A 288358-nucleotide genomic window follows, 5' to 3' on the forward strand; every position below is an offset into this window, starting at 1 on the left:
AATATAACTCATATGATCTAATAAAAATTAAACTATAGCTAACATAAACACAATGCAACAACTATTTTTCCTTAATTTGATAAAGCTTGGAATTCTCCTTTACAATTTACACAAATATAGGGTATTGAGGTTATAAATTGTGCTCATAATGATAGATAACTACAAAACCTTTACTTCTATTAAACAAGATAGAGGTAATCCCCAAACACTATTACAAAAGAAAATTATATCTTGTTAACATAATGCAAAACCCTTACATTAATTGAGATGGTAATATAAAAAAATATAGTTTGATAACAATGGAAATAATACCAAAATGCATTCAATGACCCTATAGCTACAAGTACAATAACATAAACTGTCAAGGTCAAGCCTCGTGATAAACAACATATTATGTATCGTTTTGCAAGTAAAGAGCACAACCTGAAGCTCATGTGTGACATTAGATAAGATCACTATACCAAAGGGGTTACATCCTTTGGCTCATGAAGCCAATTTTTTATGTCCTTTGGTTTCCTATTGTTAGAATATTAATCTTTACCTAGTAAAGATTAATTATTTATTTGTATCATTTGTATTATGTTAGGAGATTCCTTTGGAATCCCTACATGTCCTTGGTCATTTTGTGTCACCTCACACATGTGTGTGGATGAGTCTCTTTTTTTTTATTTTTTTATTAAGGAATATTAGTTGTCTCCTCTTTAAGGGGACCTTGAGACATTGCATGCACATATTATGAATGGTGACATTCATAAAGTTGGGAGTTACAAAGTAATTCCTCTCATCATCTCTATTTAAGAGATTCTTCTCCTCTCATTCTTCACAAGTTATTGTAATAATTCTCTCTCTCTCTCTCTCTCTCTCTCTCTCTCTCTCTCTCTCTCTCTCTCTCTCTCTCTCTCTCTCTCTCTCTCTCTCTCTCTCTCTCTCTCTCTCTCTCTCTCTCTCTCTCTCTCTCTCTCTCTCTCTCTCTCTCTCTCTCTCACACACACACACACACACACACACACACATATTCTTAGGCTATTACCTTCCATTTATAATTTATTAGGGGTTTTTTCTTTGCTTTTTATCCCTTCAAAAGATCTTGTGTCTCCTCTCTTATTTAATGATTGCTCAAATCAATTTACTCTTCATTCCTGGTAACATTAATTCAAGCAACAAAATTCTTAGATTATTTTTCTTTTTTTGCTCTTATTTTGCTTTCACCTATAAATCCAAGGATTTTTATCCTTAGATCTGATTGTATGAACATTTGTGCTTAGAACAATATCAAATAGGGTTTCAATTGAAGTATAAAGCATATTCCTTTTGAATAATGAATAACTCAAAACAAATTGAACTCATTCAACATATTCAAATAGAGTAAATAAAAAAGTAGTGGTGATTGGCCCTTGATGGAATCAACATTAGTGGCATCCTTTGATCTAGCATATAGGGTAGAGAAGAGCCTATGAAAACCTTTGAAATGTTGATAAACTTCAAGTACCACATTAATAAGACATGGTTGTTATCATCCTTCAAGCTACAAGTACACATAAAAGTGTGCCCTTCATTTTTAACAATGTTTTGGGGTAGAGGAATCCTTTTTGGAGAATTCATAAAAACCCTTTTGACCATTAATGGTGCTCTTTTCCATGAAATTGGTAGGTAGGAACGTCAAAAAAAGGCAATAAATTCAAAGTTCAAAGGGCAGGGATTCTACATGTTGAATGCCATTAGTGGGGATTGGGGAGTCGGGGGGAAGAAATTTTAGTAGGGAGAAGTTTGATTATGTTTATGTTTCTAAGAAATGAAATTTCATACTCCTTAAGTATCTTAGATATCTATAGAACTTATTTACCCTAATAGTTTATAATTTTAGCCACTTTTGGTTATTGGTAATTTGGGTATATTTTATTAATATATTCAAAGTAGAATATATATAGAGTTGCAAAATTCAGGGATTATCCCCTATATCTAGTCTCTAAGCTCAAACAACCACTCCTACATATTACTATCATTGTAGCAAAAACAATTACTTAATGAATAGGCTAAATAATTTAACCACTAAATCAAAAAGCGGCTTATTGCGCCAACTAAAAAATTTCATACACAAACAAAATATGGCTTCTCTGCCCACCCCTATCCTAGCTGAAATCTAGCAAAAATAGAAACTTGACCTTTAACCCAACAAGACAATAAAAAAAATCACAAAGACTAAACTTTCTTCCTATTTTTACCTAGCCCATTAACCCAGTAGTCATTTGGCTCAAAATGTGGCTCCTCTGCCCACCCCTGTCCTAGCTAAAATCTAGCAAAAATAGAAATGTGTCTCTCTTCTAAACATTTCTTCTTACCATTTATATTGGTACAGTTATCATTTCTCTATTTTTTTTTCAATACATTGTTTATATTTTTATTTGGGTCCAAAAATTTAAATTATGATAAAATAAAATCTTGATCATATCTTATCTCTTAATATATGTACACTACTCTTGCAGTGGAGGCTAATGTCTAATAAAATAATTGTATTTTTAGTTTTTTTTTTTGTCTATTTCTCCTAATCTATTCTAGACTTCTTCACAAATAAATTTGATGTATATTGTGGATCTTTTATTCCATAGTAATTTATTATTATTTGTTGTCCTCATTTTTTAAAACAAAAATGAAGGACCATTACAAGAATTTTTTGTTAAAAAATGAATTTTTTTACTCTATGGCATGCTTCCCAAGGCGTAAATTCACCCCATCCTTGGGATGGATCGGTCGTTCATCCATCCCCAAGCTACGTTTCAAATTTCGTCATGTTTTGAGTCCGTTTGCTATGTTTTTGCTTCAATGTAGGGGAATTTTTTGATGATTACCAGTAACTGGTAATTTGTTTTTCAAACCCCCCTTGAAGCTTTTAGGCTTGTGGGGGAATTTTTCTCCAATTGCAAGTTTTTATAAAACTTGTAATGGGGATTCTAAAACCCCCATTACCAGTAGCTTGACTTTAAGTGTTTAAAAACTTGTAAATGAGATTTTAAAACCCCTTTACATGTCTTTATAACTTAAAGTTGTTTTTATAATGTTAAAATAAAACTTGTAAATGGGATTTTAAAACCCCTTTACATGTTTTAAGTGAAATCACTTGTGAAGGGAATTCTATTTCCCTATTACAAGTAATTTTACTTGTAATTTCTTTTCTAAAACCCGATTTTGCTTATAAAGTGCATTTTTGACATTTTAAACTTGCTATTTGGTCAAAAAATCCTGATTTTGCCTAACATGTTGAAAAAGTAAAATTTTAAACTTGTTATATCCTCCAAAAAACCTGATTTTCATTGTTTTATGCATTTCGAACTTGCACTTTGTTCTAAAAAACCCAATTTGCAAGGGAAAACGTTTTTTTTGGAGGATTTTTAGCAAATTTTTTTGGAGAATTTGTTGGAGGAGGAAGGCGTTTTGGATTCCTCCCTATTTTTATGCATTTTCAAACACCTTTCATGCCACATGGAGGTTAAGATTGCTGGTTTTTAGCTTTATAAAAGCAGCCACGTTTTTTCAAAAAACCACATTTTTTTACCATTTGGAATGCCACGAATCAGCAATGTTATGAATCGTTTTGGCTTGGTATGCTAAGGCGTTGAGGTTAGAAAGAGTCTTGGCCATTTTTCATGCCATTTCTCATGCATTTGCTGCCATGTTTTTCAGTTTTGGGCATTTTTGCAAAAACGTGGCTAGGGTTTGGCATCTTTGATTGTCTCCATTTATTGGATTGTCTTCTTCATTCCAAGATTGATTAATCATCTTGTTGAAGAGGCATTTTTAGATTGGAGCAAGGTAAGATTTTTTTTCTTCTTGTTTCTTTTTTCTTGTTTTCTTGTTTTTCCTTTCTAGTTGTAAATTTGTAAATATATTGGTTCTTCCCCAAAAAAACGGTTTTGTGAGAAGGATTTTCCCCTTTGCAAAGCAATTTTAGAATTCTATTGTTCTTCCCCATTTTCCCTCTTTACTTGTATTCGAGATTTTAAATCCCGATTACAAGTTGGATGAAAATAATTGTTCTTCCATTACGGATAAAAGATTTAACCATCTTTTATTGAAAGTTCTTCCCATTTTCTTGAAGATGATCTTCCCAAAATATTTTCATATTCATTTCCATCATCCGTACATACCATTTCATCCACTCATTTCATACCTTCATTCATTTTCCCCATTTAAAGTCTACTTGCGATCAGCCATCCAGAACCCGAATTTGGTCCAAAATGCACTCAAAAAACACTTAAAAATGAGTTCTAAAGGTCCAATTACAAGTGCAAACTTGTGTTTACCCATTACACATATGAAGTTGCATGTTTGTTCTCCACAATTGCAAGTTAATGCTCTTGTTTTCCCCACACATGTAATGCATCTTCCAAAACCCAAAATTCACTTGTGAGCCCATTTTTTGCATCAATTTATCCCTTCCCTTGTCAGACCGGTTTGCACACATGATCTACCAAATCAACGGATTAAGGCATGCGCCTAATTTTGCAAGAAGATTTCAAGAATGAAGGACGATACAAAGAAGAGATACAACAACAATTCATGATTGCGAGCATAGAATGCTTTCAAGACAAAGATGGTCATGACATAAAAAGATGAAGGCCACCCTTTCCCTCTTGAAAAGTCAATACTACCCCAAGCAAGAAGATAAGGATGCAAGTTCCCATACCGGTTCAAGATGTCTTTACCAATCCAGAATACTTCAAGTTCTAGCATCCTGAAGCAGCATGAAGATCATCACAAACAAAGGATGATGCAATTAGAGTTGTGTCTTTAGACACATGGAATAGCTTTAGTTATGCATTTGTAATTTCGTTTTGACAAGTTACATGTAAAAATAACTTTGTAAAATGCAAGTTACACATTACTTGCACTTTTGTAATTACATGTAAGGCAGCTAAAAGTTATGTCCAATTAGGATTGTAGTTAGAATAAGTCTTAGTTAGTTATTGAATAAGTCTTGGTGGTTGAGAGAATCTCTCAAGTTAGTTAGGATTCTCCCACCTTTTTCTCAAGGCTCCTCTTCTATAAATACTTGAGGAGTCTATTGTAATTTTTATCTTTTGGAAAGCAAGCAAAAACTCTGCCAAATTTACAGCAAGAAGTCTTTGAGCTTATGTATGTGAATTGAAAGTTTTGTAGAATAATGAAGAAGGATTACTCAAGTTTTGAGTCTTTGAGCTACATGTTTGAGTTTGAATCTTTTTATTTCTACCATGCAAAGTGTTTCTAAAGGAGCTTAGTCTAATCTGATTTGAAGTCTTTGAGCTGCAAGTAGAGAAGATTAATTAAAATAGGAAAATCTCTAGAAGGAGCAGCAAGTCTTTGAGCTTGCATCTATTCTTGAGGAAAAATTATTGTTTGATAAGAAATAGCAGCAAGTCTTTGAGCTTGCATTAGTTCTTCTCTTTGTGTTCAAATAATAGATTATTCTAGTCTTTGAGTTGTTGTCTTTTATTTGTTGTAAAATTTAGTATAGCAAAGGGTAGATAGGACTTCCAATAGTCAAGTCTTTGAGCTTGATATTGTTGTCCTGTGCCGAAGGAAGTGATGAGATTCTTTGAGCTTTCAGGAAATTTCATTTCCTTTCTCTCATTTTCATTTGAAGTTGTTACCATTATTATACATTTTCTTGATATCACTTTTCTAAGGAGAGAAAAGGATATAGGCTTCCTTGAAGAAAGAAGGAAGACTATTGTCCCATCCTATTTTTATTTCAGTTTTAGATAGATAGGGGGAGCCTTCCCTTAATTAGGAGAGTTTCATACTCACACACTATGGTTGAAGCCACAATTCTTTTTGCTTTCACGGGTGTACAAAATTTTCAACCAACAGTTTTTGGTGACTCTGCTTGGGAGAGAGAGATTTGAAGTACCTTGTTAATTTTGTCTCTAGATCTCTGGTATAAATTTGTTTGGCCTATCCGAGACACCAACAGTTTTTGGTGACTCTGCTGGGGACACGAACGCATTCGAAAGCCTCACGTTTTCGTTTGAAGTCTAGTATCTTGTTGTTTTTAGAATTAATTTTGTTTTTGGCAACTCTGTTGGGGACACAGATGCATTCTGAAGCCTCAAGATTTCATTTGAAGACTAGTGTCTTGCCGATTTTAAAAAAATGAAATAACTTTTCTTGGGTTTCTGCTAGGATACGATATGCATTCAAAATCCTCACTCTTTTGTTTGAAGTATATCGATATGCTATTCATTGTAATTCCTGTTTTTGTAATTTCTCAAACTTTCACCAAGGATATGTTAATGGCTGCTCAAGGTCCTTGGGGGAATTCTTTTGGTCCATTGAATTTGACTCCGCCTTTGCATGCTCTTCTTGATGGTTTGAGGAAGAACTTTCCCAAGTTCTTTGGAGATGGACAACAACACCCTGACGAACACATTGTTGCTTTCTACATTGCATGTGGTGTTCATCGTGTTGAACACGAAGATGTATCTGTAAGGCTATTTATGGAGACTCTCCAAGGTATTGCAGCTGATTGGTTTTATAACCTTTTTGTTGGTTTAATTATATCTTGGGCCACACTTAAAGTCAAGTTTGAAGAGAGGTTCAAGCCTGTAGAAGATGTGCATGCATTGTTAGCTCAGTTGGCTCAAATGAAAAAAGAGTCACATGAACCCATGCGGGATTTTGTGGCTAAATTCAATAAGTTGTGTAACAAAATTTCAGCTGTTGCTCAGCCTACCGCTGCAAATTTGAAGTGCTTCTTCATCAATGCTCAAGTGCCAGAAGTATGTTTCTTGTTGAGAAGTGAAGTTCCAAGAGGCCTTGCAGCATCGCAAGCCTTGGCAATTGATATTGAAGATGATCTTATCCTTGCTGGTAAGATATGATGAATACTAAGAGGGGGAGGTGAATTAGTATGCCAAAAACTACTACACTAAAACACTTACACAGTCTAAAGATAAACCGATAAAGCAGTCTGACAGTTAAACTGGTTACCACACATGCAAACCAAAATGCGAATAAAGCATTCACCCACAAAAGCAATACAACCATAACACAAGATATTTGACGTGGAAACCCAACTGGGAAAAACCACGGTGAGATGGAACTCACAAGTTACTATCTGCAGAATAGAAACCAGACCGGTTAAGGTTAGACCGGTTAAGGTCTTACAATGTTCTTCACCAGAACAGATCCTGTTAGGAATCTCAATCTCTGTTAGGAGATGAGTCTGATTAAAGACTACCTTGTTAGAGGATTTTAGATTCACATGTGTGAACCACCTTGTTAGAGGATTTTACAAAGGCTTTGACGCCTACCCGGTTAAGGGCTACAGACTTGTCAAAGATGTGAGTAATCAACAAGTGTTTGATCTATCTAATAGCACAAACTGCTTGGTTAGATCCAGTATTGCTCACAGCTAATGCATTCCAGCATTACTTCAGTCTCCTCTCTCTCTCTCATAGTTACAACTTGATCTTCTCATATCAGATCGTTCTCGACTCCCACCTTAAACCCTAGCTCAACATTAACCCTTTCATCAACAACTTAAAACCCTAGACATGATGTCCTTTTAAAGGAATCTGATTTCATGTCGGTCCAATAGGATTACATTACAATTTCCTAGGTTCAATGAATCTAGACATACTCAGTAACATGACACAAAAAGCACCGTCAATGTGTCGGCACCGTCAAACAGTCGGTGGATTGGTAACTCATCACAAAATGCTGGTTGGTAACTCATCACAGAGTATTACCGGTTCATACAAAATACTAGTTGCCGGTTTGACAAAAATGAAGACTGGTAAGAATGTGTTGTGTTGCTTTGCTCCCTCGTACCGCTTGTGATCTACGAACCACTTGGGGTCGACATGCCGCTTCAGACCAGGAAACACATTCTGCAAAATCACCACTACTCGAAAAACTAGTATACAACATACCGGTTGGAACAAATACCGGTTGAGCACAAGCTCATACATATAAAGGAGATCTCAATACAAGTGTGTGTCCATCAATGACAATCACAACATAAACATAAAAAATGCCAATAATCTCCCCCTTTGGCATTGATGGCAACACTTAGGAAAATAAAATTTTGGCATCTAAGTGTTTTACAACAAAAACTTGCCATTAACAAAATTTCTCCCCCTAAGCATATACACTATCCCTTAATCAACAGAGTGTATAGCAATTTTGCATTCAGAGCATAAACATCAGAGCATATAACATATATCAAAATTTCAAAACAGATACTTCTCCCCCTGATATACTTCTCCCCTGATATATCAAAATTTCAAAATTTAAAAAACAAAAACCAGATATACTTCTCCCCCTTTGCCAACAATGACAAAGTACCACTGAAAAACCTGTTTCCATATATATATATATATATATAAGAGTTTATGACAATAATGAATAATACTTGTCAAAAACCGCTTTATAGTCCTGCAAAAATTGTTTCATGGATAGGGACCAGGACTCAAGTAGGGAGGTTGCCACTTCCTTCTCTGTTTGCATCTGGGATACCTGTTCCTCCATGGCATCTATTGTGCTCAGTTCTTGTGTGACTGTCAGGGCATCCAGGTTCAGATAACACTTCTAAAGAATTTGCAGTCGTGGGAGTAATAGCAGTTGAAGCTCCTGCAAATCCCTAGACCGTGTGCTGATCTCTTGCTCCATCTTGGCTGACTAGATCTAGAACCGGTGAACGGTTTGCCCATATGCTGCAAAGGAGTCATAAGGAGTCTTGAATGTGCCCAAGTAGGACTGTAAGTCTGTTTGAAGCTATTTCTTCTAGGCTAGCACATCATCACAGAACAGATGAGGTTGACAGATTTTGCTGAGTAGCAAGTTTCCCTCATCCAAGGCATTCCTTATGTCCTTTTGATCCTTTAGCAATTCAGTCCTAAGCTCATTCAACTTCTTTACTAGAGCAACATTAAGAGCCTTTTGGTGCTCTTTCTTTACATTGGCCTGTGCTGCTTCTTCTAGACTCTGCACCTGATCATCCACTATAGTACATAGAAGTTTGAGTTGTGCTAGTGATGATTCAGTGTCAGGAAGATTAGTACCGGGGATTAAACCGTAAGCATGTCTACAACCACCTGAATAATATCTTGTTCTCTTTTCCTGCGAATGCCTTCAAGGTGCTCTTGGGCAACCTTGATGCTCTGTATAAGCTCAGACTCACTTGCAGATTGGAGATCAATGGGGCTCGAGATAGTAGCCGGTTTGGCTTGGCTACCAGTTGCCTTAGGAGTTTCCATCTGTGTGGTCTTCATTGCTTCAATTGTCTTGTCTGCTTCTTCCTTCTTTTTCTTCTCCTTCTCTTCCTTCTCTTTCTCTTCTCTCTTTTTCTTCTCTTCCTCTTCCATCTTCTTCTTGTCTTCTTCTTCTTTCTGCTTCTGCTCTACTTCTACCTTCTTCTTTTGTTCTTCTTCTTCCTTCTTCTTCTTCTCTTCTGCTTCCTTCTTCTTATATTCTACCTCTTCCTTCTTCTTCTTCTCTTTCGCTTCCTTCTTCTTCTTCTCTTCTTCTTCCTTCTTTTTCTTCTCCTCTTCTTCCTTCTTTTTCTTCTCCTCTTCTTCCTTCTTTCTATCATCTTCTTGCTTCTTCTTTTCTTCATCTTTCTGTTTCTCCTCTTCCTCTCTTCTCTTCTCTTCTTTCTTCTGTTTCTCATCTTCATCCTTCTTCTTTTTCTCTTCCTGTTCCTTTTCCGCTTGTTGTGTGTCCTCAGCTTGTTCACCACCCTGATCGGCCTATTGCCCCTGTTCTGTTCCTTCAGAAGGTATGTCCTGAGTGACATCTTCTACATCCAGGGCATCGACATCGATGGTGTCAATTGGTTCTTCCACCAGGTTTCCTTCCTCATCAAAGACCTCATCTGGTTTGGAAATAACCAGTTCCTTTTCCGCTTGGAGGTTGGCCATTCGTGCTTTGTGAGAGCTGATAGCATGGGCCATATGCTGATGTGTATCTTTTTCAACATCATCAACTCTCCCCTCCAACAACCAGAGTCTTCTTCTCCTTGTGAAGAAGAGACCTTTATTTTGATCCAGGGCATCAAACAATTCTGAATTTGAGAGTTCGGGGAAGTACTGTGCAAAAACTTTCTCCCTAATCTCCTGTTCCTTTTCAATGGCAATGCGCCATTTATTATCCAATGCTTTAAATAATGAATCCGGTGTCTAAGATTTAATCTCTGATGGTGACCGGTCATTTTTACATAAATAAAGAATGATTTCTTGTAGTACTTCATCTTTTTCCTCACTATTGAATTCATCATAATAATCTATTAAATCATGAAGTAACTTTCTCCTAATATTTTTTACTATTCTTTGACAATGTGTCAAAGGTTTGTATGAGGAGATGTCTATATTTACCGGTGTGGATGTTGCTGGTTCATTCTTCTTTATCTTCTTTATCTGCCTTGCCTTCTTTGGCTGCTCATCAGACTTAGTTTCTTCGGAGTCTGGTTCATTTGCCTTAGTCTTCCTCTTTCTTTTGAAGACTTTTGCCGGTGTTACCTCCGGTTTCTTCTTTTCCAGTGACCGCTTGGTCACTCTTGGAGTTGCAGTGGTAGCCAGTGTCGATGCTGCTGGCACTGCCTTAGCTTTCTTAGCTATCGGTTCTTTTCCTTTCTTTACCGATGGTTCTTCAACCGGTGCAATCCTCTCCAAGTAGGTTCTGGTCCTCTTAGCCTTTGGATCAAGAGGCGAGGCAATAAGGGTTGAAGCATATCCTTCCAGCATGTCAAACATGACTTCATAGCCCATAGGCTCCACTTCCTCCATTCTAGGCTCAACAGCCTCCATTAGATATTTGTCCACCTGAATAGTGAAACAGATGTCATCTTCGTATTTCTTCACTATGTCACCTGAGATTCTTACCCTCTGACTCATTTTTCTTCTGAACTCATCAAAGTATTTGTTCAGTACCTCAAGGTAGCCGGTTCCAATGGCTTGCACGCTTTCCTTTATCTACTTGGTTACTGGTTGGTCAGGTGACCACTGGACATCTCCTACACCCAGAAAGTAGCCTTGGAAATAAAAGAACAACCCTACCAGTAGTTGTCCAAACTTAAACCTGAGTGAGTTGTCCTGCTTGACTGCCTTAAGATTTAACAGGAGTTGCCTCTGCATGCCGATGCATAAATCAAAAGATGCATCCTCTTTTATCATTCAGTAAGCGGCATTTACCGCTGCAGCAGATACAGAATTAATCCTACTGGCTGAGAATGTTTTGTAGCCTATCACCATGCAGGCGTATTTCACCAGATCATCCTTGATAGGATTGACTGTCATACCCCATGAATCACTTGTTGAACTGGTGAGCTTGGTCATTTCCGTTTTTCTCACTTTTCTCAGGGCTGGCACTTCCCCTGTGTTGCAAAAACCGGTGACTGCATGAATTGCCTGAGGCGTGATATCATGCGTCCTCTCTAGGTACATCTTGTCACCATGGACTCTGCTCAAGATGATCCTGATGTGATCCTCTATGAAGTCTTCCAAGAAATATACTGCGTTGTGGAATTTCTTCTTCTCTATGACACTAAATTCCGGTTTGATCCTTTTGTCCTTTCCGCAAAATATACCTAACTGAGTATGAATGGCTAAAGACCCTAGGTCTTCTATTTTGCAATCAATATAATCAGAAATTCCTTCTTCGACTATGACTCCAGCTGGAACTTGTGATAAAGCATTATACTTGGACTTCCTCTGAATGAAACTTTCTGACTCAATGGATGTACTTGAACTGGTATGAGATGCGGAAGCCATTGAAGAGTATTTCAAGAACACGAAAAATACCTTTCAAACGCGAATTTAGGGCTTCCTGATTCTGCTTCACTTCACTCTCCGTCGGATGCCAAATCACCGCTTTGTGTTCTCCACTACCACTTGCAAAATAAATTTGAATCTCTTTCAAGGTTATCCAATTTCTTGAAATATAAGCTCAAATCGCCTTTTCTTCGCTCTGCACTTGAAAACTTTTTTTCGCTCGAAAACAGATAGTGAGAAATGATTTGAAAAATGCATTTATACATGTCTCTCACCTATCGTCATTAATGCTCCTCTATTAGGGCATAAACCCTAATTTTCCTTTTTACCATTTTCAGTCTTCTGCCAAGCGACAGGTATCACATACCGGTTAAGGTCTTTTACCGGTGTCAACCAGGGGTTCGAAAGCATTTCGCTGTTTGCTCCCCCTAAGCCTTTGAGGCTTAGTTTGCCGATTCTGATATTTCCACACTAGGTGCAGAAACCGGTTCCTCTTCTGACAATATTGGTTTCTTCTTCCATATTTTCTTCATGTCTCCTTGAACTTTTTCAACATCTATTTCTCCTTCCTGAGTGACCGGTATATCATCAGATATACTTTTTCTGCTTCTACAAAATCTTGCAATGTGACCCGGTTTGTTGTAGTGATAGCAAACAAGTCTAGGTACTCTCCAAGGTCCATTGTACATGTTTCCATTCTTCCTTCTGCATGTTGCAACAGTGTGATCATGACCATGACAGATCATACAACTTTCTCTCCATTCGGTTGCCACTTGATGGCCACCGCTTCTTGACTAATGATTGAAGACATTAAACACGTTGTGGTTCCGGTTCATAAAAGGTTCGAAACCAGTTCCTTGGGTCCTCTGAGGATATCTTCCAGTGTTATCCATTACAGACCTGCATTCAAATGCTCTATGCCCAAACTTGTTGCATGCATAACAATGACCATCGAACTTATTGGATCTAGGTACATTGTTGATAAAATAAGGAAAATTATTGTAGGCTTTGCTCCTACATACATTGGTAGTGTGTCCTTCTTTAAGACAGTTAAAGCAAACGAGTTTGAATTTTTGCTTACCTTTTCCTTTGAGTGTCGGTTGCTTCTTTGATGCTTCAGCATTTGTTCCTAAGGATTATCCTTCCTCATGTCCAGAAAAACCAAGACCATTGGTATTCTTTGCTAGTCTAGATGACTCAAGCTTTTGCTCTAGCTTGATAGTACTTTTGCCAAACTTATCAAGTATTTCCTTTGACTCAAAGAGTTCTTTCAAAATAGCAATGTTTGTCTCCATTAGACTTGCATTTTCTGAGATGGCAATGTTCAGTTCTCCTTGCATGTCTTCTTTTTCCATTCTGCTCTCATGAAGGCGAGCAGTTAGTGCACTAATCTCATGTTTCAACTTGGAGATCTCATGATCTCTATCCTTTACCAGATCTTCAGCTTTTCTTCGGTTCTCAAGCTCTTGACTAAACCGAATAGTCAGTCCTTCCAACTCCTTTCTTAGATTGGAATTTGAATCATTCAGCTTATTCACTTCAGCAATCATAGCTTCCATGTTAGCTTCATCTTCAGAACTACTTTCAGATAGTTCCATCAGTTTTTCTGCATGTTCTCTCCTTTTTGCTTGAGATGCCTTGTATTTGACCATAAGATCATCATAGGCTTGCTCAGACTTAGTGAGTCGTTGAGTAAGTTCCCTCAAGGTGTATTCCCCCATATCTCTTTCCAAGTGGTTAAACTTATAGAAAGGTAGGCTCTGATACCAATTGATGAATACTAAGAGGGGGGGTGAATTAGTATGCCAAAAAATACTGCACTAAAACACTTACACAGTCTAAAGATAAACCAGTAAAGCAGTTTGACAGTTAAACCGGTTACCACACATGCAAACCAAAATGCGAATAAAGCATTCACCCACAAAAGAAATACAACCATAACACAAGATATTTGACGTGGAAACCCAACTGGGAAAAACCACGGTGAGATGAAACTCACAAGTTACTATCTGCAGAATAGAAATCAGACCAGTTAAGGTCTTACAATGTTCTTCACCAGAACAGATCCTGTTAGGAATCTCAATCTCTGTTAGGAGATAAGTCCGATTAAAGACTACCTTGTTAGAGGATTTTAGATTCACATGTGTGAACCACCTTGTTAGAGGATTTTACAAAGGCTTTGAGGCCTACCCAGTTAAGGGCTACAGACTTGTCAAAGATGTGAGTAATCAACAAGTGTTTGATCTATCTAATAGCACAAACTGCTTGGTTAGATCTAGTATTGCTCACAGCTAATGCATTCTAGCATTACTTCAGTGTCCTCTCTCTCTCTCACAATTACAACTTGATCTTCTCAGATAAGATCGTTCTCGACTCCCACCTTAAACCCTAGCTCAACATTAACCCTTTCAGCAACAACTTAAAACCCTAGACATGATGTCCTTTTAAAGGAATCTGATTTCATGTCGGTCCAATAGGATTACATTACAATTTCCTAGGTTCAATGAATCTAGACATACTCAATAACACGACACAAAAAGCACCGTCAATGTGTCGGCACCGTCAAACAATCGGTGGATTGGTAACTCATCACAAAATGTCAGTTGGTAACCCATCACAGAGTATTACTGGTTCATACAAAATACCAGTTGCCAGTTTGACAAAAATGAAGACTGGTAAGAATGTGTTGTGCCGCTTTGCTCCCTCGTATCACTTGTGATCTACGAACCGCTTGGGGTTGACATGCCGCTTCAGATCGGGAAACACATTCTACAAAATCACCACTAGTCTAAAGACTAGTATGCAACATACCGGTTGGAACAAATATCGGTTGAGCACAAGCTCATACATATAAAGGGGATCTCAATACAAGTGTGTGTCCATCAATGACAATCATAACATAAACATCAAAAATGCCAACAAGATAAAGATAGAATGTAATGGGTCCAAAGAAATCTCTTCATTGGGATCATGGGCTACCAAGAGAATAGATCCCATGGTGCAAAAGTTGGCTAATAAGTTGATTGCCCTCAAAAGGCAAATAGCTCAAGGTGTATTCTCTTCCCCTTATGAAGACATTCCAAGGAGTCCATAACCAAATATTGCTCCTAGTTATGTAGCTGAAAATCAAGATAAGCTTCCTTCATCACCAAAAGGGATTTCTCTTGAGGCACCACCAACAAATGCAGTAGTGGAGGATTCTGAATTTGAACAAAGTTATTTTGCTGGTCTCTTCCAAGAAGATGATGAAGCAGACGTAGCTGGCGACTCTCAAATCTGGTTTATGCAGTTCCAAAAAGCTGATGAACAAAAAGAATGGACCATGTCGATTACCATGGACAATGCACAACAAGAGGTTGAAGGCCACTCATCCAAGGTGCTGATAAAGGAGGACGATCATGTCATGGTATGTGAAAAGATGATTTATGAACATAAAGACAATTCTTTTTTGAAGTTTGGAAATTTTGATGAGAGTTGTCATGTAGCAAATTTCAGCTCTGCTATTCAAAAGAGTAAGGAAGATATTGAAGAGGATACATTTTGGGATGAGATGGAACTATTTTGTTCAAGCATAGATCATGAGAAGCTTGATAAAGATGAAAATCAAGAGTCTATTTTCCAAGATGGAGGTTTTGATATTGGTTCAAGTCCTCAAGAAAGTTCTATAGAAGAATTTTCTTTCTATACGAGCATGCATGAAGGTCCCAATCAAGTTGAAATGAATGCATTAGTGTTCCAAGGTCATGAACTTGGACATATCATGCATAAGAGATCTACCCCAAAAATTGATGAAGATCATTTCATGAGTACTATAGAAGAGTTTTGTTTAAATCTTGTTGATGATTCTCTCAAATGTGAAGTTTGTAAACAACATACTGAGGAATGCAATGCAACCATGTTTTCATTTGAAGCACATGAAGATCTCTCTGTCCAGCATAAGGTTATGGTTGAAGAAGCAACTAATAAAGATGTAATCAGCAAGAAGAATTATGTTTTTGTCCCATCAAGAGGATGACCAATCAGACATCTTTCTTGGTTGGAAGCCAATGGGAGGACAAAGGTTGCACTTGTTCTTGAGCCGGTAGATACACTTGTTGAAGAGTCCAAACATGCATTTTCAGCTAAGCAAGAGTAGTCTGGCATCAAAAATCTACTTTGGAGCAACAGTACATATGATTCATTTCAAGAGGAAGGTGACTTTGTTCATCTTTTCCAAGGAGTGTTGCATGAAGTTCTGGTGCAATCGATTGTTCTTCAATTGGTTGTGGTTGCTCATGATCATGCAAGGTACTATAAGTTGTTGAAAAAAGGCAATTATTTTATTGAGCCAGTGAATGGCTTCATTTGAAAAGTTTTCATTGTGGTTAGTTTAGGATAGGTAGGTTTCTATTTTCAGTAAGTGCAGTTGAACAAGTTAGTGTCTTAGTTGGTTGCTTTGTGTTAGTCATATCATCCTTTTAGCCATCTGCATCTTTTATTTTTGGTCTTTTGTCTCTTTGTTTTGGTTTTTGCTTTGATTGACTCTATGGCCCAATGGATAAGGAAGAAGGCACTTAGAGATCTAGTTTTTATTCTTTCACAATCTTGAAAGATAAATGAAAGAATTCCCCAGTCAGAACTAGTTGTTGTCCTCATTTTTGAAAACAAAAATGAAGGACCATTACAAGAAATTTTTGTTAAAAAAATGAAAACTTTTACTCTATGGCATGCTTCCCAAGGCATAAATTCACCCCATCCTTGGGCTGGATCGATCCTTCATCCATCCCCAAGCTACATTTCGAATTTCATCACATTTCGAGTTCGTTTGCTATGTTTTTGCTTCAATGTAGGGGAATTTTTCAATGATTACCAGTAACTGGTAATTTGTTTGTCAAACCCCCCTTGAAGCTTTTAGGCTTGTAGGGGAATTTTTCTACAATTGCAAGTTTTTATAAAACCTGTAATGGGGATTTTAAAATCCCCATTACCAGTAGCTTGACTTTAAGTGTTTAAAAACTTGTAAATTAGATTTTAAAACACCTTTACATGTCTTTATAACTTAAAGTTGTTTTTATAATGTTAAAATAAAACTTGTAAATGGGATTTTAAAACCCCTTTACATGTTTTAAGTGAAATCACTTGTAAAGGGAATTCTATTTCCCTATTACAAGTAATTTTACTTGTAATTTCTTTTCTAAAACCCGATTTTGCTTATAAAGTGCATTTTTGACATTTTAAACTTGCTATTTGGTCAAAAAATTCCGATTTTGCCTAACATGGTGAAAAAGTGAAATTTTAAACTTGTTATATCCTCCAAAAAACCTGATTTTCATTGTTTTATGCATTTCGAACTTGCACTTTGTTCCAAAAAACCCGATTTGCAAGGAAAAACATTTTTTTGAGGATTTTTAGCAAATTTTTGTGAAGAATTTGTTGGAGGAGGAAGGCGTTTTGGATTCCTCCCTATTTTTATGCATTTTCAAACACCTTTCACAACACATGGAGGTTAAGATTGCTGGTTTGTAGATTTATAACAGCAGCCACATTTTTTCAAAAAACCACATTTTTTTGCCATTTCGAATGCCACGAATCAGTAATGTTATAAATTGTTTTGGCTTGGTATGCTAAGGTGTTGAGGTTAGAAAGAGTCTTGGCCATTTTCCATGCCATTTCTCATGCATTTGTTGCCACGTTTTTCAGTTTTGGGCATTTTTGCAAAAACGTGGCTAGGGTTTGGCATCTTTGATTGTCTCCATTTATTGGATCGTCTTCTTCATTCCAAGATTGATTAATCATCTTGTTGAAGAGGCATTTTCAGATTGGAGCAAGGTGAGATTTCTTTTCTTCTTGTTTCTTTTTTCTTGTTTTCTTGTTTTTCCTTTCTAGTTATAAATTTGTAAATATGTTGGTTCTTCCCCAAAAAAACGGTTTTGTGAGAAAGATTTTCCCCTTTGTAAAGCAATTTTAGAATTCTATTGTTCTTCCCCATTTTCCCTCTTTACTTGTATTCGATATTTTAAATCTCGATTACAAGTTGGATGAAAAAAATTGTTCTTCCATTACGGATAAAAGATTTAACCATCTTTTGTTGAAAGTTCTTCCCATTTTCTTGAAGATGATCTTCCCAAAATCTTTTCATATTCATTTCCATCATCCGTACATACCATTCATACCATTTCATCCACTCATTTCATACCTTCATTCATTTTCCCCATTTAAAATCTACTTGCGGTCAGCCATCCAAAACCCGAAATTGGTCCAAAATACACTCAAAAAACACTTAAAAATGAGTTCTAAAGGTCCAATTACAAGTGCAAACTTGTGTTTACCCATTACACATATGAAGTTGCATGTTTGTTCTCCACAATTGCAAGTTAATGCTCTTGTTTTTTCCACACATGTAATGCAGCTTCCAAAACTCGAAATTCACTTGTGAGCCCATTTTTTGCATCAATTTATCCCTTCCCTTGTTAGTCTGGTTTGCACACACGATCTACATAATCAACGGATTAAGGCATGGGCCTAATTTTGTAAGAAGATTTCAAGAATGAAGGATGATACAAAGAAGAGATACAACAACAATTCATGATTGCAAGCATAGAATGCTTTCAAGACAAAGATGGTCATGACATAAAAAGATGAAGGCCGCCCTTTCCCTCTTGAAAAACCAGTACTACCCCAAGCAAAAAGATAAGGATGCAAGTTCCCGTACCAGTTCAAGATGTCTTTACCAATCCAGAATACTTCAAGTTCTAGCATCCTGAAGCAGCATGAAGATCATCACAAACAAAGGATGATGCAGTTAGAGTTGTGTCTTTAGACACATGGAATAGCTTTAGTTATGCATTTGTAATTTCGTTTTGACAAGTTACATGTAAAAATAACTTTGTAAAATGCAAGTTACACATTACTTGCACTTTTTTAATTACATGTAAGGCAACTACAAGTTGTGTCCAATTAGGACTGTCGTTGGAATAAGTCTTAGTTAGTTATTGAAGTCTTAGTTAGTTATTGAATAAGTCTTGGTGGTTGAGAGAATCTCTCAAGTTAGTTAGGATCCTCCCACCTTTTTCTCAAGGCTCCTCTTCTATAAATACTTGAGGAGTCTATTGTAATTTTTTATCTTTTGGAAAGCAAGCAAAAACTCTGCCAAATTTATAGCAAGAAGTCTTTAAGCTTATGTATGTGAATTGAAAGTTTTGAAGAATAATGAAGAAGGATTACTCAAGTTTTGAGTCTTTGAGCTACATGTTTGAGTTTGAATCTTTTTATTTCTTCCATGCAAAGTGTTTCTAAAGGAGTTTAGTCTAATATGATTTGAAGTCTTTGAGCTGCAAGTAGAGAAGATTAATTAAAATAGGAAAATCTCTGGAAGGAGCAGCAAGTCTTTGAGCTTGCGTCTATTCTTGAGAAAAAAATATTGTTTGATAAGAAATAGCAGCAAGTCTTTGAGCTTGCGTTAGTTCTTCTCTTTGTGTTCAAATAATAGGTTATTCTAGTCTTTGAGTTGTTGTCTTTTATTTGTTGTAAAATTTAGTATAGCAAAGGGTAGATAGGACTTCCAATAGTCAAGTCTTTGAGCTTGATATTGTTGTCCTGTCTTGAAGGAAGTGACGGGAGTCTTTGAGCTTTCAGGAAACTTCATTTCCTTTCTCTCATTTTCATTTGAAGTTGTTACCATTACTATACATTTTCTTCCTATCACTTTTCTAAGGAGAGAAAAGGATATAGGCTTCCTTGAAGAAAGAAGGAAGACTGTTGTCCCATCCTGTTTTTATTTCAGTTTTAGATAGATAGGGGGAGCCTTCCCTTAATTAGGAGAGTTTCATACTCACACACTATGGTTGAAGCCACAATTTTGTTTTCTTTCACGAGTGTACAAAATTTTCAACTAACATTATTCATATATGCATCTAATTCTTCCAAGTATCCATGTTTAATTAAAATTGTTAGGGTTTCCTTGGTTGGTATGCTTGGTTTATGAGTATTCCACCATCATGTGAACCCTCAACACTAGTGTGTAAGCTAAGGATTTTATCTAAATTATTCCTTTACAATTTTTTTATTATTTAAAAGTATTTCTTGATAAATTTCTTACTCTTGAGTAATATGGCACTTCATTTGTAAATTTTTTGTATGTGATATGATCTTTTGATTTGTGGCGAGGTTGTTTCTTTGTGGTATTTATGTTTATGCTTTTCGATAGTTTTCTAGTTATAAATTTTTTTTACTCCAAATATGTGTGAGGAGTTGTCACTCTCTATACATATATATGCTTTTGAGCATATAATGCACGTCCAGATCATCTATAGTCCTATAGTAAGAACATGACCAATGTAAGAAGGGGGGGCGAGACAAAATGTCCAGATCATGTGTATCCCTATAGCAAGAACATGAACAGTAGTAATTTGTTGCTCCCGACACAATTATCTGTTGTTCCCCTAGCTGAATAGTAGGGTGAACCCCATAGAATGGTAGGTTATTCCTTTTATCTTCTTCTTCTTCATATATGTTATGCACTTCCTCTATATACACTCATTTTATATCTTAATTAAAAGGCATATGCATTCTTTTTCTATTTCATTATAGTATGATCTATTCTCTCTTTGGATCAAATATCTCATTATTATTTAGAAACTATTATATATACAACATAGTATTAAATATAAATTGCATCCCTTGATACATGTCTTTGACTTCAAAATCTAGTACGATTTCTATTCCCATGAAATCTACTTGCACATCTCTCCATGGTCTTATAGGGAATTTGGGACTTCCATTGTCTAGAGAAATGTCATAGGGTATTTCATGGAGTTTTGGCTTATCAAATGATTCTCATACTTAGGAATTACCTTTCTGACAACTCCTAAGTCTAGTAAATATTTATTTACTATCATTCCATTTAATTTACATAAAGTGAGATTGATTGCTTCTTCTAATTTTATGTGTTTTTGCTAGAGTTTTGCTTGATTTTTTTTCTAATAAACTATCTTCCTTTTATTAGATTAGCCAATTCCTTTAAGTTTAGTACTTCCTTATCTAATAAATATCATTTCTTGTTTTCTTCTTGTTTTTGTATTTTTTTAATCAATTATTTAAAGTTCATGACTATTGGATCATGCTATCATTATTTAGATAATTTTCCTCATCATCACTTTATATGTGTGGGTGTGCGCGGGTCGCACATGTGTGTGTGTTTGTGTGTGTTTATTCTTCTTGAACTCTTAAATAACCTTTCTTTTGAATATTTCCTTCTTCTTTTTTTCCCCTTTATATTATTTTTCAAAATTTTCTTTTCTTTTTTTTTAAATGAAGACTCTCGTATCTCATATTTTCTCTCCAATTTCTTGCATTTCCTAACCTTTTGTAGCTCTTATTTTGGCATTCTCATGATAACTTTGGTATATCAACATGCATTTAGGCCTAACAATTTTACACTCTTCATTTGGTTCCAATCCACATCCATAAAATTTTATAACTTTATGATAATTAAAAGCATTGTGGGAATTATCACCATAAAGTCTACAAACTAAATTTTCTTCTCTTTTTCTCTTATAGCCATTGGCATTGTGTCCATGCTCACCAAATTAGTAGATGTTGGTATTTGGCATCTTCCTCTTCCTTGCCCACCTCTATTATTATTTTTATCACCCAAGGTATCCTTGCGACCCAACCCAACATCTCTTTGGGGCAAGCTGAGGCGAGACTAATCCCTTGAGATGTACCAAGCAACCCACTTGCTAAGTGCATCAGGGTGAGATATAGGCCTCAAAGTCGAACCCATGACCCATGGGGAAAAAACCCACGACCCAATCCAACTCCGCTACCAATGCGATCTTTCCCACCTCTATTATTATTATGGTAATGGTATCTTTGTGTACCATCTATAAGGAAGTTAAGTAGTGGAACAACTTCCTACACTAACCTTGAGAGGAGGGTAATGCAAAAAAATTTACAGATTGTCACAACAGTTAAAAAAATCCAAAATAGAGATAATAACATTCAAACCATAACATAGTGATTTATGTGGGGAAAACCCTTTCCGAAGAAAAACCCCACACTCCAAAAGCTGCCCAATATATTATTCACCAATCATAAATAAATTACAATATACTTGCAGAGAAACCTCTTCATAGGAGTACCACTAATCAGAGATTCAAAGGTAACTCAGTAACTATAAGACTCTTAAACACAACCTCTATCTCACACACCTCATATATAGGAGATACAATACAAGAAACCATCAAACGATTTTACAAAACCTTGGGTTAAAACCACCCAATAAGGTGTAGTCAACCTTATCTGCCTTCTAGATGCCCTATGATGTGTTAAAACACACATCAACATGTGTCCCTCCCTTTTATAGTTCATTTATGTGTCTGGTGTATATTATATTTCCTATTTCAGGAGTACAAACTTCTAGAGGCCATAACTTGAGAACCGTGTGTCCTATTAGTGAATTGTTTGAAGTGTCAAAAAGCTCATGAAGTTCTTCATCACCTTGTAAGCCGCTATTCTTATTACAACAACCTTTCAAAGTGTTTTGTATCCTCTAAAATATTGATGTAAATAATTATTCATCTTGGATATTATTACACCTTACTTAAGTTTACTTAGGAAATGCATTTCACAGTAGTTTGGGTATGAGACACTTGGGTGTTTGTGCCACATTGGGATAGTGTGTGTAGGATAATTTCTGTCGTTTATGGTGTGATCTTGTTACTACTCTATCATATCAACTTATTGTGGAGTGATAATTCCATCTTCGGTGGGTGATCCACCTCATGTGGAATATTATATTGTTTCTCCTACCTACCACACCTATTTCCTACCTACCCTTGTTTCTCATTGAGCCACATGTCATGTTTGTGTGCTCACATATCCATATAGCCTTGCCTATATAAGTAGGCTCATATTCATTGTATGTAATGATTGATGATCCAGTTGGTCGGTATTTTCATCTTGATAGAATACAACTTATTCATATCATCTATTTTGTCTCTCTATTGTGCTTTTCATTGGATCACTCTTTTGGGATAGATAAAAGAAAGGGACAAGATCTTTGTGCTACTACAAGTCATGATTCAGGGAGATGGCTTCTAGATTTAGGGGCTTCTCATCATATGGCATATTCCCAGTCTATGTTCTCTTCATTTGAGCCTTACTACATGCCAAATATTTTGATGGGTAATCATACATACATGGATGTGATTGGGAAATGATCTATTGCCATTGGGGATAACTCCTTAAATGATGTGTTGTATGTACCCTGCTTGACAAACAATTTTATTTCCATCTATCAAATCATACATGGGTCAAGTAGGAAAACTGTGGAGTTCACACCTGATTCAGTTATCATTAGACTTGGAGACTAGATCTATCATTGTGAGTGGGGTGGTTGATCATGCATCTCAGTTGTACTCCTTTTCACATTTTGGTCCTATTGATGAGGTTGATTCTTCCTATGTTGATGATTCGGATTTTGAGGAGAACTTTAGGTACTTGAACTTGGGGATTCTCACATGTGACCCCATTCTTGAACCTTCTATTTCATCTCCTCCTCTTGATATCACATCACCTATTGTACCTGATGATGTAGCTAGTGCGACAGTTTTTCCTTCTTGTGATTCAGTGCAGCAGGATATTTCATGTCTTCTAGCTTCAGTTGACTGGGATGACTACTTGACATACATTGCAGGTTTGTTTGTGGAGTCCTACATTGCAGATTTGGGAGACATCATTCATGACATTCATCTTCTCTTTGATGAAGATGACCCTTCTTCGATATTTGTGAGGGAACACTCTGACCCTCTTGTGCATTCTTTACATGATCATTGTTTAGAGGTTGACATGATTGTGGATATTTTTGTACAACACTTGGAGGATGTCTCTTTATCTTTTGAGGAGACATGTGAGTCTTTGGATATTGTTCTACATTCTTCTCCACTAGATCTTGGAGTGCCTTTTTCAACAGTGTGGAGCAGTTTACCACCCTTAGAGGGGGTATCTTTCAGCATCGACATGGGGACACTTGAGCAGTTTTCAGACATTCCCTTCATATTGAGTATTTTTCCTACATCTTCCCTTCATGATTGGGGAGACTTCATGGATAAACCTTTGGTTTTGTTTCTTCCCAAGGGGAGGAATGTTGTTCGACGTTCGTGGAGCAGTTTCTTCATACATCATCAAGCTTCTATCATTGGTGCAGATTCTACATTGAGGGGGGCTTCCTAGTCTCTCTTCTTCTTCTCTCATATGGGGGGATCTTTCTCCTCACATGGGGTTTTGTTCCTCACATACTTCTATGAGATTTCTCTTATATAGCTTTCATCTCTCTTTTGGGGGAGGGTTTTTTCCCATTAGGATTTTCTCTCTTTCCTCGCTTTGTGAGAGATTTAATTGCATTGGTTTGCGTACATTTGCATTTGTACATGGGTACCTAACATGGCCTAGTAGCCAGGACCCATCTTGCATTTATTAGTTGCATTGTAGAATTAAGTGCATTCCCCTAAGTTGCACTTAAGGAGGGGTTTTGGTGTAAATAATTATTCATCTTGGATATTATTACACCTTACTTAAGTTTACTTAGGAAATGCATTTCATAGTAGTTTGGTTATGAGACACTTGGGTGTTTGTGCCACATTGGGATAGTGTGTGTAGGAGAATTTCCACCTTTTATGGTGTGATATTGTTACTACTCTATCATATCCACTTATTGTAGAGTGATATTCCACCTTCGGTGGGTGATCCACCTCATGTGGAATATTATATTATTTCTCCTACCTACCACACCTATTTACTACCTATCCTTGTTTCTCATTGAGCCACATGTCATGTTTGTGTGCTCACATATCCATATAGCCTTGCCTATATAATTAGACTCATATCCATTGTATGTAATGATTGATGATCCAATTGATCATTATTTTCATCTTGATAGAATACAGTTTATTCCTATCATCTATTTTGTCTCTATATTGTGCTTTCAATTGCCTCTAGATCTTGGAAAATTCTCACATAAAGTCCTCAAAATTAAATTTAAACCTTTCATTGCACCCCTCCAAAATGAAAAATTTAATATCTTCAAAACTACCCATGATCTTACGACGTAACTTTACTGAAATGCTTATCTAGCCAACTAGAAGCTTCAGGGAGAATTTTGCACCATTTCATGCTCAAATGAAAACTTACTATAAATAGTAGCCTCATGTAAATGCAAGGTTGAGACACCATTTTTCCCAACTTTCTCCCACTTGTCGAACACCTTGCAAGAGAAAAGGGAGTATCAACACAATGAATCGATTTCTAGGGGCCATGAGGCTCATAGACTCCGAACACCATCTGAACTTCTCTGTGCTCACAACCTTAGTTAAATCATTTGCAACATTCATCAAAGATTCTACCTTAACCAGCTTCACCCTACCATCTTCAACCATATCTCTGACAAAATGATACTGAACATCAATGTGCTTGGTTGGGGCATGAAATATTGGGTTCTTAGCTAGGCATATCACACTCTGACTATCACAATATATTGTCACCGCTCCTTGTTTTATTCCAATATTTGAACATAGTCTCTTAATCCAAATGGCATGTTTACAAGAATGAGTAGCTACCATGTACTCTGCTTCAGTAGTGGACAAAGCAACCACAACCTATCTCTTACTCATCCAACTAATTACACCACCAAATAAAGTAAACACATAAGCATTGGTGGATCTTCTGCTATCAATATCACCTGCCTAGTCTGAATCCACATAACCATGAATATCAAGGGAAATCGTGTCTCCAACTAAATTAACATGATAACACAAATAATACTCTGAGGTACCCTTCAAATATCAGAAGACTCTTTTGACTGCATCCCAATGAACTCTACCGGGATTAGACATATATCTGGACAAAACTCCCACTGCTTGGGAAATGTCAGGTCTAGTACAGACCATAGCATACATCAAACTTCCAACTACACTTTGGTAAGGCACTCTGCTCATAGCTTCCATCTGCAATGGAGATGTACGACAATCTACAGTAGATAATTTTGTTCGAATTGTAAAAGGAACACACAATGGTCTACAATCCTGCATGTTGAACCTCTATAACACTGATTTCACATACTTACTCTAGCCTAGCCATAGCCTTCTATTCACTATATCTCATTTAATTTCCATCCCAAGAATGCACTTTGTCGCACCTAGATCTTTCATTTCAAATTTAGCAGTGAGCTGAGACTTTAGTTTTGAAATCATACCTTTCCCTTTACCAATGAATAACATATCATCAACATACAATGCAATGTATAGGAAATGGTCACCATCAAAATTATAATAGACACAGTGATATGATTTAGAACATTTAAATCCCAAACTCAACACATATGTATCAAATTTTTGGTACCACATCCTAAGACTCTGTTTGAGGCCATACAAAGATTTCTTTAATTTACAGACCAAATTACTTTTACCTTTCACCACATAGTTCTTTGGTTGTGTCATATAAATCACCATGAAGGAAAGCAGTTTTCACATCCATTTGCTCAACCTCTAAATCATAACCAGTAGCAATAGAAAGCAAAAATCTAATCAATGTCATTTTTACAATAGGAGAAAATATCTCACCATAATCAACACCCTCAACCTGAGAGTAGCCTTTTGCAACCAATCTTGCTTTATACTTATCAATGCTTCCATCTAAACCAATCTTTTTCTCGAACACCCATTTGCAACCAACAAGCTTTCGTCCTTCACGCAATGGTACAAGATCCCATGTATCATTATTTTTCAAAGTTTTCATTTCTTCTTCCATAGCAATCTTCCTGGATTCTACATCATTCATACCTAATGCCTCTTCAACAGATTTTGATTCATCCATATTAGTATTCAAAGCAAAAAAACATCTCCACTCATTAGGTGAGTACCTTTCAGGTGGTTATCTATGTCTTATAGACCTTCGAACAAGCTGAGTTGGAGGTTCTTCTTCCTCTTCTGAAGATTCAGAGATAGACGAGCTCTCCTCAACTTCTTGCCTATTTAGGGGTCTTGATTCAACTCTTTCAGGTGTAGAAGGGAATTGAATCACATCTTCCTTTTTAGTCTGTTCTAGCTACAATGTAACAGAAGGAGACTTAATTTCTCTAAAAATAACACTTCTACTATGAATTACCTATTGTGTAACATGGTCCCAAAGCTTGTATTCTTTCACACCATAATTGTACCTGATGAAGATACATTTCACAACCTTGTTCTCCAACTTTGTTTGCTTCTCCTTTGGCACATGTGCATGTGCCTCGCAACCCAAAACTCTAAGATGTCTCAATAAAAGCTTGTGACCCAACCATGCTTCCATAGGCATTTTATTAGCAAGAGTTGATGTAAGAGACCTGTTAATCAAGTAACAAGTAGTGGCAATAGCTTCAGCCAAAAATTTTTGTTCTATACCAGCACCACTCACCATACTCCTAGCCTTCTCCATCAATGTCTTGTTTGAATTCTTTCTGCAGCTCCATTTTTTTGTGGAGAATACGAAGTTGTCTTTTGTTTGTTAATGCCACAGTCTTTACAGAGTCTATCAAAATCATTAGAGAAAAATTCACCGCCATTATCAGTCCTCAAACGTTTAATTTTCTTTCCAGTCTACAACTCAACCATTGCTTTAAATTATTTAAATCGACTGAAACATATTTACTCTTTAGAAAATATACCCATGTCCTTCTACTAAAATCATCAATAAATGAAAAATAATATATGGATTTTCCAATCGAAGGTACATCTACGGGAGGAAACACATCAGAATGAATAAGATCCAAAACACCACAAGTTTTATGAGAACTCGAGTAAAAATGAACGCGGTTTATTTTCCATAAATGCAATGCTCACAGAAATCAAAGTCAAGATTACAATCATTCAAACCTTCAACAAGGTTTTATTTTTGAAGGTCCTTAGACCCTTTTCTCCAATGTGGCCAAGCCTTTGGTGCCATAACATAGTCTTCTCTGCAGGTAATTTTGTTTCAGAAGAAAGAGCACCCTTAGGTACCCAAAAGCCATTTTCATCAGCTGAAGGTGAAACCTTCAAATCTTTCGATGAAGTATCCATAGATTTAATTTTTATAGAAGTTCTATTACACTCAACATTGTATGTGTCTAGCTTATACAAAGTGACGAACTTGACACCTCTAGCAATTACCGTAGCACCCTTGATCATCTTACATCCTTCTTCAAAAAACACTGCCTGCACACCCACATCTATCAGTTTGCTCACAGATAACATATTTTATTTTAATCCAGGGATATGCAGCACACGATTAATCTTTTTTATTCTACCATCAAAAAATTTGTTCCTAACTTTAGCTCGATCAACAATGTCTAAATGTGAATCATCACCCAAGTACACCTTACCTCCATTAAATTCTTCATATTCAGAAAACCAATCTCTATTGGAATTCATATGAAAAGATGCACCTAAGTCAATTAGCTAGGCATCATTACCTGTATGAGTTGCCAAAGCTGCAATGAATGCATCACCATCTTCCTTCTCGGACTCAGAATCAGAATCAAACTTTTTCTTTTTCTTCTTCTTTTATTCTTTGTAGTCCTGACAGATGTGACCCAATTTACCCCAATTCCAACAAATGACTTTGGACTTTCCAAGAGATTTCGATCTCCCTTTGGATTTGGACTTATCACACTTCTCATTCTTCTTGCCTTTCTCCTTAGGTCTTTCACGAATAGTTAGGGCTTCTTTTAAACTGATGGATGCCTTCCCCCGCATCTCTTCACCAAGTAGGGCACCCACCACATCTTCAGATATCAAAACAATAGAATTACTATTGATAGCCATAACAAGATAATCCCATGAATCAAGCAAAGAACAAAGCAAGATTTGGCATTTCTCCTCTTCGTCCATCTTAACACAAACAAATACCAATTGAGCTACCAACAGATTGAATGCTTCCAGGTGGTCTGCAATTCGTCCACCCTCTTCCATCTTCAAGGAATACAATTTCTTCCTTAAGAAAAAATGATTTAACAAATATTTCGCTTGATACATTTCACCAAGCTTAGTCTATAGCTTCTTTGCAGAGTTTTCTTCATGGACATTGATCAAAACAAAGTCTGTCAAGCACAATTTGATTAGAACCTTGGCTTTTTGGTCCATAACATCATATTGAGACGCCGCAGTAGGATGTGAGGGTCTTTGGACATTCACATCAACAACATCTCACAGATCTCAATCTATCAAAAGATCTTCCATCTTTAGCTTCCACATCTCAAAATTAGTTCCATTAAATTTCTCCACCTCTATTCTCTCTGACGAACTTGCCATTTGAAAATTCTTGCAACAAGATCAAATAGTGTCTTCTGCACAAGCTCCCACTCAAATCTGGATTAGTTCAAAAAACCCAACAACCCACAACTGAAACCAAAGGTGATTAGGCTCTGATACCACTTATAAGGAAGTTAAGTAGCGGAACAACTTCCTACACTAGCCATGAGAGGAGGGTAATGCAAAAAATTTTGCAGATTGTCACAATAGTTATAGAAAATAGAAATAGACATAACATCATTCAAACCATAACAAATGATTTACGTGGGGAAAACCCTTTCGGGAGAAAAACCCCACACTCCAAAAGCGGCCCAATATATTATTCAGCAATAAAAAACATATTACAATATACTTGCAGAGAAAACTCTTTGCAGGAGTACTACTAATTAGAGATTTAGAGGTAACTCAATGGCCATAAGACTCTTACACACAACCTCTATCTCACACACCTCATATATAGGAGATACAATACAAGAAACCGTCAAACGGTATTACAAAACCATGAGCTAAAACCACCCAATAAGGTGTAGATGCTCTTATCTCCCTTCTAGATACCCTATGATGTCTTAAAACACACATCAACATGTGTCCCTCCCTTTTACAACTCACATATGTGTCTAATGTATTTTATATTTCCTATTTCAGGAATACAAACTTCTAAAGTCCATAACTTGAGAACCGTGTGTCCTATTGACGAACTGTTTGAAGCGTTGGAAAGCTCACGAAGTTCTTTATCACCTTGTAAACCGTTGTGCTTCTTACAACAAATTTTCAAGGCATTTTGTGAACTATAAAGTCCTCAAAATTAAATTTAAACCTTTCATTGCATCCCTCCAAAACGAAAAATTTAATATCTTCAAAACTAGTTCTGATCTTACGACATAACTTTACTGAAATGCTTATCTAGCCAACTAGAAGCTTCAGGGAGAATTTTGCACCATTTCATGCTCAAATGAAAACTTACTATAAATAGTAGCCTCGTGTAAATGAAAGGTTGAGAAACCATTTTTCCCAACACCATACACAATTAAATAGTCTTTATTATAACTTGTGGAAGGGTCTGCCTCTTGGATTTAGGGTATTGCATGATGGATATTAAGTTTTCTTTGTTTTTCTCTCCATTTCGGTACCTAATATGCATGATTTATTATATAAAAACATCTTTCTAAAAATCCATATGTTCTTTCTATTCCACTATCATCTTTAATTCTCTTATTATAGCATGGAACATATCATCACCTTTTCTTCTAATAGTAAATGAAAAGTATCAATTTGAAAATTATCTACATATTCCACAATATATGTTATCTTCCTAAGTGGTTTCTCAAATTCTACTCTTATTACAATGACTCTTCTAGTACCTTCTATCATTGGGCACACATTCCTTAAATGCCTTTCTCTACTGCAATGAACACACCAAATGTACCATCCCTTTTAACAAGGCGAGAAGTCTTACTCTTCTCACCCTTTTCTAGAATTTCCTATTTTACTCTTAAATTTTCCAATTTTAATTTTAAATTCCATGAGAAATATTTCCTTCTTCTTCCTAATTGGGATTATGATCTCGTAGGCAATTCTAACCCTTCTTCATATGTGGGGAACATTTTTCAATCTACCATAAGTTTAATAATCTCTTTTGACTTGTCTCTTATTTTCCACTATGTTTTTCTTTCTTTTGGCTCTCATTCAATTTCATCTCAATTTCAACAAGTTGTCTTACTTTCTTGCTATCATCATTTGACATAAATTTAGTTTCTAATTTTTATCGATCCCAAATATCACCCAAGATCTAGAGTACACAAAGATCCAATTACCCTATAGTATGAGGGTGTCTTTTATTTAGCTTAGAGTATGCTCACGGACTTCCGCGCAAAATTAGTTAATTCATATAACAACCATATTACATTATATTCGACTTCTATGTGGGGAGAGGAGGAATCCAGGATATTAAATAGAACAAGAGCAGATTCTATGTCGAATCAAACTATAGGAAGGAATAATTCCTTTTCCAAAGAAGCATTTCAAATTTTGAATAAGATGGAAGGAAATTTAGTTTAGGTCGCCTCAAACTGTAGATTATTTTGTTTTTATATCTTCTCCTTTATCCAAGGTTAAGGAGTGTTTATTTTTCCTCTTTAAATATTTTAATAAGTTTCTCAAAATATTCATGACTTACAAATATCATAGATTCTTAGCTCTTTTTTAATGAAAATTTTGACCTTTACCAACATCTAGCTAAAAATGTTCTCCTCCATAATGCACTACATTGGGATGATTGTTTCTTTCATTCACCTTATATATTCTTCATGATTGAATATAAAGTGACCTTGTGACTAGATTTGTAATGCTTGAAATTTATCAGGATAAAATCTAAAAATAAGTACAACACAATTTTATATTAAATAATATAGTACAAAACAATGTTGCAACTTATGCACACATAAGTGTAGTTGACTACACTAAAACAAACACCCACACACATGGAAGAGATATTTAGTAGAAAGAATAGATATTCTCAGTTGCACATATAAAGATACCCCACACACTAATATAAGACTAAATTTCAAGGATGGAATAGAAATACAATTTATAATAATTAAATAAATATCTCAATAAAAAGATAGACAAACTATTTCATTGTATGATATGTTGAAATGTGGTGACTGATTAGCAAAGTACTGTACACTCAACACGTATCCTTGACAGGGTCTGAGGTCGGGCCGAGCCTCGGGGGCGGCAGCCCCTGAGAAAAGTGGGGGTTCGGGGGCGGGAGCCCCCAAGAAATTTTTTTTTGGGTATTTTTTTTGTTGATGAAAACCGACATTGTAATAAAACCCTAAAGGGGCCGACTTTGTTTTTGCCCTAAAAATGCATGTTATAAGTGGCTGGGATGCTTAAGGCATTGTAAGGTTGATGTACTGTTTTTGCTAGATAATAAGAAAGATTGGATAGCTATGTATGGTGGATGTAACCCATTCTGGGTGAACCATGTTAAATCTTTGTGTTATCTGTGTCTTGTTTTATTTATTTCTTTTGTATTCAAATCTGCATATAGTTGTTAGTTCATATTTGCTTCGGATGTGCTTGAAACCTTAACAATTGGTATCAAAATGAGGTTTTCTATAAATTGGCAGGACTCTCAGATTTGAGTGGGAGCAATGGAGGATTCCAAATTCAAGGTCAAAAAGTTTAACGACCAGAACTATCAGTTATGGAAAATGCAGATGGAGGATTACCTGTATCAAAAGGATTTGTGGTGGCCATTGGAAGGAAGGGCAAAGAAAGCGACCACAATGTCAGATGAAGAGTGAGACATTTTAGATAGAAAGACACTGGGATCCATTCGATTGTGCCTTGCGTCGTCTGTAGCATTCAATATAATAGAAGCAAAAATGGCTGTAGATTTGATGGTAACATTGGCTAAGTTGTATGAGAAACCCTCAGCTTCGAATAAGGTATTTCTTATGAAGCGTTAGTTTAATTTGAAAATGAGTGAGGGAGGATCTGTAGCGAAGCACTTAAATAAATTTAATACAATTACCAGTCAATTGTCTTTAGTAAAAATTATCTTTGCAGAAGAGGTTAGGGCTCTCTTGATTTTATGTTCTTTGCCAGAAAGCTGGAATAGCTTGGTTATGGCTATAAGTAACTCTGTCTCTGGTAAAAATACTTTGGTATTTGATGATATTGTTGGTGTTATCCTAAGCTAGGAAATGCAAAGGAAAAGCACAGGTGAGACTCCAACATCATCAAGTAGTGTTTTGAATGTGGAGAACAGGGGAAGATCAAAGGAAAGAGGAAAAGGCCCTTGGAATGAGAAGTCACGAGGGAAGTCAAAGAAAGGACACTCTCAATCTAGAGGAAAGAAAGATTGTTGGTACTGCGAAAAGCCTGGTCATCTAAAGAAAGACTGTTGGTCTCGGAAAAACAAAGAAGGAGACAAAAATGAAAATGACAATAAGGAAGCTAATATTGCAAGTAATACTTTACAAGATGTTTTAATCTTATGTTTGGATAATGTTAATGATTCCTGGGTAATAGATTCTGGGGCTTCATTTCATGCTACACCCCATAGAAAATATTTTCTAGATTATGTTCAAGGTGATTTTGGACAGGTATATTTGGGTGATGATGAGCCCTGTCAAATTGTTCGAAAAGGAAAGATAAAGATCAAGTTGCAGAATGGAAATTATTGGTTTCTGTAGGAGGTAAGACATGTTCCTAATTTAAGAAGAAATTTAATTTCTGTAGGGCAACTAGGTAGTGAAGGTTGCATAGTTACCTTCTCAGACAGTATGTGGAAGGTCACTAAAGGATCATTAGTAGTAGCTAAAGGTGCGGAGGTGGGCACATTAATCTGTGTACTGGTAACACTTACTCTACCCTAGCTACTACAGATAAAGTTACTGTAGTCACATAAATCTGTCCATTTTAATTAAATGAATATTTCGTATTTATTTGATTAAAAATCCACTAGCCATCAATTAATTAAATAAATATTTAATTAATTCATCCCCAAACATTCTTCTATTAATTAAATAAATTACTCAATTTATTTTAATTAATTCATTAAATCAAATTTCAATCAATTAAATAAATAAAATCAATTTATTTAATTAAATCCCCCTTTTCCTCTTTTAAATAAATTAAATAAAACATTTATTTAAATCATTATCCCCACCCCACTTGCATTTTCCTACAAATGCAACTTGCACACATTTTGAAATAAATGAATTTTTATTTTAATAAAATCCTATTTTCCCTCACCCACCAAATCCACTTGCAAAATCTAATCCCCTTCTAGATTCTTCTAACCCCTTCCTAATTAGCCTAATCCATCCCCTAATTATTGTCACATTCCTAAGCAAAATGGAGTCACTTCTCAAAGCCTAAAAGTCTTTGATAACCATTAAAGGCTTTCAACCTTCAACCACTAAATGTCTCAAAGTCTTGGATAACCTTTGAAAGCTTCCAACCTTCAACCACTTAATCCACAAAGTCTTCAAAAACCATTAATGGTTAACCCAAACCCTCCTACATGGTTAAAACATTTGTTTTGACTCAACCTCTACCCAACCCAAGGGTCTCATCAAGCCTTTAATGCTTTGACCATGATTATCTCTTAATCATTTGCACAAAGGTTTATCCTTGCATTAACTCCTAATCCAGTGGGTAATCCTAATTTAGACTTGACCCTTAGCCTTTAGATAACCATGAGGTCTTCTCAGGCCTTTAATGCCTCCAACCTCTTTTCTCAACCCAATCCTGTGTTGACACTTGTCACTATTTTATTGGTGCCAATTGGGCACATGGATCCCCAACTTTCAAGCTTGACCCTTGATTAAACCCTTCAATCCTGGCCATCCATTGCTCCATTTTTCCTATAAATAGAGCCCATTCCTTCATAATCCAGATCCTGAAAACTTGTATGCATCTAAGCTATAGACATTTTAGAGAGCATTTTAGCATAGCATAACTAAATCTTGTCTTTTTGGTTAAAATACATCATTTTAGCATAAAAATAGCTTTTCATTTCATATTTGGAGCTATACTACAAATCTCAATCCTCCATAAGCATCCATAGTGCAAAAAGCTGCTGAGAGCTACACTATTTTGGAACTTGGAGAGGAGAGGAACAAGGGAGAAGGAACTAGGAGTATGTTAGGAGGTATTTGGAGATGCCTCATCATGTTTGCTTTGATAGTTAAATATGCTTGCATGCTTTTAGTCTCTCTTTTGGTATGCCTTTTTAGATTAGTTTTTGATTGACTAACGCTAATGCTTTGTGTGTTTTGTGTTGTTTGATCTTAAACTAACTATTTGTGCCATTTAGGAGGGCATCATTTGGTGAACCCGACGTGAATCGAACACGCAACCTTCTGATCTTTGTTTTTGAAAATTAACAATTTTGCTTGTTGAAACTGCCACACAGGTCGCGCTTCGGCGCTTTTGAACACGTTCTAGCGCTATTGCAACATTTTCTTTTAGCGCTATTGTCAATATAATAGCGCTAATGAAAAAGTTTTAGCGCTACTGATTCTTTTCTAGCGCTTTTGTCACAGTTCTAGCGCTATTGAAACCGTTATAGCGCTTTTGACCTTTCGGATCCTCCTATTTTTTTAGCGCTACTGTGTAAAATAGCGCTTCTGCGACCGCAGACTAGCGCTATTGTATCAATTAGCGCTTTTGTATAAAAAGCAGAATAGCGCTATTGTGACAGAGTGTTGTCCAATTCGCTTTGTAACCCAAAATCAGCATTTAGGCTTGTGTAAGCCCACACTAACATTTGACCAGTGACCAGGTGCAGGTTCTAATCTTTTTGTGTGCAGGAGAAGGAGTTAGTAGATGCCATAAAATCTTTCTTTTTACTTTCTTTAAAAAGTTGGTTAAAAAGAATTCATTTTCCCTTCTTGCACAAGTTAAAATCAACCTCACATCTTACTTTGGAGTGCATAAAATGAACCTAAAACTTGTTTGTGGTGCTTAAAAAGAACATTCATCTTTCTTTTATTGCAAAGTAAAAAGAACAACAAATTTTGCTTTCATTGCAAGATAGGGATACATTTTGTTTTGGTGCTTAAAATCAACAAAACAAATTTTCTTTCTTGCATCAAACTTAAAAATTTACAATCCACACTTCAAAATTTTGGTGCAAATAAAATTCACAATCAACTTGTCTCAAATTTTGCAAGCAAAATTTCCTTCAAAGCAACGTGTTTTTCATTAAGTTGACCAGGATTTCCAAATTCTAGAATACAAAAACACATTGCTTTTTGAAGTTAAAAAGAACACCATGACTGTTGGAGCAACATCTCCAAATAGTTAGATCACATTTGCAAATGCTGGATTAAAAAGAACAAGTGTTTTACGTGTTTGGCACGCTTGTGCACAAAAGTCAGTCGAGTGGTCCTACCTCTAACACACACTATCCTCTCCCTTGGCTTTCGTGGTCCTAGGTGCAAGAGAAAAGTGTTAGTAACGCTCACATTTTATTTTTTTAAGAGAGGCCTGCCAAGGGATCGATACTCTTGGGAACGACCTCGAGCGGTAAATCCTTCGAGCCGCTATAGAAATCAGGTGAGAGCGAAAGCTGTAGCCTTGGGTATAGCTGTTCCTACAGTGTAACTGACCGAAAGGACAAATGGGCCCCACCACCAGTTACAAGGCTCTTAAGTGAGTCACTGTAGAATGAACTTATGTCCAAAGCCATCGAACATGACTAAACACCTTTAAGTAGTAGCCCACCTGTTCTATTGATTGAGGATATTTGAGGTATAATTTAGTGCAAGAGCATAGATGGTTTTGCTCCCAAGATACTCACCATACATATTTCCTTGAGTAGAAACATAGCTTTTTGAAAGGTCACTTGTGGCTTGATAAAAGTGGTGACTCCCCCATCATAGGGATCATCTATTTGTTATACTCGCGCAAGACTTAGTATATCACATCCTTACCTGCCACGACGGGATTCATAAGGTATGTAGTACCAAAGTCGAAGAAATATCAAGATGTGGGCTAAATTTATCACAACTGGCCATTTGACCTTAGGGATAAAAAGTGTTTGAAGTGTGTTCGTTTTACAGACCTAGTGCGAATTGAGCCGACTTCAGGCTTTGGAACTACACCTTAAAATACATCTAAAGGAAGGGTCAGAAACAAGTCCAAGGATTGGGTTGATCTAGACCCATACTCATTTGTGCCTTTGAGGCTACAATCTTGTGTTTGCGTGCTTGCTTTGTTTTCTTGTCAAGGAAAAATCAGAAAATCACTTTCAAAAACAAAGTACTCATCCAACATCTGTCAACACAACCAAAAATACCAAAAACAAAGTGCAAACAACACAGAGTCACAACTTTTATGACCATTCTTCACATCTTGCGAAAGAAGAAGTGTCATCAGAATATTACCTTGAAAAGAAGACCGTTAAGCTCAAAGGCTTTGATCAAAAGGAGGAAATTCTTCTATCTCAATAGACAAATCTTTGTCTCACATAGAGTCTTTCTACATCGCATGCGTCTATACCTTCAAGGCAAAACAGACGAATTTGATTCAGAATCATTGAACCGCAGAGCTTTTATGCAGTATAGAGCTCTAAGTTATCACAAAAATCAAGGAGGAAAGATTAATCTCAATTTCTTCCCAAACGTCTGCATCACCTACAACACAGCTCAAGAAATACCTCCAACACCTGAAAGGGAAGAGGTAGAGTTCGTCCCATTTATAACACAAAGTTTTTATTGAAGTTAAAAACAAAAAATCCAGCATCTTATTCATACATCATTATTCCATCATCAATCCATCCCAAAAACTCTCAAAACATTCAGAGGTTCTTGTCCCAAGATCCCTTTTTAGATATTGGTTGAAATCAAACACATCACATCACTTTTTAGATTGTTTCTACATCTAGGATAAGCTCATCCTAAGAGACACATCTACGTAGGTTAAAACTAGTTCATGAGTGAATCCTCTCATTACTAGGTAGTTAAATCTGTAACACATCTCAGATTTCTCTGCACCTTATCACATCAAATCTTATCAAAACAAACGAGCAATTCAAAGAAGGAATTTCGGTTACATCTAGCTTAAAGTGCTAGAGATCCACATACAACACAAATCACCAACCATCAATCTTTCATTTCATCAACAACTCATCATCATCTTTGATCAACTTCAAACTTGTAAACAAAATGGCTCAAACTCGATCACGGTCAAGGCAACGAGAAATTGGAATTGAAGGGCATGACCCAAAAACAATAAATAATGATCATCAGATGTTCAAGAATCCACTGCCATCGCAAGATCAAAGGGGTCCTTCCACTTCCCGGCGAGGCACTGATACCACTGATTATACGCAGGCTGCGTATAACTACACTATAAATCACCTGTATGATGCCAATGAACAAATTGCAACCATAACCTTTAAAAATCCCACCTCAAATTGCAATGTTGTTACACGTCATGGCAAGGTCACCATCAAGGCAGCTCCACAAGGCACCACCTCCGTCCCAAAGCAGTACAATCTTGTGGAACAATTAGACAAAACGCCTACGCTTATATCCATTTTAGAGCTATTGCGCCTATCGCCATCTCATAAAACAATCTTGGATCAAGCACTCCAAGAGGCGTCAGTCCCTGCAAACCTGAATACGGACCAGTTTCAAGCCATGGTTGGAAGTCTAAAGTCATCACCTTGTCTCACTTTTTCTGAAAGTGACAACTCTTCCTTCCAGCAACCTCATAACGCCTCACTCCACATTGAAGGCTTTGTCAACCAACACAGGATCAAGCGAGTCTTGATAGATAATGGAGCAGGCCTAAACATTTGCACACTAAAGTTGGTCACAGCATTGGGATATGCAATAGAATCAGTGGATCCTCGCAAGAAGATCACCATCAAGGCCTATCATGATGCAGAGCGTTCATCCAAAGGAGCTGTGGTACTACCAATCCGGGTTGGCCCTGTGGTAAAGCACATAATTTGTCAGGTTCTGGACCTTCCTCTGCCATATAATCTATTGTTAGGTAGACCTTGGATACATGTCATGCAAGCTGTTCCATCTACCTACCATCAATGTATCAAGTTCCCACACAATGGTGCAGAAATCACAATCCTGGGCGATGCAAATCCCTTTGCATTTTGCCATAATATCAGCCATCAACCAGAAATTACTGTTCCTAATAATAGGGAAGCCATTTCCTCCACATCATATGTAAATCCCGCCTCTCTTGCCAGTTCAAACACTCCTATACCCAAGCAAGAAAAGCTTAAGATGAAAGTCGCAGAGGAAGGTCTTGGAGAATACAACTTGAGTCAGCTCTTTTGTGTGGGACAAATGCCCACTTCTCCTAGAACACATGGTAAACCACAACAGTCGCTCCAGCAACCACTAAACATACCAGCATGTGCTTTGACACCTTTCATTCTTGGAAAGAGTCAAGAAGAAGAAACACAAGATGAGGACCTAGCGGACTGGATCTATAAAGATCCCATCACCACTGACAAACCGCAAGTTACACTTCCTACGGAACAATATGGCAAAGGCCTCCTCATTATGCAAAGAATGGGATATGATGGTCAGAGTGCTTTAGGATACTGCAAACAAGGACGACATGAACCTCTGCTGCCGGAATTCAAGCCCAAAGGTAATACAGGCCTAGGTTTTGAAAAAGAGATCCTTCCTAAACTCAGATTCAAAGGAAAACCTAGCAAACCATTTTGCCCGCCTACTGCAAAGAGGACACCTTTCATAATCAAAGCACCATCAAACACTATCCCCACTGCCCCATCGAGGCTTACAACTCCACCGCAACCATCACCAATGTCACTCATCTCACCAAACGAACCAGTAATCCCATCAATAACACCCATAGCAGCCGCAACTATCTCAGAACCCGCAGCAGCATCTATGGCACCAGCCATTCCAACAGAAGCCACTAAATCAACACTGCCGATACTTCCAGTAACAAATCCTTTAATCCCCATCACAGTTCCTGCAGCACCGATCACCACAAAGATACATAAACCAATCACACCTGCCGTGTTCAACTCCAAAGACATCCCAGTATGGTATAGCAATCGGATGCTGGAGAGTGATTCAGAGACCGACTCACATGAGTGGGAATTTGATTCTATACAGCTTAACACTTCAGATGAGGAAGACACATCACCACCTCCGCCACGCAAAGACATTCCTGTTTACGGAAAAGCACAGATAAAGACCACTTGGGTACCTGAGCTGGAAACATCTTCCACAGACCCTACGTCTCATCCTACGCCTGATTCTGACAGGGAGAGTACCATCAACGACCTTCACCACACTGTCTTAACCCTCACTGATACCTCTAACGAACTTAATCTAATCGATGAAGTAATGCCCATTATCCACCCTGAACTCATCGAATGGAACCAATCAAATCCCCCATGTCTTGACCTCTTCCAGAATGATGAGGCTATCATTGACTTTTTGGAATTAAGGGATAATCTACCAAGCGGGGATCACAAAGCTGGATTCGCCATTGAACTTAATAGCGCAGCATACTTCGGGGCGGATGCCAAACCTTTTAGCTGCAAAAATATAACAATAAAACATGGATCTTCCAGTGGAAACCACACTGTGGCACTGTTTGATCAGACAAAAGTAAAAAGAAAGAGCGTATCCAATGGTGAAAACCTCTCTGAGGCGCCTGAGGATGAAGGGTTTGACATCCTCCCTGCTAGTACACAACAGGAACGATCCACGATTCTTATCAAGGAAACCAAAGAATACAATGTGGGGACTACTGAAAACCCTCATATCATACATCTGGCATCTCTTCTCACTCCAGAGGAACAGCCTCAATTCATAGAGTTCTTCCAGAAGCGTCAGATCAACTTCGCATGGTCATATGCGGACATGCCTGGGCTTGATCCTGATTTAGTCATGCATCACCTCACCATCGCAGAAGGAGCCAAACCTGTCAAGCAAAAGCTTTGTAAGATGCATCCCCAGATTGCAGTGCTAGTCAAAACAGAACTCAAGAAACTCCTGGATGTTGGTTTCATTAGACCAATTGATTATGCAGAATGGATCTCCAATATTGTGCCTGTCGGCAAACCAAAAGGGGGCATTCGCATTTGTACTGACTTCAGAGATCTAAATAAGGCTTGTCCTAAGGATGACTTCCCCCTTCCAAATATCGACATCATAGTGGATCTGACAGCAGGACATGCCATGCTTTCACTCATGGATGGCTTTTCAGGATACAATCAAATAAAGATCGCACCAGAGGACCAACATAAGACAGCCTTCACATGTCCATGGGGCACATACTGCTGGAATGTAATGCCTTTTGGTCTAAAGAATGCAGGAGTGACCTATCAAAGAGCAATGACCACCATCTTCCATGACATGATGCATACTATGATGGAAGATTATGTGGATGACTTACTAGCAAAATCACTCACTAGAGAAGGTCATTTGGACATATTAGAGAGAATCTTTGATAGACTGGAACAATACCATGTTCGACTCAACCCAAAGAAATGTGTCTTTGGAGTAACCTCCAGGAAGCTTCTAGGATACATTGTCTCAAGCAAAGGTATTGAGGTCGACCCAGCAAAGGTAAAAGCAATCATGGACATGCCACCTCCAAAGAATATCAGTCAGCTAAGGACACTACAAGGACGGCTTCAATCCATCCGAAGATTCATTGCACAATTGGCTGATAAGTGTCACCCATTCACACACCTGCTACACAAGAACATCCGCTTTCAGTGGGATGATAGATGCCAGCAAGCATTTCAGACACTTAAAGACTATCTCATGAATCCACCATTGCTGATACCACCAGATCCAAGTAGACCGTTGTTACTTTATATCTCAGCAACAAGTACAGCACTGGGTGTACTACTAGCACAATATAATGCAGAAGGTAAAGAGTGTGTTGTATACTACATCTCTCGCACACTGGTTGGCTATGAACTCAATTACACACCTATTGAGCGAGCTTGCCTAGTAGTAATCTTAGCAGCCACTAAATTGCGACACTATCTGTTGACACACAAAGTACAACTCATTGCAAAGATTGATCCACTCAAGTATTTACTCAGCAAAGCAGCATTGACAGGTCGTTTGGCCAAATGGGTGATGATTCTAAGTGAATTTGACATTGAGTATGTAGACCGTAAAGCTATCAAAGGTCAGGTTATTGCAGATCAGTTGGCCGATGCACCACTCATAGGCGATCATCCTCTCATTTCCAATTTTCCAGATGAAGAGATATTCATGATCACAACAGCACAACCATGGAAGCTATATTTTGATGGTTCATACACTAGGCACGGCTCGGGGGCAGGCATTCTGTTTATCACACCTCAAGGTGACAGCATCCCGAAGTCTTACAGGCTCACATTTCCATGCACAAACAACATAGCAGAGTATGAGGCTTTGATCACAGGACTCAGATTAGCCATACAATGGAAATTACAAGAACTACAAGTATATGGCGACTCCCAACTGGTCATTCGACAAGCAACAGATGAATATCAAACCAAGGATGATAAACTCATGCCATACAAGCAAATGGTGGACACTCTAAAGACATCATTTACTACTATCACTTTTGAGCAGATACCAAGAGATCAGAATCGAGCTGCTGACGCCATGGCTACCATCGCATCTCTACTAGATCTTCCACAGAATTCAACACGCTACGAGTTCTTGGTAGAACAGCTTTGGATCCCCAACTTTCAAGCTTGACCCTTGATTAAACCCTTCAATCCTGGCCATCCATTGCTCCATTTTTCCTATAAATAGAGCCCATTCCTTCATAATCCAGATCCTGAAAACTTGTATGCATCTAAGCTATAGACATTTTAGAGAGCCTTTTTAGCATAAACAATCTAATCTTTTGTCTTTTGGTTAAAATATATCATTTTAGCATTAGCATTAGCTTTTTATTTCACATTTAGAGCTATATTACAATCTCAATCCTCCATAAGCATCCATAGTGCAAAAAGCTGCTGAGAGCTACACTATTTTGGAACTTGGAGAGGAGAGGAACAAGGGAGAAGGAGCTAATCTCATGCTAAGAGATAGTTGGAGATGTCTCATTGTCTTTACTTATTTAGTTAGATTCATTAGCATGTTTTTAGTGTCTCTCTTGGAATGCCTTCATATGTTTTAGTTTTTGATTGACTAACGCTAATGCTTTGTGTGTTTTGTGTTGTTTGATCTTAAACTAACTATTTGTGCCATTTAGGAGGGCATCAGTTACTATAGGGACAACAACAATAGATGTTGCAAGAACAAATTCGATAATGTGGCACCATAGGCTTGGGCACATGAGTGAGAAAGGGATGAAAATCCTTCACTCCAAAAATCTATTTCCAGGACTAAAGAAGATTGATTTAGAGTTTTGTAAAAACTGTGTTTATGGTAAATAGAAAAGAGTCAAATTTATCAAGGTTGGGAAAGAGAAGAAGAGTGAGAAGTTAGAGCTTGTGCATTCAGATGTATGGGGACCAACTCAGGTATCATCTCTTGGTGGCTCTTGTTATTATGTTATTTTTATTGATGACTCAACCAGAAAAACATGGGTATATTTCCTAAAACAAAAATCAGATGTTTTTGAAACTTTTAAGAAATGGAAAGCTTTGGTTGAGAATGAGACAGGAAAAAAGTTGAAGTGTCTTAGATCGGATAATGGAGGTGAGTATTGCAGCAAAGAATTTGAATATTACTGCTCCTTAAATGGGATTCGAAAGAAGAAGACAGTTCCAGGAACTCCATAGGAAAATGGTGTGTCAGAGAGAATGAATAGGACTATCATGGAACGCGCGAGGAGCATGAGATTGCATGCTGGATTGCCCTTACATTTTTGGGCAGATGATGTACATACTGCTGTCTATTTGATAAATAGAGGACCTTCAACCCCTTTGGATGGTGGTATTCCAGAGGAGGCATGGACTGGTAAAAAGGTAAATTATTCTTTTCTAAAAACCTTTGGTTGTGAAGCTTTTGTCCATGTTGATAAAGAAAACAGAACCAAGCTTGATGCTAAATCTCAGAAATGTACCTTCATTGGATATGGGATAGATGAATATGGCTATCGGTTATGGGATTTTGAAAATAAGAAAATAATTAGAAGTAGAGATGTTATATTCAATGAGAAGGTTATGTATAAAGAACAGATGCAGGAAAAGAAGCATGAACAGGACAAACAAGAATATGTGGTGTTGGATGAGATTCCTGAAAATGAAATGCCACAGGTACCTGATGCTCAACAACAACAGATTGTCCCACAAACTCCTGTAAGTGTTAGACATTCTACGAGGTCAAGTAGACCCCCTAAATGATTTTCTCCTTCTTTGTATTCTATTTTATTAACTGATTCTGGTGAACCTGAAGAATATGAAGAAGTAATGCAGATGGATGCCAAACAACAGTGGGAGCTAGGCATGAAAGAGGAGATGGACTCCTTGATGAAAAATAAGACTTGGGACTTAGTCCCTTTACCTGCAAAAAAAAGAGCTTTACCTAAAAAATGGGTTTATAGGCTGAAGGAGGAGGAAGGAGATCAGAAAAGATATAAGGCCAGACTTGTGGTAAAAGGTTTTGCACAGAAAAAGGGTATAGATTATGATGAAATATTTTCTCCAGTTATAAAAATGACTTCAATTAGAACTGTACTTAGTCTTGTGGCTGCAGATGATTTACATCTTGAACAATTAGATGTCAAAACAACTTCTCTCCATGGAGATTTAGAGGAGGAAATTTACATGTTGCAACCATAGGGATATGAGGTCAAAGGTAAGGAGAACTTGGTGTGCAGGTTGAAGAAAAGTTTGTATGGCCTAAAGCAAGCACCCCGACAATGGTATTGAAAATTTGATAGTTTCATGGTTAAACACGATTATCATAGATGTCATTCTGATCATTGTGTATATTTTAAGAGATTGGATAATGACAGTTATATTATCCTATTACTTTATGTTGATGACATGCTTGTTGTTGGGTCTAACATGCAACATATAAATGATCTTAAATAGAAATTAGCCATGTCATTTGCTATGAAGGATTTGGGTGCAGCTAAGCAAATTCTCGGTATGAGGATTACACGAGACAGGAAAAATATAACCTTGAATTTGTCCCAAAGTGAGTATATAAAGAAGGTGTTGAAAAGATTTAACATGCAGGATGCAAAAGCAGTTAGTACACCTTTGGCTAGTCATTTCAAATTGACTAAGGAGATGTGCCCAAAGGCACAGGAAGAGGTTAATAAAATGTCTAACATCCCATATTTATCAGTTGTTGGCAGTCTGATGTATGAAATGGTATGCACAAGGCCAGATATTGCACATGCAGTGGGAGTTGTGAGCAGGTTTATGAGTAATCCAGGTATGGAACATTGGAATGTTGTGAAATGGATCCTTCGGTATTTGAAAGGAACCACTACGAAGGCATTATGTTTCAAAGGATCTAATGCTGCTCTGAGTGGATTTGTTGACTCTGATCTGGCAGGTGATATTGATTCACGGAGGAGTACTACAGAGTATGTTTTTACTATAGGGGGAACTGCAGCCAGTTGGATTTCTAGGCTGCAAAAAGTTGTTGCACTTTCAACCACTGAAGCTGAGTATGTTGCTGCTACAGAAGCCAACAAGGAGATGATTTGGTTACAATGTTTTTTGGAGGAATTGAGTCAGACACAAGAGGATCGTCCATTGTATACTGATAGCCAGAGTTCCATTCATCTTGTGAAGAACTCTGCTTTTCATTCAAGGACAAAGCACATTCAACTCAGGTACCACTTCATCCGGACTATTTTGGAGGAGGGTCAGTTATGGCTTGAGAAGATTCACACAAGTGAGAATCCTACCGATATGTTCACGAAGGCAGTTCCACAAGAGAAGCTGATTTCTTCATTAGTTTCCGTTGGTCTTCTTGATTGATAATTGTAAAATTTATACCAGTTGAGTCCTAGTGTTTTATCCAGCGGATGTTGCATGTACAGTGGTGTTGTGTAGTATCAGTCTCCAAGTGGGAGATTGTTGAAATGTGGCGACTGATCAACAAAGTACTATACACTCAACACGTATCCTTGTCAGTGTCTGGGGCCGAGCTAGGCCCCGGGCAGGGGTTTGGGGGCGGCAGCCCTCGAGAAAAGTGGGGGTTCGGGGGTGGGAGCCCTCGAGAAATTTTTTTTTGGGTATTTTTTTGTTGTTGATGAAAACCGACATTGTAATAAAACCTTAAAAAGGCTGACTTTGTTTTTGCCCTAAAAATGCATGTTATAAGCGGCTGAGATGCTTAAGGCATTGTAAGGTTGATGTACTGTTTTTGTTGGATAATAAGAAAGATTGGACGACTGTGTATGGTGGACGTAACCCATTCAGGGTGAACCACGTTAAATCTCTGTGTTATCTGTGTCCTGTTTTATTTCTTTATCTTTTGTATTTAAATCTGCATATAATTGTTAGTTCATATTTGCTTCGGATCTACTTGAAACCTTAACATGATAATCATAAGATAAATAAATTATTTTTCACTATAAGATTCATTGATCAATTTATTGTTTTCTTATATAAATATAAGAGAGGGGTCATGACTCATAACATACACAATACATAACATTGATTCATTTAACCTTTTCATAATAAAGATAATAACAAAGAAGAGGGAGATAAAATTACTATTCATTGCATTCATTCTCCCTTTTCAAGGATCCATGAGAAATAAATATAGTAGAGTTTATTTTTATTTTTCTCTCCTAGAACTCAATCCTTATTCATTAACAAGATAATATTTAAGAAATATGAAAAACATCATTCCTTTTTATTACCTTTCACTAACATGTATAAGCAATATTTTTTTATTATGCAGAGGAGAAAACATAACTATGGAGATATACATGATGTAATATCCATGCAAGCACCTATTCAAATTAAGTGTTATCTAGGGAAATCATAACATACACTTCTATTAACCTCTTTTTAACACAAGGACATATTTAGCAATAAGAAGATAGTCCATTTTTTAGATTGACTTTGAGCAAAATAAAGAATAACTCTCTTATCTTAGTGTTGTTTCAAATATACTAGTTTTGTAGTTCTCTTGGCTAAATTGATTTTTAGCTTCTCAAGAAGCTTTGTCTTGAATTATAGCGATTGAAAATGAAGGTTATTTTTATGAACATATAGTTTCCATAGTCTAGGATAGATGAATGTAAAGATTTTAGATTTATTTTTGTAAAAGGTATTTCTATCAACATTTTAAATCACACTTCTTGATTTAAAATACATGAGAGTAGAAGATTATAGCTCTCTATAAATCACCATGATTATATAACAAAAAATAGAATGAAATGAAATGGTGTTTGAGCACCACTTCCTTAGGTAAATTGACGTCGTACTGGATAATGTCGATGACAATCTCAAAATGCCCTTTCCCCAAAATTATTATATGAGTTTGGGAAATGGTGTGGAGGTGAGGAAAGAGGTGATAGTAATCTCTCTTGATTTCAATGCCTTGGAGGCCTCCTGACCTAACATTAACAAAAATATTGAGTTCATTTTCAAGGTTGCCAGAATACTGCCTGGCTTCACGACTGCCTGGAGAAGAACCTACATTCAGGATGAAGGGCTTTCGGGCAGAGGAGACATTGGTATTTTGGTCAATGGTGACATAGATGATGGCAACTCTTGGGGTCTTGGTCGTGGAGAAGAGTGGTTTCCAGATGATGTTTGCCACCCCTAGGAAAAAGCAGAATTGATGGCTCATGCTGCTTGCGGGAATGATTGCCCGGTAATATTGGATGCTAGTGTTGCTCCTGTACCCGGTGACGAGGACCCAGATTCAAGCTCTGAAGAATATTGAAATGTTTTGACCTCCTCTGCTCTGTGTGTCGGTTCTCTTTGGAATTACATTTCTCAAGTTCTTTGTATTGTTAAGAAGATTGTAGGCCTTTGGCCAAATTAGGCATAGTAACAACCAACATTTTGTTCCCCTCTAGTTGATTTTTTCTAGCAATGTAGGATCATTGCCAGCTCGGTTGGTTTTTGGTCATTTTTTGGAGAAATGGTAGGGGGTTTTCTTCCTGGTTCTTTCCCCCTATGACTCTTTCTGAACCAGGTTTGTATTTTTCAAATTTTGATTAATACAAGGGTGCTGCCCCTCTGCAGTTATTAATCTATTAAAAAAAATAGAATGAAATAGTTGTTATATTCACTAATTATTTTCAATGACTAATTATTTTTTAACCTTTAAGAAGTGGGTCTTTTATTAAGACAATAATAGGTCTCCACAAGTGAATTAAACCCAACCCTTTCTCTTTTTAAATTTTGAGTGCCATTAATATCAATGGAATTTCTGAAATACCTATTAAAATAATTATATTATGTTGCTAAGAATTCAATTTTTTATTTATTTATGTAAACATGGTGCTTTGTCTTAAAGAGTGTTCATTGTCTTCTAATCCATCATATGTATGCATATTTTGAGATTTCTCACTAATTTCAATGACTTCTTGCAAGCACCTTATGTCTTCCCCATGTTATTCAATTCTTGCACTAATGTAATGAATAGCTTTCTAATGCATAAATCCTTTGAAGATTTGACTGATTTCCTTGACTTGATTTAACTGATTTCCTTAACTTGCGAAGCTTAAATGTTGGATGCATCAAGAGAATATCTTGTCAAGAATGCTCCTCATGTCTTTAAAAAAAAATATTCTACTCAAACCCTTAATTTTTTTTCTTGCTCTTCTCTTTTAAACATATTCTTATTACCTTTTCTAAAATATACTAATGAAAACACAAAGAGACTATCCCTTCTATTGACTCTCCTTTGGTTAAGAGACTTAACTTTAGTTTGCAAGTCTATTAATAACTAGCTATTATGTGTCCATTGTCTTCGAGATGAACCAACAAGTTCATAAACACTTATTCTATAACAAGGTAGGATTAATTCCAACAATTCAGTGAATCTATTATATTTGTCTCTATTCAAAATATTTACTATAAATTCAAATGCAAACTAAAGTCCAAATGCAAGTGAAATGTCAAATAAGGGACAAACTCTTACATGCCACATGCCCTTCACATGGGTTTAAAGATTATCTTTCAATAACATAATCATTTTCAAACAACAAATAGATAATTACAAAGTAAAAATGACCATTTATAACCTCCTAAAAATTTCAAAGAAGATTCCTTCACCATACATACCAACCCAAAAGCCAAATTTCACCAAAGTCACATGAAACTACATATTAAAGAAATGTAAAGGATGTCATTTTCACACATATTTTCTCAATCTCTTTCTAATTAATTTTTAACATTCAAACAAATGCATATAAATAAAGATAATTTCATAATACTTGAACCACATCAAGATATAAAATATTAAAACTTAGACCTTATCCATACAATCCTAGGGTAATCATAAGGTATTTGAGGTTTCATATAACACTGAGTATTGTGGTAATACTGGTATATACATAGAGAAATTTTAATAATCCCCATAAGTAGATTAAGACAATGAACAAACATCCATGTTACAACTCTTCAAATTAAATTTGATGATACTCATTGAACATATTAAACCACATCAAATAATAGTAGCAATAGTACTCAAGCTAATAAAAAATACATCAAAAAACACAATAGGCACATCTCTAGTATTCTAAATATACATAAAATCTATCTCAATATAAAATGTCTCATAAAACATATCATAAAAAGTGCATTCTTAAATCCATGTAATAACAACTCCATGTGATCTACACACATCCCGATATGCTTACAAATAACCCAAAATGATAATCCATGATATCACACAAGTCATAAATCAAGATCTAACACCTTATAACTATATCTACCATTTACACCATATGAATCATAATGAATTAGAGTACGATAGATATGCAAAATAGCTGGACCTTACAAGATTGATTAGGAAGTGACCTCATAATAGATTTACGGATGTGACAAGATCTTTGGGGAATTGAAAGATACAATTTATTTTTATATATGTTTTTTTATTAAAAAAGCAGTGAGAACAAGGGCACTGACCCTTTACATAGCAGAACTATCAATCATAGCGCAGAAACAACACTATAACAACAATTAAGAACACCAATCATCAAAAAAGGAACCAAGTCTTTTTAACAATAAAAAACAACAATAGAAAAACCAAGTTTATTTTTATATATGTTCTCTTACTTACTCCAACTCCAATTTTTTTTATTATACTTTTACTTTTTTTAATCAATTTTCATCTACCTATTCAAACAAAATTGAAATCAATGTTTGTATGAAATTAGTGAAGCCTACATCCAAGAGCATGAGTTAAAATATATTAACATATCATTTTACCACTTAGAATAAAATCTTATACAACCACTTAACTAAATATTTGTAATCATAATTATTCAAAAAAATTAAAATATTTATTAAATTAATGATTTTTTAATTTTTATATTTTTTTATAAAATATATTATTTTTTAAGATAAAATATAGAAACATATATATATATATATATATATATATATATGATAATTTTTATTTTTATTTTATTGGTAAAAGGTTGAAGCCGAATTTTTATTATAAAATGAGTAATACACATCCATTTTGTGTGGGCACCGATAGGAAAGAATGGAGGGAAGAAAACCTCTGGTCTAGCCCAGATCCTACAATGGATTAGAAAATTCAATTCATATTTTACCTAAACTAATGCTTACTTTCCAAGAGACATGCATTCCTGGTTACATATATTTCCAAGATAAAATGGAATTATCTTAAGATCAACCTTTATCCATTGAGGATCAGACCTCTTTAGATTTCTTTGCTGAGGTAAACCATGCCATATGTTTCATAGAGTATGAGATAATGCCAGTGCCAGGGTCCTGTTGCTCCTTCTAGCTTATTTTATAAGTAGCCAAGTTCCTTAGTTCTGCAAAATTGAGCATCTTACCACACCTTACAGCCAAGACCATTGTCAATAGCTCTACAAAGCCTTGCTAATCAATAAAATGTAAATAATTAAATTTAAACTTCCATACTAAGTAGCTGAAATCCCCTTCCCATGAAGGATATTGTACCCCGATTCATCTCTTATTTTGGGACCATACGCCACTGTTGTTATAATATCAATATAAGATATTATCAAGGCTACAACAACCTGAAGGAAGGGTAAAATAACTAGATATTTCAAAGTAGAAAGACAACATGATTATAATGTCAGAACCAATATCAAAGACATATTTTTTCTCCTATATGCCATCAAACCTTTACAATGCCTGCATAGATCATGATGTTAAATCTGGTGTATTAATAGAAAAAAGCGCCTTTGTCCTCCTCCGTAACCTAGAAGGACAGAGCATATAACACTAATGGTAGATTCATATCAGAAAATTAGTCATTTGCCAAGCTATTTTAAGCCTAACACATGAGACCGAATCTATAGAGCTTCAGTCAAAGTAAAGAGTAGCCCAAAGCTCTACCATTAACCCGACCAAAGATCTTAGCAAAGAAATGAAAACATCACATAGTTCCCAGCCTTTTGCTGATTTGGGATCCTTGCCTTATAAATGTGTGCTTTTATATATATAACAAAATTTAGAACAAACTCAATATATATATATATATATATATATATATATATATATAGACAAAAGAGGCAAAACACAGAAGTCCTACCCACTGGATCATTTCAAACTTAACATCATCGAAGAAAGAACAATATATATTACTATGTAGCTTAATTTATAATATGTCAATTCCGTCTAACTGGGAAGGAATATAATCCTGTTATTTGTTCACTTAAAAATCATGCAAGAGCACCAAGAGATAGCTAAAGTCTTGCAGATACATACCAGTTAGTAATAATCATATATTTATAGATCAGAGTAATATATATCCTTGACAGTCTTAAGAGTAAAAGAAGTTCAACCCCACATTATACAAGGGTCTATTTAAAGTATACTAAGAGAGTCTATTACTGCAAAAAGAGATTAAGTTCCTCAAAATACAATCTTATATATGTTACAAACTAGGATTGTCATTGCACCAAAAGATCGACTTGTCAATGCCCAATACAACCACTAGACTTATAGAATCCACAGGAGGTTGTTAAACCATGTCGTGAATCCCCATGAGGGACGTTGGACCACTGCCAACAATCCCCCTCCCAGCATCACTCGCTGCAGCTGTGTGATTCGAACCTGTGACCAAGCTTTGATGCCACTTGTTACAAACTAGGGTTGTCGTTGCACCAAAAGATCGACCTATCAATGCCTGATACAACCACTAGACTTATAGAATCCACAGGAGGCTGTTAAACCATGTCATGAATCCCCGCGAGGGATGCTGGCCCACTGCCAACAATATAATCTGGCTACTTCCTATTAAACTAAAAAAACTATGCTACCCTATCCCTTATCAGAGAACCTCAGTTAATCCTCTTCCATGTTTGAAAGGTCCACAACATCCTTTGCAGCCGAGTGAGGGTTTCTATTCCTGGTTCGACTTGGTTTTGCATGGCTACTAGAGGCCTCCATATCATTTATGTTCATGCCTTTTACCCAGGTGACTTTGATAATTACTGGTGGAAGCACTTGAATTTTATCAAAAGGGATATAATATGTGGGTGCAGGGGTCTTATACCCTTCTTCCTTAAGATAGTCAATCCACCAATTTGGATAAGGGGCATCCTTAATGTGAAGCCATTTTAGCAGGTGATCCGCATTTCTACGGATGGTAGGCATTCATTCATTGAACTTGGCTACATCCCTCACCATTAACACTGGCCTCCTGGTGATACAGTCCTCCTTCTTTCCATAATCTTCTAGTAAGGGGTTCATAAGCCTTTCATCTATGCTACCAATAGCAATCTCAAAGAGGCCTAAAAATTCATTCTTAAAAAGCATTACTCCAAGGAGAATTACCTCATTTTTGCAAATGCCTGCTCGTAGCAAGATGGCCAAGAATTCTGTAAGGATGTCACAATTAACCTTGTAGAAAAATTATCGACTGAAGTGTTCTTCCCCTGTGATCACTTGAATTGCCTCGAGGGTGAAGTCGTCAGCATCCTTGAGGACCCTATACCATCTTTCTGCCTTAATTTTACCACGAAAAGCTAAGAGCATGTTATCACTAGCCGATACCCATTTGATATTTGACTCCATTGATAGAGTGCTCAACACAAAATATTAAAACCTTCCTCGGAAAACTACATCCTACATACCAATGTATATAAAGAAAAAATCCAAGTACTAATCACAAAGAACCATCAATTCACATGATTTCTAGTGAGGTGGCTCCTTCATAATTACGCCAGAGTCGCTTGATGTACTCATTAATTATACTCCCTCCGTCATTTAAAGTAATTATTACCCCATCGTTCTGCGGAAATAGGTTTCCAAGACTAGCCTAAGGCTTAGTTAAGATAAATAAATGTAGAGAAGAGTATAGATAGATAGATAGATAGATAGATAGAGAGAGAGAGAGAGAGAGAGAGAGAGAGAGAGAGAGAGAGAGAGAGAGAGAGAGATACATATACATATATATATGTACATATACATATACATATATATATATATATGTACATATATGTATATACATATATCTCTCTCTATATATATGTATACATATATATACATATATATATGTATACATATATATACATATATATATGTATATGTATATATCTCTCTCTCTATATATGTACATATACCTATACATATATATATGTGTGTGTGTGTGTGTGTGTGTGTGTGTGCATATCCATATATACATATATACATATGTACCTATTAATATGTAGATATGCAGATATTAGAAGATCTGAGAAAATATGTATTTGTGTATATATATGAATATGTACACACACACACACACACATTTATACACATATACAGATGACTCTGTGAGTATTAATCCCAAACCATGACAAATACCCACAATCAGAAAATAAAGTAGAGGGCCCTGCTCAAATCTCCAACTTATCCATGTTTAGAAGGAAAATTGAGACTAAAACATAGAAAAGATCTCAAAGATGGATTTGGGATGGTCATCTAAAACAAAGAATTTCTTCTCTACTATCTTTAAGCCCAACCCTCGCCCTTTGACCCTAACATTCCAGTCGTTATTCTAAAGGAGGGTAGCATGGCTCACAAAAAGAATCCTAGAGAGGTACCAAGATCCTAACTCCCGGAGAACAGTAAACCTAAGAAATCTAAACTTGAAAACAAGCTCTTAGGACTATTTGAAGGGTCCTATCCTAACTTAGAAATCGCCCATCAGCCTTTGCATTGGCTAATTCATCCACCCTAGAGTTTCCTTCTCTGTAGATATGATTGAAGGTAGTTTTCTTGAATACCTTTAGAAGGCTTAGAGTCCTTGATAAAATCGCATTTAGCTTCCAATTAGGAAGAAAACCCTTTCTTAGGCCATTGATAATAATAGCTGAGTCCCCTTCTATGGCAAGCTTACTAATACCCATGTTTTGACATAAGAGAAGGCCTTCAACTAAGGCTAAAAGTTCTGCTTTATTATTGGATTCAATACCTATAGGCTTGGCCGACTTAGCTAATTCCCTCCTAGCATCATCATGCAAACAACATCCTATTGCTGCTGGATCCAGATTCCCACAAGATGCTCCATCGAAGTTAAGCTTAGCCTACCCTTTTTTGGGACCTTCCATTTACAAGCTTCTCTTAACTCCTTTTTATTATAGTTGCTCACTCCTACAAAGGGAGGAATCTTCAGACCTAACCATCTACCTCTCATTTTCTCATCCCAGTATGTCATCTCATAAAGTTTACTAAGAAATTTAGATGTCTTGCTATTAAAAGTTTCTACTACTAAGGCCTCAATTTTATTGACTAGTTGAAGCCAATCCATTTTCTTTTCCTTAAAGAGTCTCCTATTGCGTTCCTTCCAGAGTTCCCAAATTACCACAGAAGGGGCCAATTTCCATAGACCTCCAAAGAGGGAACATTGATGAAGAATGGGCTATGCCTGAAACATACCTATAATGGAATTAGGGAAAACTGAGCTCCATCCTAATTTATTACATAACCATAGCCAACATTGAGAGGCATAATTACAATTGAGGAGGATATGATTCTTATCTTCTTCTGCCTTCTCACATAAAGGGCATCTATTGGGACCCTCAAAGCCTATCTTCCTGAATCTATCCACAGTAAGAATCTTATTTTGGAGGGCAAACCAAGAGAACAACCTTGCCTTTGGAAAACACATCTTGTCCCAACACAAAACTGAGGGGACATAAGTGTGTAAGTAGAGCTGTTGACTAAGAAGAAGATTATAACCATCTTTAGAGGTGCATTCTCCCAATTTCGATCCATCCCAAACAAGAGTATCCAACCCCAAGTTGAAGGAGACCTTTCTATTCTTCAGGACATCTTGAAGCTTAAATTTCTCCATTTTTGGGATATCCAATTGATCCAGGGATTTCCACTCCCAACCCTTAGCAAAATCCTTGTCAATTGGCGCTATGTAGTCCCTGACATACTTACCCCAAGTGGATTCAAGCACTACTCTAGTAGTCTCTAGATTAGCACTTTTATGTAGTGCCTTGAATTCTCCCCAAGAATGAGTCCAAAAAAAGGCTTCCTCACCATTACCCAAGTTCCAAGATAATTTTTCTGCAATCAAGCGTAAAGTTCCAAATGCGAGATCCTTTCAGAGGAGAAATTTCCCGAAAGATGCTAGTGTGGTCCCTACCACTAAGATATTTGTGGAATAATATCTGAGCCCACTCGAGGTGGGGAAATCTAAACATTCTCAAAACTAATTTTGCCCCTAGCACTCTACTCTGGTCCTTAATATTCTTAATCCCTATGGCACCTTCTGACCTTGGCCTATAGATCTTATCCCAAGCAATGAGGGAGATCTTCCTCTTATCCCCAGTACCCTGCCAGAAGAAAGACCTTAGATGTTTACTCAACTCTTCCTTTTTGGATTGTGGGAGGTTAATACATGATAACTAATAGATTGACATTGATGCCAAAACCGATTTAACCGTAGTCGCTCTGCCTGCAGAGGATAGCCACTTACCTCTCCAGGTTGCTACCTTCTTCTTAATCTTGTCTATCACTGAATCCCACAACTTTGAAGATACATTACCCTTATCTAAGGGCAAACCTAGATATTTGTAGGGGAACCTACCCATATTAAAATTCAAAACTTTGTGGATGTCTTTTTGTAAACACTCGTTAGTGTTGAAAAAGAAGACCTTAGATTTAGTTGGATTAATTTCTTGTCCTGAAGCCTTAGAGTAAGAATCCAGGATCTGCTTATAAGCTTTGGCTTCCCCTATATTACTAAGCCCATATAGCATAGTATCATCCACAAATTGTTGGTGTGTAGTAGGATCTAAGTTGCTAGTAATCCTTATTCCCAAAATCTGATTGCTTTCCCTGGCTCTAGAAATAGCTTTGCCCAATGATTCCGCCATGATGATGAAAAGGAAAGGGGATATAGGATCTCCTTGTCTTTGACCCCTGGATGAGCTGAAAAATCCCTTTGGAGTACCATTAACTAACATCGATAATTTAGGCATCTAAATGCATTAAAATATCAAGTTAATCCATGAAGAGGGGAACCCAAAGGCTTATAGGCATTTGCACAAGAATCTCCAGTCCACCTTGTCGTAGGCCTATCTAATGTCTAATTTTAAAAGCATGCTAGATGTTCCATTCTTCTAAACAAAATGAATGGCATCCTGAGCTATAATAACCCCATCATAAATAGACCTTCCAAGAACAAAACCCGTTTGTTCCTCACTAATAAAAAAAGGAAGGAGTTTTTGAAGCCTATTAGCTAAGGTCTTAGTAAAAAGTTTATAAATGGTGTTACATAGTGCAATTGGTCTCAACTCATCAAAATAGTCAGGCTTTTCCTTCTTCGAGATGAGGACCAAGAAAGTATTGTTGATTTCTTTGAGAATATTACCTGAATTCCTCATACCTTCAAGAGCATGCGTCACCTCCTCCCCTATGAAGGACCAACATTTCTGAAAAAAGCCAGTTAGAAAGCCATTCAGACCAGGGGATTTATTTGCATTCATCTACATTAGAGCTGCTTCTACTTTTGATAAAGAGAATTTTGCAATAAGACCATGGGTTTGTTCCTTACTTAGTAATTTGGGTATAAATTTTAGAAACTTATCTTGGTCTGAACGATGAGGACTCAAATCTATGTTGAGGATATTGGAAAAAAAATCTACTTCCTCCTTGGAGATGAGCTTGGGATCTTCCACATCCGAGCCATTACTGATCTTAATCTTAGAGATTCTATTAATGACTCTTGTAAGTTTGACACTATTGTGAAAGAATTTAGTGTTCTTATCTCCCTCATCCAACCACGTTTCTTTAGATTTTTGTTTCCAAAAGACCTCCTCTTTTGCTAGAATGTTTTCTTATTCAAGAAGTAGTTCCTTTTCTCTAAGAAATAGAGCTTCATCCATCCCTTTCAACATGACAACTTCATTTACTTCCACTAACTCTGCTTCTACCTGTGACTTCTTGTCAAATATATTCCCAAAGTGTTCCCTATTCCATATTATGAGCTTCTTCTTAATTATCTTAAGCTTATTGACTACCTTAAAGATCCTGGACCCGGAGACCTTTGCCTCCTTCCACCATACCTCTATAATCCTAAGAATATTATCATCTTTCAACCACATTTGTTTGAATTTGAAAGGACATCTTCTCGGTCCTGAGTTCAAAAGAATGTTAAGTTGAATCGGGAAATGATCCAAGCTCGAAAAAGGTAAGATTGAGGCTTCTAATGTATAAGGAAAATTGATGAGACTGCCTGATAAAAAGAATCTATCTAATTTTTCTGCAATATTACTAAAACCTAACCTTCTATTATTCCAGGTAAAGGCATCCTTAATCATGTTAATTTCTACCAAGCCACTACGATGAATCCAATCTATAAAATCTAAAGTAGCTCTAGAGGTTTTGCCTTTGCTTCCTCGTTTCTCAGATTGATTAATAATAACATTGAAGTCGCCTCCTATGATACAATTTTGTTCCTGGGTACTACTTATGAATTCCTCAATTTCCTTCCAAACCTTTCTTTTGTCCTCATTCCGTGTTGGTCCATAAACATTAATAATGAGAAAATCAAGTTTATGTTTGAAACTGGTGACTCTGCCACTGATCCAATTGTCATGAGATTCTAATAATGAGAAACCAATATTGCGAGGATCCCAGATCATGGCTAGACCCCCAGAGGCTCTGATGGATGGTACTCTTGTAATATGTCTGAAGCCTAATCGTTTACCAAAAGAGGCAAAGTCAACTTTCTCTACTTTGGTTTCCTGTAACATAACTAAATCAAAACTATAGGTAGAAAGACAATGTTTAACAATCAGTTGCTTGTTAGGCACATTTAAACCCCTAACATTCCATGATAAAACTTTCATGGTGTTGTGGGAAGGACCTTCCCCTTCCCTGCATGAAACATGTCCCCAAGTTTAACCTGACCCTCTGCTATTCCATCATTAGCTCTTAACTTAGATAGGGACTTCCTGCCTCTCTTCTTACAATGTTTTGCACAATTAGGTGTAACCTTTTCCCCAACCCATTGTTCAATACCTAATGTTTCAAAAGTATCACCATTTTCTTTGTCATTTAATTCCACTATAAGGGCCTCCGTAACCGTGACCTTTGGAGGATCGATGAAATTTGTAATTCCTTTCATTAAAAGCCCTCTTTGTAATTCTACCTCTTCTATATCAACTATTTCATCCAATAAATTCTCCATGATGTCCTCAATAACTAAGTCACATAAATAGTTGATAATGCAATTCACCTCCTTTTCTTTACAATCCAAATCCTCCACTTGTTCAACCTCTTCCAATCTGTCAGGAGCCACCATCGTTTGGGGGGAACCGATTGCTTCCTGACTTCCCTAGGCTTTCACACCAACATCATGATCAGAAATGGGATTCAAATCCCCCACCACAACAGAAACCCGACAAGCATTGCCATGATTGAGTTCATCCTTATTATCTATATATAAATTCTTGAACCTTTCTTTTCCTACTTCCACTTGAGCACAAATGCTCTTCTCCTCCTTTGTGTCAATATCCCTTCCCTCACTATCCGTCAAAATAGCCACATGGGATAGAAAGGGAGAAGAATTCACTCCCTCAGCAGTGCTCTAATCTCCCACAATTTCGCCATCCTCTACCTCATCAGGCTGCCTTGCCGAAGGGAAGCTATCCTTAATTACAAACCCACCCTTTTCCGTATTGAAACAAATATCTAGCTTTGGGTCTCCCCTAGGGATCTTTTGAAGGCATAACCATCGAGATCGGTTTTTTTAGCTAAATCTAAATCTAAAACCCCTCTATAAATTTCCGGGTAAATTAAGAAAGTGGACTCCCTAGTTCTAATTTCAATAGGGTTGAGTGAATTAACATTAATATCCATATTAACTATCAATACATAGTCTGAATACATCCGTCCTTTATCACCAATCTCTACAAATTTTCCTAAATGATTACCTATTTTCCTAATAATTTCTTTATCCATTAATTCTACTGGTAAGTTAGGAATCAAAACTGATCTATCTACTTTAAATGATCCCAATTTACATGGATTGAAAGTAGGTTGCCAATCTAAAAATTTAAAATCATATCCTTTAAAAGTCGGAGATTTACCTGTTAAGAATTCATTCTTATACTTGGCATTTCCGCAATCAATATAAAGAAAGCCTTCAGACAAGATAGCAATACTTGCTATCCGGTTGAAGGAAGATTTGAACTAATCCGCAATGACCTCTATCGAGACTCCAAGGCCACACCATCTAGAAAAAACTCCGAAAGTCTTGCATGTTTTTTGAAGCCTTTCCACCAAATTGTCATTGATTTCCAGTACATCCTTCTTTTCTGATTTAGGGTTTATTTCCAAATTCGGCTTCAACTTCGTGGATTTGGAAGGACGCAGAGATTTGGGTTTCTGACATCCCTCCTCAGATATCTGAGGTCTAGCATTATTAACACCAGATCTCCAACTATCCAAAAGATTAATATTTTTTTTGGGCTTGTTCTAGGGAACTGGTTTTGAAAAACCTCCCTCAAGATACTGCAAATGGGTGAATATATTGGAGATGGCAGGCGTGCAGGAGCCTTCCAGGCGGAGGGTATTTTGTTTACCTCTTAAACCTCTTCCTGCCCTAGATTTAATTGGTAAGCCCTTTCTCTCTGCCTTCTCAAATCTCCTAGATTTCACCATCTGCCATTTTGATTTCAGTTGAGGGAGGGGAGCCCAGTTCCCCAAATTACAAGCAGATACAACATATTTCATTTGTCCAAAGAACCATTTCTGCCGCTCGATATCTGAAAATTTTTGCGGGTATATGCACAAAGCCATTTCTTATTTTTTCTCAAAATGTATATATCATATGATAGTTTTGGTTAAACATTCATATATAATTTCAATACCTATTCACTCTAAACTAAATTCTAATCCCTCAAATATAACTACACTAATTTAAAATAAAATTATATATATTTCAAAAATTCTGTCTTGATAAAAATTAAAAGATTAATGAACTCACTAAAAATCAAATCAAAATGAAATTGGTACTCTACCCCAATAGGAAAGGTTCGTTCATATTTCATATTTTTAATTTTTTTTTACCTCAAACAAAGTCACCATTTGTTTCATATTTTTCCCTAATAAATTATGTGTTACCAGGAAACGTGGATCATATCTTCCATATATTTTTCTTTAAAAAATTCAAAGAGTGACCACATGTTTCATATTTTTATCTGAAAAATTCAGAAGAGTCGGCCATATATTTCATATTTTTCTCTGCAAAATCCAGAAGAGTCGAACGTTTGTTTCAAATTTTTCTCAAAAAGATTCCGATTTCTGAAAAAATCGACCATATGTTTCATCTGTTTCTATAAAAAAATTATGAAGAGTCGACCGTATGTTTCATATGTTCCCCTAAACTACAAGGAATGGTGGTAGCAACTGCGTCTGCATCTGCATATGCATCTCCGACTGCATCTGCATGACATCGTGATGTCAATGGTGAAAATGGAAGGCAGAGATGCTGACCGGCGGTGAATAAACAAACATATAGATGAGTCGTATACGAAAACAAACAAACAAATAATAACGTAGAGAAGTAGACAAAAGATTTTGGATCGGAAACTTAAAAAACCAATCGCGTTGAACTTGAGATAATCATTGTGAGGTGAGATAATCTTTGCAAACGCTTGGAAATGAAGGATTTATGTATGGATTTGCAGCTCTAACAATTATTTGCATTTAGTGCGGACAGATACACATGGAGGGGACCTGCAAAATGGGGAAAATAATGGGGACCATACTCCTTTTCTTCTTCTTGTGCTCAGTGGCAGAGGCTAATAATCATCATAATGATGGATATGAGAGGCCCCGCAGTGATCATCCATTTTCACAAATAGCTCTCGAAAAGGCCACCATTGCACTGGACAAATCTGCTCGCATCAGCGCTACTCCCTCTCTCCTTGGTGTTCAGGTAACTCCACTGCTTTTCTTTTATTTATATGATTTGTCTGTACTCTATTGGCGGTCTTTTTTCCCGAAGTAGGTGGAAGTCACTTTCTTTTTAACATTTAAAAATAATGTCACATTTTTCCCAAAAAAAGCGGAGCAAGATAAAATAGACTGCAAAGCCCTTACTAACAGAACTAAATTCTATCTGTATTAAGACCAAAAAACCAGAGAAACAGATTGTGAACTATGAAGGCTGCTAGATGTTCTGAACTATCATGATACGGCGCAATAATTTGAGTGTCCTTAGTGCTCATCAAATGTCTTCTGCTAGCTTACCAACAGAACTGGAAAATACAGAGTTTTCTGATTTGAAACTTATACACCGCTTGCCTAAAAAACTGAAAAATAGGTCAAGGTAAGAATGTGAAGGAGCCTTATATCAGTTTTCTTTTGATGAATATTTTGGAGATAGGCTACCAGTTGAATCTACAAATACTTATCGACATCTTTTAATTCTTTGCTCCTGATGGTCTTGGTTGTCTTTTGTGGTTGAAACCTTTGACATTCACAATTGCACAGAGAGTGAAAGCCAGATTTTTAAATCATTTAATGAGGCTATGTAGAAGAATCTCTTCAAATCGTACCTAATTTTTCAAAAAAATCATCTAGCTTTCGTGAAGCATTTGTAACTGGATTTGAAGCTCACAAATCTGTTGTTCCATTCGTTTTCAATTCTCCACCAAAACCCTATATGGTGCATGAATATTTCTTTACATGCATTATAGATGCTTAGCTTTTCGCCTAATGTTTCAAGACATTGAGTTACATTCCCTGTTACCACAAAGGAATGGCAGGGTATTTCAGATGAAAACCTTGCAAAGGTGAATGCATTTCTTTGCAAACTTCGTCGCATATCCATGCTCTAGCTGATCATAGGGTTCTTTCAAGTGTGTTTTGCAACTTGTTTAATTCCTTTGTTTGTATAAAAGATTGGATAGATGTCTCCATTTGCAGGGGAGATATTGATGGTTCTCACCAGCATCTTATGTGATCCGAAATGAGAAATGGAAATTGTAAGGGCAATGACAACACGATGAGAAATAGAATATGCAGCAAACATTTTATATACATACATTTTCAAAAATTTAAATTTATTATAAATGTTTATGCCACATAAAGTAAATATGCAAGAAGTTTGTGAAATTAAAAATATAATAAAATATAAAATAAAGAATAATCTATATCATTGTGAAATAATTTTTAATTTTTTTGTTTTAAGTATCATATAATCACAAAGCTCATTTTTTGCTCCTTTCGAGCACCAAACTAGAAACAACAATGGAAGACCAAGAGTCACAACTTAGAATTTTACACAAAGTGTCCCTCATGGGAGTTGAACTTGGGTCTCCACATTGGAAACTCAATGCTTTAACCAACTAAGCTCAACCCCTTGGACACATAATTTTTAATTTTAAAAAAATTCAACAATATTTATACTTATAAATAAATAATTTTAAAAATTAATTCTAAAAACACATTATGTTTTTTATTTTTTATTTTTTATTTTTAACTTTAGCTATAATTTATAAAATTTATTTATAAAAAGAATATTCAAATCTAAGACAACTATATGAATTAATAAAAAATAAAAAATATATTGTTTTAATTATATTTTTAATTTTCAAATTATAAATTAAAAAACTAAAAACCTAACACAAAGAAAGAAGTTTGTGGAAGAAGGGAAACTTTAAAACGAATCATTCATTTAAAATATAGAATTTTGACAATGGCGAGAAATGGTAGGATAGGCTTAAAAATGGCCACTTCTAATGCAAATGACATTTTACCTATTAAAATGCGGAATGGGGTCTTGTCATTGTTTTTATGGTAACATAACTTGCATCAAAAGAATAACCTTTGATAACCCTCGATGAAGTGAGAGTGTGCTTCCACTTCTTATTATGTGATAAATTACAACACCATAATTTGCATGATAATATGATTTCTTGTGTATATTCTCCCTAGGTGGTGGAGAATAAAGGATAATAAGAAGATAAAGTTTTTTCTTTTCTTTTCCGTCTCAAGATTTGATTAGATGTTTCCATTTGAAGGAGAGCTATTTTTATGGAATCTTCACCATTTTATAATACAAAGGATGATTTCATGCTCTCCATGCTCTTACCAATGCCCCAATTAGTTAAGACTTGTGTTAGAACACCATGATTATATATGTCATCTATGTTTTCTTTAGATGTTGGAGAATGAGAAGAATCCATTATTTTAAGATGCCCTATTTGTTGACTAATTTTATATTTATATATAAATTGATTGATGAATTCTATTTTTTATGAAAAATACAACCTTCCTTTTTCTTGGATTCTCTTTGATGATTGTTGACATGTTTAACGAGAAGGTCATCAATGTGACCATCACTAAATATTGAAAAATCCAAGAGTCTTATGGTAGCATTCATGGCAGCTTAATAAACAAAGGCAAATTAGGGGAAGGGTGTGTTGTGCGAATCGCACACCCATCCCCGTCTTGGACAGGGACCCCCCAGTTTGTGCCTTTCTGTCCTTGCGAAAGAGGAAGGGGGTATGAAGGGTCAAGTGCCGCTAAAACCAAATTCGGCCTCTAGGGCCATATTGCGAACTTAAAACTCCCCAATTCTCGCAAAATCGCCTAAATGTGAAGAAAGAGTTAAGGCCTGCAATGACGTTGAAATGCCGATTTTCGCCAAGGGATACAAAGGAGATAAAGAATGCAAAGTGCCAAGGTTGACAAACTCGCCACTCACCCAAGTGCCAAAACTCGCATTGAAAAGTGAAAAGTTGGCAAAATGCCTCGAAGGGCTGAAATTCGGACCTTTTAGCCAAAATGTTAGAAAAGTGAAAAGTTGGCAAAATGCCTCGAAGGGCCGAAATTCGGACCTTTTAGCCAAAATGTTAGAAAAGTGAAAAGTTGGCAAAATGCCTCGAAGGGCCGAAATTCGGACCTTTTAGCCAAAATGTTAGAAAAGTGAAAAGTTGGCAAAATGCCTCAAAGGGCCGAAATTCGGACCTTTTAGCCAAAATGTTAGAAAAGTGAAAAGTGGGCAAAATGCCTCAAAGGGCCGAAATTACGACCTTTAAGTGAGAATGTGAAAAAGCAAAGTTGGCAAAACGTTCAAAAGGTCCAAAATTTGCAAAACACTCTAAAATCCTAAAATTGGCCATAAAGGGGTGAAAATGTGAAAGTTTTTAAAGTTTGCAAAAGTGCCCAAAATCCCGAAATTCACCATAAAGGGGTGAAAATGTTAAAGTTTTAAAAACCTTGCAATTGCTCTCAAACCCCCCGAAAATGTGAAAATAAAATAGTAAGGCGTTAACTTAAAGTTTGCGGAAGTGCCATTTAGGCCGAATTTCGAAAACGTCTAAGTATGAACTTTAAAAAAAAAAAACAAAAAACTTTTCGAACGCCCCTCTTGCCCGAAATTGCCAGGAACAACTAAATTCACGGAAGGAGTAAAAGTGTTAAAACTTGGGAAATTTTCAAATGACCCTCCAGGCGTTAAATTTTAATATTTGTTAAATTAAATTAATTAATTTTTCAAATTGATTTATTGAAATGAAATTGATCGTTCGCAGGTCGCAAGACGTCATTAGAGAACCAGGAGAAAGACCTGAAACGCAAATCGAAGAAGGATCGCAATCAAGGCCAGGCGCTGAAGACTGGAAAAGAAAAAAGATGTGGGAACGCGCTACAGGAGCGCGAGAGCAACCAAACATTGGGAACTGTGCCGCTGAACAAAGATGAAGTCCACCACCGGGACCAAAGACCAAAGAACACTTTGAATGCTGCAAGTTTATGCCTTCTCGAGAAAAAGCACACAGCTGGATTTAATTCCAGGAATTCAATTTCTAAAAAGCTGAAATTGTTTTATTGTAAAACTGCTTGTAGGTCCCACTCAGATATTTTGAAAGAAAGGGGAAACAAGTCAGTTGTGGACAGTTATGTCCAACTACTGGATAGACTCAAATTGAAGCCAAATAGTGGCAGGTAGTTGAAATTGTGGTTGAATGGATGAGTGAGAATTTAATGGGCATGGGTTAAGGCTGCTAGTTTCTGGAAGGCAGATCAGGACCCTTGGATGCAGTCCATCCTAGCCTCTGATTCAATATTGTAAAAACTATAAAAGGCAGAGGCCTTTCTTTTGTAAAGGGTTAGACAGTTAGAGATTTTTGTTAAATAGTTAGACTCTGGTGAGAGAGTTAGATTTTAAGCAGTAGCATAGAGATGCTGCATAAATTGTTGTAATAGGCAGCTGAAATCAATATATAAACATTGATTTGGTGTTTATTGTCTTGTTTTCATCTTGTTTGCATGGTTTCTTTTAGCATTTTAGATAGATCTTTCTATTTTGGGTGTGTAGGTATTTGATAGATTCAGGCTCACACCATTGAGGATATACTGATTGTGTATGGTTAATCTGAGCCTTTAATTGTGCTTAGTTCAATAGCAGGTGTCCGTCTGAGTTGTGCCAGAATTGGGTGCTTAGCCATGCGTCTCCAGTCTGAAAATCTTCCAAGTCCCTTTGAAGATTGCACCATTCTTGCAAGGTTGTGAGCTATTCTAGCCAAGCAGGGATTGGTTATGTTGAATCCGTCTATCCGCATACCAATCTTGTTAGTTTTAGGTCTCCTAAACCCTTTCCTTTTGCTCTTTATTACGTAATTTGAGAATCGTAGCAGACCAACTTGTTGCAAATTGTAAGTCCCCTTGTGCTCCCAGCAAATCACATCGACCACTGAGTAATTCCGCAGTCAAGACCTAACAATTGAAACCTTGAGGTCGTCCCCATTGATCAAAGAAACAACATTAGGGATTTCCTTATCTCAAGAGAGGATAGGATACTCTGCGAGTACATCCTATTCTGCGTTGGTCGGATGAAGTCGCAAGTTCAGCGATTTTAGACACGTCAACAGGGTGCCAACAGCTATTATAGCTGACTTAGCACAACTTAAGCTCTTAAACAGTGCATCATATTTTGACGATTTTTTTTAGTTGTTTTTGTATGTGACTTAAGTGTTTATAGCTATCGTTTTGGCTTCTAGATAGTTACGACAAACACCATAAGATTTGTTATGCACACAAGGGTCAAAAAGTGGTCAGTTGAGTTGACGTCGCATACATATTCCTTATTGCCCCAATAATTGCTGGCTTTGATCACCACAAAATTTGCACAATTGATCCAATACTTATGCCCTAATAATCATGCGTTATTGGTACCAATAAAGTTGTACAATTGGTCTAATTACTAATTTTTTATCTAGGGTATACCAATGGGCAGCTGTTGGCCCACTAGATGATCTTTTAGTGGGATTTTAATTAGGGAAATCCAATAGATGGTAATTGCAACATGAGCGGTGTGTGGACCCCTTTTCCTAGGCAAGTGAAAAAGTAGAACCTAAAATCCAAACAAAGATAAACTAGGCAAGGAAAGAAAAAAGTACAAGAAAAACATGTACTATAGCCAGCCTCTGCCTCTTGTAGTCGTGCCTCTCTTCCCTTGATCAGTAAACATAGAACTCATGCCCTCTCTTCCCTCAATCAGTGAACATAAAACTTGTGCCCTCTCTCCTTGATTAGTGGACACATAATAGGCCCAATTTATTTGATTATGTGATAATGTGGAGGGGCAGAATGAATGCTATGATAAATTGTGCATCTTACATAGTAGCACAAATTTTCCACACCAGTGCTGAACTTTACCAGTGAGCTTCCACACTAGCACCATGTCTATAAAGAGCTTCCACCATTAACAATACATTGTCTACAATGAGCTGCCAATGGATAATACTTTATTTTTTAATGTAAAAAATGTATGTGCTGAATGCCAATGGAAAAGATTGGCAAGACAAAGACAACCAGAAGTCAAAAGAAACATTCACAGGTGTGTGAAATAATAGTGAAGCTTGCAATGTGTTTTTGAATGTCGTGAGTGTTCACTTTATAGAAAAAATCCAAAAAAGTCTAATTGAGGACACTATATTAAAATACATTTGAATTAGGAAGCCCTAATCCCTTTTCTATATGAATTTTAGGGCGAAGTAGAATGATTTTTTTTAGATTTTCTTGAAGTTTGCTGAATTTCAAACTTCATAGATTAAAATTGGCAAACCCTATGACATAGTGTTGAAGTAACAATCCGCCAATGGCCATTATGCAAATCTTATCACTTCGATTACAATCATAGGGTTGTCAAAGAGTTTTTGTGGCTTGATGGAAAGGGTGCTAAGAGAAGACATACATTTTCCTAGGATAAGAGGTCTAAAATATCTTTAAGTCAAGGGAATAACATTATTTGTAAAGTGGATTCTCAATTTTTTTTTCTTAAAATGAACATTGGAAAGTAGTCATGAGACATAATACTGTTAATGTTTCTCCTAAAAAGAAAGTAGCTTGGAAGGATATTCACTTTTATGATTTGCTGTTTAGCGCTTTTTTAGTACAAACCCGGGGATTTTTTACTCATTGTTCATTGTAGAAGGTATGGGAGTAAGTGAAGTACCTAATGATTATAACTCCTATCTTTGCCTTTGTTAGTTTTTGTCAAGGCTATAGGTCTTTGTAGTGGTAACAGGCCTTTGGTTTTACTCAGAGGGTGCTCTGCAAAGTCTGGGAAGCTAAGGAGATCAAAACCTTTTCTGATATTTATTGGGTGAGTAGTTGGCTCTCTTGGAATGAAGCCAAACATAAGCACAACATTCTTGATTTATAAAGGAATTACACCATGATAATGAAGGCCTTACAAACAATTGCTAAAATAATTAGCTTAGAAATTGATACTGAAATGTAAGATGCTATTAAATGGCTTAGAGGATCCCCTTTGTTAGAAATTACCTCTAAGCAGTTGTATTATGTTGGTGCAATCTTACTCTTTTTGTTGATCTCTCAATGGTAAATGGCAGTGTTGATCTTACTCCTAGAATATTGGAAAATGGAATTGTCTGTTGCTTGGGTCTTTTTTCTTGATCCTAGGAAAGCTTCCTTTTGATGGCTTCTTTGTAACAAAATTAGCAGCAGGATTGTTTCTTGTGAAATCTGGTTTTGGCAATGGCTTATGTACTGTGTGTGATACTCCCGAATCTTTACATCCTGTTTTGATTGTCCTTTTGCTAGAGCTGTTTGGAAAAACATTCAAAATGCTGGTCCTTGTGGGAAAAGTCTTTGGTTTCTTGGGATGCTATATGGATTATGCAAAATAGAAAACACTTTTTTTTTTAAGAAAGTTCGGTTTATTTGCTCTACCAATGTGCTATAGTTTTTGTGGAAAAGAGAATATGTTGACATTTTGATGTAGTATTGGTAACAAGTTAAATGAACAACCAGTTAATGGATCCACATTATACATAATTAAAGACAAAACAAGAAGTTATTGAAGATCTATTGCCATGGTATCTCAGGATATCATTTAAAAAATGATGGTGCTCATACATATCAGGTTACACATAGATGTACAGAGACTCTTTGCAATTTGAATCCAACTAGTGATGACCTTCAACTTCAACCTACTATTCTAAAATGGTGATCTCCTCATAGATGATCTATGTACAAACACAAGCTGCTTGTTTGCTTCACCAGTTATTGATGTCAAACTCTAGTACAAACCCGTGCCAACACTTTATCTTCTGATGTATTGCATATATGTAGATTTTGGAAAACATGACCTTGTTAGCTATTATGGTTTCCAAGATAAAAAAACCTATTATCATCCTTAAGGTGGTTCCTCTTTAGGTCATGTGGCTGCTTCAACTTCCAATGCATTATTAATTTAACCAATCATCAGACATCGGTGTCATATACATTTTCTTTGTTGGTAACCTGCTATTTGTCAACCTGTCAACGGATGCATTTAGTAACTATTAATGTTGACTTCAGAACGCATGTGGTGAGAAACCAAACCATGTAGACTATAAACCAAGAATGCGAGCTTTGAAATCAATGTGAATGTGCATGGACAAAAATCACACCAAAAGTCCTTGTGAACCAATCTATAGATGCGTGTAACAAGACTTGGCCACATAACACAAACGAAAAGAGAAAAGAAAAGAATGTGTGTAACCAAAACCTTGTGCATCAAGCATATTTTTTGGTGATGCAAGATTGCATGGCCTTTAAGATGCTTTTGCATTAAATACTCTACATAATAGAAATTTGAGTTTTGTGCTCAAATTTCAATATTGCACACAAGACTAGATAGGCTAGCAAGTCAACTTACTTTAGCTTTAGAAATCCATGAATCTTCTTCTAGTCCTTTACTCTTCCAACGAATGAGCTATTCTTTGTACTTGTTCTGCTAGGTCTTCTTTGCAATGTGCATGTTCACAATCTATGCAATTTCATCTTGCTACTTTTTTGGAATGTGCATTCTCCAGTCAAATTCATCTTGCTCTTGTGCACCACTTCAAGACCATGCACGCCATAGGAATATAGATCAGAAACTTTGAATATTGGTGAGATATCCATCCCTTTCGGCAACATGATTTCATATATATTTTTTATAAATTTGTGCAAAATTGTGCAAAGGCCAATCTTCCTGGGTTTCAATTTGTTATATGTTCCACATGGGAACCTTTATTTTCTTAGATGTACCATGACTAATTTGCCTTTGATGCTTATCTATGCACAATTTATATTTGAGCAATTGTCTTCCAATTGTTTCTTGATTTGCGTATGAACTTCCTTCATGTGCTGTGCAAAGTCTTCCACTTTGGAACTTATGCGATTATCTGCTTCAATCTTCATCATGTCCATGACACCATTCGGAGATTCACCATACACCACTTGGAACAATGTCCTTCCAATACACTTGTTTAATAAATTGTTGTATCCAAATTCTGCCTGTGTCAACATAGAGTCCCATTGTGTTGGTTTATCTCTCACCAAACATCTTAAGAGATTCCAAAGAATCTACTAAACAAATTCTATTTAGCTATTTGTCTATGTATGGTATATAGAATTGTAATTCAATTACATGCCCAAGTTCTTCCACAATGTTAGAATTGTAATTCAATCACATGCCCAAGTTCTTCCACAATGTGTGTCAAACTCAAAAATGACTGGGGAACTTAGTATCTCTATTAGAAGTGATACTTTGTGGCAGCCCATGTAATTTGACTATCTCCTTGAAAAACAGATTGGATATCTTGAATGCATCATTTGACTTTTGACAACGAGTGGAACGTGCTATTTTAGAAAATTTGTCAATGACTTTGAAGATAGAATCATTTTTTTGAGTGCACAATAATCTAAGAATGAAATCCATGGCTAGTTCCTCCCCTGACTTGTTAGGTGTGTGTAATGGCTTTTACAGACCAGCATTATTGGACATTCCCTTCACAAATTGTCATGTTCTGCATCTCTCAATTAATCTTTTCACATTTTTTTGTATGAAGTATCATAGAATCACAAGGCTCATTTTTTGCTCATTTGAGCATCCACGTTACAAACTTATTACAAATACCAGCTCCTTTCGAGCAAACTTATTACAAATACTAGCTCCTTTCGAGCACCAAACTAGAAACAATAATTGGAAGACCAAGGGTCACATCTTAGAAATCCACTTTAAACAATGAGAACCAATGGAAGACCAAGAGTCACAACTTAGAATTCTACACAAAGGTGTCCCTCATGGGAGTTGAACTTGGGTCTCCACATTGAGAACTCAATGCTTTAACCAACTAAGCTCAACCCCTTGGACTTCTTTTCACATTTTTGTGCAAACTCAATCAGTAATATCTTTCATCTAGCATGGGTTGTGTCTTATTTGTGCTAAGATGTCCCCTGAGACCACTAGTGTGTAACTTAAATGAGATTCTTTTCATTGAACTACAAAATACATGACGTGACAGATTTCTGTTTCTGCACACGGCTTTTGTATTCTGCATGCATGGTATATTTTTCCACGACCCACATATCTCCTGCAACGTGTTTTTGTGGCTTTTGAGTTCCTTTGCGATGACCCGTATCTTTGCACGTGATGTCCTTGAGTTTTTTTTGTGACGCGACTGTGTTTCTTGTCGGCGCGAAAGTTTTTTGGGAGATTTTACTTGTGTGACGGGATTAAACCCGTGTTTTTTTTCAGATTCGTGTGACCTTAGAATTTTTTCAGATTCTTCTCTGGACGAAGGCTCTCTGCACGTTTTTCTTTTCTGCAAGCAGCTAGGGTTTCAAATTTTTTTCTTGGTGCTACCAATTTTTTTTGGGTTCTGCATTATTCCTGTGCCTTAGGGTTTAGATTCTCATTTTGTGTTGGGTACCTGCATTGGAATTTGTGCTAGTTTCTGCTACCTCGGGTATCGTGCCATTGTTGTTTTGCTTTTAGTGATTTCTTGAAAATCGTGAAAAATTAGCATCTTTGACAAATATTATGCTTGAAACCAGTAAGAAATTTAATGGGTGCAATTATAATACCTGGAAGCAGTGCATGATGACTATCTTTGACTATCGTTGCTTGATAGAAGTAGTTCTCGAGACCACCTCTCATCCTACAACTACTGGAAAAGACTAGGACAAATGGGATGAGTGCAATTGGGAAGCGATGGTGCACATCAAACTTTCAGTGACTGACAGTCAGCTACTCCAAGTTGCGTTTGGCAAGACATCTATTGAGATTTGGAAGCACCTGAAAAATCTTCATGAAACGTCAGATAAGAGCTGTGCATTCTGTCTCAAGAATATGCTCTTTACGATCATGATGGATGAGAAAACATCTCTTCAGAAGCATTTGACAAAGATAAAGGATATTCGTGACCAACTAGAGGCTATTGGTCGAAAAATGGAGGAAGAAGATATGGTCATGATTCCTTTGAAGAGTCTGCCAAAATCTTTATGAGCATTTCATTGAAACGCTCAACATTACTACAACAAATGTTGATTTGAAGTTTCCAGATCTTTGTAATAAGCTTCTACAACAGGATCGTTGGAAACAACAATTTGGTAGTTATGTTCAATTCATCCTCCATTGAACAAACGATCTTTGCTAAATCTTTTGCTAAGGACAAAGGGAAAGGTCAATCTTCTCAGCCAAAGGGCTCAGGTCCTTCTCAGGATATCGATAAGAAAAAGAACGTTCAGTGCAACTATTGTCACAAGTATGGTCATGTGAAGGTTGATTGTCGCAATCAATTGGCTTCTAAGCAAAAGAAGAAGGGAGGATCTCAACCCAAAGCAAATGTTGTAGAACACTCTGGTCAGAAAGAATCTGCCTTCTATGCCTTTATGGCCAAAAGAATCGTAGATCCATTGAAATATTCTGCCTAGTATATAGATTAAGGGGCTTCTCGACATTTTACTCATCGTCGGGGTTGGTTCACAAAATTTGAACCATTCTTTGATTCAGTGATCTTTGGAGGAGGAGAGGAGTATATTATTGTCGGCAAGGGCAACATACAAATTCATTCTGGAGGGAGAAATTTGATGGTTCTCTATGTATACTATGTTCCAGGCATGGTACTTAATCTTCTCTCAGTTAGCCAGATCATGAGGCATTCTCCCTAGTTGGATATTGTTTTCAGCTCACACACCTGTAGCATTGTTGATAGGGAGACTCGCACTACAGTTGCTATGGGACTTGAGGATCATGGTCTTTATAGATTGGTTGATTCAGGTGATTCTCATGAGCATGCCATGGCAGCCAAAAGTTCTAACATTAGCAATATTTGGCATCAGCTTTATGGGCGCTTGAATGTGCAATATCTCTCTCAGTTATCTCGAGAGGGTTTGGTTGCTGGTGTACTTGAGATCCAAACTCAAAATCATTGAATTTGTGGAGCTTGTCAGGCTAGGTAGCAACATCAGACACCATTCTTGGATGGTGATTCTTGGCGAGCTTCCAAGGTACTTCAATTGATTCATGTTGATGTATGTGGACCAATGAAGACTCTTGTTACTGGGTCCAGGTACTTTTTATTATTTTTTGATGATATCAGTAGAAAAATGTGGGTATATTTTCTTAAGAATAAATTAGATGTCTTCAATACATTTCAGCAAAATAAAGCTTTAGTTGAGAAAGAATTAGGTTCTCAAATTGTTACTCTAAGGTTAGATAATGGGGGGGAGTTTTGTTCGTCTAATTTGTCCACCTTTTGTGCTACACATGGCATTAAGCACCAACTTACCACACCATACACCCCTCAGTAGAATGGTTTCGTTGAGCGTCAAAATTGCACCATTACTGAAATGGCTCGTTCTATGTTGGAGCATCAAAATGTTCTTAAGAAATACTGGGCTAAAGCGGTTTATATTGCAGTCTATCTTCTCAATTGGTCACCTACATAGGCAGTTAAGAAGATGATTCCTAAAGAAGCCTGGTCATTGGAAATCCTAAGGTGGGCCATCTGAAAGTCTTTGGTTCTACTGCTCATGTATGGATTCCCAAAGCCAAGCATGCCAAGATGGAATTTAAGAGCTAGAAACTTATGTTTACTGGTTACAACGACAATCACAAGGCGTACAGGCCGATTGATGTGGAGACAAATCGTCTCATATTTAGTCGTGATGTTGTGGTTGATGAGACTTCTGGTCCTTTTCTTTCTTCTACTACTATGAGTCTTGAGGATCAGCCTATGAAGGCGTCTAATTTGGGTTTTCGTCTTCCCTTAGGGTCACCTGATGGGAGGGCTTCATAACTTTCCGACTTTGAAGATGAGGAGTCTCTAGGCATGATACTGTACCACCTGATTTTCCTCAGGATCTACATTTAGATGACTTTGTTCCAGTACTCCCTGGTGCTATTGTTTCTCCTATACCAGATGTTGGTACTTCTACTCTCTGACCTAAATGGTGGGCCAGGACTAACGAAGCTCTTCATGACGATGAGCTCATTGAGGGCAAATTAGTTCGTAGAAAGAGCAAGCAACAACACACAATCAATTTTTCTCTCATGGCCAACATCCACAACATCTATGAGCTTCATACATATTCAGAGGCTAAAGGAATTCCTAAGGGGGAGAAGGCTATGGAAGTTGAATGCCATAGTCTTTTGAAGAATAACACTTGGGTCCTTTCTGATGAATACTAAGAGGGGGGGGTAAATTAGTATGCCAAAAAATACTGTAAACAAACTTTTAAACAGTTTAGCAGATAACCGGTGCAACAGTTTCACTAATAAACCGGTTAAGATAAGTGCAAACCAAATAGCAAACAAAACATTCACCCACAAGAGCACAATCACCATAACACAAGATATTTGACGTGGAAACCCAAATGGGAAAAACCACGGTGAGTAGAAATTCACAAGTAACTATCTGTAGAATAGAAACCAGACTGATTAAGGTCATACAATGTTCTTCACCAGAATAGATCCTGTTAGGAATCTAGATCTCTGTTAGGAGATAAGTCCTGTTAAAGACTACCTTGTTAAAGGATTTCAGATCCACAGTTGTGAACCACCTTGTTAGAGGATTTACAAAGGCTTTGCTGGGCCTACCCGGTTAAGGGTTTCAGACTTGTCGAAGATATTAGTAATCAACAAGTGAATGATCTAGATAATAGCACAATATGCTTAGTTAGATCCTTGACAGCTCATTGTTAATGCATTTCAGCATTACTTCAGTCTTCAATATCTCCACACTCTATCTCTTCACACAGACCTAATCTTCTCTTCAATGATCGCACATAACCTTTTCTCTTCTATGTCTCACACTCTATCTCATACATGCAAACCCTAGACATGATGTCCTTATAAAGGAAACTGATTTCATGTCGGTCCAATAGGATTAGACTACAAGTTCCTAGGTTCAGTGTATCTAGACACATTTGGTAACACGACACAGAATCACCGCCAAAGTGTCGGTGGATGATAACTCATCACACATTACAGTGATACCGGTTGGTAACTCATCACAGAGTAATACCGGTTAATACAATATACCGATTACCGGTTGTCAAAAATGAAGACTGGTAGATCGTAGTGTTCCGATCAAAAGTTAACTACTGCTTGGTTCCTTCGTACCGCTTGAGCTCCTCGAACCACTTGGGATCCTCGTACCGCTTGGGGTCTTCATACCGCTTGCGGTCTTCATACAATCTGTGACCGGTAAACCATTTTCTACAAAACACTGATAGTCTAAAGACTATACATTCAATAATACACAATACTAGTTGGAGCAATTACCGGTTGAGCATAACTCATACATCAAGAAAGTGTGTGTCCATCAATGACAATCAAAACATCATCAAAATGCCAAAACTTTCAGATCTTCCTCTTGGGAAGAAACCTATCAGCTGCAAATGGGTTTACAAGGTCGATGATACCTTGGATAAATACAAGGCAAGGTTAGTAGCTCGAGGATTCACACAATGGGAGGGCATTGATTATGAGTTGACTTTTGCTCCTACTGCCAAGATGAGCACAATTCGTCTTCTCGCTATTGCAGCTCAGTTTGGATGGAAACTTTATCAAATGGATGTCAAGAGTGCCTTCCTTAACAGTGAGTTGCAGGAAGAAGTTTATATGACTCAACCTCCTGGTTTCAAGGTTCTCGATAAGGAACATCAGGTTTGCAGATTGGTTAAAGCATTCTATGGCTTGAAACAGGCTCCTCGAGCTTGGTATATCAAGATTGATCAATACCTGGTTGATCATGGTTCTCAGCGCAGTCCCTCTAACACTAATTTGTATGTCAAACACTCTGGTGATGATATTCTTTTTCTTGTTGTCTATGTTGATGACTTAATCATTACTGGCAGTTCAACACATTTGATTGCAACCATCAAACAAGATTTGTGCAAGGCTTTTGACATGACAGATTTAGGGCTTTTTCATTACTGCTTAGGTGTTGAGGTCTGGCAAACTGGTGATAGTATTTTTATCTCCCAGACTAAGTATGCCGGAAGTCTGCTTGACAAGTTTGGAATGCAGGATTGTAAACCTGCTTCCACACCTATGGAGAAAGGGCTGAAGTTGTCAGCCAAGTTTGATTCACCAATGGTGGATGAAACAACATTCAGACAACTAGTGGGCAGCCTCATCTACCTTATTGCCACTAGACCTGATCTCAGTTTTGCCATGAGCTACATTTGTCGCTTCATGACAGCCCCAAAAGCTGATCATTAGGTTGTAGCGGAGCGTGTGCTGCCATATGTGAAGGGCACTTTAGAATTTGGCATTCTGTATAGCAGGTGCAAGGATCCAAAGCTGATTGGGTATACAAACTCAGATTGGGCAGGTTCAGTGGATGACAAAAAATCCACTTCTGGGCATGTATTCAGTTTGGGTACAAGTGTTTTAACATGGACCAACAAGAAGCAACAGGCAGTGGCTCTTTTCTCGACTGAAGCAAAATATCAAGGAACAATTAAGGTAGCGTGTGAGGCAATCAGGCTACAAAGGATGCTTTCTGATATGCAACCGCCCCAAGCAAGTACTTCTCCTTTGTACACTGATAATCAAGGGGTGCTCAAACAGGCCAAGAATCCACTCTTTCATGAACGTACCAAGCATGTTGAGCTTCATTGTCATTACATCCGCAAGCTGGTAGAAGACGGATCAGTTTAGCTGTAATATGTTCTGACAGAGGATCAGATTGCAGATATTCTCACCAAGTCTCTGAGCCCGGATAAGTTAGTTAAATTTAGGGGGCAACTTGGTGTAGTTGACAGATTGACCATTAAGGGAGGGTATTAGATTAATATTTAGCCTATTTAATATTAATGGTCAATTATGTAATATTTAGTTAAGTTAGTTTCTAAATTAGTTTTCCTGTTTCGTTTAGAAACTTCAGGTTTGTAATCTCTTTATAAGATCTTTCTTCATTAATGATTAACCATCGATTTACCATAACACGAATTACAATCACAACCATGCTGATGTTGATCATAATCCCACTAATATAATGACTACAATGAATTTATGATGGAAAGTTGATAGACAAGGCAAGCCAATATCAACAAAAGATATTCGATGTAGAGCAGCGACTTAAAGACCAAATGCCGACTATGACATGTGCAGCAGCATGGGGATATTAAGTCGATATTAAGAGTTTACATAATGAACAGAGCGATTGATATTTCCACGATAAAGCATGAGGATATTGATCGAGAGTGCCATGGGTAGTAATATGTATTAGAGCTATGGTGCCGCCTAAATGCTCCCATTGCTGATTACTCTTGTGGAAGAATTAATAGTTAAATCAAGACCATCGCTATTCCAAATAGGAAGCAAAACAGCGATCAAGGTTAAACACTTGGCAATGAACAGCGATAACAAATAATCATTGAGTGAGAAAGCTTCGATTATAGATTATAAGATGATTATAAAGACTAATTAATAACAATTAGTCTAAAGATAGCTATTTACCATTAAGTATGGAATGTGATGACCAAACCGTAATTGACAGCAGTGACTAAAAGGAACAAGTGCAATTAAAAAGCAGCGATTATACAAGGGAAAAGCGATCAGCAAACTAAACTAATCGATATCATTTGTTTATGCTTAAATTGTGAACAGCGATTAGTCAAAAGCAATTAGGAGATAATAGTAATCATCAGTATGAAAGGTAGATATAATGAAGAGATGCGATCTGCTTATGGAGTGATGCAAGAAGGAAGAGACATGTCTCTTTGGCATTCAAACAATGCATCCCCTCGATCTTGTAAGGTATTTATTGAGGATCAAATCCATCCTCTCAATAATCATCCAATCATTTTTATCTCTTTTATATATATCCTATTTGGATCGCTCAGTTGAGCAATTGGCCTCGTGTCAAATTGGTTTCATATATATCAAGTTTGGAATCAGGAAGAGCACCATTGTTGCAAGTTCATATAGACAAATCAGAAACATCATCATATCACTATAAGCGATATTATATATCTTTGCATATTCATCAAGATAAATTAGGATCAGCAAGTTACATAATCGCTATAAGCTATTGGAAAGATAATTGCATATATTTAAGAAGCAAGATCAGATGTAGCAATAGCACTGCTTTAAGCGATATTGAGAACACTTGCAAGTTTATAAATTTAGATCAGGAATAGCATTCATCGCTATAAGCAATTGTAAGATAATTCATATCAAAGATCATCCTAGCATAGTTTGTTATCAGACATATCAGAGACAGCAGAGATAATCTTATTGTTGCATTGCACTTAGTACAGATATAGTGATCAAAATCATCTGTAATAGTAGTAGTATTGTTGTCCTTTATCATATCAGTTGTATAACATAAGAACTATCATTTAGAAGTGGTATCATAGACTATTATTGTTCAATCCTTATCATTTTAAGTGTGATTTGAGACTTTGAGGAAGGGAGTCTCTTGCAATTGATTCTTTAAAAATCAATTGTCCAATTTCCTAAGTTTGAACATAAGGCGACATTACAAATAGAACACACCATTAGCAAAAATAAACCTAAACAAATTTGGAAAATGTAAAAAATCTATTGCAAATTCCCTTTTTACTTGTCAGTTGAGTTTTTGCCCTAGGTACTGTTGATGTGTTTTTATGCACATGTGAACACATAATAAAATACCCAAAAGTATCTTATCCTCTCTTGAACAAAATCTCTCGGATGCTGAAGATTATCTTAAGGATCACTCAAGAAGACTCCAAGGTTCACTACATGTGGATAAGCTCATTGGTTTGATGTGATTATGCTGGAATCACAAGGGGACTTACATTGGAATGCTTGAATGCTTGATTTGCTGGAACTTAATCATCCGATGTTGCTATATGGTGATGCTCTTTGTTCTAAACTAGCTTGATTTTGAAAAAATGGCAAAAGGTAAAGGGTTGAGAAGGTCTATTCTAAGGCCTAGAATGTAAGAACACGGATGAATGACTATATGGAACCCTGCTGGGCGAGGTCTCACCATCAACTTGAACAATTTGACACAAGCTCAGTGCAATCTTCTAAGGGTATTCCAAAGATGTTTGAATCAATACCATCAAACATTGATCACCATTCAAGTTAATGCATAAGTAATGAATGTAGAACGATTCGAAGTTAAGCTCCTATCATTCCAGTAGACCACACAGGGCACACTTACAAGCAACAAGAGGCTAGTGGTATGGATTAGGCGGATTCCACATGAATACATTCAACAAATTCTCCCACTCAATCTAATCAACATAAAAGCAAATTGAGAAGTAGAACCATGAGGCTTGTTGAAATAACAAATTTCACCATAAATTCAATGAAAGAGTATCTCATTTACAAGTCATACCAACAATTCTTCCTTCTCCTAATCTACTTCTATTCTAATTGCTATTCACTATTCTACTCATTATTAGCTAACTATTCTCCAACTATTCACTAATAGCTATTTACAATGAACGGCCATGATCAAATCTCTATCAACGGCTAAGATTTTACAATGAAACCCTAATTAGGGTTTGTTACAACCAACTCTCCTTAGTCAATGAGAAAATTACATTCAATGAGCTTGGACCAATAGATATTGAGGGTAAGTACATCGGAGTTTGTGCATCCATGGGTGAGTCTGGTACATTGAATCAAGACTTGCTGAGGTAGACCTTCCCTGATTGGTGAATGGTGATTGGGATGATGACTAGGATGCCACCTTTAACTTGCACTTTGTAGGCTTGATAGATCATCATGAAGGAATATTTCTCGATACTCAACATTATCTAGCTTCGGCAATGATTATGGTCTTCCGACTTTGATTAACTCTTCTTAATGTATGTTCTTGAGGGCTTCAATCATAGATGTGCAAGGTGTAGATCTTGTCTTCGAAGTATTGATGTGCCTTAGGATGGACTCTTGATGCCACCACTACCTTTTTCCTTTGGCATTCCTTCTCTGTGACTCCTTGGTGTTGTGGTTCATGTCTTTGTCTAAGTGAGTGCTTCTTGTATAATCACCTTCTTATGTCTATCTTATGAAGTTCCCTCGAATGTATCTTCCTTGTATTTCAACCTTGATGTTGAAATTTGATCCTCGAGTGGCTTGTTTCAATCCTCCTTCAGTATGATATTTTTGATTTCATTCTTCATCTCTTGCAAAACAAATAAGCAAGTACTCATCCCCATTTTGTTATTCGACGCTACATTGGATCATTGTCATCTCGCAGACTAGATGACAACCAGATACTCCTCCCCATTTTGTTTGTGGTTCGTAGAGCTGTCCCCAATTGGGTCTCCAGCGACATCCGAAATTCCCTCTCCTGAACCAACACAACATCCAGCGCCAACTTGGATTCCCTCTCTAGCCAACTCCGCCTCTAGCACCAATCTAGACTCCCTCACGCGAGCCAACTCAGTCTCAATAGACCGCCTAGCCTCCACCGCAACTAGTCTCTCAGCCTCTATAGAAGCACCCCGATGCTGAGCCCGCTGCAGGGCTAAGTAAGTATCTTAGAACTGCTGCTCCATCTCCTGCACCAGGGAGTACAACTGGTGGCTACCTGGAATCCCTTGATTGCAGGCCCTACATTGGATCATTCTCATCTCATGGACCAAATGACAACTAGATACTCATCCCCATTTTGTTTGTGGTTCGTAGAGTTGGTGTCATCTCGTGGACCAGATGACAACATGGTTACAGCTGGTGGCTACTCCGAATCCCCTGATTGCAGGCCCTACATTGGATCATTGTCATCTCGCAGACCAGATGACAACCAGATACTCATCCCCATTTTGTTTGTGGTTCGTAGAGCTGTTCCCAACTGGGTCTCCAGCGACATCCGAAATTCCCTCTCCTGAACCAACATAGCATCCAGCGCTAACCTGGATTCCCTCTCTCTAGCCAACTCCGCCTCTAGCACCAATCCGGACTCCCTCTCGCGAGTCAACTCAGTCTCAATAGATCGCCTAGCCTCCACCGCATCTAGTCTCTCGACCTCTACAGAAGCACCCCAATGCTGAGCCCGCTGCAGGGCTAAGTAAGTATCTTGGAACTGCTGCTCCATCTCCTGCACCTGGTGGCTACCCGGAAGTCGTGGAGCCTGCCAAGCACTTACCATCTCCGGTGTCTCCACTGCGGGTCATCCCTGAGAAAGAAAACATCGCTCAAACTCCTCCTCACACTGCCCAATAAGGACCTGTGCTCGCCTGGCTAAGGCTTCTGTAGCAACATCCATCCCGGCTGGCTGCATACTCTCGGCCAGCTTATGGCCCTGTACCAATAGTGACTCTCCCACCTGAGTAATGTGTGCCATGTATGCACCCATGGAAGCCAATCCACTGATGATCTCTGGCCCGACCTCAGTATCTAATGGAGACCTCACTCCGGAGTGAGGATCCGCCCTATCTAAGACATGCACCTCGCCCCCCATGGGCTCCAAACCCATGCTATCCTCCAACTCCATGACCTCATCGAGAATGTGACAGGGTCCCAACAAAGGAGGAACTCCGACCGGGTGCATGGGCTGCATTGCCCACTCACTAAGCCAGGCATCTGTGGCTGCATCCACAGGCTCTCCCAACATCCTGCTAGCCTGCCCCACGACGACACTCTCAATGTGCGGAATCTCCTCCATTCCCACATGCTGAGCTGGCTCTGTCACTCCTCTGGTACTAACTGGCTCCCCTGTATGCATGGCTGAGGCTGGTGCTACCCTTGATGGTGTCTCTTGGGGTGGACTGAGGGTGATGGCTGCCCGTAGTTCCCCAAATGCAGGGCCAGGGGTCCGTGTCCTCGCATCCATAGGCAAAGTACCTGAAAGAAGGGCAGGTGAAAAAAGAATCTTCCCTATGGGAGATGCAACCTGTTGTGTGCCAGCTTGCGCCATGCCCCCATGACCGTGTCCTTGCTCTCACATGGCTTGTCCCACACTCTCTAACTCCTTGTGCTCTGTACCCTCCGTGCAGAAGGCCTCCTCCGCATCCTCCTCTGAGTTGTCACTTTCCATACCATCGTCCCCTTCAGACTCGGAGACTACCACCTGTACTTTTCTTTTCTTTGAAGATGGCGGAATACTGCTGGGCCCAAACTCAAAGCCCAAGTTGTCCAAATGCATCCAATAGCAGATAGGTGGGTGTGTATCGTCCGCTGGTAACTGTGGTTTAAACTCGTTGTCCTCCAGTGGGACGTGGTCCATCTTGGCCGCAAGGAACAAAGCAATGGCATGGTGCGGCATATAAAAAGTTTTGTGCCGTAACAAGAGAAATTCGTTCAACTTATCCGCTAAGACAGCTGCCCAGTCATACTGTATCCCATTGCGCAACCCGTCCATGAGAAATATGTGCTAGGTAGAAATGTTTGAGGCACTGCTGGAACCGGTGAGCCTGCTTTTCACCACATCCATTAAGCAACGCATGTCGCCCTCAGCAATGAAGTCCTTCTTCACGCCCCTCTTCTTCTGTGCGTGAGCTGCGTCTTCCCATTCCTTTTGCGAAAGTTGACGACAAACTAAACCCAACAGCTTTTCCCTGTCCTGCTGTGAGGCCCTCTTCCCTACCTCATCGATTTTCGTGGCTCCTGTGGTTGGCAGGCCAAAACCCCGGGCAACCTTTGTTCTGGAGAAGGACACAGTGAGCTTCCTACCACAATAATCAATCACCAAGCAACGCCCATGGCTATCATAATTCCGAATCATGGCTCTAAGAGGCCCTTCGAACTCCTTTATCCAAAAGATTGGCATTCGGATAATCCATTGTATGCCCGCTCTCCTCAAATTCTCCTTCATCGAATAGTTTTCCGCTGTATCACTCCACCATTTTCTGCAGTTCAACCCATGTAAACCCTCAAACATCACAGTGTCCGCTGTTATCCGCCATGGGCCTACTGCAACCTTTGGTCGGTGCTTCTTTTTACTAGTACTTGTGTCCATGCCTCCTGCAATCCTTACTCCTGATGGTAAAACCCTTGCCGTCTTGTCCAAGTCTGATAACTGTGCTCTCCATTGGCGCTTCCCTGCGGATTTCATTTCTTCACCAACGGTTATACCGTTACCTTTTCCTGTGGTAGTGCGGCTCTGTCTCTATTCTCCTGGAGGCGTCGACGGAGCTCTTCCTCTATTCTAGCCTTGTCTTCTTTTTATTCTCTCGCGGTTTTGTTGTTTTCACGGGGCTGTTGTGGCAGTGGTTTTCCCCACCGCACGACGGTTCCACCGTGGCCACTTTGTTCTTTTTTTTTTTTTAAATTTAAATTTTTTTTTTTCCACTTAGGACTTGCTGGTGCGGCCGTCGCTCGTGGTACGACTTCAATTTGGAGCCGTTCACAGCTTGCGACACCTCTTATCCGTCCAACGTTGTCAGCCGGATCCCCCCGTTGGCCCCGACTTCGCCAATTTGGAAGGGTCCTAGCCATCTCACCTTAAACTTCCCTAGTTTGATCTCGTTTTTGCCATTGTATTTCAAAACAGTTGTCCCTGGGTGAATTTTGCCCGTTTTAAATGTTTGTCATGCCATACTTTTCTTCTCACTTGTGCGACTTCCGTGGCCCACTGCGCCACAATTCGACGCTCGTCCAGCTTGTTCAAGTTGTAAAGCCTCTCCTGCAAGCTTTCCATGTCTCCGAGTCTATTTTCAATTGCTATTCGTAGACTCGGCACCATGAATTCGACAGGCACCACTGCTTCCTGACCATACATTAGTTGAAATGGAGTTTGACTGGTGGTCACCTTGTAAGTCGTTCTTTAGGCCCATAATATGGAGGGTAACTTCTCCTCCCATTCTTCCTTTTCTACTCCGCAGGACTTGTAGATTACCAACACCAATATTTTATTAGTGGCCTCAGCCTGCCCATTGGTGCGTGGGTAGTACGGGCTCAATAATGAGTGGAAAATCTTAAACTCGGTGGTCAAAAGCCATATGCCATGGTTTACAAAGTGGCCCCCTCGGTCACTTGTCAACTGAATAGGTATACCATATCTCGTAATAATTTGTTCATAGATATATTTAGCCGTACTTACTGCAGAGTTATCCGGGAGGGCCCTCGCCCCCACTCACTTAGTCAAGTATTCTGTCGCGACCACAATGTAACGGCACTGTCGTGCACGGCTAGCCTTAAGAGGCCCTACAAAGTCGAGTCCCCATCGTTCGAATAGTTCTTGTGCGTGCGAAGGGTTGAGGGGCATGAAGTCCCGCTTCAAAGTTTTACCCGCCCGTTGGCAAGTGTCGCACCCCACGACTCACTCCCGGGCGTCGTTATGTACGGTTGACCACCACAACCCTGCCAACAACACCTTGCGTGCCGTAGTGTCCGGGCCCATATGTCCGCCTGCGGGTCCTTTGTGTGCCTCCCTCAATATGCTGGGGACTTCCTCCTCCATGACACAGCGCCTTAGTACCTGGTCGGGTCCCATTTTGTAGAGTAAGCCATTGATCAGTTGAAAGGTCTTGCTCCTTAATACTAGCTTCCTCCGTTCCCCTGGAGGCACGTCCTCCGTAAATTGGGATGTCGACAGGTACTCTCCAATATTCTTGTACCACGAAGGGACTATAGCTATTTGGAACAAGTGCGCATCCAGGAAGTCATCATTTATTCCCTTCGGAGGTTCTCCCGACTTAATCCGAGACAGCTGATCTGCTATGACATGGCTTCGTCCTGGTCTTACCACAATTGTAACCATGAACTCCTGTAGTAGCAATAGCCAACGGCTTATCCTCCCTTGAATAATAGGCTTGTTTACCAAGTACATTAGTGCCTGGTGGTCTACGTAAAATGTGAATGGTGTAGCTAGTAGGTAATGTCGGAATTTCTGTACGGCGTAGACCATGCCGAGGGCTTCGCGCTCTGTGGTACTGTAGTTCTTTTCAGCTTTGGAGAGCAACCTGCTCGCAAAATAAATCGGGTGGTCCAACCCATGTCCCCCTACCTGAGCTAGTGTAGCCCCGATGGCATAATTTGAAGCATCCACGTGAACGTGGAATTCCTTATCCCAGTTCGGGTATGCGATTATGGGTGCTCCCATCAATCTCGTTTTCAGCTCTTCAAATGCGTCGCTCTGTGGCTTCGTCCAGATGTATGGCTCCCCTTTCCGTGTCAATCTATCCAACGGGTGGGACACCTCAGCGAAGTTCTTTATGAACCTCCTGTAGTACCCTACATGACCAAGGAAAGACTTTACCCCGGTGACGTCTGGAGGAGCTTCCATTTCTACTATGACCCGAATTTTGTAAGAGTCCGTTTTCAATCCTTCTTTGCACACAATGTGTGTTAATTTTCTGGATCAGAATTAAAATTTATCTTCTTCTATGTATTATCTATCACTGAATTGTTGTATAAATTTGATTGTCTCCTTTTATGTTGCAGCAGAGGAGGAGCATTTTTATTTCAATGTACATTCTCACACATTTGATTTGGTATATGTAGTGGGCTGGGTATGGTGAAGCGATGCCTTGACCGGCCATGTCTTTTGGACATGGCCAATCAAGACATCACTTGATCGTGCCCCCTCACGATAATAAATGTTTGAATGAGAGACTTCATTTATCTCTCATTCAATCATTTATCTTACCGAGGCTATCATGCATTAACACTCCCTCTTAGCTAGGTAAGATAAATGTAAAAGGTATTGGGAGCAATATTCATAAATCGTATGATGCTTATCTTGGGACCATAGTTTTAAGATGTGAATTGCCTCTGTCGGCGATTCTATTCACAAATTCTTGTGTGGATTGCCTCAGTCGGCGATTCTATCCATAAGCTCTTGTGTGGATTGCCTCAGTCGGCGATTCTATCCACAAGCTCTTGTGTGGATTGCCTCAGTCGGCGATTCTATCCATGAGCTCTCACGTGGATTGCCTCAGTCGGCGATTCTATCCATGAGCTCTTACGTGGATTGCCTCAGTCGGCGATTCTATCCATGAGCTCTCACGTGGATTGCCTCAGTCGGCGATTCTATCCATGAGCTCTTACGTGGATTGCCTCAGTCGGCAATTCTATCCACAAGCTCTTATGTGGATTGCCTTAGTCGGCGATTCTATCCACAAGCTCTTATGTGGATTGCCTCAATCGGCGATTCTATCCACAATCTTGAGTTATTGTAAGATCGTCACCTTCCAATAACCCTCAAAAATACAAGTGGAAATCATTTGGAAGTCGTCACTTCCTTATTATTTACACAGGGCCCATAAAATAATTATTAGTATTAATAATAATAACCAATATTTACAATTTTTACCTCAGAAGTGCTCAATCTTGATTAGTAAGCTCCCTCTCAATCACAAGGTATCTTGAGTTTCTTCTAGAGAACATATTTTTCTGAACATACGTCTGAATTTCTGACTTCAGCAAGGGACGCTTGTAGTTTAAGTTTGAGAGGACAAGTTCTTGCAATGTGGCCATATTCGAGACTTTCAAGGAGATATCAATCTGATCTTCCTTCGGGCGGTTAGGCTTTATAGAAGGAAACCTGGCTCTGATACCATGTTAATTTTGTGGATCAGAATTAAAATTTATCTTCTTCTATGTATTATCTATCACTGAATTGTTGTATAAATCTGATTGTCTTCTTTTATGTTGCAGGAGAGGAGGAGCATTTTTATTTCAATGTACATTCTCACACATTTCATTTGGTATATGTAGTGGGCTGGGTACGGTCAAGCGATGCCTTGACCGGCCATGTCTTTTGGACATGGCCGATCAAGACATCACTTGATCGTGCCCCCTCACGATAATAAATGTTTGAATGAGAGACTTCATTTATCTCTCATTCAATCATTTATCTTATCGAGGCTATCATGCATTAACAATGTGTCCAAGCAATCTTCCTTGTGGTACCATGAATCTACATTTCTTCCTATTAAGGGGCAACCGTGCCCTTCGACATCTCTCCAGGCACTCCCCAAGGGCCTTTAGGTGGATGTCTTGCCCGCTGTAAATAGACCAATTGTCCAAGAAAACTTTGAAGTTTCCTATTGACATCTTGTCGAAGATGTGCAAGACGATGCGCTGAAAGGTCGCCGGTGCATTACATAGGCCGAAGGGCATTCGGTTGTATGCATACACACCGTCCTCCACCACGAAGGTAGTTTTCAACTTATCTTCCTCCGTGATGGATATCTGGTTGTACCCAGAGAACCCATCCATGAAGGAGTATATTTCATGTCCAGCCACTTCCTCGAGGATGCTGTCGGTGAAGGGTATGGGAAACGGGTCTTTAATAGTGACAACGTTCAGACACCGAAAGTCTACATAGATCTAGATCTGATTGGCCTTTTTCTTGAGGGAAATCACAATGGGAGACACCCATTTGCTTGTCTGCACCTTGAAGATTATGCCTGCTTCCAACATCCACTCAATTTCGTCATTCACCCGTGCAGCATAATTTTTGTTCATACGGTAAGGCCGCTTCCTTACCGGTTGGGCTCCTGGTACCTATGTTATGCGATGTACACATAGCTCTGGGGGCACGCCCTCCAAGTCCTTGTAAGTCCATGCAAAAACATCCTTGTACTCTAGGAAAATTTTGAAGGCTGCGGCCTTCAACATTGGGCTCCAGTCATCTCCGACAAGGATGACCTTGGGATCACTTGCCTTTCCCAGATTTGTCTCCTTCAAATTGGCTTCTTGGTATTTAATAGGTGCGCTCTTCGGGAACTGGTGTGCGGGAGTGTCATTCACACAGGCCTCCCCTTCCTTGTATTCCCTGTATTCGAGAGAGAATGTATCTGGTTCTTCCTCGATACTCAATACATTGCATGATGGTGTAAACAACTCATAATCTTCCATTTGCCAATGGAAGAGGCCATTCATGGAGTTCCCGTCATTTCCCGAGCATGCTTCCAACTCTAATACCCCTTCGTCACTGGGCTCCATTCCGCGTCGGTCTTCATCCCCACCCAATTGGTCTCCTTCAGATTCGGACTCGGAGGAGGATGCCAACTCCTCGCTCACCATCTGCGTACGGAGATCAATCACGTACTTCCTCCCCATGCTTTCCAGGGAGAGTGTATTGCGCTTCCAATCATGGTTTGCCTTTGCTGCAATTAGCCATCCACGTCCGAGAATGGCGTCGTACCCTTTCTGCTTCAGTGGAATCACTACAGAATACAACACGAATGGTTGCGTGCCGATCATCACCTGCTAGCCCATGAGGGTACCAAGGGGTTTAATCCCGTGTTGATCTGCCCCTAGCAGATTGAACGTGGGGGGCCACAATGTAGGCTTTCCCAGTTTTATCCATGTCTCTTCTGGGAGCACATTTACTCCTGACCCTCCGTCCACAATGGTGTCCGTCAAGGTAGTCCCCAGGATGCCCATTTCTACCACCGCAGGGTGGCGTCCGTTGTTGACTACTAGCAACATAGGGTTGACCGTGGGACTTATGACCTCCTTCGTTTTAGCTTGTGTGGGTACGGAGTTCAAGATAGCCGTTTTCAACTGTGGTATGGTTTCAAGTAGGTCTTGAACCTTCACGGGTACCTCTATTTGCAATATTTGCCGTAGGTTTCTCTTTTCTCCCTTCGTCCGTGACGGGCTTGTGGCCTCGTGGCTGTTTTGCCCTTGTGCGGCCATTTCCTTTGTGATCTCGACCCTTGCTTCCCGCACTCTCTTGGTCTCCGTGTGAGGATCTGGGTATTTGGCCTTTTTGGCCTGTACCCTTGTGATTGCCAACACTTCTGCCTTCGTGGGTTCGATGTTCAAAAGGTTTACTCCTGGCTTCGGGCAATTTGCATCCTCATGGTCGCCTGGCCCACACCATCGGCAGAGGTGCTGAGGGGTGGCTTCCTTCGTGTAATCCTGGGCGAAGTGCCCCCATTGATTGTAGGCCCTACATTTGATCATTAGTCAGCCCTTGGCGTCATACTGGACACGGCTTTGGGTATTGTTATTGTTGTTGTTATTCCTTCCACCGCCCCGTCTGTTGTCCCGGTAACCTCCAAATGATGCCTTTGTGCTGGTTTGCACATTGAGAGCATCGCCGTGGGGCAGGCTATCAAGATGTTGGGAGAGCCTGTGGATGCAGTCACAGATGCCTGGCTTAGTGAGTGGGCAATGCAGCCTATGCACTCGGTCAGAGTTCCTCCTTTGTTGGGACGCTGTCACATTCTCGGTGAGGTCGTGGAGTTGGAGGATAGCGCGGGTCTGGAGCCCATGGGGGGTGAGGTGCATGTCTCAGATAGGGCGGATACCCGCTTTGGAGTGAGGTCTCCATTAGATACCGAGGTCGGGCTAGAGGTCGTTAGTGGATTGGCTTCCATGGGTGCATACATGGCACAGATTACTTAGGTGGGAGAGTCACTATTGTAACAGGGCCATAAGCTGGCCGAGAGTATGCAGGCAGTCGAGATGGATGTTGCTGCAGGAGCCTTAGCCAAGCGAGCGCAGGTCCTTACTGGGTAGTGTGAGGAGTTTGAGCAATGTTTTCTTTCTCAAGGATGGCCCGCAGTGGAGACACAGGAGATGGTAAGTGCTTGGCAGGCTCCACGGCTTCCGGGTAGCCACCAGCTGTACTCCTTGGTGTAGGAGATGGAGCAGCAGTTCCGAGATACTTACTTAGCCCTGTAGCGGGCTCAACATTGGGGTGCTTCTGTATAGGCTGAGAGACTAGCTGCGGTGGAGGCTAGGCGGTCTATTGAGACTGAGTTGACTCGCGAGAGGGAGTCCAGATTGGGGCTAGAGGCGGAGTTGGCTAGGGAGAGGGAATCCATTTTGGCGCTGGATGTTGTGTTGGTTAAGGAGAGGGAATTTCGGATGTCGCTAGAGACCCAGTTGGAGACCCTCTTATCAGTTGAGTATCTGGGAAGCATGTATGGTTGACCACCATAGCATCCGATCCTTATATAGGTGAATGTGGGAAACTACAAAAACAAACATCCATACTCGCACACCTTGTCCCATGCTTCATCTGATACTCTCTTGTTCCTGAGAGTTTTGTCAAACTGACACATGAAATAACCGAAGAATGCATCTTGGACCCTTCTGAAATGCAGTCTGCTTGGTCTCAACGGCAACTGGTCATAATACTCCCAAACTGGTATAAGTGAGCGATCACCCTTGGTAGAAAGACTTGGAAAGTGTCTAAGTGATGCTGCCAAATATACCAAATAAGAATTCATGACGAAGGTCATGGTGGTAGGAACTGCTGCAAGTTGTTCACACAAGGCATCGCTGATGACTTCCCCCCATGAAATGTGATGTGACTGCCGTATGAACATAATGAACTGATACATCCATGGCTCAAAGACATTGGAATGCTCAAGGCCCATCATCCTGCTGAGAAGAGTGATGGTGTCTCCTATCTCCCATTTGAAATCGCAGCGGTACAACTTCGCCCACCTTGAGAAGGAGGCTCGTGGCTCTTGGATCCACCTATTGATGTGTCGCTTGCAATCTTTTTCCCTCTTCACATAATACTCCGCTGCACTTTCTTTGGAGATTTCCATATAAACAGGTGCAGGAGGTATTCTGAAGACCTTCTCGATCATATCTGCATCAAGACGGATTATAGCTTTGCCATCATCATTTTTGATGACTCTTGACTCTTTGTCAAAATGATGGGCGCATGCAAGAACGAACTCAGGTTCTAGGGCAGCCACCGGGAAAGAAGATGCATGGTGGATATGGCTGTCCAGCAGCCGCTGCAAGTTATTATCTTGTGGATCTTCTACCCTTTTGACGCATTCCGACATATCAACGTGCCCTATTTCCGTGTCTCTGATGCGATCCAAAGGAGAAGAAACCTGGGAAGGTGCAACCTCGTTCTGGTATTTGTCATATTTGTATTTCATCTTCTTTGGAGTTGGAGATGCCGACAAATCTGACATTGATTGTGAACCTGGAATATTGTGATGAAGACTTAAAAGAGTTAAGGCAACATCATAGTCAGCTGCAAATATCATTCTTCCTTCTCCAAATGGGTAAAACTTTGATCCTGACGATTTTGTGAGAGGAAGAGGGGAAATATGTAGAAATGGGAAAATTTTGACTTTGACCAATTTCGGATCTTGGGGGAATTTTCGCAAGTATATAAGTTGGAAAGGACATATATGCAATCGGGGTTTTAAAACCCGAATACAAGTACACTTGTAAATTCGCAAATGGAGAAATGGACGAAAAATGAGATTTTGACTTGCGGAGAATGACGGAAATGGAAAGTACGGATATGGGGAACATGAATGGATAGAAATGGGAAAATCCGGGAAAGTCATTTTCATGAAAATGGGAAGAACTCTTCAACATGTAATCCGGTTTTCAAAACCCGAATTTGCAAGGGAGGGGTATTTCACACTTTTCAACTTGGAATTTCAACAAAAAATGGTTAAATTCCTTAACCGTAGGGGAAGAACAAGAATTTCCAGCGAACTTGTAATCGGGATTGAAAATCCCGAATACAAGTAAAGAGGGAAAATTTAGGGAAGAACAATGCAATTCAAAAATTGCATACCAAGGGAAGAATCCTCTCACAAAAACCGATTTTTGGGGGAAGAACAACACATGCCAAAAATGCAACTAAGAAAGAAAACCAAGAGAGCAAGAAAATAACAAAATGAAGGAAAGAAAGGAACGAGAACATACCTTTCTTCAAACTGAAAAAGCCTCTTCAAGAAATGCAACCAATTCTTGGAAAGAAGAAGGAAAACCAATAAATAGAAGCAATCTGCAATGCCAAACCCTTAACATGTTTTTGCAAAAAATGCCCCAAATTGAGAAATGTAGCACCAATTCCAAACTTGGAGAACCAAAATGCCAATGAGAGAGCACACCCGAGAGGATTGGAACAAAACGTCTAAGGAGGAGTAGAAGAAATGGTGACAAGTGTCTGCAAAACGTAGCCAAAGGAATCACGTGGCAACCATTTGCATCTTCAATGGCATCAATAAATAGCTCAAAAATCCTCCCAAACTCCACGCCTAGGTGAGAGAGGGCAAAACGATTTAGGAGATTGCAGCTTGTTGGAGATTTAATCAACCAAAATGTGGCATTAAAGAAAAACGTGATTGCTGATCTAGGGCGAAAAACCAGTCAATGCAACCTCCTTGTGGCGTGAAAGGTGTCCAAGAATGCATGAAAATAGGATGCAAGCCAAAACACCTTCCTCCTCCAACAATTTCTCCACAAAAATTGCCTTGAAATGGTCAAAAACCGTTTTTCCTTGCATTTCGGGTTTCTTGGAATAAAAGACAAGTTCGATTTTCTATAAGGGAATGAAAATCGGGTTTCTGGGAGAGAATAACAAGTTTCAATTTCACTTTTTCCACTTACAAGGCAAAATCGGGATTTATAAGACAAATAGCAAGTTTAAAATTCACTTTTTCACTTACCAAGCCAAAATCGTGATTTTTTAGACAAATGACAAGTTTAAAATTGTCAAAAATGCACTTGCAAGGCAAAATCGGGTTTTTTGGAGAGGAATACAAGTTTTAATTACTTGTAAAAGGGAAATAAAATCCTTACAACAAGTTAGAAATACTTGCACATATGTAATGGAGATTTAAAATCCCTATTACATGTAAAAACCATTAAAGTAGGGGTTTTTAGACCAAACTGCAAGTTTACTTGTAATTGAGCCAAAAAATCCCTATTTTAACTAAACAAGACCAAAAAACAATAAAAAAGACAAAAACAAGAAAGAGAAATTTAAAACAAATTGCAAGTAACATCTTTTAATAAAAGTGCACATGTAATAAGCTAAAAACTCCCCTATAACAACCAAAACAATGAATATGATTAAAACTTGCAGTTTGAAGAAAATTCTCCACCTGCAGTCGGGTTTTTAAAACCCGAAATTGAAGGAAAGACATAGAAAACGAACCCAAAATTCGACGAAATTCAAAACGCAGTTCGAGGATGGACTGAGGATTAAGCCAGTCCAAGGATTAGTCAAAATTCTGCATCGAGAAGCGTGCCATTGTGTAAATTTTTTCATTTTTTCACAAAAATTTCATGTAGTGGTCCTTCATATTTGGAAACAAAAATGAGGACAACACATTGCACACATGTTAAAAATTAGAATGGCTCTTAAGTTTTAACCTTGCTTCAATAGAATTTCATGCCTCAACAGGCTTAGTAGATGGCTGGTCTACCTTAAATGTCAAGTTTGATGCCATATTTTTCATGTTCATTTCTATATAGGCTGCCTTCAAAGATGCATCATCAACATTCTTGGGCTCTATAAGTTAAGACTCTTTTACTTATGTGGCTGTGTGACCCTCCCAAACATAATAACAATTTAGATCTCTTGTGGAGATCCCTATCTTGAAGGCTTTCTCAAGAAATTCAGTTATGTAATTCTATACACTTTGGGGCCTGTTTTTACCTCAAATACACCAAATTTACCTTCCTAACTTGCTCATACCCAAGAGGGAAAAGGGAGTTCCCAACAAAACTTTGAAATTACTCCACCTAGATATAGATTGTAGCTATTTGTTGTATGTACTAAGGTATCTTGACTACTATACTACTATATGATGGCAAGTCATATTTATTGTTTTAAATGTTCCCTTTGGTTCATCATTAAGACCGTGGACTTCAAAATAAACTTGAAAATATTTGAGCCACACATTGAACATTTCCGCATCACTTTGACCTCTATAGGGGTCAATCTCAAATTATTCCTCCAATTTGAAAGGTAAGACAACTCTAGAAGTTTCAATTTCCTTGCCCTTGTATTTGAATTTGAAGATTTTGTCCATGTCATAGCTTAGCAGCTTCTTGCCCTTTTCAAGCTCCTTTTTGGTCTCTTTTGGCCTCCTCCCATTGTAGAAGCCAAATCTGCCATTTGAATGGCTAACATTTGCATCATATTTATTAAGTTTGAATTTGCATCATATATATTGAGTTTGAATTTGCTTGAGATTGAGACACTCCACCCATGTTCTAAGACAACCTCTTCTGTCTTTTCCCACAGAGGTCTTGAAATTCTTCTGCTGTGGCCAACTTATCACACTTAAAAAGTTTGATTGTCCATCTATCATTTTTGCTTGAGTTTGAAGCACTCTGTCCATGTTCTGCTCGAGTTTAGTAGCGCTCTCCAAATTCTTCTGCCATGGCTGCTATGTACGAAGTTCGCATCAAAGCTATCAACTGAGAATGTGCATCCATCATTTGTGATTGAGAATGAAGCACCATGTCCAATTTCTGCTCCAACCTCTTAAGTGTTTTCCCTTAAGGGTCTCCAATTTCTTCTCCCATGATTGCTTGTGCTGGTCTACAACATTTTAAACTAATCTCTTCTTAAATCTCTTCAAGTTCTACTGTTTCATGAGCTTTGTATGTCGTACATATGTACTCTTTTCTCCCACAAGTAGGAATAACCACTCTCATACCAAATATGATCTATAACACTAACTCCATATAGCGAACTCATTATTTTATAGATATTTGATTAGTTTTATTTGCACCTGCTTCAAGAATTTTTCTTGAAGATGTTATAAATCAAAGTTACACTAAAGAACATAATGAAAAGATCATCCAGAAAAATTGCACACGTGAACACCAAGATATACTGTGGAGAAACATAAAGCAGGAAAACAGTGGCATGGAAATGGGGCCTTATGGCTTTAGTTGAGCTCAGAGATGCAAAATACAATGGGGTTGTTGATCATATGAGTATAGTTGTACTCTACTTGGAAGTCAATCTTTATCCTAGCTACATTGATTTGCACTCTTTGCTCTGCAACTCTTCTACTCTTATTTGCTGTTGGGCTCAAGTAATCACCTCTATTTGATGAATTTGGATCAAAGAATCAGTCACAACATTTTTCCTATTCACCCCCTTTGAGAAGAGTAGCTCAACTGAACTATTATAACTTACAAGACAAAACATATAAAAGGCTGCCTCATTCATGTACAACACACCATGCACAAAATACTTACACAGAAATACTGAAGGACTGAAGCCACTAAATTGTTGTGTGAATGCCAAATTGAAGTGTATAATCATGACTTATTTTAGATAGGAATGATCCATCAAATTGTAATCTGGTAAGTTCTATCTTCTTTGCATGGTTAGAAAACTTTTAACATTTGAACTGTTTGAAATTTGAACTTATACCAATCAATTGGAAGGATTTGTGTATTAGATTTGAGGCCACGTTTCCTTCAGAGCATTACAAAATTCCAAATGTGTGAATCTTTGTGATTCTTCTTTTCCCATAACTATTTTTAAATTTAATTCTTCCTAAAATATGCTTAAAGAGCATGTTGCTGTGTTTTTGCTGCTTTCATGTTGATCACAGTTTTGAGTTAATGAATTAGATTATGTGAAGTTCTTAGCTGATTGATTTCTATGGTGCATTATGTGCTAATACTTATATTGCATGTTCATTCCTCATCTAGGGCGAGACTTATCAGTGGGTGACAGTGACATACAACCACACTTCACCAGCAGCAGATGATTGGATTGCTGTCTTTTCTCCAGCAAATTTCAAGTAATAAAAATACCTCTGTTTGTGCCCTGAGAAATTTATGTCCTTGAAAAATAGGACTAAGTAAACTGTATCTTGCTTTTTACTTCTTAGCATTATAGCTGAAGAGTAATTGAAATAAAAAAAATTGTGAGAACATTAAGAGAAGCTCTAGTTAAAATGTTTGACGTTGAGTTGTTATTAAATCATATTATATACTTTAAAAGGGAAGACCGATGGTTAAACTTTCTATGTTGAGGAAGTTCTCTAAAAATATTTGTTTTAATAACTTGTTTAATATCTGTTTCTGCATGGCAGAAAGTGATCTGCTTAGGTGTATTTCTTTTTTAAAAAGAAAAGAATAATAAGCTCCATTGCCCATTTTTATAATATACCGTTTGTATTGAAGTTTCTGTTGTTCAAAGTTCAAGTAGCCATGTATTTTACAACAACTTATGATTAGCAGATGCACTTACCTGAAGCAGTTTTGGACATTTCAGTCGCACCCTTTGTGCTACACTTTCTTGCATTGGAGAATGTTACACTACAAAAACCATCTTGTCGGATCCCTGTGAGTTAGGGTTGATTTTGGTATACCATTGGCTTATGTGTAACTTGTACCTTACATTTATTGGGGTTAGTGCCTTAATGGGTTTGACTAACCTAAGTAACTTGTTAAGATGTATATAAATAGCAGTGCCCCCCACAATTTTTTTTTTTGGTATAATTTCATATTATATACTATATAGTAATATTATTCTTTTAGTGTATCTTGATTCTATCACATAATTGTGTGTTCTTTCTTATGCTTGTGGGGTTTGTTATGCTGGGTTGCATTTGTTTCTTTGATAAATTCCTTTTTCTTTAAAGAAGAGAAAAGATCCAAAAAGATCATGGGCCACCAATGTTTTCGAGTGCTGATATAAATTTTGTGGAGTTGTAAGTTCTGAGTGCCGATCAGCAGATGATTGGTCTCTTACTATTACTAGTACTGATGTTGTGCTAGAAGATGCATAAGAAATGTTTACCGTGTACTTGATTTGAGTGTGAATCTATTACTTTTTCCGAATAAGTCAACAACAAGGAAATAAGGTCAAGTTTTGGCTTGATAGATTTGTCGTGAAGAATAGAAATTATAATTCTAGGTGGCTACTAGTAGTAAATCTGATAAGAAAGCATTGGCTTATAAGGTTTAAATATATTCAATTGGAGTGATGTGATGGCTTGGTTTGTGGATACACTAATCCCATTTAGACACTCGTATCTAGATTTTTGATGTAGATGAGCACGAGACACCTATTTTTAATTTGAGATGTCCTTTAAATGTGGCTTTTGAGAATATTCTAGGAGACGTTGAGGTCTCAAGTGATGTATTAGTTGAGGCTTCAATGCAGAGAGCTATGGGCGTTAACCTCATTATGTGGATGAGGATGGCCCTACATATGAAGCAGATCCGACACATGAGATGACTCATACTTCTAAGGGCAATATAGTGCACTTCTTATATACTTGAAGAGGCTAAGGGAGATAGAGCGATGTGAACAATGTTGTTTATAACTAGGTAAGAGGGTTCGGATAGAGCGATGTGAACAATGTTGTTTATAACTAGGTAAGAGGGTTCGGATTGCCTTAAGGCAACATCCGAACCCACATAGGACTGAGTCCTATCCTAAAAGGTAACGTGCCCCCCCACATAGGACTGGGTCCTATCCTAAAAGGTAACGTGCCCCCCAAGACAGGACCGGTCCCATATCTCCATGCCACACCAAAATATGTACCATGCAACAAATCAAATTGGCGCCAAAATGATTAAGGCCGACTTGGAGTATATGGGTTAAAAGCTCATATAAATAAAGTTAAAATGAAAACTCAATTCATTCACTTTTATCTCTCATGCAATCAGCGAAATAGCTCTGCAATTGAAGGTGCGAAATATAGAAGAGGATTGGGCGAACTTGTTCAAGAAGATAGAAGGCATTTGGTATTCCTTGATGAAGACTTGGTGTATTTAGAAGGGCAAATCTGATATGATAAAAGGGATCAGATCTGAAGACTCAAGCTAAGTATTGTATTGATGCAATTAAGATTGAATACATAATCTGACCTGTGGGTCTTTAGTGCTGGGTTTTTCCTCCTTGGAGGTTTTCCCAGGGTATTTGTGTTGTTCTCTTGCTCCCTTGTTTTCATTCTTGCATCTACTTGATTATGGTTTACTTAATGTTAGCAAACAATTAAATTTTAGAAATCTGATTACTGAACTAGGTCACAAATTTAACATGATATCAGAACCAAGTTGTAATCAGATCTAGCATCCTGTAGCCTAGATCTTGCACCTTCTTGCTGTCACATAATGCTGACAGGTTCTAGGATTGAGGAAAGATTGAAAAGGTTTTGTGATCAAAGGTTTAGCATGGTCACATCTTGGTCCAGCATGCTTGAAGATCCGACTCTTCAGCGTCATTCAAAGCTAAGTACTTTTGAGTCATTGCATTCTTGATTGCAAGATATATTAAGCTTACCCAAAGGATTGAAGTATTATCGTTTGGCTGACCTAGTTCTAGGTCGTATTGATTTTATGATTCTAATTGCCTTAGTTGGTAAACTTATCTAATATAGAACATTATTTAGATATCATCATGATTTGCATATTATTATTATGTTGGACTGGTTCTATTATTGACTTTTGATCTAAAAGTTCTAAGTATCCTTGTGATGAATACTTATATGCATTCTAAGTGAGTAGCTATGCTTGGTTGAGTTATGTTTTTTTTAAATGATCTTCATTCATTTCTTATTGACTTGAATTCTACTTGACATGAACAACTTATGGAGATGTGTACAATCATGAGGAGCTAATGATTGTTTGCCTTGGCATCATTGATAAGTATACCGACTAAGGTGTAGGAATTTTATGGAGATGAACTCTTAATGAACAGATCGAGATCACTTTGACTCAATATTTTGGCCTATGTGTAATTTTACTAATAGGTGTTCTTGATAGAAAAGTTTAGTTGAAAGATGATCTGCAATCATGCTTGTAGTATACAAGGGTTAATGCTAGACGAAGAAACTTATGTCTCTTGTCTATTACACAACCTTGTAGTTCGTATAATATAGATCTTCTTCATGTGCCTTTTGATGTATGGGATTCTTCTACTATCATAAACTACCTTGAGATCTGTTTGGTTTTGATCAAGTATAAAATTGTGCTTGATGGTTAACAAAGAGTATAACTAATGAGTATTTTATAAATATCATTTTGCAGAATGATGTTGTTGTTAGATCAATTTTATCAATGCTTACTTGTTTTGATTTACTTCTGATTACTTCCTCTGGACTGAGCTGCAAATAGATGAACTAATGGACATTATGGTTGCATTCAGTCTTTGTTCTTTTCTATGTTCTTCCTTCTGAGTTGAGTGAACTATTACTTTCGTTTATTGTTACACCAATAAGTTGTTCTAGTATTTTTGAAATATTCTCAACTTTCAAATCTAACCATTGATGTGAAGAATGAGATCTACTAAATGTTTTATGAAGAAGTTATGTTTTAGGGCAAATCTTTCTTGTTTGGTTTTGTAATACCAAAGATAATGATCAACTATGGACCTTAATGGAATCTTGAGTTCCAATAATTGTAGATTCATCACTTCTCCTATAGAGAGGTTGATGGGGCACAGTTGGATGATTTGTGAGCTTCTTGTGCTTACTCCGTCGTCTGTTCCAAGATATTGAATTTATATCTTGTCTTACTAACGTTGCATAATGTTGCTATTCATTGGCTGAAACTATTTTCTACAAATCTTTGATTCTATTTTGTGATTCCCCTTTGAAAGATTTCGCAATTGATTTCTTAGGATTTTCGTTTTTCTATTGATGACATTTGATTGACAATCTTGTTGTGTAATCTCTTGATGGAATTTATCCTCATCTTATCTCAACAATTGTGCTATGGGTCCACCTTATTGAAAGATAGATGGACAGGATCCTTGAGATTAACATAAAAGATTGATTGTGTAGAAGTTAAGGGGGAGCGCCTCCTTCTGAGTTGGTATGCTCTAACTTATGTTGGTTGATTACCTTTTTATTATGAGTATTAGCATGTAATTCTTTCTTGGGTCAAGCATTTTCAATTTCATTATGATTGAACTGCCTTGATGCTTAAGTGTATGATTTCCTATCCTGGAGTACTAGAAATGATTGGATTTTTTAGTGGCTTGGAATGCTTCTGAAACAGGGCATACTAATTCTTCAAGGGAAATTCTTGGGATGGGCATACACGCGAAGGAAGTTCAAGTGCTTTGGAAGCTGTGATTGGACACAGCTGCTGCTGAGAGGGAGTTCCAGCTATTTTGGTATATCTTAAAGGGTTATGAGATTCAGGTGTGCAGATTGAAGAAAACCCTGTATGGCCTCAAATAGGCCTCTCATGCTTGGTATGAAAGAATTGATAAATACTTGTGAAGTTTAGAATTTTGTAAAATGATGCTGACTCTAAAGTCATCCAATGATGAAATGCTAATTATACTTCGATATGTGGAAGATTTATTTCTTACTGGTAAAGATGAACTTATCATTGGATGTAAGAAAGAACTAGCTTCAGAATTTGAAATGAAGGACTTAGGTTTAATGCATTATTTCCTAGGTCTAGAAGTATGGCAAAGGTCTAAACGAAATTTTTCTAAGTCAAGGAAAGTATACTATTGATATGTCTACTCCTATGGAATCTAACTTAAAGAAGTTAAGTGTTTCTGCAGCTAATTCTAATTTTGCAGATCCATCAGAGTATAGGCAGATGATTGGATCACTGATGTATCTAGTTAACACTAGACCAGACATATGCTTTGCAGTGAATGCTCTCAGCCTGTTCATGAGCTTGCCCAAACATGTTCATCATGTTGCAGCCAAGCACGTCCTAAGATACTTGCAAGGCACAATTGATTATGGGCTGAAGCTACTTAGGTTCAGATTGGTCAAGAAGTGTTATGGACAAGAAAAACACTTTAAGCATTCACCCACTGCGATCTCTTGGACCTACAGGGACAGTCCTCAGTTGCATTAAGTATTACTGTAGCTAAATATATTGTTGCAAGTGTTGCATCAAGAGAAGCAGTGTGGTTTATCAAAATTCTTGTTATGCTGTTTTGATTTATTATCAAGGTTGTATAGTGATGCCTGACAATTCAGTGTTTTATGGCAGGACAATCCTGTGTTGCAGATGTTCTCTTGAAGCTTGAGATAGACTTGGATCTGTGGAGAACACCGCCTTGGTTGAGAGGGAGTCTCAACCTCTGTGATACATTGTGTTGTATCAACCACCCTCTGCGAGCAATGAAAGGTGGATCCAGTCTATGCTTGTGTGCGAGCTGGAAGACTATGTTATGTAGTTCCATTCTATGCTTGTGTGCAAGATGGAAGACTACAATATTCTGATTATGTCTATTCCATTTCTTGCTTGTGTGCAAGATGGAAGATTATGGTGTTACATTCTTCTTTGGGAGAAGATTGAGGTAAAGACAATGAATGATGGATATGCGTGATCGATGGCATGAAAAGACTCCATGATTTGCATGAATAATTGTGTATGTATTCATGACTTGCAAGTGTGCATGTTAAAGTTTGAAGTCATCCTCCATAGGCAGTACAAGGTGGATACTATGGAATACTTGCTTTGATACTCTCTCAGGAGTATTTGAAGCTGTCAGCTAAGTTCGGATTACAACTTAAACATTGTATGTATTACTTAGGGCTGGCCCCTAATCTTGTAATTTGGTTGTAAGATTATCACTTCATTCGGGATATGGTGCAAAGAGGCACCATTCAGCTAAATTATATTAGCACAAATGGACAAGTTACAGATATTCTTACCAAACCCTTATCCAGAGTGAAGTTCAAATAATTCAGAGACAGACTTGGTATTGTGGAAAATAAAACCCTGGTTGAGAGGGAGTTTCAATCTCAGTGACTCTATGTGCAGCGTTTTGATCATTCTTGGCTTGTGTGCAAGAATGAAAAGTATCCAATCTATGCTTGTGTGCTAGATGGAAAATTGTAATTATGTAAAGACCCATTTGTGTATTACACTTTCTATGCTTGTGTGCTAGAACCATCCTATGCTCGTGTGCTAGGTGGAAGATGTAATTCTATGCTTGTGTGCTAGATCCATTCTATGCTTGTGTGCTAGATGGAACTCTAAAGGTTCAGATTATGTATTCTCTTCTTCCCTAGTTAAGAGGGAGTGTTGTTTATAACTAGGTAAGAGGGTTCGGATTGCCTTAAGGCAACATCTGAACCCACATAGGACTGGGCCCTATCCTAAAAGGTAACGTGCCCCCCCACATAGGACTGGGTCCTATCGTAAAAGGTAACGTGCCCCCCAAGATAGGACCAACCCCATATCTCCACGCCACACCAAAATATGTACCACGCAACAAATCAAATTGGCGCCAAAATGATTAAGGCCGACTTGGAGTATATGGGTTAAAAGCTCATATAAATAAAGTTAAAATGAAAACTCAATTCATTCACTTTCATCTCTCATGCAATCAGCGAAATAGCTCTGCAATTGAAGGTGCGAAATATAGGAGAGGATTGGGCGAACTTGTTCAGGAAGATAGAAGGCATTTGGTATTCCTTGATGAAGACTTGGTGTATTTAGAAGGGAAAATCTGATATGATAAAAGGGATCAGATCTGAAGACTCAAGCTAAGTATTGTATTGATGCAATTAAGATTGAATACATAATCTGACCTGTGGGTCTTTAGTGCTGGGTTTTTCCTCCTTGGAGGTTTTCCCAGGGTATTTGTGTTGTTCTCTTGCTCCCTTGTTTTCATTCTTGCATCTACTTGATTATGGTTTACTTAATGTTAGCAAACAATTAAATTTTAGAAATCTGATTACTGAACTAGGTCACAAATTTAACAAACAAACTATGAGGATCTAAAGTAAAAAGCTATAGGCCCATTATGCTCTCACGACTACAATATTGGACACACATGTGAAAGTTGTGGAGAAAGAGGAATGGGAGAAGGTGCAGTGGATGCTGGATTTCAGATTTGCAAGGATTGATGATCAGTTCACTAGATTATAGGAATTAGGAATTGCTTGGGCTGGTAGTGGTTGATGTTAGGGAGGATGTTTGTTGGGAAAAAGGTGTCCCAACCTTGCATTTACACGAGGTTACTATTTATAGTAAGTTTTCGTTAGAACACGAAATCGTGCAAATTTCTCATAAAGCTTTTGGTTTGCTAGATAAGCATGTCGGTAAATTTTCATTGCAAGATCATAGTTAGTTTTGAAGATATTAAAGTTTTTGTTTTTGGAGGATGCGATGAAAGGTTTAAATTTATTTTAGAGGACTTTAGACCCTTCGTAACACCCTTAAAAGTGGGCGTAACCGGCGTAGCGGGTTACAAGGTGATAGAGCACTTCGCGAGCTTTCCGATGCTTCAAATGGTTTGTCAATCGGGTACACAGTTCAAAAGTTATGGCCTCCAAAAGTTTTGGACTCCTAAAATAGGAAATATAAATTGCATCGGACACATAAATGAGCTGTAAAAGGGAGGAACACATGTTAATGTGTTATGACACGTCATCAACTCTACTTTATTGGGTGTTTTTAGCCCATGGTTTTGTAATACCGTTTGACAATTTCTTGTATTGTATCTCCTATATATGAGGTGCGTGAGATAGAGGTTGTGTTTAACAGTCTTATGACTATTGAGTTACCTCTGAGTCTTTGATTAGTGGTACTCTTGTGAAGAGCTTGCTCTGCAAGTATATTGTAATCTATTATTGATTGCTGAATAATATATTGAGCTGCTTTTGGAGTGTGGGGTTTTTCTTCCAAAAGTGTTTTCCCCACATAAATCACTGTGTTGTGGTATGCATGTTATTATGTCTACTTCTGTTAAGTTTTTGTAACTGCTGTAACGATATGTAAAAGTTTTTGCATTACCCTTCTCTCAAGGTTAGTGTAAGAAGTTGTTCCGCTAGTTAACTTCCTTACAAGTGGTATTAGAGCTTGATCACCTTTGGTTTCAGTTGTGGGCTTTTGGGTTTTTTGAACTAATCTAGATTTGAGTGGGAGCTTGTGCAGAAGACACTTTTTTGATCTTGTTGCAGGAATTTTCAGATGTAGTGTCCCCTTTTTCGCTTTAGTTTGTTTTGGGGATTGTTGGCCAATTCCGAGACCCGTTGGTCAGTCAGAGGCAGAATTAGGGTTTCCAATTTTCTAGGAGGATGTTTTGACATTTTTGGTGGCTTGCATGTTGGAATTTTACATTTCTGATTCTGGATTCCTTCTGGGTTTTTAGAGAGCTTCGGAATGGTGTGACATGTAACTGAATTTGAGGACTTTTCAGAACTTACTATTATTAGTAAGTGGGGGTGAGAACTTATTTTTCTGGGTTTTCAGAGAGCCTCGTGATGGTGTGACATGCAAACAAATTCGAAGGCTTTCTGGACTTACTATTTTTAGTAAGTTGTGACGATTGCTCAGAATGTGGTTAAAATGCACTTGGACACACTTACTATTTTTAGTAAGTGCTATTTTTAGCAAGGTTTCAACAATTCAGTTCAGATGGCTATTTTCGGCAGGTTAGTTTGAGCAGTTTATCTTCCAACATTTTTGGAGCTATTTTGGCAAGTCTAAGCGACTTCATGGTTGAGGAAAAATATTTTATGTGAATTATTTATGAGGCATGATGGACGCCTTAGAAAGAAATAAGTTAATTTTATGAAATAATTCACTTTATTACGTTGGATGCTATAACACACTTTATTGATATTTTTATGAAGTATATTTGCTACATTGAGGGGGTCGATTTGTTGGAAAATGTTGTTTAAAGTTGGATTCTAACTTAAGGCAATATGGATGATTTATTAAAGGGATTGCTTAAGTTATATTAAAGTTATTTTCTCAATTATATGTTGGGTGCTCACATTATGTATTATTTGCATTTTAAAAAAGTGTCTTGTCTAGGCAAAATGGGACGACTTGGTGAAGGGATGAGATGAAATGCAAATTAAAGTGAATTTGAATGTCATTGTTTAGTCCCACATTGGAGGGAAAAGGAGGTTCGATTTGAGAGAAGGTTAATAAGTGCCTTGGCCTTCATTTGAGACTATCCATGAATATTTTAACGAAGTGTTGCCGAAATGCTGTTGGAATGCTTCGAGGAATGCTTACCTCCTATACTGTATGCTTAGCTTCTCACTTGAAAGATAGCGACTAGTTGAGATTTGAGACTGTTCTTCACTCAGAAGAATGGATGGATTCATTGCAAAGTGTGTTCGATTTTTTTTGATTTTGGAATGATGTGTGTGTGTTCCAGGTTGCTGGTTTTGGTGTGGCTGTAGCTTATTTTCATTCATATCTCTCTTCTCGTGTGTCTGTTCATTTTGGGTATCGACTCTTTATTTCTCTATGCTAGAGGCGATCATATCTGTAAGTTTTTAGTGCCTATCTTTGAGTCTTGAATTTTTAAATGCAAATTGATTTTTTTGCCTGGCTGTACCCTGCTGTAATTGCCTTGGGATGTGTGCAAAATAGTTGGGCTTTGTTTGATGCGTTTTATTAATCCTAGCTTCATCGCTTATCTTCTAGCTTTCGTTTGCATTTGATTTGGGGTCATTCTGTTGAGTGTGGGCAAAGTTGTGAGCATTTTTGTGAGTTTTGTAGTTGCTGGTCTGCATATTTCCAGCTTGCTGTTTGCATATCAGATTCTGAAGTTGATAGTGAGAAGTGTGTTCCTTTGGAGTGATTAGTCTTTGGTGGTTTGGAGTGCATATCTTATCATTTGCAGTGATGGACAATGTTGTTCTTATTCTGAAATCTCAAACTATATATTGTAAAACTCATTAGTAGTACTAAGTTACTAACAACTATTTCTTTTTGAATTGTAACACATTAGCCACTGAATAAGTGGAAGAGGCTAGCTTTGCCGCCTATCTTATCTTATTGTAATATTGTCCTCTTGCTGAATAAGCGGTTGAGTAGATTGTAATTTTCATTTTCTATCCTCTCACTGAACAAGTGGTCGAGTGATTGTTGCGTATCTCAATTTCTTGAATTCTGTAATTGGTTGGTCATAACACCATTCTGCTGTTGAAATCTCTATCACCTGCTGGATAAGCGAAAGGGGCTGGCTTGCCGCCCAACATTCTAATTTCAAGTTGATTATTGAAGCTAATGATCCCCTTATCACTGTATGCTCTCACCTTCCCACATTGGGCTCTTGGTGATTAGGAAGTGGAAGGGTTACCTTTCAGTTGTATTTTGATCATCATTTTCTAATCCTAACGGTGCTTGTAATGTTTGTTACTAGAAAAAATTGAAAAAAAAGTAAGGGGATATCTCATCAGATGACAAGTTCGTTAGGGAGAATAGAGGTGGAGAAATTTAATGGAAGTAATTTTGAGATGTGGAAGTTGAAGATGGAAGATCTGCTAATAGATTGAGATCTGTGGGATGTTGTTGATGCGAATGTCCCAAGACCTATAGATCCTACTGTGGCTGCTCAGTATGATGTTATAGATTGAAAAGCCAAGGGTCTAATCAGATTGTGCTTGGAAGACTATTCTAATCAATGTCCACGAAGAGAACATTGCAAAAAAGTTATGGACTAACTTGGTGAAATGTATCAAGCGAAATCCTTATTGAATCAGATTTTCTTGAGGAAAAAATTGTATTCCTTGAGAATGGAAGAGGGCGGATTAGTTACAGACCACTTGGAAGCATTTAAAATGTTGGTGGCTCAATTGACATTTGTTGGTGTTAAGATGGATGAGGAGAAGAAATGTCAGATCTTACTTAGTTCTTTGCTTGATTCATGGGACTCTCTTGTTATAGCTATAGGTAGTACTTATGTTGTTTTGAAGTCTGAAGGTGTGGTGGGTGCCCTACTTAGTGAAGAGATGCGGAGGAAGGTATCCATCACTTCGAAGGAAGCCCTAACTGTTCGTGGAAGACCTCAGGAAAAAGGTAAGAAGAATGAGAAGCACAATAAGTCCAAATTCAGAGGGAGATCAAAATCTCCTGGAAAGTCCAAAGTCATTTGCTAGAATTGCGGTAAACTAGGACACATCCATAAGGACTGCAAAGAAGAAAAAGAAGAAGTTCGATTCTGATTCTGAGTCCGAAAAGGAAGATGGTGATGCATTCATTGTAGCTTTGGCTACTAGTGCAGGTAATGATGCATGGTTAATTGACTCAAGTGCATCTTTTCATATGACTTCCAATAGAGATTGGTTTTTTGAATATGAAGAATTTAATGGAGGTAAGGTGTATTTGGGTGATGATTCACATTTAGACATTGTTGGTCGAGGTAAAGTTAGGATCAAATTTCCTGATGGTAGAATAAAAAGGATTAGTGGTGTGTTGCATATCCTTGGATTAAAACAAAATTTATTATCTTTGAGCAAATTGATAGATGTGTGTGTGTAGGTAGTCTTTTCTGATGCAGGATGTAAGATGATTAAGGGTGTGTTGACGTGTATTTTCTACACAATCATACACAGAATAAAATACCGACAGGCATCTTATCCTCTCTTGAGAAAATAGTCTCTAACTGCTGAAGATCTGCGAAAAGGATCAGTTAGATGGACTCCAAGGTTCTTTTAGTGGGGTCTCCACGTGTGGACAAGCTCTTTAGTGGTATGATGTGATTTGCTGTTTCCTCCAAGGCGTCTTACGGATTCAAAGGCTCGAAGATTTTACTAATCTAAAAAGGAACTTCAAAAATGGCAAAAGGACAGGGTTTAAGGAAGTCTAATCTAGCCTAACCCTATGAATGACTTAGCGTGAATGAGATTTGGCAAGACTCAACTAACTTCAATTTTGCCATAAGGTAACAACTCAATTGAAATTAGTGCGATCTTCTAAGGTAATATAATGGTATTCAATGCATCAAAGACCAAGGACACTACTACGAAGGTACATATCCTAGATACGAAAATGCTTGAAGGTTAAGGACTCAAAATGTTTTCCAGTCGACCACGCAAGGCGTTCCTACAATCAGCAAGAAGCTAGTGGTTTGGATTGCGAATCCTACCAAATATCAAATCTCACACTTAGTCTTTCAAATTAACAAACTACTTCGATTGAGCGTGATTCAAGTACATCCAACAACCATGAAGATAACTTAAGAAATTTGCAACAAAACACCATAACTTCAATATTTTATTGATTTCCAAGTCATCATATACAACAATTGCTTGAATTTCTCTCTTCAAGACTCAATCTTGCTACAAAATAAAACTGCTTCTAATTCTAATCTCTCTATTACATCAACTATTATCTCTTACACTATTCACTATTAACTATTATTAAATGAAATGAAAAATGGGGGTATAAATAGCATCCCCAGTTACAATGAAAGGTCCAGATTGAAAGTAAATCAATGGACAAGATCATGACACCTAAACCCTAATTAGGGTTTGTTACAAATGACCTCCTTTTTACTGAACAACATTAAATACATAGCCAAATATTAAATTTGGCACAAAAATCTAGGAGGTATCAACCAATGAGAAATAAGATGTCATGTCATCTGTAACAACCTTTCATCTAGAATCTTATTCCCTTTCCAATTCTCTTTCTTAGCATATGCAATGAATTTTGTCACGATTCCTTCGATTTCTGTGCTTGGAATCTCGGGAAGATTCTTGATACTCTCTTCTAAGTGGATAACCTGATCAAATGCATCTAGAAGAGCTGTGTCCCAAGTAGGTTCAAGTTCCTTTGTTCTATCAATCAGGAGCATGGTGGCATACATCTGATCATACTGCTCATCTGTAACATCTGCGTCCTTGCGAAAGATGATCGTAATTCTATCCTCAAATTCTTGTAAATCCACATCTGTCTCGACCTCAATCCTTCTGCCAAGAATGGTACGAAGTACCTCAAATACTCTGTCCTGGATCGGATTGATCACCTCCTCAACTTGACCACATCTAACACTGATGTCCTCGAAGAGAACACTCTTTATATGGAGTAAGGTTGACCACTGAAACAAACTGTGAGAGTCACCCTCTAAGATCCTCTCCTGCGCTAAAATTCTTCTGGATGTGTGTCTTATAACTTTCAAGACAGGGATGACAACGTCCTTGGTATGGGCAAATGCAGCTACTGTTGCCATCAATCTGTGGATTATCTCAAGAACTTGGATAGCCTGATGGGTGATCTTCGACATCCTTGTAACAAACTCAATGGCCACCGTGTGAGATCTATCCATCCAACCACATGTACGCTGGACCAGGTTCCTGAATCTTTCTGCTTCATTGATTGATTGAAGGGGCAATGCCTGCAATGGTGATCTCACTGGATCCTGACGTCCCAAAGGTTCATTGATGTGACTGAAATATGTCCTCCACGCACCGACCTCTCTCTCAAGCTTTCTATTCTTTTCTACTTCTTCTCTAAGCTTGTCCTTCAATGCCTCAAATGTGTCGGTGGCATCATCTAAAGTCTGCTCTGCTGTGGATGGTCCTAACTCAATAGTCTGTATATGATAGTCTTCTGCTAGGATCTCACCCTCATATTTGTCTGCTGCCGGTGTAGCTATCTGCAGTTTTCTAGATCCAGTCTCATCTTGAATCATCTTGGACATCTTTGTAGCCTTCTTCTTCTCTGTTGTCATATGTGAACGTCCAACAAGGCTCTCTAAATCAATTGCACTGTCCTCATCCTCAATTACGATCATCCTAGTCAATCTTTCCTTCAACCAATCTGGAATATTCGACCTTGTCTCTTGAACTTGAATTTCTTTATGTACTATTTCTTCTTGTCTGGGAGGAGATTTTACTTCGTTATCATTATCTAAATCATAGTCTTGGAGAGATCCATCGGATGAAACATGCTGTGCCTGTCCTTCCTCCTGTCTATCATTCTGTATCATCGATTCCATGGACTCTTCCACTCGAACTGTTCTATCTTCTGGTCTGGAAGAAGTACCTGGTGTTTGATCTTTGTTGGCACCTTGCTTTTTCTTGGAAGGCTCTTTCTTTTCTGATCTTTCTTTTCTCTTCGATCCTCTCGAATGGAGATTGCCCTCACTGGCACATCGAAGGTTACCTTCACCTGAATTCCTAGGATTAGGATTGCCTTCACTAACACTGGCTCCACCTTCAACTGGTTTTTCTTCCAAAGTAAAAGACATAGCTATGCCTTGTTCTCTCAACTTCTGATGCTGAACGTCTACCCATCTGCGAGTACAAGACAAGACTGGTGCCATCAAATCATCTAAATCCACGGCCTCGGGCTCATTCCAATTCAAACTAATTGTTTTACTTTCTCTATCATATGAAGATTGGATGTGCCTGCCGTTGTCCTGAGCTTGGTCGGCCACTCTGTAAATCTTACATTTCCTGATGAAATCCAAAGGCAATCTAGAATGTATCTTTCGTTTCACTTCGAGATCATCTAGGAGATTCATCATGAAATCTTCAATTTGGTACTCATGTCTAAATCTTCTACCGACCGTCTCCTCTAAATGTCCATGTGGATCAAAACTATTCCTCCAAGCAAAAGATGAAAAAGGATACAAGGCTAACTCCTTCTCTGCGTCATCCATGGCTAAGACATTAGGACATACCTCAACTGAATTACCCAAAATAATAGGTACCTGAACTCCATTCTGATGTCTGTGTCTGAATGCCTTCACATATGCTGCCAACTGCCTTGTTACTTCAAGTAACACAATTCTGTCTGTTGGGTACCTCGGCAACATGTATGGAGGTAAAGGACAACCATGCACTCTAATGTAAGTGAACTTGGGAAACTGAATGAACCAAGCACCGTACCTCTTGATGAATTCCTGGGCATCCTGAGATAATCTGTTGTGAATCCCTCCTTGCAACGTCCTTGTGATGTTCATCGTGAAAGTATCATTGATTAACTTGTAGTTCTTCCCTGGTGGATGATGCAAGTAGGTATAGGATTCACAAACTCTGACCTCGCCGGGTCCTCTTCCAATCACTCCTCTGTGAGGTAGTCCTGCGTACTCAACGCTCCTGATTAAGGCATAGATGACGTATGAACTCATGTGGAAGGACTTAGTAGCCCTGAGTCTTCTCAACTGTACGTCTAAGCAATGGCTAATTATCCTAGCCCAATGTATTGTACCTTTTCCTTGAACAATCACCTGGATGAAGTAAAACATCCATTTCTCAAAATAGAAGGCATGAGGTGCTCCTGTAACTCTGTTGAGCATAGTAATCAAATCTTTGTACTCCTCTTGGAAATCAATCCTGTGTGGTGTGTTCGGTACTTTGCTCAGACGGGGACGACTTTTAAGTAGCCAGTTCTTGTTGATTATGCTTAGGCAAGCATCTGGATCATCATCGTACACTGATCTGGCTCCTTCAATGCTCTTGTATATCATGTCCCTGTGCTCTGGAAGATGGAAGGCTTCACTTATGGCCTCCTCTGAAAGGTACGCCAAAGTGTTTCCCTCGTTGGACACAATTGTCCTGGACTGTGGATTGTAGTGACGGGCACACTCGATCATCAACTCGTGGCACTGAATAGCTGGAGGAAAACCGGCCGCCTTAATGATGCCACTCTCTATTATTCTCCGGGCGACAGGTGATGGCTTGCAGATGTAAGGGACCTCTCGGAACTTCTTCGTGCTAAAGTTCCCCAAGTTTGTATCTCCAATGTTGCTCCACTTTGACACGATCTTGGTCTCCACTTCTTCGGTCTTCTGATCTTCTTTCATGAGAGCCGAGCGGCTGGTGGATGCTCCCGCCTTTGGGGTCGCCATACCTACACAACACTTCACTATAAGAAATAGATTTTGCAATAAATAGCGTAAATAAGAGAGAAAAGTTTTTTAGGAAACCTCATGATAAGTCTCTAGAGTTATCATTTCCTAAAAAACAACGATTGAGCTAAGAGATTCAAAATTCAAAAAAAATCAAAATTTGAAATATGACGATGAATGAATAAAACAATAATAATTAAATCGCCATACCTCGATAGAGAGCTAACTCTAGAATGCAAAAACAAAATTTGCCTAGGCAAAATTGAGGTATAAAGTAATCTTCAATATGATCTCCTCAAAATTGACTTCGCCACCTCTGGAGAGAACGTGACCTTCAATTATCGCCTTTGACGTGGTCTTCAATGATCTTCAAATTCGCCCTTTGGCGTGGTCTTCAAATTCGCACCACCCTTGGTCTTCAACGTAATTCGCCCTCTATACTTGATGATATACTTCGCATCACCTTTGGTTTGGACTCGCACCACCCTTTGATAACTAAGCGCCACCCTTGGATGAATGAAACTCGCACCACCTTTGAACACACTTCGCACTATATTCGCCTCCTCTTGATTCGCATGAAGAAAGGTAAAAATAATGATGTAGAAATGATAGTTTTTACCCCCCTTATATAGCGCTTGCAATCGATTTATCCCTTAGGCCGACTTGATAAAATAAAACCATTTTTAAATGATTTGCAATAAAATAAGAAGGCCGACCTCCTAATTGAGCGCTCAAATCGATTTTTTTTTTATTAATTAATTAATTAATTATCAATGCCTTGCGTTTTTTAAATGAGAATTTCGATTTTTAATAAAGGCAAAAAATAATTAATAAGAGATAACGCCATATTAAATGCCAAATAAAAATGGATTTTTAATTTTTTAAATTGATTTAGCATTCAAAGAAAATTCGAATTGTTTAATTTGGCGCCAAAACTGGGAAACAAAGGGACGTACCTCATCGCTCTGGTCCCTTGGAGAGGGACAGGAGCGATCCATTATTTTGGTCTTGATTCTTGCGTTTTCAACGTTCAACTCCTTCATTTCCACGTTCCAAATCGATCATCTGGTGGTCCTTCGAATTTGATTGCCTTTCTTGTGCGAGCAAGTGCATCTCATGACCATTATCGCCCTGGTCCCTTGGAGAGGGACAGGAGCGATCCTAAGGTTTTTGCTTGAAATTCTTCATTTTGGTACGATCCTTTCCTTGTATCATCTTCCAAATGCCATTTAAAACCTTGTGCGTCCTTGTCTTAACATGATTTTCAAAGAATACCATGTGTTTTGCCTAACATCGCCCTTGTCCCTTGGAGAGGGACAGGAGCGATCTCCATGTTTTCACGTTCATCTTGTATCTTTGACCTTCGAACTTCCATTGTAAGGCGAATAACACCTATGCTCGTGTCTTTTGCGCTCATTCTATTAGTCTTCATTATGTGTTTGGACGCATCAAAGGGACCATCGCCCTTGTCCCTTGGAGAGGGACAGGAGCGATCCATTATTTCTCCTTGATCTTGGCGACTTTTAAACTTCGATCTCCTTTGCGATGTCCTTCAAACGTCGTCCTTCGCACTTCCTAACCTCGCTTCGCTTTGATCTTGAAGGAACGTGAGTGTTTTTGATAGTATCGCCTTGGTCCTTGTCCAAAGGACAGGAGCGATGTGGGGCCTTTACATTATTTGGTGATGTTTGGACGTTCAAAACCCTTGCGAATTATCTTCAAACGATGCCTTGGACCATATGCAATCTTAGGACGCCTTGACTTAGCTTGAACTTGAAACAAAACAAGGAATCCAAAGCAAATCGCCCTGGTCCCTTGGAGAGGGACAGGAGCGATATGGTCCCTAGGTCCATTTTGGTGATTATTTAACGTTTGAAATCTTCATGCATCACCTTTCTACCTTTCCGTGGACCCTCTAAGACCTTGCGAAATCTTGTCCTTGCGTAAATCTTGCATGAATTGATCAAATATATCCAATATCGCTCTGGTCCCTTCCTAAGGGACAGGAGCGAAGTTCATCATTGCGAGCTTGTTCTTGTTTTTACCAACTTGCAATTATCTTCATTGCGTGAAATGACGTCCTTTAAGTCCTCTTGGTAGCTTAATATTTGCTTGTCCTTTGAAATCGATGCCTTAATGGAAATATCGCTCTAGTCCCTTGGAGAGGGACAGGAGCGATCTGGGTCTTAGAGTGCACATTCCTTCCATGTGATGACCTTTACAACCTTGCGCTTGATGGAAATGCCCTAAAATGTCTTCGCCACCCTTCGTCTTGACTTGGATCGGTTTAAACTTGAACAAGAAGCAATACAACCATTGTATCGCCCTGGTCCCTTGGAGAGGGACAGGAGCGAACTTGCTCGTGGCCTTCATTTCACTTTGTCACCTTCCAAATTTATATTCAATAGATTTGTCATGCTCTACTCCATTCATCCATGCCCTGACATCATCTGCGACCTTGCAAGAAAAGCAATTATATCAAAAATCGCTCTGGTCCCTTCCTGAGGGACAGGAGCGAACTAGGCATTTAACACTGTTATGGACGTCCCAAAAATCTTCAATTTATATTCAATGCGTTCACCTCATGTTTTCCCTTGCTTTTGAACGTAAACTTGCCTTGACCCTTGTCTGGATTTTGCAAAATGAAGGAAATCGCTCTGGTCCCTGGGAGAGGGACGAGAGCTACAAGGTACCTCGCCCTGGTCCCTTGGAGAGGGACAGGAGCTATTTGGTTAATATGGGTCATTCTCCTTCGTTTTTGCATCTCAAATTATATTCATTTGGCAAAGCATCTTCCCTTGGACGTCCTCAAATCATTAAGTTTTCAAAATCTTGCAAGGACAAGGCGAAATTTGAATTGTAGCTCCGGTCCTTCACTGAGGGACAGGAGCGATTTTCCTCCTGGAGGCATTTCTGTGCTCACGAAAATCTTCAATTTATATTCAATGGAAAGATCTTGTCGTTCTCCATCACTTCAAACGTAAAATTTGTCTGGACTCTGCAAGGACAATGAGATATTTGAAAATGAGCTCCCGTCCTTCACTGAGGGACAGGAGCGATTTTGCTCCTACAGGCCAAAATAACAAGATTTTTCACATTTTAACACTCCACGAGGCAAAAACAAATCAATTCCAATGCCCAGGATCAAAATTCAAAAAAGTCAAAATTTGGTCAAAATATTCAATCGGACAAAAATTCACATTGACGGCCAACACTTAGACAAATTTAAGCTCTGCATGAACATTCCAATTGAAAATTAGACCATTTTGGCGAATTCATTGCATTCAAAATTTGCATTCTAGGAAAGGAAGCTCAAAAGCTCTCAAAAACGACTGGATTTTGACTTGAAAAGGCAAAATTTAAAACCCCAAGGCTTGGCCCTAAATCCAGACGACTAACTAACTAACAAAACCCTAAAAACGAAAGCGAAAACGAGCGAAAAACAAGCAAAAAGAGGGGGTCCCCATTTGCGATGGGGCGATGTGTGAAATGGTCACAACAGGGTGCTATGGTGATTGCTAGAGGTGTCAGGTTTGGCACTTTGTAGAGGCTAGAGGCATACATTGTTGAGTGTAACAACGCTTCTATAAAAAGTAACTTTGTGGTACTTCATCGAAAGATTTGAGGGTTTCACCTTCAGCGGATGGACATGGCTTTTGGGTACCTAAGGGTGCTCTTTCTTGTGAAACAAAGTTACTTGTAGAGAAGACTATGTTATGGCACCAGAGACTTGACCACATTGGAGAAAAGGGTCTATGGATCTTGAAAAATAAAAACCTTCTTGAAGGTTTGAATGATGTAATCTCGACTTTGATTTCTATGAGCATTGCATTTATGGAAAACAAAACCGCGTACAGTTTTACTCGAGTTCTCATAAATCTTGTGGTGTTTTGGATCTTATTCATTCTGATGTGTTTGGTCCTGTAGATGTTCCTTTCATTGGAAAATCCACATATTATGTTTCATTTATTGATGATTCTAGTAGGGCATGGGTATGCTTTCTAAAGAGTAAATTTAAAGTTTTCAGTCGTTTTAAATAATTTAAAGCAATGGTTGAGTTGTAGACTGGAAAAAAAATTAAATGTTTGAGGACTGATAATGGTAGTGAATTTTGCTTTAATGATTTTGATAGATTCTGTAAAGACTGTTGCATTAATAGATAGAAGACAAGTCTACATTCTCCACAACAGAATTGAGTTTCAGAAAGAATGAACAGGACATTGATGGAGAAGGCTAGGAGTATGCTAAGTGGTGTTGGTCTAGAACAAAAGTTTTGGATTGAATCTTTTTACACTACTTGCTACCTAATTAATAGGTCTCCTACATTAGCTCTTGTCCATAAAAAGCCTATGGAAGCTTGGTCAGGTCACAAGCCTTCATTGAGACATCTTAGAGTTTTTGGTTGTGAGGCATATGCACATGTGCCAAAGGAAAAGTGAACAAAGTTGGAGAACAAGGCTGTGAAATGTATCTTCATTAGTTATAGTTATGGTGTGAAAGGATACAAGCTTTGGGATCTTGTTGCACAAAAGGTAATTCATAGTAGAAGTGTTATTTTTAGAGAAATTAAGTCTCATTCTGTTACATTGCAGCCAAAACAGACTAAACAAGAAGATGTGATTTAATTCTCTTCTACGCTTGAAAGAGTTGAATCGAGACTACTTGATAGACAAAAAGTTGAAGAGAGCTCATCTAGCTTTGAATCTTCAAAAGAGGAAGAACCTCCAACTCAGCTTGTTTGAAGGTCTACAAGACATAGACAACCACTTGAAAGGTATTCACTTTATGATTGGAGATATATTTTTGCTTTGAATACTAATGTAGATGAGCCTATATCTGTAAAAGAGGCATTAGGTATGAATGATGTAGAATCTTGGAAGATTGCTATGGAAGAAGAAATGACAACTTTGAAAAAGAATGATACATCAGATCTTGTACCATTGCCTGAAGGACGAAAGCCTGTTGGTTGCAAATGTGTGTTCAAGAAAAAGATTGGTTTATATGGAAGCATTGAGAAGTATAAAGCAAGATTGGTTGCAAAAGGCTACTGAAGTTGAGGGTGTTGATTATGGTGAGATATTTTCTCCTGTTGCAAAAATGACATCCATTAGATTTTTTTTTCTATTGTTGTTGCTTATGATTTAGAGGTTGAGCAAATGGATGTGAAAACTGCTTTCCTTCATGGTGATTTGGAGGAGGACATTTATATGACACAACCAGAGCACTATGTGGTGAAAGGTAAAAGTAATCTGGTTTGTAAATTGAGGAAATCTTTGTATGGCATCAAATAGAGTCTTAGGATGTGGTACCAAAAATTTGATACATATGTGTTGAGTTTAGGATTTGAACGTTCTAAATGAAATCACTGTGTTTATTATAAATCTGATGGTGATCATTTCCTGTACATTGCATTATATGTTGATGATATGTTATTCATTGGTAAATGGAAAGGTATGTTTTCAAAACTAAAGTCTCAGCTTGCTGCTAAATTTGAAATGAAAGATTTTGGTGCAGCAAAACACATTCTTAGGATGGAAATTAGAAGAGATAGAGTGAATAGAAAGCTATGGCTAGGCCAAAGTAAGTATGTGAATTCAGTTTTACGGAGGTTCAACATGAAGGATTATAGACCATTATGTGTTCCCTTCACAGTTGAAATGAAATTATCTGTTTCAGATTGTCCTACATCTCCATCAGAGATGGAAGACATGAGCAAACTGCTTTACCAAAGTGTAGTTGGAAGTTTGATGTATGCTATGGTTTGTACTAGACTAGACATTGCCCAAGCAGTGGGAGTTCTTTCCAGATATATGTCTAATCCTGGTAGAGTTCATTGGGATGCAATTAAAAGAGTCTTTAGATATTTGAAGGGTACTTTGGAGTATTTTTTGTGTTATCATGGTAATTTGGTTGGAGACGTGATTTCCCTTGATATTCATGGTTGTGTGGATTCAACTTGGGCAAGTGATATTGATAGCAGAAGATCCACCGTTGCTTATGTGTTTACTTTATTTGGTGGTGCAATTAGTTGGATGAGGAAGCAACAAACTATGGTTGCTTTGTCCACTACAAAAGCATAGTATTTGGCAACTATTCATGCTTGTAAAGAAGCCATTTGGCTTAAGAGACCGTGTTCAGATATTGGAATCAAACAAGGTGCAGTGATAGTTTATTGTGACAGTCAGAGTGCGATCTGCCTAGCTAAGAACCAGACATTTCATGCTCGGACCAAGCACATTGATGTTCAGTATCATTTTGTCAGAGATATGGTCGAAGATGGCAGGGTGAAGATGGTTAAGGTAGAAACTTTAATGAATGTTGCATATTTTTTAACTAAGGCTATGAGCACAGAGAAGTTCAGATGGTGTTTGGAGTCTATGGGCCTCATGGCACCTAGCAATTAATTTATTGTGTTTATACTCCCTTTGCTCTTGCAAGGTGTTCAACAAGTGGGAGAATGCTAGGAAATGGTGTCTCAACCTTGCATTTACATGAGGTTACTATTTATCAAAAATCTAAATATTTTAATCGGCAATAAATCTTTTGGCCGAAAAAGTTTTAAAAATCGGGAATCGGGAAAAAATCGGCAAAATTATCGAACATTTGAAAATATATAATGTTTTAAAATATTCTAAAAAAGCACATGTATACACTAAATTTATAGAACACAATAGCATATTACTGGTTTCCATCATATATAAATCATAGTTTGAGTCAAATACATACCATATAGCAAAGTTATATACCAAAAAACAAGTTCAAGTTCTAAATAGTAAATACGTTTGAGTCGAATCCATATTGTAGAGTCTAGACCACAAAACAAATCAATCTATGAAGTCTGAATACATATTAAGTTCATGGTTTCATATCATTGAAAACTGGAAATCATAGATTGCATCTATGACTAAAGCTCAAAAAACTCTGTTGCCGTTGAGTGGGTGCTGAAGTAGATAGTGTTGCAGCAGCTGCCGCTGCTGCAATATCCTCAATCGGTGAGGAATCTGCCTCTTCTGGATCAGAAAACTCATCTCCCGCCTCCTCACATTCTGCCATCTCTGCCGCCCATTCAGCTGCCTCCCTCTCTATCTCATCTAACTGATTGTCAGTGATAAATGCATTCACATCAATATCACCAGTAGCACGATCAGGTTCAACAATCCAATCTGCTGTGTATGGATCAATCTCATCAACGTCAAGTGTGTCATATGAATTGTTCCCTTGTACCCTCTTTTCATGCAGTTGAAGGTTGTACCGCACATATACAAGGTCATTCAAGCACTTTCGAGTCAACCTATTGGGATTTTTTGTGTGAATGGCCTCAAAGACACTCTAGTTGCGCTCACAACCAGAAGCACTACAAGGCTGAGATAATATGCGGATTGCAAGCTTTTGAAGATTAGGCATTGTGGCACCATAATCTTCCCACCACAGATCTGCAAGCATACAAATTGGCATTTATAACTTGGTAAAGATTTTTATAAACTTAAAGATTGAAATAAATGGTAAAATAGATTTAAGAGCAATTTTTTTTTACCTGGCAGCAGGGTGTCTCTCTTACGAATACCAATAGGTGAAGAAAACAATGGCCCATCTTCCTTCTTGTACCTCTGCAACTCATCAACAATGAGGTCTTGAATATTTTCATCAAGAACCAACCTCTGAATACATGTGTCAAGGCCAAGTTGAACCTCCTCATCTATTTTGAAACTGCGTGAATAAAAGAACTTGGGGTTCAAATAGTAGGCAGGAACATGGATATGTTGGTGGAGTTGTCGGTTCCACCTTCGATCAATTATGCACCATATGGGTTCATATTTGGTCCTGTCTGACCCATACAAGTGCTGAATTCCCTCTTTGGCCTTATCCATGGCCTCATATAGATACCCTATGGGGTTTTTATCCCCATCCACCATCCGTAGAACCCTCACCAACGGCTCTGACAACTAGACATGACAAATTTAACAAAAATCAGCAATGTGTAATATTAGAAAATTAAAAAATAAATCATCAATTGAAATTTGAACTTTGAAGACTTACATTGATGATCTCCTCCATGAGTTTGCCAAATCTATCATCAAAAACAGCCTTCACGACCTTCTCTGCTTCAGGCTTCCTACAATAAGGGCTCTCCAACCATCTTTCACTCACAAACATCCTCTTCAGGTTGGGCAATGCATGTAATATGCTCTGTAAGTTGAGGAAATTCGTGGCAAAACGTGTGACTCTTGAACGCACAAGATCCTTACCATTAGTGTGTTGTCTCATAAGCTCCAAGACCCATGTGTGGTTGTAGACGTACTTTGTGATTTCCCTTCCATCCTCAACCACATTCTTCACCCAACTAAGTTTCCCTATGTCCTCGAGGAGTAAATCAAGGCAATGAGCAGCACAAGGGCTCCAAAATAATGTTGGATGCCTAGCCTGTAGAAGTTTACCGGCTGCCACATATGCAACTGCATTATCGGTCACAACCTGAACAACATTTTGCACTCCCACTTCGGTCACCACCTCATCCAACATGTTGCACAAGGTTTCTGCATTCTTCACTTGATATGAGGCATCAATCGATTTTAAAAATACCACCTGTCCCTCTGAAGCAACTAAAAAGTTTATGAGTGTCCTATTCCTACTATCCATCCACCCATCAGATAAAATGGTGCAGCCATTCCTTTCCCAATTCCTCCTTTGTTGTTCCACTAGCTGATGTGTGTTTTGGACCTCTTTCTGCAATAATGGCCCACTCAACTCATAACGACTTGGGGACTTGAACCCCTTACCAGAAATGGTCAATCCATTGACCATTTGCTCCCAATATGGACTCTCAACAAAACTAAACGGAATATTGATGTAAAACCAAAATCTAGCCACTACCGCTTTTGTTTGCTGATGCACTTCCTTATTCCATGAAGTACCTAACAATCCGGGTTGCGCACTAGGAGTGTTACGAGGAATGAAGAAACTAGATGTATTGTTGCCCACCCCAATATTTTGTAATGTCCCTAGTGGGTAAGTTGCCTATTTGAAATTTAAGACCTGCAACAAACGTTAGTACTCCATAATATGCAAGATAAATAAATGTGTCATTAATATAAGTAGCAAAACTGTGTTATTCTACATACTTAACAATTAAATACTCATTGGTTGGTTACTAACTATACAAGATGAAAGCATTACTTAGGTTGATCTTACCATGGATTGACCCAACTCTCTATTGAGAACTCTTTCTCAGTTAAGACAACCCAGGTAATTGTTGACGGGAATAATCATTATGTTATGTTGTTATATTATGTTTATGTTGTCGTCGGTAATAATGAGTTATGGTGGTCAGTTAGTTGGCCGACGGGTAGGTAGTTGGAGTCGCGATGGTTGTGTCGCACCCCTTCGGGTATTATATATTGTGTACCTTTTCTTCGAAGTAGGATCATGTTAGTCGTGTCAGATGTAATGTTATAAGCACTTATTGTACATGGACTGTGGAATTAATACAGAGGCTGGTTATTTAATATATTTCCATTATGTTCTGTGCATTTACTTTCTGCATTTAACCGTTTACCCGAGAGGGCAAACATTTGGCGCCGTTGCCTAGACGAACTTGGGAATGGAAGACATGGATGGCGCACAGACACAATGGGCCTACCCGTTGGTGAAGTAAACCCGGAGGCCGACGACGCGCGGACAAAACTTTACACAGGAGAAGACACGGCAACGCGAGAATTTTCAATTTTGCTCCAGGTAGCCATTCAGACATACGTTCGACGAGAAGCAGCGGAGGCAGAAATCCCACCAAGTGCCGTGTGGACAGCGCTGGAGGTTAGCCCGGCAGTAAACCGGTTAATGAACCACCTCCCCCGGCTGCTTGCACAGGCATCGCTGGCACAACAGGCCCACCTGGAGGAGATTGCCCAGGAGGAGCGACGACAACAAATCCTGCAACGCTACGAAGAGAACAGCGGACGGGAAACGGAAAGAAATGGCGCCAGGCCAGGAGGGAATTGAACCGTGAACTTCTTATTTTCAAATAAAAGTGTCATTGACACGAGTTGTACTTGAGCAGATGAATTAATAAAGACATGTTTTGATTTAAGAATTGAAAGTTATGGAGATGTGTGACAATTAATGCCAAACCTATTGAATAAAGATAGGAATAGAAAACTGGAAACGAACGAGTGGGAGGCCGCGCAGAGGGCTTTGATTCTGGAGCAGCAAGTAGAACGTAGACGGAGGCTGAGGCAACTTGCTGAAGGGGGGCCCGAGGGGAACCAAGGAGGTGTCACGGAAGGTGCAGAGGCCGACGGAAATTTCTACGCGTCGCCAGATCATCGTAGGACGCGGAGCCACGAAGAATTTCTAGAAGAAACAAGGTTACGGCGAAATCTAGTCGAGGAGACTCGGGATCAGTTTAGGAACTTATCCCTTACGCCACGGAGTGAAGATCACCAACGGGAAGCAGGAGTAGGAGCGTGTCAGAACGAAGGGGAGGGCAACAGTACGGGTGTAGGTGCCACACGCGACAGGCAAAACACCGTACCTCTAGGACACACCACCAACACTACCGGAGGTAGCGGCGCAGGGCCGCAGACACAGACACAACCGCCTCCAGGAAGACGAGCAGGGATGGCAAGCAAACAAAAATTACCAAAGTTCACAGGGGACGGCAAGGAAGACCCCTTACGGCACTGCCGTACATGTCAAACCATTTGGTCTGCCAACGGAGTAACAGACCAGGATGACTGGGTACAGCAATTCCCAGCCACGTTACGAGGAGTTGCCATAGATTGGTACTCCGATGTGGACAAGCAAAAAGTGGCCACGTGGGCCAATCTACAAAAGGAATTCACGGGGGAGTTTCGGTTGCTCCGTGATGACAATGAAATTTTAACGGAGATATACAGTACCAAACAAGGTACCAGGGAGACAGTACGAGCATACAGTCGGAGGCTGAAAGAACTCTTGGGTAAAATGGAAAGACAACCCGCAGATGGATTGAAGAAACGATGGTTCGTTGAAGGGTTGAAATCCTCCCTATGGAGGAAGATGAAAATTGTACCCCCGACGTCATATGACGACGCTTATAATAGGGCGATGGACCTGGAGAGCAAACACAAAACATCAGAGAAGAAGAAAAGTAATAAATCCTCATCCGAGGACGATGACTCTTCGCAGGAAAGCAGCAGCGACGACGAGGCTGGCAAACGGGTGCAAGCGCTCCAGAAAGACATGGAGCGAATGAGAAAGGAATTCAAAATAATGAGAAGCACTGGTCGGAACGAAGGGGACATATGGTGCACTGAGTGCAAAGAAGAAGGGCACACAAAGGGTACTTGCCAAAAGAAGGCATTCTGTGAGATTTGCCAAGTGATGGGACACTCCACCAAGGAGTGCCCATACAACATGAAAACCCGAGGTACGCAAATGAACCAGGTGCTGTTCACGGAGCAGGCCACAACATCCGCACCAGCGGGAACTGGCCAACATACTAACACAATGACATCATCTGGAGGATATCGGGACAACAGACGCGGCGGCGGAAGGAATAGCAACAATAACAATAACGGAAGCCGTATCCAGTATGACGCCAAGGGCCGGCCAATTATCCAATGTAGGGCCTGTAACCAGTGGGGGCACTTCGCCTGTGATTGCACGAAGGAAGCCACCCCTCAGCACCTCTGTCGTTGGTGTGGGCCAGGCGACCATGAGGACGCAAATTGCCCGCAGGCAGGGGTTAATCTCCTCAACATTGAGAAGGCTGAGAAGACTGGTGAGAAAGAAGTACTGGCGATCACCCGCGCCTAGACGAAAAAAGCCACTTATCCCGACCCTCGTACGGAGAAGGAGAGATTACGGGAGGCAAAGGCCAATATTGAACGTGAGATGACGACCGAACGACGGGACAACGAGGTGGCGAGTACATCATCCCGTACGGAAGCGGAAAATAACATCATTGGGCAAATCTTGCAGATGGAGGTGCCGATAAAGGTAAAAGACCTTCTAGACTCTATGCCACAATTGAGGACTGCCATCCTCACCAATGTGCAAAGCACCGCATCGTCGAGTGCACCACAGGTAGGGGTTCCCGCCACCGCTTCGAAGAGTACACCACAGGTGGAGGTTTCCGTCAGCCCTTCGACTGACCCGATGTTACTAGCCTTGAGCAGTGGTAGACACCTAGCTGTGGTAGAAATGGGTATCCGTGGGACCATTCTGAAGGACACCATTGTGGACGGGGGATCTGGGGTGAATGTACTACCAGAAGAAACATGGAAGCGGCTGGGGAAGCCCACCCTGTGGCCACCCACATTCAACCTGGTGGGAGCGGACCAACACGGCATTAAGCCACTCGGCCTGTTGATGGCCCAGCAAGTGACGATTGGTACGCAACCATTCTTGTTAGATTTCGTGGTTATTCCCTCGAAGAAGAAAGGCTATGACGCCATCCTGGGGAGAGCGTGGTTGATCAACGCGAGGGTAAACCACAACTGGAAGAAAAATACACTTTCCATGGAGAAGGGAGGGCGGAAATATACCATTGACCTACACACCCAAGATGTCGGCGAAGAGTTTGCCTCTTCAGACTCGGACTCAGAGAACTCTAATAAAGGGGAAGGGGGTCCCGATGAAAGCAAGGGCAAAAACGCGATGGAGCTGAACAGTGAAGGGGTGCTCGAATTGGAGGGATGTTCTGAAGATGAGGTATGCTCACTTAACGGGCTCTTCCACTGGCAAATGAAGGATTACGAAATGTTCCAAAGCTACAGGCTCGAAGTAGAAGAACCAGAGCAACCAACAGAGGTGTACCTGCCGGAATACAAAGAATATTGGAAGGGAGACGCCCTAAACCCTGGCGACATAGATAATCCGAAGAGTGTTGGCAATGATTGGAACCCTGCGTGGAAGACCGCAGTCTTCAAAATCTTTATTATTCTTCTTCTTCTTATGTACGGGAAGGAGGTCGTGGTCCCTGTAGAATTTGTGGTTCCAGGTCTTTCGATGGCCATTGAAAATAGATTGGCCACCAACGGGTACAAATTGAAACCCTACCACGTGAAGCGCGCAGGGGACCCGAGAGGCCGGACAAACACCCGAGAGCCCAAAGGGGGACTCGAGAGGATGGAAGGGGACCTAAGAGGCCGGGCAAGCGACTCGAGAGGCACGGGACAAAAGCAGGAGACTTTTGGGCGAGGACAACCGAGAAGGATGAAGAGCGATCCTAGAGACAGGGGACCCGAGCCGAAGACTCTCTAGACAACTTTTAAAAAAAAAAAAAAAAAAAAGAGAGAAAAAAAATTCGCACGGTCGTACGACAGCGACCGTACGGTCAAAAAAAAGAAAAAGAAAAAAAGGAGAAAAAAGGCCACCGTACGATGGGGAAGAGAAAGTGGCCACTGTACGATGGAACCACCGAAGGTGGCATCACCGTACGATGGAACCACCGTGCGGTGAAACCACTGACGGTGGAACCATCGTGCGGTGGGACCACCGACGGTGGAGCCACTGTGCGGTGGAACCATCGTGCGGTGGAACCACCGATGGTGGCACCACCGTGCGGTGGAATCACCGACGGTGACACCATCGTGCGGTGGGAGCCACTGAAGGCCGCGCAAAACGGATAAAATGCCGCACGAAGACACCGCCGCGCAAGGGAAAAAAAGAAACGCCGCACACCGAGGATAGGAGGAAGCCACCACGCCACACGAGGAAGTCACCACGCCGCACGAAGAAGCCACCACGCCGCACACCGCACAACACCGGACACCGCGGGGCGCGAAGGAAAAGGCACCGGACACCGCGAGGCGCGAAGGGTAAAGGAAAAGACCCCGCACACTGTCGAAGGCACATCACCAGCCAAGGAAAGGGACGCACCGCACAATCAACACGCACAACAAGGGTTACGCACACCAACGCGCAGCAGCCGCAAAAGGAAAAAGAAAAAAAGAGACCAAGCCCGTACAATCCACACAGCCACGTAAGGGCAAAATGACCGCGACGGGTAGACCAAGCAGCCGCACGATTGGAGGTGCCAGTGCTGTTGTTGACCAGAGGTGTGTCCGTACGATAAGAAGGGTGTCGACCGCACGATCGGAGGTGCTAGTGCTGTTGTTGACCGTACAGGGAGGTTGTATGGCCGGGGTGCCATCGGGGACATTTAGTGCCAAAAAAAAAAAAAAAAAACGACGGCCAGATTTAAAATGATTTGCTAGAGTTGGAAGCCAGAACACTGGAAATTCAGAGTGGAAAAGAAGGGTTTTTGGCATCTTAAAATATCGCAGAAATGTTGTGCGCCATGGACTTTCGTATGGTTCTGAGGGTTGTAAATTGGTGTTGGCGGCCTGGGGCGCTGCCCCAGGACCCCGCGAGGGGCACTGCCCCTCGACCCCGTTGGGGCCCTGCCCCAGACCCCGCGAGGGGCGCTGCCCCTCAACCCCGCTGGGGGCATTGCCCCCAGACCCCCAGTTTATTTTGAGCTACAGAAGACCACGGGAAGTGTTGTGCCCACAGCTAAGCATTGGCAGGGAAGCCATAAGCCGTAGAGGGAGGCGGATTTGGAGGTTGGGAACAAACAGAGTTCGAGGGAAGGCATTGCAGGTCCGTGCAGTTGTATGAGACCAGGGAGTTATTCCGTTCAGTTTTTAGCCTTTGGGGAGTGTGATGGAGGATTTGAGGTGTCTCCTAGCATTTGTGCCAGCAGATTGTGGCCACCTCCAGGATGACTGGTATGCTTTGAGGAACTCGGAGTATGTCTCGGCTGGACGTGAGGTTGCCGTGGTGGATGCACAGAGGGCTCGGGAGGAGCTGACCACCCGGTTGGAGGCAATAGTCACGTGAGACTTAGTTCAGCGTACCCAGGAGTTGGATGCCAGGAGAGTAGCACGGGTGGCTATCGAGGACAAATTGGCTAGGGAGACAGTATCAATTGAGTAGCAGTTGGTGGAAGCTGAGACTGAAAAACGTGTTTTGCAGACAAGTTTGGGTTAAGCACAAGAGGACTGTGATGGCAAAGAAAGCAATATTGGTGAATTCCGCACTTGAGCATCGGATGGTAGCAGAAAAGGGTTTTCAGGCGAGGACGCAACAAGTGTATAAGATCCGGGCCCGACTGGCGTCAGTAGTTCCTGCCGTTCATCTCTATTTTGTATTAAGTCATCGGAGTCGACTTCTTTTCTTGGGGGGGATGATGTTGACGGGAATAATCATTATGTTATGTTGTTATATTATGTTTATGTTGTCATCGGTAATAATGAGTTATGGCGGTTAGTTAGTTGGCCGACGGGTAGGTAGTTGGAGTCGCGACGGTTGTGTCGCACCCCTTCGGGTATTATATATTGTGTACCTTTTCTTCGAAGTAGGATCATGTTAGTCGTGTCAGATGTAATGTTATAAGCACTTATTGTACATGGACTGTGGAATTAATACAGAGGCTGGTTATTTAATATATTTCCATTATGTTCTGTGCATTTACTTTCTGCATTTAACCGTTTACCCGAGAGGGCAAACAGTAATATCTGCCTAAGGTCTCTATGGGATCTCTATTACTGAGTAATCTCATTATATGTTTTCATAACCTGGCAGGGATCCCACCCCTGTCCAAGCTTCCCTATCTCTAACATATGCATATGATTAATTTCTACACAATATATATATTGCCTCTAGGAAATTCATTATGAATCTCCCTCTAAATGCCAATCGCTGTTTAACGCAGCTCTAGTAACTAGACTCTTCACATTTAATATTTTAAATTACTTGTGGCTTCTGGAGAGCTGCGTATACCCTTTGTCCTAGGACGTCCGTACTGGGGTCTTCTTCCTTCACCGTTTACTGGTAATGAGAAGGCTTTCACAATGTTGATGTCTTTCTTACGTGCCTGCCTGTACGCTGGAGCTACAGGGTATACTACCCAAACCTATATCGTGTGGCTTTGTTTTATGGCAATGTTTTATTGAACTTTTGAAATTCGTACCTCCACACCTCTGCGCCTCCTCTCTTTTCTTCCTCCCTCCCTCTCGTGTTTGCCAGACGATATATATTTCTTCGGCGGCCATGACCCGTGGGCGTGACTTTTGGAATGTCACGATTTGGTATATTTGCTATGTTTTTAATCGATCCTTATTTGCTATGTGTGTTTTAATCTATCTTCATTTGTTTGAATAATTCGATGAATGATGGTTTTATTTGTTAATGTTTTCTTTTTATTATTCGCTACCTTAATTTTATATTTTAATGATTTTTTTCTATTTATTATTTATTACTAGTTACTCTTATTTAGATAATCATGATTTATTATTTATTATTGATTTGATTTATAATAATAATAATTATTTATTATTTATTTTACTTACAAATATTTTATGATTAATGATTTAGTATTTATTATAATTATTCTTTGTTATTTATTATTATTTACATATAATAATTTATGATTAATGGTTTATCATTTATTATTTACTTGATTTATAATAATACTTATTATTTATCCCTTATTAATATTTACAAATAACAATTCATGTTTTTATTATTTTAATTGGCAATGATCAATGTGTCTTTGACAAATTTAAGTACCCGGGGTATATTTATTAATCGAGGGTCATTGCATATTTTCGGACCCTGTAGAATTGATATCTGTCATTGGGACTGCCATTGCCTCTCCTGTACTCTTTTTTTTTGCCTTATTTTGGTCATATCATGAAAGTCTTGCTTTTGCCTCCCTCTGAACCTCTTCAGGAACATTGGCACATGCCGTAATATTCTTTCCAGGAATCTTTGCAAGGTGATATTTGAGTCGATATATGCCACTGGTCATAGTTTTCGTGCAATGGTTACAAATAACCTCTCCTGCCACTGCACCTGGTGTGCCATGTTTCCACAAAGGATCCCTCTTTTTACCACGACCAATAGATGAAGAAGCCATTGTCTTTTATAAATATTTGAAAGAAACCTAGCAAAAGAGAGAGTCAACATAAAAAATCATATTCATATACAATATACACAGTCTAAGACTCTAAGATACGCAGTCTAATATTATGCCATTACTTTACTATTTGAAAATTTTGGTTGTACACAGTCACAATTAAACTATTGAAAAGAAGACTTCAACTTTAATAAAAGAAGACTTCAGTAAACTATTAATAATAATGAAATAGTTCCATTAAACTAATAATTATAAATAATAATGAAATAGTATAAAAATATACTAATAATGAAATATACATGGAAAACAATATATATCAACAGTTTGGGGTTACAGTATACTAACAGTTTAATTGTCTTTTCCATGTGTATTTTAAACAGTATACTGTTTACATAATTATACATGAAATATATTATGTAACAGTATACTATTTGAAATATACTATGAAATATATTATGTAATAGTTTATAACTTTATATATACTATGTAAACAATATACTATGAAATATACATGCAGGAAAACAATATATATTAACAGTAAACCTATAAACTACATGGAAAACAATGTATATTAACAATATACATGGAAAACCCTTAAACTACATGGAAAACAATATATATTAAGTTTTAACAGTAAACTTGTAAACTACATGGATGCTCTTACTGTTACAGTTGCAGATCGCGCAAAATCGAGGGAGGAAATGCCATAGTTGCAGATCGCAAAATTGCTCGCTGTTGCCATGGAGGAAATCTGGACTGCCGTCGCCGTCTTAACCTGCGCAAAAATATTCACGTATTTAGGGCTAACTTAAAGCGCTTTATAAAATAAAAAAATTTACCTCTTCTTTTTCCTGACGATTTTACACTTCGAAAATCGCGATTTTCAACGATTTTAACAGTCAAACTCGGGCCAATTTTTTCAAAAAAATCTTTTGCGATTTTACAGGTGATAAAATTGGTTATGGGTTTGAATTAGGAAAAATCGCGATTTTCTCGATTTTTTCCCAAGATTTTCATCCATGCTATTTATAATAAGTTTTTGGTTGAACATGAAATGGTGCGAAATTCTCCCCAAAGCTTCTAGTTCGCTTGATAAGCATGTTAGTAAATTTTTTCGTCTCAAGATCATAGCTAGTTTTGAAGGTACTAAAGTTTTCGTTTTTGGAAAAGTGGGCGTAACCAGCGTAGTGGGTTACGAGGTGATAGAGCACTTCGCGAGCTTTTTGGCGCTTCAAACGGTTCATCAATCAGACGCACGGTTCACAAGTTATGGTGTTTGGAAGTTTGGCTCTTAAAATAAGAAATATAATTTGCATTGGACACATAAATGAGCTATGAAAGGGAGGAACATGTGTTGATGTGTGTTTTGACATGTCATAGGGCATCTAGAATGGAGATAAGGTCGGCTCTACTTTATTGGGTGGTTTTAGCCCATAGTTTTGTAATACTGTTTGATTGTTTTTTGTATTATATCTCTTATATATGAGGTGCGTGAGATAGAGCTTGTGTGTAAGAGTCTTATGACTATTGAGTTACCTTTGAGTCTCTGATTAGTGGTACTCCTGTGAAGAGATTGCTCTGCAAGTATATTGTAATCTATTGTTGATTGCTGAATATTATATTGAGTTACTTTTGGAGTGTGGGGTTTTTTTCCCGAAAGGGTTTTTCCCACGTAAATCACTGAGTTGTGGTATGCATGTTATTATGTCTATTTCTATTAAGTTTTTGTAATTGCTGTACCGATTTGTAAAAGTTTTTGCATTACCCTCCTCTCAAGGTTAGTGTAGGAAGTTGTTCCGCTACTTAACTTCCTTACAATGTTTAGACCTATCTTCTCCTAGGAAGTTGGGCTTATTGATGCCAACTTCCTTTAGCCCTTCAAGCTATATTTTAGTTGGATGTTAGAGTGTAATTGTAAACCCATTTTGTCGTTCTGAGTTATCATCAATTTTGGTATACCATTTGGTTGTGTAATTTTCATTTATAGATGTGTAACTTGCACCTTATATGTAATTTGTGTTAGTGCTTTCTAGGTTGGCCTACACATATGTAATGTGTTTAGAGGTATGTAAATAGAGGTAATGCCACCCACCTTATCAATGACTTTAAAATTCTTTTTGGTACAATTTCATATTCTTAGTGAACTTCTTCTAGTGTCTCTTGACATCACCGCATATCTATATGTTTAGTATGCTTGTGGAGTTTATTACTTGTTCAATTATGGACCCTTGTTACCAATCCAAAGGATTGTGTCTGTCAACTTTTCCTTATTTTATCCCGGAGATTGAGTGAACCAAAAATTCAATCATAACACACATACAAAAGATTGTGTGTTTGTGATTCAAATTTCTGTTATAGGTATTATATTTAGCATGAAAGATTGCTTATAAAAGTGATTTGATGTGAAGAACATACCACTAATCAGTTTGTCATGATTTCAGTGCTTCAACTTGCACCCCACAAAGTGGGCCAGATGATAGTCAGATCCCTTTGTTATGCTCTTCACCTATTAAGGTAATATTTGTTAGGCCATCATTTTATTTGTTCTACATAATTTGTATTGAGAAGAAACTGATAAAGAAATGAAATATATATGTTGGAATAATAGGATGTTAGGAACTTAGGAGGCATTCTTATGAGATTTATTAATGAATAGAGCTTTTGCAGAAAAATGGCGTTTCAGTAAAATCTTTAATAATCATTTTTTTTTGCAGTTTCAATATGCAAATTATTCAACCATCAAGTACACAAATACAGGCAAAGGAGAGTTGAAGCTTCGGCTGATCAATCAACGAGCTGATTTTGCTTTCGCAGTTTTCTCAGGCGGACTGTCTGATGTACGCTGTTTATGCTTTATTATACTTGAAAATAGTAGAATACGAATGCCAGATTCTGATGTACTTTCTTTATATTTTCAATTAAATTTGCAGAGATGAGATTTGATATGTTTTGGTCCAAAAAATCTCCTATGGTTTAACTTATTTATATCAAAAATTTGTTGTAGAAGATACACAGATTGGTTGGTAATTGTTATCTTACTTCCAAACCATATTATGTTCCTTGTTGCTTGTCATTTATCTTGATAACATCTAACTTAGCCTTCAATCCGAACGGCATATTCTTATTTTTTCCTATATTGAGGCAGAATCCTTTGATAAAGAATATTATTAATAGTCCATCAATAGATGCTGTTTCCATTTTTTTAACTAGGCCTTTGAATTGGAATTTATAGGGTTGTTTTGTTTATTTTTTACTATCAACTAATAGATATCTAGCTTGGGAACCTAAATAGCTTGGTTGGGGTTTGTGATACTCAAGACTTTCGTAGGAAAGTTTCTGCTAATTAGTAATTACCTTGGCATACAACTATTGGAAGGTGATTAATTTCTAAGGGAATATTATGTACTAGGTAACCCTTGACCCTCGTATGTGCAGCTTTGGTTCTTTGTATTTAGTGAGTATTATGATAAATAATGGAATGAAGTGATATTGGGTCATTATTCTATTATCTTTGGCTAAGATTTTTTGACCTTTTAATATATGATAAGCTTGTTACAGTGTGGTATGATAATGCCTCTTTTTGCATTATAATTGATTGTGGTTGGCTGTTTACTACATGTAGATGTCTTTAAGGATGATGCTATTAGTCAGTTATGACTATTCCTTATTACCATAGGGTTATGTCATGCAAATTGGATACAAATTTTATGTTGTAGTCATGTGATGATTTAGTGAGGATTAAGTAGGGTGTATAATTTAATGAAAGTGTCTAAAGGTAATAAAATATGATACTTACGGCTATAGTAAGACTAACTTATCAAACATACACATTTTGAATAGAAGTGAGTAGGAACTTTTGTTGGAATCACATAATGATCAGTATTTTGTTCCATCTATCCCATGTATTTTAAATGACAATAATTTTACCCTCACTGTACCTTACTCATAAATTATTAAGTTATTTCCTCATTTGGGGTGGTAATTCTTCATTGAATATCCAATTAAGCTAGTATATTATTGACTATTGGGAGCCCTTCTGAGAAATTAGAATTACCGCTTGTTATTGAAACTGTATCTTTTGGCCACGGCTTGTGGTCTCTTTAATAAGTCTTTGAGATGTAAACAATAATTATTTCTTTACTTGACTTGTCTACCTTACTTGGTGGGTTGTTTTCTATGAATCCATTCTTAATGAAAGAGATGAAATTTTATCATGCAAACTATGGAGCCTGTGATTCCTTAAAAGAGGTACATATGTAGGGTCATTTTGAATGAACTCCTGAGGAATACATCTAGGGTAAGGAATATGTCATTATATATAGGGAGATTGTCCTATATAGTGTATGATCGTAACTAGTGGTAAAGAGTTGCTGCCATTGCTAGATTGGGTAAGGCTTGAGGCTAGCACTTCTCATTGGTGCCAGAATTTAAACTACCGATGCCAATAGAAAGGTAAAGAACTAAAACATATTAACCAGTTGGTCATTTTATTTCTTCCATGAGGAAGATAGATTATCAACACTATATGATTATAATAAAAATGAAAAAATTAGTAGTAACCAAGGGTGGTTATTACAGATAGGCTGCCCAGTGACCAGTCAGCTCATTCAGCAATATCCAATCATAAAAGGTGACCAAAACAAAATAATTCTCCTGTAACGACTTTACAAGCTCTGTTGATCATGGGTGGAACAGCAAAGGAAGGACACCAGCTTGTCCACATAACCGAAAATGACATGGCCTTCTCATCTAGAACAAGTCCGAACAACACATGAAGCTATGGGTCACTTATTTGGTCATTTGTTTTTTCTTACCATATTATCTACATACATCTGAATTTAGTGTCAGCAAAAAGATATTTTAGCCCAGGAAACCTGTTTAACTTATATAATTTAGTCTCGGTATTCTATGGCATGTTTAGTTATTTTTTCCTTTTAATTTCTATAAGGTGCTTGTAATCATAACAATCAAGAAGATGATTTGTCATGGGAATACTGCAATCTACCCTTCAATATTATGCAAATTTTATTTAAAAAAAAGTACCATTGACACATATTTCTACGCACCTGTAATTTTTGTCTTAATCATGTAGATTTAGTTACAAGGACTGTGGTCTTGTGAAAAGTAGTAATATCAAAGCATGTAAAGGTGATATACCAAGCAAGACAGCATCTATCATAATTTTAAAAAAAGTACGATTGACGCATATTTGTATGCACCTGTTGTTGTCTTAAACATGTGGTTGTACATAGTTACAAGGACTGTGGTCTGTGAAAAGTAGTAATATTGAAGCATGTAAAGGTGATATACCAACCAAGACAACATCTATTATAACTGCAAAAGTAAGAAAGCAGTTAGAATATTATACTCATTGCATGAAATTGGATATTTCACAGAATCTTGATTGATTCAATCTGGAACAGCGTAAGCACTCTGCACATTCTATATGAAAAGTCAAAATACCAAGAATTTACACACAACAAAATTTGATATTTTACACATTCAGCCCCAACTATTGTTGATCATTAAACTTGTGTAAAATCTAATTTCATTGGAGTGAGACTACTTAAGGAATGAATGCTGTGTAAGGACTAAAACCATTCCATGGAATCCTTTCCCTTGAATAAAAAATCCCTACAATTGCATTTAAAGAAACTGACCTTGTTGGGTACGTGCTATGACCATTTCACACATCGCCCCATTAGGATGGGGAACCCCTCTTTTTTCTTGGGTTTTGTTTTCCCTTAGCTAGGGTTTTTTCTTTGCTTGCTAGGTGTTTTGAGTGAGTGAGTGGCCGCCTAGGCTGGGTAGATTAGGGTTTCCTTCAAAGCTAAGTGAAGCTTGGTTTTAGGAAGTCATTTGTTGTCTGCCTTGAGCCCTAGGGTTGTCTTAGAAGGGTTTTACCCTTCAGGAGATTGAAGATGGATAGATTGGGCGAAAGAGATGAAAGGTCTCAAGTCAGGGTAGGTCAGGAGTGTTAGTTTTCGTGTCAGAGTCCTGTTTTCCTCCAAGACAAAGTCGATTAAGCAGAGTCAGTGGCCAAGGGGAGATTCAGGTGGTGATTTCAGGGATTAATGAGCAAATTCACTTGATTATGATTGAAGAAGTCTTGAAAAATTGTACCCAAGGCAAGGAAAGGAGGTTTGAGGTATAGAATGAGCCAAAACCATGAATTTCGCTTCTGACCCTTCCAAAGGGTCCAAAGCGAAATTCTTAGAAATCACCTTTTCTTCTCCTTGTTTGCATTGAAAACCTTGTTTCTTAGACATGGGGTGAAGGTTTTGATACGTTCTTGCCTAAGAGGTGATTGGAAGCATGGAAGGATGAAGATTTTGACCTAAGACATAGATTTCGCTCCTGACCCTTCCAAAGGGTCCAGAGCGAAATCCACTTTTCCTCCACTTGGCTCTTAGATATGACCAAGGTTGTTGACTTTTGGGGCATAGTTGAGAAGGTTTTGATGCATGTTTTCCTTGGAGAGGAGGGTCAAGGATTTGAAATGGTGGAAATCAACCAAGAATGAGAATTTCGTTTCTGACCCTTCCAAAGGGTCCAAAGCGAAATCCTCAATTTAGCCTTCTTTTTGGCCTTAAGACCTAGGTTAGCCTTGCCTAGAGCTAGTTTGATGGTGGATTGCCTTGGTTTGCAATGGAAGGAAGTTGAATTGATCAATTTTGAAGGAGAATGGGATGAAAGAAGTGAGAAACTAGCCAAGAATAGAGATTTTTGCTCCTGACCCTTCTAAAGGGTCCAGAGCGAAAATCCTTATAGACCTCAATTTCTTCTTTGTCCAGACCAACTTCTTAGTTTTTAAGCCATGATTGGAGGTGTTTGACATGTTCTAGCCTTAGGGAGTGATTAGAGTTGGGAGAGATGAAGAGTTTTAGCTTAAAACAAGATTTTCGCTCCTGACCCTTCCAAAGGGTCTAGAGCGAAATTCTTGAAAACACTCATTTTCTCCTTAGATAAAGTCAAGACCTTGGTGTGGATGCAAGGAGAGTGATCTAGGTTTGCCTCCTAGAGAAGATTGGAGTTGGAAGAATCAAGAATCAAGCTCAAAACAAGATTTTCGCTCTTAACCCTTCCAAAGGGTCCAGAGCGAAAATCTCAATGAAGATTTTTCTTCCTTGTTTGATCAAATTTTTAGTATCCAAGGCATGTTGGAAGGAAGATGGACATGTTCTTGCCTTAGGGAATGTTTGAAAGCAATGAAAGGTGGAGATTTTGTCCTAGAAAAGGAAATTCGCTCTTGACCCTTCCAAAGGGTCCAGAGCGAAATTTCACTAAAACACCTTTTTTCCCAATTTTAGGCCAAAGCTAGTGTAGACCAAGATGGATTGAGATTGGAGGAGCGCCTAGGAATGACTTTGAGTTGCTAGTCATCCATGAATTTGAAGGAATTGAGCAAAACCAAGATTTTTGCTCCTGACCCTTCCAAAGGGTCCAAAGCGAAATTCCTAAAAATACCTATTTTCCTTGCAGGTTAAGTCAAAAATTTGGTTTTTATGGCTTGGATGAGTGTGGAGAAGTGTTTCCTTGCCTTTCAAAGTTGATTGAGGTTTAGAGGATGGAGAAATAAGCTCGAAACAAGATTTTCGCTCCTGACCCTTCCAAAGGGTCCAGAGCGAAAAACCCTAAAATCATCTTTTTCTCCAAATCTTGTCTGAAGTCAGGCCTAGACCTAGGTGAGAGAAACCCTTTGGATTGCCTTTGAATGATTTTTGATCACCAGAAATGCAAATTTTGAGCTAAAACATGAATTTCGCTCCTGACCCTTCCAAAGGGTCCAGAGCGAAATTCTGGATAAGTCCTGTCCCTGGCTAGGTTTTTGAGCGAATTTTCCTTTTCAAGCCTTTTGAGGATCAAGCAAATGTTGCCAGGTTGAGCAATGGATTCAAATGAGGAAGTTTAGAGGAAACAAAGTGAAAGGAATGGAGTTGAGTGTGAGAAGACAAGCAAAACATGAATTTCGCTCCTGACCCTTCCAAAGGGTCCATAGTGAAATTCTTCAAACTACCTATTTCCTCCTTGTGTGAAGTCAGGGCTTTGATTACTAGGGCACGATTAAGGTTGGAATGATGTTATCTAGCCTTGCAAGATGAATTGAAGTGAAGGAGATGAAGAATCAAGCCTAAGACATGAATTTCGCTCCTAACCCTTCCAAAGGGTCCAGAGCGAAATTCACAAAATGTCATGTTTCCTCCAAGATTGTGTTGAGCCAAGTCAGTGGTCAAGGTGAATTGGGCTTATAGATTGCCTTAGAGGGGATTGTGAAAGAAAGAAGGGTGAATTTTTACCTAAAAGATGAATTTCGCTCCTAACCCTTCCAAAGGGTCCAAAGCGAAATTTTCATGATCACCTAATTTACCCATGGTGGAAGCTAAAAAATTGAATCCCTAGGCTTTGTTGAACTAAAGCTAGCATATGCTCACCCTTAAGAGGAATTGGAGTGAAAGAATGAGGCAATTGAGACAAAATCAAGGAAATCGCTCCTGACCCTTCCAAAGGGTCCAGGGCAAAATCCTTGGAAATGCCTATTCTTCACCTTGTTTGGACTAAGACAAAGGCAAGTTGCAAAGACATGACGACAAGAGCATGAAGTGGTGATAAATCAAGGTTGAGAAGGTGTTGATAGATGGGGTTAATGAGCATAGGTGAGAAATTCAAGCAAACTTCCTTGGGGTGATTCAAACCTTTCTCATACCATGAACATTCTAGTAACTATGAAAACATCTTCTAGATTTATGTCTCTTTAAATAATCCACAAGCGAATTTATTCAAGGCACATTTTTTCCTATTTCAAATCACTCACTAAGCCTTATCTTTGATAAATAATGCAAATATGCCTTGATTAAGCAATTGTTAAAATTGGCAAAATCGACCTTTAGGCTTTGAAATTAACTTGATCAAAAATTCACACTTTGGTGCTCAAAACCATATTTTTTACTCTTATTGCTAAGTCGGCCAGCTTGTAAAAGGTTTTATTTTATTTAATTTATACATTTACCAAGTCGGCCTATTTGACAAATGGTGAAAGCGCCCTATAAAGGAAAGGTGTATTTGTGAAATCATTAATCATTCATTCATTCTCTCCTATGCGAATTTCAAGTAAGCAGAATTAGAGGTGCGAAATTAAGCAGATTTAGGCGAATTTCCAGATTTTGAAGGATGCTTGAAGGCTGATTGAAGGCTAAAATCACCAAGGGAGGACCTGAAATTCAAATCAAAGACCTTTCGTTCAGCAGATCTCCATTTTCCTTTATCCATTTTTTCAAGGTTGATAGCTAAAAATCAAGGAGAAGGTATGTACAATCATATTTTGAAGGCATATTGAAGATTTGATTTAATTTTCTACATCAATCCTTTGTGAGGTTAAGTCTTCAATTTGATTCTTATCAATTTGAAAATTCATAATTTTTAAGGGTTTATCACACTATTTTCAGATTGTAATCTATTTATTTCTTTGAAAAGTCTCAAATCTCCTATCTTGAGGTATTATACTCAAACCTAACTTAAACCTCTTTTGTAGGTATCAAATGACGACCCCCAAGGCTAGTGGATCCACTACCCGGTAGGATCTCATCAAAGAAGATCAGAAGAACGATGATTTGGAGACCAGGATCGTGTCCAAGTGGAGCAATATTGGAGACACCAATCTAGGAAACTTCAATGTGAAGAAGTTTCGAGAAGCACCCTACATCGGCAAGCCGTCACCTGTTGCCAAGAGGATAATTGAGAGTGGCATCATCAAGGCCGTAGGCTTCCCTCCCGCAGTCAAATGTCACGAGCTGATGATTGAATGTGCCTGACACTATGATTCACATTCAAGGATGATTGTAGCCAAGGATGGAATTGTCTTAGCCTATCTCTCAGAAGAAGCTATAAGTGAAGCTTTTCATCTCCCGGAGCCAAGAGATATGATCTACAAGAGCTTGGAAAGAGCTAGGTCTATCTACGAAGATGATCTTGATACCTGTCTGAACTTCATCAACAAGAATTGGTTACTCAAGAGTAGGCCTCACTTGAACAAGATACCTAATACGCCACACAAAATTGATTTCCAGGAAGAATTCAGGGACCTGATAACCATGCTCAATCGGGTTACTGGTGCCTCTCAAGCCTTCTTCTTCGACAAGTGGATTTTCTTCTTCATACAAGTGATCGTCCAAGGAAAAGGAATGCTCAATTGGGCTAGAATCATTAGCAACAACCTAGACGTGCAGTTGAGGAGGCTAGCCCCTACCAAATCATTCCACATGAGTTCATATGCTATATATTCCTTAGTCAGAAGTTTTGAGTATGCAGGGCTACCACACAGAGGAGTTGTTGGGAGAGGACCCGGAGAAATAAGAGCTTGTGATTCTTATGTTCAACTGCTTCATTTGCCAAGGAATGACTACAAGCTAATCAATGACACCTTCATGATCTATATCACCAGGACATTGCAAGGAGGGATTCATCACCGGCTGTCTCCGGAGGCACAAGAGCTCGTGAAGAAGCATGGTGCATGGTTCATTCAATTTCCAAAATTCACCTACATTAGGGTCCATGGGTGTCCTTCACCTCCCTATATGCTGCCAAGGTATCCTACGGACAGAATAATATTACTTGAGGTGACTAGACAGTTGGCAGCTTATGCTAAAGCATCAAGACATAAGCACGGAAATGGTATCCCCGTACCCATTCTACTAGGGAATTCAATTGAAGTGTGTTCTAATTCTCAAGTCGCGGAGGATGCAAAGAAGGATTTATCTCTATATTCATTCACATCCTTTGCCTCAAGGGAGAATTTTGACCCTCATGGTCACATGGAAGAGACAGTTGGGAAGAAATACAAGCATGAGTTTCAATTAGAGGACTTCTGGATGATATGGAGGTGAAAAGAAAGATGCATTCCAGATTACCCTTGGATTTCATCAGGAAATGTAAGGTTTATAGAGTAGCCAATCAAGCCCAGGACAGTGGTAGATATCTCCAATCGTCCTATGAGAAGGAAGATAAAGAAGTGAAGATAGATTGGAATGAGCCAAAAGTTACAGACCTAAGAGCATTAATGGATCCTGTGTTAAATTGCACTCGCAGATGGGTGGACGTACAACATCAAAAATTGAAGGAGCAGAATGTAGCCATGACATTCACCTTGGAAACAAGAACTGAAGAAGGAGAAGCAAGTGTGAGTGAGAATGCTTCTCATTCCAAGGGATCGAAGAGAAAGGAAGGACCTGAGAAGAGAGAACCTTCCAAGAAGAAACAAAAAGTGAATCCTGATTGTCCACCGAGTACGTCTTCTAGGCATGAAAAAGAGATAAGTCAGGGAGAAGATCAAAGACATATAGTGTATGAAATTGATGAGTCTATGGAATCCATGGTACAACATGATAAACAAGGTAAAGGACAAACACCTCAGCATTCATTGAGTCAATCTCTCCAGGTTGGTGCTAATGAACAACAAGAAGAAAAGAATGATGATGAAGCAACATCTCCTTTCAGAGAAGATAAACCTTTGCCTAAGGAAATACAGGTAAGTGAAAGAAAGTCTTCCATTCCAGATTGGCTAAAAGAAAGGCTAATGAGGGTAGTTGTGGTTGAAGAGGAAGAACAAGTATTCAACTTGGAAAGTCTCATAGGAAATTCCCATGAAGATATTGAAAAGAAGAAGGCTACAAAAATGTCAAAGGTAATTAGAGATGATATGGGATCCAGGAAGATATAGGTGGCCACACCAGTAGTGGACAAGTATGAGGATGAGATTCTAGCAGAGGAATATGATCTAGAGACATTTGATCTTGGTCCACTTACCTCCGAGCAAGCCATGGAAGAAACAATTGATTTAGTGAGGGCACTTAATGACAAACTCAAAGAAGAAATGGAAAAGAATAAGAAGCTACAAAGGGAGGTTAGTGCTTGGAGGAATTACTTTAGTCACCTTAGTCGGCCATTGAGACGACAAGATCTAGCAGTATCACCTTTGCATGCACTTCCTCTAGAATCAGTAAATGAGGCCGAAAGGATGAAGAACTTAGCCCAACTCATGGGTTCTTGGATTGATGAATCTTACAAGGTAGCCATTGAATTTGTAACAAGAATGATGAAGACAGTCCATCGGGCTATCCAGGTCCTTGAGATCATTCATAATCTATTGATAACTGTGGATGCATTCACTCACACTAAAGATGTTGTCATCCCGGTCTTGCAAGTGATAAGAAGGACACCAAGACAGATTTTAGCACAAGAGAAGATAATGGATGGAGGAACCCATAGCCTTCTGCAATGGTCAACTTTACTCCAGATGAAGGAAGTTCTTTTCGAAGACATCAATACCAGATGCAGCCGAGTTGTAGGCACTATTCACCCTATTCAAGACAAGGTGTTTGATGTATTGTGTACAATCCTTGACAGAAGGATAGAGATCGAGACTGATGTAGATGTCCAAGAGTTGGAAGATAGGATCAAGATCATTTTTTGCAAGGAAGAGAGCATGGTCACAGAAAGGCAGCAAGATCAGATGTATGCTACTATGTTCCTGATCGAGAAAACAAAAGAGCTAGAGCCTGGATGGGAGACGACCCTTCTCACAGCTTTTGATCAAGTTCTCCACTTAGAAGAACGAATGAAGAATCTTCATGAGATTCCTGTTGCTGAGATTGAGGGGATTACGTCCAGATTCATTGAATATGCTAGAAAAGAACATAGAAAAGGGAACAAAATTCTAGATGAAAAGTTGTTATAAGATGATGTGGCAACTTTATTCCCATTGGACTATATTTCGTTGTTATTTGTTCCAATTTCTATTGGCTATGGATTAATTATGTTTATCTAAATGGAGTCTTTTTTGTAACAAACCCTAATTAGGGTTTAGGTGTCAAAATCTCAGCCATTGATCTTCTTTTGATCCAGGCCGTTCATTGTATTTGAGAGTGCTATATAAGCCCTCACTCATTTCATTTTAAAGAGTTAGAGAGTTAGAGTCAGAGAAAAGAGAAATAAGTTTACTATTGTTAGCGGCAGAGAAATAAGTAGTGAAGAGAGAAATTTGAACAATTGTTGTTTTACTTGGCTACGAGATCAATGAAATATTGAAGTTATGGTGTTTTATTGCAATCCTTGTGGCTATTTTCATGGTTGTTTATCTTCTTGAATCACTCTTAGTAGAGATAGCATTTAAGTTTTAAGATTGAAGGGCGAATGTTGTGTTTGATCTTTGGTAAAACTCATAATCCAAACCACTAGCTCCTTACTGATTGTAAGTACGCCCTGTGTGGTCAACTGGAAATATTAAGATTGTTAAGAGTTCAATCATTATTGGAGATATTGATATGTATCTTAGTGATAGTATCTATCCCATTGATGATTTGAAAATCATTGAATCCCCTTAGAAGATCGCACCAATTCCAGTGGAGTTGTAATCTTTTGGCAATACTGAAATTGGTAGAGTTTTATCAAGACCAGTCCTCATTGAGTCATTCTTAGGTTTAATTTAGTCTCATCTCCTTAAAACCATTATCTTTTGCCCTTTTTTTGAAACATCAGTTAGTATTAGGAGAATCCAGTTTCCTCATTGAAAAGTAGTTGCAAGAACAAGCTTTCCCAGAAAGTACGTAAGGCCCCTTCTAAAACAGCAAACACAATGACCACTGGTGCTTATCCACGAGTAGAGAACCTACATAACAGAACCTTGAAGTTCCTCCGATTGATCCTTTTGCGATATCTTCAGCATTCGGGAACTTTATTCAAGAGAGGATAAGATACCTCTGGGTATTTTATTCTGTGTTTGGTTGTGTACAAAAGAGACATCAACAGTACGCTTACAACTCTTTGTTCTATTTGTGCTCTATAATTTTATATTCAGCTAGTTTGCACGGTAAGTTGTGCTTTTCTTAACTTTTTGGTAGCAATAAGGACATAATTAATATTATTTTCTGAATTTATGACTTAATTATTCCACTCAAGGCCATCCATTTCCAAAGTTATGTTAAAGAAGGCTGCCTAAATAATTTCCCATTTTATCCAATACAAAATGTGCTTGATATTGAAGAAAGTAATTTGACTAGGGAAAAAATAACATTGCCATGCAGATGAAATTGGATCTGACCATTCTTTTTCAGTTGTCTGTAAATTTATTTAGTCTAATTTGAGATAAAATTTATAAGTTGTAAATAAATTTAAATCCATCACGATCAGTTTATTACATGCCACTTGGCACTGACTATTCTTACTTGTGTTACAGCCAAAGTTGTTGGCAATTTCCAATACTGTTAGTTTTGCATATCCGAAGGCACCTCTCTATCCACGTCTTGCGCAAGGAAAATTATGGAACGAGGTAAACTTTTTCATTCTTGTCTGATTTTTTAGATTTTGTGTCATTCTCTGATTTGAGTGGAAATTTTTCTGTTAATGCATCTAGAGCTTTCTGTACCTTTTTTTATACATAAGTTATTTTGAAATTTGTTTTCTTGAATCCATATATTAAAATATGATGTAATATGTATTGTTTTTCATTACTTTGCAGCTATTGAATGATGAAAATAATTTATATGTTTTGTTTCTGCATATCCATTCACACCACTGACTCTAAAATCAGTACAATACATATACAGACATTTAATTCACTTGTCACACTAGATTATAGCCATGTGAGCATGGATCAAATTGACCTGGACACATTAACTCTCTCACATTTGTTCACCCTTCCTGTTATCTGTTTGACACTGCTCGGAACCGAACTATCTTTGCCACACTATTAATATGCAATGTCCAACCAATTGAATTGCTACTACTGATGCCCCTAGTGTCAATTAGATTTTTTTATGCAACTGCAAGTTTGTCTGCATTGAGTGTGACACACCTACAAACTTTCCATCAATAAAGAAAATAAACATATCCTGTGAGTCAGCTGTTGAACTTTCCTTTGTTCTGAAACAGAATATCAATGTGAAGCTAATCCATGCAAATAAAACCATACGCTTTTTACTGTTGAACCACCTAAAGTTTACTTACATAATTTTTTTCCTTAAAAATTGTATATCATAGAAAATATAGCATCATTTTTTCCCTCAAAAATACATATCATAGAAAATATAGCATAGAGTAGAAAGCACAATTAGCAGCTCGGCAATGCAAATACAGCCCTTTCCACTTTTCCCTACACCTTGATTCTTCAAAGAGGAGAGCAGGGTTGATTAAAGAAGCAGAGAACCCTATATCTATATGCAACATTGCTTATGATCTCATAACTTGTATACTTGAACTGAAAACAATGGTAAGGTTTTAGAATCAGCATCGACCATGGCCATATACAACCCTTTTGATTTCTGACAAAGCAAGAAGAAATGTAACGGAAGGAGCTCCATGACATTGTCAGAATTCGTCATCTATATGGTCATTTCAAATCAGAAAAGTAATCTCAAACATTAGGTGCATCATTTCTTCAAGTCACAGTCTCCCTAAGCATCACTGTTAAACATTTGAGAAGAGCCTGTATAAAATTCTATCAAAATGTGTTTACAGTTTGCAAGTAAAGAAAATAACAAATCTTTTCCAGAATCATTATAAGATGCACCAGGTTTCTTTCCAAAAAGCAACATTGTACATATTCAATATATGTACTACTAAACTCTTCAGCATTCAACTATGATGCTAATGCATCAAAATGGGTTCTTTATTCATTCAGAACTGATATCATGCCCTATCTAGTATGAAAAAAAAAGTATAAAGTTTGAAGTATCAAGTCAAACTGAAAATAATCTGGGCAGAATCCATACATTGATTCTTTAGGGTACTGCCTTTATCACTTACAGCGTTACAGTAGGACCAAGAAATACCAGCCACAACGTGTTCATCCTCAAATCTAGGAAGTCATTATCACTTGGGGTCCTACTGTGCTTTGCCTCATCTCTTTTCAAAGTTTCTCCTTGAAGAAGTTGAGGTGCTCCCATGTTGGTCTTATATGCAGCCTATCCCAAGTGAGCGAACTAGAAAAACTTTTGTTCTGCCCTTACTGGGTTTATGTGTTCCTCTCTCAGTGTTCTTCATTAATTTAGTGATTGGAGGGATAGCAGGCCTAGTTCTCTTAGAAAAAAGAATTTCATTTGAAGCAGTGCTAGGAAGCAACAGGGAATAGATTCTTAGCAGCTTCTTTCTGCACCATAAAGACCCTTAACAATTTTTATCAAGTTTTTCACCTTTCTCCACTTGCACACAATAGGTTTTGTGATAAAGACTTCTACATATGTGTAGATGCTTCAAAAGTTTATTTTTATAAAAAAATATGCGGTTCCTATTAGGCTCAAGATTCTGAGTTAAAAGTTTATTATTAGTGTGCATGCTGTCTCCATTCTTTATTATCAAAGCCACACCAATTTGAAACTTACAAACGTATATAAACATCATAAGACTTTCAATAAGTTCAACTAAAGCTTCCTATAGAAGTACAAGCAAACTACAACAATATACAAACCTGTGATGCCAAACTTTAGATATCCAAATCCTTTTGGCTGTTATACCCATTCACCTTCAAAACTTGACTAAGGACAAAACTTCTGCAGTATTGCAGCATAACTTTCATTGTCAATTTGTTTAGGTAGACTTCATATTTAATTATGGAGACTCGGGAACCACAGTTTTAACTTTTAGTACATGACTATGATGCTTGCAAAATATTTAAATGGAAAATAGTATATCCAAGGATGTGTGTGCGTTTTTTTTGTGTGCACATGTGTGTGTGTGCGTGCATGTAAGTTTGTATGTCTGTCTTTGGCAAATAATATCCTTGGAATTTTTTTCTCAAACATCTCATACTAGATGCATAAATCACCAAGCATCACACTTGACTGAAATTTCAGGATAGGCATAGAATTTAGTAAATTATAGAAGTGCTTGCATCTAGTTTTCAACAATAAAGTATCATCAAGTTGAAATTTGAAAATTACCAACTGCCTCCATTGTGTCTTAGATATTCAAAATTTCAGCAGGCAAGTGATTCTAATTTCAAACAGTGTTCCTTTTCAATTTCCTCTGTAGAAGCAGAGAAGCAATGTCTTCTAAGGAAAGCAAAACGCAATAGGCAGAAATAAGTTTTCATCTATCCGATACCACAATAACACACACAAACACATGAATATATATATGTATACATGTTGTCTCAGAAGTTCTGTCTTCGGTTTGGTATCCTCTAACAACTAATTATCAACAGATGGCAGTTACATGGACAAGTGGATATGGTATTGAAGAAGCAATGCCTATTGTTGAATGGGGTCTTCAAGGAGAAAGGTCAAGCATGGTCTCCCCAGCTGGAACACTGACATATGTGCGCAACATGATGTGTGGTAGAGACTCTCTCTCTTGTCTTCCTTTTCTTAAAGTATTACTAGTATAAAGAGAGAAGTGAAGTCAGTCTAGATAGAAAGAAAGGCCTATTCTGTCCTAAATAACAATTCATCATGAAGAACTAAATTGATATTGCTGTTTATTCATTGTAATTTATTCAAATTAGGCATGGACAATCCATCATAAATTTAGATTGTCACCCACCTGGTTAAATAACCTGAGAAGTTATTTAATAATAGGTTTTCTATGTTCTCCACCCTGGTTTACTCACTTAATTTATATCTGTTCTGGTATTGTATATCTTTCCACCATAACATCTATGTTTTATAATCAATAATTCTTAATAAATTATGTTTCTGTCCATTTGATTTGGACAATCATTGATCAATATCTATGAAAATATGATTCCATCTCAAGAAATTCAGAGATTAGTTGTGAAAGGTTGGATAACCTTCTTTCTGGGCTGAGAAAGTCTGGTTTGAATTTAAGCATTATCTCTTCAACCACTGTATATCTCAAGATTCTCAACACATTGCTTAATTCTGAAACCCAGTATAGAAGGTGTGATTTCATCAATTCCTCTATGTACCTGATTTGTAGCAAAGTAGTTTCTTTGTACCATGACTTCATTGTGAAACATAATAAACTAGCCATCTTATCTTATTAGTTGGCATTATGTGAAAATGATAGCTCTTCCATGGTGGAGATGCAGAAATTACAGTTTGTAATGCAATGTCATGTCATATGGGTTGCCTTGAGGCTTCATATATCTTCAACCAACCAATTTACGTACATTTGTCCTTGTATAGAGGACATTTGCTATGATATAAAAGCCTTAAGTAGACTAGGTAATGCAAATCATAAACACTCCTTGTTTTCATTCTCGATATTTGTATTTTTCTAGACTAATGCAATTAAATAGTTTCTCTTGTTCAACTAGCTGTGTAACTAAGGTACACTTTCAAATATTTAACAAAACCCCTATAGGCAAGTGCAAGCATTAGGTTATTCTACTTTATAGCCTTGGTATGTTGTAACCTTGTTTCACTATCAGCCTCATTTCTCCTTAGGAAATTTAGTTAATGAAGAGTTTGACATAAGGAGACCCACTTATTAGACCCTGATATTTGGTTATTAATTATTGAATTTTTTTCCACCTTATATCAGTAACACACTGCACATCGCTTCAACATTTGTAGGTTTTTCTGATGATGCAAACTGTGATATCCCCAACGGAACTAGTTTAGTGTATCGCCATGGGCCAGACTAGATCAGAACTGTTATTAACTTGCAGGCAACAATATCCTTGTACTTGATGGTATGCAGGAGGAAGAGTGTTAAATATTATACAGGCGGAGGATGCGACATTGATCTAGATCATAATATTGATTCCATGTTGAAGAAGAAATCTTTTATACATGAAGACAAATCCTTTCAATACCATCATAACCAACTATGCAGAGACCAGTAGGAGCAGCAAATCGATGATTAACTAATCATTAAGCAAGTTCGATCTTGACTAAGACATTTACAAAGGGGAGTGATTAACCAAAGGATGTACGATGTCAATTAATGATTGTTAAGACAGTTCTCCACGCTAACAAGAATTCTTATGAAAGGACTAGACGTGACTCTTCAGGGAGTATCTATTCCAAAGGGGCATGACCTTAAGGAAAGGAAGATATTTAAGGGGAATCCTTTTATCTCTTTATCCATATGGGAATTGGTTTAAATAGAGTGCTTGTCTTATTGGAAAATCTGGTTGCGGGCATCTAAATATACATTAGAGACAACACCATTATTGTTGCCAGAATAAATATTTAGATTAGACACAACTTCATCATTCTAAGCACCATCTTTGTTGAATACCCAAATTGTTATATCGAATATAGCAGCTCCTTGTGATTGTTCAAGCATATCAACATAACAGACACAACACAAATTACCATGCATTATCAGACCAGCAGGATAGAAAATATATTATGATCCTATCTTTGATCTGATAAATACGTCAGAATTAATGTGGGAAGATCTTAATAATGAAATAGTGTTAAGTAATTAATGCCGATTGGTGGAGAGAAGCTTTGGTTATCTATTCGATCCATGGTAGATTGATAAGCAGACCATTAAAGGTGTCGATTTTCCCCTCTACACCATAGATGCAGGGAATTAGAAGATTAATGGTCAGAGACAACGTCTACCATTTCCGCAGGGACCAAAGGATTGTAATCAGACTTTATATTTGAAACTCAAGAAACTTATAATCAATCTCAGTCTGTTCAATTATTAAATATGTTTCAATTTAGATGATATATTTTAGTGTTCCTAAGTGGGGACATTACACAAACCAAAATGAGCACAAGTCCAATCTAGATCTAGGTGAATGAAGACTGTTAGAGAAGCTAAAGCACATAAATACTACATAGATTGCAATATGCAAGATGATATTATTCCAATACAAAGAGATCAAAATAAATATTAGATAAGTAGATCAACCACCGAATAGATGGATGAAGTACATATAAATAGGATTCTTGGATGCATATGTCAAGGAAGTGATACTTCCAAGAGGTCATGAGTTAAGTCTCAATCACTCTTAATCAATAGGTTAGTTATTTCAATCTAACCAAGATTGAAGTGGCACTTAATTTACCACCAATCAAACATGATGAGGTTGTTAAGGCATGTTGTGACCTTTTCACACATCGCCCCATTGCAAATGGGGACCCCCTGCTTTTTATGTCCTCTTGGTCTTTTGGCTGTGGTCCTTTGGGTCTTTTCACAACAATCCCTTCAGTCTCCCCAAGTCCCAAATATTTTGATTGATTCTGATCAAGTCTGCAAGTGTTTTGAGCAAATTTGACTAAGTCTGGAGCTTGTTTTGTCTATTTTAGGGTTTTTGCCCTTCAAACTTAGATTTGAGGTCATTTTCTCTGGGTTTTGGAAAATCTGATTTTGCAATGAAGTCAGAATGCTTCAAGGAAGCTACCAATGAAATTTGAGTGAATTTTGAGCACTTACTATTTATAGTAAGTTTCACTGCAACCTGGATTGGCCTAATTTTGCCAAAAAACAAACTATTTTTAGTAGTTTCTATTTCTAGTAAGTCTTTTTTTAGTAAGTGTCACCATGTCCCGGTTTGCCCTAATTTGATGGTCAAGACATTGAAGGCAAAGCATTCCTAAAAATCCAAGTCTAAATCCGGAAGTTGAAAAAGCAGACAAGTGGTCAGAAATATAGCTAGGTTTGAAGTACTTTCCCGAAGTGGAAAAAGCATGAAAAATCTTCTAAGGCAAACAAATCCACTTCAAATCCAAATATGGCATCCAAATCAAGAAAATGGACAAAGACAAGGAAGGAATTTCCAAATTTTGCTAAAATCCTTCACTAAGGCAAAATGGTGCTCTAGATTAGGAATGGGCACCAAATCAAGGTACAGGAGGAATTTTCCTCCATGCAACAAATTCCTCTACCGAGGCAAAATTCCGCCCAAAGTTATATCTGGGTGCCAAATCAAACTAAGGAATTTCTTTCCAAGGGTCAAATTCCTGCTCAAAGTGGAAATACTGCCCAAATGTAGGTCAAGGTACCAAACACTAGCCATGGATGAATTTCCTCCCAAAGATAAATTTCTCTTGCATGGTAAAATTCCGCCCAAGCAGAGTTTAGAGCATTGGATTGGCATGAGGGAATTTTTTTCCTCCAAACAAGAAATTCCTGTGCATGGTGAGATTTCTGCCCAAGTCTAGTGAAGGGCACCAAACTGAGGTGGAGGAATTTTCCTCCGAGTGTAAAAATCTTCCATAGGGTCGAAATTCTGCACTAGCAAGAAGATGAGCGCCAAAATAGGATGCAAGAGGAATTTACAAGCTCAAGACAAAATCCTGTTCCCAGAGAGGATGGGGTGCCAAAGTGAGTGGGTGGAGGAAAAGCAAGAAAATTCCAAAGTTCCTCCACAAGGTGGAAATGCCACTCAAGACTAGGAATGGGTGCTAGAATGGTGTCATGGAGGAATTTTCCTCCAAAGTGAAAATTCCTTCCCTCATGAAGAAATGCACCCAAGGAAAGGTAAAGAGCATCAAGGAGGTGGGTGTTAGGGAGGAAAATTCCATATTTCAAAAAATTCATCTCTTTCACTCAAGCTACACCCAAGGATAGAAGTTGTGAAAATCAAGGTTTAGGAGGAAAATTCAAAATTCAAAATTGTCTTCCTCCATGTGCAAATTATGCGGCTAAGTATGTCCAGGAAAGTGAAAATTGACTAAGTGTTGGAAATTCCTTCCTTCAGGACAAAATTCTTAGAAGAAGTGAAAAATTGACCAAGTGTTGGAAATTCCTTCATTCAAAAGAAAATTCTAGGAAAAAGTAAAAAACTGACCAAGTGTTGGAAATTCCTTCCTTCAGGATAAAATTCTTGGAAAATGTGAAATTTGGCTAAGGCATGAAGAATTTCCTTCCTCAGGGGCAAAGTAGAATCAAGGTCAAGGTTGGGCACCAAAATGAGGTTAAGGAGGGATTTTTCCTCCACATCAAAAATTCCTTCACCATGGAAGAAAATGCGCTCTAGGAAAGGAATGGGTGCCAAAATGAAATCATGGACAAAACAGAATGTGGAATTCAAGGCTAAGGAGGAAAATTTCAAAATTTCAAAAAATTCCTTCCTTAGGGAAGAAATGTGCCCAAGGTGAAGAATTTCAAGGCACGAGGAAAATTGGCTAAGAGAGGATTTTCTCTCTCGAAAAACTCCAGACAGGATAAAATTTCCCCAACATGGAAGAAATGGTCGATTCATGGAAAAGTCTCCTTTATAACAAGATGTGAACTAGAATGCAAAAAAATTCCTTCAGGACAAAAAATATCTCTACAAAGATTTTCTCTCTCCTAGAATTCTAGACATACAAGAATTCTTCAGATTTGGAAAAGATTGTTAAAATTCTTCCAAGGTAGGAAAATCTTCCAAAATGTCTTTTGTGAGCCCAGAATGGAAAGATTCTTGTAAAGGATGAGTTGGCGACATGCAAAGAGAATATTCCGTATCGGTATTAATGAAGCACAACCTAAAAAATTATAAAGGTTCCTATGACGGTGGGGTCCATTTGCATGGCGAGAATCTATTGAGTGCATGGCAGCATGATGGCACATTTATTGCTAGTGGACATCTTGACCGAGTAGTGGCATACTTAATGATGGCTACCATATTCTAGGAAGAGATGGCTCATTTATTGCACATTGGGCGGTTTTAGACATGATGGTGCATTTAATGCACATTGGGCGAATTTGGAGGTGATGGTGCATTAATTACATAATGGGCGAATTTTTGAATGCAATGGATAATTAATGTAAAGTGAGTGAGATTCCTCATTTATGACTCTCCCCACTACTCGACATCATCTATTTGGGAATTTATTGGTCAAACCCTAATTATGGTTTGCATGTTGAATCTTAGCCGTTGATCAGTTTGTAATCAAGGCTGTCCATTTTGTTGGCATTGTGTTGTCATTGATGACCACTAGTATGGGATGACCACCAGTAGAAGAGATGTATGTGCAACACTAATATGAAGGAGTACAGGATGTGATATCTTGGATATCACCTTGTGTTGCAAAACATCGGAAATGGAAAGATAGATGACCTCAAGTGTCATCAGTACACAAGTTAGTGCCTGACTTGTGTGATGAGATAGAGAGATGTTTGAGCTGATGTTTGTGATGAAGAGGCAGAATGTTACCTGAATCACATCAACACTGGAGGAAAAGAATGAATAGGTTTGTAAGGTTTTAGAACAATAGGACTCGCATCGGATGAAGATGCAATCATCATGAGAAGCTATGACTTAGTGAATGTGCTCATATCAAATCACATGTGCCTGTATGAAGAAATGTTGCACAAACAGGGAAGTCACATGAAGAGCATTGCAAAATGCAGAAGGCAAGGTGTCACTCCACTGGTAAGTGGAGATTATCTCTTATTATGCACTATGTGCATAAGTGTGAAGAGGTAAAGGTATGTACCTGAAGGCTTACATGTGATCCACCAGTGAATTGAGGGAATGCCTTAAGTACATGAGATTAGGACCGACAGAGAAGGCATGTTGAAATACCAGTTCAGAGGAAGTGAGAAGTGTTTGTCACCTTGACAAACCAGTAGAGGAATGAACAAAATTAATCAAGGAAAAGGTAAGGCTAAGCAGATGTAGCCAAAAATAGATTGACCTGATTAAAGATGGAGTTTTGTGAAGGTTGATGACATGGTGTCATCAAGAGTGGTAACCGGTATGTAAGTCCATCGTTAATATGGACAAGATGCAGATACTTGATGGAAATGTGCATGCATAGGTCTGTCATGTCTGAAGACCAGTTTGAGGGTTACACCTGCAGTTTAAGAAAGGTCATGACAAGAAGGACAACTGGCAGGGTGTTATATGCAAGTAGGGTTTTCTAATCGGTAGATGGAACCGATTGTTTGAATGTGCGGTGACTAGGCATGAACCGACATAACAGTGTGATGAGGTGGATACTGACAGTGATGCCAAGAAAGGATGAAATGGCAAACGTGCATGAGGTGGCGAACTTGCATCAAATAAAGATGAAATGTACATCAAAGGGGTAGGTGTAGAGTTGATCGACTGTGATAAAAGGTCCCACAAATCATGGGACATGGTACAGATTATTGCAGGGGTTTGTGGCTCGAGGTCTGAAGGACAACTACGAGCCAGCTAAGAGCGATTGAGGAGATCAAGGCAATGAAGGAAACAACACGATGAATCTTGTGTGTTTTGACCAAGAGATCTGCTGTTAGGATAAAAAGTAGATCACCAGAGATGGAAGGCATGATCCAGGAGGTGCATAAATGGCAAAGTTGTGCAGACAGGCTGTCTGAAAGATCAGATCGGACAAGATCTAATTAGATTTGGTTTTGCCTCGAGGGTGATGAAGAAACCCTAACCGCCTGATTTTTTAAATGGTCCTTTGGCGGGAAACCAGTCTATAAAGATGTAGGCAAAAGACATTGTAAGGTGCTGCTGTAATAGAAGAATAGTGGTGCTACTGCGAAGTGTGATACTTTTGTAGGTAAGAGAAAATCAGCCTTGTACTTGACGAGCATCTGAGAAGTGAGTGAGAGTGAGGGAGAATCTGGTTGAAGCGTTCAACCAGTAGGAGAGAAGAACCTGTGGTGTTCATACCGACAGAGCTGAAGTGAAGGAGGCTGTGGAGAAGGAAGACAAAGAATTGGCTAAGGGTTATACTGGTGAAGAGCAGAGAGTAAGGTGGAGATCCAACAGAGTAGAAGAAGAGGATAAGAGTACTAGTAGAGTTCATCGGCAGTTGAGCAGTAGGAGAGAGCAGTAGACGAGTGAGTCAGTGTAGCAGAGAAGGTATCTCACTGATAGAGTAAGACATATGATAAGGTTGCAAGATTCACTTATAACAAGATAACTACTTATGTATTTAATGTTTATATTGTGAACACTGAGTTGTAGCTCGGTGCAGGGGTTGGTGCTCCTTGGGTAGATGCCCTAAAGGCAAGGGTTGTAGCTCCTTGGGTTGGTGCCCTAAAGTTAGGGGTTGGTGCCCTAAACTTTGTAACTGTATTTTCATTGTGAGGCTGGATTGGAGCAGTAGCCTCCAACAACATTGCTCACCGAGGTTTTTCCCATCTTGGGTTTTCCTTGTATATGCTAGTGTTATGTGATGTCCCTTGTGTGATTGTATTTGTGTTGGTCTCTCCACTAACCGGTCAGTCTCCATTGAGGTAGATCTATGCTCACATAGGATTAGTAAAAAGAAAAAGATTTGAGAACTGCTGATTCACCCCCTCCCCCTCTCAGTGGTGGATTGTGTCTAACACATTTTCCTCGTGGAGGCCTATATAAGGGATTCACCCCTTCATTTGTAAAGGGGGGAGATTGTATGAAATTGTTGCGATAAGATATTGAAGTAATAAACTGTGATACATTGTTCTTTGATGGTGTACAGTTGTGTTATTTCTTAGCTTGCATGGTTTTATTTTTCTTAGTCAAGATTTTTATTTCAAGTATTAGATGAACAAGGTCGTCTGCATTGTTTTAAGGTGACGATCGTTTTCTCTTACCTTTTGTTGATAGATGATTTTTATCAACAATGCAAGATTGGATTGATCCATTATTTGTGTGTTCTTAATCTGAATTGTTGGATGAATATTGTTCTCTGATGGTGTTCATCAATGATTTAAAATCTTTTAAACACAACCTTTGAAGATTGCACCCATTTCATGTAGTTGCCTACTAGTGGCGAAGTGAAGCATGGTTGATCCTATCTGAAGTATTGCTGTCTACCAAGTTCTAAGATTTGGACTAAGATTTGGAATAGTTTCCTAAACCCTCTCCTTTTTACTTTCAGTATCATCCATTTGAAAAGTTCCAAAAAAAAGTTATTTCATTGCCAAATCATTTGCGAGAATTTCCTTGAAAGTGTTAAACTTGTCTTAGTCTTTTTCAAAGTGTGCGTAAGTCCCCTTGGATTACCAGCAACATCACCACACGAGCCTGTATCCACATAAAGTTGCTAGTACGTAGTCAGAACCTTGGAGTCATCGTATGATCTTCCTACAATCTTAGCATACATTTGACTTTGATCAAGAGAGGATAAGGTAACTATTGGGAAACTTTGTGCGTAAGTCCCCTTGGATTACCAGCAACATCACCACACGAGCCTGGATCCACATAAAGTTGCTAGTACGTAGTCGGCACCTTGGAGTCATCGTATGATCTTCCTACAATCTTAGCATACATTTGACTTTGATCAAGAGAGGATAAGGTAACTGTTGGGAAACTTTATTCTGTGTTGGGCGTGCTCACAAAACGCATGTCAACAAGGCATTTGATAACATTGGATTAGAAGTGTACACATGTCTCTATTGTTGGAACTGTAACATGCTAAAAATTTTAAGGAAAAATTTATTCAAAAATGTAACTAAAATGAATGTAACCGTTGCAAATACAGCCGTTAACATAATCATTGCAAAGTAACATAAAGGAAGAGATTTTTTTTTAAAGATAACAATAACTGAAAGTATTTCCATAGATCTAAACTAAACATAAACATAAGATAAGGAAATAATTAACATTACATTAATTGAAAGAGCAAGGGTTTAGAAGGTACTTTTCATCTGATGCTAACTTTTGAACTTCACAACTTTATCAAGATACTAGTGAGGAGGGAAAGTATCATTAGGGCGCTTTTCCGCCCAACCACGGACTGCTTAGTCCCCTGTGCCATATCCAACTGGATTGGCTCGACCCTTTGCAGGAAGGTAACAGGAAGATGAACTCAATGTGATCTGAACTGAAGATAATCCTACACAAATCCCTAGTTGGTCATACTCTATAGGTTTCCCCTAACTGGTATGACCTCTGACTGGATTGTGTAACTGGATAACATACTGGTTGATGTTTACAGAAGTATCGTCTCCATGTCTGGGGTTTTCTAGGTTATTGCAAACACGCTAAAACATGAAGTCAATTGTTTAACATCCTGCTAAGTTGTAATGAATTCCTGTAGGTGACCAAGTCCTCAAATCTGTCTCTATGCTACTGCATTTTGACTCTATGAGGCCCATTGGCTACCATACATGTTTGGACTCAAGCTTTCCCTGCTGTTCAACAAACTCGAGATGACTTATACTCTAAGAATGAAACCTTTCATGACAAACCTTACGTTAATTTAATACGGAAATTCATACTCGTGCCCTTGAGCTAGCAACCTGTTCTTTCACGGGAACAAGGATGAATCCAAGTTTAATGAATATGTAGAAATCATTGACCTTCTTCTTTTAAGGAACCAAAGTTCTGTACAAATATACCAGCCTGGAGTACAATAGTTGAATAGTTCGTAATCCACACAGTCTCAATGCTATTTACACAAGGAAAGTAGCCCATACTCGGCCTTTATTAACTGCATCCGCCATTAAGTTACAAATGACTAACAAACGATGCGCTTTTTGCGCATAAAGGTTACATGAATCTCAATCGTCATTAGTTCACCACAGATTGGCATATTTGATTTTATCGGCTGGTACTTTACCTCATCCTGAGGTTAAAGACCTTATTTTATTTAGATAAAAATTGTCCCCTTCTAATTTCATTGAAGCATGGTTAAAACTGAATTACTTCCTTAGTGAGGGAAAGATGAGATAGACGACAGATTGCGAGCACCCCCATCAATATTAGTTTCTATGATTTGTGCGTATTCAGAGCATTCGTGCTGCTACTATACTTTTTAGAAAAACTATTTATATTGCTTGAATGTCAACTGCATTAAGGCTGAGGAGCTATGTATTTCTATACATAGGACTATTAGCTTAAAAAATGTTATAATCTCCCTTGCCTATCAACCCCTTTCTCACTAAGGTAATATTTCCTAAAAGACTAAGTGCTCCCATAATGTTTATTATGCCCATTTGCTTTTATGAGCTCTGAAATACTATTCTAGTTAGACGTTTCTTACCAAGCTGAAGATAACTTAACCATCTTGATCGACGCTCTGGTATGAGGACCCTTTCGGCCCAATGGTATCCAATAGCTGCAATTACACTTGCGAGTGAAATCATAATTACACCCTTCTTGACTGCAATAAGTCTAGGTTCAAAGGAGTTCAGCTAAACTCAGAAGGGAACTAAGGCCAAACTTATGTTTAGCATTCATTTGTTATCAATTACAGTACTTTAAAATGTTATCATTAATTTCTCTCTCATTCAAGACTGCAATGACTTATGATGTTTCAACTGAATCCCTGGCTTGGGAAAAATAGGGGGCATAAGGGCCGCCAGATTGTACGCACAATTCCTAAGTACGGAATATAACTTTGCCGGACATGTCTCTACTGTCCTGGCATCTTGAGAGTGCCCTCCCAATAGTGATGCTAAATGCATCAAGTACAATGGTGCTCTTCTACCCACTGCCTTCCTAGGCTAGGGTATAGGTTAATTTCTTAAACTAGAGAGGTTAATCTTAATTAGATAATTTTATCTTAGAGCTGTCCTGCCTTCTTAGTCTAAGAAAGTTCTGAATAACTTGATTAAGAGGTCAAATTCTTTTTTAAGTTGTCTCGGTTATGAACACCCTTCCATTGAATGGTATAAGTTTGCAACACTATGCTGGAAGAGGCTTACTAGTACATGTTAAGGTACGCATATACGGACACACAAGCACAAATACCTTTACATATACGTCAAGTATTACCAGTTATAAACCACACTGGTACACATTTGCTGGTATATGTCAAAGTACGTGTGCAAATGTGCACCTGTACCTGCACCTTCACATGTACAATGAGTATTTTCGGGTGCCTAAGATTTACGGCTTAATTTACTTTAAAAAAACTTAACAACCACACTAATTCAAGGGTTATTAATATTAAATTTACTCAAATCCCAAGATGACTGCTGTTACAGTCATAGATTCCCATCAGTGAGAGTATATTTTTACTTCTGGGAATAGATATAAAACTGATTCAAAAGTTTAATTATGAATTCCAGATAATTGTAGATTATCCACATATTTTATGAAGGAAATAGAGGTTCAGCTGTTCAAGAAGGGTTTCACAGCAGTTATAACAGAATTTAGGACATAATTTCCTTTTTATTTTGCCAACATTCAAAACCCTTTTTCCCAAAATTAGTAGTACAGTTTCAGAACTCTTTTTCCCACTTCCTAAAACAGATTTGAAGAGATAGAATGACATTTCTCAGTTGTACAGGAATTTATACGTGCATACTTGTATATATACATTTATAATATATACAAATCTGCCTATATACATACCTGCTGCAATTTTTCATGGAAGAGAAAGAGAAAAATACAGTCAAACTTTATAAACCCTTCTTCTACAATCAAGAGTAGACTGGAGAAATTAAAATTAACCTCCTATTTGAGTTGCACATAACCAATGGTGAACAACAACAGCAGAAATATCTATTCATTGCCCCTACAGTAGAAATAACTATTCATTTCCTACTCTTTCTTACCCAAATAGGAAGAAAATCACATAATAACTTAACCAAATTGCTCATAACTGAGAATGACACGGTATTTTTTGTAAAACCAACACCATACTTCCAAACATAAGAGAGAGTGCATGAAATGTAGAACAAATTTGTCAGGTATAGCAGAATACGTGACCTGTGAAGGGAAGAATCATGTCAAAATGTATTCCAATGCCTTCTTTTCCAAACCCCTACTCAAGGAAAACGTGGAGCAAAAAAAAGGAGATTCTCAGTAGCAGTGATGAAATGGCAGAGCGGCAGAGCCAAAATATGGTTAAAATGCAGAACAAAACCCTTATTTCTTGCTGTCCAAGAAGAAGAAATGAAGTGAAGTATTTTCTTTTTCTTTTCCCATCCGTTTATGTATTCCACCAAACGTTTTTACTGCTTCCTTTGCCCTAATACCAAGCGGATTCATTTACCAACAAGAGTCATGCCATTCTCGTGCTTCTTCCCCACGTGATCAGCATTTGGCTTCTTGAGGAAGCTTTCCTCTCTTACAAATATCATGCCCATGAAAGAAAAATATCTCCTCCATATCGATATGTTATAAAGTTTCGACAAAAGAATTAAATCCCTATTCTTTCAAGTGCCCGGTAAAGCATATACCAAGGATGGGTGATAAAATGGTTTTAATTTGCATTACTCTCTCTTTTTTTATCAACCCTCCTATATGCCCGTTAAAATATTATAACTTGCTTATCATAGCATTTAAGAATAAGGTAATTAAAAATGGTTTTAATTAAAACTTATTTTCTCTCATCACTTTCAAGTATTCCAAGCCAACTCAACTAGCGACTTTAGGAGGCATTTAATAACGTGTCTCCCCCTTTCATTCATTTACTTGCTTTATTGAGTTGCCAATTAAAATTGGCTAAGTATTAATTTATTTAAAAAAAATAAACCTTGTCTTGCGATATAATTAATTGATTTAAATATACATATTCATATGTATTTATATACACGACCCATACATCTTATGTATACCTGATTGTGGAAGTACGTATACGACCATGTATACGTACTCTCGAACCCAGATATTCACATTATATATATATATATATATATACACACAATAAAAAGAAACATTAGTGACAGCTAAATTTGATTAATAATTAATGAAATAATTAATTAAATCATAATAATAATTATAATTAAAAATTACCTCGAGAAGTGACAAAACCTAGGGTTATGAACCCTAAACTCTTTGCATTGACCCTCTAGGTTACTTGGTGCAATGGTTAACAAGGTCTAACAAGGTCAACATAAGTTTACCTGACTCAGGTTAGGGTTTTCAGACGGCGTTGAGTTTTTTTGTTTCCTTTACCTCCCGACCTGATGATACTTTCCCTGCCTTCTCGGAGGCGACGAACTCTTGCACACACTTGGCCCAGTTCAATCAATTAGTTTGAAATCTTGTTGTAATTCTGACAATTCGAAAAATATTATTAACATAAATAAAACATCTTAAATATCATCATGGTACATATCAAAACATCAATCTAACTGTTGTAAGTCATCATTTTACTGTATTGACACAAATACCATCTAGGCCATCATCACTCAGTTATAACATAAACATCTAGGGCACGATTAGCATCGCATAAATATTGCATAAAAGAACTAGGGCATAAATGGGATGCAATAGGAACTTTGATGTGTTATTCACCTAGATAAAGTTGTTGGTGGTAGAAGTTGATGAACTTTGCTCAATGTTCATGTTGATAGTTATCTAGTCATAGACTAGTGTAGACGTATAAATCTGACTGCCTAGTTAAATAAATATTTCATATTTATTTAAACTACATCCCCCTATTAAATAAATTTTATTTAATTAATTTCTTCATTTTCATTTATTAGATTAAATGAAGTATTCAATTTATTTAATTAAATTCATCTAACCCTTTCTAGCCTTTAAATTAAATAAATCACTTTATTTAATTAAATCCCCTTTCACCATTTTAATTAAATTTACATTTAATTAAAATCATCTTAAAATCATCCTTGCATATAAATAAATCAAATTTATTTATAATCCCCCCCACTTGCACTTTCCTACATTTCCCACTTTGCCTAAACATTCTTCTAGAACCTCTCTAATCCTAATCAATTAGCCTTAACTCTTCCAATCATATCACATCCCTAAATTTGGGGAGGTCACTTCTCAAATTTGGAAGAAAGTCTTCTAAATGCATTAAAGACTTTATTCCTTCAACAAGTTAACTTGTTGAGTTCCCCAAATTTGTAAGGCTCTTACAAATTTGTCCCCAAAGTCCTTTAACCATTAATGGTTAATCCAACCTTCTCTCATGGTTAGAGACTCTCTCTAACTTAACCTTCATCTAACTCAGGGGTCTCGTCAAGCACTCATGGCTTTGACCCTAGTTATCCCATCTAACCCTTGCACAAGAGTTTACCCCTTGGGTAAAAGCTTTATCCAATGGATGACCCTAACCTAACCATAATCCAACCTCCTGAGGTGACCCTCATGTCTTCTTAGGCATTTAATGCCTCTTGCATCTCCTCTCAAGCCACCTCTTGGTGACAATTGTTACCATTTCATTGGTGAAGATTGGAAACATGGATTGAGTAGCTTTCAATCCTGGCCATTGTTAAGATTATTGAATCTTAACCATCCATTTCCCTATTTCCTCTATAAATAGAGCTCACTTTCCTCATTTTCCATATCCAAGTTTTATGCATCTACATTATAGTCTAATTATATCAAGCATTTTAGCCTCTCTTTGTTAGAATAACATTGTAGCATTTAGAAGCATTTCATATCATAGCATATCCATGTTAGTGTAGTTTGTTAATATCTTTATCATATCATTATCTTCGTCCTAGCTTAATATCATAGTTTGAACATATCATATAGATCTTAGAATGCATTCATGCATATAGATCACAATATCACTCATTCTTGGAGTTGTCATTCCTAAAGTCATTTGCTCAATGATCTGAGAGCAAAACATTGGCTTTAGGGATCCTATGAGATAGAGAACAATGAGACACATCTTGGGAAGCTAGCTTGTTTAAAATAGTTTAAATTAGTTAATCTCTGTACTCAAAAGTTTCATTGGTATGTTGGTCCTTTGATCTAAATGTTAATATTCTGATCACCACAGATTCCAACACACAACTAGTAAGTAGTTGCGGTAAATTTTAGAAGTGATGTAGTTTTAAGTAGCATGGGGGTTTATCCTATAGTCCGATGTCACAATGTTCTCAATTGTAAGTCATTTGGAAAATTCATAATTACGTGTTTGTAGGTATGACATTGGCGAAGCGATGATAATGCATGAGCAATTTTAGCATTGTTGGAGTGCATTTGGTGATACCTAGAGGCATGGTGACGATCTAGGGGGTGTGCAAAGTTACCACAAGCAAATAGATCAATCAAGTGTTTGTAAATTACTACTGTAAGCCATAGGTATTGGATAGTGTTTGGTTGTAGTACAGGAAGACATGTACACAGTATTGGAAATGTGGGTCAAAAACCTTTGATCAATGTTAAGTAGCAATGTTTCATTGTGTGTGGTATGAACAAGACATGTTACTTGTAATTTATGTCTTCCTAATGTTATGGTGCAGTCATGAGATGGTTGTGTGACTATCAATATTCTATGTAGCTATTAGATAGTTAGATGGTTGGTATTCTATGAAAATGGGTATATATTTCTGCTCATATGGATGCACCAAAGTTATAGAGTGTGATTGGTTGATGTGTTGTGTCCTAAAGGTGTGAAGTCATAGTTGGAGGTCTATAGATTGAGATTATGTAAAAGCAACCTATTGTATAAGTTTATCTTTACTTAATTATACTACTGTTAATATAATTTTTCTAGTGGATTTTTTTCTATAAGGGTTTCTCATATAAATTTCTGACTTGTGTGTATCTATAACTTGCATATTATCTCATGTGCTTAATTGAATATTGCGTAATTGAATTGTCTAACAAACATAACTGTAGTTGAACATATAATGTTAAGGAAGTCCAGTATCCCAATCTATTGGTGAAATTGTATTAGGGATTTAATTTCCAACAATTATTATCTACCTAGGTGATGATAAATAAATAATCCTATTGTTCTAAGTAAGCTTATTGAATAGGTGTTTTTTAAAACTTAAGTACTGTTATCACAAAAGCTCGCACCCTTGCTGAGCTATCAACTCAACAACCTTGTGAAACATGGAAACAATCGCGAAGTGTGGGGCCTTGTGCAAGGGGTTGAATCTCCGGAGAAGGCCGACTTCCTTCTCAATCCAGGTGCAGGTGTTGAACCAACTCCACACTTTAAAACTTACTCCTAAGTCTATCCTAACAACTTGCAGAGGTAAAGGGAAGAGAGAATTGCTTGAAATAAAAGGAGGTGATGCACCAAGAAGAGATTGTTCCTCTCCCTACCCGAAATGACATAAATAATCAACTAAAAAACCCAGGAGATGCACAAACTTTAGTTGTATGAGTGACCCCAATGCATGTATGGAGGTTAGAATTCACTGAATGCCAAGAGGGGAGAAGGTTTCCCAGAAGTCACATTCAGAAATAAGTTAATATAGCATAAATGAGAGAAGAGCCACAAAACATACACCTATGATGAAGGTAAGAAAACATACACATCATACATAAGTTGAAAGAAGGCAAGAATGGTGATTTCAATTAATTATAAGGCCAATGGCCAACTTACAGTTGCAAAATACAAAATAATACAAAAGAAGTGAGAGAGCATAGAATAGCTCAAGCCAGCAGGGAGAGAACCCTTTACAATGAGGCTTAACAACCTTTATATAGAAAAATGGTTACAAGAGTGATCATGACCCTTGTATGTTAGTTTGGGAGTGCAGGGAAGTGCATGCACTTGACTTCTGTACATGCAAGCAACCTAGCCATACCCACAAAAGGCAACCCTGAGAAGGGTGGATTGACTGACCTTCCAAAGTCAGAGTATGCAGACATGACATAAGTCATTACAACAAGCATGGCCCCATACCTCTCTTGATGGAAATCCTGCCAAAAACATTAAATGCACCGCTGTGGCTCCACAAAAGAAGGTGCACAAGTCACAAAAGTTGTCGGAGCATTTAAAGCTTTGAGTGTCGATCACACCATCCAGAAGTGTTGCAAGCCGGAAGGAGTTTGGGAAACTTTAGAGACTTGGGTCACTGAAGTTGGGAAGACTTGGGAACCTGGGAACCTCGGGGTTCCGAAGTTCCGGGGTTGAGGAAGAGAAGACTTAGGAACTTCAGAGGTTGGGTCATCGAAGTTGGGAAGACGAGCAACTTGGGAACTTCGAGGTTCCGGAGTTCCGGGGCAAGATAACAAGAGACCAAGGAAGGGAACTTCGGAACCTTGGGGTTCGGAACCTCGGGGATCCGAAGTTCCGAGGAAGAGAGAGGAAGAGAAGGCTTGGGAAAGGAACTTCCGACAAGACAACACTTCATACTTCATGATTCCATCGTCTTCTCTTGATCGACTGAGGCAGTGCTGGTCCATAGAACATAACTCTGATCGGTTCTTACTGATGGACCAAGGGTGTCATAAAAATAACAACATTTTGGTGACCTCTGCGGGATGCTTCCTTGCTAAGCATGAAGTTCAGAAGCCTTGAGCATCCATTGGGCACTGAGTCATGGAAAAGACCCAAAACATGTGTGCACCATCACTTGGACGAAAACTGGAAACTAGAGCACACACCCTCTTAAGGAGAATGCGGCGGGTGCACAAGCACTTATGAAAGCAAAACAACTTCTAGTCTAATATTTACATAGTTATCAACACCCTCTTCAGAAGTAGGGCTTGAGATGAATCCCATTCTCTGGGATTGGAAGAACTTCGCCATCAAGCGTGGAGAGATGAAATGCATTGGCCTCCTTGCAACTAGTGATGACATATGGACCACTCCAGATAGCCTCAAATTTAAAGTGTCGCCCAACTTTTGCTCTTTCTGCATCCCACTTGAGAACTAGATCTCCCTCTTTGAAGACGCTATTAGTAGCCTTTTTGTCAAAAACCTTCTTGACCAGCTCTTGATGAGTGTCAAGTGTATGCATAGCCTGACTTCTAACCTCCTCCAGCTCCATCAACTCAGCTAGCCTTACTATCATGGCATCATTCTTTGTTAATTCTAGCTGATGTGCTAGTTCAAGAGAGGGTAACTCTAGGGAAGTTGGGAGTCTTGCTTCCTTCCCATATACTAGCATGAAAGGGGAGTTACCGATCGCCCTCTTGGGTGTGATCCCGTCAGCTCATAAGGCTGTTCTCAACCTAGTATGCCATGCCCTCTAATTGTCTTCAATCGTCCTTTTAATTATCCTAATGAGGTTCTTGTTGGAAGATTCAGCTAAGCCATTACCCTGAGGGTAATAGTTGGATGACATCTTCAAGTTTATACCATGCTTAACTGCCCAAGAACTGATTTGGGTTCCAACAAATGCCCTGGCATTGTCTGATATGATGGTGGATGGGACACCAAATCTTGTCACAATTCCATTAAGGAATTCCAGCATTGAGGCCTCAGTGGCATCCCTTAATGCAATTGCCTTTGTCCACCTAGTGAAGTAATCTGTTGCGGCCAAGATCCACTTATGGCCAGCACTAGAAGGTGGATTTATCATGCCAATGAAGTCTAAACCCCATTGGGCGAATGGTTGATCTACTTGGATGGGGTGAAGAGGTAGGGCAACTAGTCTTTGCTTCCCAGAGAAGAGAGCACATTTCTTGCAATTCTTCACCCATCTATGTGAGTCACTGAATAAGGATGGCCAGTAATAACCAGCCCTCATTATTTTAATAGTCGTAGTCCTTGCAGAGAAGTGGCCCCCTGAAGAGCCATCATGAAATTCCTCTAACAATCTGCTAACTTGGTTTTGCTTGATACATCTTAGTAAGACTCCATTAGAGTCTGTTCGAAAAAGAGTGCCATTCACTAAGACATAGGGAATGGACTGCAACCTAAAATGCCTTCTTTTGGTTTTGTCCAGACCTTGGGGGTATCTATCTTCCATTAAGAAGGTGGTCATGTCACTTACGTAGATAAATTGAGTGTTGTTGCCAGTTGGTTGATCCTCTTGTAACACAAGGGCGACCTCTAAAGTAGTCTTAGAAGATGAGACAGACTGTTCACATAGGTCCCTGCCTCTTACAAGCTTGGTGATCCTGATGTTGATGTCATACTCCATGACCTTGGTTATCCACCCAACCCTCTTCTCACTGATGTCCTTGTTTAGAAGGAAATCTTTGACACTTGCATGCAGAACTAAGAGCTGGATCATCTTGTTGGACAATATGTGTCTAAACTTTTTTAATGCCCTTACCACAGTGAGAACTTGCTTTTCTAGATAACTATACTTAAGCTCATAGTCCTTTAGCCCCTCACTAGAGAAAGCAATAGGTTGCTCCAAATTATCATTGTTCAGCTATGTTAGGACAGCTGAGATGCTGAATTCTCCTTCGAAGGTACAGAGGATAAAATCCCTTTCGTAGTTAGGATTGACAAGGGTAGGGGCCTGAGAAATTGCTTGTTTAATCTCTTTGAAACCGGCCCTCCCCTCCTTGGTCCAATTGAAAGCCAAGTTTTTTTTCAACATGGAAGTGAGGGGTTTTACCATGGTGGCAAGGTTGGGAATGAACCTCCTCACAAAATTGATCCTACCAAGGAAACTTTGCAATCCTTTCTTGTGATTGGAGAGTGGAAGAGAAAGAATAGCCCCCACTCGCTCTGGACCAATGGTCAAACCCTCCTTGGATACGATGTGTCCTAGAAATCTTCCTTGATCAGTAGCAAATACACACTTGCTAGGGTTCAAGGACACACCATACTCCCTGCATTTCATGACAACCTGCTCAAGATGACCAAGATGGTCAGCTGCATGCTTTGAATAAACATTTATGTCATCAAGGTATACAAGCACAAACTTTGCTAATGCACCCTTGAAAGCCATGTCCATTGCTCTTTGGAATGTGGCACCTGCATTGGTTAGCCCAAAGGACATTTTACAATAAGCATAGGTACCCCACTTAGTAGTAAATGCAGTCTTGTATTGGTCTGATTCTTGGACCAAGATCTGATTGTAGCCTGAATACCCATCCAAGAATGAAAATCTTTCCGAGCCACTGACCTTTTGGAGAATCTACTCCATAGAGGAAAGGGGATAGTGATCCTTGAGAGAGGCTCTATTGAGATCCCTAAAGTCTACACATAGTTTGATTTCCCCATTCTTCTTTCTTATAGGGACAAGGTTGGCCACCCAGGAAGAGTGCTTGATAGGGAAGATGATATTGGCTTCTATGAGCTTGGTCAACTCCTTCCTCATTAGTGGCTCAATCTTGGGGTTTATTGGCCTTTGCTTTTGTCTAACTGGCTTTGCATTGGGGTTTAGCTCTATAGTATGCTGGGCTAAGCTAGGGTCAAAACCCTTCAAGTCTTCATAGGTCCTAGCAACTATGTCATCATACTTTTGACAAAGCTTAACAAAGGCCTCTTGTTCAGTTGAGGAACACACCTTGCTCAAGTTTAGAGACCTACCTTCGGCGACAACAACCGCCTTATTATCCCCCCTCTTTGTAGCTAAGTTCATCTTCTTCCTCAATTGATCATTTGAGTTGAAAATGCCTTCCAAGGTAACTTGACCTTTAGGCAACTTGTTGGAGATGAACTATATGATTTGATCTCCATACTGGTCTTGCAGCTTAGACTGATTTTTAGCAGAAAACTTTGCTTCATTTTGCAAGAAGTTGACGATCTGCTGATCTCTTTTGAACACTTGCCAATTTACCTGATTATCTGGGACAACAGGCCTCACAACAAACCTAATGTGTTACTCCTTCTCACTTGCAACATGCGCTGGTATGTTGAATTGAGCACCAACCGCTGTAAGGCTATCAACATGCTTGTTTTGACTTCTAGGAATGCTCTAGATATTGAAGGCCTCGAATCCTTCAATCAAATCCCAAACCCTGTGTTTGTATGATTTGAGTAGGTTGTTTTTCGCTACACTTTGGGCTCGGATGTGGTTAACAACCAACTCACTATCTCCAAATACTTGCAAAGATCTGATCTTTTTGCTTTGTGCAAGTTGGAGACCTTGGATCAAGGCTTCATACTCAACAACATTGTTGGTGCAACCAAATTGAAGCCTAAAAGAGAAGAAATATTTCTCTTGCTCAGGAGAAACAAGCATCACACCTGCACCATTCTTGTTTCTTGAACCATCAAAAAACATGTTCCATAACCCCTCCGAGTCTCCTTGTGTCTTGATGAGGTTAGGTATAGGAGTATCCTCTTCATGGATACAATAGGTGCCAAGCTCAGTCTCTTTAGTCTCAGCTAATGGATCAAACTGAAAAGCATTGGCCCATTCGTCTAGCAAGCAATCAGCAACCTCTTGCAAAAGAGTGGCAAGCTCACGGACAGTACACTCCTCCCCCTCTTCATGCAAAGTGCAATTCATGTTTATAGGGTTGGGGGTATATGGCTCAATGTGGTTTTGGGCAATGGGCTCTGCCCTTATGGTGACCTTGGTACCATACCTTGTTCGAAATAGCATGTGGGACCAATCAGAAGACAGGTACCCACCTATCTTGGCGGTGAAGTCTCTAGATAGGCAGATGGCAAAGAAGGCAGGGAGGTCGATGATTGATACGTCTTGCAAGACAGTGCAACCAGGGCATGCATGCAAGGTTAACTTCAAATTTTTTTACCACCCCTATTGTCTTAATAGAAGTGTCATCTAATTGGACCACCCCTTTGGTCACAGGTTCGTATTCTATGCCAAGAAGATCAGCTACCTTTTTAGGCATGACTGAGCTACTAGCTCCTGAATCTATCATGTAGTTGTGAACCAAGTTATCTCCTATGATTAAGGAGAAATAGAAGGGGGGAGGCTTGCTGACCTTGCTTGAATCCTCTTCCTCCTTGGGTTGCACCAAACTGGTGGAGACTGCCTTTCCGCTAACTGTTGCCTAATCACCTGACTGATCGATGTCCTTCAGTGCCTCTTTAAGCAAATCCCTTTGAGATGGGATCAAAAGGGCCTCCCACATAGTGACGTTGAGGTTGGCCTTCTTCATCTGATCAACTATTGTTAAAGGAACACCAGTTGACCTTAGAGGCCCCTTTGAGGCTACAAGGTCTACTTTTGCTCTTTGGACGACTTGGGCCTCTTCCTGCCTCTTGCTCCCTTGCATGGTACTCTGGCTTGTATCATGGGCGGCTACATTGGGTGTTGGAGGTTGGGCTGATGTTGAAGGTGAGGCAACCTCCATGGCTCTCTTCTTTGACCTCGCATATTGCAGCATAGACTCACCATTTGTTTGGTTCAAACCACAGAATTCTGCCTCCTGCCAATTGCCAAAGGTAGAATCCCCTTGTAAGTAAGTCTGAGTGCCAATACTAGGCTGATTTGGGTCATATTGCTGGCCAGAAGTGGTCAGCTCATCCTGCACCACTAATTTTGGCATGTACCTTGGTTGTGTGGCTGATTGCATGGTTGACACCAATCTTGCTCTTGGGCGAGGTTATTTTGCATTGGAACTATCGCCTTTGAGTTGCTTGCAGCTGTGGGGTTCACACTATTCAAAGGCCTGGCGTTGCTCCATTGGTTTTGCCCTTGAAAGGGTGGCCTATTCTGCTGATAGTTCTGATTTTGTGCCTGATAAGGTTTGCTATGCTGGGCTTGTTGCCTCTTTAGTGTCACCAACTCATTGCTAAAATTTTGCAATCGAGCCTTGACCTCATGGAGCTCATTGGAGGATGTAGATGGTGTGGATGATTGTCCTACGGGTGCTATGGGGATAGGAGCCAAGGTGGGTTGTTGAGTAGGAGCTTCTAGGAATAGAGGCATTGGAGGCCTTGGAGCTATCTTCCCAGCCTGAATCAAACAATTTTCTGCTCTTATGGCTATGTCATATGCACCTGGTAGAGAGGCTCCACCCATTGATTGTACCATGACAGCTATACCGCTATTAAGACCTCTAAGATAATACAATAAGGCATGATTTGGAGATGGCTTCACTAGAGCAAGAATTCTATTCCATGTCTTATGGAATCTGAAATTGAAATCTCCCATGAACTCGTGGGGTGCACTCTTGATCGTAGTCAATTGCTCCACAAGTGATAGGTGGTCACTTTTGTCTTCAAAATGGTTGCACAACCTCTCCCCCAATTCATCCCAATTGTGAATGGAGCTAGACGGCAACCCTCTATACCACTGCAAAGCTTTGCCTTTCAAAGATGTGGCTGAGTCTGACAACAACATCATCCTGAGTGATATTATGGACCGAGCAAATGTTTGCAATGTCTTGAATGTGCTCAATGGGCGTAGTAGCTGTTTCACCAGTGAAGTATGGTATACTCTTTAACGCAGCCACTGGTATGTCATTCCATTGAGTCAAAATAAGGGGACTCACCCCATTGAAGGTAACAAAAACCTGATTTCTTGCCATGTGAAACAATGGTCTATTGATATGAGTGGTGGGAGCCCTTGATAGTAATGGTCTTGTAAATGGAGGGGTAGAATGAGACCTGGGAGATGGAGTGTTTACAACCCTGACCTCCCTAACTGGTGATAATGAAGGTCTACCTCTCTGCCTTCTAGAGCTTGAAGATGAGAGTTCTTCGAACTGGAAACTACCTCTAGAAGATGCCCTTGTATGAATTCTGGGCATGAAATCCGGAGCTGCAACAAGTCATGAGCAAGTAGTGGACCTGTTAAGCAGAGACTTCAGAACCTCAGGGTTCCGGGGTTAAGCACTTCGGAACCTGGGGGTTTCGGACCTCTGGAGTAGTGGACTTCGGAACTTGGGGGTTCTAGGGTCCCTGAGTTATGAACTTCGTATGAACAAGAATTGGACTTTGAGTAGAGTCGCCAAGTGCTTGAAAGGTGATTGCCTCTAAAGGCTGAAACACTAAGAATTAACACCAAATCCTTAGCATGTATGTCGAACTAAGTCCCATCGGGCGTGCCAAAAACTGTTATCACAAAAGCTCACACCCTTGTGAAAGATGGAAAAAACCCCGAAGTGTGGAACCTTGCGCAAGGGGTTGAATCTCCGGAGAAGGTCGACCTCCTTCTCATTCTAGGTGCAAGTGTTGAACCAACTCAACACTTCAAAACTTACTCCTAAGTCTATCCTAACAACTTGTAGAGGTAAAGGGAAGAGAGAATTGCTTGAAATAAAAGGAGGTGATACACCAAGAAGAGATTGTTCCTCTCCCTACCCGAAATGACACAAATAATCAACTAAAAATCCAGGAAATGCACAAACTTCAGTTGTACGAGTGACCCCAATGCATGTATGGAGGTTAGAATTCGCTGAATGCCAAGAGGGGAGAAGGTTTCCCACAAGTCACACTCAGAAATAAGTTAACATAGTATAAATGAGAGAAGAGCCACAAAACATACACCTATAATGAAGGTAAGTAAACATACACAACATACAAGTTGAAAGAAGGCAAGAATGGTGATTTCAAATAATTATAAGGCCAATAGCCAACTTACAGTTGCAAAATACATAATAATACAAGAGAATTAAGAGAGCATATAATAGCTCAAGCCAATAGGGAGAGAACCCTTTACAATGAGGCTTAACAACCTTTATATAGAAAAATGGTTACAAGAGTGATCATGACCCCTGTATGTGAGTCTGGGAGTGCAAGGAAGTGCATGCACTTGACTTCTGTACATGCAAGCAACCTAGCCATACCCACAAAAGGCAACCCTGAGAAGGGTGGATTGACTGACCTTCCAAAGTCAGAGTATGCAGACATGACATAAGTCATAACAACAAGCATGGCCCCGTACCTCTTGATGGAAATCCTGCCAAAAACATTAAATGCACCCCTGTGGCTCCACAAAAAAAGGTGCACAAGTCACAAAAGTTGTTGGAGCATTTAAAACTTTGAGTGTCGATCACGCCATCTGGAAGTGTGGCAAGCCAAGAGTTTGGAAAATTTCGGAAACCTGGGTCACTGAAGTTTGGAAGACTTGGGAACCTGGGAACCTCGGGGTTCTGGAGTTCCAAGGTTGAGGAAGAGAAGACTTAGGAACTTCGGAGACCTGGGTCACCGAAGTTGGGAGAACTTTGGAGACCTGGGTCATCGAAGTTGGGAAGACTAGCAACTTGGGAACTTCCGGGTTCCGGGGTTCCGGGGCAAGAGAACAAGAGACCAAGGAAGGGAACTTCGGAACCTCGGGGTTCCGGAGTTCCGGGGAAGAGAGAGGAAGAGAAGGCTTGGGAAAGGAACTTCTGACAGGACGACACTTCATACTTCATGATTCCATCGTCTTCTCTTGATCAACTGAGACAACGTTGGTCCATAGAACATATCTCTGATCGGTTCTTACTGATGGACCAAGGGTGTCATAAAAATGACAACAAGTACCATACTATGTCAAGTTTGAATATTACACCAACACTGCCCCATAAGTGTAACCCCATAGGAAAAATCTCCCTCCCACAAAGACGAAATAGGGAATAGATTCTTGAAATCTATGCAAGGAAAGACCCATGAATGCCTCCATATAGAAGAAGAATATAGATGCAAATAGTTGCATAGTTATAATTATGATTATCTGTTTGGATTGCCTAAGTTAACACTCATTCCCTAGATTTCCTTGTATTGTTCTTATTTTGGCCACCTAGCATTTAGAAATCCCTCTTCATAAGCCTTAAGGTGTCCTCTAGATCCTTTTTGAAGCTAAATCTTGTTGTTCAGCATCACTATCATTGGATGATATTATGCAAAATTCCCTACCTAGCAAACATCATCATCTAAACATAGTGATGCATTAGATTTTTTTATGCATCACCATCCATAAAAAGGGATGTCAATTATATTGGAAATGATTTTCATGGTTTGGACCCTATTTATAGGCTTTTTAAATTATATTTTCAAAAGTAAAAAACAATGATCTGATTTGATCTTTTACATTCATCCATTTATCCTTGAAGGATTCTAAGAAGATTAAGAGAAGTAATTGGTAAGTAATTTACCAAAGAGTAAAAGCTACATAATGTTCCTTAAAGATTAAAGATAAGGAGAATCACCCTTTATATATGACAAGTCTTTAGGGTTCCTAATTATGTTCAACCAAGGCTGCTTCTATATGCCCCAACATCAGTTACAACCACCTCTAGACAAGTATTTAAACCAAGGGGAGGTTAATGTGCTAGCAAGTTGAACTCTTTTGCTTGTCTTTTTCATTTATGCTAGTTAGATTTCTCATTGCATGCTTGTTAATTTACTTGTTGCATATTTGTATTTGCTGTATTTACACATCACCTCTCTTGCAGCCTCTGGCTTAACCACCCTTTATCTATTTTGCCTACTTGTTATTCAAGACACTATTCATCTTGATATCCAATATGCATTGTCTTTATAGTGTGTCCACTGACAGAGGTTTTCTAATTTTTCAATATTTAGAGGTTGATATTATTGGAGACCAGGGAACTTATCTTAGTGTATACAGTTTCTGCAGTTACTCTAATTGTTCTTCCATGAAGAGTTGATGGGAATTATTTCCAAAACTGTTATTTTACAAACCATGAGTTGGTATTGTAGGTATTACACCTTAGTCATGAATACACATATAGCAAAGTCTAACTCAATGAGCAGGAGTTCCACTACCATTGAATCTTCATATGGAGATTAGGATCTCAAAGTCACATTTTAAAAATAGAAATTGAATTTTCTTGGGATCCTTTATACCAGTGACTCCATGGTAGATTGGTCATTGAGTTGAGAGTGGTATATCAAAGATGTTTACTAGAATTTTCCTTGCAGCCAATACCATGAAGGCGAGAGCAGGAAATGGTCCATTTTTTGGCCACATTTTTAGGGGTCTTTTCTATTGCACCAGGTGGAATTGTCATTCTAGAATTTGAGATGAATAAGTTGGATGTGCTCTCAATAAAGTCTTGGAAGTATGATACCACCTTGGAGTACAATAAAAACCTGGGATATCTAATCAACAAGAACTCATGTTTTATATCACTTCTATTGAGTTTAGAGGTACACATGATTTCATAATGATGTAACCAGATTACAACTTGACATTCACCATTAATAGAATCATAAGAAAAGAGATAGAGATCATAGATCAGATTTATTGTTCTTCATTATTCACCGACTACTCTGCTGCCGCAATGAGGAAAAAAACACTATTTTAACTACAATTCAAAAATTACCTTTTTTGGCAGATTTTCACAAAATCAGTTTTTTGCCATTTTTGGTAATTTCTATATCTATCTGGATGACTACGAAAATTTTCAATTATTGAGAGTTAACTTGAGTGACACTGCTCGTCAACTCGTGAAGAGATTACATGCATAAATTAAAAGATACTTCAAAAACAAAAACTAGAAAATCCTAAAAAAAATAAGTAAAAGCCAATTTTGAGGCCTTATATGAAGGAATTAGGCCTTGAAAAATGCGTTGATCCAACTAGGTTTGGTTGACATTCCAAACAACTCCTAACGATACACCTCCATGTCAAATTTCAGCCCAAACGGACAACTGAGTCAAAAGTTATGACCATCGCAAGTCCTTGCATCACATAATAATGAACGGATTGTTGGGTTAGTGGATTGACAATTCAATTTTTCTCTCATCAGAATTGGAATTTTGCATTTCGCATTGCTGATGGGAGTACTATTCTATGTAAAAGAAGATGTAATAAAGTAAAAATTAATGATTTAAGAAAAACTTTCCACCCATGTATGTACTTATTTTCAAAAGAGCTTCTATCATATTGGATCAAATTGGTTAAATGCCTTGGATATTTTTATCATGAGTCGATCTCGTCAATTTATTAATTTCAATTTGAAGGGCTGAAAATTTTATTACAATGTTGATCCCTTTTATTGTCCTCTCAATATGTTAGCAAAACCATTTGAAGAGAATGCTTCTTCCATATTCAATTGTGTTCAATATTGTTGATGGTGAAAGTTTGCATTTTCAATCAATGCAAAAGAATGCTAAATGTAATTTACCCTCTCTTGAGTGAGGAAATCTCTAATGCTATTCAGATTGGTCATAAGAGATAGCCTCAAGGTTCCAACTGTCAAGTCTTGACTTGCTCAGGATAACTCAGTGGTTGATGTATTTTGCTGGTAATCACGAGGGGATTTATGCACATGACAAGCTGTCTAGCATTTGTTATGGCAATCTAGTGATGCTTCTCAAACTGGATGAAATAAATAGCAAAAGGGACAGTTTAGAGATCCTAGGGACAATGACAACAATAGTTGGTGTTTTAGGTGGATAGATTTCGAATAAAACTAGTTCCTACTTAGCCAGAGATAAACTCATAGCTCCACAGGAATACTGCAAGCTCCAAAGGGAATAAAATGATTTTTAGACTATGAACATTCATATAGATACCCAATTCTGGTACAATCTGAAACAAACATTCATAGTTGAACTAAGTGCAACGGTAGGCTCAAACTAACCATGCACAAGGGCTTAAAATCCAATGGTATGAACTTGAAATCAATTCAAATACCCTCACACTTCACCATTAAGGTCACTGAACTACAACTAATTTGATGAAAAGAAACCATGCAAACAGATTAGGATAAATGGCAAAACACCATGCTTCAATGCTTTATTTATTTGTTTTAACTGCTATTGCAACAATTCATGTCCAACAATTCCTACTCTATTGTATTTCTACTTCCAACTACTGCTATTTTTTAACTTGCTAGCTCCTAAAATTCTAACTATCTAATCTTTCTAACCTCCTACAATGAGAGAGGCATCGACCTTTTATAGATTTTATATTTTGAATCAATGGACAGGAATCCATCCATTTAATGGCTTTGATATGCCTTCTACAAATCCTGACAGCTTTTTGGTTAACGATCTCAACAACCATGAACCACCTTTTCAGCTACTTTCAACTATTTTCAATTAATTCCACTAGAAGACAAAATTTCACGGGGCTCAAGGCACAAAAATGTAAATTTGGCAGCTGGGAAATAACTAACTTGTGGCCCCCTTTTGAATTCCATTAAATTGGGCCAACAAGTAGTCATTTTACAATAAAATAATTGCTATTATAATAAATTTATTTTCTGTCATCTCCAGTTGCTCTTTTTTTCTGCTTTTACATGTTCTATAGCATTTAGTGCATGCACCTATTGCTGTTTTCTAGAATTCTGGAAATGGCACCAATTGGCCTTACAGCACACCACTCTATAACTCTTTCTTCAATCTTATGCTCTAGCTTTCAACTTGTTGCCATGCTGATTGTGGTAGTGACCTTTGCTCATCCAAACTCCTCTTACTTTGCCTTTGGCTCTGCTTACTGACATCTTCAGGGTGCTGGCATGGAATTCTCCCTTTGGCTCTATCTTGGGAATCCTTCAGAGGGTAGTACCGTAGAGCCCTCTTTGTCCCACGCATGTCCACATGACCTCCTTTGTGTTCTTCATCCTGCATGGACACATAAGTCAAAGATCAGTCATTGTTTCATTTAGTTATTCATTTTCACCTTCACATTCCATCCTATGCCATCACCTATTTCTTATTCATCCCCCGAAGGATTTGAACATTACTTTGCCATTGCATCTACGAGGGTCTTTTGGCTTTGAGAAAGTGATCCAAGGATCAAACTTGGCATAAGGAAGTCCCATGGCAATGAAGACTACTCCTAATTTTGAGCTTCAATCAACTCTGATTTTGGAATGCCACTTCGTTTGTCTAGGAAAGGTCCTCGATGCCCTAAATCCCACCTCTTTGTGACTGCAAAATCCAACTTTGAGAAGCAAAATTGGGAATGAAACTCAACATTTGGAGGAGTATTAGGAACATCACTGAATTTTGGCACAAACTAAGAAAGTTCAGCCTAAACTTCGGCCTTTGAAGGATCATTGGAACTAAGGTTTTATTCCCACCGACGTTTGGAAAGTCATGCATGAGTTTTGGCCTAAACTTCAGCCTTTTCCATGTGATTGGAATGCCAAAAGTTCAGAAAACACCGAACTTTTCTCAGGTTTTGGTGAATTTTGGCCTTTTTCTAGGCATTGGGAGAAGTTTTACGAGTAAGGTCATTTCTCTTGCAGACACCCCCTTTGCTTATGTTCATGAGGAGTCTTTGATGCCTTGGATTGAAGTTTGGTGGTGGGAAGGCACAAAAAGACTAGAGCTCATCGCTTTTTCCCCTTGCAAACACCGAGACTTGGAGGGAATTATATGATCTTTGGCCTAAACCTCAGCCTTGGAAGGCAAAAAGTCTTGCAAACACCGAAGTTGCTGAGTTTTGGGTGAACTTCGGCCTGAACTTTGGCATTTTCAAGGGGATTGGAATGCCTATAGTTCAGAAAATACCAAACTTGCTGAGGTAAAGTGTAAACTTGGATCCTTTTTTAGGCATTTGCAAGGGAGTTGGGAAAAGAAGAAATATGACTTTCTCCTTGCAAAAGCCGAACTTTACTCAGCTTTTGGATGAATTTCGGTGTTTTCTTAGGCATTTTCAATCGTCTTTTGAACATCAATAAGCTTGACTTTTGATGCTTCAACCAAACTTGTGCAAGGTGAAGAATGAACTTCGGTGTTTTCAGAGGCATTTGCAAGTAGTTTTAGGGACAAGTTTCATTCCTTGTGCCAATGAAAATACCGAATTACCGTACTTTGGTCTGAAGCTCAGGTTTCAAGGAACATCAAACTTGCTCTAATCTCATAGGTTTGATGCTGCACATCATTTCTCTTAGTATGCAATCTTGCTATCAATGTTTATGACTTCTAAAATTTGATCCAAGAAGCAAACTTGATACAAACCTTGGAGGAAGGAGGGTCAAAAGATTAAGGCCTACTCCTTATGCTTGGACTTGAATCTCTGATGCATATGCCCCGGGGATCTCTCTCTCTCTCTCTCTCTCTCTCTCTCTCTCTCTCTCTCTCTCTCTCTCTCTCTCTCTCTCTCTCTCTCTCTCTTATGGATAGCAAGGCAAAAAGTGGAAGGGGTTCCCTGTCGGAGACGGGGAGTGTGTGCACAACACGAGATATTTTAGCAAAACCATATGAGACAAGAATCAATGTTTGGTATGACACCAAAATAACAAAGGACTTGTAACCTGAAATTTGGAATCAGTGACTTATCCAGATTTTGTGGTTCAAAAGAAGTATTTGCGTTGCTTCAACAACACCTAGTTTCAATTGGAAAGATTATGTTTTCATCCATAGTTTGACACAATATAACTTAAGAGGACATGTCATGCATCTGTATTTTAAAAATGTGTACTAAAATCTAAGAGATGTATAAATAACAAAATAATTACATATCTATTGGCATGGGCGATAGATCTATGTTTCTTCCAAAGAATCATAATACAATAGTAAAACTGTGAGTTCATAATCTGAATTTGTTTACTCTAATTCCTATTACTGTATGTCCCTTGTGTAATTTTATACCCTAGGTTTGTTAATCAGACTTATATCTTTTATTTATGCCCTAGATTGTAATTAGATTTGTAACAAATAAGTTAACATTCAGTAAAATCAGAAAGTAAGTAATCAGTAGACAAACACACATACCCTGGGAAAACCTCCAAGGAGGAAAAACCCAGCATTAAAGACCCACAGGTCAGATTATATATTCTCCACTTAAATGCACAAATACAATACTTAGCTTCTCTATCAGATCTGATCCTTTTGTATAGCAGATTTGCACTTTCTAAGTTCTCCAAGTTTGTACAACATAGCCTATGTCCTCTTGAACAAATTCGCACAAGTCTAAATGAATTCGCTTTCTTCCTTGTGAATTTGCACTTTATTAGCAGAGCTATTTTCACCTTTTCTTGCAGAATGGAATGAGTGTGTATTGACTTGCAAAATGTCTCTTATTTATACACATCTTTAACCCTTGATTGCAAGTCGGCCTCCTTTGGGTTTTGGCGCCAATTTATTAGGTGGCGTGTATTTAGGATAGCATGGATATTGGGTTGGGCATATATTAGGGTCACGTTACCCTAGGATAGGGCCTAGACCTAAACGGGTTCGGATGTTGCCTTAAGGCAATCCGAACCCATACATAACCCTAGTTACAAACAACAGTCCCTCTTAACTAGGGAAGAGGAGAATACATAATCTGAACCTTTAAGTTCCATCTAGTACACAAGCATAGAATGGATCTAGCACACAAGCATAGAATTACATCTTCCACCTAGCACACAAGCATAGAAAGTGTAATACACCAGTGGGTCTTTACATTATTACAATTATCCATCTAGCACACAAGCATAGATTGGATATAATTCATTCTTGCACACAAGCAAAGAATGATTCAAAGTGCTACAGATAGAGTCACTGAGATTGAAGCTCCCTCTCAATCAGGGTTCCGTTTTCCACAACACCAAGTCTGTCTCTGAAGTATTTGAACTTCACTCCGGATAAAGGTTTGGTGAGGATGTCAACAATCTGTTCATTTGTGCTGATGTACTTTAGATGAATGGCGCCTCTTTGCACCATATCCCGAATGAAATGATAGTGTGTTTCCACATGTTTGGACCGATCATGAAATACAGGATTTACCGACATCTTTATACAACTTTGATTATCGCAATGAATGGTGGTAGGACCACTAGCTTGACCAAATAGTCCAACAAGGAGCTTACGAAGCCATACTGCTTCTCTGGATGCAACAGAGCTTTCTACATGCCCAAGAGATCACTGCAGAGCCCAAGTTGAAGCAGATACCTGAAGTACTTTTCCTGTCCTTGACACTTCTTGCCCAATCTGAATCTGAGTAGCCTTCCAAGAGGATTGGGGTATTCAGTGAATATTTCAGCCCATAGCCAATCGTGCCATGCAGGTATCTTAGAATGTGCTTAGCAGCAACCAGGTGAACAAGTTTAGGTAAGCTCATGAACTGACTGAGAGCATTCACAGCATAACAGATATCTGGCCTAGTATTGACTAGGTACATCAGGGATCCAATCAACTGCCTGTACTCGGATGGATCTGCAAAACCAGAGTTAGCTGCAGAAACACTTAACTTCTTTAAGTTAGATTCCATAGGAGTATGCATAGGTTTACAATCTATCATCCTAAATCTTTTCAAAATATCAATAGTATATTTTCCTTGACTTAGGAAAATTTCATTGGATCTTTGCCATACTTCTAACCGTAGGAAGTAATGCATTAAACCTAAGTCCTTCATTTCAAATTCTGAGGCTAATTCCTTCTTACATCTTATGATTAATTTACTTTCACCAGTGAGAAATAAATCATCCACATACAGAACTAAAATAAGCATCTCACCATTATAAACTTTCAAGTAAATATTAGTATCAACATCATTCTTGCAAAATCCTAAGCTTAGTAAGTATTTAACAATTCTTTCATACCAAGCACAAGGAGCCTGTTTGAGCCCATATAAGGCTTTTTTCAACCTGCAAACATGAGAATCTCTTTTATGGATTACATAACCTTCTGGTTGCTCAATATAGACTTCCTCTTCAATAACTCCATTGAGGAAGGCTGTCTTAACGTCCATTTGGTGCAGCTCCCAACCTTTGGCTACAACAATAGCTATTATAGATCTAATAGAAGTATATCTAGCAATAGGGGCAAAGGTTTCTTCATAATCTATTCCTTCCTTTTGAGAAAAGCCACGAGCTACAAACCTAGCTTTATATTTTTCAATACTACCATCAACATTATGTTTAATTTTAAACAACCACTTAGAGGAAACAATAGACTTACCTTTGGGTCTGGGTACAATGTCCCAGACATCATTTTTGATGATAGACCCATACTCTTCATCCATGGCTAGTTTCCAAGCATGATGAGACATAGCTTCTTCGACATTGTGAGGTTCAGACTCAATGATATTGCACATCACAGAGATGTAGTTGGCGTGATTTTGGAATCTCTTGCAATCTCTAAAGGTTCCTCTGGGAGCAGCAAATTCTGCAGCATCTTGAATCGTGTTTCTAACCCAAAGTGGTCTCTTCTTGGAGACCACAATATCCTGAGGTATATCGGTAAAGTGCATAGGTTCTGATGGGTCATTCTGAACTTCCTGATCTGGAAGGTCAATAGGCTCCTCCTGTGTCTCAGGGTTAGCATTAACTATTGAATCTTGATTTTCAATCATCATATCATTATTGATGGTTAATGAACCTTTAGATCTTTTGAAAGCAATATCTTCTTCAAAAGTTACATCTCTGCTTACCTCAACATACCTTTGACCCGGAATGTAGATCCTGAAGGCTTTGGAAGATTCGCTGTAACCCACTAAGATGCCGGACTCCCGAGAATCCTTAAGTGACTGATGTCAGGTTTGATTCCTGTAAAGGCTTCTTCAGGAGTCACATCCTTTAGGGCGCGATGAGGACATCTATTCTAAATGTAAACTGTTGTTTTGGATGCTTCCGGCCATAGAAAAGGTTGTAGGTCTTGATCATGGATCATGGCCCTTGCAGCGTCAACAATGGTCCTGTTCTTTCTTTCAACAACTCCATTTTGCTGAGGATTGTAGGGAATGTAGAACTCCCTCTTAATTCCTTTAACCATTTTACCGAGAGTGGGAAGAGCTTGGAAGTGTAAGTGACCCAATCTTCTATGCCATAGTTCACAAGATTCAGGGGTCTCATGAATGAGAGCTTGAATTGGGTTAGCTGCAAGCTTATATAAACTATCACATCTATTTCCAATAATACGAGCAGATTTGAAATTAGATTTCTTAGGCCAAGCTAGTACTTTCCCTTCAGAAAATGCTATTTGCAACCCCTTATCTTCTAAGGCAGAAATGGAAATCAGATTTCGTTTAATACCAAGTACAAAGAGAATATCACAGAGTTGTAAGGAAATACCAGAATCTAGATTTAAAGAGGTAGTGCCAGAACCTTTTACCGAGTATCGAGCATCATCACCGATTACTACATGAAGGTTGGTGTCTTTTTCAATCAGATCTGAGAGATGCTCACGAAATCCTGAGATGTGTCTGGAGGCACCACTGTCAAGTATCCACGTATTGCTGTCCGTAGGAACATTGCTGGATAGAGCAGAGATAAGAAGATAATTGTCACTTTGTTTGGCAACTTCATTTAAGTTGGCTTCCCTTTCCTTTGGGTCATTCTGACAATCTCTGGCATAGTGACCATACTTATCACATCTGAAGCAACGAATGTGAGAGGAATCTCTTGACTTTTTCCTTGGATCATAGAATGAGGATCTAAAATCTTTGCTTCTCTTTTCTTTCTTCCAATGTCCACCTTTCCTAGATTTAGCCAAGAGAACATGATTATCTTTGTGAGAGTTCTTGAGTTTTCCTCTTACCTCAATTCGAGATTCCTCTTCGATGCAATCAGATTGAAGACGTTCAAAGTTGGGATGATCGGCTCTTCCACCAATGCTACGAATGAATGGTTCCCATTCATCAGGTAGACCATTTAATGCAATCATAACAAGATCTTTATCCGAGATTTGGCAATCAAGAGTGCTTAGTTTGTCCTTTAGTTCATTAATCTTCATGAAGTAGGCTATGATTGAGTCTTCTTCTTTCATTTTCATGTGAAGAAGCTGTTGTCTTAGAGCAAGAGCCCTGCTGAGGTTGTTGACCTCATACATCCTTTCCAAGTGTTTGATCATTTCCCTGGCAGATACGAACTTTGATATGACAGTGACAAGATGATTCTTGACAGATTCAATTATGATTCTTCTAGCCTTGAGGGAATCTTTCTTGAACTGTTTCAGCTCTTCAGCATCTTCTGGAGGAGACAGACTTTCTTCTTCTACAAATTTCAGCAGATCATTCTCTTCAAGGATCAATAGAATACGGACTTTCCAAGCAGCAAAATCAATGGCTCCCTCAAGTCTATCTTCAGCCTTCAAACCTAACATTTTAATTTGAAAACAAACAGCAGCTATATGCAACAATTGATTTGCTAAAATCAGAAGTTAGTGAAACCTTAGCTCTGATACCATGTAATTTTATACCCTAGGTTTGTTAATCAGACTTATATCTTTTATTTATGCCCTAGATTGTAATTAGATTTGTAACAAATAAGTTAACATTCAGTAAAATCAGAAAGTAAGTAATCAGTAGACAAACACACATACCTTGGGAAAACCTCCAAGGAGGAAAAACCCAACATTAAAGACCCACAGGTCAGATTATATATTCTCCACTTAAATGCACAAATACAATACTTAGCTTCCCTGTCAGATCTGATCCTTTTGTATAGCAGATCTGCACTTTCTAAGTTCTCCAAGTTTGTACAACACAACCTATGTCCTCTTGAACAAATTCGCACAAGTCTGAATGAATTTGCTTTCTTCGTTGTGAATTCGCACTTTATTAGTAGAGCTATTTTCACCTTTTCTTGCAGAATGGAATGAGTGTGTATTGACTTGCAAAATGTCTCTTATTTATACACATCTTTAACCCTTGATTGCAAGTCAGCCTCCTTTGGGTTTTGGCACCAATTTATTAGGTGGCGTGTATTTAGGATAGCGTGGATATTGGGCTGGGCATATATTAGGGTCACGTTACCCTAGGATAGGGCCTGGACCTAAAGGGGTTTGGATGTTGCCTTAAGGCAATCTGAACCCATACATAACCCTAGTTACAAACAACACCTTGGAAACATATAAAATGCATCAATAACGTTGCAACTTCATCTTCTTGTGAATTCAAATATATGGTTTAGTACCCTTATATTTTGAAACTTTTAATGTAAAAAATGTATCATTGCAGAACAAATGGAAAACATTTAATTAGTACTATGTTGTGTTTTACTTGTGATATAGACTGCATGAACCCAATTCTTTAAGTTTTCTCCCTTTTCAGTACATTTTATTGTTAGGAAGCAAAGGGCTGTTTTCTTTCAAAATTCTTCTTTAGACTGTATCAAACAAATTCAGCCAGTCTAAAAATCTGAATCCAACCAGGTATGAACCATATCCAGCTGGATCCGCTAATGTGCTTACAATGTCCTAGAGATGTAAAATAAATTAAAAACTCTTACGTTTCACTTGAAGAACATGGATGAAAACTGCCGAGAACATTAAAGTACTGGAGAGTCTTTAAATTATAGTCTCATTGAATGGCACCTTCATGTTTCATAACTTGTACAATTATTTTCTCTGGTTTATGGAAGGCTTGTACACTATTGGTTTCTTTCTGTTCATCTCTCTTTGCTTTCTCAAAATTATCTAAAAGCACCTTTTATAATTTTTGTTATTTTAATCTAGGATGAATGCTCTTTTTGTAGGTCAACCTGCTAGTACAGTTGGCTGGAGAGACCCTGGTTTCATACACACAAGCATGTTAAAGGATTTGTGGCCAAATGCCAAGTAAGGTTACTTTATATTGCACGAATGGAATAGTGTCTTGATGTGGTCTGTTACCAAGGCATTTGAACTTATTTTCTACTGTAATAAAATTGTGGCCATTGTTATGGATTTCATTTAGTGCAGTTATCTGTTTATGCAAGCTTAGGAAAGCATTAAAGAGAGACCTAAATCTAGATTGCCTGAAAACTTAGTTTTATTTACATATATATCCTGACTTATGTAAAAGAATGGCACAGATACTACTATAAGGCTGGTCATAGACTGGTCAATGGTTCATATGTTTGGGGACAGAAAAAGAGTTTTAGAGCCTCCCCATATCCTGGCCAAGATTCTTTGCAACGCGTAATTATTTTTGGTGACATGGGAAAGGTGAGTTAATGGATTTTACCCCACAACATCTGCTTACTGGTTCTGTCATAGGAGGCAAGAATTTGGATTCTCTCTCATTTCATCATTGTCTAGGGGAATTCTCATCTAGAATCTGTGTTCTTTTTGACTGTTGGATCCTTACATATCAAGGAAACATTAATTTTCATTTAACTGCACACCTGAAATTATCAAGACAACATTTTATTTTCCATTTGCTTGCTTTCAGGCGGAGCGTGATGGTTCTAATGCATATAGCAACCACCAACCAGGTACTTTGAACACTACTGATCGCCTGATTGAGGACTTGGAGAATATTGACATTGTATTTCACATTGGAGATCTATCCTATGCAAATGGTTACTTGTCCGAATGGGATCAGTTCACAGCACAAGTGGAGCCCATTGCCTCACAGGTTCCGTACATGGTTGCAAGGTATGATGAATATTACTTTTTTGTTGTTCTGGAAATGTTAGTTCTCTATCCACGCAACATTCCAGAAATATTCTTAAGATTCTGTCAATATGACATTTATCACCGTTGCTCTTTTGTAGTGGGAACCATGAACGTGATTGGCCTAATTCAAATTCATTCTATAAGAATACAGACTCAGGAGGAGAATGTGGAGTGCCAGCTAAAACCACATTTTATGTGCCAACAAACAGTGATGCTAAGATATGGTATGTAAGAGTCACATTATATTCAAGGATTTTGTGGTATAAATCTTTGACTGAGTATTTCAAATTATTTTATTACTTGCATGAAATATCATGATGTTCATTTCTTGTAAAGAAGGAAAGTTTTTATTTGTGGACCTGAACTTTGCCAAGTTCTCATTTTGCATGTAAGGCACATATGTATTTGGTTTTCTCATTTATGCTAAGTTGCTGGTTTGGGTATGAGTGCTAGTAAAGGAACTGGAACTCATAATGGTGGTACAGCAATTTTTTTTCCTTGGATACAGGTACCAGAATATATATATTATAAGAATAGTGACTCACAATTACCAAAATAGGATATTAAATACCTCATATTCATAATTTGCAAAAATGAAAATACTCAAGTCTCACAATGTCATTACACAATCAAAATTACAATCAATATATAATGTTGATATTCTTCTTCATCAGAAGCATCAAGATCAACATTTGGTTCAATTTCATTTGAACCACAATCAGATGGATTGCCACTCCCACTAGCTTTGTCAAGTGCAAAAGCTGTTTCATTCGGCAAGCTGTGCAACTGTAGCATCTAAATCAGCACACTTATGGGTTAGATGAAGGTTGAAGTGTATATAGACCAAATCCTCTACTTTTTTTTGCACCCAAATGGTTATACTTGACCAAGTGGATGGAATATGTACTGCAATTCTGCTCAGTTGAAGAAGAGCTTGCAACCTATTGAGTTTGTGTACGATATTTAGTATTTAATTTTATAATTCAAGAATCAAAACTTAAAAGTGAAAACAAAAATTTAAAAATTATATTATTATAAAATATAATATATAGCATGATAGCATCGATTGAAAAATGAGAAAAAAGAAAGAAAGATGCATAGTTGGGAGAGAATTTCAATTGCAAGAAGCTACAAGAAAATGGAGCCTTCACCATGTAGAATCAACACTTTTTCTATATTTTTCTAGAAGAGCGAAAACATCATGATTTTTTGAAGCTATGAATTGGCCAAACACATTCAAGAGTCAAGACAATACTTTGGATTTTTTCATCTATATATATCTTTCTAAGTGCATCTTTATAGCTAGTGGCAACCTCCCTATCTCGATACGGTGCCACCCTCCTTGACAATGAAAGTGTCTCTTTGCTATAATACTTGGCGACAAAGAAAATGATAAGAGATGTAAGGGGGTGGTCATCTTGTTCCAATGGTCAACGATAATCTTTTGCACAATTTTGAAAAATGTTTCATTTGGATCACGTTCCTTGGCTTCTATTAGTGATCTTATTTTCGCCACCATGGAATCCATGGCATTATAAATTTCACCCAAACATGGGTGATCAATATTAGTATACGTAATGATGCTCATGACATATTCCATGTAATGTCCCCTATTTATACGCTGCCAATTAACAAGAGCAACATCTATATCACTACCTTCTATTGTTATTAACTGAGCACAATTAAGGAATTCTTTGTAATATGTCTTATTAAAAACCATTCCTAAACCCAAACCAGTTTGACCCTATTCCCAGAAGAGGGTTTGGCTGCCTAGGGCGCTTGACACACCTCTTCAATGTAACCCAGATTACCGGGACTGAGTCCATTCACCCTTGGGGCCTGCAGCCCAGATTTCAAGAGGAGTCCTTTCACCCTTGGGGTTTCCTATTAAGGTGGTTTTATTCTGCCCCTTCCTAGCAGCACCCATCTCCCTTGGGGAATAGGAAATACAGAACTGATTATGGTTTTAGGTCAGTTTAAGACATTTATGTTGATGAATTGTTTATTTATCTTGTAATCTATTTATTTACGACCCTTTTATTTGTATAATTGATTAACTCTTATTTGATGTATTAAATTAATTGGTAGTTATGTTCTTGATAAATTATTTATTATTGTTGATGTATTTGCATTATGGTAAATCTGATTAAGAACTGCCTACCTTTAATCTTCAGAATGGATTACTAGTTTATCTTCTTGTGTATATACATTCATATAATTATTCTTTCCACACACACACACACACACATATTATTATTATTTAAGTGTTCATATATTGACTAGTATTTAATAACAAATACATAAATAACTTTATTGTTTAATATACAGTCAGCAGTAATTAGATTGAATCATTGAACACACGAGGGAAACCGTTCAGACTGTCACTGTGTGCATGACCTGCTCTGTGATCTTCTTCTCCTTAGTTCTTCTTTCCTTAATCCTTTCGATGCCCTTTGATGGAAGTTTTTCTTAATCAGACTGTCACTGTGTGCATGATCTACTCTGTGATCTTCTCCTTAGTTCTTCTTTCCTTAATCCTTTCGATGCCCTTTGATGGAAGTTTTGCCCAATCCTAAATACCTTTCGGTATTTGCAAATAAACACGTCTCTTCATAAGTAGACATCTACTTGGCCAAGGGATGTCTCTTGTTGTCTGATTAGACTAAGAGCCCCACGCAAATATTAGGCACCGTTTCTTTTTAATTGGTGGTACTTGTTTAAAGTAATATATATGTTAAATGATAAATATTTAATATCATTCTGTAATATATATATAATAGTAATTTGTTTACAATTTATTGTTTCATCATCAATACATATGTTAAGTGTAAGGAAAAGAATGGTAATAGTTATATTATGAAAACATTAATGTAGGGATATTACATTCCACACAACCCCACCACTCATTATCTAGGATCAATGCTTTTACTTTTTGGGCTCCTTTTGTGTTTGACTACCTCCATACACTCCACAAGTTGTTGATGACCATACAACTCAAGGCTTCTCACACCTTCACAAATCATCTTAAGACAATTGTGTGATATGCAAATCATGTTTCGACAACCTAACATGGTATAAAAAAATACGCGTCACATGTCAACAATAAAAAAAAAAAAAAAATTAATTTAAATTACCTTCAACAACTCCAACTCAGAGAAGGTCCTAAACATGACTTGTGACATATGATGATTAGTCACAAATATTTGAATCTCCTCGGCCTTCGTGTAGACTTGTTTGACCCATTCAATGTGTGTGCCTATCTTTTGCAATATCAACTTGAGTGAGTGGAGTGCACATGGTGTAAAAAATGTGACTATATGTAGCCTCCACTATAGACCTAGCTGCCCTACAATTTTTAGCATTGTTCGTTATGAATTGGATAACATTTTTAGGCCCCACCATTTCAATGGATTCTATGAGGATATTGGCAATGAAACTTGTATCTTTTACTTGCTCCTCACAACACAATACCTTCAAAAACATCACCCCTTTAGGGGACAATACTATAACATTGACCAATGGTCTACTTTTGCAATCTTTCCATCCATAAAAATGGATACACCTATTTTAGGCCATGTATCCTTGATCACTCTTAATGATGTCTCTATTAAAGCTTTCTCCTTCGCCAATAAAGTGGTTCACACTTTTTCATACCTAGGAGTAACATAATCAAGACGTGTATTGCAAAGGGTATTCGCCATATCCCGCCAGTAAGGTGATCTAGCAATGTTGGAAGGAAGCACATTGCCATAAATGCAACAAGTGATGCTCTGATTTGCAACCTCTCTCATTTCATTTTCGAAAGCCTTGTCTAATGAGCCTCTTTTTTGCGAAACCAAAATGTTATCTTATTTAGAAGGTGGTGGCATTGGCATGAAAGGATGTGGGCCAGCTGGTTGTGTGAAGCCACTAGGAGGTTTTTGTGAGTTTTTTTTGGCAAGAGGTTTGCCAGAGGCTTTGATCTATTAGTACTCATCTCGGCATCCTCTTGTGTAATGTCCCCTTCCTAGGTGACAGGCAGTTGAGTAGGGATTGGCCTATCATCCGGTTTCCGTAGGCCAGTGGAGTGAAGAGGGAACCCATTCAGAGTCATGGAGCCCTGCAGGGGGCTTTGTGAGCTGATTCAGACGTTCAGATGACAGTTCCTATTTTAAAGGGAGGTCTCCTATTTTTTAGGGAAAACCGACAGTTAATAGGTTGACCACTCAGGGGACCACAGAGTTGAGCAAGAGCCTCTCGAACAGTTTTTGGCACTTTGAGCGAGGTTCCAATTTTTTTAGGGCGAGTTCCTATTTTTTAGGAGGAACTGCCAATCAGCATGCCAGGGTTCAATCGTCAGTAGTGATCATAGCACTTCAGACGGAATTCCAATTTGAGCCCCGAATCTTATTTTATTAACTAAGTTTGGATTTTATAAAATAATAATAAAGTGATATTATAATCACTTTATGGGGAAATAAGTTATAATAATTCATTGGCCCTCTTACCTAGGCATTTTAGCAAATATTATTATAATGATGGAGGCCCTTTGTGGTTCGTTTTTCATAAGGAGGCATAAATAAAATAAAGTTATTGTATTAATAAAAGGGGAGATGAAACCCTAATTCGAAATTAGGGTTAGAACTGAAATAAAAAGTGAATTTGACAATCATTTTGGCATTGAGTTATTTATTTTTTTAGAGAATATTATCTTCTATAGGTTTGCAACGAGTTTGACAGAGTTTTGGAGCAGGCTTGGGGACGAAAACCTCCATTCCAGGGTGTTAGGACGAAATCCCTTTCACCAATCAGCAACTTGTTCAGCAAAGGAAGCTCTTATCAGGTTATTAGTGTTGAAATCTAGCTAGGTCGATTCCCTAGCTTAATTAATTTTAATGTGGCCCTTGGCCTTAAAATTAATTATATTGATGTAATCATTTAATGTATAGGACTGGGCCCAATTTGGATGCTTATGTAACTTGCATATTGATTAATTATATCATGTAATTGGGCTGGGCCCAAATGGAACTTAATGTAACTTGTGAACATTGAAAGGGCAGGCCCTATTTGGGCGCTCAATTTATGTGACTTGTAATGGTTATGGGGCAAGACCTATCCTTTATGTAACTTGTAACTCAACAGGTCGGGCCCTATTGAACATGTAACTTGTAACTTTTAAATTATATAGGTCAAGGCCTATTTGTAATGCATTGGAAATACATTTGAATTATTGTAACTTGGCGGCAAAATACACAAGGCCGACCAAGTATTATGTTATGCTTAATCTCCTATATGTAAGGAGACTTGAGGATCACAAACACAATCTAAGCAAGCAAACTTATGAATGCTGCTACACAAGGTCTGCTATCTAAGCGAACTAGGTCTTCAGCGAATCTACAAGTGTGACGAATTTATACAAGGGCTGCTGAAGTTGTTCAAGGGCTGAGTGAAGCAATTCATGTGCTGAGCGAAGGCATTCGAGAGCTGCCAAACTATCATATGAGGTTGGCGAACTATCTTCTAGGCTGGGCGAACATCATATAGGCTGAGCATACTTCCATTCAAGGTTGACAAATTCGTATGAGGACCAGCAAATTTCACTCAGGGTTTGGGTCTGCACATAATATTCTGAATGATTCGATCATATTCAGATCTGATCAAGACATCAGATAAGTGTATTTAGTTGACATTCATATTTGTGCCCTAGCTGGGCTAAGTTGTAATGGTTTTCTGCCCTTAATAATATTCAGATCTGGGAATTTGGTCGCTGGGTTTTTTCTCCAAGAGGGAGGTTTTCCCAGGGTATATTTGTGTTGTGTGCTTTGCATTACTATGTATTTTGTTTCTGCTACCTATTTGTTAATCTGATCACTTAAAACTAACAATTAGAACCAAATTCAAGAGCTAATTGGAGTAATACAACATCATTAGGGTCTGATTTTCTTCAGATCTGAGCAGGAATAAGAAACATTTCATTGAAAATTGTGCCATTTTGGAGCCAGTCGTACAGTTCCCAGCTAGCCGTACCATTTCATCTTGCCTGGGGTTTCAATAAAAATAAATAGAGGGGTTTGCAGCTGGTTTTTTGTTCAAAAATTATTGTCCGCAATTAATAATAAGATATCAAAGGTTCGTTTGGTGATGTTACATCATTCTGGAGCTATGTCAACAAAACAATGAGGAAAATTGGTCATTCCTTGAGATCCTGCCTGGCAAGATTCTAGAAATTGCATTGAACCTGAGATTTCTTCATAGATTTGTTTTCGGTAATTACCTTGGAGGTGAATAAAGCTCATTGGAGTTATTAGTTGCAGTTGGAAGGGCTTCTATCATTCTTTCTACCTATTCAAGCCAATAATTCTCCTTCAATCCTAGCGTTGGATGCTTGGTAGGCCATTATTGGCTTTGATTGTTGAAAAATAATCATTTATTTCCATTTGTTCATTGTTGATAAATAAAATCAGAATTCTGAGATTCATTTTCAGTCAATTATTTTATGTATTGCAATTGTCATTCATTTTGCATTGTCAAATCCCAAAGCATAAACCTCAAAAAACTGAGAAAAATACAAAACTCCTTCAAAACCTCAAAGCATTAATATGCTGGTCAAAAATTAATACTGAAACAAATAAATCAGAATTGAGCCATCTCCTAGTCGGCATCTTTCATCTTGTTCTTTAACATAAGCCAATATTAGTTTGTTTGGCAACCCTTTGTTTTTTCCCCGGACAAACTTTTATTCCTTGTAAAGGGATGGCACATAAGTGAGCTTTAACTCGAAAATATGAGCTCTTATACTCTTTGACATAATGGTTACATTGCCAAAGAAAACCCTTATCACTAGGAGTTTGTTGAATCATTGTTGTATGTTGCCAAAGACGGGATGGTGCATCAAATTTAAAAGAACTCTCCTCATTTTGGGAAACAAAACTGGAACTTCCAGCCATTTTGTACGAACCTAAAAGGAAAAACATTACAAATCAACAACACTCCAATTGAAGAAAAAAAAAATGGTATTATAACCTCTTGTTATGCATAAAAAGTTCAATTTTTTTTTCAAAACTTAGAAAAAAAAACAAAACTTGAAAATATTTTAAAAAATCATTTAAAACTTGAAGAAAATGAAAGATCTATTCACCTTTTATGGCTAAATCTTCCTTGTGCAACGATTCCTAAGCTTTTGGTGTACGTCTTACTCTTCCGTAGCCCTCACCTTCGAACAAAAATAAAGCAACCTCCAAAACCTAACAATGGCAGCTTAGAGGGGAAAATTGCACTTTCTTGGTGCTTTGTGTTTGTCAACTATCTTGCAAACATCAAATAGGGGCATTTTAGGGTGAATGCATCCATTGGTAGGAGTGCAAAATTAAAAAAATGCTTTTTTGGATGTACCAAGTCCACAGGTTCACCAAGGTATGCCCAAGGGCTACCCTAGATTTACCTGGATGAGGACCCATACCATACCGGTATGCGTTCTTGGCCCCTAATATAGGTATCAAATAACAACATTTATTTATTTAATCGATCAACAAATGAAGACTAAGCTTCTTACAGAATTTCCTCATGTGATTAAGCTATAACAAGAGAGCTTACAAACAATGTATCTGTAATATATGAGATATAAGCAACACAATGTTTTTTTAAGGAAGATCTACTAGACTTGTGGGTTGTTATGCACCTTTTGTAAGAAACCATGAATTAGGTCAATTGAACACTTTTGCAATATTGTCCAAGGCTTTAGGGAACTTGGTTGCGCAATTGTAAGATAGACGTGGATCCATAAGTTAGTGAACGTAATCCCCGGTCTATTGCTGATGGTAAATGCTAAAAGAAACTCTTGATAGGCTTTCCTATGTTCATTGCTTTTGCCTAGTTACCTGTTATTGCTTAAACATACTAAAATTTTATGCTAATACCATGAACATAAATGTCTAGTTTCCAAGTGTGTATGCAGATGGCCTATAAGAATACCATAAACTACATCATTGTAAACACCCAAGAAATGAAACAAAGGTGAGGAAGGTAAGCTATTAGATGACTAAGTAATTTATCTTCATTGTTATATGCCAAAATTCTACACAAAAGCCAATTGTCGACCTACATTTCCACATCGTTGTACCAGAACTGCATATCTGGCTTTTACTCTCTTCCAAAGAAATAGTTTGAAGATTGTGAGACTTCCTATCGAAGTGCCATGGAATTTTCACTTTCCACTTATGTAAATCACCTATTTATGCATTGCCGGCAACTTCTAGACATTATGTCACTCAAAAGTGTCAACTTGAATGACATTTTTCTTATAACTCATTAATGTTGTTTGTTTAGTTGGAATAGGCTGAGGCATTTCTTCTAGGTGGTTAAAGTTTATATCCTCAAAAAACTATTAAGGAGATGCAATTTTGAGGAACCTTATATAGATTTGTGCAATTTGCACTCTTCAATAACTTGATAAAAGTGTAGCAATCGGGCCTAAATATTTACTTTTCATATAATACCATAAGATCAAACTTAATTTTGTTATACTTGTTTATACAATGAAAAAATACCAAAACCTTTTTGTTGATGTGTTTTTCATGCACAATCGAACACAAAATGAAGTATTGAATATTCTATCCTCTCTTGAACAAAGGGTTCTCGAATGCTGAACTATGTGATCACTTGAGACGACTCCAAGGTTTACAATGTTAGGTCTTGACGTTTTGGATAGCTTCAATGGTGTGATGTGTTTGTTGTACCTCCAAAGGGACATACATAATTGTTCATAAAGATGAAACTTCTCAAGATACTTCACCATAAATGAAATATTAGTAGTATGAACAATGAGAGCTTCACTATCAATCATGCACATGCATCTTTCATTCATCTAAATACTTAAGCAAATTCTATTTTATCTCTTTTTTTTGCCTTTTATAATTTTAAGTTCTCTCATAAAAGGATGAAGAAACAAGCAAATGCTCCAAAACACAATATAAGTCACCAACACTTCAATGATTTTATTAGTTCTGGCAACATCAAGATATAATTCTTCAAAACTCTTCTAATCAATCCTTTAAAAATGAAATGAGTGAGCTTATATAGTGCTTCCAAATACAATGAATGGCCAAGATTAAATCAGAATCAAGGGCCACGATCTTGCCACCTAAACCCTAATTAGGGTTTGTTACATTAAAACCTAATCTTATTGCAAATATTTAATATTAACCAATGGGAATGTGACATCCATTTGTGTCATGTCCCCTCCATGATCGTTATATATATATCCTAAATAAGCCAATGATTATTAATCAATATAATAATTACCAACGAATGAATATTTGAAATAGAATTTAATAATAAATGATAATAATATCCCCACTTTGAAATATAATTTAATAATAAATGATAATAATATCCCCACTTGAAATAGAATTTAATAATAAATGATAATAATAAAATTAAAATATAAAATGATATAATTAAATATGATTAATTAAAAATTAATTAAGTTAATGAAAAGTCAAAAGACATGAAAGGAAAAGTTGTGACTCCCTCAACAATGATATATAAAAGGGAGAAGAAAACCTCATTTGGGAGGGGGGGATAATTTGGAAATGAGAAGTGCAGATCTAATTTAAATAATAAGTGCAGATCTGATTATGAAAGGTTGGGTCCCTTTCAAATGGTAGAAATAATGAAGAGTTGCACTCTTTCAAAGGGTGCTAATGGTGAAAGGGTATGTCTCTTGCCAAAGGGCATACATGATGAAGAGGTGTGACCTCTCCCTCAAATTGGTAGATATAAAGGGAAGGAATCAAAAGCATCTAGTGACATCACCATTGATAAGATCAGATCGAAATTGTTATCAAGTTACATGAAGTAACATTTGTGTTCTTTGTGGTATGCCTCCCAATCTACAAGCGACATCTACAGTGCGAACTCCAACCGCAGGCTACAATCTGCGTACAGGTAAGAGGGGTTAAGAAGTCTTAAGGTATATATGTGTGTGGACATGTGTGCCACACACACACACATATATTAATGCATTTTTATGTATACATATATCTCTAATGATTACTTATATGAATGTAGCAATAAAGATAGGTATCTATGTAGAATATGTATGTATATTTAGGATCATTAGAAAGATTAAAGAATATGTAAATGAAGATGTAAATTATGGAATGGAAAACAGTAATGAATTATAAAATGTAATATTAATGTGATTATATGATGGAGGCTATAGAGAAGAAATTCCCTTAGCCTAATGGAGGGATTATGATAATCCCTGGTAGGTAGTATATACTGAATATCTATATGCATATATATGGCTTGGTTGACTAAGTTCATCCAAGAAGAGACGGATCTTGCCGGTCCCCTCTGATGGACTTGGATGATGAGATGCATCATCCAAGGCAAGGAATTGACATATGGTCTTCCTTGGATGGCTTGGGTGTAAGAAGTTACATCCAAGACAGGAATCGAATTAACCTTCGATTTCCTGGATGGCTTGGAACCAAGATGGGTTCCAAGAAGGCGAGCTTCACAGCCGCCTAAGGACATATCTCTGTATGGCATTCGTATCCTTTTTATTAGATAAGAATTGTAATTAGTGTTAATTAAGCCTTTTAAAGTTAAATTGCAAGTTAGATTAGTTATATATATATATATTTGTTGTATTCTAACAATTTGTTTTGTAGGACAATGATCTCTAACTAGTAGGGACATTACAATTTGGCACAAACATCGAGGAAAAATCCTCTAATAAGAAAAATGACGCCGCATGGGATCATAACAAACTATCTTCTAGAAGTTTGTTTCCCTTATCCTTTTCTTTTGTTGCAAATTCAATGAATCTGGACATCATGAATTCAATTTCAGTTATCGGAGCAGCAGGCACGTTTTTCAGTTGTTCTTCCATGAAACTCACCTCATCTAAGGCAAAGGCAAAGGTTTTCTCCCATCCTGGCCCGAAGTCTCGAGTCTAGTTGGCAAGTACCATGAATGAGTGTATATCTTCTAGCTGCTTCTTTGAAGGCGATCCGACTGTTCCAAAGAATATGATCTTAACTCTGTCGATCAGCTAATCGACATCTATGTGAATTCCTTCATTCATCTCCTTCTCAAGTATGATTTCGGCTACTTCCACAATTTTATCATGTATCACGTTTATTGCCTCATCTACTTTGGTGCATTCACCGTTGATATCCTCGAAGATGACCTTCCTCATTCGAAGCAAATTATACCACTGTTGGACATCAGGCGACTATCCATCTTTTAATACTCCTCCATTCACCAAAGTTTGCTTAGGTAAATTCTTCATGGCTTGCAATATCGGCATAGTGTAATCTCTAGTGAAAACGGAAGTATCATAAGCAACCGTGAGGATCTGGGTTCTTTGAAGAACACTTGAGACTTTATCAAATATCCTTACTAGCTCTTTCATAAATGCATTTGCCTTCTTGAAAGTTTTGTTTGTTCAACTCTCCACTAGGTGAGCTGAAGTTTTCGTTCTCTCTAAATTGTCAACTGAGTCTAGAGGAAGCAACGATGGTGGCGTGCTTGAAAGATCATGCTGCCTTAGCGGTTCCTTGAACTGCTGCAAGTAGCTTCTCAACACACTCACTTGTTTCTCTAGTTTCTTGTTCTTCTCAATTTCCAATTTCAACATATCATGGATTGTCTTCACTGTATCATTCAAATCTTCCATCACCTGTTCAGTGGTGGGAGGACCTAAGTCAATAGTCTCCAAGTCATAATCTTTTGCTATGATCTCATTTTCAAGTTTACTCTTGGAGTGACAATTTGCATCACTCGAGATCCTATATTGTCCTTTGTTATCTTTGACATCTTAGTGGCCTTCTTCTTTTTTGTTGCCTCTTGAGTTTTGTTCAGGAAACTGTCTAAATCATCCAGAGGCTCTTCCTCTATCACTATGACTTCCTTGGCTAGTCTCTCTTCGAGCTATGTTCGGATAGTAGATTTCTCTTCTCCTACTTGCACCTCCTCGAGTTCTTGATTTTCTCTGGGTGGAGAGGTTACTTCTTCATCTTTTTTCTTTATATCCACATACTCATCTTCACCTACCTTGCTATTTAGCTTGCTCATGGAATTGGATTGTCTTGGACTTGTGATTGCTTTCCTTTGTCTGTCTTTTCACATCTGCTATTCTAGACTGTAGACTCCATGGATTCATTCACTCCATGATCTATGCTTCCTCTAGGTGGTTGACTCTCCTTATCAGTTGCTTGGTTCATATCTACATTATGTATGGAAGAAGTACTAGTAGAAGGGCGGCGTGAATTTGACTTGTGCTTCTTGTCTGATTATCCTTCCTTGTGACATTCCTTCCTCTTTGATCCTCTGGGGTGAGCTAACTGAGTGAAACTTCCACTCACACTCATGCTTTCTATACCTTCATTGGATGACTTTGTCTCTCCCATCAACTTGAAAGTCATTTGTGCATTCTGGCTCTTCAACTTCTAAATTTCGATGTCTACCTTTCGTCGTGTGTATGCTAAGATTGGCTTCATCAAGTCTTTCAAATTGGTGATCTCCACATCAATCCAATTGACTTCTACCTTCTTGTGTTTCTCTTGCTCATATACTAGCTGAAGGCGTTTTCCACTATCTTGTGCTTAATCTGGAATGTGGAAAACTTTGCACATCCTGACGATATCAATTGGTAGCCTTGAGCACATCTTTATTCTTATTATAGGTCATCTTAGGCATTCATCCAGTAAACTTCCAATTGTAGCTTGTGTTTGTGTTTTCTTTCGTTGGCTTTTCTCATGTTACCATGAGGATCAAATTTCTCTCTAGAGAAGTATGGAATAAGGAAGTGAGATCTCAACTCTTCTTCTAATTTCTCTGTTGCCTGTAAGGATGAACACACTTCTAATGATTGCCTGACTTAGATGGGAAAAGCAATCCCTATCTTATGTCTATTCTTTTGCACTTTATCATATGTGGTCGATCGTCTCACCAACTCGAGCAATATTATCTTGTTGGTAGGATAGTGCAGTAGCATGTAGGGTGGATAAGAGCATCCTTGAATTCTTATGTAGGTGAACTTGGGAAATTGAATATACCAAGCATCAAATTTCTTTACTAACTCTTTTTCTTGCGGGGATAGCCTTTGATGTATGCCACCTTACAATGTTACTGTCAAGTGCATGGTGAAAGCTTCGTTCACCCTCCTATAATGTGCTTTGCTGAGATAGTGTAGCTGCGTATAGAATTCACATGCTCTCATTTTGACTGGACCTCTATACATTATTCCTGCGTACTCATGAGCTCAGGCAAGTGAATATATGAGATATGAACTCATGTAGAATTTCCTAGCGCGTTGGAGTCTCTTCAACTGTATGTCAATGTTATTGCTTATGTTCCTTGCCCAGTTGATCTTTTCTCTTCCTGTTGATAATGTCTCCATGAAATAGAACATCCCGTTCTCAAATTGATATGCTTGAGGACTTCCTATAACTTGGTTGAGTAGAGGGATCAAATCACCAAACTCTTCCTTAAAATCAATTTTGTGTAGCCGGCTAGGTACCTTTGATAAGCCGGTTTTGGTCTTCAATACCGAATACTTGATTATACCTAGGCATCTGTTGGGATCATCTTCATAGATTGCTTGCGCTCCTCCTTTGCTCTTGTAGATCATGCCTTTGTGGTCTTAAATGTGGAAGGGTTCGTTGATAGCTGTCTCGGATAGGTAAGCAAGTACTCTACCATCAGGTGTCGCTACTGTTTTGGTGCTAGCATCGTAGTGTTTGGCACATTCAACTATCAATTCATTGCATTGGATGGCTGGAAGAAATCCTGCTGCATTCACTATCTTGCAATAGATCATCTTCTTTGAGAATCTGAATGGCTTGCTTATGTACAAGGGACCTTGAAACTTCTTCATGTCAATTTGACCAAGATTGGTTTTTTCCTACATTGCTCCAAAATGATTTGATCTTGGTTTCAAGCATCACTCCTCTAGAGTCCTCCTTGATAAGAGTTTGCCTTGAGACTGCTCCTGCTTTCAAGGCTGCCATGTGCTACTTGAAAGAGGCATCTAAGTTAGGGTTGTGATATAATTTTTATCTCTACAATATCTAAGAAGCATCTTGGTTAGTAATTCGTTCTAGAAAGCATATAAGATCATTGAAATCTTGATGAATTACTAAAACCCTAGGTGTGGATACAAACCCTATATTTGAAAATAATCATCTAATCAAATGAATTGTGCATTTAAGCATGCTAGATGATCAAAACGTGATGAAAGAAGCATCTTATGACTGAAACCTCTTAAAAACAATGAACTTGAAGCTACACCAGCATTAACTATGGTCTGATTTCAATAAAAATGATCAAATATAACCTTATTCAGACCTGCAAATAAGCTCTAAACTGACTGGTAACTTCAAATTGGTCTCTAATTTGGCCAAAACTGCCCTTATATTGATGATCTTTTGCTGTGATAACGATGTCAAATGCTGATGTATGTCTGATTATTGATGTAGAATCGCTGATTTTGGGTGTTGATCGTTGTTTTTGTTGTTGAATTCGCTGAGCTGAAGGTTTTGATCGCTGATGTTAGGGTGGCAAATTTGCTGATTGCAAATAGAGCTCGCTGTCTTTGAATGTCAATTCACTTGGCAAATAAGAGGTTCGCTGATTGTTGAATGGAATTCACCTTGCTTTGATGGAGCTCGCTGATCTTTGAATGAATCCGCCTTATCAAAATTGCTGCTACTTGATGGAGTAAAATCGCTGCAAATGAAGGATGAAGTCATGGATTGATCAAATGGAATGATCAATCCAATCTTTTATAGAGATGTAAGGAGGTGTTCTTTCATTGCATTAGGCCGACTTGAACTTTATTTAATGTTTGCAATTTGAGATTTTCAAGACAAAAGCTGACTTGCATCATCTTTTAAATTTGGATTAAAACGTTCATTTGCTTCCAAGGTGGGGCCCTCTAAGAATAAGCTCTTCAAACATACCTCATCATTGATTTGGATAAGCCCAAATAAGTTTGGACTTTTCTATGTGCACCAACTGGGATGGATCGGACTTTTGCTAGGTCACTGACTAGGAGCATAAAAAGTTCGGACTTTTGGTACCCCACTAACTGAAAAAGTTCGGACTTTCGGGGGGTCATTGACTGAGAAAGTTCGGACTTTCGGGGGGTCCTCGATTGAGTCTCCAAACTTGTTGATGATCTTCCTTAATCTTCATTTCATGCTCAATGCCTTCGATTGATCTTCTTTTCATCATTTGCTTGATCATTAATTTTAACATTTTCTGCCATCCTTGGGCGGGGTTTTTTTCACAATTTAATTAAATATTCAATAATTTCATTTATTAATATTTTATTTATTATTTAATTAAAAAACCAAATAGATGACCTGGCCAACCTGGGTTTTGCCGGGTCCATTACATAGATACATAGCATGACTGCCACTGTTGATCACAGATATATTTACTGTTGAGCAGAACTGACAGTAATTGTAATTGTATATCCTTAACTCATTTCTGCATTTTCAATTCCACTAAAATTTATTTATTTTCTTGATATAATTTATTTTATTATATTTAACCCATTGCATTCAAAATTCTATTGATGAGTGGATATTGTTTATTTCAGGTATTCAACAGACTATGGCATGTTTCATTTCTGCATTGCAGATTCGGAACTTGATTGGCAGAAGGGAACTGAGCAATACGAATTCATTGAGAAGTGCTTAGCATCTGCCGATAGACAAAAACAACCATGGCTCATCTTTATTTCACATCGAGTTCTTGGTTATTCCTCAAATTCATGGCTTGCTTACCATGGAGCATTTGAAGAGCCAATGGGAAGAGAAACATACCAAGAACTTTGGCAGAAATATAAGGTTGACATTGCTTTCTTTGGACATGTTCACAACTACGAACGATCATGCCCTGTTTATGAAGTAAGTCAAGTAACTTGATTTGGCAAAAAGAAGTGATTTCTTGTTGCGTTATATTATCCTGAAATTTGTGCACCCAAAATTAACACATTTGAGTTATCAAAATGTATACATACAACTTAGCCTCTTATGTCAAGTTAACATTCCTGGGAAAAGTGACATTTTTAAGAATACAATTACGTGGATGAGATTTACTGTGTCTCTTATCTTTTCTTGTCACATCTTATGGTTTCTGGAGGATGTTCAACTTCTCATGCACTGAACTCTCCCTACAAAGCTGAATAATGATAAAAGAGTTTCTCTTATTTCTTTTTGAATGCAGAATTACTGTGTCAGTGAAGAAAAGACGCATTATTCGGGTACTTTCAATGCAACAATTCATGTCGTTGCAGGGGGTGGAGGAAGTCATCTTTCTGATTACACCACTTTACAAACCTCTTGGAGCGTTTTTAAAGATCAAGATTTTGGTTTTGTGAAGCTAACAGCTTTCAACCATTCTTCATTGCTGTTTGAGTACAAAAAAAGCTCAGATGGAGAAGTATACGACAGTTTCTGGATCACAAGAGAATATAAAGACGTTCTTGGTTGTGACTCCATCGGTAACTGCCCACGTACTACCCTGGCTCAGTAAATTTGCAGAAGAATCTAATCATTCCATATGTAATCCCATGAAATATTTATGCTCACCTCCATTGTTCTCTGCATTGAAGTCTTATTACTCAGTACAAGGGTAATAGGAATGGTTGTTCTCACCCTCAGGGAACTAAGACCTTTTAATTAAAGGTTTTTTAATTTAAAATAAAATTGTGTGCATTTAAATTGTTTTATTATTTTAGATTAAATCGTTTCTCCATCAAAGTAGTGAAATAATAATATACGATTATAAGAAGGTGCATTCATGTTGTGGAAGCCAGGGAAAGTGAGGAAAGGGGGTCAGAATTAATAAAAGATGTATACGCAATAGGAATATGATATTATGTTTATCTGGAGAATAAATAATTAAATAAAAGGAAAAAGTATAAGATATTAAGTATAATATGAAAAATGTTTATAAAAAGAAGAAGGAACAAAGGTGTGTAAAATATAAAAATTGTGTAAATAAAATATAATAATTGATGTATAGTGAGGAGGATTTTGAGGATGTGAATGAGGACTCTTTTTGGGACATTGCTGAAGAGGATGAATTGTTCCAAAACATTCTACTTGAGGTTAGGTTGTTGAGCACTTGACTTGTTTCTCCTTTGTCTTTAAGGCACACTATGGTGTTGGTGTTGGATGAGCTTGCTCTCTATTTGGGATTTTGGCTTGCATAAGGGCTTCCTTCCCTAGGGGGTTGTGTCATCTTCACAAAGTCATGTTGGGGATGTGCACTTGTTTGGCAAGCACCCTAATAGGGTTCTGTTGCGAGTGACACTTCATCGACATGTTGAGGGCTTGTTGGAAAACTACTTTGGGGTTGTTGTTGCTCATGTTCAAAATGATTTACTTCCAGCTTCATCTCATCTTCATCGGAACTCAAATCTCTCACCTTCTCATCTTATTGATGGTTCAAAAGCGATGGTTGTTGAGCCTTCTCATTGTTCTAGAGTTGGTTCGAGCATGGGGTTGACTCCTCAAGAGGTGGCCTTTGTTCATCCTCCTGTTGTTGAGGTCACTGTGGAAGGTGGTGTTCCTTCTCCCTTGCAAGCAATGCAAGTTTGCAACCTAGGAGATTTGATCTCTATCATGGCACCCCATATGACCACCTATGATACTTTCTTGTAGGACTCAATTTTTCCAATTCATGCCTTCTTTAAGGTTCTTGATGTATGGGTGGATAGAGCCACTACTAGTATGCAACTTTCCCTTATCAAAAGCTATTTAGCTATCGACCAAACATTGATGTTATCTATAGTTGGCATACAAATATTGGAGTGTTTCAAGTAAACTTTGTGTTCCATTTTTATTAAACGAATACCTCTTATTCTTCTTTCAATCCATGGAGGATCATTCTAGAGTTCTACACAGAGGTCCCTAGTTTTTTGGTATGGCTTACATTCATTTACAAAGATGGACTACTTCCTTTAATGCTACCAAAGCTAACTTGGTCACTATTTGGGTTCATTTCTTTGAGCTTCCTCTAGAATTCAGGGATGAAAGGATCATCTAAGGTATAGCTAATGCTATTTGCCAATGGGTTCCCTTGAAAATTTTACAAAATCTCAAAAAAGTTGTTAATGCTAGATTTTGTGTTTGTGTAAAAATTGATAAGGTTTTGCCTAATGGTATCAAATTGCGCTTCAAGTCAGATGTTTCTTTTGGGAACAAGTAATTCATTATGAATCATATTTGTTGGCTTATCATTACAAAAATGGCACTCTAGGATGAGCTATAATGATTTTGTTTAAGATTCCCTTTGGTATTCTTCTCGAGAAATGTCGCCAATTGTGATGTGTCCTCAATCTTTGGACACTAGTGAGGTGTTGGAAACCATTTAAAAAGACCATACTAATGAGGGCAAACGACCCTACAAGATGTAGCATCATATAGTGTACTCCTTTATTTATAGAGTCCAGTTTCTCACTCTCCTAGCACTCATTTTAGTATTTCCCATTTCTTTATACATTATAGGACCTTTTATTGCTTTAAATTATTATTTAATTAAATGTCAAGAGTCCTATTTTACTTTAATACATCAATACTTTTTTTATTTGGGCCTTTATTTAAAGTGTGCCCTTTATCTTAGTTCATTTTGAACTTATATTGGCCCTATGTTATTTTAAAGTTCAATGCACCTTTTGCCCCACTTAAATATTATCACTTTACATATAAATTATAGATATGGTATCAAGGTTGTATTATCTCATGACCTAAGAATTTGGACCTATTTTGTTTTGACATTGTGCGAACCTTCATATAGTGTCTGATGCTTTTTGGCCAAAATTTTGGGAGGATATTATGTTAGTTTTGCCATTTCTAGATATATTTTCAATGCGAAAAAATGATTATTTCAAGTTGGTCAAAAGGTATTTTACTTTGAGATCCCTATATAAAACATAACCCCTAATTCATTTTATCATCTCATTATTATGCTATCATTCTAATTCAAGAGCAATTATTCTTCTCCAAAGCAAGATATGAGTTCAAGGAGAAGAAAGCTACATCAAGGCATATCCAATTATGCTTTGATGATGGATTTTATTATGATCTATCATGGTATTGCATCAGCACATAGATGACTTAGCCTAAGAGCATTGCATCATCAATTGAAGGTATAATCATTTCATTCAAGCATTTCTATTCAAGCATTTCCTTTTAGATTTCTATTTCCTATTCATCATTCCTGTATGGTTAATTCCAACCTTGGGTTTGGCTAAGGCAAGCTCCTTTCCAACCCAAACACCATTTTCCTCCTCTTCTATGTAGATCTAGGCTCAGAAGCAAGTTTCAAGTTTAGACAAAGTCCAAAGGAGTAGAGTGCAGACAAAGACAAGACCAATGAGACAAAATTTAGTAGAAAAAGGTAGGACATTAATGCCTAATACCATAGTCCACTAGGACTAGGGAACCTAGCAACACAATCCACTAGGACTAGGGTGCCTAACACCATAGTCCAACTGATTCAACTTGAAATATGACTAGATATAAGGTTGAAGGCTTCAGAGTTCAGTTTGACCCATGTTTTGCACTTAGTCAACTATTAGGACTGTGTCGCCTAGCAATAGTGTCCACTCGGTTTTAGCTTAGATTTTTGTGAGGTTCCTCTCTACAATCTATTTCCAGTTTTGTACATGTTAGTTCATTATCAATTTTGCATTTGTTTATTTATGTTGTTTGTTGCCAATTTTGCACTATTTAACCTAGTTATTTACATTCATTTCTCATTCAATCAGTACAAATCAGTCAATAAGAGAATCAATTAATTAAGTGCTCATATCTCACCAATAGGTCTAAAGTTGAGGCTTAATTGGTTGGTCCCTAATGTAATTGATGGGATTGGGTTTGAGTCCTCGTTTGCATGATTAGACTATAAACCCTATTTTCCACTACATTACATTTTTGGTGAATTTGACTTTTCTTACAGTTGCATACTTCTTATTTTCATTTTCAGCTTGGATTTTTGCATGAAATTCTTAGATTCAGATGCATTCATTCATTTTTTATGTACTTGCATTAGTGAAAAAATCATAAAAATTGCACATTGTTATCTCTTTTATCATGCATTTTGCATATGTTCTCATTTGAAAAAAGAAAATTGTGTTCATTGTGTTTTCATTTAATTAGTGTCATGATACATATATTTCATAGATGTGATAGTAGCTTAGCCTCCCTTGTGTCACTCTATCCCTCTACTAACATACATCCTACTCTATCCCTCTCCTAAAGATCATCCTACCCATGAGGACACTTTGGTGCAAGAAGAGACTATCACCACTTCTTTTAAAACTCTCCCTCCTAAGGATGAAGTATTGAAGAATGATGTTAATCCTTCTCCAAAAATGTACCTCTCCCATGATTATATCTTAGAGCAAGAGAATGATATCATAATCACCTTCCTTAATGCCACTTTACCTTTTGTACATGGTATCTCTCCTAGAGATGAAGCATTGATGGATATTGCTAATCCTTCTTGCAAAGTTTGTGCTACTCATGAAAATACCTTGGAGCAAGAAGATGACATCATTAGCACTTTTCTTGATGCTCTCCCTTCTAAAGATGAATCCTTAGAAAACAAAGATCCTAATCAAGTCAATGCTATTCATGTTGTTGGTCATGTGAAGCCTAAATTTGTTCAACATGTCACTCCATCTTAAAACCAACCTGTGATATTCTAAGAAACAAAATAGAACTCCAAACTATTTAAGAGTTGGAAAATACATATGTGAAAGACATGATATGGAAGAATAACTGGCATAAAAATATGGTTACGACGTGGCTCACTCTTATAAAACTTGAATAAAAAAGCAAGATTCCAATATTCTTCCCCCTTTTCAACATGTTCATCTTACTTCTTTCCCCCTCATCCTCCGCAACATGTGGGAAAGGAACCTAATCTTGTGGAACAATTTCATGCTACCTTAGCTACTATCTCCCTTTGGGACTTGATTCAAACTTCACCTTCATACCATGGGTTGATCCAAAAAGCCTCACGAAAGGTAGTTTCCCCTCATTCTATTAGACAAAATGATATTACATTCTCACAAGATGAATTGCCTCCTTCAGAGGTTGAAAAAAATGATCCCCTCATGATTACACTTTGACTTTCAGAACACAAGATAAGACGTACCTTACTTGTTAATGGGTTAGACCTTAATGTTTGTAGCCTTGCATTACTAGATAATGTCAATTGGTATTATTCTTTCATTCAACTTGATTCTCTCCATGTTCATGGCTTTGATAATGTTGGTAGAGAGTCACCTGGTGTAATCATATTACCTATCATAGGGCCCGTGACTTTACCCACTCTTATCCATGTCATGCCCAACACTCTCAATTATAAGCTTCTTCTAGGTAGATTGTGGATTCATGCTATGGAAGGAGTCCCTTCTACTCTTCACCGCACAATCAAATTCATACATAACAATGAGCTCCACACAATCAAGGATGATCCTAATCCTTATGATGTTGTTCACGATGAACTTGGATGCATATCTTCTTTTCACACTTTGATTCCTTCCACAACATAGTCTCCTATCAATGATGCTTTGTTAAGAAAGAAACACTATGGTCCATTAGAATTTACACCCTCCTTTAATGGATATAAGGTACCTCAATCCCTGCATGAAGCCTCAAAGGAGCCTTGTGTGTCATTTGTTCAAGTTTCTTCTAAGTTTATTCCAAACTCATCTTCCAACACATGTCTTGTTGATGATTGAGGCTCTTTAGACTTTGAAACTAAGAATAAACCTTCTCATCTAGACATATCAACTCCTTTATTTGATTCTCAACATGGATGCAATGGATATGATTTAGGATGTGTGCAACAAATTATTGAGGCTCATGAGAAATTTACATCAAACTTTTCCAAATAGAGTTTGGGTTCTAACCTCTTCCTTTGTCAACATCTCCTCTCCCATTGTCTAGTACATCTATGTCTTCTTATAACTTTTCATTACAACAAGAGAGTATTTTGTATGAGGTTTGTTGACAAAAAAAACTTGACCCAAATGTAAGGTTTAATATTCTATCATACGTAGTAAACCTTGGTATGATGCAATAAAAATGGAGAACTTAAATATGCAATATGTATAAACCAATTTATATAAATTACTTAGATTCATATTTACACCAACAACATCATATGTTAACATACTTTGATGTCTTACACATGTATTATAATATATTTGTCATGCTTCTTTCATTTATATATTACATATATATTACACTTCCTTATTCCCACATATATTTAATCCATATTATTCCACATATGTTTCCACTCTTATATCCCACTTTTCCCTCTTTATATAGCCTCTCTATGTCTTCATAATGCTTTTCCACCACATCCTTTCATAATTACTCTTTATTAACTTAATCCCACAAATTTGCCTTTATTTCTATAATTATTTTCTCTTTATAGCTTATTTAGACATATTAGAGACGTTTTACGACTATTTAAGGGGTATATAATGGATATATAGGTCTACAAACAACCCAAATGACATCTTTTGTGTCTCATAACCCTATCTCTTGTAGACAAGCTTCTTAAAGCCAATTTGGTTACTCTCCCTTTGAAAAATCGAAGAAAAATTTAGAAACAAAATCAAGCCAATCCTTCCTTTTGCAAATATTATCAAATCCATGGCCATTCCACCAATGAATGTAATGACTTGGAAACTAAAATTCAACAACTTATTATAACTAGTAACATTCAAATACTAGGTCACAATGAGTTGTACCCTCATCTTATTCCATCTACATAACATTTCAATTCCTATTATGTTGCTCCTCACTATGTGGCATTGCTAGCTTACCTCTCGAGGGCTCATTGGCATTCATCATGGTACAATTTTAGGTGCAATCATACTTGGGTAGCAACATAATTATTCATGTCTCCACACTTGGGAGACAAGAATATTTTTCTATCATTCCTTCTTTCTAAGAATTCACTTTCCCTTTGTTGAGTTCTATTTTTTATAAGGATCTCTTCTTTATTGTGGAGGTGCATATCCCTGTTGAAGATCCTCTCCCTCTTATTGGAAAAAGTATCCCTAATGAGGATATTTTCCTTGACTTAGAAGCATGTATCCTTGTTAGGACCTCTTTCTTGCTTGAAAGTGTGTGTCTTTTATAAATGATCTCTCATTAATGATAGAAAGTATGCAATCCTTCACTAAGAATCCAATTTTTCTGGCAATAGGTAAGGTGTACATTCTTGTTCTCTTTTAGATTTCTTATTTCCAAAGATGTTATTTTTATTAAATATTTCCCCTTTTCTAGAGGTGGATGTCTTTAGGAAGGAATCTCTTCCTCCTTTAATCATGCATCCCTCAAAAGGTTCCCTTTACACTTGTTGCTAGATATCTTTTTTACAATTATATCTTCCTTGCTTAAAGAAATGTATCCTTTACAAGGATCTTTCTTCCTAGCTTGGAATGCATTTTTTTTAATGGGTATCTCCTTGGTGTTGAAGGTGTTTATCCTTGATTTCTATTTACCTTAAGATTTTAACATAGGACTATTTTGACATCTTAAGGGGGGCATATGTGTGGCCTTCTAGTTGCAATTTCAATTATCCTCATTTAATTTTTGGATTGCCTAGTCAACATTAGCAATGTTTATCAACTATCATTTGTCTTATATGGGTTGTTAAATTCTTGAAGCCAGACCGGTTGTCTTATAGAAGATTTTTCATTTGATCTATCATGTATCTTATATAGGTTGTTGCATTCTCAAAACCAAACACTTGTCTTATACAAGATGCTTCATTTCTGAAACTAGTCACCATCACAAATTAACCAAGATAACACACCTTGTTGGCCAATGGAATTCGTGTCTCTTCTTTTTCTTTCTTTCTCATATGGCTCATAGTAAGCAACTCTGAACTAGACCAAGGAGCCATATTTCTTCTCCACTCAATTGGTGTATGTCCTTGTTCTTTCTATAGGTCCACTTGTGCTCTTGCAATAATATGTCGAGAATGATATTAGTGGTTGAGATATTTTTGACATCGAGGTCTCTTCAACTAGTTCACTTGAAACCTCTTGTGTGCATCCTTGTTCTTTCTATAAGTCCCACAAAGGTTGTTTATAAGAAGAGCCCGCAAGAGGCATGGACAAAATACAAGTGGACGATTGACCACTTGAGAGTATCCAGGTGTGTAGTATATGTATTTGTGCCAAATGAAAAGAGACAAAAGTTAGATGACAAGGGTGGCACGTGCATCTTCATGGGCTATAGTGAAGAGTCCAAGGCATATAGGTCGTATAACCCAGTCACAAAGCAAATAATGATCAATAGAGATGTTGAGTTCATTGAAAATGATTCATGGGATGGCACAATGGACACCTCTTTGGGTATCTCAGTTACAAAGTTCTTTGATAATGAAGATGAAGTGCATGAAGAGTAGTGAGGTAATCCTACAGTATGTATAGAGTTAAGCAATTAGTTGTAGAGAGCTTGAGATTCAAACAAGCAACAAAACAATTAGCTTTAGAGAGCTTCAGATGCAGACAAGTAGCCAAACAAATAGTTGCAAAACTTAGTTACACAATCCTCCAAGTAGCTCCAACTATTGCAGAATAAACAAATGTAGTGACCAAATAGTTCTAGATTTATTCTGCACAACTAAGCAGTAGTAGTAGGCAAATTTCAAAGACTGCTTGCACCTCCATAATGCCAAGAAAGACCAAGAGTCTAAGGGAGATTCACTAAAATGAAAGGTATGATGAAGATTTAGATATTAAAAAAATAAAATTGCATTAGTTTCTCATAGTGATCCCATTTATTTTGAGGATGTTGTAAATTAAGAGAAATTATGTGAGGCCATGAATGAGGAAATAGATGCAATAGAGAGGAATAGAACATGAGAATTCACTGATTTACCTTTAGGTAAACAAGTTATTGGTATGAAGGGAGTCTATAAAGCCAAGAGGAATACCAATGGAAGAACAAAGAGATGTAAGGAAAGATTGGTTGATAAGGGATACAAACAACAATTTGGTAGATATTATGATGAGACATGCTCCAATTGCAAGGATGGAAATTGTGTGGATAGTCTTAGTAATAGCGGCCCAACAAAAGTGGAAGGTGTTCCAGATGGATGTAAAGTATGGCTTCTTGAATGGAGTGCTAAAATAGGAAGTGTATGTGGATCAATCACCTACTTTTGAATTTTTAGGGCAAGAAAATAAAGTGTATCGGCTTAAGAAAGCTCTTTATGGGCTAAAGCAAGCACCGCAGGCATGCTACAATTGGATAGAATCATATTTGTTGAGTAGCAACTTTAAAAAAAAGCGATGTTTACTCCACTCTTTACATCAAGGCAAATGATGGTGAGTTTTAATTGTTTTCTTATATATAGACGATTTAGTTTTTATTAGGAATGATTATTTCCTCATTGCTAATTTTAAAGAGGCCATTTAAAAAGAGTTAGAGATGACATATTTCAATATCTTGAGGTATTTTCTAGGCATAGAATTGAAGCAAATGAAACATGGCAACATATATTTTAAATATTAAAAGTAAGAAATCTAAATTGTCCCAGTCCTCTTTTGATATGACCCTTCGTCCCACAAGTGTAGATCAAATCCTTGACCCGTCCTGGTTGGGTTGGGGCTGCTTGCTTGTCTTTGGCTTTTGTAGCTCATTGTTTCTTGTTGGGGGTCCTTCTTGCGTTGTCCCCCATCTTTTGGTTGGTTCTGTCGTGTCTCATTTTTGTTTTGTATCGTTGGGTGGACTTTTGGGTTTATCTTAAGGTTCGGATTTCAAGTCCTTCCAAAACTTGTTTTGTAAAGGGTTTCAAGTCCCTTCAAAACTTGTTTTGCCTTAATCAAAAACATATATTTTAAATAGATTTAGATTCCAAAATAGCAATCCTATACCAACACTAACATCCACAGGATTGAAGCTGAGAAAAGAAGATTGCAGCAGCAATGTGAGTCCAACTATGTATAAAAGTTTGGCTGAAAATTTAACATGTATTTGATAGCAACCAGACCTAATATAATGCATGGACTGTCATATTTCCAAATTTCTGGAGACACCAAAGGACACACATAGGCAAGTAGGAAAGAGAATCCTGAAGTATTTGAATGGCACCATAGGATATTATTATAGTACTTTGTATACTACAACAAATAAATTTGGGTCTTTGAATACATAGATAGTAATTTGGCAAGAAGTATAGATGATAGGAAAAGTACATTAGGATATACATTCTATTTGATTTGGGGAACTCTCTTATGGACTTCTAAGAAACAACCCATGTTTCCCTTTATATAGCTAAAATTAGGTATATAGCATAAAATGCAACATCTTAAGCTAAAATGCTCTGCAACTCCCACTCTGCAACTTTTGAATTTTAAACCTATCTCGTCCATGGTGGATCTTGCGAGTGGGGATCTCCCCCCCCACCAAGTGACCCTAAATCCCTTATGGCCTTTGTAGTGTTGACATCTTCTGTCATTTCCTCGTCGACCCTTTCAGTGGATGCGATTCCAAGCCCGGTTGATATACCGCTTACTTCCTCCCCCCGAGGGATGCGACTTTTGAAAACTGTGGTGGTTCCAGACAAACCTGTGGATTTCATTCTTCAACCCAAGGACCCTGTCGCTCATGATGAGCTAAAAGATAATGGGACCTCTATTGATAGCATGTCTGTCAAGGGTTGGAAACATGTGCTGATAGGGAAAGATTCTGGGGAGGTCGACCCCAATCTTGTCCCTATCTACTTACAAACTGAGGAAGGCACGACTATTGAGCTCCTTGACAAAGTTTTGGACTGTATTCTGCTAAACATGAGAAACACTCTGGTGGGGAATTTTTCTCTCTCTGACCTGCAGTGGACATGGTCAGGAAATGGGTTTTGGACAAATGGAAACTGAAAGGTAGTGTCTCAGTTAGTGCAATGTCTGGGGCTCTCTTCTTCTTTAAATTTACTGTTGAGGAAGACGTCGCGATGGTCCTCTCTGGTTGTTGGACCTATGGTAGATGCAACTTATCTCTCTACAGATGAAAGGCTAGTTTTGACCCAACGACTGACCTGCAAAAGACAACTTCGGTTTGGGTCCGCCTTCCGGGGCTCCCTCTTGAATATTGGGATGAAGCCATTTTTCAGATGGATTGGTAATACCTTTGGACATTATGTGGGCGTTGACGACATTACTAGAACCAAATCCAAATTGGTCTATGCGTGCTTCTGTGTACAGGCTACGGTTAGGAAGAATTTCCCTAACTTCATTACTCTCAAGTCTAGGTTGGGAAGCTGGACTCAGGCCTTGGTCTATGAAAATGCCACCCTCTTTTGTCAGAAATGCCGCAAGGTGGGCCATATCATCTCTCAATGCAAAGTTTAGGACCCGAAGCCCCTCAAGCTCAAAGCAGGGATAACTTTAAGAAACCACCCCCCAGGCAACTGTGTAAAATCCTAGCGAATGAGACATTATTTTCGGGGGGGAATTTTCATATCGATGGCGAAATTTTTTTTATAATGAGGAAAAAATTATTTTGTATTGGCGATTTTTTTTCAAGGGTACGAAAATGCCATAAATTTTTGGCGAATTATACCTTGTTCTATGGGGAAAATATTTATTGTGGGAGGCGATTAATGTTTGTTAAAAGGAACAAATATATAATTGTATGAGCGAAAATTTTTACTCCGAAGGAAAAATTATTTAAATGTATTGGCGATTTTTATCCACCGCTTGAAAATTATTTAAATGTATTGGCGATTTTTTTCCACTGCTTGAAAATTATTTAATTTGTTTTGGCGAATATTTTTTTATTTATGGTACAATATATAATTCATTGGCGATTTCATGAATTCATTGCCAATTGCCATTAATAGACAAGGCACATCACATCACATCACATAATACATTGAGTTTGGACTCTGCACGATATATCAATAAGCACGGCCTCTTTGACACGTAAAGGGTGACACATACCTAAAATCTATCAATGATTTTAAACCGTTCGATGATCGTAGATCAATGGCTGAAGTTTTATTTCGGCCCAATTTTCTGAAGAGAACATAGCTCACCAGAAAGTGCCCGGAATGGAATTGGATTCAATAGACACGTATCAAATGTCACGAATCACGATCGATAATTTCATTCATTTAATATATATCTATTCACTTACGGCAATCCACTCTGTCCCTACGACTTCCAATGTGATACTTGCCAATTTGGTACTAGTTCATAGCTGTTTCCATTTTCGCACAATAGTGCATTTATGGGAAAGATTTGCAGAGATACGAAAGATTTAAATTTTTTTATAGCAATTAATACTGTTAAAGAAGTAATTATTACAATCAAGAGCTTCAACAATTTATATACGATCTTTGCTTCTTTCATCTTCAATTAGCCTTTGTTCACGATATTTTAGGTTTAAAGGCTCACTGCTCAGGTTGTTTAATTTGTTAATCTATTTTCTCAAGATGGACACTCCCATCCACTTGAGAAGCATTTCTGCAGAGGACCAGAGGGCCTTTCTAGGCTCCGTTAGAGACCCAACCATCCAATCAGTCTGCAAGGAGGTTGGGTCATTCACCAATGAGGCTGTGCAGATGGTGCTGGGCAAAGAATTTCTGCGAAATAAAAATAGGTACCGTGTTAACACGGACCTTACATCCCGCGTCTTAGCGTCTCTTCTAGACCTGGAAGGAGACAAGGTGGATATGCCGATGCTGTTGAGGAAGGTTTTTAAGGAAGACTTCCTCAGAGACGACATTACTCTTGTCATTCTTGCAGAAGTAGGGGTGGGGATCCCTTGGGTGAGTGATTTATCCAAGCTTCTCCTCCCTGACCAAACACTGCCAGTGGCCAGGCAACTGTTTCTCCTAAACCTGAATGCGGAGCAGCTGGCGTGTCACAGGAAATGGGCGTGGATTGGCAGGGACTTCCTCCGGGAATGGTTCCTCCTTGACGACTTTCCAAACTACATGTGGATTGAAGAATTCTCTCAACTTATGCTGTCTGAAGAATTCTACATGGAAGGAGGGCCAGATTCTTAGGGCAAAATTGTAAACAATTCCACTACCTGTAGTTTTTTTTTCCTATGTCCTTGAACCCTAACAGGCTGAGTGCCAGTGGCTCACTCATTTTGGTTTTTAAGTTTTTGGGAGACTCAAGTCTCTGACAGAAAAATTATAAATTTCAAAAGCATAAATATTAATGATAATTTTTCACATTCCAGTTTGTTTCACTTTGCCTCTTACAGTCTTATGGATATAAAAATGCTTTCTATAATTCTATTTCATTTTTATTAATTAATTTCTTTCAAATGCTTTTTGTATTAAAATGCTTTCTATAATTCTATTTCATTTTTATTAATTAATTTCTTTCAAATGCTTTTTGTATATGAGCTACGTTATTTCAATGATTTGTTAAACAATGGAAATAAATTTAATACCATGATCTTTTTATGTAATGCTATTAAAAAAAAATTCAATTCGTTCCATTAATTATTTGTACATTGATTATGGTTGATTATAATTTTATAAATATATACTATTACTATATAGTCATTCAAAATACAAAATTTCAAAAGTTGCCAGATACAAAATTTTATCGGTCAAGGTTTTTTCATTCAATTAATTGAAAAGTTTCAAGATACAAAATTTGTCCACAGCTTATAGCAAGCAAACAAAAAAACTAGTTCATTGCCGATAGGCCGCTCACTCAGTCTCACTATCCCCCTGGGTTGCCTCCTCCCAGTCCCTTCCCTCCTCGGAGGTCGATGCTTTGGCTTTCCCTTTTGCTGTTTCAGCTTTCATTTTTGGAATGCAGTTTAGGAACCCGAAGTTGGGGTCGCCCTCCAAGCTTGCCAGTAGCTGTATGGCCCTTCCTTCTTCAGCCCTATCTCTCAATGCCCTACCAACCTCCATCCTTGCCACCACATGCAAAGCATTTAGGACTTCATCCACCCTCATTAATTTAACAAAGAGTTTCATCGCTTCCCACCCCACTTGGGCTCGTTCACGGCACTGGTATTTGATTTCATCCTCTGGGCCACGAATAAAAGGAAGCAATTCCTCCTAGTCATCCCCTTCCATAATTCAAATGCCAACTCCCGGCACCACCCACTCCAAGATTGAATCCAAGTTAATCAAAAACTCCCCATCAATCAGTTTGACCAATGTGAGTTTTACCTTTTCCACCTCCGGTTCGAATTCACAGGCCCACGCCATAATTAGAGAGTAAACCTCCATGTTAGTTCGATACCGGTGACTGATATGTGCCACCTCCTCCACAAACATCAGTCGAGCTGCCGCCCACAACTTCTCCTCCTTAAACCTGAACAGTCCTTGCATTCATTTATTAGATACTTTGCCCAAAAAGGGCACCAACTTCTTGTCTGTTCGAAGTGTGAAATTGGCCTTCATTGTCACCTGCAGTTTCAAAATCACTTCCTGCAAAAAATGTCTTACAAAAGGTACGATTCTATGAACTACAGATTTGTTCTATAGTTGCTTCAAAGCAAAAAGTGGTACACAGATCAAAATGTAAAAAAATCTACCTCCGTCTTAACTCTTATAGGCCGGGTAATGAATGTGCACGATAAGACATTAATGCCATGAGATCAGGAAAAAGATTTCCTGCCATCCTCCCCTTCCTCCTTTTGTGCGGCATGCTGCAGACAACTCCTTGTGCAACAATTAATCACCACCTTGGCATTTGTACTTTCCAAATTTGCTCGCCTTAACAGGTTGAGGACTGCAGTTGCACATTTTTTTAAATTAATAGACTAAATTTATGTTGAAATTTTATATATATTTTGAAACTATTTTTGAAAATTATATATCGTAAACATATTTTCAAAGAATTTTGTTAAACTTTAAATTAATATTTTAGATTTAATATTGAATGTTTTCTTTTTAATATTAAACTTTTACCTTTCAAATTGCATATCAAAATTTATATTTTTATTTAGTTATTTGTTTTATTCTAGAAACTAAGTTTCATGTTTTATACTATTTTTGAATTTAAAATTTTTACAAATAATATTAACATTATATTTAATAGTTATCTCAAACTATTGCACATCTTTAATTACAAATAATATTAACATTATATTTAATAGTTATCTCAAACTATTGCCCAAAATTGAACATTTTAAATTTAATTAAATAGAATTAAGTGAAAGTCTATAGTCTATAGACTATAAATCTCTTTTTTCGGGCAGAATTTTAAAATGATTAAGTAGACTTTAAAAACAGACCCGAAAAGTAACACGAGTATGGTGACGTGCTAGAAAAAATGGTAGAAGTCGTGGGACCCAATTCATCTTAAAACAGGTACCATCGACCGTTGGATGAACAAAGATCAACGACTAAGGTGGATTTCGGCCTGAATGTGGGAAGTGAACACCTTTCTGAGAACTTTGCCTGGAATTGGACATTTTAAATTTAATTAAATATAATTAAGTCAAAATCTCTTTTTCGGGCGGAATTTTAAAATGATTAAATAGACTAAAAATCAAATCGGAAAAGTGACACGAGTATGGTGACGTGCCAGAAAAATTGCAGAAGTCGTGGGACCCACTACATCTTAAAATAGGTACCATCGACCATTGGATGAACAAAGATCAACGACTAGGGTGGATTTCGGCCCGAATGTGGGAAATGAACACCTTTCTGAGAACTTCGCCCGAAATTGGACATTTTAAATGTAATTAAATATAAATAAGTCTATAAAGCTTGTTTTCGGGCGGAGGACCGGAGGTTTAAAATGATTAAATAGACTAAAAATCAAACCCGAAAAGTGACACGATTATGGTGACGTGCCAGAAAAATGGCAGAAGTCATTGGACCCACTACATCTTAAAACAGGTACCATCGACCGTCGGATGAACAAAGATCAAGGACTTAGGGTGGATTTCGGAGCGAATGTGGGAAGTGAACAGATTTTTGAGAACTTTGCCCGGAAAAGTGACACAAGTATGGTGATGTGCCTGAAAACTGGCAGAAGTCATGGGACCCACAGGGCCACGACAACTGACAATAGGTACCATCGTCCGTTGGATGAGCAAAGATCAACGACTTAGGGTGGAATTCGGCCCGAATGTGGGAAGTGAACACATTTGGTAGAACTTCGCCTGGAATTGAAACGTTTTAAATTTAATTAAATATAAGTAAGTCTATAAAGCACTTTTTTCGGATGAAAGTTTAAAATTATTAAACAGACTTAAAAAACAGACCAGTAAAGTCACAACAGGTACCTTGGTCCCTCGTCCGTTGGATGAGCAAAGATCAATGGCTTAGGGTGGATTTCAGCCCGAATGTGGGAAGTGAACACATTTGAGAGAACTTCGCCCGGAATTGAACGTATTACATTTAATGTCCTCATAATTTATACTAAAGTAGTGAATGTTTTGTCCTTCGGCATCGAATAGTTATTAATAATAATTAATAAAATTACAACATGATTCTTAATGTCCTCAGAATTTATACTGAAGTAATGAATGTTTTGTCCTTCGGCATCGAATAGTTATTAATAGTAATTAATAAAATTACAACATGATTCTTGATATTTTGCCATTTAGGTTTTACTTTTCTACTTTTTAGAGTTGTCAAAATAAGAGACTCGTAAATCATAATCTTCTTTCATTTCTTGGACAAACCTGTAAATCGAGGGAGATTCAGAAACAACTACTATATAGAGGAATGCAAGTTGCAACAGAGACTGTCTACGCCAATCTAGTGAAATAGAAATTCCAATTTCCGAGTAAAATCTAGAACACCTACATCTCGCCTTTTTTGCTTCTGGTAATCCCGTGGTCCAATTTGAGGGTTAGCATTTTTAGGTTTTTATCTAGCATTATTTTGAATTATTAACAATAATAGTGATGGGGAAAACGGGAAGTAGTAGTTCAACAAAAAGCCAAGTGAAAAACAAAATGTACCTTACCGAACTGGTTAAAACACCAGGTTTCACTGATGAATACCATGATATTTATGACCCTGCTATCCATGGTGAAAAGCGTATCATAGATATTAGATATACATTGTCTAGTAAGGCGGCAGATGCATCTAGGGCAAAATTTACTGTTTTCAACCCAATGTTACAACAAAAAACAAATAAAATCGCATCGTGGGATGTTGGATTGGGAAGCATGGTGTTACCTGAAGTATTCCCTTGCCCTGATTTTGTCATGGTCTGCGCCGAAAATTATGATGAAGATAAAAAAACAATTGTCAATAAAAATACAAAAGAGGAAATTCTATCCATAAATGAGGGAGAATTTGCTCATTTGTTGAACCTAGGATTTGAAGCCCAAAATTCAAACGTCCAAATTGACCTTGAAAAGCTGGTAGGGAATTATGAGAGTCTCAATCCAAGTTGCAGAGATTCATTTATCAAAGCTCTAATAAAGATTGGTACTGGTATTGTGTTGGATCAAAATCATAAGCCTCTTTATGATTCTAAAATTTTTGTTCCATGGGTTGGGGATACTATTTCCTTGTTGTCGTTTTGCCTGGGATTGGAAAATGATAGGGAAGTGGGTGCAAGCCTTCTTGAAATGATTTATAATATCCATTGTGCAAGTCAGCCAGTAAGATATAATTTTATTGAGCACATTGTAAAATCCATGCAAAAACAATTACTAATGATAAAAAAAGGTTCCTGTAAGACATTTAGGTTCTCATCCTACTTGTGCTATCTCCTTCTATCCAAGTATCATGCAATATTTGAGACCAACAAGCTTCAAATTGCGAGATATATGATTGATGAGAAGACTGGGAAGAGAACAGAGTGTCCAATATATGATTGGACCCCAAAGATAAGGATGCATGATAACAAAAAGAACTACAACCATTTTGTAGACTTCTTTTTGGCACCAATGTATAATGAAATTACAAGCACTCCAATGCCTAGGTTGCCTTGTAGAGATTGCATTCAACTCGGAAGTCAAATAGAATTGGCTGACTGGTTCTTCATGGAAGAATTCACTGTGTTAAGGTTGTACGAATCGACAGTAAAACCATACAGACTTCTAATACATGTGACAGAGAGGGTATTTGCATTAGAGTATGTACGGCAATTGGAGAGAACAGATAGACACTTCCATGGTCAGCAAAAGAAGAGCATATTTCCTTCCTTGCCTTTCTCATGTGGAGGGTTCACATTTGAGAGAAAAGCATTCATTGTGGCACATGATTTCTTGATAGTTTTTAACTTTGGTGATGAGGGTCTCTGGCAGTATGATCCAATCAGTGTAGTTCAAGCAAGGCTTAAGAAAAATGGGAACTCTTCAGCGTTATGTCAACATGAAAGTAAACCATTGCTAGAAAAGCTAAGAAACAAGGACTCCTGGGATGAGGTTAAAAAAGAGATGGAGAAAATTGCAGTTGACAATAACATTTCAACAGAAGAAATTTCATCACAAATTATGGCATTGCAAATGCACACAAAGAGGACAACAGAGGAGGGGAAAGGCATCCAAAATAGGAGGTCCTACAATTTCTACCTAAAATCTGCTAATCCATCTAAAAAATCTATTCCCAAATCAATTCTGCACGAATGTAAAGAGAATTATTTCACTCAAACCAAAATAAATGATTTTTGGACTATGAGGAGGAATCTCGGTGAGCCAAAGACAAGTGCAGAATTTGAGAGCATCGACGAGGATGCAGAGTTTAGCAAATTGTGGGATATGGAGCATGGCGGGATTGAAGGTGATGATGATGAGCATGAGGTTGCCGTTGAGCCCCCTCCAACAACTACTACAGTCTCGAAAATATCAGGTGGAGTCAATGAGTCTATGAAAGAAAAATATAGCAAAGGGGCAAACCTTGTGGAAAAAATGGGTTTTGAAGGTGGTGGTCTAGGTGCCAGAGGAGATGGCATTTGGTATCCACTTCAGGTACAACTTCCATCACAGTCAAAATCAAAAGGTCCTTATAAACCAGTCATTGGACTTGATTCTTCAGATTCATCACAGATAGGTACTACTCATTACCCTCAGGGTCCACCTTCATTTGTTTCAAGTTCAAATCCACAACCACCACCACATCATGGTATTCCCATTGGTGGTGAATCAAGTACCACTGCCACTTGCGGGGAATCTAGGGATAGTATTCCTATTATTGTTCAGTCAAGTGTCGCTGTGATTGGTGGGGTTGGCATGGGGTCTACTACTGATACTAGTTGTCTTGGTGTTGGACAAGGGCAACAACAAAATATCTCTCGCAAGAGGCCACTAGAGGTAGATACTCAATCTCATACTATTGAGAATCCTATATCAAGTGCCACTGATACTACAAATCAATCATTTGCAGCTTCAGATCACACACCTCAAAAGACTATGAAAACTACACATGAAAGTGTCAGTGGGAGTGAGACAACACCAGGAACTGTTGTTGGTAATCCTGGTCAAGCATTAGTTAAAACCACATGAATAAGTGGAACTGGAGCCTATGGTATTCCTATGTCACCTTTCAAACATTCAATTGCTTTAGCAAGCCCAGATTTTTAATTTCGTGATTACTATGAAAAATATGAACACACAACAAAAGCAAATAAAGAAAAAAAGAAAGCATTTCATAAGAATTCCGTGTCTGAAGTTGTAAACGAACAACCTGCAAGGAACAGGGTATTTCCAACATATGACCCACAGAAAGATATGATGGAGTTCATGGTTGTTATGCCCCCGGACACATCTAAAGATAAAAATCCACCACATAGTCAGATAGATCCCTCTCAATTTCAAGTTAGCACCCTCCAAATGGATTTTTCCAAAGTACATAATGTGGACAAAATTAGTGTGTCAAAAAGGACTAACGAAGTGGTCTACACTTCACTGCTAAAGATGGAGAGAGAAAAAAATAAACTAGAGAAACACATAGAAAAGTTACAGGCAAACCTGGAAAATGAAAAAATCGAGGAAAGCAGCAGATAGCAAGTGCAATGATTTACAGAAAAGGATTAAAAATTCAGGCTCTGCAGTAGAAATTGGAGAGCAGCATAAGAAGGATGCAGAATTGAAGGACCTGACTGAAAAACTAGCTAAAAGCAATTAAAAAATTGTTGAGGAAAAAGCTAGTTTTCAAAAATTATACAAAAGTTATGAGTCTGCTGCCGCAAAAATGAGAAAGTTACAGGACCTATTGGATTATGGGAAGGAAAAAGAAAAACATTTGCAAGAGGAAGTAAAAGAAGAAAGAAAAAAATGTGCACAAATGAAAGAAGACCTACACAATGCAAATGATAAAATAAAAACTTTGGAGGATAGATTGAAAGATAATATGAAAAATACAACGAAGTATATACAAGAAAATATTTGGCGGCGAATAATGCAGAGTAGTGAGAAGTTGCGTGAATGGTTTCAATTGACTGAAAGTATGAGACAATTTTTTATAAAAATCAAAGGGCACTATGAGAAAAGCACACATGTTTATTCAAAAGAGGAAATGGCAAAAAAGATTCTAAAAGTAGTCTACAGTTCCAGTGACAGCTACTTGGCATCCAAGGAATTAAGAGCCGCATTGATGCCACAGTTAAGACATCATCTATCATTCAAAAATGCCAGAAGCTAAGGAAACATCAGAAGTTATGGACAGTTGTGGAAAAAAGATAGTGAAGCTGCAAGAAATGAAAAATAATTTGATTAAACTTGGTTTGCCTAAGCCTGTTGACACATCAAATAAATTCATTGGAGAAGAAGCTTACAAAAAAATCATGGAGATAAAAATGAAGTCTGATTTAGACTTGCTTCCAAAGGACACAACTCCCAAAAGCTTTCTGGAATTCATCCAACCATTTACAACTCTAAATACGGTATTGGATGAAACAATGATGTCAAGTAAATCTTATAAATATGGAATGTTGACGAAGTTGGAGATGACTTTCCATAGTTTACAGAATATTGACCTTTCATAAGACGAAGAGTGGAGCACCCTACAAAAACTGGCACAGAATTCTTAAGAATCATAGTATGTATTGCACAATTTTCTTCTTTTATTCTTAATTTCAAGATTTTATGTTTTTTCTGTTTGCTATTTTGCTAATCCAGTCTATGAATCTATGATGCACTGGCAAATGCTGTTTTGCTAATCCAGCCTATGAATCTATTTTATGAATAGGAAAAAAACAACACTCGCTATTGCTATTTTGCTAATCCAGCCTATGAATCTATGATGCACAGTGCAAAACTTCAGCCAGTAAATTTGTATTCTCAAATTCTCCCTTGCTTTAACATTTATGCATTTCTCTATTTCTGATTAGTAGGTTTTAGGCACTGCTATTATCTATGTTTAATTTGTCATGGCGTGAATTAATATTTAATTTTGAATTCTGTTTTTTGAACATGAGACATCAAACATGTAGCAGATGTTAAATTGCTAATACGACCTGTGATGGCCATATAAATATGTGTTGAGTTTGTGATTTTGATGTTCAGTGTTCACATGTTGCAAACTTGCAATTCAACCTGAAGCTGTTGCTGCTCTTTGTTTATATAAAAGGGAATTCAGGGTCATTTGCAATTTTGCAAAGGGTTCTACTTCTGAAACTTTGTATTCACTTTTGCATGGACATTGGAGAATCACACAGGAGTTGTTGTTGCTCTCTTGTTTTTATAAAAGGGAATTGAGGATCATTTGCAAAGGGTTTTGAAACTTTGTATTCACTTTTGCAATTGGTATGAAGAATCACACATATTGGAATTTGGTGTAGTACTATTGAATGAATTGTATCATATGGCTATGTTTTGAAAGAATTAATGAAAATCTAAGTTCTCAACATGTGTATTACTATTGAATGAATTGTATCATATGGTTCTGAAATGTATCACACAGATTTGAGACTCAAACATGTATAAATAAACAATAAACATCTCTGTATCAATAAACACATTATGGTTTTTTTTATTATGCTATTTTAGATCTGGAAATAGAAAGTTGAAAAATATAATTACAAATCAATATTAAATTCTAATTGCAAAAAGTAATATGCTTTTGTAATATGAATGATGAGATACAGTAATAAGATTAATAAATACCAATCTCTTACAGTTGTCATTCATCCTCATCAAATTCAGTGCTTTCTTGATTCCCGTCTGTGGTTTCTTCACTCTGAGTCTGAGTCTGCATATCTTCGTTGAACTGCATCTCAATGCTACCAGTAGCTCTAGTAGTCCCACTGGCACTTTGGTTTGAAGTGTTGCTCAAACCTCTTCTTTCACATTTGGACCTCCAGATTTGTAGTGCCCTATCGTAAGGAAAAGTGTGGACATCATACCTAGATGTATAGAGCCTCAAGCAATTTTCCCAATTTTTGTCTAGTTTATTTCTTAGCTTTGATTTTAGGAACCCCAAAGCACTGAAAACTCTCTCATCTTCCACCGAACCCAATATCATGGTAAGACATAAATCAACAAGATTCACATATTCAGGCATTGAATCACACAAGGATTTGTTCTCAGCTATATATTTCCAAACCCTTGTTACTGATCCCTCTCCACGAGGGTTATCCATTTTGGCATATTGTTCTTTCATAGTGTATGCAAAACGAGCTGATTGCTCTCGAAGATGAGTTTCGTCTAATATTCCATTTATAGTTACTCCATTAAATTCTCTGGATATGCAAAATTGTTTTACCAAAGTCAGTAGCTTACTTCGAAAATCAGATGCACTGTTGAGGCTCCAATAATGAGGAAACACAATAGACATGGCTTCGAGTAGGTTGTCAGGAGGGAATCTACTTCTAATTTGTGAGGAAAGATCATATGCAATTTTCTTCACAAAAGTAGTTACAGTCTCAACAATCTTGTCGAAATCTTCCTTTGTAACTCTTGCTAGTTTCTTCCTGGGGCGCTTTCCTGGTTCCTCGGGGTCGACCGTGGCATAGAAGTGCATTGGTATCTCAACTCCCCATACATTGACACATACCTCCCCGTCGGCACCGATTTGTAAAAAGTTATCAGGATTGTTCAAATCTGTGAGTGCCACTTAACAAATTTTTCATTAGATACTGTTGGTTGATTTTGATAGAGATTGTCGAGGGTCGGGCATGTCATCTTATGCAGCGTAGCATATTCTACAATATACAGAGCTCTTTTTTGGGCAGCCTTCATAATATTCCTCATTTCCTCTAGCATGGGCAGAAGAGTTGCTAAAGTTAAGAGTGTCTCTAAATTACTTAACCTGCCAAGAAGTTCAGGAAATTTCGGTTGATCTGATTCGTCGCGAGTTGTGTGAAATAGTCCAATCGAGGATGGATATTCTGAAAACACTCGATGCGCTGGACCATCCAAAGAGATCCATCTGGTATCATTATCCTTGAGAAGCTTGTTCCCATCAGTTAATCCATCAGCAAAGTTTTGAAATTCCATAAATCGCTTGGGACTTCGACAGAAGTGTGAGTAGAGCTCTCTGATTAAAATTTTAATTTTTTTAATCGAAGCAAACTTGTTCACAATTCCAAAAGCTAAATTCATTCTATGAGCCATGCAGTGAATTGCAGTAATGTACGGTGCAAATGAAGTTTCAATCTTTGTACAAAGTCTGTTCCTGTGACCTTGCATTACTGAAGCTCCATCTGCTCCAACACAAACCAATTTTTTGGCTACCGTCATGTCATCCATACCTCCATATTCAATTAAACTTCTCTTCACTAGTTGAAATAAATTTTCCACTATCGCACTCTCCTTCATTTTAGCAACAGATAGTAGATGAGGTTGGCAGGTATGATTCTCTACAGTATAGACAACTTCTTTTTCAACCTCAGCAAGACAACTTGCCCATTCCCATCCACTGTTTACTGACCAGTGTCTATTAGGATAGTTAGGAACTTTCAAAAAGTGTAATAAACCACTAATTGATGGGAAATCTATCATAGCACACCCTCTGCTCAAAATATGAAAAACAACGCTTAACTGAACAACTTTTCCCAGTTGTTCTATTTGCATTGCTTTTCCAAAAACAACTTCAATAGAACCTTTAACTTCAACAGGCTTCATCTGTAATTTCTCATGAAAATAATACTCTTCGGCATTCCTCACATGCTTACATTCATCCTTTGTTTTCCATATTATCACTAATTTTTCAACCCCGTCTATCATTTGTTTTTCATAAACTTTACCCATATGCTTTTCTATGGTGTCAAATTTTAGCTGCAACCTAATTTCCTTGTTATGTTTCCAAGTGCAAATCTTACACCTGCATTCTATTGGAGGCTCGCCTTCAATTGGATTCTCGACTGGTTCAATGAATGGATACTTTGATGCCCAATTAATTTGAAAATTCCTCTTTGACATATCCCACTCCTGATCCTTTTTTGATTGTGGTTCACCCTTTTTTGATATTGTTTTTCTTTTCCCCTTCCGTGCATTATCATCAATGGCATTATCACCCAAGTCGATTATATCATTCCGGCTAACTTGGGTATCTACCAAATAATCTTCTTCAAGATCATCCTGATCTGAGATATCAGGTTTGCTGTCGTCTTCAACATGCGGTGCAGGTGGCGAATTTTGTACTTGTACTTGTGATGATGTACCTTCCTGATTTTCACATCCAATGCCAAAGTACGAAGACAACGTTCTGCTTTTTGTTGGCCTCTCCTAGCCTTCCCCACATTCAGGTTTCCTACCCCTCTTCTTGTTCGACATCTCCAACGAAATAAAGGCTGCCAAAAAAATATCAATTTGTTGAAGAAGCAATAATAGGCTATAATGTATAATATACCACTTCAAAAATATGATCGCTCACCTTTAGGCTTTAGGTCACTAGAAGTCGCCAATACAGTCAACGACTCAACAACAATGATTTTCCTTGGTCTGAAACTTCGCTATTGATCAGAATTCAAAGCCTAGAACCCACCAGATTGTGTTGAGATAGATCTGATCTTTGCATGTATTTATACCAATCCTTATATGGCGAATTTCACGGGAATTTAATATGGTATACAAATATTTGGCGAATCCCGCGTAACTATAACACGACTTATGTAATTTTCAAGGCAATTATAGATCGTCCAAATACGACTTATGTAATTTTCGAGGCAATTATAGGTCATCCAAATAATAGCCGAATACAATATAGTTGGCGAAAGTTGGGGTGAATGGAGACATGCGTTGGCAAGATGTCAGGCGAATTGGGTCCCCCTGGCTAACAAATCTTCACATTCCTATAGGCGAATAAGGTCATCTATTAAGGCAACCTCGGAGAGTGTAGGCGAAACAATTAAATTTACCGTGTGTCCACCATATATTGTATTGGCGAAATCATCGCATAGAAACATTTATTTGCATAAAACATATGGCGATCGGGCCGTGACTTTGACAGAAATTGATAATGTTCTGGCGACATGGCCACCCCCAGACGGTACAAAATATTCGCCATTTCCGACATGGCCGATGTGAAAAATTCGCCATTGGTGAATATTCATCACTAAAGTAAACTTTAGCTCAAATGTCCTGTAGTTGCGGAAGGCTCTTGTAAGGATACGACTTCCATGGAAGGTTTCGAGGCTAGTGGCGAGGACTATCCCTTCACAAAGAGTATACATAATCTCCTCTTGTCTCCTGCCAAAGTTACTATGGGTGCCCCTACCCCCTTGTCGGATGAGGTGATGTTTCTAGCTCCGAAAATGGTAAACTCTGAACCTAATCCCTCAATAGTTCCCTTCTCCTCCCCTCTGAAGTTGACCCCTCTTGAGGATGGAGAGATTGTTGATGGCTCCATTTATATGCTAGCCCCTAGGTCCATTGGGTCCCCTCCTGTAATGTCTCTAATGAAGGACCCTTCTTGCTTGATTACTCCTACCTCGAGCAAGGGTCTCTCCTCTCCTGGAGCTTCGTCTAGTGGGTGCCAACTCCCTACTGATGATGGTTGGATCACACAGAGATGCAAGACTAGGAATGTGAAGACTGATGTTGGGGCTGACCTAAAGATGGGCCGCCCATCACAGAGACTATCTAGACAAAAGGAAGCAGCAAGGGATGTCGCCAATGGAAGATAATGGACCTTGGAGACGTCCATAAGAGGTAAGAAATGAAGGTTCTTTCATGGAATATGAGGGGCCCGAACAACCCTCAAAAGCAGTACGCCCTTAAGAATTGTATTTTTTAAAATAAAATTGAGGTTCTTCTTCTTCAAGAGGTTAAAATGTATGGTGCCCTTTTTTCCCTTATAGCAGGCATAATCTAGCTTGGTGTTGAGTTTATAAGTGATGCTAGTGGAGCCTCTGGTGGTTTAGTTACTATGTGAGACCCCTCTAAGTTATCTAGCAGGCTGATTACTACTTTTGCCAACTTTATTGTCTCCAGACTCTCTTCTACCTTGGACTCCTGGTTCTTCATTAATGTATATGCCCCTAATTTGAGATTGGGTGGGTTAGCTCTATGAAATGACATTACGACTCTCCTCCAAAATGATCTCAATTCTCATTGGATGATCGTGGGTAACTTCAATTCCCCACTTTTTCCGTCCGAAAAATTGGGAGAACTTCTGGAGTACTCTGACAACATGACTGACTTGGTGAATTTCATAGGTAGGAATGAGTTACTTGATGTGGACTTAAATGGTCAAAGATTCACCCGGTCCAATCTTAGAAAAGGGAAGGATCTTATTTAGGTTAGATTGGATAGATTTCTCATCTCGAGAAATTGGGGTATTGGTCCCTCTTTGAAACTCTCTACCCTCCCCAGAACGGTTTCTAATCATAAACCCCTTCTCCTCTTCAGCACTACCAACTCCAAAAGAAAAAAACTACCCATTTAGGTATGAAGTCATCTAGAATACCCACCCGAAGTTTAAGGACTGAATTAAGAGATGGTGGGAGACTGATATCCATGGCACACCCATGTTTCGGGTTGCCCAAAAATTAGATTTAATTAGAAGAAATGTTTGGGGATGGAATAAAAACACCTTTGGGGACATTTTTATTCAAAAAAAGGAAATCAGTAGCAAGCTAGAGGTCATTCAGAAATAAATTGATCAAGGGAATTCCCTAGAAGCGACCCACCTGGAGGAGGATGACCTTCAGAGGAAATGGAAGGAAAACTCTATGAGGGAAGAACTCTACTAGAAACATAAATCTAGGGTTCAATGGTTAAAATAGGGAGACAAAAATACTGCCTTCTTTCACAGATTGACCAATATCCACAGGAGAAGGAACCACATTTCTTGTTTAAAAGATGACCACAATCAGGATGTCAAAGATGAAGTTACCCTGGGGAACATGACTATTGACTATTTCTATGCCATGTTCCAAGATGATTGCAGGGTTGGAGATCCTATCCTCAATGAGAATATCCTCCATTGCCTCCCATCCTACCTCATGAGGGAAGACAATGAACTTATCATGGCCCCGATTTCTGAGGATGAAGTTAGGATTGCGGTGTTTTCTATGGGGGCCTTCAAAGCTCTAGGCCCAGATGGCTTCCCTCTTGCCTTTTTCCAGGACTTTTGGGATGTGGTGGGTGCTGATGTGGTTGTTGCTACTAAGGATCTCTTCAGATCTGGAAAGCTCCTCAAAAAGCTAAACAACACCTTCATTGCTTTGGTCCCTAAAATTCAAGAGTCGTACTCTAAAAGACTTTTGCCTAATCAACCTCTGCAATACTATCTACAAGATCTTCACCAAAGTTCTGGTCAATAGACTCAAACCCTTTTTGGACTCCCTTATCAATCCGAGTCAAAAGGGGTTCATCCCTGGTAGACAAATTCTTGATGCTGCCATCTCCACTCACGAGATCATTCATTCTATGGACAAATGTCGTAATCCTGACATGGTGTTAAAGTTAGATATCTCGAAGGCCTATGATAGAGTTAAATGGAGCTTTCTTTTCAAGGTCCTGCAAAAGCTTGGTGTTGGGGGAAAATTGTTAAACCTTATTAGGGAATGCATAACTACGATTAACTACTCTGTCCTTTTCAATGGGAGCCCTCTGGAGACCTTTGGGGCTTCTAGGGGGCTGAGACAAGGTGATCCTCTTTCACCCTACCTTTTTATTATCCTTGCTTAAGTTTTGGCAAAAAAAATCAACTCTTTGGTTGGCAATGGGGTCCTCCATGGAATCAAACTTGCTTCCACTATTCCTCCTACCATTTTGCAGCAGTTTGTGGACGACATCATTCTCTTTGGGATCTCTTATGTGGTTGAGGCCAAGGGATGGAAATGCCTTCTCAACCAACATGTGGATGTTTCTGGTTAGCACATTAATTATGATAAAAGCAATATCTACTTCTTCCACACTATTGTCAATCTTCAAGATAAAATTCGAAGGATCTTGGGTTGTCAAATGGCCTCCCTCCCAGGTATTTACCTGGGTTACCTGTAACTATCAAGGATGTCTCCAACTCCTTTTGGGCAACTATCCTTGAAAAAATGGAGAGAAAATTGGTTGGGTGGAAGGGAAGGCTCCTCAGTAGTGCGGGGAAGATTTAGTTGCTGGCCTCTGCTATGTAGGGCACCCCTGTTTACTTCCTTTCCCTCTTCAAAATTTATGCTGCCATGGCTGACAAATTGGAAAATATCCAAAGAACTTTCCTTTGGACTGGGATGGAGGAAAAGAGAAGGCTTGCTCTTGTGGGTTGGGATAAAGTCTGCTACCCAAAACAGATGGGGGGTTTAGGTATTCGTAAAATTACCCATTTATAAAGCTCTCATGTCCAAAACGACATGGAAGCTACTTCACAAGGACTTAGATTGGGGACAAATTATGAGGGCTACATACCTTGGAAATGACAATTTTCTCTCTGCTTTAAGCGAAGATGGACTCCCTAAAGGGTCTAAAATTTGGAATAACATTATCAACTGTAAGGGCACCATCTCCCAGGGTATGAAATGGCTTGTTGGCAATGGCATAAAGATTCTCTTTTGGGAGGATTCTTGGCTTGGGGAAAACCCCTCATTGCCTCACCTTCCCTCAGAAGGATTGAGAATATCACTAGAAGATTCTTTGGGGAAAGAGTATCCGACTTCTTCCTCAAAAACACCTGGAAGACTATGGCAGACTATTGTTTGGATCAACCTCTTCCGCTTCTTGTTGCTAATGAGCTGCAAAAGCTTCTGGCAGGGACCCTCCTCCCTCTCTTTCCTAGGGAGGACAAATTTATTTGGAAATGGGACCCCTCCAGGGATTTTTCTGTCAAGGCTGCTTACAATAGCTTGATACAGGAACCTATCTCACCTGTTAATTGGAAAGAGGTCTGGAATTCTCAACTCATCCCTAAGATCAATTTCTTCTGGTGGACTGTTCTACACAACAAAATTCTAACTCAGGACAACTTGGCCAAAAGTGGATTTCAGTTCCCCAACAGATGTGTCCTTTCTAAAATTGATGCTGAAAGCTCCCCCCATCTTTTCCTTCACTGCTCCTTTGCCAAAAACCTTTGGGGGATGGTTTGTCACAAGCTTAACATTTCCTGGACCATGAATGAAAATTTGTTGCAGTTGATGCATGAATTTGGGGGCCCCTCTTCCAACCCTATGGTCAGTCAACTTTGGAAGTGAATTCCCCCTCACCTCTACTGGAGTATCTGGAAGGAAAAGAATAACAAGATTTTCAGGGACATGGTGGAGTCGTTGGATTCTATCTTTGCTGGTTTTCTTAAACTCATTCTGGAAAACATTTTCGTCGCTAGGATTAAATTCCCCCCAATCCTCCCTCAAAACGGGATTGGGAGATCACTAGTAGCTGAAACCTTCCTAGGTCCTTTGCCCAATTTGACGGCTCTAAACGTCTCCTAAGACATAATATCGTTTGGTCCCCCCCTTTTCCTAGCTGCTTCAAACTCAACTTTGATGGGGTATCTCATTTGGGCCTTGCAGCTGGGGGCGGTGTTATCAGAACTCACAGTGGGGCCGTAGTTGTTGCCTATGCTAGGAACTTGAATGGCTACTCTAGCAATCAAGTGGAAGCTATGGCCCTGGCTTGGGGAATACGGTTGACCCTCTCCATGGGCATAACAAATCCTTACATTGAAGGGGACTCTAAGCTCATTGTGTATGTTGTCAAAGGGCAAAACAAACTTAACTAGACTATTGAAAGTATCATTAGGGATATTCTTAGGCTCATAGTTGGGATTGACTCCTTCTGTATCATGCATGTGTATAGGGAAGGCAATGGGGTTGCTGATGCTCTAGCAACCCTTGGATTATTGAACACTGGCCTAAGATGTTGGAGGAACTTGCCTCCTCATGTTAACTCCCTCCTGAAGGGTGCAGTTACCGAAATCCACTCCTATGTTATTGCTCTGGTTTAGCCTCCTTTGGTACTCCCTCTTGATGCTCTGGAGTCTCAAGATGATATATTTTTTAAATTTGAATATGGGGAATATGTTGATGACTACCACCAACTTTTGGATGAGATAGATTAATCAACAGGGGAATATGCCGAGTACTGCCATCATATCCACCAAAGGGGACGTGTGTGCGAAAATCATGTTTGGGTACGAATTTTGCAGTCACCTTCTCATGATGATCTGGAAGGGTGATGAAATGTTTGGATGTTGGCCTCGTTGGATTGTTCTCAAGGCTATTCGTATGCAAATGCCACGTGCCACTGCTATCATTAATCGAACTAGCTTCGGTTACTTGATAATTTCCTATGTTCCTAAGGTCCTATCTTTTGTTACGATTAATGACTCTCACAAGTTCCCTATTTCCAAGGTCATTAATGACAATAATTCCACTTTTTGGTTCCTTGTTAATCGCCTCAGGATTAATTTATCTGACCCCTACGAAATTGTTAACTATTTTTTCTCTAAAAGTTGCATCCTTAACATTCTCTGTGTGACTTTGCTTATGTCCTCTACTAAGCAAGAGCTCTCGGACTTGGCCATGGGGGATGACAAAGTGTGTTACAAACCTGATAATCCCAAATGATTTTAAGAAGGATGCCCTGGTATGGAATTACTATGTGGAAGGTGGGATTGCTGACTTCATGGAGCGCCTTACTAGCCATGATGAGCAGCTCTCGGTCTAGTTTGTGACCCCTTTGTCTGGCAAAAGGGACACGACTGGGGGTGTCTCTTTTAAGGTTTCAGAGGATTCTATTGCCCAAGTGACGGGTTTCTCATTGGAAAGGAGAAAATGGAAGAGGACCAACCATGTGCCTAATAGTGAAGGTCTGAAACGCTTCTTCAAAAACAAGGAGGAGCTGGTGAAATTGAAGGGTGGTTTTGCCCGTGAAGAGCTGAAGCACCCCTGGAACCAAATTTGCTTGTTAAGCATGAAATACTTTACACTGGAAGGCCGCTTCAAGGTATTTTATTACTACCACATCCCTTTGCTCAATCACTTCCGTAATAATGACCTGCTTTGTTTACCTTTTTTCTTATTGCATTCTCTGAAAGCTTCTATTAAAGAAGCTCTGGACCCCAAGAATGGGGACAAGCCTCTGATTCCGCTTCACCAAGGCCTTATTTGTAGGCTCTATGATTACCATAGGTCTATTTGTCCTCCTAGAAACTTAATGTTGGCTCATCCCTCTGCTTCTGCTTCGAACCCTTTCACAGCCTTCCCTTCTAGCCTGAATTGTCCTAAGTTTCTCCAATTTGCACAAAATGTTCTTGCGGCCGCCCAATTTCCCCCCTTTCTATTACTGAAATTGCCCACTATGTGCCCTCTCCCTCCATTGGCAAGGAGGAGTTTCTTAACCCCCCAAGGGCAAAGGGAAATCTCCGATGAAGCGCAAAAGAATTATCATTGATGATGACTCTTCGTCGGATGATGTGGAGGAGGAAAAACCCTCTCCGGACATGGAAGGAAGGAGGAGATCCCATAGACTTGCGTCTAAGGGATCCTCAGCGAAAAAAAGTGAAAACCCAACATGTCTATGATGCTGAAAAGGATTATATTGATGACAAGGAGGGGGAAGATCTTAAGGATGTGGACACTTCTAGGCCCCCTATGGATGCTAGAAATGATAAGCTCGAGGGGAACCTGTGGCCCCTATCAATCTGGTGGACCCGGAGGAGGTCATGAAAATGGCGGGCTTGGAGGATATGGGAACCCAGGCGGTTAGTGCCCCTGCTGAGGATGCATCGAAGACGGTCAAAATTACCAAGGACGATAGAGGGGACCTGGAAGCGGAGATGGGGCACAATCTGGGGGAGAACAGGGAGGGCAGTGTTGCTGATATTGAATTCCCACAAGGGATCCCTACCATGGAGCAAATCCAGAGTATCAACACAGAGGTCAAGACGATTCTGAACCAAATTGAAAGCTTGGCGCCGCTCCTTGATGTGAAGGCCATCATTGGTGAGGTTAAAGAGATGAAACGAAGGATGGACGTCCGTGATACTCAGATTATCAACGTTAACAAATTTTGCCTGTAGGTTCTTCACAGTTCGGCTCTGACTCTCTCCCTCCCGAGAGAGCGTACTGCAGACAATGATGCTGATAAGGAGGAGGCCAAGGAATTGTATAAGTTCCTCTTTAATGAATGGAACAGGGTCATAGATATGACAGGGGTTCGTAAGTCGACCCCTTAGGTCTTTTTTTTCTGTTGGTTTTGGTTGGGGCTGGTGTCCCTTGTTTTGTCGGTTCGAACTCTTGGTGTTTTTTGGTTCTAAAAGACTTTGGCTTTTAACTATTTTTGTGTTTTTATAGTGTTGTAAGGATGTTGTTAATAGTTCATGCTATGTAGAGGGTCAATGCCCTAGTTCTCACTTCTTTTTTCTTAAAAACCATATCAAGCTATGGCTAAGGAGAATCCTAATTGATTTGAAAGAAGAACAAGAAGATGGTACAACTATATTTTTTGACAATGTATCATCAATAACTTTAACAAAAAATTCAATCTTTCATGAAAGAATCAAGTATATAGAAATCAAGTATCAATTCATATGAGGGTTGAAAATGGTGAAATCAAGGTTAAATATTATTGGTTTGAGTAGCAGCTTGCAAAGATTTTCACAAATCCACTCAATAGAGACATCTTTGAATGCCTAAGAAGTAGTATGGGTAGTGTTGATTCAACTACAGATTGAGAATAGGAGAGGTTTAGATCAAAGGGGGAGTGTTAGAATTCATTATTATCTTGAGCCCTCCCATGAACCATCTACCTATCAAAAGAATCCATTGAAGATCTTCCTAGGATCACAAGGAAAGATACTAACCTCATCTTCCAGCCAATCTTTCCATTCAAAAGAAATCCAGCTGTACAAATCTTGCAATTTTGGCAAAATTTTAATAAATCTACATATGAGTGCATGATCTTGGAGGAATTCCACCCGGTCGTGGACATGCCCTTCAACACAACTCTCTATGATGTTCCCAGAAGCAAGCAAATGGATCAGAGAAAATGGTTTATCACGCATTGAGTCTGTAATCCCTTGGCCTCTAGCAACGAGGGAGGGGAAAGTCCTCCTCTCGACGATGGAGAGAACACAGGCTTCGTTGAGAGAATGCAAGGGGAACAAATTTGGGCATCACAAATCCTAGCACCATTATGCACTGCCTCCACAAAGGATGCATCAATGACGACACCCACGTTAGAACAAATAGAGCCAACGCCATTACAGACACCCCCCTTATAAACTGAACTAGAGATCCCAAAGGCGCTGCAGTTGGCAATATTAGGAGGAGAACTGTGAACGACATTGCAAAGCAGATTTTATAATTCACATATGATCCCTTCTTAAGCCCTTTGTTTCTCTTATTATTCTCTAGATAGTTTATGTTTTCGTTATTCTATTTGAAATTAGTTATGCTATACTCTTTCATAATATAGATGAATCAAGATCATGTGACTATAATTTTTATTTTTCTTATATATTTCATAATTTGAAAGGGATCAATAGATTGTGGATAATCTAACTAAAAACCTTCTTTATCCATTTTTCTAATCAAATCAAGAAAATTTTCTGTAAAGAGTATAAAGTGGGTGAATCTTTAAGTTTAGAGACCTAAAGCTCATATTGTCATGGTAGAAATTGTGTTAATTTCGAGATATAGACTTAGATATAGAGGTAAACAAGACAACTTGTGTGTGTGGAGGTAAACAAGACAAAACTTGTGTGTGTGTGGAGGTAAACAAGACAAAACTTGTGTGTGCGTGGAGGTAAACAAGACAAAACTATTGGTCCCTTTGCATTTGAATTATATTAAATCCAACCAATAAAAATATTGAGCAGTTTTTATAAAAGGTAAACTGATTAAAATATTTTTTATTCTTAAATTTAAGCCTAAGAGGTATTGGCTTTTAGTTGCTACCAATACTTACAATTTCATAAATTCTACAAATCTTTTGTTCATTCTAATTATATATCATATGGCGGTACATATATTTATAAGTTATATGAATTTCTAAGTGGTTCCCATATCATCCTAAATGATATGAAAATTGCTACTTTACATTATGTTTATAAGTAAAGCTTTAGTAATAGAAGGAAATAAAATTCGTTCCCTAATATCTGAAAATTATTTAACCATATTTGTTATCACAAAAAGCAATTTTAGATATCAAGAACATACATTTTTGCAATAGTCAAGAAGGAGAATAGAGCAAATATGGTTACAAACACATTTCAATGTCTTCCCCCAAAATAACTTTTTTGAACAATTGTTTTACAAAATGTATTTAATCAACATGTATTGTGACAATAACCCTCTCACTGGCACACATTATTGATAGTTGATCTTTGTCTTGCATCCTCTAGTTGCAACCCTTGGCTCTGGTTTATGTTTTTCACAACAAACTCCCTTTTGCTTGTTCTTTCATTTTCTTTTGTGTTTATTTAGAGCCATAATTCGCCTATGGTGTATCTTGTTTTGTGCTTCTTTTGAGCCACAATTCACCTATTTTGTATCTTGTTTTGTTCTTCTACTTTATTTCCATCAAATGTTATGCTCAAAGAAGCCATTTGAAAGTTGTAGCTTGGATCAAGTGGAGATAGTGATTGCAAGCACTGAAAAATTTACAAATCTATGTTGGGAAATATTAAAGGAAGAAGAAGGTGTCATGAAGGTGCGATTAACAACTTCAAGGACAATTGAGTTTTTATGATGCCTCATGTTTCTCTACACTATATAGTAAAAACACGGTAAAAAGGCTTAATAGAATTCATCAATCTCAAAGTGTATTTAGTTATTTCCACCACTCGCTCTTTTCTTCAATATTAAAAAAAAAATCCTTCTAGTGCTCCTTTAATTGCAGGGTTATGATTACAACAAATTTCAATACATTTAGGAAAATGGGATAGAGTTGCATGCAAATTTTTTGAATGGCAACAACAAATAAACAACCAATATAAATATGACATTTCTTTTGGATTTGAACAACCAATATCTTTAGGTGAAGTGTTCAATCACAATTAATTTTAATAAAAGTTAAGATTCAATCAAAGATATCTCTAAAGATAGGTATGCTAGTAATTAATATATTTTAGTTATATCTAATTTTTCAAAATAATATATAAAAATCTGAAATAATTTGTTTTTCATAAATTTTTGACATTATTGATATAATTATATATTTAAGATGAGTAAATAATTTATTAAAATATTAAATAAAATTAGTTTAAATTTATACTTCTCTAAAAATAAAAATAAAAATTATTTCAATTAAATATTGATACTATTGACATTATTATACGTTTAAGATTAATAAACTATAATTTATTAAAAATGTAAATAAAAATATCTTAAATACATCTATCTTAAACTCACTTAGCATTATGAATTATCAATCCAAATGTTTCAAATATATATTTTATAATATATACTTTAAAAAATATAAAACATTTTAACCAAATCCATATAACTAGAAGAATACAATTTATTTTAAAATGTTTCTAAAATACATTCTTTTGGACTATTTAATGATAATTACTTGGTAACTTTACAAAACTACAAATTAAATTATAATTTCACCAACTAATATCCCTCATGAATAAGTTCAACATGTTCATTTTTTTCTTCTTTTGTTCAGATTTCTTTAGACGCTAGAGGGATGACAAAGATTGGAGTCTTATTAGTACTTGTTGTTAGGCTAGTACTTTTTGTCACAAGGATTGCACCCCAAATGCTAAGTATGAAACACAACAATCCTATGAAACATGGGATGATTTTCATGCCCTGGGTTTCTTATGACAAAAATCAACCTCAAGTTGAAGGTTTGAATCCCTTTGAAACCTCATAGAAACTATTGATTTGACAAAGGTAAAGGGATAAAATATGGCTTGAAATAATAAGCTAATGTTACTACTAGGAAGTGATGCATCAAAATTGATTAAGTAACATGTCCTAAACTTACGATTAGCTTTAAAATACTTAAAATTTATTTCACGATTAAACTTAGGTCACAAAGCTCATAAATGTTTTACATGAAGGTTTGAAGTTTCAATGTTTGCTAGAAGGAAAACTAGGTTTTCACAACTACAAGTGATTGAAAATAGATAAACACAACATGTGACCTGAACTTGATATGAAATTCTTGTTTCACAAAGCATAACTGAGACATAAAATAAAGGATCTTAATGGCAAATCACAATATTTTAATCAAATCATTCATTTGACAATGAAGAAACAAGATATGGTAAAAAGTAAATTGTTATCTTTTATTGAATGTTGAGAAAAGCCGTTGTTACAATGCTTTTGAAATGAATATTGTGAGTTACAAAGCTTTCAAGCTTGTTGAAGATGCAAGAAGAAAGAAATAATTAAGGAAGAAAGAGGAATATACAAAAGATATAAGAAAATGAGCTCCCTTCTTCACCAAGAGTAGAGACATGATTGAACTCCAACTCCTGAGTTGATGATGAACTTGAACTGCTTGTCTTCCTCCTTGATCTCTTCTTCAATTTGTATGATATTAGTCTCTTAGGTTAAATGGAAAGGAAAAGCCTTCAAAAAGGGAGTCATAACTGCTTCAAACTAACTGTAGATTGCTCATAAAATTGTGTCAAGTAATAACCAATCCATGTATGGTCTCAAAATAAAGCCTAATTGTTGCAAACCCCTCTTTTTAGTTTCTAACACCTCTTTGAACTAGGAGCACTACCCCTTGCCTTCTGGAATCAACATAATTGATATGCATAATACAAGGGTCTGACTTGAAGATTGAGTTAAGACTTCTTTATTAGGCATAGGGTTTTGATATAGTACAAGATATCTCAAGTATAAGAGATTCATATTGAGACTACATTTATCTTTTTAATATCTTGTAGGAACATTTATCCTTATCCATTTGACTACAAATTCATTGTTATTTGATGGCAGAGCTTCTCTTCAAAAGGGTCTTGTTGTGATTTGTGATTGTGAAGTTGACAGTGCTCCCTTGCTTTCATAATGATTGTTGTTGAAGATTGATTTGTCTTCATGGAGTCTTTCATGATCATTATTTGATTAGGGCTCACTACCCTTTGGATGCTCTGATTTGTTTGATCTTTCATTGATTATCATGTAACATGTAATTGTTGCCCTTCTAGGCTTGATCTCTAGGGTTATGACCATGTGGAGAACAAGGGTTTTGTCATTCTAGAATGCTACAACAATATTCTTTCATGTCCTTCTCAAAGAGATTTTTCCCCAATGTTGTATCTTTCTAAGAATTTGTGATCTTTGCCCACTATTAATTCATACCTCTGTGAATATCCTTTACCACATCTCCTTGAGTCTCTTTAATCTTGTCACTGTACTTTACTATCATTTTCAGTTTGCTACACCAACATTGTCATAGGTTCTTATATTTTGACAATCTACATTTTTGTTACTATCCAGTATTGCATATTTGCCATTCATTGTCCAAAATCTGATTTGGACTGTCTAAAACTTGTTTCTTCTATCTTATGTTTTGTAATGACTACTTTAATTTGTGCTCTTAATTGCTCTACACTAAATACTTCAACACAATCTAAAATGACTGATCCATTCTCACTTTTGTAAGGTGATTAGCTTTATGGTGTCGTGACTAACTATTGTAATCTGGTGTTTTAATGAAGAGATCCTGCTATTTCCTCTTAATATTTCCCTCTACACCACTGTCCATTATTGTGTTTAAGTTTCTCTATATATCATGATTGTGAGTGTGAGTGATAGTAAATAATAACCTTTTTTTGATGGACTGTTATATGACCCTTACCTTTATATCATCTATCTTGTACTCTGTCTCATTACTTTGACTCTTATAACAATCCTTTGAGAACTTTCTCAATGGTTGTGACAATCCAAGATTGCAAATTCTGATTTTCCTTACTATGTACTTTCTTTGACAACTTTTACTATCCCTCTTCCTCTTTAGACACTGAATTCTATTATTGCAAAAACATAGTGACACTCATTGTATTCAACAATAATGATTACTATTTTCTACTATTATTGCAAAAACATAGTGACACTTCACCATACTCATTTCTCATGTTGCTGGAGTGTTGACTGAGATTTGTATTTTTTCTTATGGAGTCTTGATATGATCTATGCTCCGAGATTCTACTGATTTGTGTTCATATATTTCCATGATTGATATATCTTTCCCATCAGTTGACATGCTTTCATATCATAAAATCTCCTCCATAATCCACTGTTACAATGCAAGAGACATAATAAAATCATCATTGTTTAGGTTTGTCACTACACATGATACTTTGTCTAACACTTGTCTCAAGGCTTTATGATTATCATACTCATCCTGCAACAACAAACAGTCTTCTTTTGTAGTATAACTATAGCAATCGTTTAATAAATATTCAAGGATTTGATGAGGCTTTCATACCCATGAATCAATTGCATTTCCAATGATCAAGCACTATGCTAAATTTGTTATTGGCTATCTTGGGCCTACCCTTTATCCACTTTATCACTTCACTTTATTAGACACTCCATCTTTTTGGAACTGTATTACCTTTATGATACAAACTAACCACTACCTTTGTGTTGACAATGCCTTTTAAATGATTGTGTTCTAGGTCTGCTCACTGCTTTTTGACAATGAATTTTTTTGTCACTATTCTTTTCTTTATAAGTCTGCAAGTTGTTCTTGCCATTGCCTTTTGATGACCTTACATTATCATTGTCTTTGGTCTGCATTGTTTCCCTTGTGGCAACAATAATGTCATATTTGGGTTCCCTCTTCATTTCATGACCTCATTATTCCTTTTAAGAGGACTTTATTTAATAGATCTTACTTTGTTTTACCTCTAAAACTATACTCTTTGGATTTCATGGGCTTGAAGGAGTTTTAAATCTTCCTATTCTTAGTATTTATGCTACTTCAAAATGATGAAATCTATGGGAAAAAAGCAACACCCCAATCTTTCAATCTAATATCTCCTCCATACAACCCTTAAAATCATGCTCGTAATGAGTGAAAATATTATAATTGAATATCAAACTCTTTCTTGACAACAAGAATGATGCAAACAACTATTCATTTTCATATAAAGGGGTTTTTGATTCGAAACCCTACTTTCACCGTAGATCCTTGATTATATATCGTTGTTTTCTTGACCCTTATTTGTTGTGTGAAGTCTTATTTCTTGTTCTTTCTTGGTTTACATACTTGCATGTCCTTGAAAATTGAAAGTTCATTGAATGGAATTCTTTTAAATGAACCACAAAGATCATGATCCCATATAAATTTTCATGTTAAGATCTCCTTAGAAGGCATGAAAGAAGTCTTGAACACCATATCCAGTTCGTGAGTTGTTCTTTTGAAGATAAACTCAAAGTGACCAATACCTAAAATTTGACCTAGCTCATCCCAAACATAAACATAACATTTTCATTTCATCCTACAATGTGGAAGTATAAATTTTGACAACCTTCAAGATACAAGGAACAACTTGACTCTTTGACTACCATGTCACAACTATAGCATGTGGAGATTTCATTTTTTTCCTTTTTGAACTTTCACTTCCCTCCAAACTCTAAAGATGATCCATAAGAGACTAAAATCAATGTGGAATAGTGATTTCTAAGATCTTTTATGGGAAACAAAAGACATTTCTTGCTATTTTAAGGCCTTAGAGGCAATTTTTTGACTTGAAGGTAAAAATAGGCAACATTTTGGTGACCTCTCAGGGGTGTTTTCTTGTTAAACACATAAACTAGTATCCTTTTAGAATCCATTGAGCATAGGAGTCAACAAGTGACTTGGGAAACTCAGGCTCAAACCTTGACTCAATTGTTAGAAACATTAAACAACAACTAACTAGAAATGAAAACTAAAAACTTGTGCATCCGCACTTAGGGAAGGGAAAATTGAAGCAAAACATGTTCCTGACACTTGGAGGAAAGTTGGAAACTATCCAAAGCAATGTGCAAACAACACTTATTCAAATTGAAACCTATTCTAATGTGTTACAATTATGGAACATTCACCTCAATTACAAATATTGAGATGAATCCCATTAACTACGATTGGAAGATCTTCTCCATAAAGTTTAGATAGTTGAAAGCATTATGCATCTTGCACCCTGTGATCACAAAAGGACCACTCCATATGGCATCAAACTTGGTGTTTTTTCTAGGTCTACTATTCAACTCATCCCATGTAAGAACCAAATCACCCTCATTGAAGACTGTTAGGAATGCCTTCTTGTCAAATGTCTTCTTCATTTGATCTTGGTGATACTCAATGTGTTGCAATGCTTTCTTTCTTATCTCTTCCAACTCCATAAGTTCTGCAAATTTGATTTGTATGGGTTCTTCTTCCATCATTTCAAGCTCTTTGATAAAATTTAGTGTAGGTAATTCAATTGAAATTTAAAGCCTTGCTTCCTTACCATAAACAAGAACACGAGGAGAAATACACGTAGCTCTTTTAGGTGTGATCCTATTAGCCCATAATGCATGTTTCAACCGATTATTCCAAGTTCTTTGATTGTCTTCCACTCTTCTCTTGATGATCCTAATTAGATTTTTGTTAGTGGACTCAACTTGTCCATTACCTTGAGGGTTATAATTGGATGAAGTACTAAAAAATATATTATTTTTAACAACCCATTCAATTATTTCAAAGCCTACAAAAGCCATAGCATTATCTAAGATAATAGAATAAGGAATTCCAAACCTTGGTACTAAGTCCTGATAGAGATTTAGGGCTGCACTTTCATTTGCCTCCTTCAAAGCCATACCTTCAGTCCACTTGGTAAAGTAATCAATGGCTGTTAGGATCCATTTGTGCCTTGAACTTGAAGGTGGATTAATGACCCCAATAAAATCAAGGACCCACTTCACGAATGGTTGTTCAACTTGAATAGGGTGCAAGGGTAAGGCTACTAAGCTCTGTTTGCTTGCAAAATTTGCACACTTTCTTACCCAAGCATATGCATCTTTATGAAAATAAAGCCAAAAGTAACCAACTCTCATGATTTTTAGAGTTGTAGTTCGTGGTACAAAATGACCACCAACTGATCCATCATGGAATCCTTAAAGAATTCTATCAATCTGATCTAAATTTGTGCATCTTAACAACACATCATTAAAATCTTTCCTATACAAAATTCCATCCAAAATGACATAAGGGATTGATTGAAGTCTGAAGTACCTTTGTTTTGGATTGTTAAAATCCTTAGGACACTCACCAGTCTGAAGATAATGCATCATTTCATGCACCCAACTTGTAGGAGGTGAGGCTACAACAGTTTGTTCTTCATTTTCATGAATCAGGATAACCTCTTCAAATTCTTCTTTATTGTTTTCTATTTGACCATTAAATTATTCACATAGTCCCTTACCTCTAATCAGCTTGGTCACCTTGACATTCACATCATATTCCATCACTTTCATGATTCAACCAACCCTCTTGTCATTAATATCTTTGTTCAATAAGAATTCTTTTATACTTGGATGAGTAACCATTAGGTGAATCTTGTTATTGGAAAGCATGTATCTAAATTTCTTAAGACTCCTAATGACTGCTAATGCATGTTTTTCAACAAAATAATACCTATGCTCATACCCTTCTAGGACTTGGATGAATAAAGCTATTGGTTGTTCCAATGCTTCATCATTACGTTGAACCAACATAGCTCAAATAGTGCCAATATTACCAAAAGCATATAAGATAAAATCCGTTGTAAAATTTGGATCAATCAAGGTTGGGGCTGATGCTATGAAAATATTAATTTCTTCAAAAGTGTTCTTAGCCTCTTTAGATCAACTGAAAGTAATATTCTTTTTAAGCATGCCAGTTAAAGGCTTCATAAGAGATGTTATGTTAGGTATGTTAGGAACGAACCTTTTTACGAAATTGATTCTACCTAGAAAAAAATGAAGACCTCTCTTATGAGCAAGTAAAGGTAAAGCTAAAATAACACTTACTCTTTTTGGGTCTATGGTTATTCCATGCTTGGAAACAATATGGCCCAACAACTTACCCTCATGCACAACAAATATGCATTTCTTAGGATTTAGAGATACTCCATATTCCCTACATCTTTCAAAGATTTGCCTTAAGTGATTAATGTATTTCTCTACATGCTTTGAAAAAACAGTTATATCATCAAGTTAAACCAATACAAATTTATTCATGAGACCTTGTAAAGCCATATACATTGCTCTCTGAAATGTTGCTCCTGCATTAGACAAACCAAAAGCCATTTTTCTGTATACCATTGTACCCCATTTTGTAGTAAAGGTTGTCTTAAATTGGTCATCCTCCTTTATTAGAGGATTGTATCCATAGGGATACCTTGTAATGTAATTTATGATCATTTGTATATCCATGGCTATGTAATCTGAACCATGCTTCTTGAGTAGGACTATGTAACATTATTTGTAAAAGTATTTCCTTCCTTATGTATGTTTGAATATTGTTATATGTGTAGTTTTGTTGTGAGGCCTTGAGGACACTCAAATGATGTTTATGTTGATGTATATTATATCCTTTTCTCGTGTGTTCATGATGATCATTGTAATGTATAGAATATTTCTTCTTTTAAAAAAAAATTGTTTGCATTTTATTGTGTATAATTGCATTGTCCTTTGGGCCTCATAGCATCAAGCGTCACATTTTGTGAATTTTATTTTAAATTAAATTAAATAACTTAAATAGAAATATATTAAAAAACTTAAATGAAATTAAATAATTTAAATCAAACTAAATTAAATAAGTTTTAAGACATGCATGTATTATTATTAATGCATGGTTATACTTAGTTTGATTAACTTGCAATTATAATAAGAATTCTCAAATTAAATATTTAATTTTTTTATTATATTATTCTATATATATAAATAGAAATCAATAAATGTTTAGTAGATTTGATTTCAAATTAAAGTAAATAAAATAATAATTTAAATTAATTAAATTATATAATTTAAAATATTAAAAATAAAAATAAAATAAAATAAATATCTATGCTACCTCGAGTTTATGGGAGGGGGGGACGGGGAAATGGGTTTCCGGGACATTTTTTTTTTTGCTCGAAACAAGGGACGACAGGGGACGGCTATAACCCTACCTTAGCTGCCTAACAAAGGTAAAAAAGCCTAGTCAATTCGTAGCCTTTGTTGAAGTTGTTAATGTTTTTCCTCTTCAATAAGGACGGGCATAAGGGGGTTTCATGTTCACTATATCCAAATCAAGAGCTAGAAGGTTCTCTAAGCTTGCTCAGTTGTTTTGGAACTATATAAATACATGTTTTCTTTTGGAGTAAGCCAATAAGCCCTCATCATCTAAGCAAGGTACGCTAGGCTATAGTGGTTTCACCAGCCTTCTTGCTACCTTTTATTCAGAGGAGTTGTGCTCGAGCTAGGAAGCATTCATTGTTGTATATAGAGAGAGTTCTCAACAAGAACCCGTGGTGGCACAAAGGCCATCGTAGAGTCTCTGGTAGGTGGCGTTGTCATTTCGTCCATAGTGTACTAAGAAACACTTCAACCCTCTGTAGATGAAGAGAGGGGCTAGTCCCCGAGGCGAGCGTCATCTAGGGATTGCTTTAGTAGGGTCTACATGCCCAACGTTATATATATAAATTAAAATTTAATAATAGAAAGTAGCAACATAATAACATTGAGAAAATAAATCATTAAATATTACCTTAGGTTAGGATTGTCTTTCCAAATGTGAATACTGGTGAACTTTATTTGTGCTTTTTTATTGGCCAATAGAAATAAATACAAGATTTGTCATTTTTTATCCATTTCCTATTTGTAAATAAGAAAACTATTATCTGTTTATACAATTATGTATGAATACAACACATCCATATGTGGTCGAGAGCCTATTTTCACCTGTTCGTCATATGCCAAATGGTAAAGCCTTAGCTAATTGTGCCATTGGTGGTTTATTTTTCTTTTTACTTATGCGTGACTGTCCCATATGATATCAATATATTATATCGATGTCATATTATATGATATCAAATATCGATACCATATTATATGATATCGTCGGTGATAATAATAAAGTTAATAAACTTATTAACTTTTCTGTAGACTATAGATTATAAATTATTAAATTTTTAATTTATTAATTTTTAATTTTTTAATTATTAAATTATTGTAATATTTATTATGTATTAATAATTATTAAATTAATATTTATTATGTATTAATAAATATACGCTAGACTCAGAATTGCAGCCATAAAGACAATACCTTCTTCAGTTACGCTTCTCACCGCGGACGGGAATTGGAAACAACAGATTGAAATTCAGAAAGAAATTGGGGTTTGTTCTCGATGTGGAAGCAAATTTCACAACACTGCCAAATGTAGACTGTTTGTAAGAAAGGCATACAAACACCCAGGCAAAAAACTAGAACAAGTATGGAAGACTAAGGTAAAAAAACAGGTTCAGGAAACCCTTCTTTTAGAAGGCCCTAAATTCAGTAAACGTAAGGATAATCAAGATGCTAGTTCGGATATCCCCATCAAAGATCCCTCTGTGGATGGAAATCTAATTCCGAACAATGACACACTGGTGTATCCAGTTTATGAACCCGTTGTGGAGGAAGATTTGCAGGTATCAGATTCAAAAACCGCTGAGCAGGGGAGTGATGATGATGACTTGAATATTGTGGACCCAAGACACATCAACCAATTTGTGAACATCATACTCATAAGAGAAAAAGCCACAAGAGGAAGGAAAAGTCGCAAAACAGTTAGGGAGTAGAGGGCGAATGAGAAGGGCATATTTAGCATGATGAAATTCTTGAAGCCGGTCAAGGGAGGCAAGCCCTCCCTCGGGGGAAGATGAGGCTTACTTCATGGAATGTTAGGGGCCTCTTGGCTCCTGACAAAAGATGCCTGGTCAAGAGAACCTTGGCCAAGCTAGACTCAGAAGTTTATGTTCTACAGGAGACTAAATTGAACAAGGATAAGGCGCTTGAATTCATCAAATATTGTTATAAGTGGGATGGTTTATTCCAGGATGCTAGAGGTTTGGCTGGGGGCTTGGGAATCATGTGGAATGCCTCCAAAGTTGATGTACAATCCATTGCTTCCTTTGACCACTGGATGGCATGCATCATTGTTTGCAAGCAGTCCAATATATCATATCCGTTGTTTAACATCTATGGACCCAACAGAACGGAGGAAAAACTAAAAGTCTTCAATCAAGCAAGCCAATTGGATACTGGTGAGGTCATCGTTGCTGGGGACTTCAATGCTCTCTTAGACATTGATGAGAAGGTGGGTGGTCTCCGGAAGCCCACAAAAGTGATGGAAGATTTTCAGGAATTTGTATCTAATTGCAAATTGGTGGATATCTTACCAAAGAATGGTAGATTCACCTGGACCAACAGAAGACTGAATTTTGCAAATATATCATAAAGGCTTGATCGCTTCCTGGTGGGGGATTGGTGGATCAATGGTGATTACTCTTTAGAATCTGAAATAGTGCCTCAAGTTGGATCAGACCATCTACCATGGTCTCTATCCATAGCACATGAATTGCGCAATTAGAAGAACTACTTTAAATTTCAAAGAATGTGGTGGAGGGACGAAACATTCCTTGACAATCTGAAAATTTGGTGGCAAGAAGGCAATGTATACTCTGGTTCCCCTAGCTTTAAGTTTACCAAGAGAATTCAGTATCTGAAAAATAGGATTAAGGACTAGAATAAGAACTCATTCAAAAATATCTTTGCTGAGAAAAGTAGTATTGAGGAAAAGTTGGAAGAAACGGGCAATAAGGTAATACAATTTGGCATGACCAATGAGGAGTTCGAACTTGAGAAGGCGCTGAAAACACAGTACTTGGAAATTTTGAAAAGGGAAGAACTTTATTGGAAGGACAAATCTCGGGAACTTTGGATTTCCGAGGGGGATCTTAATACAATTTTTTTTCATGCATCGTCAAAAGATAGAAGGATCAACAATAGAATTTTCTCAATCAAGTATAAGAATGGGACGTTAAAAACCTCAGATACTGACTTGGAACGAATTGCTCTTGAATACTTTGAAGAAATTTTGGGCAGCTTTGTGGAAGGAAATACGGGCACTCCTTCAATCATAGAGGAAGTCATTGACCCCCTAATCTCCAGGTCTGACAACGACATGCTTGTGGCCCCATACTCTTTGGAGGAAATAAAAAAGGCCACCTTTGCACTTCACCCACACAAGACACCTGGACCGAATGGCATCACAGCTGAACTCTTTCAAAAAGTCTGGGAGTTCATGGGGAAGGACATATGGACTATGGTGGAAGAATTCCAAAAAAAACACAAGTTTGTAAAAGAAATGAATCACACCATTATCTGTCTCATTTCCAAAAAGGTGGATTGTGACTCCATGTTTGATTATAGGCCAATATCATTTTGCAACACCATCTACAAGATAATCTCCAAGGAAATGGCTAAAAGATTGAAGAAATTGCTCCCAAAGTTAATCTCTGAAAATCAAAATGGGTTTAAACCAGATAGGGAAATTGCGGACAACATCATCCTGGTATCGGAAGTCATTCATTCACTGCACAAGGAAAAACTAAAAGGTATGATCATTAAACTTGATGTTACCAAAGCTTACGATAAAGTAATCTGGAGCTTTCTTTGCCAAGTCCTTGTCAAATTTGGTTTTCCAGAAAAATGGATCGAATGCATAAAATTTTGTATTAGCTCTGTCAAGTTCTCAATACTTATCAACAGAAGCTTAAATGGTTTCTTTGGTGCCACGAATGGCCTACAACAAGGGGTTCCCTTGTCTCCTTCACTCTTTGTTCTCATGGCAGAAGAACTGGGGAGATTAATAAAAAAGAGGCACCACGAAGGCATTTGGAAGGGAATCAAAGTCCACGAACAATTTGAGGCAATTACACATTCCCAATTTGCTGATGACACTATCATATTCGGTGAGGCCTCCATCCGGGAAGCTTCAGGCATTAGGAATATACTAGAGGAGTATACTTCAGCATCGGGACAAGTTATGAATAAGGGAAAATCCCAGTTGTTCTTCTTTAACACTAATAGGCAAGCTCAGGGTAGAATTGCACAACTCTTGGACATAAGCATCGTAGAGCTTCCGATCAAATACTTAGGGGTTCGGATTAACAAAGGGTGTAGACAATCTCAAATTTGGGAAGATGTTATTAATTCTTGTCAATCAAAATATGAGAATTGGAAAAACAGATGGCTGACTCAAGCAGGTAGAATTACAATGATCAAATCCATTCTATCATCAATTCCAATATATAGCATGTCATGTTTCAAAATGTCGTTCGCGGCTGGAAAAAGTCTGAATAACTTATTGAAGAAATTTGTGTGGGATGGAGCTAAAGACAATAGGAAAATTCCACTTATCAATTGGGACACTCTATGCCTAATCAAGGAAGATGGTGGTGCTGGTCTTAGGAAAATGAAAGTACATGCTCTTGGTGCAAAGCTAGCTTGGAAAATGTGTAAGGAACCTCAAAAACTGTGGTGCAGGTTGTTCCAAAAGAAGTATCTTAATTCAGAAGATACTAACAGAATTTTCATGATGGAAAACACTGAGAGAGGCTCGACTACTTGGAATTTTTTATGGGATTGTAGGCATATTATCACATATCACATTTCATGGCAAATTGGTAATGGTTGCACCGCGTTGTTTTGAAGAGACTCTTGGGACGGGTTTCCTGCATTAGTAGATACATTTGAAAACAAGGGATGGGTTGACATGGTGGAAAATTACATAGGACTTCATGTGTGCAATTACTTGGAAAGCCATGTTGATTAGAATGGTATGAGGAAATGGAAAAAAATCAACATTGGAAATCCCTCATTATGTGAGCAGCCGTGGAAAGCAATAAAAGATAGGAATATACCGGAGTCAATGGAAGAAGATATCATAATTTGGTGTGCAACGAAATCTGGGATGTATAGCTCCAAATTAGGATATGAATTTCAAAGGCAAAGAGGTTCCATCAACACTTGGCCACATAAATTGTGCTGGAATCATAAAGTACTCCCAAAAGTTGGGGCTTTCCTGTGGATGGCTCTTCATAATAGAATCCTAACAGGGGATAGACTAAAAACTATTTGTATCTCGGGCCCCAATCGTTGTGTTATGTGTTGTGCAGAGGAAGAATCAACAAATCATCTATTATTTTGGTGCCCGATGGCAGAATATTGTTGGAACTGGTCCCTCGAGAGAATTAATTGGGTGACAGCTAAAAACGAAAGACTATTTGACTTCATTCATGCTTGGCCAAACAGACAAAAGACAAAATGGTGTGATCTATGGTTAATTGGACCTTCTTAATAGTATGGAATATCTAGAAAGAAAGGAATGGGAGAATTTTCAAAGAAGCATCACTGCCACAAATCATGCTTGTGGAAAAAATCAAAACTGCAATAGAAGAAGTAATAAATGGAAAGAAAATAAAAGACAACCCTAAAACATATACTGATTGGGATACACTAATGGAGAAGAGATGGGCCCTTAAAGAACCACAAACATATGTCCCTCTAACTAAGCATCCAGACAGAAAAGAAATCAGATAGAAAGCCCCCCCAAGGGATTGGACAAAATTAAACTTCAACGGTGCTAGTAAGGGGAATCCAGGTGAATCTGGTATAGGAGCCATAATCTGAGATGAGAAAGGAAATATCCTTCAGGGGCTGTTTGGTGGCATTGGAGTTGCCATGAACAATGAAGCAGAGATCCATGCACTTGAGGTAGGATTTCGCCTTTGTATTAGGTAGGGACTCTCTTGAATCATAATAGAGGGCGACTCACAGATAATAATAGATGGGATCAGGTGGTCAAGTTTACATAATTGGAAGCTGAATAAATGGGTTCCAATGATAAAAGAGCACTTGAGAACAATTGAGAGTTACGAGATTGGGCACGTCTACAGAGAAGGCAATCAGGTGGCTGATTATCTTGCGAACCTTGGAGTGGGAGGAAATGATGACCCTGTTTACTTTTGCCACGCATCTGCTTCGGAGGATATCAAAGGACAATGTATGAAGGACTACCAAAGATATCCACGATAGGGGATTGAGTAGCATGCCTGCGTTTTTTTGCCATATCTGCCTACCAGGACATCATGGTGGCACCAAGGTAAGCATTGGAGAAGTACAATACTGAAAACTCAATCAGACAAAATAGGCTCTTCGGCGGTAGGATCACATGGCCCTTGAACGGCGCATCATGATACCTGGAGTTACTCACCACATCAGTCATGCTTTAGTGCAGTTTGGAGATCCTAACAAGATATGGTCAGAGCATAATTGATTGTTATCTACAAATCACAACCTAATATAAAGATCGTCCTGGTGAAGGAAATCTATGAGAAAGCAAGTGCGATTTTGGGAGCTTTGTAGAGACAGAATGGAGAAAGAAAGTGCCATGGCATATTTCGGAATGATTAGCTGCGTCAATTGTGAAAGCACGTTGAACATGCAGTTGAGAAACCTATTCCTCACAAAGGACCATGTGTATGATTATGCATGGGGGCTCGTGGGCATCACTCTAAACTTTGAAAGGCATTGGTGTGATGTAGTGGTGCTGGAAGCTATTCTCCTACCTTTGGTGGATATCATCGACTCTGGGGAGCGCGCGGTTGAATTGCTTGCTGGGTTTATAAAACTGTTCATTGCAGACAGCGTTGCCAATGTCATCTTAAGTCTGGAGGAGGTTGTCAAAGTTAGCATACTGAAAGTTTACTTCTAGATTGATAACTATCTTCCCTTAGAAACTAAGGATGACCAAGAAGAGGAGGATAGTGAGGACAATGAGGATTCTGCCATGGATGATGAATCTGTCGACAATGACACCATTTGTGAGATGGCCCTTAGAGAAGTCTAGAAGGAGGAACGTGTGCGATTGAAGATATTTGTAGAGAATGCATGGGAAGTATTCAAATGTGCAGTATTCAATGGAAACATGGAACCCTTTCAAAGATTAACTGATTCTGATGATTGGTGGCTCCCTGAGAATTCCACCCGCAATGCAATCAACATTGGTGAATTCGCTGTAGTGATTTTTCAAGCCATTGGTGGGCAGATGTAATTTTGGGGCTGTTTGGAGGATATAGGTAATTTTGGGGCTAGTTGTATAGTGAAATTGTGCAGGGCTAGTAGGTAATTTTGGGGCTTATCTTGTCTAAAAAATATGTAATCCTTTTTGAGTTTATGCAATATAGGGAGCTATCCCCATTAATGATAGCACTTACCTTAAAAAAAATAAAAATTATTTTATTAAATTAATAATTATTAATTAATAAATAATAAATATTATAATATTATATAAGCGATTTTTAAAAAACAAAAAAAATTACTTTAACAATTAGGGATCCAATTTTTTTTTTTTAATTAATTGCTCTTAAAATAGTAATAATTTTTTGAATTTTTTTTTATTGTTGTATGAGCTGGAAATGGCTAGTCGTCCCCGGGACGGCCAGGGGACGACTTGGGCACCCCCTACTACCCCAAGGACGGTCAATGGTCCTCAGGAAAAATGTTGACCATCCCCAAGTTTTTGGGACGGTTTCCAAATTTTTTTGAGGACCAGGAACTGCTGGGAAACATTTCCAGTCGTCCCCGAAACTGGGTCGGTTTCCGAAACAGGTGCCTTGAATCTAGAAACGCGTTTTTGGGTAACATAGTTAAATATTGAATGAGAATGAATTAAATAGCTTAAATTAAAATACGTGTAGTATTTAACAAGTTAGAATCAGTTTGACATTTAAAAGCTAAGTTGTCGATTCGGGTTTGGGCACCAATCCGAGCTTGAAGAACTGGTACGCCGATACGACAAAATTATGAAAAGGGGTTTGGGTTCTTTTGGGTTCGCTAGTACAAAAACATGTAAACTTTATATATATATATATATATATATATATATATATATATATATATATATGTAGCCTATAAGCATGACTTAAGATTAGCATGTCACATAGCATCATATAAACAACAAAACAAACATAAACTTGTAATCATAGCATCATGATCATACCATAACAACATCATTTACATCAAGTTTAATATCAAAATGATAAAATATTCAAGTATTAATGTTTCAATTTTCAACAGTTTAAAGTTTAATCATCAAATGGATTCTATAATTCCTCATCCTCATTCTCCTCCTTATCATTGACATTGACATTAGATGAACCAATTCCAATGCCACTTACACTATAAGTTTGCTCGCTATTCAAGTCATCAAATGCAACAAGCTAAGAAGTGAAAGCATCCAAATCAGTATGCTCTAGCTCTATATTCCACATCTTCATTTCCCCTTGCTTGTAGTCATGTTGCTTGTGTGAAATGAGACAAGTTAATGTTTTAAAACTCACTTTAAGGGTTATATTTTAAATTTTTGTGGTGGATTTCAAAAAAATTAAATTTTGCAAAAAACACCACTTTTGGGCCATCAAACCCTTGGGTTCGACCTGGTCCGAACCAGCCCTATGAATCATGGACCCTGTCCGGACCACAAGTGGACCATACCGAGACCTCAGACTAGGACCAGACTGGACCAATACCAGGGGTCTAGGGGTGTGAACCCTGCAACTTAGTTTAAAAGGGGTAAAAGTTTATTCAAACACAAAAGAGATACAAAGCATGGGCGTTAAACAACCCTACCAGTCTCGACTAATTGGTCCAACTTTTGAGACAAATCCAGGGGTACTTGACCCCTATCCACAATATTCCAATTGTGCGTTTGATCAAAGGCCTATTTGGCCAAGCAATCCGCAGATCCATTCAATTATCTCGAGATATGACAAAAAAGTCACAAATTCCAAGGAAACACACAAACGAAGAATTTGTTTAATAACCAAAACAAGATGCCAACAAACATCATCTAGCCTCTGCTTGTTCAACACAGTCACCACCACCTGAGAATCAGATTCATAGATGATCCTTCTCCACCCAATATTGCAACTATGCTCCACAACATATAAAATGGCCAGAGCCTCAATCAAGTTGTTAGAATGTATGCCCTTGTAGACAGAAAAGATAAACTGAACAATACCAAAGCTATCTCTCCCAACTCCACCAATACCAACATGACCAGGATTTCCACAAGATGATCCATTAGTGTTGATTTTCAGAATTCCCTAAGGAGGAGGGCACCAACGCCCCTCCTTTCTTATCTTCCAAAAAGGATGTTGACATCTATTTTGCATGACTTATCCAACAACCTCAAGATATTTCAATGAAGAGGAAGGCTAAGGCGATTACAGAAAACAACATCTCTCGGATCCACATGTTCAACTAATTCACACTTTGTTAAGATAGTTTCACCAACATAATGAAGAATTTTCCACCACAAATGTTATACAACCATCTTAATATCTTGGAAAATCTTGCGATTCCTCTCCAACCAAATATGCCAGATAATGGAGGTAGGTCCAAGAGCCCAGACAACTTTAAGAAAATAAGTCTTAACTGGGGCCTTGCCCTAGCAAGCAAAAAACTCAACCAAAGAGGACACATGTCATCAAGCTTGATTCTAAACACCCCACCACAAGTGTCAGATTTCCTTAGAGAAGGAACATTAGAAGAAGATATGAGAGACACTCTCGTCATTGTTATGACACAAAACACACATCAACGACCTTGGAATCCGTGCTTGTACAAATTATCCTAAGTAAGACACTAATTTTGGACCACCAACCACATAAAAAAATTACACTTGGGCCAAGAGAATTTGTTCCACACCTATTTCCACCAAGGAACCTTCATGCCTTCAAACATTTGTCTATCAATCTCCACATACCCCATGGAAACATAATACTTACCAGACGAATCACCACCCCAAGCTAAGACATCCTGCACAACCAAGGAATTTCATTCATGAGAAGCAAGAATCTGAGCCAACTTTGTCCTATCCTCCTTCGATCCACCTGTCAGCCATTCACTAGAGTGCTTCCATCTTAAACTGGTAGCTTGACCTACATCACGAGCCAACTTATAATAGGAAACTTTATCCCAACCAACCTTAGTAAAAATATCACAAAGTGGCTGGAGGTGCGCATACATAGTTAGGATAGGAGGATAACCATCCCAAGAATCCAACCAAAAAAGGGGCTCGAAACTCGCATTACAGATCCAAAAAATACCATTCTTAACCAATTGAGCCCCCATATTCAAATTATGCCAGATCATAGAGCCCCTTCCCTCCAAAGGGTATCGAGGAAAAACCGAAGAATTAATACCTTTAAGATACTTGTGGGTAAGAATACAAGCCCAAATCTAATACTGACTAGTACACCAGTGCCAATATAACTTGGTAGCTAGAACTTGCGCATTCAAAATAGCGGAATGAAGACCGAGTCTCCCCTCGTTCCTTGGCCTACACAAGGAGTCCCACTTCACTAAACTCCACTTAACAACTCAATGCAAATTACCACTCCAAATAAATTGTTGCAAGAGAGCATCAAAATTCCCTAAGGAAATACATAGGAGCCGCTTGAACAAAGCACCTGTAAATAGGAAGAGCCTAAATAACATATTGAAGAAGAGTCACTTTAGCATCAGTGGATAACCAATGATGAGTCCAATGAGTAATCTTTTGACGTAACTTGTCAAGCAAGTTCTGCCAAGAAGCTCTAAGTTGCCTACCAACAACAAGAGGAATACCCAAATAGAAAAAGGGAAGAGATCCAATCTGAAACCGCAAAATATGAGCAACAAGATTAGTATCCAACGCTTGTCTAAAAGAATCAACCTCCTAAAGATGAGCATTTTCTATAAGAGCATTGTCATCAAGAAACTGAAGATGAGAGAGCCTTGGTAATCCAGTGCCCCAACTCCAACCATGAATCATGCCCTGGGAAGCCTGAGCCTTGAGAAATCTGCCAAGACCCTTAGCCATAATAATAAACAAATAGGGTTGTCTTCGAACATGTAGTGTCGCAGTTTAAACACTTCGTTGGTGAAGCGACCACCAAGGTTCAAACTCCTGTTGGGCCATTGTGCTTGCAGGCCTTGTGTCTTCGTTGAGCCGTTGTGCTCACGGGTTTGAACAAGTGAAGTGTGGGGATGAGGTCCCCTGGTTGTGGCCTCACCAGTTCATAGCTCCAAGTCAAAAAGTGTTTCACGTGGATCTAGAGGGCATGTCATGCCAGTGTCCCCAGTCACGTTAAAAAGTTTACCAGCCATTTATTTAAAAAAATAAAAAATAAAACAAATAATAAACAAATAGGGGGAAAGAGGATCACCTTCGTGAAGGCCCTTGGAAGCCCCAAAGAGCTCAGAAGGTTCACCATTCATAATGATTGAGAAAGATGAAGATGTAACACAACTCATTGTCCAATTGACCCACTCTAAACTAAAACCAAAGGCTAGGAGAACTTTCTGCAAAGAACATCACTTAACCCTATCATGGGCTTTGGTCATATCCAGTTTGATGAACATAGATTTCACCTTGGAAGTTGCCATAGAGTGAATGAATTCATAGGCAACCACAACCCCATCCAACATTTGTCTACCAGCCACAAAACCCCCTTGCTCCTTTGAGATCAAAGAAGGGATACAAACTTTGAGCCTTTTTTGCAATCAATTTAGTAATGATTTTATACACCACATTATAGAGAGCTATAGGTCTAAAGAATCTATATGATCAATACCATCTTTTTTAGGGATGAGAACAAGAAAAGAAAATTTCAAAGCTTGAAGTATCTGTTTACTGTGAAGAGATTCCTGAGCAACCTCCAACAAATCCAAATTAATAATATCCTAGAATTCTTGAAAAAAATCTATTGGAAATCCTGGGGCCTGGAGTTTTGCCTCTATTCATCCCAAAAAATAACCTCTTCCAATTCACACAAAGATATTAGACGAATGAGGGAAACATTCATCTCATTATTGGCCAGAGAGGGGATACAAGCAAGGATCAGATTTTCCTCGACCTTCACAAGAGGAGAATCTTCAGAAAAGAGAGCACAATAAAATTGTCTAGCCTCTTGAGACAAGGCCTATGAAGAAGAGAGGTGAAGACCTTCAAAATTAACCAGAGAAGAAACATAACCCCTATTATGACAAGCCTGCACTAAATGATGGAAGAAAGCAGAAAGCAATATTCCAGTCCCCTTCCTGAAGCCAATCAATTTGGGCCTTTTGCTTCCAGAAAATCTCCTCACGAAGTTCTCATTCCTCCACCTCTCTCATAGCCTAAGATTTAACTCTTCCTAAAGCATCCGAAAAATCATAATCTCGAATCTAGAAAGTAATCACATCAAGACACATTTGAGCTTTCATCTTCATAGCCTGAACGTTACCAAATAACTGTCGATTCCATTTCTTAAGGTGATTTTGACATATTGCAGTTTCTTAAGAAAGGAGTACATAGCAGTACCATAAGTAGGGCCCTCATCATTGTACCAATGGGCCACAAGATCATGCAAAGAAGAATCCCAAAGCCACATGAGTTGAAACTTAAAAGGGGGATTCTTTGGAGCTATAAAAGAAGTTACAACAGATTTAATTGGCCAATGATCAAAACCCTTCCAATCAAGAATCTTAGAGCTAGTAGACAAGTTCCCACCCACCCAAAGAAAAGAAATAAGAAAATTGTCAAGCCTTTCAAAAATAGCTTCCAAGTGAATACCCCATTAAAAGGTTTGATATCAACTAAAGAAAGGGTGTCCACATTCACATAAAGGAGATCAGAAGAAGGACCCAACTAAGCTAATCCTCCCGAATTCTCCAAACTCAAAATTGAATTGAAATCACCAGCTAGGACCCATGGAAGATAATGAGCACGTGATCTCAAATACCTTATATGAGACCAAAGTTGAGTTTTCCACCTGATATCAAAAGTAGCATATACATTAGTAGCTATAATAATCTCCCCAGATTCCAAACTAAAAGTGACCAGAGAAAGAGTAGATTGACTCGAGATCCACCAAAGTGGTACAATCTTCCTTGGATCCCAAAAAAGGGCCAAACCTCTAGAACACCCCTGGGAACCAATGCACTAACACTGACCATAGTGCCAGATACTAGAGGCACACTCAAGCATATAATCCACTGAAAGCTTAGTCTCCTGGATGCAAAAGATATCTAGAGAGTGGACAACAACCAAATCATGAATAGCCATTTGTCTAGGGATGCTATTCAACCCCCGTACATTCCAAGAGAGAATGATCATTAAAAATGTTGGGAAAAGTGAGCGTCCATGGGTTTGACAGACCCAGATTCCACCAACAACTCTCTAGCATCTTTAAATTTCCTCTGATCTTTCTTGCGGCCACTATTAGAAGAATTCACAAAGGAACCTTTCTTAAGGGAACTTTTGTTTCACACCTAAAGTCTGAGAATACCCTTTTCCGAGCTACCGGATGTTAACACTGCCTTAGCCAGATCTGCCAAAACCATATTAGCCTGCATAAGATCTCCATCCTCACCTGAAGCATATTAAACCTGACCAGTCGAAGACTCCTGAGATTTTCGTGGGCCCTGTGAAGGTAGAAGATCCTGATTTGTCCCATGCTCTTGAATAGAATCAATCCCCATAACAGTAGCCCCTGAGGCATCATCAATTGGGTTCCCTTCCTCCAAAGACAAGTAATCCAACACCTCAAACCGGTTGAAGCCCTCATCAGTCTGTTTGTCCCTAAAGGACCTTTTATGTCCCCGCCCCTTTGCCCGAGGCTTCACAGAAACAAAACCATCCTTATCTGAACCACCCTCCACCACATGGGACTTTTCTTTCTCCCCCCTTATCCAAATTTGATGTCGATGCAGAAGGAGAATTATTAAAACGTGAAGATTTATTAATGCTAGGACATTACCTTTGAAGATGACCATACTCATGGCAAATCCGACAGCGGAAAGGAATAGACTCATAATCTAACTATTGAACCCAACACGAAAAGCCAAGGCAAATTTCCAAAGAATCCGACAAAGGATTATTCAAGTCAATCTCAACACAAATATGGGCAAAATAAATTACCTTTCTACCCAATATTTAGTTTTATTTGACTATATATCCAATATGTAATGCATTTATTTTATAAAATTGCTTCCACGATTTAATTTTTTTAATTTTGATAAAATTTTATAAATGTAATTATCACATCAATATAAATCTATATTGTTATCAATTTTGTTCATCTGTGTTGTCAATACATTTTAGATTTTTCTTTCAAATACTTTGATCAATCTATTTAAGCAATTCACTTCAAACTCATTACTAACAAATTCTTTATTATTATTTATGAATATTAAACATTTTCATTATTTGATATCTCTCGACATATCTTTAATTAGATTTTTTTTAAATATAGGTATGCTAGTTTCTATAAGGTACTTTGCAATCATAACAATTAAGCAGATGATTTGTCATGGGAATATTGCAATCTACCCTTCAATATTATGCAAGTTTTATTTTAAAAAAGGTACCATTGACACATATTTCTATGCACCTGTAATTGTTGTCTTAACCATGTGGATGTTGTTACAAGGACTGTGGTCAGTCGAAAGTAGTGATATCAAAGCATGTAAAGGTGATATACCAAGAAAACAACATATATTACTAGCGCTTGCACCTAGGTGAGGTGCAATGGATAATGCCGATAGTAATTTATATGATTATAAATGCAAGATAAAATTATACAAATTCTTACCATGTCAACTTTTTTTTTCCAGAGATGTAATAAATTGATTTGGGGAGTCTTTGTGTCTTCTTCGATGTTGATCCCTTCAAAATAAGATGGGGAGTTGATCTTGATGAGCCTTACTTACAAAATAAGAATGCATTGAGATTGAAGACTGGGGGAATTTATGCATTGGTGTAAGTGATCATAGTTGAAGATACAAACCTTTTTCCTCTAATGAGAGATATTAATTTATTGATGTGTGTACAAAGAAGAAAAATACAAATTAAAATCATATTAGAAAAGGAATAATAAGAATTACATGAACAACCAAAAGATGATAGTTCTCAATATCTGTAGTACTAAGTCAGAGTGGAAAAATAAATTGTTGGAAGTTTCTTCAAATTATGAAGATTATTTTCTTGTTTCATATGGACATATGAACTTCTCTGTGTTATTGAGAAACATATAAATTCACAAGCATAATACTATCTTAGAAAAAAACAAAGATTATTGTGGATGTGGCAATACTTGAAGGAAAATAGGAAATAGAAAGAAAACTTTGGAAAACGATTTTAGACCTCTTCTCTCAAGAGAGGTGGTAACCACAATGCAACCAAATGCATTGGCCAAAGCTAAAGAAAATGAAAAGTCCCCTTCCCCAACTAATAAAATATGTTGTAAGTTGGAATAGTGCCTAATTCTTCTTTCGATTTATATTTGGAAACCAAATATCTTGACCATACACCTTGGAATCTGCTCATAAAGATAAGGAGAAGCCATGAAGGTCCAAACTACAAAGACCCTATCAAAATTACAGATGTCCTAAAATTGACAAGTTACATTTTGTGATTAGCGATGTCAGTTTTTGACAATCCATAAAATTTGTTGATCATTCCTCATGTATTGTTTTTCGTAGCTATTATTTTATTTGAGCTGATGTTTACTTGGCTTATTTTCTATCTATTTTATATTTGTTTCTCTTTTTTATTTTTTTCTTGTCTGTATATCTCTTTAATTGTATTAGTTTAATTGTTATTATTCTTCTTTTCCCTATTTCCTTCCTCTCATCATTGCAACACATCTTTTTCTATTTATTGCACTTACTAATTTCTTTTGCATTAGCTTTTAATACATCTATCTTCATTCTCTCTTATCTATGCTCTATTATTTTTCAATTCACATCTTATGCAATTTCATTAGGATTCTTCTAATGTTATTGCATTATATGTGTGTGTGTGTGTGTGTGTGTGTGTGTGTGTGTGTGTGTGTGTGTGTGTGTGTGTGTGTGTGTGTGTATGTCATGTATATATACATATACATATACATATATACATATACATACATACATACATATATATGTGTGTGTGTGTATACATATATATACATATAGATACATATACACATACATATATACATATACATACATATATATACATTTATATATACATACATATATATATACATATATACATACATACATACATATATATATATATGTGTGTGTGTGTGTATACACATATACATACACATACATATACATACATATACATATACACACACATGTATGTATATGTATATATGTATATTTTTTTTTTTTATGTGTGTGTGTGTGTACACATACACATACACATACACATACATGTATGTATATGTATATATGTATATATGTATATATGTGTATATATGTGTTTGTATATGTGTGTGTATGTGTATGTGTATGTGTATGTGTATGTGTATGTGTATGTGTATGTGTATGTGTATGTGTATGTATATGTGTATGTATATGTATATGTATATGTATATGTATGTACACACACATACACATACACATATACATATAAATATACACATACATATACATACACATATGTGTATGTATATGTATATGTATGTACACACACACATACACATACACATATACATATGCCTATACATATACATATACATATACATACACATACACATACACATACACATACACATACACATACACATACACATACACATACACATACACATACACATACACATACACATACATATCATATATGTATGTGTATGTGTATGTGTATGTGTATGTGTATGTGTATATGTGTATGTGTATATGTGTATGTGTATGTGTATGTATATGTATATGTATGTACACACACACACACATTTCAATTAGCTTTTAGATTTTGCACAAGTCTTTTGTACATTTTTTTTTTCTTCTTTTATATGTTTAAATTTGTTGTCATTATAATTCTTATATTTTTTATATAATTATGATTTATTATAAATCTATTTTTGTATATTCTTTATTACATAATGTTACTATTTATTTATGTTTTCCCTTCATTTAGTCTATCAATTTATTTATATTTATAATGACTGCATTGACTAAAACTTTTCTTGGGTTGCTAGGAAAAGTGTTTTCTTCATGAAATACCCTACGATCCTTACAAATAAAGAGCTTAAGGAAAAATAAATAAATTTGTTGATAAAAGTGGATGAGACCACTAAAATTATATTAAATCTTTAGTTTTTTTTACAGGTGTATGGTTCAGAGAGCACTGAAGGAAAAGAACCAGTAAGAAAACCCTTCAGTATTGCTCAAGAGAACATAAGCCTATCTACCCATTACAAAAGCCCATAGGCATCCCAAACAAACCCCCCAAATACATAGCCAACAACATTAGATATAAAGGAAGTTGTGAGAACCAGTCTAGAAGAGAACATCTCTAAATGGAGCCAAAGATGTCCAACAAAATTCAATGCCAACACCCCAAGAGCCAACCTGTCTATACCACATGAGTCCAAGGCTTTGAAGAAAATAAAACTCAAAGCCAGAAGAGAACCATGAATAAGTGATCCTGCCAGCACTAATATATGGCGAGCAAACATATGCCAATCCAAATAAGAAGCAGAGAAGGATAATAAAGACCCTTAGGAAGCAGGATGAGACCGATCCAAAGAATAATCCAAAGCAAAAGCCAAAGAAGTAATAGCAAGGTAAGAAACCCTCTGCAAAACCATGTTAACTGCTCTTTCCAATTCCTTAGAAAAAGCCACCATCCACCGAGTTTGACAAGAACTCTCCAAAGAAAACAGAGCATTTTGTTAGAAAGGAAAACAAAACAAAGATAGAATGAATGCTATGATTGCATGCCATCAAGACTATAACAGAGAACGAGATCACCGAATCATAATCATCTTCCCATCATAAGAGAAAACAGCAAGCAAGAAGCTTCTCAAGCAATGATGAAACCAACTCATGCCTCACAACATCTCCAATCATTAAAAATACAACTCCCTAAATCGCAGATCAACCACGGTGCCAGATGATTCAAAGAAAGGACCAATTACTATCATTAAGATACGAAACCCCATGGTAAAGGCATCAATCTTCCGACCACAAACAAAAATGATTACCAAAAAAACAGAGGATTTAACAGTTATTACTAACATACCCCTGCCGAATAGATAATCATTAACAAGTAATGAGTGTCGGTACCCAACAGTCCCCAAAACATCGAAAGGAAATCGAAATGCCCACCAACAAAGATAACCAATGATAAAGCACACAGCCAAGTAGGACAGACAAACAGTAAAAACAAAGGCCCATTACTAGCACTACCAGCCAATCAAAAGATGCCCCTCCATCCTCCATACTTAATAAGGAGGTACTACCAAATATAGCTACAACAGAGATGTTGCCATAAGGCAAGACATCATCCCCCCTATAGCCATATAGGGAAGTGAAAAACCACATAAAGCAAGGAGACAGGAGAAGACAATAGCATAGTAGGAATCTCAATCCGATAGTAGAAGCCACAACAATCTCCCTACTTCATGAGGAAATTCTAACAGGAAATGTCAACAACAAAGATATTGTCCTGAAGACCAACACCTTCACTACAGACACTAACAAAATAAAACCACACTAAGCATAGAAAATGAAGTAGGTTTATGAAAGGAGGGCCTGCTAAGAAAGAAGCTTCATGCAAGAAACAAGAATGTCCCAAGGAAAAACTTCTAGGAAACTAGCACCCTCAGCAACAACCTTATTCGCTAAGAAATCTGCAATGACGTTGATCTCCCTAAAATAGTGAGAGATAGAGAAAGTGGAAAATCACTTTAATTGCACAAGAATATGATCTAAGAAATACTGTAAATGCCAAGAGAGACATTTTTTGGCTACAACCGCCTGAAACACCACCATTGAATCGCCTTCAATAACAATATCTTTAATATTTAATGAAAGAGCGAGATCAAGACCAAAGGATAAAGCCTGGAACTCAGCCACATTATCAGTACCTTGACCAATATGTTTTCCCACAACTTTGATGATCTTTGGAGAATGATAAAAAATAACTACTCCAACACCAAACCTTCCCGGATTTCCCTTAGAAGCCCCATCAAACTGAAGTTTGAATGAAGGGAAGGGAGGAGGACTCCATTTAGCCATTTTACGTTTAACAAGAGAAGATAGACCACCTGATATAGCCCCATGGGTAGGCATCAGATGAAGCGAAGACCATTTCCAAGTGACCCAATTATCCCAATGAGAGAAAGACCTGAGGTGATCTAAATTTTTATGGATGTAAGACTACACCACCTCACTAATGGAGGTTTGGATTATACCAATTACATCAATCAAGGTGGCAGATTTATGTTTGAAAATTCTAGAATTCCTTTCAAGCCAGAGATTCCAAATCACCAGTGATGGGGCCACAACCCAAAGGGATGAATAAAACGAAGAGGAAAACAACAAGGGCCATGCCATGAATTGCAAAAATAGATTAGGACAAATAGCAGAAGACCAACCAAGCATGCCAAACAGCCAATACCAACACTCATAAGCAAATGGACAAGACAAGAAAAGGTGATCCATGGATTCCATACAATAACCACAGAAAACACAAGGAAATACTATTGTAATCCCAAGTCTGTCCAATCGCATCCCAGTGAGGACTTTATCTTGGACTGCCAACCAAGAAAATGACCCTGCTTTAGGAAGACAAGCTGGATTCCAAAATAGCTTAGAAGGCCAACAAGAGGGTGAAGAAGTCTGAACCAAAGAATTATAACCATCGTTAACTCAATATGAACCTGCAACATTCTTAATCCAGATCAAGGAGTCTTCTTTATTGTGCAAAACAAGAGGTCTTTTATGAAGTTCTTCCACAAAATCAAGTATAAGATTGGTATTAATTGACAAGGGAGGAATATTCTTCCATTTGGCCACTACACATGGACCTATGGAAACAATGTTAAAATAATCTGCAACAAAAAGCCCCCAAAGATCTAATAGAATACCAGGCAAAGGGGACTAGTCTTAGATAGCTGAAAGAGCAGGATGCCCATTCCAAACTTCATCCCAAAACCGGGCCTTTTTCCCATTATGGACAACCCAAGATAAATGTGGTAAAACAACCCTCCTACAAGAAACCAAAAAGTTCCAAAATGCAGAACCCTTCGGAAGAGATGTAGCAGTAAAAATCCTCTCTCTGGAAGCACCCCTTAAATACTTAGCAAGCATGATGGAGCCCATTTTCTATGAGGGTCTGCATATAACTTCCATACCAATTTCCCCCCCAACGCCCTATTCTGAATAGCTAAATCGCGAATACCCACACCCCCCAACTCTTTGCGATGACAAATCTTGTCCCAAGCAAGGAGACGAATCTTTTTCCAATCTCCCAAGTTATCATTCCAAAGGAAGGACCTAAGGGAAACCTTAATGTCCTTAATAACTTGAGAGGGAGCCTGCAAAATAGACATCAAATATGTGGGGATGGCATTCAAAACTGATTTGATTAAAAGGATCTTACCAGCCATCGTAAGCCACTTGTGATTCCAGGAGGAAATTCTGGAGGTTATTGAATGAACAACTTTATCCCAAAAGGAGGCCCTTTTTGCCCCCAGAAAGAAAGGAATGCCCAAATACATACACGGAAAAGTCCCTACTTGGAAACTCCAAAAGCGAATGAGTCTATCCCTAACTAGGGGGGAGACATTCACGAAAAAGGCTTTGGACTTGTCACTATTAACTCTTTGTCCAGAAAAAATAGCATAATCAAAGATAATTTTCTTTATAACTCGAGCCTCCCTCAGAGAGGCTATCCCAAATAGAAGTGTGTCATCAGCAAACACACAATGGTATTGCGGGGAAAGGAGGCCATCCACTCTAATACCGGACCATAAACCAGATGTTGTAGCATTAGAGATGGCCCTACTTAACGCTTCTACCAAAAGAATAAACAAAAAAGGAGATAGGGGATCCCCTTGCCTAAGTCCGTGGGAGGAACCAAAAAACCCCATAGGGGAACCATTAACCAAAATTGAGAAGCGAGCAGAAGATATGCATGAAAACACCCACTTGACCCAACAACGCAAAAACCCCAAACGATACAAAACAGTCACAAGGGACTGCCAGTTAACACGATCATAAGCCTTAAGCATGTCTAGCTTAAGAATCATGGCCGGAACCTTTTGTTGAGATATGGAGTGCAAAATTTCATGAGCTACAATCGCACCTTCAGATGTTTCCCGACCAGGCACAAAGCCACCATGTTCTAAGGAAACTATCCGAGGAAGGAGCCTAGAAATCTTAACCGAAATTGCCTTAGTAAATTTTTTATATAAGGTAGTACACAAGGCAATCGGACGAAAGTCCAAAAATGAGCTAGGATTGTCCACTTTCAGAATAATAGCAATAAGAGTAGTATTAAGCTCTCTCGAAATTGACCTATTTCTTCTAGATTCCTCCAAGGCTAGCAGCACGTTATTTCCTATAAATTCCCAACACTTCTGAAAGAATAGAGCCGTAAAACCATCCGGGCCTGGGGCCTTTTCCGGATGCATGGAAAAGACTTTCTCTTTCAGCTCAGCCAAAGTAAAGGGATCCATACGCATCTTATTATCTTCTTGAGATACTAATGAGGGGATCGAATTCACAATTTCATTGTCTACCGCAACTGGATCTTCTATAAGAAGTGACTTAAAGAACCTAACGGCTTTGGAAGCAATATCATCCTCATCAACCAGACTGTTACCATTAGAATCAATAATACAGGAAATTCGACTACGAAGCCTCTTGAGCTTAGAAGAGGAGTGGAAGAACTTAGTGTTTATATCCCCTTCGGAGAGCCAGAGGTCCCTAGACTTCTGCCTCCAATGAGATTCTTCCCTAGCCAAAGTCTTAGTCAGTTGAAGATTCAACAACTTTAACCTATCATACAATATAAAGGACATACCTAAATCCATAATGCACTTATTAAGCTGTTCAATTTCTTCCTAAATCCTGGCCTTTTCTCCAAAAATGTTCTCAAAATGCGTCACATTCCAATCCCTAATCCTATGCTTTAAGAAGCCCAGTTTCTTAACAAGCTGAAACATCCGAGACCCAGGAAAAAATGGGGCAGAGCACCACCATTGCTTTAATGAAGGTAAAAAAGATTGATCCCAAAACCACATTGGCTCAAACTTAAAACATAACTTCTTAGGTGCCCTATCCTCAAAAATAGTAAACAGAATAGGGAAATGATTAGAGCCAGTAAAGGGGAGAACTGAGGAAACAAAATCCTAACCCGAATTGAACCAATTTTCCAAAACCAAAAAGTGATCCAGCCTTTCAGAGATTTGGCAAAAGTCTCTCCGCATGTTGGTCCATGTAAATGGCCCATTAAGAGGTTTACAATCGACCAAATTTAAAGAGTAAAGTGGCAAAAGTCTGACATAGAATGTTTGTTAGGGATGATTCCCCCAGCCTTTTCATCCAAACTAGCAATTGCATTAAAATCCCCCCCAAAAATTAAAAAAACATTACGCAGCAGAGCAGCAAGGGAAACCAAAAATTCCCAAAGGTTTCTTTTTTCTAAAACCCTAGACGGCCCATAAACATTAAAAAGCCAGAATTTTAGATTAGATATCCTACTCTTGACCAGACCAAGCATCCAATTGGATGAGGAAGCAATTAATGAAAAATGAACACTAGAATCTTTCCAAAGGATCGCAAGACCACCTGAAGCACTTGAAGAAGGAGATGCACAAAAATTCCATACTTTCCAAGAAGAGAATAACCTATCAGCAGAAGATAAATTTAACTTAGTTTGTTGCACCATTACCACATCACACTTCATTAAGTCCATTTGTGACTTAATCAAGCGTCGTTTGTTAGGGACATTTAAGCCCCTAACATTCCAAGATATAATCCTCATTGGTCCTGAGGGGAAACATCTACTCCCCTCGAAACTTCCAAAGAAACTGGAGAAACCTTACCTACCAAAAAAGTCTTATGAAGACATCGCTTAAGGAAATATTAATTTTGATAAATTAAATAATTAAATATTATATAATTAATGATTAATAGAAAAATAGAATACTTAATAAATTATGTGACAAATAATAAATAATAAATAATAATCAATTTATGATTACTTAAATAATAAACTAATGTAATTAAGAATTAATACATAACAGAATTCAACAATTAATGAATAATTATTGATTCTACACATTTATTTCAAACTTGAAAATTCATAATTGTCATTATCTCTATGGCGACTTAATGAAAAATAGTCATAGATCCAAGAGTTATGATGTAATGGAAAGCATATATGGTCCTTTATATAGTTCTTTAAATCCTTTATATATATCCCTATCCTTTTATTTATCTTACATTCACTTATTATGTTTGTTTCTTATCAATGGATTTTTTTTCTTATAAATAAAGTAAACAATATAAATAAAATAAACTTTAAGAGAAAGAAAAAACAAAAACAAAATCTTAAGTAGTTTTAAACTAAAATTAAACAATCAAATAAAATACTTCAAAATTGATCTCTTGACATTATTTTGGTAGGTTTAATTAAAATATTTATAAATGTAAAATTTATATTTTAAATTTTATAATTTGTGTAATTATGTTTCAAATACATAACCAATCCACATTCTTTAAATATGTTAACTACATAATCATTGATCTTTATTGATTCATCATCCAACATATCACTAATTTGATTATTTTTGTTCATAGGTTGTGAAGATTGTATTTATATTACATTATTATTAGTATAATAATACTATATACATTCTATTTGATTAATATTTGAATCAATATAATATCTTATATCATTCAAATTCGGATTTCTACAAATTCAAATTTAGCTATACTATCAAGGATTTGATTATTGAACTCAAAAGTACAATTGTGAAAGCTCTTTATCAATAATTTTTTTCTCATAAATAATAAATATTTATTTTAATGAACAAACTCAACTTTAATTGTACTGCTCACAATTGTTCCAAATATCAATTAAAAATAGAGTTAATGTCAACCCTAATACTTATAATATTCAATCCATTCTCCACCCTAACTCTGAATTGTTATGAGATTTTTTAATATTTAATTTATTTAAATTAAAAATTTGAGAATTTTCCTTCACTAATACAACTGATCTAAGCCCAAAGCTCAGTGGCCCTCAATGATTTTAATTTTTAAATGAAGATTAAAGTCATGCCCGACAGGAAAAGAACCCTAATCTGATTAATCACAAACGTTAGAACACCCTATATATAATCAACATTGTTTATGATCTCATAACTTGTATAGTTGAACTGAAAACAATGGTAAGCTCTTAGAATCACATATACAACCCCTTTGATTTCTAACAGAGGAAGAAGAAATATGATGAAAGGAGCTCCATGACTTCATCAAAATTTATCATCTATATGGTAATTTTAAATTAGAAAAGAAATCTCAAACATTAGCTAAATCGTTGCTTCAAGTCATGGTCTCCCTAAGCATCACTGTTAAACATTTGAGAAGAGCCTATATAAAATTCTATCAAAATGTGTTTAGAGTTTGCATGTAATGAAAATAACAAATCCTTTCCAGAATCATTATAAGATGGACGAAGTTTCTTTCCAAAAAGCAACATTGTACATATTCAAAATATATACTACCAAACTCTTCAGCATTCAACTATGACGTGAATCCATCAAAATGGGATCTTTATTCATTCATAAATGATATCATGCCCTATCTAATATGAAAAAAAATATAAAGTTTGAAGAGCACTAACCAGACTGAAGTATCAAGTCAAACTGAAAATAATCCAAGTAGAATCCTTGCATTGATTCTTTAGGGTACTACCTTTATCACTGACAACATCACAATAGGATCAAGAAGTACCGACCACAAAGTGTTCATCCTCAAACCTAGAAAATAATTATCACTTGGGGGTATGTGCACAAAGATGGTGGTTACAAAAGTGGACACCACCCAAAAACAACATGAAAAAACAAGCAGTCCGTACGCGGTTATAAAATTTGAAATCACCCTGTACATGCTTAGGTTCGTTGTTCCCAAGCCTAAAACAGGTAGCACGTACACATTGCTTTTAGGAAAGTGAGCACGCACATTTTGATTTTAGGAAAGTGAGTGCGTACGCACTGCTTTGAGGAAAGTGAGCGCATACGCGCTCATAAGCCCTAAAGAACCACGTACACGGTACCAATCAATTTTATTTTTTTTAAATATGGGTCTTATTTTCCCGTGACCGCAACATTTTTTCCCCCATTTCCTCCACGAAACCGCGAACATGGTGCCTCATTTCTCGTCCAGAGGCTATGGATCAAGGTTAGTTTTTCTTAATTTTTGTCTTTCTTTTCCGTTTATTCAATTTGTTTTACGTTTTGAATTTAATTTCGTTAATTTTGATTAGGTTTTTTTATTTTTTGTTTCAAAAATCAGGTTCTGATAATCCACAACAAGAACAACAAAATGTACCTCCTGAAAACCCACAAGATACACCCCCAATTCCTCCTTTTGACCGCACACCTGAAACACAGGAGCAATTGATTAATCAATTAGGGCAAAACACGTCTAAAATAAATAGACTGATTAATAAAAAGAAAACATCTAAACTTGAGCATCATAAATCCCTCCCCACTAGCCTAGAAACATTAGCTAGTGGTGTCACAGTCGTTTCCACACAAATTACAAAATGGGGAAACTTTAGAGATATATGTCGTCAATACTATGTTGATGGGTTATCATACGAGGAAGTGAAAAACAAAAATATTAGTAAACAACAAATATGTGCCCTTTTTGTTGATTCTAAAACTAGTGAGTCGTTACCTCTTAATGCAAACAGGTTTCCCATACATTGGTGTACCAATGTGCAAATGAAGAATCTTTTTTGGCAGAGGTGGTGGATGGTCTTTGATGATCCACCTTGTAATAATTATGAGTGCCATTGTATTTTTTGAGAAAAGTATATTGTGAGTTGGTCCTCAATGTGCGACCAAACTATTTTGACATGAGAGAGTTCTATGGTAGATGTGGCGGCTCTGCTCAAGATACACCTAGAGCCCATAGGCGAGTAGCCTCAGAGAGTCATCACCCCCTAGCACCCAAACCCAAGGTGCATCAGGTTGTCCCAATAGAGCCAAAAGAGTCGATGGAGCTACAGACTCTTCTGGCGACCACAACATTGACTGGTGCCATCATCTAGCATGGGACGTCGTTAGCACACACTATTGTACTAGATGATGAGCCATTAGTTGCTCCAGGTGGCAACAGAGAGCCCATTCAGCATATGTGTATCAGTTGCTTGGGGATATGCTCAAGGATGGATGATGTGACTACTGCAGATGGATCCACATCTCATTCGTGCATGATGTGCGGGAGTAGATATCAGGCCCACACGACTGAGGATTTGGCACTTGCAGAGGAGTCAATGGACATGGTGTTTGCCCATCAACGACAGACACATGTGTGTTGATTTGAATTCATAGCATTTTATTTATCAACCACTTTAAATTTGTAATTACATAAATGAATTTTCATTTATACATCGATTTAAATTGAGACAAATAATATGCATTTCAGCATGCATCAGCGGTATGCCATACTCCTCCCGCAGTTACTACAGTTGCAACTTCGATGCCTGAGGTATAAATTTTGTAACATGTTAAAATAGAATAGTACACTTTGAATTCAAAAAAATTACAAGATATACTAACTATCTTTAATGTTTGGTCCAATTTTTGGTTTGTAGGTGTTGACAGGGGACCAAATGTCCCAAATTGATGACATCATGCTCTTAGCAATTGATTTTGGCCTACAAGGCTATACGGTATCATATTTTGTACAACCTTTTTATGTATTGTTTTGATAAAATATGCAATTCATTTCATTTTAGATTTTTAAATTATGTTTAATATATTATCTGTATTAATATCTATTGGTGTAAATAATTATTCATCTTGGATATTATTACACCTTACTTAAGTTTACTTAGGAAATGCATTCCATAGTAGTTTGGGTATGAGACTTGGGTGTTTGTGCCACATTGGGATAGTGTGTGTAGGAGAATTTCCACCTTATCTTGTTGTTACATTCCACCTCATGTGGAATATTATATTGTTTCTCCTACCTACCCACACCTATTTCCTACCTACCCTTATTTCTTATTGAGCCACATGTCATGTTTGTGTGCTCACATATCCATATAGTCTTGCTTATATAAGCAGACTCGTCTACATTGTTTGTACGGGCAATCATTGAACACTTGATGATCCAGTTGATCGGTATTTTCATCTTGTTTGAATACAGCTTATTCCTATCATATATTTTGTCTCTCTTATTTGTGTTTTCCATTGCCTCTAGATCTTGGCAAAATCTCACTTGCTATCAGAGCCATTAGAGTGTCATTGGTTTACCAATTGAGAGAAATTTGATGCTACTTGGGGTTTGCATTTTGGAGCTTTCTATTGCAAGTTATTATTGAAGCTTGATGGGTCAAATTTGAGGTCACCATTAGATTGAGGAGATCCAAGAAAGTCAATTTTGTCTTTTGTTTCATCCAAATCGGACTTCAGAGGCCAAATCTAGAGACATTTGAAGTTTGAAGCTGTGACGGAAATTTTCCAAAACTTATAATTTTGTAGACAAGTTTTCAAATAGTGATATCTCACTCATTCAGACTCCTTTTTTCGAGCTTTTTTTTTTGTTTTGGGGTAGAATTTCGTGATATGCACAGTGGTGTAGAAGTTTTCTATTTTTCGGATACAGTTTTTTCGAAAATCATGAAATCCCGATTTTTACAACTTTGGAGGCTTCATTTGGGCTCATATTGACTCCTTTTCAAGTGCTGTTTTTTTTTAGAGTGCGTAAGTTTTTGTCTACTTTCATAATCTGCCATTACTTTGCAGTGATTTTAAGTATAAATTGTACTTTCAATATTTGGTCATTTTTGGCCTATTTGGTACTTGTATTTCGCTTGGATCTCAGTTTAGATCACTAGCAGTATTTGTTGAAGTCTCTTATATCTCATTTTGAGAAGTTGTAAATTGAAATCGGAAGTCCACTTTGCCTTGTTTTGCAAGTGGCCCATTGTATATGCACTAAGTATAAAGTGTCAAATCACCTTTTTTTTTTTTGTGTGTGTGTGGGGGGGGGGGGGGGGGGGGGGTTTCTTGATTGAGTATTTTTGGGGGCTGTCTTGTGTGATTGTGCCTCTCTTTATCTTGTGTTTTTTCATTTTGGTGCTATGGGTTCTCCTAAATTTCCACTTTTAACTCCTCATAATTATACATCATGGAAGATTAAGGCATGGAATAAACTAATGGAAAAAAGACTCATTCATTATGTAAATGAAACTATTACAACACCACCTGATCCTGAGGCTAATCCTAATGCTCAAATTAATGGCTTACTAAGAATGCTATGGCACTTGGAACTCTTAGAAAGTATGTATCAGATGACCTCATTTTTCACATTGATAAGTGTACCATAATTAAAGAGGCTTGGGATATTTTTCATAAATTGTATGGTCAAGTTGATGAGATTAAGGGCTACAAGCTTGATAGTGAACTCACAACTTTGGATCCCAAGGATTTTGATACAATCCAAGATTATGTCACAAAATAAAATGAGCTAAGAGCAAAGCTAAAGGATTGTGGAATTGACAAAAAGGATGCTCAAATGGTTTATAACTTGCTGGACAAGCTTCTTTCAGAGTATAGAACCTTTGTATCTAGCTTTCACACTCATAGGTTAGCTCAAGGTTCCTCATATACTTCTCCCTCATTTGATTCAGTCACAGAGATGTTGATACTTGAGCAATCTAAGTTGACCAAGATGGGGATTCTCAAATCTTCAAAGTCACAAGCTTTGGTGGCTAATAAAGGGAATCAAAGCAATCAAGGAAAAGGTAAGAATCAAAAGCAACCTAAGTCAAAACCACAACAAGATGGAGGACAATATTCCTCTCCACAACAAGGTGATTCATTATTCTCACCTAAGAGGAAATCATATAAGGACAATCTTTTTTGTGGATATTGCAAGAAGTTAGGACATGATGAACATCATTGTTATAAGAAGGATATTGATGAGTTGAAGAATCTTCTTGAGAAGAACAAAATCAACCTACCTTCCAGAATGTCTACATCGGCTTCTTCTTCAAAGGATAAAGATAAAGGAAATGATCACTCTTTTGGGACAGATAAAGGAAAGGGACAAGCTCTTTGTGCTACTACAAGTCATGATTCAGGGAGACGACTTCTAGATTCAGGGGCTTCTCATCACATGGCATCTTCGCAGTCTATGTTTTCTACATTTGAGCCTTGAGACATGCCGCAAATTTTGATGGGCAATCATACATACATGGATGTGATTGGGAAAGGATCTATTGTCATTGGGGATAACTCCTTCAATGATGTGTTGTGTGTACCCCATTTAACAAACAATCTTCTTTCCATCTATCAAATCACACATGGGTCAACTAGGAAAACTGTGGAGTTCACACCCGATTCAGTTATCATTAGAGACTTGGAGACTGGAGCCATCATTGCGCCTGGGGTGGTTGATCATGCATCTCGGTTGTACTCCTTTTCACATTTTGGTCCTATTGATGAGGTTGATTCTTCCGAGGTTGATTCTTCCTATGTTGATGATTCAGATTTTGAGGAGAACTTTGGGTACTTGAACTTGGGGATTCTCGCATGTGACCCCATTCTTGAGCCTTGCATTTCATCTCCTTCTCTTGATATCACACCACCTATTGCACCTGATGATGCAACTAGTGTGATAGTTTTTCCTTCTTGTGATTCAGTGCAGCAGGATATTTCATGTCTTCCAACTTCAGTTGATTGGGATGACTACTTGACAGACATTGCAGGTTTGTTTGTGGAGTCTGACATTGCAGATTTGGGAGACATCATTGATGTCATTCATATTCTTGAGCCACATGTCATGTTTTTGTGCTCACATATCCTTATAGCCTTGCCTATATAAGCAGACTCATCTACATTATTTGTACAGGCAATCATTGAACGCTTGATGATCTAGTTGATCAGTATTTTCATCTTGATAGAATACAGTTTATTCCTATCATATATTTTGTCTCTCTTATTTGTGCTTTCCATTGCCTCTAGATCTTGGTAAAATCTCACAATATCTCATGTTAATTTTATTTTTTTAGGGTTACCCCTCCGCATCTACATCTCGTCCTAAGAAAAAAATTCTCGAAGACGCCAAAACGTGGGAAGAAGGTAATTGAACACAATTTTAGTTGTACAATTGTTTGAAAATATTGAAATCAAGTCTTAGTTGGGGTTTGTAAATTGATTAGTGTTTTTTTGTCTATTTTACATGTACAACAGCCATTGAGCTATGTGGATTTGTTGAATGCACCTAATTCACGCATGGATCAAGAGAGGGAGGAGGTATGTATCTCTACTTTATTTTCTTGATTTTCTTGATTATATGCATGTGTTGTTGACATTTGATGAACCGCTATGTTGGCATATGATGAGATGATGATAATGTATGTTATCATTGATGTCAATATGTGTTCAAGTGGGTACACCAGCATGCACCGGTATGAAGCTTGGAAGTGGTACAACCCAACCGGTATGAAGAGATGTAGTGAATTGGTGTCGGGGTTTCACTAAGTGTGACTAACGGTTGGTAGTCTCAGTTTTAGGGTTTCCGGTTTGGAAATATAGCTTGTGTGATGTAACCGATGATATTCTGTGATGAGTTAGCTAAGAAATAAGGATGAGATCGAGATGCCACGTCAGTTTTGTGCATGTGAAGGATTTCCTTGAGGATCTTGCATGTGAATATCGATTGCATTAAATGTCCACCTCGGGAGTGAACATTGTTCTTAGCGGTATGAGAAGAAAGCGTGATGGGTTACTAATTTCTATGTGCGGTGAAGAATGGACGATGCAAAATGACTTGTGATCTATTTGAGATTGTTTCACTCTATGAAATTTTTTTGGACGGTTTAGGGTTTGTGTTACCGACCTAATTCATGTCTATAAGGTCGATGAGTTTTGATATTGTTGTTGTTGGAAAAAGTTGTGTATGTATCCGAGTGATGAGATACTTGCCAAACCAATGAGTGAAAACTACAGAGTGTGATTGTAGAGTAGAGGAACTAAAAAGGATCTACCTTAGCATATAGTGTTGTTATCAAATCAGAGTTTTACCTGTTGTCTTCTAACCATTTCAACAGAAGGAAAATCCCTTTGCCGCATAGCTTTAACAGGATTATTGTAAATCCTCTAACCAATTGGCTCAAGTTCATTGAGTTCTTTAAATCCTCTAGCAAGGTAACCTTTAACAGGGTTTCAACCTTTAACAAGGTATATAATCATCCCTTAACTGGGTGATCTTTAACAGGATCGGTTCCTAGCAGAACCTTATTGTAAAGTCTTTAACCGGACTAGGCTCCTAATAGAGTGAGCTTCAAAAGAGTTCAAAACAAGCTTGTGGGTATTCATCCCCACCGTGGTTTTTCCCATTTGGGTTTCCACGTGAAAAATTTGTGTGTCATGAGTTGCGCATTTTTCATGTGATGATTAAGCATTCTTTGTTTAAGTGATTATGCACGCAGAGCTAATGGGTATGGTATTGCTGATATACCACATGCATATGTTTATGGGTGAAGTAGTTATCAAGAATTGAATGTATTTGAAGTGTTTAGTTTTACTGGTTTATGTTGTTTGAAGTCTTATTGTGTTTAACTAGTATTGCCATGGTTAAGTTTAGTAATGAAGACAACTGGTTAACATTGTTTGAACTTGATAAGTTGCGGAGAAGTTTTTGTATGTACTGATTCACCCCCCCCCTCTCCTCTTAGTACCAGTTAGGATATTTGTTGTTCATCATTATTCATCAATTGGTATTAGAGCTACTCCAGGTCCTCGGTGATATAATCTTAACCGCTTGCAGTAAAAGATCCCGCCTTAATGATGAAGAGGGAAGGCCCTAAGTTCAATAGAGATAACTTCAAAATATGGAAGGATAGAATGAAGATCTATATCAAGAGTTTGGGTGCTCAACACTGGATCTATGTTGAGAATGTCTATGTAATCCCCACTGGCACTTTAACCAATGATAAAAAGAGAGAGATTCAAGAAAATGGGCAAGTCATGGAAGCCCTTATTAGCAGTTTGTCCGATATTGAGTTCATTGATGTACAAGATAAGGACACTCCTAAAGATGTATGAGACACATTGGAAACTATTTATGGTGGTGATAGCATGTCAAGCAAGCTAAGGAAGAGAGCCTTAGAGGAAAATTTGAAGACATGAGGATGGTTGAAGGTTAAACCATTCAACAATATGGCATAAGGATCAAGACTGTGGTTGGAGATATCAAAAGCATTGGTGGAACAATTGAGGATGCCACCGTTGTCAGTAAAGTTTTGAGATCATTGTTACCGGTCTATGCAATCAAAGTTGCTGCTATTCAAGAGCTAAGGTCTATTGAAAAAACCAAGGTATCCTTACACTCTATCATTGCAAAATTGACTTCATATGAGTTGAATAGCTATGATGGCAGTGTTCAGAAGACTCAGTCAGCCTTTAGAGCATCTGTTGTACCAACCAGAAAAGGAAAAGAAGTAAGTACAAGTTATGAATCCAGGTAATGTAGAGACATGGATGATGAAGAGATTCTAATGGAGTTTGAAGCTCTTCTTGTCAAGAGACTTCCAAAAGGCACTAGAAAATATAGAGGTAAGCTTCCTTGAAAATGTTTTTCCTGCAATAAGATAGGACATATAGCTGTTAACTATCCTAACAATGACAATAAGGATAAACCAGAGAGGTTTAGAAAGTTTAAAGGAGGAAATAGAAGAAATTGTCTTGTTGCAGTGGATGAAGGTGTTACTGATGAAGAATCTAAGGATGAAGAGAATGAGGACAAAGTGTTTGTAGTTGTAAAGGAAGACGTGTCTGACAAGAAAGCACTTTTCTCTCGCATTGACAACTCTAATGAGTGGATTATTGATAGTGGTTGTTCTCACCACATGACTGGTGACCGGGGAAAGTTTCTGTCTCTAGAGGAATATGATGGTGTTTTCAGATTTGGCAATGATGCACCATGCTTGGTAAAAGGAAAGGGATCCATCTCACCAAATGGAAAGAGCAATGCGGATGATGTCTACTGGGTAGAAGGTCTTAAGCATAACATGTTGAGTGTTGCTCAGCTAAATGCTAAAGGACTCATTTTGGAGTTCAAAGGTGGAGTCTGTAGTATAATTGGAAAGAGTGGTGAACTTATTGCCACCAATAAGAAGACCAGAGGTAACTTGTTTCAGCTGAATGCCAAGATAAGTCGGTGTCTGATGGCGAAGTTTGATGATAGTTGGATATGACATAGGAGACTTTGTCATATGAATTTTGATAATATTGTAAAGGCTAGTAAGGTCAAGGAAGTAAGAGGATTGCCTTTGTTGAACAAACCAGAGAATGCTTTATGCAGAGAATGTCAACTTGGGAAGATGTCTTCCTCAACTTTCAAAGGTAAGTCTTTTTCAATAGAAAACTCACTTGATCTTGTGCATACTGATTTGTGTGGTCCTATGAAAACTAGAAGTATTCAGGGAGATAGGTATTTCATGATTCTTACTGATGACTGCTCAAGAATGATGTGGGTCACATTCTTGAAAGACAAGTCTGAGGTGTTTAGAAAGTTCAAAGCCTTTAGAGCATTAGTAGAGAAGGAAAGTGGTCAAAAGATAAAATGCCTAAGAACTGATCAAGGAGGTGAATTCACTTCTAAGGAATTCAACAAGTACTGTGAAGATAGCGGTATCAAGTGGCAGTTGTCTGCCCCAAGGACACCACAACATAATGGCATAGTAGAAAGGAATAACATGACTGTAGTTGAAGTGGCCAGAACAATGTTGATCCAAGGAAAGGTTGCTCACACTTTTTGGAGAGAAGCGGTGAGCACTGCAGTCTATACTATGAACTGGGTACTCATCAAGAAAGGTAAAAATAAAACCCCTTATGAGTATTGGACCAAGAAGACTCCCACTGTGATTTATTTTAAAGTATTTGGCAGTAACTATTACATCGAGAGAGGTGAGCATCTGAGCAAGTTTGATGCTAAATGTGATGAATGAATATTTCTGGGATATTCCACTAAGAACAAAGCTCTCAAATGCTACAATAATAGGACTCAGAAAATTGTTGAGAGTATCAGTGTCAGGGTTGATGAATCCCGTGAGGAGCCTGAGGAAACCTGCAGCGAGAAAGTGGAAGATGAACTGGGTATAGCCTTCTGGGAACTAGTTAAGAAATAAACAAGTAAAGACCTCAGTGTTCCTGTACTGGTAGAAGCTGCATAAGAAGAAGTAAGTGAAGAAGAAGAGGAGAAGCAAGCAGAACCAGCTAGAGTCATTCCTATATATGTAAAACTAGATCCGAAGCAGATCATAGGAGATAATGATGCAAGGATACTAACAAGAAGAAAGGTGAAAGAAAACTCTTGCATGATTTCTGAATTGGAGCCCAAGACTTCCAGAGAAGCACTTACAGATGAAGACTAGATTAAGGCAATGAAAGAGGAGCTAGACTAGATAGAAAATAATGCAACATGGTCCTTGGTACCCAGACTAGAACACAAGAATGTCATAGGTACCAAATGGGTCTTCAGGAATAAGCTAAATGAAGAAGGCACAGTTGTGAGGAACAAGGCAAGACTTGTATGCAAGGGATATGCTCAGGAAGAGTGAGAAGAATATGGATAAACCTTTTCTCCTGTGGCTAGACTGGAAGGTATTTGAATGCTACTTACATTTGTAGCATTCAACAATGGATGTGAAGTCTTCATTCTTGAATGGAATCCTAGAAGAGGAAGTGTATATTGAGCAACCGGATGGGTTTGCCTTATCAGAAGATAGTAACATGGTGTGTAGATTACACAAGGCCATGTATGGATTGAAATAAGTACCAAGGGCACGGTATGAATGGTTACACTCTCATCTTGTGAAAATAGGATTTTAGAGAACAAGTGAGGATAGTAACATATACCTGAAATCTGAAGGTGATCAGATTATGATCTGTGAAGTATTTGTAGATGACATAATCTTTGGACGAGATGATAAAATAAGTCATGCTTTTGCAGATGAAATGAAGAAGCGTTTGAGATGTCTTTGATTCGAGAGGTAAAGTTCTTCATTGGTTTACAAATTCAACAAATGAAAGAGGGTATCTTAATTACCCAGTCCAAGTATGTCAAAGAGGTATTGAAGACCTTTGGCATGGAGGAGAGCAAACGGTTGGTACACCGATGGTGACCGGCTATAAACTGACTAAGGAAGATGATTCAGCGTTGGTGAATGAGAAGGAGTACTAGTCAATGATCAGTAAGCTGCACTATGTGGTGCACAACAGACCAGATATTTCTCATGCAGTGGGCATAGTAGCTCATTTTCAGAAGAGTCCAAGAGAATCCCACTTGGTAGCGGTAAAGAAGATTCTTAGATACCTAAAAGGGACTGTTGACTATGGATTGTGGTATCCATACAATGGTGATTTTAATCTCAAAGTGTTTAACGATGCAGATTGGGCAGGTAATGTGGACGACCGAAAGAGCACAACCGGTGGAGCATTCTTTCCTGGTGGAAGACTAGTCTCTTGGACAAGTAAAAAGCAGAGTTGTATTTCCCAGTCTACAGCTGAAACAGAATATGTGGCGGTATTTATGAATTGCACTCAGGAAATCTGGATGAAGCATGTATTGAATGGCTTCCAAGTACCTATATCTGAACCGATGAGTATATTTTGTGAAAATATTAGTGCAATCAATATTTCCAAGAATCTGGTATTGCATGCTAGAACTAAGCACATTGAGCTCAAGTATCATTTCTTGAGAGAGAAGGTTCAAAACAGAGAGTTCAAAATAGAGAGGTCGTATTACAACATGTTTCCAGTAAGGAGAAGCTAGGAGACATATTCACTAAGCCCTTACCGAAGACTACATTTACCTATTTGAGAGGTGAATTAGGGGTTTTGCCCCTTCATGAAGTAAACTAAAGATGTGTGCTCCACATCAGTCAGGTATTACAGTGACAAATCTTACATGATTGATGTGTTGAAGGATGCTACTCCATAGGGGGAGCATCATAGTGGAATATGAAAGCTTGTGCCTCCACTTTGGCATTGATTTCAAAGGAGGAGAAGATATATGATAGGGGAGATGATATCTGATGAAGATATTTTATGCACTGGTCTATGATGTTTATAATTGTAATGCTACACTAAGTATTGCCATCAATGCCAAAGGGGGAGATTGTTGGCATTTGATGAACCGGTATGTTGGCATATGATGATATGATGATAATGTATGTTGTCATTGATGTCAATATGTGTTCAAGCAGGTACACTAGTATGTACCGGTATGAAGCTTGGAAGCGGTACAGGTCAACCGGTATAAATAGATGTAGTGATCCGGTATTAGGGTTTCACTACGTGTGACTACCGGTTGGTAGTCTCAGCTTTAGGGTTTCTGGTTTGGCAATCTAGCTTGTGCGATGCAACCGATGATATTATGCGATGAGTTAGCTAAGAAATAAGGATGAGATCGAGATGCCATGTCAGTTTTGTGCACGTGAAGGATTTCCTTGAGGATCTTGTATGTGAAGATCGATTGCATTAAATGTCTACCTCGGGAATGAACATTCTTCTTAGCGGTATGAGAAGAAAGCATGATGGGTTACTAATTTCTATGTGCGGTGAAGAATGGATGATGCAGAATGACTTGTGATCTGTTTGAGATTGTTTCACTCTATGAAAAATGTTTGGACGGTCAGGATTGGACCACTTGTAATTGTAAACCTAAGATGCTTAGGGTTTAGGGTTTGTGTTACCGACCTAATTCATGTCTATAAGGTCGATGAGTTTTGATATTGTTGTTGTTGGAAAAAGTTGTGTATGTATCTGAGTGATGAGATACTTGCCAGACCAGTGAGTGAAAACTGCAGAGTGTGATTGCAGAGTAGAGGAACTGAAAAGGATCTGCCTTAGCATATAGTGTTGTTATCAGATTAGAGTTTTACCAATTGTCTTGTAACCATTTCAACAGAAGGAAAATCCCTTTGCCGGGTAGCTTTAACAGGCTTACTATAAATCCTCTAACTAGGTGGCTCAAGTTCATTGAGTTCTTTAAATCCTCTAGCGAGGTAACCTTTAACAAGGTTTCAACCTTTAACAGGGTATATAGCCATCCCTTAACAGGGTGATCTTTAACAGGATCGGTTCCTAGCATAACCTTATTGTAAAGTCTTTAACCGGACTAGGCTCCTAATAGAGCGAGCTTCAAAAGAGTTCAAAACAAGCTTGTGGGTATTCATCCCCACCGTGGTTTTTCCCATTTGGGTTTCCACATGAAAAATTTGTGTGTCATGAGTTGTGCATTTTTCATGTGATGATTAAGCGTTCTTTGTTTAAGTGATTATGCATGCAGAGCTAATGAGTATGGTATTGCTCATATACCACATGCATATGTTTATGGGTGAAGTAGTTATCAAGTATTGAATGTATTTGAAGTGTTCATTTTTACTGGTTTATGTTGTCTGGAGTCTTACTGTGTTTAACCGGTATTGCCATGGTTAATTTCAGTAATAAAGACAACCGGTTAGCATTGTTTTAACTTGATAAGTTGCGGAGAAGTTTTTGTATGTATTGATTCACCTCGCCGCTCTCAGTACCAGTTAGGGTATTTGTTGTTCATCATTATTCATCACGCGTACATGTGAACTTGTGATAAATTATAATCTTATATTTTTTTCATACAAGAAATATCCATAGTTGCTTCATTCATGGCGAGCCCTCCTCTGTGCACTGGAGAAGCATCTCAGGATCTGATACACTTTTGTTTGATATATTACATTAATTGTTTTTAACCTACAATATTTATCATTATATTAATTGTATTTAATCTTTGATTATTTTTTGAATAGGTAATAGCGACAATTTCTCCATCAATGGTGAGCCATCCTCAGTCCATTGGAGAAGCATCTCAGGCACCGATACATCATTGTTCTCTATATTATAGCTTTAAGCGTTTTTGATGTATTTATGTTAGTACATTGTATTAATTTTACATTTAATCTACAATAGACCCCTTTGCGGTTTGGCCATTTTGTGGATCCTTTTAAGTTTGTCTTCAAGAAAACTCCTAAGAGTGACAAGGACAGGAGAGTGAAGACATTAGCTCCGAGATCAGTCGATGAGGTAATCTACATTTCAATTGTAAAGGAATTATAGTTAAATGCATAGTTATGTTGTCAATTGTGAACTATTTTTTACAAAAGAATTCTAACTTGGCTTTTGAATTGTGGTTTTGCAGCCATCTACAGAGTTGCGTACTGCATCAAAGAGGATCTATTTTGATGATTCACCACAAGTTTAAGATCATATAGTGTTAGTTGTTGTCATAGAATGACCAATACATGTAGATATATTCTACATTTTTATTGTATATCGATTTGGACATGGCATATGCCACATTTTTGTAATACTTGTATTGACTTGTCAGACATGCCTTTTTTTGATATATATAAATGTTGATATTCGATCCAATAAATGTGTACTGAGTTTATTATTGTGTATTCATTGTATTTCATGGCTGTCCTTTTATAAATTTAATTGATCATTTGCCTATGTAATCAACAATATGAATATAAACAACAAAAATCTATGATATAAAACATTGCAATCGTGGAATATGATTTGATAAAATTTCTAAAATGTCGAATTGACCCTACAAAACTCCTTGTATTTAGTTCATTATTGTGTATTTGTTGTATTTGGTGGCTTCCCTTTTATAAATTTAAATGAATATTTGCCTATTTAATCAACAATATGAATATAAAAAACAAAAATCGACAATATGAATATAAACAACAATGTGTGTGGTGCGAGAGCACCCTCATGCTCACAATGGTCAAATTTTAGTTCTCATGTGCATAAACTGACGTCATGAGTGCATACGGGTGGGAAGGTTTATGCTATGCATGCTCCTCTCATGCATCCCAAAGCGTCGAAACGTTGAGAGTCATACTCTACCGGCGTGATCTCTCAAGTGCCCTGAGTCCAAAAAATTATCAAACTTTGATGGACTATTTCTTCTAATCTAGGGCACATATGATCAATCCGTTTGAACTTGTGGGGTTGCATGAGGCTCCTCTACAATGGCCTATCTCGGTTTTTGATGACTTAGAGTCATTTTCAATTGGTAGCATTTTTTTTGCCTGCTGCAAAAACTGAAAGTTGCATGCAATGCAAAGTTGCAAGATAGGCTAGAAATGATTCGGTTCATCGTGTGCACAAAATAACATCACGAGCGCATCCAAGTGGGTAGTTTTACACTAGGAATTCTCCTCTCATGCATCCCAAAGCATCAAAACGTCGAGAGTCATACCCTATCGGTGCGATCTCTCAAGTGCCATGAGTCCAAAAAATTGTCAAACTTTGATGGATTGTTTCTTCCAATCCAAGACACATATGATTGATCTGTTTGAACCTATAGGGTCGCATGAGGCTCCTCTACAATGGCCTATCTCGGTTTTTGATGACTCAAAGCCATTTTTAGTTGGTAGCATTTTTTTGCCTACTGCAAAAACTGTTAGTTGCATGCAATGCAAAGTTGCAAGATAGGCTAGAATTGATTCGATTTGTCATGTGCACAAACCAACGTCACAAGAACATCCAGGTGGGTAGGTTTATTCTAGGCATTCTCTTCTCGTGCATCCCAAAGCATCAGAACATCGAGAGTCATACCCTACCAGCGTGATCTCTCAAGTGCCCTGAGTCCAAGAAATTATCAAAATTTGACAAACTGTTTCGTCCAATCCAAGACATATATGATCAATCCATTTGAACCTGTGGGGCCATGTGAGGCTCCTTTATAATGGCCTATCTTAGTTTTTGACGACTCAAAGCCATTTTCAATTAGTAGCATTTTTTCGCCTACTGCAAAAATCGTCAGTTGCATGTAATGCAAAGTTGCAAGATAGGCTAGAATTGATTTGGTTCGTTGTGTGCATAAACCGATGTAACGAGCGCATCTGGGTGGATAGGTTTACACTAGGCATGCTCCTCTCGTGCATCCCAAAGCACTAGAACGTCGAGAGTCATACCCTACCAGTGCGATCTCTCAAGTGCCCTAAGTCAAAAAAATTGTCAAACTTTCATGGGCAGTTTCTTCCAATCCAAGACACATATGATCGATCCGTTTGAACCTGTGGGGTCACCTGAGGCTTCTATACAATTGCTTGTCTTTTTTTTTTAAGGAATCATAGCCATTTTTAATTGGTAGCATTGTTTTGCCTGCTGCAAAAACCATCAGTTGCATGCAATGCAAAGTTGCAAGATAGACTAGAATTGATTTGGTTCGTCATGTGCACAAACCAACATCATGAGTGTGTCCGACTGGGCAAGTTTATGCTAGGCATGCTCCTCTCGTGCATCAAAAAGTACCATAACGATGAGAGTCATACCCTACCGACGTGATGTACAAGTTGCTTGACAACTTTTTTGACATTTTTTTTACAATAACGACATTTTTTGCTCAAATTGTATCTAGACTCAATCTATGACTCCTATGACCCAATAATGACTCAAATAATTCTCCATGATTATACAAGATTCAAGAATGCTCATGATTGACCTTATCACATCACATAAACTCAAAACATAGACACAAAAAATAGTCACATGTTATTCAAAAATTTGCATCTAAATATGGTCAAATCAGCTCTTGGCTATTTGAATATACAAAAATATGTCTTACAAATCATCTCATGGAATTTTATAAAAAAATTGGCATTACAATATGTGCGATTCAGCTCATTGCCATTTTAATATACAAAAATTGGCATCTCCATATGTACAAATAAGCTCATTGTCATTTAAATATACAAAATTATGCCCCTGAACATGTAAAAATCAGCTCATGGGCATTTATATATACAAAAAACAAATATAGAACAATTTGTCGATGATATATAATAAATTCTCGAAATCATTCTACTCTGAACCATAGAATCAATCAAGTGAGCCTTCAGGATCGTCTCTAACTCGTATTCTGTCAAGTATTGCCTTGTGGTCGGATTCATGAACTTTCCATAAAATCTTGTTATGTGGTCTACCACGATACTTCATCAAATGAATATTTGTTGCAACGACAAGGTTAGAGAAATGAAGAATATGTCTGTGTGTTTCAAAGTCCTCGAACAACCAAACATCAGAATTCTCGATAGGATATCTCCTAAGCCATGTTCCTGTCACGACAACAAACCCTATTGGGTACTCAATACCCTCTTCGTCAATGATTGTGGTTGTCAATTTTCTTTTAGGATCAACGATTTGTAGACCCGATTCACCTTCTAACAACATCTCTTTGGTTGGGAAAAACTCTTGTGTTGTCATACCAAAATTTTTCAATTAATGTTCTTAGTGCATCAACAACAACCTTGTCTTTGCGTGGTAGTCTACCTGAGAATGCCCAAAGAGAATTATTGTTAGGTTCCTCTATTTTTTCTCTCCTCTATAATGGTTTACTTAATGTTGTTCTACTAACGTTTAATGACTTACTTGTTTTGCTTATCAAACGATCTTTTTTTATTTTCTTGCTCATTATGGTTGATGTAATGACACGTCAAGTAGCATTAGAATCTTTAGTATGTGATTTTGAACCAATATCTTGATATGCATCAAATAGATTTCTCACATTAGTTCTTTCACTATTACTTTTAGATGATCTTAGGCCTAGAATTTTCATTGTCTCTCTAAAATTCAAATTTTTAATCATTTGATTAATTAATTGACATCTTGCGGTTTGATTTAAGTTTTCAAAATAGTTTTTCCATATTCTTTTAACCATTCTCCTACAAGTTCGTTCATTCATTTTATTGGGCATTGGCTTCAATATATTCTCATCAATGTCAATTAGATACTTTGGTTTCCTACGAATGGTTCTAGGAGGTGTTAACATTGGTGCATTGTGTACATTCAATTCATCAAATAGAGAAGGTGTATGTTCATCATTTAATTGATTATTCAATGTGGCGTCTTTTTCAATTGCATTAGGTTCATACGGTAAATCAAATGTCTCTTGTTCAATTGAATTAGGTGCATTATGTTCATTTCGTAAATCGAATTGAGATGTTGAGGATGACATACCTTCTTCTCCCATTGTTCTTATGTCACGTAATTTCTTCATACGCTGCCTTTTTCTTTCCTTTTCAGCCTCTCATTGTTCCATCGTTCCTCGCTTGTTCTTTCCCATGGTTGATATCGATTGTTCTAAATAGAATCATATTACATATATATGTAAACAAAAGTTCAAAAACAAACAAATAACCATAAATGTGCATCTTATCATTTTTTTTGAATAAAACTATTAAACAATCACAATAATATTGACAAAACTAAAAAGAACAACAATTCAATCATTTGAAATCATGCAAAAATTTAAAATTTACTTACTTCTATGTATAAAATTGTGATATAAGTGCAGACATAGTTGTAGTGGGGCCTTCAATGACCTCAAAAACTTCTTTTGAGGTCGTTGAGGCTCTTGAGAAAATAAAACTATGTCTAAGTACCCCGTATGCGCTATATTAATAACCGTGTGTGCGTTGTTAGTCCCTAAAATGTTGGCAAGCCCAACGATTTTTTTTTCCACCATGTATGTTCTCCTACGCCTTTAAAATGTTATGGAAGGGAAACAAGCTAATAGGATCAGTACCCCGTATGTGCTTACAAGTAATAAGTAGCGCGTACGTGCTCCTACGCCTTAAAAATGTTATGGCAAGGCAGCCAACTAATAGGCTCTGTACCCCGTACGTGCTATTTGTAGTAAAGAAAATGTGAAGGAAAAGGGAGAGAGAGAGAGAGAGAGAGAGAGAGAGAGAGAGAGAGAGAGAGAGAGAGAGAGAGGAGGGAGAGAATAAGGGGGAGAGAGAGGGGGGGAGGGAGAGAAGAAGGGGTATGGAGCAAGAGAGAAGGGGAGAGAAATCAAGTCTTTATTTTTCACTTAAGTGTCTCTCTCTCTCTCCCCCATTCTTTATCTTTGAATTCTCTCCCTCTCATCCTCTATCTCACTCTCCCCTTCTCTCAGATTATCTCTCTCTCATTCTCTCCCTCTCTCCCTTTCCCATTACCTCTCTTTCTCACTCTCTCCCTTTCTCATTACCTCTCTTTCTCACTCTCTCACTCTCTCCCTCTCTCCCTCTCTTCGCACCTCTCTCTAGTATCTTGTACTCTCTTTCCATCCCTTCATCCCTCTTAGAAGAGGAAGAGAGAGGGGAGGGAGGGAGAGGGAGAGAGAGAGAGGGGTTTAGGATTTAGGGTTTAGTCTCTCTCTCTCTCTCTCTCTCTCTCTCTCTCTCTCTCTCTCTCTCTCACACACACACACACACACACTCATTTATCTATTGTCTCTCCCTCAGTCTCTATCTATCTATCTCACTCTCCTCCTCTCTTAGGTGTATCTCTCTCCCATTCCATCCCTCTCCTCCTCCTTTGTCCCTCTCTAGAGTCATATGGTATTCTTAGGGGTCATATGGTATCCTAGGGATCCATTCATGTGTCCTAAGGGGTCAGAGGACACCATATGACTCCTTAGGACACCATATAACCCATAACGACACATAAGAGGTCATATAGAGTCCTAAGGGGTCATAGGACACCATATGACCCCTTAGCACACCATACGACACATAATGACACCAAATGGTGTCCTAAGGGGTCATAAAACATTATATGACCTCTTAGGACACCATACGACCCATAACAACATCATATGGAGTCCTAAGGGGTCAAATGGTGTCCTAAGGGGTCGTAGGAGACCATATGACCCTTTAGGAGACCATGTGACCCCTAATGACACCATATAGTGTCCTAAGGGATCAAAAGGTATCCTAGGGGTCATAGGAAACCATAAGACACATAACGACACCATATGGTGTCCTAAGGTCCTAAGGGGTCATAGGACACTATATGATCCCTTAGCACACCATAGGACCTATAACGACACCAAATAGTGTCCTAAGGGGTCATAGGACACTATATGATCCCTTAGCACACCATAAGACCTATAATGACACCAAATAGTGTCCTAAGGGGTCATAGAACACCATATGACCCTTTAGGACACCATATGGTGTTGTTATGGGTCATATGGTGTCCTGAGGGGTCATATGGCATCCTATGATCCCTTAGGACACCATATGGTATTGTTATGGATCATATGGTGTCTTAAGGGGTCATATGGTGTCCTAAGGGGTCATAAAACACCATATGACCTCTTAGGAAACAATATGACCTCTAATGACACCTAAGGGGTCATATGGTGTCCTACTGGGTCATAGAACACCATACAATCCATAATGACACCATATGGAGTCCTAGGGGGTCATATGGTGCCCTAAGGGATCATAGAACACCATATGACCCCTTAGGACACCATGTGACCCATAAAAACACCTAAAGGGTCATATGGAGTCTTAAGGGATCATAAGACACCATATGGCCCTTAGTACACAATACGACCCATAAAGAAAATCCAACTAATACATCCACACAATCCAAAGAAACCAATACATTCATCTTCTTCAAACGTTCTACTTTATATCCTATCTTCTTTATTAAAAAAAAAAAAAAAAACCTACCACCTTGTCAATCTTCTTATCACCTCATCTATATGCAAACAAAAAGAAGATATATCGGAAGAGCCTCCCCATAATTGTTTATAAATTATGTCATACAATTTTTTTGATTAATAAATGATAGCTAATAAAATGATATATTATTTAAAGTTATGAATAGAACATTGGTAGTTTAGTTTTGATATAGCTAAGTTAGACCATTATCAGCATAAGAGAGACTCCAGGCGAACAAACAACGAGGTTTCGCTAAAAATAAAGTGTAAGAGCTTGTCCTAACCCTAAGAGTACTTCCTTTCTAAAACATATGATGCTCTTAAATTTGCAAGGCTAAAGGATGGATCTCAATCGTGACTATAGGAATTACACACTTGATTTCTTTCATGGGTATGTACCCTTCTAGGCCTTTTGACAAATGATGATCATCATATACTACCACTGCCATGCTTACAAAAAACTTCAATTTCTTTAGATGATAGGCGTTGTGTAACATGGGAACTCTCACATACCCACCACTATCATTCTCTGTGACATCATCTGTGTTACTCTCCCTCTTTCTCTTCCTACCGGTTTTTTCCTTCTGAAAAACATATTGCAGGTAGTCTGACTCATTATTTTGCTTTGTTGACATTATTTTCCACATCTACTCTTTTCATTAAAAACACATTTGAGAAGAATATTGCTGCAGGTTTCCATGTTTGTCACGGTAATGCACTCATGGTTCAATTTCAGACCCTTCTTCCTCCTATTCAATATACACACACAAATCCATCAATCAATTTTCTTAGGAGAGCATACATGATAAAAATGAAAGAGGAAGTTGCAGACAAGAAATAAATTCACTTACTTCTATAGAAGTGCAGACACAATTGCAGTGGGGTATGGAAGGAGGGAGGGAGGGAGAGAAGAAGAGAGAGAGAGAGAGAGAGAGAGAAAGGGATGGGGTATGGAGGAAGGGAGAAGGGGAGAGAGGGAGAGGGAGGGGGAGAGAGAGGGGGAGAAGAGAGGGAGAGGGAGGGAGGGAGGGAGAGAG

The 288358-nt window shown here is 37.8% G+C and overlaps 2 protein-coding genes across 4 annotated transcripts; both read left to right on the forward strand.

The window, feature by feature from the left end:
* The first annotated feature begins 60309 nt into the window (after nt 1–60309).
* On the forward strand, nt 60310–200163 carry LOC131047897 (nucleotide pyrophosphatase/phosphodiesterase). 3 transcript variants are annotated; one of them, XM_059218366.1, is made up of 13 exons: nt 60312–60777; nt 60856–61083; nt 95242–95333; nt 130418–130490; nt 130691–130813; nt 142204–142296; nt 145168–145300; nt 182545–182626; nt 182863–182995; nt 183222–183427; nt 183547–183672; nt 199044–199353; nt 199673–200163. In XM_059218366.1, the coding sequence occupies exons 2-13, from the start codon at nt 60871–60873 to the stop codon at nt 199979–199981; spliced, it is 1893 nt and encodes a 630-aa protein (XP_059074349.1). In that variant the 5' UTR covers nt 60312–60777; nt 60856–60870; the 3' UTR covers nt 199982–200163. The 3 variants fall into 3 exon arrangements, with proteins under 3 accessions (XP_059074350.1, XP_059074349.1, XP_057837690.2); XM_057981707.2 differs by having other exon boundaries at nt 60865–61083; XM_059218367.1 differs by lacking the exons at nt 199044–199353; nt 199673–200163 and adding an exon at nt 197994–198087 and having other exon boundaries at nt 60310–60777; nt 60865–61083.
* A 44418-nt stretch (nt 200164–244581) lies between these two features.
* LOC131874214 (uncharacterized) lies at nt 244582–245160 on the forward strand. Its single transcript, XM_059217481.1, has one exon. The coding sequence runs from the start codon at nt 244582–244584 to the stop codon at nt 245158–245160; it is 579 nt and encodes a 192-aa protein (XP_059073464.1).
* Nucleotides 245161–288358: the final 43198 nt, after the last annotated feature.

This window comes from Cryptomeria japonica, chromosome 3 (genome assembly GCF_030272615.1).
Source record: "Cryptomeria japonica chromosome 3, Sugi_1.0, whole genome shotgun sequence".
Classification (NCBI taxonomy): domain Eukaryota; kingdom Viridiplantae; phylum Streptophyta; class Pinopsida; order Cupressales; family Cupressaceae; genus Cryptomeria; species Cryptomeria japonica.

What these genes read in the sequence shown, in the direction of transcription:
- LOC131874214 (XM_059217481.1), top strand. Translation starts at nt 244,582, where the DNA reads ATGAGGCTTACTTCATGGAATGTTAGGGGCCTCTTGGCTCCTGACAAA.
- LOC131047897 (XM_059218366.1), top strand. Translation starts at nt 60,871, where the DNA reads ATGGAGGGGACCTGCAAAATGGGGAAAATAATGGGGACCATACTCCTT. An exon ending in AAGGAAAATTATGGAACGAG is followed by an intron (nt 142,297 to 145,167) that starts GTAAACTTTTTC and finishes AATTATCAACAG; the next exon opens with ATGGCAGTTACATGGACAAG. An exon ending in TTTTTGGTGACATGGGAAAG is followed by an intron (nt 182,996 to 183,221) that starts GTGAGTTAATGG and finishes GCTTGCTTTCAG; the next exon opens with GCGGAGCGTGATGGTTCTAA.